The sequence below is a fragment of the Amblyomma mixtum genome, chromosome 5 (assembly GCF_055824585.1).
Source record: "Amblyomma mixtum isolate Tamu chromosome 5, ASM5582458v1, whole genome shotgun sequence".
NCBI classification, from domain to species: Eukaryota; Metazoa; Arthropoda; class Arachnida; order Ixodida; family Ixodidae; genus Amblyomma; species Amblyomma mixtum.
In genome coordinates, this window is record NC_143016.1 from 86686913 (window position 1) to 86975270 (window position 288358).

The window sequence follows — 288358 nt, forward strand, 5'->3', positions numbered from 1 at the left end:
ATTATTACCGAGACAGAAGAGTGGTGCTGCGGAAGTTGGTCCACACTGAAGAGGCCCAGGAATGCCGGGAAGGCGCGGTTTCATATTTGGCTTGGCTATTGTTCGGCGGAAAACATGCATATAATGTTAATAGTACTACTCACCTCGAGACAAACCTTGAAGAAAAGGTGTCGGAAAGTTTTCATACCAGCCTAGCACCGAGCTCTCACTTGCGTTAAATTAAATGAAGAAGCAAAAAACGCAGCTGTAGAGAAGCGAAATACGAAAAATAATTTTCCCGGCATGCCCTTAGTGGATGAAGCGTCCTTTAAAGAAGTAGCTTTTCTTTCTAGGCAATTTTAACAACCTCTATAATGAAGATTAGTCCAAAATAACTGGGCGTGTTATATAGGGGCTGCAAACGCACGCCAGGTAAGCACGCCAGCTTTACCTCAACCTGTGGAAGCAACAAAAATGCATTATTAAACTCCGCATGTCAGTACACTTCTCCTGACCACCTACGATCTCCAAGTTAACTTCAAGGTTTATTAAATATGCGGATCGCAATCGCAAAAAAAAAAAGTTATTAACATTTACATCTATGTTGTAGATTATGCACAATTTAAACGAAAGCAAAGTCAAGAAAAGAAAACTCCGTCCGACACGCAAGCTAAGCGAACGTAGCGAAACGTCAGGATTATTTCGCGTAAAGAAGAGCACGGACGCTTCTTTTGGGGCGAAACGAGGTTTCACTTCCTCGTTTGGACGACGAAGGAGCGAGCGAGTCGCAGGCGGAAGGAGAAATCAAAGACATTGGCCCGTGCCCAAAAGGCAGCCCCGTGCAAGGAAGTCCATGCGCGTTGCAACCGCCGCCGCTCTCCAGACGAAAGTCGCACTCGAAACGCGCACGCTCGCACGCACGCTACTGCGTAGAGAAGAAAACGAAACAAGAAGAGGAATGATGGAGGGTTCGATTCTTTCGCGGAAGAGAAGAAGCAGCAGCCGACGTCCGAAGCGAAGTAAGCAGGTCTGCATCAACCGCGTGTTTGCAGCGGCGACTCCATCGGAACGAGTTGGGGGGTGGTGGCAATGTGTTTCGTGGCGCGGGCCAACGAGAAGGAGGCAGTGGTGTGAATGCTGTGAGCGATTGATGAAAAGAAATTAGAAAAATAACATAAGAGACGCGGGAAGGGAAGGTAAAGACGAGGGAAGGGTACATTCAGGAATAGAGGGTGCAAGCGAAAAAGTGTCAAAGAGGCGCAACCGAAGACTGAAGAGGAGAAGGGTTTCGGTAAGACGGAAGATGGCGGGTGGGGGGGGGGGGGGGGGGGTGTTCTCGGCAAGGAGAGGGGAGGCCTTCCGATTCAGCTCCGTTTTGGGGAAAAAGGCGGACGACAAGGCGGGAAATGAGGAAGAATGAGGAGTGTGCGGGGGGAGAGTGAGACGCGCGCTCGGGAAGGAGAGGGAGCGAAGGAACCGATGAGAGAAAGTATAGCGGGTGGCGCGGCGGCTACTGAGGTAGATTGACTTTGACTCGGCGATGCCGTTCCGATAAGACGGCGTGTGTGTGTGTACGTGTGTGTGTGACGGTACTCTTCGCTAGACGCGCGGGAAAACGGGAAGCTAGGGAGAGAAAGTGGGATGATGAAAGGGAGAGGGGGCAAGGAGGGGAGACGTGAAGGAAAGCAAGTAAATCTAAGAGGAAGGAGACGAGGAAGGAAAAAAATAAGCAAAATAAACAAGAGAGGAGACGGAGAGACAAGAAGACGACGACGACGACGGCGCGGAGAGGCAAGAGCCACGCTGGAAATGACGTCGGCCGCTGGAATGCCGACTATCTGCGGCCGGCGCGCGAGCTATGCGCACACACACGAGACACACACGAAAAGGTTTTGTGCCGGGGAATGAATGTGCGTGGCCCGATACGCCATGTCATTGTCGACTCGAATCAGCGCGCCTGGAAAGACCGCATCTAGAGGCGGGGGAAAGGGGGGGGGGGGGCGTGAGTGGATCGGAGCTGCTGACGCCGCCGTTGCGCTGGTGGTGTGAGATGGCGGGGAGCGCGCAAGGAGAGTTCCGTGATGAGGGAGAGAGGATGGAGAGCGGTGGATTTCGCGCGGCTTTATCTGAGCAGCTGTCGATGGCTCGGCCCCCATGTTATTTGTTGATACACAAAGGGGCGTCGGCGCGTAGCGGCTGGCAGCATACGGCGCGAGAGATGCGTGCGCGGTGGCGGCTTCCGTGGCAACGAACTTCTCCCCCACCCCCTCTCCACCCCTCCTTCAACGCACTCCAACACTCCCTTCAAGTGTTGATTCGCCGGGAGTACACTTGACAAAGAGGCGCGTATGCGCTGGTGAGACGCGCAGCCACTCGTCTGGCACCAAAGGAACGCGTGAGTATGTTAAAAAGGGCCGTATAATAGCTATTCTATGCCCAGAGAGCAGTCGTTTTATGAATGGCAAAAAAACAACAACAACCTAAGTCGTTTGGAAGGCGGGGTCGAACGCATTAGTGCTCTTTATTAAGGTCACTTGGGGTTTTCAACAGATGAAGAGGTGGCTTGTGATGAACGTTTTTTTTTTTATGGAAGATGGCAGCACAAAGGAACAGCGACAACATCGAACAATTATAGAACACAGGATGATGTAGTGCTCGTTCCTTTGCTCTGCCATTTTCCATGATGAATTACCGACCAAACCACACGAATATAGTAATAATCGCTTTTTCGTTTTTGCGTGACCGTAATGGTCCATTTTATAAGCACTTGCAGCCCTCGTTGTTTTATTGCTATTAAGCCTCTCAAAAGGATGCAGAAATATCAAAACTTGAATGAGCATTCACCCATTTTCGTTAAAGTAATGAAAACTCATATTGCTAATGGAAGAAAATAACCTGACAGTTGTAAGCTCTCTGCACATTTCTTCAAAAAACAAAGAAAAGTAAAAACATTTTCCTTCCATCACTGCGTAAACTTCTATCTCTGTCTGTACGGCGCTCACTGTGATGGTCCCAACCAGATTGACAAATCTTCCTTGAAGCGGCCGATTGCCTACTTAAGTGGTGCAGAAGAGAAGTTTAGGCATATCCGGAACTTTCTTCACATTGCAGACCACCGTATTTGGCATATTCTATACCTGCTTTTATGAACAGGAACGTTATAGAAAGGACGATTAGCACAGCATCATAATCACTCCTGGGAGTTTGTGCACTGTACGCACGCGTCGTTGTTGTAATGTGCTCTAGCACAGTTTATGTGACTTTATGCACCATCTTGTAGTGGCATTTCATGAGCTACAGCTCGATCGACTAAAACATTTATTGTGTTCATTGTTTGTGGCTGGATTCCAAGGTTCGGATGAAGCTGTAATCAGTCGCACTATAGAGTTTATAACAACTGAAAAATGGAATTATGTTGCTTTGTCATGAACTATAGCTAGACCAACTAAAAGATTTATGTTATTTATTGTTTTTGGCTGGATTTTTAGGTTCGGATATGGCTGTGATAAGTTAAGCTAGGAATTTTTTCTTTTTTCTCTTTTCATACTTTTCTCTTCACCTTCAAGTGTACATGATGTAATTCAGCCTGGCTTCAACTACAAATTCCAATAACTTTAAGGCTATACGGAACTTGAATCCTAAAAACCTTTCATTTGGTCATTTCATTTGGTCACATTGACATGTACCTCTGAGCAATCAGATGGCCTTTGTTTCCTCTTAACTCGAATGCTTCATAAATGTTGATCTTGCTGGCATTGACATCTGGATGGCTGCTATGACTTCATAGGGAAATGTGTGTCTTTACACTTACAGCGCAGTGCACTGTAATGTAAATGAATCATCCTCAGAATACTTCTGTGATCTGCGCGTTTTTAGGCAGTCGCCTCAAACAATAGAACCCTGCCTCTTGGATTATCATGAAGCGATTGCTTTCAAATTTACCCTTTTTCTCTTCTATGTAGGTTCATAGCCTACTTCTTAGCCATCGAATTAACCCAGTTCCCACTCGTCGCCGTTTCGCACCTCTGTTTATCGCTCTTCATTAACTTGTTCTGGCATACTTCCTACTTCCTAGTTAGATTTTACGTTCTATTCTGCCCTATTGATAAGCGCTTTATCTGAGCAGATAACTAAATACTTTCGCTGCCCATCGATTTTTACCCATGTTTCTCAGCAGTTCTGGTTGGTTTGATGGTTTATGGGGTTTAACGTCCCAAAGCGACTAAGGCTATGAGAGACTCCGTAGTGGAGGGCTCCGGAAATTTCGACCACCTGGGGTTCTTTAACGTGCACTGACATCGAACAGTACACGGGCCTCTAGAATTTCTCCTCCTAAGAAATTCAACCGCAGTGGTCGGGATCGAACCCACGTCTTTCGGGTCAGCAGCCGAGCACCATAACCACTGAGCTACCGCGGCGGCCTCAGCGGTTCTTCGTAAAGGGATTTCATACGCGGGCTTCAAGCGATGTTCAGCCCATGTCTCCCTGCCCTGGTTCATGTGTGATCTTGCTGTGAGCGCGTAATGATATCGTCACAACCACACACTCATTTATTTTCAAAACCGTATTCACACTTCTGACCTTAGCGCAATACCGTACTCCCAAAACAAAGCCGTGGCACCGCAGCTCCTTTTCGGACACCTGTTAACACATTCCAGTCATCAGTTCTGATAATTACAAGGCTTTAGCCAAAACAGTATGTTCCTGCCTTTCTACGTGCAGTATGTGTCGTACTTAGAGGAAGCACGAGAAATGGTTAAAGCGGCTCCTAACGCTGACGAAAAATAAGTTTCAGCGCGAACCAGGGGTACAGCTCTTTTCTTCTTATTCAGGCTCTTCCTTTCGGGCACTCCGCGAATTTTTTTTTTCGCTCAACCGTGAAATCTGAGTTCCTCGAGTGAAGAGTCCGTTTAATATTTTTTTCTCGCGTTCCCTTTCATTAAAACACATATTGTATATATTGTCCTCGTTGATCCATACTACACGATATTTCTGGTGTCCTACCATAGTTATTTGATCATCCTGTGACCACCTCTTCTGTGCTGAATTTAAAGCCTGTAAAGCGTCACCTTCGTTTGCGAGAAAGTTTAGGAGTGACTGTAGATGGCTTGCGTGCGTTGGCCCAAAGACTGGTTCTTCGAACAGATAATACAGGCTATATGCTAAAAGCCCCGGCTATGCGGCGCAACATGAGGCCGAAAACGAGAAATGCGTGCAAGCGGATTATAGCACAATTAGAAACTTTCGTCCACAAATGTGTTGCAGATTTGGACACGCAAAAGAAAGTAGTTCAAATTTGTTTGCAGTAACCAGCTTTCTCTTTTAATTTGCTTCTTACGCGCATAATTAAGTGCGTGGAAATTATTTATTGGTACTCTTGCTATATGTAACTTTTTAGGTCAGTTATTGAGACGCTTCTCAGGAAGAATCATCGTTTAAGAAACCGTTTAGACGAACTCTACGATGTAAGCGGAAATTTGGGTTCCGTGCCCTTTAGAGAATGTAATTACGCCGAGCTATGCGGGCTGGTGTAGCTTAACCTGTATTGTAGACACACTGGACTTATTCTTAATTCACACTGCGCTCGTGGAAGTTGCTGTTTCCGCAGACGGATCGCACCCCTATTTGTCTTCACCACGATTGCTCTTTTTTTCTTTCTTTTGTTTCGCTGTTGTATGATATATGCAGTAGCACCAAATATCGTAAAAGAGTAAAGGGTGTCCCGCAAGTTCAGGATACGGGTTGCCGTTGATGCAATACAGCCCCTAGCACTGATCTGATTCTGTTGTTGGTGTTGTTGCTTGTGGGTCGGATACAAAAGTTAAAAAAAAAATAATGCTCCGGGCTCTAGCCTGTAACCTTTGGAAAGGAGTTTAAGGGCTGGGTCTCCAAGTGGTCGAAATTAATCGGAGCCCTCCACTACGATGTCTTCATCCTTTTCATCACTTCAATCTCTCCTTATTAACCTCCAGCGGGAAGTGGTGGGGGTGTCCTCAGGGAGTATAAAGATTGCCGTGCCTACCCTTTCTTGATGACAGATTTGCTTTTTTTTGTTTTGCACTATTAGTTTTGCCGACTGGCACTTGCAGGTGAGTCCGCAGATATCGTCTCCTTTCCCCAAGGGTTCTTCGAACTTCTATTGTCTTCAACTTGAAGTAGCCCACTAAGAGCTTGAAGGAATGTCCAGGGTGTAGCGTTGTTCACAGGAAGCGCCCCGGTGGCTGCAGTAAACAGGGAACAATGTAAATGAAGTGACTTTTTTGCGCTAAATTAAGACGCGTTAAGCAAGCGGTGATAGGGCTCGTCTCAAGCATGTTAAGAAATGTTACGCTACGAAGGATGTAGGAAGTTCGGCCCCTGATGTGAAGACACAATCCTCCTCACTGAATATCATAAAAGCAAGCAATAAAACAGAAGCGGATACTAGAAGTACGCGCAATGCTAGACGCCAGTGCAAATTAAATCTATAAAAGAAGCTGATTATCAAGTGGAGATAGACAGGTTGCTTTACGGCAGCTGCTAAATAGGAGGGGAGACACGAAAATAATGCTTTTATTTTTATTTTCAGTAGAGCATGCACCAAGCAGCACAATGCAGATTCCACAAATCAGCCGAAATTAAGCAACCTATATATATATATATATATATATTTACAGCGCAACTTTGTTCTACGACTGCATGTATTTATGAGAAAAAAAGAGGAACAAAACGGTTCAAACAAGAACAGCTGAATAAGATCTTAGCCGAGGGAGGCTCAGTACTAAAATAGTTTTATGCCACTTAAAAATGACGAAGACTGTCCTTTGGAAGTGTTGATGAACTTCGCTTGTATTTCCTCTCTAGGGATTAATCTGTATGTGTTTTCGTGTTGGCGTTTCAGTTGCTGATAGTACGTCATCGTAACGTAAACAGAATACGCCCGCAGGCGACCCCATTCGCACACTTTAGAGATGCGCAGCGATCCCTGGAATAGTCATCATGCAGCCACTGCCTGCCGAAGCGGAATTTTTTGGAACCGAGAGGCGTTTTGTAGCAACGCATCCAGCGGACGTCACTGAAACCCGCCGCTAAAATGACTGGCATCACCAGAACACACATAGCTATAATAAGGCTAGCAAATATGTCGGCACTGTGCTTTGCAAAGTTGATATCACTTTCCAGTGAAGCGATCAAGTGATTAGCACATCGGTATGTGTCTAACGCTCCGGTAAGTCCGTACTGATGTCCTGTCACAGGCGTTGGACTTGCAGAAATTGAAGCTGAAAGTACAACGCAGGAAAAAATTACAGTTTTTTAGTTCTTTAATAAGACATGTGGAGCGTAGGCGAAATGTTATATAATCTTCCGTGGCTCAGAACATGCTTAGCATTGTCATAAGCAAGATAGGAAGATTTGGTTTTATGGTTTTATGGGGTTTAACGTCCCAAAGCTACTAAGGCTATGAGAGACGCCGTAGTGTAGGGCTCCGGAAATTTCGACCACCTGGGGTTCTTTAACGTGCACTGACATCGCACAGTACACGGGCCTCGAATTTCTCCTCCAAAGAAATTCAGCCGCCGCGGCCGGGATCGAACCCGCATCTTTCGGGCCAGCAGCCGAGCACCATAGCCACTGAGCCACCGCGGCGGCTTAGATAGGAAGAAACAGTAAGGAAGTGCATTGCGTTCACTCTAACAATGCTGATGCTGTGAACGTCATCCTCACCGCCTTTATGGCCATGCCTGCTTAATAGCTTCGCAGGGAACCTGTGCTGCCACTTACATAACGGAGCCTAATGCCTACCTTATGCACGACAGGCTTCAGACGAAAAGAACATTCGTAAGCACCAGTGCAGCTAATAGGGCTGTCGTGAACTTTCGATGCATAACCGAGAGGCTTAAGGGAGAGGAGGGGAGGTTGTCAGGGCTGCATTTGTCGATCATGTTCGCGTTGTTTTGATCCTTTGAAATGTGCTTAGACGGTGCCTGCCCGTGGGGCAGCGCTTGTGAAAGCGACGGACATTGACCCTTTAAGGACAGCGCTGTCCGAGTGGTTTACACAGCCGTGCATTTATTGCCTAGGAACCCCGGTGTGGATACAACCCCGAGAGAGTGAGCGGTCTTGGTGGGGATTTACCTAAGATGTTGTATCTCTGAAATCGTTACGTTGGCGGTAGCTCTACTAGTGCTTGATGGTGAAAAAAAGAAATGCATCTTCAACAACCGCTTCAAAAGGCCAGTCCCAACAAAAACCTTCTGGTTACTCCGTGTTTAAAAAAAAATTAGCTGTGGCTTAGCTCTAGTTAAGCTTGAGTGATTGCGAAAGCAATAGCTCCCTGGCTGCGCTTGGCTCTGCTGGTGGTTTGGCATGGCTTGGCCTTTTGTGCAACTAAAGGATTTACACTGGACACAACATGGTTTCTACTGTTTGTTTATTCCAATGAACACGCTTTGGTGGTCCGGAAAGTAGTGACACTTGGTCTGAACACTGGTAATTACATAGTCGTCCAAATGTCGTCCAATCCAATCCTTCACGGATTGTTCGTGAAGCGTTTCTCAAACTCACGCGTAGCAGACTCAAACTCGCCGACTCTCATCTCTTGTTCTTCCAGTCGTTGAGCCATAATGTCGGCGCCTCGGTTCACCACAACGTTCTGCTTCTTCTCTGCATACGTCTTTCTTCTTTTAGCAAGCCGTTCTTCTCTCCGGTCCGGTGGCTCTTGTACACGGCGCTTTCTTCTGCGGTAATTATATCGCTCTGCACTACTCATAGACGATTCTTCGGCATTCAGAGAGTCCATGAAACTACTCTCGCTCACTGAACTTGTAGAACGCCGCCGGGCTCGCCATTCTGCGGCATAGGTGCGTTGCTTAGCTAACCGCTCTTGCCTTTCTTCATTTTTCTCCTCGGCGCGGCGCCGGCGTTTGCGCGCAGCACGTCGCTCCAGCGACGCCTTGTACAACTCCTCAGGCATGACTAAGCGGAGCGCGCCTGCGGCGCCCCGTTTATCCTCTCCTAGCGAGCGCCCTCACGCGGCGGGCCGAGGAGGCCGCCACGTGGTAGCCGCCGCGCCGAGCGAAGGAACGACTACGGCCGAAGAGACGAGTTAGGGCCCCTGCTCTCCTCTGGTTGTGACGTCACGGTGTCACGTGGTCGTGCGCTGCAGCTGCGCCGGAGCGAAGGAACGACCTCCACCGACGGCAGAAAAGCGCTAGCAGTATTGCTTTCGCAATAATAACGGCCGACACGTACATAAAGTATGATGCCCTGCGTCTGTACATCTCATCTGTACAGTTGATCTGTGCAGGTGCCGAACACCTGTACAGATAAGATCCCTTAAAAAGAGAAGCAAGAACCATGTAACTTCAGTCTTGAAAAAGACAGGCTCTGTCCGAAACGTCGACTCGCAATAAATGTTTACCTAAATGAAGCGTTTCTTAATTTCGCATATATATATATATATATATATATATATATATATATATATATATATATATATATATACACAGACAGAGAGAGACTAACACCGATCTGTGACGTAAGCAAGATGCGGTGGCGCTGCTTTTGTAAGTTGGGATGGGACGATTGGGAGAAAATTTTGGGGTGAAAAGTAGGCTTAGCGTTCATACGAATACATACAAGCAAAAGTTTTAAAATTAGTTTTCTGATTTCAGATTGCAACTAGTATGCCGTCACTTCGTGACGAATAACCGCCTTCATCTTAAACAGATTTTGAAAGCATGAAGCGTCATTTCGAAGGTGATGTAGTTTGAAAACACCTTCGCATCAGTCTGACTCTAGGCTGGGAACAGTCTAAGAGGATTCTGGTGTGGGCTAGTTGGTTCATGCTTAATAAACAGATTCACAACAGCGCTACGGAACGAGGACAGAAGGAACACGAAAAACACAGGACAGGCGCTGTCACGGTTCTATGGGTCACGGGACCGTGACCCATAGAAACGCATGTGAGCAAAACTTTCAGAAACATTTTTATCATTGCACAGTGGAGGCAGCCGATCGTTAAAGTTGGAGAGTGCTTTGAAGAAGAGTGTGACAAGGTATGGTACACAATTTCGAAGCTATCTTTGTGAAACGTCACGACAAATGGATGTTGTCAAGCCGGACGTACCCCCAAATGGCGCTCCATGCGCTGGGTGTTTAACCGAATAGAGTATGTTGCTTAGCCTGCATGCTTTCGAAAGCGGATCTGTTTTCCCACGAAGCAGCCAAATTTTGTCGAGCCACAGCGCTGAGGCTAAGCGCGTTTTCGAAATTCTAAAAACTGATATGGCTATTACTAACGGCAGGTTACAAATCTCTAATTGCAACTAGGCGCCCAACTCTACTAGTGAGAACGTTAACTAGTGAAGATTAGATAACCAGCTTGCTAGTTAACACTGTTCGCCGGTTTTCTGGTGGCCGCCAACAGTGGAAAGAGTATGCCACAAAAGCCTTTTTTTTAATTTTTGAGAGTTCATGAAACACCCTGTATATATTGTGAAGAAGAAGAAGAAGACGACGGCGAAGAAGGAGAAGAAAGAGGAGAAAAAGAAGGAAAGGAAGAAGAAGAGGAAGAAGAAGAGGAAGAAGAAGAAGAAGAAGAAGAAGGTGAAGAAGAAGAGCATTCCCCTCACTTAGCGTGAGACCTTGCTCAGACCGTCTGATTGCGGTTGTTAATCCCAGCTTCTCTGAATAAATATCCTTTTACGAATATAGAAACGCCGCTGGCACCTGCATGGCGAAGAAAACTGTCCTGCATTTGCTTTAGAACGCTCGCAAGCTTGCTGCCTTCTGGACGACAATGTAGCTCTCAAACGATCTTCGTGTCACCGCCGGAGGGCCCCTCTGCCGCATGAAAAATTGCACTTTATGAAGTTGGCCTGCAAAACGCATACTAAGGCGAGATGCCAATGTTGCAAAAAAAGCATAAGCGTTTCTCTTGCGCACTGAGCACTGAATTACGTATATCCGCTTGTTGTACACATAATGACTGTTCAGATGGTCGGGCACCAGGAATCTTGCTTCTGTCGCGTTGTGAATGTTTCGAGAAGATGCTTTAGATGAGGAGGCAGTAGTTTATGTAACCAGTGCCTGCACAGGATCCTCACGCATATTCATTGCAGACGACTACCTGACTGCACAAAGGGTGTGACGGGCCGCAAGGAAATTGCGGAGTAATTTTCAAAGCCAGCAGAATATTCCTCCATTTGTTGGGGTATTCACCAAGCGAACTAATTAACAGAGACAGCTTCTCAGAAGGTAGGGGTTTCAAGAGAAGGCGGAGAGCTTCTTGCACCATACTGCTGCAGCCGGCTTGTGATGGCGCTTTCGAAGATTTTTTAGATAGTCCTGTGGACGATACAGAGTCGAATATTTTGCCTTAGGTGACTGATGGTTGCCTGATGGTGACTTAGAAAGGTGACGCGTGTAGAATCATGCTGATCCCGACAGTGAAGCGTAGTGTCAGCATTGAGGATGAACTACTGGTCCATGACACACCAGCCAAATCTTTAAGCCCGCTTAGCATTGGCAGTGGCGAGGAAACGACGTTGTCCACAGCTGTGTTTCGCGTCGGACGTGAGTCGAAGTCGACAGCGGAAAACATCGTATGACCAGCCCAACAAACCCTGGTTTATAATTATGGCACGATTATAGCATGCGCGACATTGTCGTTTACGCAGTAACCACATAAAACTTAAAGTTTCTGCTAATATGGACAACTATAGACTTGCGAGATGATTCTGAAACTAGCAGTTTCTTTCTCTGCAATGATAGGTAGACGTGTACAATTGTATCTTGGAGATTTCATGTACAGAGGGCAAAACGCTTGTCTAGAACACGTTATGGGCGTGTTTCGGGCTGAGGACGCGATATATATAGATAACGTTTGGTTAAAAATGGTATAGATGTAAGCATGTGCAGTTAAACTCGTAAGATTTCATTTTCATTTTTTTGCCTTCCTGCTCGCAGCGTCTTTGGGAGCTACGGAACAGACAGTTCGCCTGTCCTGGACATGCGTTTTGTCCTCTGTACGTAATAGGGATTCACAGCGGCGTGCAGCAAGCTTGCAGGCCATCCGGCAACGCTGCCATGGAGGTGCTGAAGTACATCTATTTTTTTTAATTTCTTCGTTGCGCTGCTTTCGGCCAAAATATAACGTAAATAATAAGGTGCCCTGTAACTAGCATGCCCTAAAGCTAACGCAGCATGCCCACCGTCAGGACGCAGTCATAACCTTTTGATACTTCCGGGAATAAGGTGAAGCTACCATTTTCTTATGTTCGATGTGGCTGACCAACTCTAGGATGTTGTCTTGTGCGCTGAGTGCAAACGGGATCCGGTCATGAAGGGTAGCAGATAACACTTGGATTAGACTTACCGAGACATCCGATTGTATATCAGTCCCTCTGTTTTCTTCGAGGTCCGAAAAAGCAGACACATTAGTCGGGGCAAAGGAAAATCCTGGCGCATTTCTGTGGTCTAAAAATAGAGAAGGTAACCAGAGTGAAGGAATACGTCCCTTTTCCCAAAACTCACTGAAGAAACTCGCAGGTCTCACATCTTTCGTCAGGTAGATTTTGTAGCATTTGACGTCTCTCACATACACGAAGCACACTAAGGCGTCGCCCCAAATCTGCAAAGGCAGACCGCAACTCTAATTGCGGACCGACGCTCCATATCTCAAGGTGATGAGTCCACCCGTCCAAAAGCAGAAATATTCGAAGTTTCTTTTCTGCAAACACCAGCGAAATCATAACATACTGGCTGCAGAAGTGACGAGGTAGTTAACCGATATTGATTATTTGCTTACGATCTTGCACTGCCGGCTCACTGTCGTCTTCTATAGGTAGCACAAATTCGTGCTTTGGCTCCGGTTCGAATGTAGTAAACGTTCTCTGACCACTGCTGTTAGCTTTCATTACACTCGCGAGAGGCCGCCTATAGGCTCTGGGCCGCCACTGCATTTGACGTCGAGCTTTTATAGCGCAAGTTTTGTTGTCTTGGAATAAAGCGACATTGCTCTATAACTTGTGCGTGTGTGATCCTTTGGGCGAGACCGTGGCTCGCGGGTCTCAATACTAGAAGAGGAGGCCTTCAAACCATTACTTCAAGACACGCCAGTGATCCCCCACATCAAGACTAATGCGCTGAATAACTGTTATAATAACAATCGTCACTTCCTATACAAAAAATAGAAACATAGCATGTTTATATAGAAAGGCACGTGATCTAACAAAGCAGCCTGTTGGAATACCGTCGGTCTGTTACCAGAGCATTGTTTTTACCTTTCTCAAATACTTAAATCGCTACGTGTTCTCGTCAACAAAACTAAGAACAGGCTGCAGAGCGTTAAATGTGAGCGTTAAACGCGTTAAACACCACTGCACTTTTAGCATCTCAATGTAACTGCCATTGCATTTTCAGTCATCGATATGTCGCTTCTGGCGAGGCATCAGTTGGCACACATTCCGCAACGGCGTCTTTAACGGGAAGAACCCAGCGCTGAAGCATGAGAAGATTTCCAGCTCAGTGCACCAACCACTGAAGGATTGACGACCGAGGGCGTCATGGAGGGCGGAGACCATAATGTCCATAGCTGGAAACGCCCTCCGCTGCAAGCGGCTTCCACCAGCCGTTCACACTTGAAGTGTTTTTCTTTGTTTCATTTTTTTTTTCAGACTCGACGTGTGACCAACACAGCTCATAATTGGTACTCGAATACGCCCTCTGTTGGAGTCGGGCCAGCCCTGGAGCCCACTGTTAGACTGACCCAGAGAAGTTAAGCCAGGCGACGGAAAGTGGAAAATGCAGAGAAGACAGGGAAGGAACCAAGAGTCGACGATGTGGAAGAGAGGGGTCACGGGGAACGGATAGTTCAACCAGAAGTCAAGTATGCAAGCCCGCCGCCGCACACCAGCCGTACTGCGCGGACTCCGCGGTTTTCGCATCTACGATAAACGAGAGGAGGCGGAGTTCTCTCGGTGAAGAGGACGAGGGAAGCGAAGGGTTCAGTCCGCAGGCTTCAGGCGTTCCCGCGTCTATACACTAACCCTGGCCGCGCGACGTAAAAGAGGAGACGGTCGAGGGGGAAAGACGAGGCTCAAATTTTCCGCGACATTAAGTCCGCGCATTGGGCAGAAGCCGTTCGTCGGCGACGGCGGCGAGCGAGGCACATTCGAAGATAAACTGCGCTGCTTCTCACTCTTGGTGGGTAGCAGCGGTGGGGGCTCTCTTCCAAGTGCACTGTGTGTGTGTGTGTGCGTAATGGCGCTGTGAGCGCCGGCGTTTCGTAATGACTGCAGACACGTTCCTTGTTGGTCCTCTATTTGGAGCACTCGCGCGATCCTGAAATCGCCAGTACCGAACCCCTGCTGCGACCCCGGCGGGACTTCAGGGCCGATAAGTTTGGACGCTAGCTTGCGCCCCGTCGTCCGCAAACCAGACGTTCCTCGCTTCAACTAACACCACTACCGCCACCTCCACCACGGCCACGATCGCCACAAGGGCCAGAGGAGTGATGAAGATGAAAGAGGCACTTTGTCCGCTGCGGCTGAGCGAGCGCTTCCTTTCGTGTGTGCATATGCGTGTTGTGCCCGCCCGTCTAGGATAGGCTGTCGCTCAGCTAATATAAATACTGCGGGTTGCTTTATGGGTTGTATTGATTTGACTGGAATTGCTTCAGTTGCTTTTGATATTCGATCTAAACGATGACTGCTCATTGTTCATTTCAAATAAAGCGCCGAGGAATTGCGTTTCATATCCAAGAATCAATATTTCACACTGCGCTTGCTTCGTGAGCTGTTTACAACGATTGCGGTATGGGAGAAGTGGGGTCTGCAAGACGTCCTTGCTCGTTTTGTTGTAATTGACTCAAGAATATCACGTCTTAACGCTTAGGCTGGTTTCTAACGTACGCCTTTCATCCGAATCGACGAACGTGAAGAAAAAATACATAGAAACTTTTTCTGTAATTTGCTGCAGTAAGCGCTTAATAATGAAATTTCTTTCTGTTACGTTTCCGAATAAGTGTGCTAACAAAAATACGAAGAAAAGTTCCTAATCTCAGTTCTGTTTTCTTTTTTTTGGGAGACGAACACACATGCTTCTTATTTAGCATACACTGCGGGTATCGTGGCTTTTAAAATGTGACAACCCGGAGGTAATGCGAAATCTGTTTTCGGCTCGCCATTTCCTGACAGTTCTCGACGCTCCTCCCGACATGTCGGACAGGTTTCTCGTTCCTTGACACAAATACGCCGTGGTATTTATATCTGCTTCGTGAAGAACCTACTGGTGGCGTGTAAGGTGGGCGGTTAATAACGTTTCACTGTCAGACTGAAAGAGCCAAGAAAAATAACAAGAAAATGTAAAAAAAAATTGAAGATGAAAGCTCACGTGAGAAGGTGCTGAAGCTAAGGAAACTTCGCATTCTCGGATCTCATTTCCGGCTGTCTCCGTTGGAGACAACTATGCGTAACGAAAAATCTGAATGACTTAAAGCGATAACAACACCGGAGACACATGGCGCGAAAAAGCCCCTGCGTGCACCTGATTAAGCTGCACTTTTTTCCACCCGTTGGGGGCTTCCTTTGCATACGCATGTCGCTGATCACAACATACGTACACGCCCTAATTTTTGACCTTTTCCCCAACGTAGTCCAACATTTATCCTTTCGTGCGGCGTTTGCTTTCCTACCCAATACGACCTTGTAGTGCAGTACGAGTGTAAGACTTTAGCGTCAATTAGAATTTTGGGGGCTGCTGGACAGAAAAAAAACGAAATTGCCGAAAGGTGTGTTTAAATGTGATCTTTATCCCCGCTGAGGAGTAAGGGTGGCATATTTAAGAAACTTAACAGGGAAAAATGTAAGTTTAAAATCAGAGCCAGATTCACACCCACATTCATGTTTTAAATTGATGGCATGATCACGAAGCTTTAGTGTTTGAAGAAGAAGGCAGAACCCGAACCAAAAAAAAAAAAAATGAACTTTTTAAATGACGTTTCGGCTCCCGCAAGAGAGCCTTGTTCGCAAAGAGGTACAGACGTGATAGGCTGCCTATTTATGCTTGAAAATGTACCCCAGACAGCGGGCATACGCACTACGAAATGCCCCGTCAGTGCGATTAAGTGTGTGGTCGGTTGTCTGAATGATTAAAGATTCTAGATGTAGATAACTTTGGAGATTATTTTATGTTTCTAAAATGCGTGCTTTGTTCCAATCTATGCCATGCTCCCTGCTTTCGTATTGTTCGGCAAGTGCATTTGACGAAACTTTCTTTTTTGCGACATCATTCTGGTGTTGTTTCAATCTTTTAACAAAGTTTCCACTTTCACCTACATATACATGATTACAGTATCTGCATGGTATGCTGTAGACTACGCCCGGAAATTTTTCTTTTGCCAGGCAGTCTTTTACGATGACGAGGGCTTGCCGCAACTTTTCCGCTAGCACGTGAGACACCTCAACGTCACAGGATCGCAAGACGCGCCCCAAGGTTTCGCTGATTCCGGGCACATATGGCACAGGTGCATGTTTTTTGGCGGCTGGTCCCCTGTCAGGTCGTGGAGGCCGGAGCAGTTTGCGTTGCGCAGCGTTGACAAAATGCAACGGGCTGCCACATTCGGAGAGGTCCTTGCGAACTATTTGAAGTTCAGCCTTCACGTCCTCTGGTTCTGTGCAAATGCGGTCTGCTCGACGAAAAAGCGAGGCAACCACTGATCTCTTGTGAGAGGCTGGGCGAAGGAAGTGAATATAGCGTCCAGTATGAGTGCTCTTCCTGTACAGTTTGAACGAGAGCGCGGATTGGCTTCGTTTTCCTAAGGCGTCCAAGAAAGAAAGCTGTCCTTTTTTTTTTTGACTGTGAACTGGCTGGCTTTTTCGATGCTGTCAAGATGCGCTTTAAAATCAAGTAAAGCATCCTTCTTAATAATAGAAATGCAGTCATCGACGTATCGAACAAAAATCTTTGGCTGTGGATTGAATTAAACTAGTGCGTGGCTTTCTAGCCACTCTATTGCTAGGTTTACAGCGGTAACAAGAACTTAAGCACCCATGGCTGTGCCGCGAACCTGTTTGTAAAACACCTGGTTGAAATTAAAATAGGTGTTACTCAGGCAGAAATGCAGGAGTCGCCTGATATCTGGCACACCGATTGGCGAACTGCGAGGCAAAGCGGCATCAGATTACAGAGCAGCCGCGCAAACCTCGACTGCTGAGTCAATTGTAACACTCGTGAAGAGCTGCTTGACTTAAAAAGAGACCATCATGTTACAGTCGTCAAGAAGCACGTTTCGAACATTTTCTATACAGCGGAAGGGCACACATTGGTGGGGCTGCTTCCGACGAGCGGAGGCAGTATACGGTGCAGGAAGTCGGATAGCTTTTAAACGGGTGAATGGGTGAAATCTACGATAGGCCTCATTCAACATTGGTTTTATGTATCTAGGGAGGCCATACAACACCGGTGCTGAGTCGCCAAAAAATATGCACCTGTCACCTGTGCCATATGTGTCCGGAATCAGCGAAACCTTGACGCGCATCTTGCGATCCTATGATGCTGAGGTGTCCCACATATCGGCGAAAAAGTTGCAGCAAGCCCTCGTCAACGTAAAGGACTGCCTGGCAAAAAAAATTCGCTGTGGCTTAGCTTGGTTAAGCCCGGTAATTGCGAAAGCAATATCCGTACCTACGCCATGGTTGAGCTGGTAGTGTAGCTGGTGGTGGTGCTTGTGGTTAGACTTGTGGCGATGCATCTGTTATACAATCCGATCCAATCCAATCCAATGCAATCCAATGCAATCCAACCAATCCAACCAATCCAATCTAATCTCATCTAATCTAATCTAATCTAATCTAATCTAATCTAATCTAATCTAATCTAATCTAATCTAATCTAATCTAATCTAATCTAATCTAATCTAATCTAATCTAATCCAATCCAATCCAGTACAGTACAATCCAGTCCAGTCAGGCCGCCGTTCATGTGCACCGCCGTCGCACACGGACGGCGTGAGATCGCGAAGCAATGTTAAGCCGCTGGTGGTTGGCACAGCTACTGCTTTCTAGCGATGTGAGTCGAGCCTAATCTCTTCAGCGTAACGCCCCAATCGCGCTCCTAGCGGAGAGCGCAGGAGTTAGGCGCCGGTGGTGGCACCGCCGCGGCTTGCGACGGCGCGAGTCGGTCGCTCTTCTCTTCGGCGTGATGTCACACATGACGTCACACAGAGGTCAACTAAAGGTCAATGGTGGCACCGCCGCGCCACGGCAAAGGCTGAAAGTGCAAGTAGTAAAGCTTTCGCTTTAATAAAAATTTCAGGCGTAGCTCACAGCATACCGTGCATAGACTATAATCATGTATATGTGGGTTAAAGTGGAAGCTTTTTAAATGTATGAAACACCAGAATGATGTCGCAAACAAGAAAGTTTCGTCAAATGCTTTCAGCTTTAGACTGGTCTAGTTGCCTTTCTATTGCATGTTTGAATTTGATTTCACCGTCACTTTTTCGTTGGCTGCATAGCGATGGGGGTAGGTGGATGCTCTTAGAGGCTAGTGATGGATGGGGATTTTTTCATGGGCTTCTGAAGGGTGGAGGCTTCTGGAAGGTGGGCTCCTCTTATGGGCTTCTGGACGATGGAGTTGGGCCTGTGGAGTGATAGGATTCTGTCATGTTCAGTTGGGTGGATGCTTCCAGGCATGGTGGCAGATGGATCTTTTGAAAGGTGCAGGTCAGGATAGAGTAGGGGACTATAGGGGGACTTCTGGTAGGATGAGGCTTCTGGAGGGTCAAGATGTGTGTATTGGTGAAGAGAGGAGGTGGGCTGCTTTCATGGGCTTGTGGTTGGTAGAGGCCTTCTGAAGGCGGATGTGATGGCATGTTAGAGCTGGGTCTTGCTTCTGGAGGGTGGCCGCTTCTGTCTTGTTGACACACGGTGACGCCGGGATTTTGCCAAATATGGCACTACTGATGATGCTGTTGCAGCAAAGGAAATACAGCTGAATAATTGTGAGCGTGGTGGCGGCGTGAAGCAATCCAGAGTCACTGGGGTCCTGTGACACAAGTGAAGGAGCTGAGAGGAGTGAAGATTCGGCATTTTTCCAGATGTGGCCAAACACCATTTAACGAACTCCTCAGTTTCCCTTCACAAAGTACAACACACCCCATATTAGTGCCCCGACTCCTCTGTTTCCCCGCTTTTCGCTTTTTCTTGTGAAAAAATATTTGGCTAGGTCACTGTGGAAGGCTGCTAGCCTTGCGGCCGAATCGAAACCCAGCGTCTCATCCTTCGAGCGAGATAAAGCAGTGCTTTGCGACCCCGCACCGCGAAACAATGGAAGTGAGAGAACGTCAGGAGAAGGAAAAAGTAGCTTAGGGAGCAGCCGTTGTTTTATAATATAAACAATGTAGAAAGAAATGGCAACTGACAAAGAGGAAAAATATAAAGGAGGTACAGCGCTAATGAGGAGGAGGCGGTGTTCAGGGTATAGAGGGCATGGTGGCGACTCAGTCGATTACTGCGTCTCTGAGTTACCGCATGCCTGTTTACAAACCAAAGAGGTCGCTGGACGCACGCAGACAATGAAAGCATGGAAAGAAAGGCAGTAGAAGGGACTCAGCGACCATAAGAAGCGTCAAACAAAATAAAAAAAAGCAAAGGCAAAATGGCGAGGACAAGGGACGAAGGAGTAGGACAGAAACAAGGCGTCGAATAGAGAGGTCGGCGAAGAGAAAAAAAAGTGGAAAAGACACTCCGCACTTTTTTTACCTCGCATCTATTTTTCATCAAATGAAGAGAAGGAAGGGAGTAGGGAGGGTGAAAGAGAAAATAACGAAAGTAGAAAACAGGTGGTATAAAGAAAAAATGAGAAGACGGAAACCCGAGGCGTTAGCCGAGAAATCGAAGGGGTGGTCCATACGAACGACCGGCGACGAGGCGAAGACGCCTCGGCCTTATAGGCAGAAGGCCGCGCGAACACGCCAAGTCCTGTTGATAAGATGCGAGGCAATGAGTAATGAAGGCTGCTCGTAAGCGAGCGAGCGAGCAAGTGTGCGTGCGGGGGCCCCGCAACGCTGGCAGGCTGGCTGCTTGGCCGCCGCCGTGGCATGGGACGCATCATCAAATCGCCTTGGCGGCAGCGCGTGGAAACATGCCGCCGAAATCGATGTTCGATGAAAAACCGCTGCATGGCTCGAGAGCCTCCGTCTTCCCTCTCCCTTTTACAAGAAGGCGAGGGCACTTCGCGCTATATTCTCTTCGTTTTCACTTTTTCCTTCTTTCTCAGCGCCCTTCCTTCGTTCGCTCGTTGCGTCTCGAAGAAGTCCCGCATTTTCCTCGTCTTCCGCATTACCACTCCAGCGACGACCCGGTCGCCATCGTCACCCTCGTAGTCGCTGTCGACGACGACAACGTCGTGTTTATTTATCGCCGTCGACGCTCATTCTCACTCGCTTCGTGTAAAGAGTTGCTCCTCGCAATGAAAGAGAGAGTGTGGTGGGAAGGGGAGTAAGGGGGCCGCCTGTTTCAATTCCTTCTTCTTCCTCTTGTTTTAGTTCCGGAAAACGCGGCTTTCGGATTCCTGGCGCGGCCAAAGTGAGCGAACGCTATTTAGCTTCCCGGAGAAAGAAGCGAAGAATACAAATAGCAGGAAGGAAGAAAGAAAGAAGAGCGAGTAGGCTCGGCCTGTGTTTTATGGAACGTGGCGGAAGGCGCGTCGTGTGGCGCGCTTGCTCTCTTCCAACTCGTGAATAGCGGCGGTGAAGAGCCCCTCCTCGGCTGCCCTGCGGAAAAGGACGGCGCGGCATTGATCCGACGTGTGGCGCGGAAAGACAGACGATCCTCGCGAATGGGAGCGCTCTCCGCGAGGCGATGTGCGAAACATGCAACAGAGTCGAAGTCGAACAGTAGTAATCAGAAGGAGGAACGGATGGAAGGGTTGAAAACGGAGGAGAAAAAAGTAAAGTGGAAGCAACGCATCGGATAAAATCAGGAAGTCGAAGTTGCACTCGAATAGATAAGAAGAAGATGACGAATAGTTGTGTTGAGCAATGAATACAGCATATGCTTGTTTCTTGTTTTGCATATGCTTGAGGTTGCAAAACACAAGGAGCATTTTTGAAGCACAAAGTTGAGTGTCATGAGTAGTATCAGGTTTACACTTAATAAAGCCCGGAAATTTTAATCTCGAAATCGGCTATAATGATTGTACATCACTTATCACTTTCATGCAATTTTGACGGAACTCCCTCATCAGAATATTTTACGGTTGTACTGTCCCTACTCTGCGTCGACCTTTTGTGCATCGTGTTAACCTAAACAATATTCAAACGCGCAACCTTTGTATAGATTACGCCTCTTCATAATTGCTTTCGATGCGCGTGCTAACAGCGCTGAGGCAAGGGAGACATCGGTTGAAATGTACTTACGCTTGAATGCACTTGTAGCCACGTTAAAGTGTCCGAACAGCAACAGCTCTGTTGCAACCATGGTGCTGCAGAGCTTTGCAGTGGTGAAGATGATAGGCGTGTTCTCACCCTACCGATACTGAATAGCAGCGTTTTCAAGGCGAAAGCCTTTAATAGCTCATCCGTCGGATTTGTGTGAGATTAGATGAAAAAATGTGTAATTAAGCGCAATTAGCGCTTAGGATCCCCGAAAGATGTATAATTTGGGTACTCATATAGCCACGGGAACGGTGTGGCGCTACATCCACCGGAAGTCGTCACGGCATAGTGTCCTCAGCTTTCGCCTCTGAACACTTTAGTTGCCAAATTGTCCTCGCAGTTTTTTTAAGTTCACTGCCAGACGAGTTCTTAGAGAATCCTGTGTGTGAGACACTTGTCACAAAGGCTACATGTATACATACCCATGACATGTTTAACGTTTTGTGAAGTCGCTTTGCTGGCTGTTTCAATAAGCAGGCTTGTCCCTTGCTCAAGTTCTTGGGATACGGGCTCGTTCCATTAAAAGCGGCGTCCAGTTCAGCGACCGCCAAGCTCAAACGTCTTGAAGGAACGGTGAAATTTCACAGTAAACTTCACCAGTTTTCTCTCGCGTGCACTCATATTTTCTTCCTTGCTTTAATTTGAAAATAAGTGTCAGCCACGCCTGTTACAGAAAATTTCTGGGTCGCCATAAGTGCTACTTAAATGGGCTTGGGCATCAGCATTGAATAAAATAAGTATCCTTGGCTGCTTACTTTCGTTTTGTCATTATAATTTACACACGCTTAAAAACGGTCGTCCTCCTCATGGAGCATGTACGTAATGAAGGTCGGGTGGTGTTTTCAATATCTCGCGACGAAAAGAAAGTCGGTGCGGTGTCGTACGTCAACGTTATAACGTCTGCACTAGACGAATGGACGCCGACAACATATCTACATAGATGGTTAGTGCAACTCCATCACTTCTTCAATTGTTCAAATACAAAAAGCATTCAGACTGTTCGATTGCATTTTGCAGCATAAGCGATATGCTAGTGTGTAGCAGTGAGGCAGAGAAATACTGACATAGTACAGTATCAGAAACGTAACGCGAAAAACATGAAAAATTGGAGACTCACAGGTTTGCAACCTGAGAGAATTTATTGAGAGTCGAGGCGATGGTGCTTATCTAAGAGCCCTTAGTTAGAACAAGACTGTTAGAATGTTGATGGACAGCTTTCGGTATTGGCACTTTATACAGCACAGTGGAAAAACATGCCATAGAAGTAAGCAGATTATAAAGTACGCTTAAATGGGCTTCATAGATTGCGGGAAGGTGCCTGATTCTGTGGAGACCTTTGTAGGTATGCAGTTACAGCACAGCGAAAGGTGTACGGATGCGTTGTTTAAAGAAATTATCTCTAGGAACTGCGCAGAATTCTTTTATTTTTTTATACAAGGAGCTAGAATGCGCTAATCAAAAAATGGCGCCAGCAAGACAGCCACAGCTTCTGCGTTGCTATCCGCTGCCAACTGAAAATAAGTATGCAGACGGTTAGACTCGAAAGTATTAAGTTTAATAATTGACGCGGAACATTTGAAGAATGCGCGATTCGCTAACGACTGTCTTCTGAGAAGTGACTCTAAGAGGGCACAGCATGTCACAATCCAGCGCTAAACAGACAAAGTGTATCTACATGATTAAAAATTGTGGCAGAAATCGCCATGATGAACAAGCTGCACTGATAGAATAGCTATAGTGAAGGAGGACATTTACGTAGGCCAAGTAGTGGCGGTTGATCTAGGTCCCTAGAAAGAAATTCGAGAAGTGAATAAGGACAAGTTGCAAGGCGTTTAGCAGGCCCACTTATATATCTAATATACTGATCTTAAAAGTGATACCCTATTGATGTGTCCCGCTGTACTCAGGTTGTTAACAGTGCTTCGGTATTGGATTTGCACACTATGCGCCTCTGCGACTTAAAAATGTTTGGTCACCTACAACGTTTGCTACAGTGCGACATGTCTTATCCTAACTCTCCCGGTTAGCATGTGGTAGGTGTCGCCATCTGTGCGTATGCGCCCTTTCTACTCGTTCTCTCTTCAGGACAGAGAGGAGAAGGATAGTGCGAGAGAAAATGTGAGTTTCATACAAGACACTGAAATCATTAGCGACGGCGGTTACATTGCACAGGGTAATGCAAAGTGAAAATTGTTCAAATCTAAACCGAGCCGGAGTACCCGGGTTCGTACCCGGGTTCGAACCCGACCGCGGCGGCCGCATTTCCATGGATGCGGAACGCAAACGGCGCACGTGTGCTGTGCGATGTCAGTGCACGTTAAATACCCCCAGGTGGCTGAAATTATTCCGGAGGCCTCCACTACGACACCTCTTCCTCTCTTTCTTCTTTCACTCCCACCTTCCTCCCTTCCCGTTACGGCGTGGTTCAGGTGTCCACCGATATATGTGAGACCGATACTGCGCAATTTCCATCCCTCAAAAAAACCAATTTACCAACTTAATTTTACCAAAATTAGCGTGAAGTGTTCCGCCTAGAATTATTTATGCTGTGAAGTGAAAGAATAACTAATAGTAGTCGTGCTCACGCTACAGGAAAGTAGTAGCATATTACAACGGCAATTACATCATCTGAGCGGCTGATTTCAATGCTCAATTAAAGCATCTGAAAAGTATCTGAACAGTTAGAAAAGAGCACCTGATTATTATTACGCTATTTTATTCTCACTTTTAATAGCATAAGAAAAACGTACACGGACTAGAATGAGCCGATACGGGTTAATCGATCTTCGGTCTTTTGCAATTCATAAACCCTCAGTTTTATTAAGCAGTTGTATTTGTAAGATTTTGTCGGTGTTTTTTCCACGTTTATTATTGAAAAACATAATCAGCGACTCTGAAGACTCTTCCAGTGTACGCGCTGGAGGGAAGGGCGGAATGGTAACGCACGAAGACCTTACCCACGAGCACGTAGTTTAACAAAATGCCACACTTCATTGCTCTTCGCGCTCTGGTGGTATAAAGCTCAAACTCACTAAACGTGACGTTTCGTTCTGCCGTAGTGCAGAAATGCTAACTGCGGAGCACGCGGCTAGAAACACGGGCTTGCGTGTCCGGACGTCCTTACGCGAGTGTCTTTTAAGCTGCCTGAGCGTTGTATTTCTATCGTGAAGGAATATCCGGCGCTAGCGTGGTGAAACTTTATTTCCAGCGGATGTAGAGGAGCGACACGAAGTCGCCCCCCGTTTAAACGGCGGCTCATAGCGTGTTTGCTACCATGTTCAGAGTCTAGAAGTTATTTTAGTGGTTACACCTTGTTTTTTTGAATAGAAAGTAACTGATTACTAAAAATCGATTAGTGAAAAAAATAACTGGACTACCAAGAACTTTACCCCTCGCAAAAAGTAACCAATGCATTACAAAAATCGAAGAAAAACAATTTTTTATAATTAATGTATTAGGTCTAACGCGTTGCGTACAACTCTGAGAAAAAAAAAAGTAGAGCCTTTGTGCTTGTCAAAGGCTGCATGACTTATAGGGTTTCACGCCCGAAAGCAACCCAGGCTATGAGGGACGCCGTAGGGGATGCTTTCAGATAATTTCAACCACCTAGGGTTGTTTAAAGTGCACTGACATCGCACAGTCCACGGGCCTCTCGCATTTCGCCTCTGTCAATATATGATCTCTGCGGACGTAATCAGACGAGCGTCTTTCGGGCTAGCAGCAGAGTACCATAAGCACTGAGCCACGAGGGCTGCTGTAAAAGGCTGCTAGATAAGATAATACTGGAGATGTCAGGTTACGTCGAACCAACCGGATTTTTTAAATTTAGACCATCCCGTCGCAGCAGGTAAGTGGCTTTGGCATCCGGCTGCATGCCGATGCTGCGAGACTGATTAGTTGCTGCGCCGGCCGCATTTCGATGCCGGCGAATCCAAAACTATCCTCTGTTGCGCGACGTCACAACACGTTAAATAATCCAGGGAGGTCTACATTATTCTGGAGTTCACCACTACGGCGTTTCTGATAGCCCCTTATGTCACTTCAGTACACTAACGCCCTCAATGCCACTTCAACTTATAACATAAGCTTGTACGCGGAAGGTTGAAAACAATGGCTGTGGAATAGATTTTCTCTGAGTGGGGGCGTAGCCTTAAGATCTGCGTCACCGTCCAGATATCGTTAGTACTTGCTTGCATCATAGCAGGAAAAATATGATGAAAGTATTATGATGATCTAATCTTCATATTACGCAATGATCCCTTTTGTCTCTATTTTTTTTCTCTCTCGTCCATCATCAGACCACTACCAACGATGTACCCCTACCTCGGGCTAGAAGTGAGACCTTGCATCTGTTCCCAGCGGCTGAATGCCACAATTCTGAGTAACCGCTGAAGGGAGACAGGCAACTCGGTGAGAATAGCCCGTAGTGTAAGTTAATTCATCCTTTGCCGCCTTTTTTCGCGTGAAATCATTGCATCATCGTATCAAGAATGACTTATTATTAATCTATGGCACACACGCAAGCCATGTCATTCATACGCACTTCGATCTGTTTTCGCCTTGTGTAGGACTCCTGGGTAACGACGGAAAATTTAAGCTTCAGTTAGAATTTGTATGGCGTGTTTATCCGAGCGGTAATTATGAACAATTTATTAGTACTTCTTTTGCTATACTTATACGACAAGGCCGGTCTCCAATCATGGTAGCATTGTAGTACGCAAAATAGAGCAGGTTAGTACTCAGGAGAAATTCATAAACAAAAGTCGCAAAACGTACAATGAAGCAGTGCTGCGGAGAGTTGCAAGTTATCAACGAAGCAATGTGTCGCACTCTCTCGAAACTCTGATTGCGGATCTCCTTGAGCGCCGCTGATTAAAGCGGTGCAGTGTTCTGCTATGTTTTACTTTCGTTCTATCTAGGCGAGGAAAGCTTATGACGTTCCTCCACCGCTCCATAGTTTTAAGATCTTCAGTTTAAGCTACGCGAATTTGCCACACGTGCGCTTGGGCGAATTCCGTCAGGAAAACACGAGGCGGCGACAGAAAATTGAGGGGGTTTACGTACATGTCGAACGCCGCCGTCGCCTCGTTTCACTGGAGACGCGAGGGGCGGGCGACGGAACGCGGCAACAATTTTCGCACACCGCCTGCGACCTCATATACGTATCTCGCCGAAGAATGAAAATAAATATATAAAAAAGAAAACTAACGAGAAAAAAAAGCGAAAGAAAGCAAGATGAAGGAATAGAGAAATAAAAAGATCCTGGCGAGTCGTCCCGCATGAAGCAGGAAGACATCTCGCGTCTGACGTAAAACGCATGTAAACCTACCGAAGAAAGAAAGTGTGCTGGGTGCAAACACTCCGTTGGCGTTTCATTTCCGTTGTCGTGTGCGTTAAGTTTTCTATACGCGCAGATCTCATTTTACAGTGCAAGCCAAGGAAAAGGCGAAAAAAAAAATGTGCCGGCAGATGATGACGTTGAACAAACGAGCAGAATGTTGGGAGCCGTAGAACGAGTGAGAATCTCGAAAAAAAGAGAGAAAGAATAGGTCAAAATGGAGTGAAGAGAAGTACCACGAGGAAAGACTTGCGACGCAGAGGCAACCCCACCTCTTTTCCGCCTTGAACGCCTTAAATCTCATGAGGAGTTTTGAAGACATCGTGACAAGGAGAGCATGCAGCGCTTGTTGACTGGCCGGGCCGGGCTGGGCCGAGAGAGCGGAAAAGAACGAATGTGAAGAAAGACCAGCTTTCGTCCGTAGACGTGTGCGGGTTGTTCCAGTAGGGGCCGCTCCGAGGCGTTTCGTAAGCAGCTAGCGATCCGCGTTTCAAGAGCGCGCCGTGAATGACGACGCGAATTCTTCTCGGTCTACGCTATGGACGGACGTCGTCGCGAGGGATGAAAAGAGAAAAAAGAAAGAAAAGCGGCTAAGAAAAGAAACGCGGAAGTAAAAGAGCGAGCGAGAGTGAGAGAAAGTTGGGATTCTCAGCTCCTGTTGTACTAAACCAGCTGCTCCGATATTCGTGGCACACTCACGGTTCGTTGGTTTCGATTCTAGGTACGGAGCTCTCATGAAGATGCCCGCTATTTTGTTTTCTCTCCCCTGATTTCGAGGAGCTCGGGGTACTAGCGAAAGAAGGCTTGGAACGTAGCGGAAGGGCATTTCGGTATGTGTACCGTTTTTTTTTTTGTGTGTGCGTGTTGCGTTCTAGGCAAGTGGTTTTTTTCTGGTTCGGTTACTTCTTTTGGGAGTTCATCGTTTCCACGCGTGGTTACTCGGAAATGCTACGCTGTGATTGTTTGCCTGTTTGACGCCGAAAACAAGCTTGGATTTGGTAAAAACTCAGCTGAAGTTTCGATGTTTGGAACTCGGTGAGCATCGGTAAGAGTTCTGGTTCTTGATTCATCCCCTACTCTGATCGTTATTAAGCAACAGTAGTAGATGCACACAATTGCCTTTAACAAGAAGCACCAGTCCACAGAAAGCATATCATTTTCCGTAGTCAACTTCAGCCTGAGATAGGCCGTCTGGGCAGCTGGATGGCCATATTTTTTTTCATGTTGCATAACAATAAATAAATCCACAACAAAAAAAGACAAAGGAAACCACATTCGCACATAAGAAAATTTTACCTCGCAAGAATACCCGCAGCCACCCACAGCGAGCATACTCAGAATCTATCCGCGCAGAAAAACAAAAAGTCCCATTTTAGTCGTCGTCGTGATTTGAATCATGATCTTTAAAACGAACAATAAGAGCAGAAAAAAAAAAGAGCCTAGGAAGAGGTAGGAAACACAAAGAGCAACGCGCTTTTGTCTTTCGAGTGCCTCGTATGTAGTCGCAGCGGCCTTCCGTCCCTTGCCGAGTAGTGTATCCTTTTGTTCCGGGTTTCAAACCCTCGCACACCGCCTTCGGGCTGCCTCCGCCGCAACGGCGATGCCATGGGGGCGCTCGCTCGCACGTCCACGAACACTCATGCAAAGACAGTCACCCTCTCACACACACACACAGAGGCACACAAAAAGACGTCACACACTCTCAGCGCGGGCAGGCAGGCTAAGGCATAGATAGACGGATTGAGAGGCTGCCGGTGGTGCGCCGAGGTTTGTCGTTCGAGGCAGGGAGCGTTTGTTCGACTCTTCCCTTTCTTTTCCTCTCTCAATCTCTCTCTCCATCTCTTCCACAACCCCCTCTCGCCGCCAACCTCCTGTCGTCTCTCAGAAATCTCCTTAGCGAACAAGGCGGCTCCAATCAGGGACGCGCTCCGCACGAATACAAGGGCGCTTCGAGCCGCGACGAACGCGAGTTGCAAACCTCCGTGGGAAGTGCGCGTCTAGCCCGTCTGCACGTCTTCTTCCTTCTCTCTTTCTCTCCAACTGTCTCTCCCAGCCCTTATCTGGGTCCGTATTCTTGTTTTCCTTGGTTAGAGAGCGGTGACGGCGAAGGCTCTTCAAACTTGAACCACTGACTGAGAAAACGGCGGAGCAGGAGAAAAGAGTGTGAGAAGGAAATGCAGTCGAGAGGGCCAGCAGAACTGCCGGGACAAAGCATACTCCAAAGGCAGCCAAAGCGTAAGAAAATGCCCCCCCCTCCCCCCCCCCCCCCCACGCGCTCTGCCTTGCCCTGTGTTCCCCTCCCGAAACGAAGGGTCGAATAAAGGGGGTTGAGTTTATTCTGTTTCTTCATCCCAAATTTGATTGGCGTTCCCGAATTTGCCCGCGCGTCCTTATTCAGTTCCTCGAACGGGACTTACGCGCCCACGGAGTAAGAAAAGAGAGGATGGAGGCTGTTTTATTTTTTTCATGGATTTTTTTTTATTTCCCGGGCTAGTGTTAGCGACGAAGTCAAGGGACGAATTCATAATGCGGCACAATGGCGCAAACAAGAAGGCCCGCATAGTAGGCATTCGAGGAGAAGGTTTGCGAACAATGGAGCTACAATGAATGCGGGGCGCCTGAGGAATGAGGGCCAGCTTTCTCGCCTTATGGGTCCTGTGAATGGTGGAGGCGTTAATGCGAGTTAGGTTTGTTTGGGGGCTCTTTATTTCCTCCTCGCACAGCTACGGCGTAATGGGGCTTGTTCGGCAAGAAGAGAATCGTTACTAGAACTGCGGTGCGCCATTTTCGATCGGATAATGATTCAGAGCGAGAAAACTGCAACCATGCCCACCTTGAGTGAACACTGTGCAAAGTTGTGAACTAGCAATCAACTGTTTCGAACGCCTGCTTGGACTATGACTTGTAGCTGTTTTATTTGTGCAAAGCTAGAAAAAAAAACTTACCCCTCGATAGAGGCGCGAATTTTCGTTATTCGCACAATAGAAATATTGGCAGTAAAAAGAAAATAGAATTCTGGCGGGTCAGTTTTGCTGGTGTCCAGACATGCGTTCGGTTCATGGTAAACTGAGCAGTCAAAGAGCAGATTACTCTCGTGTTTCTCTGGTTTTCTAGGAACTGCAACTTTGCGCATAGGGCTCGCATCTACTTCTACGCAGGATTCTTCTCTTTGCTGTAGGGGCTATAATACTATACGAAGTTTAAAAAACGACCCGAAAGTAGTGGCCTCTTCCCCACGTGGCCTTAGTTAACGCGAACGAGAGATACTGCGAGATAACTGCTTTAAGTAGATGTATTACATGAACACTGTCGCTGTCACAATTTTCTTCTTGTCAGGCTACTTGCGAAGTAGTCATCATTGTGTTGCAGAGGGGTGCGTGTGCTGGAGGTCTGCCCGCGTTAGGAGACGGGTTTCGCTCGGCTACGCATTTCAGGACGGGTTGCACGTAGCGGTAGGGGAGAAGGGGCGGAGAAGGTGGAGAAGGTAGGAAAGGGGCAGGGGGTGATGGTGGAAGGGCGTCGCGTGGGACTGGAGACAGCTGCGTTCGCGAGGGAGGCGTTCGCGCCCCCGTTGATCATTTGAGAGTCGTTCGTTAGCACCACGAGAACGCCCCCTCCTCTGCTTTTCTCTGCAACTCCCCCCCCCCCCCACCCTCCCCCCCTTCCCATCCTTTCATGGACAGCCGAATGCGCGTGAGAAACACATGCCGTGCGCTGACGCGAACACATAGAGCGCATTACGTCCCTGTCTACGCTACTCCGTAGGAAGCACGCACTCCCGTAATGGCGACTTGCCGATGTGTGCTCGAAGTGCTAGCGTTCGTAAGTGCAAATTACGCAATGCAGTTGTTGCCCGTGCGGCTTGAATCTGAGTGACTACAGTGTACTCGGCGCATCTAATGTGTTGCGCTCTCAGAAAGGACATCAATGGGGTCGCACTTCGCTCTACATAACACGGCGAAAAGGAGGTGGAATTCGGAAAGCGTATACCTAAACATGCTATAATTTGTGCTAATTGAGCATGGTGTCATTGTATTTCGTATTCGAAGCCCTTCACCTTTTTATTAAGTGCCGCACCTCTAAACCGAAGGAAATGTAAAGCCGGGCGCGTACACATAGCACTGGAAGCGTGACTGTTGATAGAAGCTTAAGTAAAAGTAGATTAACGGTTCCTTTACATCAATAAATGTTATATGCATCAATTTTCAAGCATAGGAGACAGGGTGAAAAGTTTTCTGTTTGAAAGTTGCAGAAAGTAAAAAGGAAAGCATTGATGGTGTAGTTTTATAATGCTGGAGTTATTTGCTATGCACGGCGCGCACAGAGTAAGAAACTCTGTGCATGAGTCGAGCTGTGCATGAGTGAGAAAAGGAGGGCATAAGTCGAGCTTTTCCCGCATATTAGAGCCATCGTGTAGGCCGTTTATATGGCGCGCCCAAATTTTACTTATCGAAGTCCCAATCATTACAAAGATACCGTAATAACATTCCTAATACGGTTTTGTCTTGCTTTCTTCACAACGTGGAAGAAGCATTCAGAATGAACTTCATTGTTCAAGGCCTGCATCACGAGTGGTTCCTTTTAATGCTGTTCAACATTCTAACGAAATTTTCTGTTAGTCTACTGCATTTTAATAACACCTGAAAAGAATCCCTGCTTTTACAAGTTCATTGCCGGATTGCAGCTCGTAACTAGGCATTTTAAAAAGTAATCAATACTATAACCTAGTGCCAGAAAATTTGTTCCTGGTTCAACCTGGCTTTGTGCGCCAGCTTTCTTTAAAACTCTTGATTTACGCTTCGTGGAGCGTGCACCGAAGAAATTATGTGAAAAATTATTTGCCAAAATGCTTGCTGCAATGGAAATGATTGCACGAGTGCTCTAGCAGTTATTGCTATCACACTATCAGGTAAAGGAGCCATGAAACTTTGTTTTAATACCTTTCAAACGATCTGGGAAGATAAAGTCAGCCAGTGCTTTCTGTAGGACATGCGCCGATTTATTGCTTTTCCAGCTTTCGCAATTCTCATCTCTACTTTTTTTCGCGTTTCTTATCTGAACAGCTCCTTTTACTCCTCTATTTTCTATCCGGCTGGCTCTTTCACAACGCTCTATCGTCAATGGCCCAATGAAAGATTCAGTTAAAATTTAAAAAGAAAGGAACCATTGCATTTGCTTTTCTGTAAAGCTGGTTTCGTCTTAGTGTTACCCTTTGTGCGGGTAAGACATCTTTTGGCAACAGTTTCGTAAGGCGATGCGACACTTAGAGATATACGACAGCAACTTTAATGCTACGACTGCGTCATATTGTTTTGTTATGAAGAGTGAGACATGATAGATAGCCGAACTTTAAATAGAACGGGCAAATTATGACGACAGCTTCAGAATTTCTATCAGGCTGATGATGATTCATTCTTGGAATTCAACAAGATTTGTATGTTATTTCCGACATACCTATATGCATAGCTGCTTATGCCGTTTGCCGTAAAAGAGTCTGTAAATACTGGTCGAAAGAGCTTACAAAAAATGAAAAGCAAGGGAGGGGTGAATGAACGCTTGAGTGATTGGGCATATTTCATCTAATGTAGAGACGCAAGCGCACAAAAAAGAAAAGGTACAAAGGAAAGAAGAGGAGTCAGAAATCAGGAAACCAAAAGCGCAGAAAAGAGGCAAGACATGAAAAAAAAAAATCATGCACTGGCTGGTTCCGCCAAACGACATGTTTCAATAACTGCCGTGGGCTAATTGCGTTGTTCTCGTAGACTCAAACGCGTGCGCGGAATTCCAGACCATCCCCGCAGCGAATATGGGAAGGAATAAAGGAAGAATAGAAAGGAATCAAGAAATAAAAGGAAATAAGGAATTGCGCCTTTTTAGAGAACAGAGCGCCAGCACCGCTTCGATTTTTTTTTTCTTAACAGCGCAATTTTTTCATGCATGCAAATAAAAAAAAGAAAAGAACAGCGGGAAGCGTCTCTCATTGTTCGGTTTTCCACAGACCTAGGTTCATTGTTTGTACAAGGGGCTTCCGTGCTATCTGTTGAAGAGCAAATACGCTAAATATGCGGTAACGCCGTCTGAGGAAACAGAAATAAAAAGAAAGCAGGACGGTACGTTCTAAAAGAAGAGACCAAGCACGGGGGCTTCGGGACCGTTTATTGTTAGCCCGATGGGAATAAAACTTAAACCCTCTCAAGATACGCCGCAAATATAATGACGGCTCCTGATTAGTACAGTCTCTTTGTTCGTATAAACTCGGGAATAATGCGTAGCAAAAAAATAATGGAGGGTTCTTGAAAGAAATAACCCGACAGGAGAGGAGGGGACAAAAGAGAAAAGACGTGAGAAATGGCGCGCCTTCTGCTTGCTACGAATCGGAGAAACAATGCCACCGGTCTTGTTCAACGCGACCACCGTGGCTTCTCTTTTCTGTTGGGGCGAAATGAAACGTGCGCGTCTTACGCGAGATAGAGGCACGCCGAGAATGCAGCGGGACATCGTTCAGTGCTAAGCAAGTGCCCATCTTTCGCGTTAGTTACAGCGGGAAGAAGAGCTAAATTGGGGGCGCAAACATGGTCGTACCGCGAATTTTCTTTCTCGCGCTGCACGTCACGAGCGCGAGGTGCAGCATAGACTTATTTGTTAGCGGTATTTCGCGTGGGCTAGTAACAAACCTAACGTGTCTGTTGACCTGGTTAAGCGATGCTGGAATTGAGGGCTGTCGTACCAGCGGCAGTAGAAGCGTAGCTTCTTTCAGCCTGTTTCCTTTTAGGACATCATTTTCTAATAAAAGTTACAGGACCCCTTGGAACCAAATTAAGCGTAGTAATGTTTAGAGCGATTAGCGGTAGTTGTTACATAGTCGTTAAAGCATGTTAGTTGTCCCAAATCGATAACTGGTTTTAAAGGCGCCTCGCTCTTATTATGAACTTTTTATCGACTGGCATCGTTCTAGGCTTTTCAGTAAGGTAGTAATTACTCATAATCATCCACCCAGGCCCAGATATACGGCTTGAATGAAAAGGTATACTGCTTCCAAGGAAAATCCACCGCTGAAAAATTCTTCCTGGACAGGTGTTTTAAATCGGAACCAGTGCTTCATCGCGAAGTCGTTCAATCAACTAAGCTCACAGGTACGGCTGGCATATGGTAGGACAAGAGCGAATTGGTCAGCAACTCGAAGTGCGTATAAATAATTATAAATCTACTGCACCTGGTTGGGATTCTCCCATGCATTGAACCAACACTGGGTATTACTTCAAGTTGCTCAACAATTCGCTCTCGCCCTACGATATGCCAACTGTTCATAATTAAATAGTTTTTAGGCGCAAAAACAGACGAGACACATAGGAAGACACATAGGCGCCTCTTCCTGTTACCTTCCTACGTGTCTGGTCTGTTTTTGCGCCTAAAAACTATTTAATTATGAACCAAAACCAACTAGCCCAGCAGCAAGTGCTCTTAGGCTATATGCCAACTGTCCTGGCTAGCTCAGGGGATAGAGCGACTTCCCCGGTAAGGCGGTAGTGCCATGTTTAAACCTCAGAGTAGGACGAACTTTTCTTCTCCTACAAAGTTTCTGGAGTCTCTGCGGAACTGTTTTGTGGCTGCATGGTTGCGCTTTGGTGGGGGCTAATGAGCAATTACTCTATTTTTACAAACCTACTCCACCTTAGGAGTATCCCCTGCTGAAATGTTCGATATGAGCCGCTTGTATCGAATGATGGTCATTTGGTGTCCATAAGATATGGAGAAATATATGGAAATGTATATCCTGTTTGTATGGAGTTCACAGGCATTTCACATAATTTCAAGGTGATTTCCGTGCAGTGTACATGACGTCATATGGAATCCGCAAACTTCCATACGTGCTTCCATATAGTCAAAACCAACTCCATTAGCTCCTTACTGACTGTATAAAAGTTCTTTTGGAAACGTACAGAATTAAGGAACTTGTCATATGGAAAGTGTCAGTAGGAATGTTCCACAAACATTGGACCGTTACGTGCTTTTCCGACGCTCAGTTAATTTAGGCAGTTAACTATATTACGTGGACGGAAGTTTTCTGTGAGTTTTGATTTTAATAACAGGGAAATTTTCATGACAGATGAAGCCCGTTGCTGACTCACTGTCTTTATGTATGCTCGTAATTCCTGGTGACCCTGTTTCTCTGATTCGCTCTCCAAATACTGTCCTGCTCAAGCCCTCACTTACAGGCAGGTGAGGCTAATTTACAGGGTAGCGCGATCTTGTTGCATCTCGTGCTTGTTCATATATTCCCTATTTTTATTCACTGAAGTGGTGAAGGGTAGGTCTTTATGTCTTTATGAATTTCGCACAAACATTCTATTCATTAGTGGCCGAAGCCTCCTGGCCCATTTTAAACATATAGGAGCAATTCCTATACATCCGCGACTGCGACGCCGATCACTACACTGCTATGTATTATGCCACAAAATCAATTCATGCTCTATGTCGAACAGCTGAAAAGCACGAGATCTACAGGCTGCCTTCATACCACAAGCTGCCACTGAACAACAATCAAGGCTCAAGTGTTATATTTGCTTGTACGGTAGAAGTATTTTGTATCTCCCCGTTTTTCTAGGGGCACAGTGTTGAGCTCTTATTGTGCGCACGGCGCATGCTGAAAAACTTTGTCGACCAGTAGTTTGATGAAGTTGAGTTTTGTTACAGCTTCAACTGTTTCGGGCGTTTTACTTCCATGTGACGTCAGGTAAGTGTTGCATCCACTGACGCAAAAGCAGGACATTGAACCTCGGTAGACCATTCCTGCGCAACCGTTGCCTGTTGTTCCCATGAGAAGAGAAACTGGCTCCCATTCGTAATATTACATAGATGCGCTTAGCACACCTTACGAACAGCTTTCTTTCACTGCCAAATATGAAGAAAAACAAATTTAGAATAACACTGTGAGTTTGGGGCACAATGACGAACGCATAACGTTAGTTTTAAAACGACTTTTGTTGGAGAATCATAGATCCACGACCTTGTTTTAGATAATATGAAGATTGGGATGGGCAGCCACGACGTAGCCAGCTTAAACTGCTACATGTACGGTCTTTATCACTCACTCACTCACTCACTCACTCACTCACTCACTCACTCACTCACTCACTCACTCACTCACTCACTCACTCACTCACTCACTCACTCACTCACTCACTCACTCACTCACTCACTCACTCACTCACTCACTCACTCACTCACTCACTCACTCACTCACTCACTCACTCACTCACTCACTCACTCACTCACTCACTCACTCACTCACTCACTCACTCACTCACTCACTCACTCACTCACTCACTCACTCACTCACTCACTCACTCACTCACTCACTCACTCACTCACTCACTCACTCACTCACTCACTCACTCACTCACTCACTCACTCACTCACTCACTCACTCACTCACTCACTCACTCACTCACTCACTCACTCACTCACTCACTCACTCACTCACTCACTCACTCACTCACTCACTCACTCACTCACGGCAACACTCGACATTAATGCTTAGTGCAGTAATGAATGACGTGAGTGACGTGTGCCTGCTACAAAAGACGTTTACATTACTTCACAGAGGTTCTTTTGGTGGATACGAAAGGCCCGGTAAGACGATGGAACAACAGGTGAGTGCAACAGCAAGAACTACAGTTGTACTGCAGGTTTCGAGTTATTGCAGTGCATGTCCAAGTATTGAGCTGCAATGACGCTGACGATTCAGAGATTATGGAATGCGAAAGACACTGCGACTGCCAGCGGCTGTATATAGCCCAGCGGTCCTGCAGGCAGGCGTTTGTCCGTAACCAATCATTTAATGATCAGGCGCACATCAAGCACTACTCACTTCATAACGCTGCAAGCTGGATTATGAAAACGAAGTTATTTCTTTCGACATTCACCGCTGAACGTTTCGCGGATTCGTAACCACTTTGCACGCTTTCAGGATGGTGCCATAGAAACCAAGCCGAGAAGAGCGGCGAAGCAACGCTGACCAGAAACAGGCGCTGAGCGGATTCGGCGAAGGTTGACCAACAAATGCGCAAATAATGAGAGGCTCCTATAAGCGGCAGCCAATGATATATGGCCGATGTGTACAGCCTAGAATGGAAGTCGGTCACCACGTCTAGAGAGCGTTGATTATTGTTTTATGCTTTTTATGCACTCACTCTCTTCGTCCCCGCCTCCTGGTTCTCCCCTCATCGCCATGTCTCCTCGCCCTCTCACTCTCTCTTCCTGCTTTTCCAGCGCTGCCTTTCCCGGGAAATCTTTTGCGCCGCTTACCTTTTCTTGTCATCGTGTTCTTTGCTGTTGCCCTTATTGCTTCTCGAGGACTGGTCGCTGGGTTGACGGCGACTCGTAAATCTTGGAGGCCAGCATCGTCTTTTCTACGAGACACTTCTTTCCATTGCGAGAGGCGATCGCCCGTGACTCACGCGGAAACAGAAGGCGTTGCTGTACGGAGCAAAGAGGAAAAGAAGAGGAGAAATGAAGGAAGGCGCGAAAGAAATAAAAAAAGGGTCGCCGAAGGGCCGCGCCGTTAAGGTTTGTCTAGGCCCCGAGCAACAAGCGCTCTGGGTTCAAGCAACCACGTGTCTTGGAGCAGCTCTGAAAAGGCAGGATCGTCGGAGAACTCGGGAAAAGGAGAAATGATACAGAGGATGCCTCTCGCGTGGTTTGGTGTAAAAATAGCGAAGGCAACATGGCTGGCTGCAGGAACAATAAGAGAAACCATAAAGGAACCAGAAAGTGGTCAAGACAAAAACCAGCTGAGGAGTGTGGTGAATTGACGCGGCGTTGGTCAGCGAAAAATAGTAAAAAAGCAGAAAAAACATCAGCAACAACAAAAAAATGAGAACGTGCATGTATATATATGCGGGCACACAAATAAAGAAAGGCAAAGCTTAGACTCCATGGCGTAAAGAAGCTCGCGGTGGGCGTAAGCTCTGAAAGTGGGTCCGAAAATTTACGATCCGTGCGTTGTTTGTGTCTGCGACGTTGTTTCTGTTGAGAGGCGCAGCTTGGCGCCTGCCGGGCGTCGGCGTCAAGTGACGCTGGTTGGCGTCCGTCCCTATTTTTTTACACGCCCCGGGTCCGTCCCGCAATCAGTTTCGTATTAAGGGCGAGATTTCTAGGGCTTTCCCGCGGTATTTTCTATTATTCTCCGCCGGAGCGTAATAAACGCGAGCTCATCGGCCTTCCTCCGGAGTCCCTTCACCAGTGGCTCAAAAGAGTGCTATCACTTCGAGGTGAATTGCTCGCGTTTTTTTTTCTGTGGTCCCAGCATTTGTACTTTCACCTTTCTCTCCTCTAAGCATTTTTTTTTCCGAATTGCTATTACTTCTGCTGAAGGTTCAGTAAACGAAACAGCCTAAAAACGAAGAGACGAAAGAAGAAACACAGACAAACAAGTGTGCAAACAGACAACCCCGTAATTTCACTGTTAGCAGATACGCGCACCATGTGAACCCCTTCAGCTGCAAACTTACCAGATTAAAACGTTGCAGCTTTTAAAGTATTTCAGGTACAGATGACATTACAAGCCCTCCCTGCTTCTTCAGTGTGGTGCCAACGATGTGGAAGAGTTAATACGACGGAGGATACGCTGATTCCCATGGAGGTTTTCTTAAAAATAGGAGTCCGGTTGTATATGGCATACTGATGGTAATTTTACTAAAAAAATTGTTGCACTACTGACATGCAAGTTATATCTTTCGGCGCCTGCCACGATGGAAACCCAACAATACGGTTAACATCTTCTGGGCCTGGTCTTTGCCTCGATTTGTAATTCATCCTGTCGGCCTCTATAATCTTGTGTTGTTTCACATTTTTGCATCCTAGGCTCTTGCGCAGGACAGCTTTTGCAGTTACAAACACAGTCTGAGCTTGCGCACCACCAAACATCCCAGCGTCTCTTCTCTTCTCAAAGGCGCGCGAGTGAGTCAATGTTTTATTTCTCGGTCGAGGCCTCAGTGGAATTTTCCTGCTAACTAAATCGCATCAGAGTAAAAATTTAAGCTCTCTTCCTCAAAATTTGTTTCTTGCGCACGGTTCGTTTCTCCTCTGGCCTCAAGTAGTCGCGGCACAAACGTGTGCATCTGTAAAGGACCCAGAAAGTCGCCGAAGGGACTAAAGTCAGATAAATCTAAAGAACAAAGCGGCTTTTCTCCGTCAAAGGACCCTCTTCTAGCCAATGGCGTCGGCCGATTCTCGCGAGTCTGCTAGCGCGACAATGCAGGGAGTAGCTGATGAAAAGGGGTTAGTCCCCTTCTTCCATGTTCGGGGTTAGTCCCCGCCTTGCATTGGCACGCTGCTCTTTGCATTGTCACGCTAGCAGGTTTGTGAGAATCGGCCGACACCATTGGGCGGAAGGTGGTCCTTTGACGGGAAAAACCTCTTCGTTTTTGAGGTGTATCTGACTATCGCTGCAGCCACGTTAAAAACGTGTTTGGATAGTGGGTTTCAGCAAGTATCATTTTGGCCTACGAAGCCCGCATTAGTGGAGTGCTCTGCACTGACGGCCCCTATGTTTTTCAAGTGGTCTCTGAAGTCGTGGTATTTGAAGCGGCTGTATTTTGACATGGAAGAAATGAGAAAACCGCTGTGCACCGTGCAATGTAATCGTACGTTACTTTTAAGAGAAAGGGGTCCGTAGCCCTCGCCATCGTAGCACTCCCCAATGGCGTCCCTCATAGTCCAGTGGCAATGTTCAAGAGAGCGCTCAGGGGTCTCTTTGATGTGCAGCAATACGTTAACACGCGTTTTTTTTTGCATTTTACTTCTGCCGAAGTGCGGCAGCCACGACCTATATAGCACGGGCAAATTCGTGGCCAGTAGCCAATCCTATAGCTCCTGAGCAGTAGCGTAAATACCTTTTGAAGTAGTCACAACGTTAAGTGTATATATTTCTCTACCACTTACTGGAATGCACACGTACGATGAAGCACTGGAGTAACTTACTAAAAAACGCTCACACAAAAATTTGGGGCTCACTTACCCGTGAAGGATGTTACAAAAAAAAGAGAAAATGAAGCCTGTTATCTGGCTGGTTAACTCTTTTTGGCCGTTTCTCTTCAGCAGATTCTCATTTTAAACTTGGGGAAAAAACTTGCGAAACAATTCATATTTGAAATTATTCACTGCTCCGCATGCACCTGCGAAGCACCGTTCTGTTAAAGAGACGAAGTTCTCAGTGGTACGAAAATCAGTAATTAATGGGAAGAAAAAATAAAGAAGGAGAAGTCAACAACGACCAATATGTGCGCTTTCCGCTTGAAGACACCAGGAGCTGAATATAAGATGCCGAACTAATTGCGAACAGGCGCGTGGATCACGAACAGGAGCAAGTGTGCGAACTGCGGGACTCCGTGGTGCAATAAACGGAGAAGATGCGTTCACATCCCGGGCGGCGATCTCTTGGCGGTGCACCTCAGTCGAGCAGCATGCGTGATTCTTGCTTGCGCGCAAACGAGCGAATTAAGGAAATCATGACGCGTAGTGCGTTTAAAATCGCGTAATGCGCTTAGAGTAAAACGCGCTAGCCAATCACTGCACGGCGTGCCACTGAGATCAGGCAAGCTGGAAGAGGACGATTCCCACGAGGGAGGAAAGGAAGAGGGAGATGAAATAAGGGGAAAAAAAGGAAAATTAATTAAGCCGGGCGTTAACGCGAACGCAGGCTCTCGTCCGTCCGCGCTAAAAGCGAGAAAGTCCGCCTCCGCCCGCGGAGCGGCGAGGGAGGAGTGTGAGGAGGAAAGCGGGGCAAGTGCAGCGCTCTCCCGGAGGCTCGAGCGCGCGCTGGAGGCTCGGCAGTCAATCTGTTCATCCCGGCGTTCTTGCGGCGGCCGCTTTTACGCCAAGCACTCGCTTTTTGAGCGCGCACCAACAACAAACGCTCGCGTTTGGCTCGGCCGCAACCTCCAGCTCCGGTTCTGTTCGGCTTTTTTTTGGTTGTTCGAGTTTGACTTCCTTGCTTGTAGAACCACGCCCTCGCGGCTGTTTCGCATTTTTGTTTTTACAGTTTTTTTTTTGTTTTGGAAGAAGAGGAGCTTGGTGGCTGGCTCTCGGTATGTCTGTCTGTCCTCCTCTGGAGCACGACGCCTGCCTCTTCCAGAGAGGATCGTGGCCCAACTGGTGTGGAACAGCTCGTCGGCGCGTCGGCCATGGAATAGCAGCAGCATCAGCAGCGGCGGACGAAGAAGCTTTGGTTTGCTGTGAGCTTGGTCGGGAAATGGATTGTAATTACGAGCTTGTCCAGGCGGAGCAAGGGGATGCCCGACTGGATGTTGCAGACGCATGCCCAACTCTCTCACGCCCCCCCCCCCCCCCCCCCCCAAACCTCCCGCGTAGCTGCGGCGAAAAGGCAGGGGGGGGGGGGGGGGGGCAATTCACAAACAAACACACACTTTTATTCTTTTCACATTTTTTTTCATACCTTCTTTCAGGCTTTTTCCTGTTTTCCCCTCGCCACGTTTTCCTTATGGGCCTGTTTTTCCACCATGAACCACCCGAAAATATATATATTTTCACAACACGGTGCCTTTCGCTCAGTTTCCTCCGGTTAGTCATGCTTTCAGATTCAAATTTCTTTTTTTTATTTTTTTTATTCCTCCTCAGATGCCTGCGGTGACATCTATCCCTCTCTCTTCCTAGCCGAGTTCCGCCTATTACCCAAGCTGTGCTGCTTAGTACACTTGAGTTCACAAGCGCGCTACATTAAAGTTGGCTTCACCAATGGCGCGGCTGTAAAGCAGCAAAGTGGCATTCAACGGAGTCATCCTTGCCTGAAGAGCAGCACCAAGAGAAGCGGCTTGAAAGCTGGCCGACCGCCTTCTCGCCTCAGTCAAGTTCATTTCGCCGCTGTCGTCGCGCTTGCACTTCCGGCGCGCCTTTCGTAGAAGCATCCGCGCGCGGCATCTTCCGCTTAATTAGCCGCCTTCCTCGGTGACCTCACAGTGTTCGCTTCGTTTGGGTTTGTTTACTCCCGCTTGACTGCACGCAGAAAATGCTAGGAAACAAGCACGCTGCGACGAAACAGCGCTTCCTCTATCTCTGCACGCGGTCTGCTTGCTAAGCTTTTCATCGTGTAGCACGTCGCGCGGTCGCGACTTTGATAATGTTGGATAATGGGCTGAAAAGTTTTCGCGACATCACGTCTTAAAGACTGCGGCCTCTTCGTTCTGCGTTCGCGGAACAGAGATACGCGAAGAGAAAATGAAATGCCTAATGTTTGCCTAAATACCAATTACGATTTTCTTGGCCAGCTTTCTGGTTAGCTGGATGCGCAGTTTGATGGAGCTAAGAAAGGTTTAGGGAGCAAGTAAAGTAAAATTCCAGGGGAGCAAATAGTTTTAGGTACAAAGGGGAAAGGCAATAAGTGCAAGCTTAAATGGCCTGTGTTTCACAAACAGTAATCATGTCCAATATTCTAATAGACAAACTTTCGAAATGGGGAAATTGTAAGATGCTGTTATGGAAATATTGAGGTAATGGGCCATTCTTACGATATGCAGCAAACTATTTCTTTTAAAGTGTTTCCATCGATCGCATCGAACAATTCAGACTGCCATGGAAAACCAAAGGGGAACGCTTCTGACCAAAGCAAAAACGTAAATAAAAAAAACAACAACTTAAGACTGCCGTCGACTGATCAGCGGATATTGACTCTTGCGGTGAATTCTTACATTGTATGAATAACTGCGTTCCTGAATGGTTTCCTGCTCAAAAACACTATTGCGCAGAATTGCTGGCTATGCTTGTTTAATGCACATATATTAAGAAATAAATAGGGTATGTTAAGGTTAAAAGTATAGCCCCGGTAAAAGAAATCGTGAATGCCGAATAAAATTATCATTTGTGCTTCACGCTAGTATATTACTCCTTATATTTACTTGTCAGAAGCAAGGACATGCGAATCTACAGGCATTAGCAGACGAATATGGATGCGTTAAAGATGTATGGCAAAGTAGCTTTGAAAGCTTCGATAACACTACACCAAGACCAATGTAGTTAATTCTATACTGGGGGGCAGTACCCTGAAGACAGACTGATTAGAATTACTAGCCACATTTTTGTAAAGAGGTATTACGATTCCGACTTCGACTATGAAAAGAGGATTGTCTTTCCAACTCATCAGATTCAAGAAAGATGCACATATTCCTACGCAGCTGTGAACTGAAAATATTCGTTTGTTAATGAAGCCACGCACAACTTTCTTCAAAATAAAAAAATCTACACTCCGAAAGTCAAACTCGTAGGTCAGCTTTTGCGTCAAGAGATAAAAATTTTAGCGCCAAAATAGATCAGGAAAACAAGGTACGAATGCAGGAACAGAGAAGGAACAACTCGCGACCACTGGCCGGCCGAATGCGTGCGGACACAAATGAAAGAAAGAGGGCCTAGAAGGAAAAGGGGAGCAGGGCCGAATTCGGGAGAGAGCGAGTGAGAGAGGGTGAAGGTGGTGCAGCAGCGTGTCTCCAAGTGGCCGGCGCCTCCCTCTGCGCACGCGTTGGTGACGTCACCGGCGGGGGAGGCGTCCCCGGCTCCGGCGCTGCTCCGGACACGCGCGTGCGAGTTTTGAAAGCGTGGTCGCGCGCGCTGATCCCGAGGGAAGCAAGCAGCGCGCCACGCAACACGGCCCGCGGCGCGCGCACACAAACTCCCGCGCCGCGCGAGAGAAAGGGCGCGCCTCTCCGAGAGCGCGCGCTTTTTCGGGAAGAAGGGACGACGCCGACGCGCGCTCGCCGCCGCAGCCCGTGTTCCCGCCGCCGCCAAGTGCCACGTTGTTGCGTCGCGCCGGCTCCAGGGAACATGTGAGCGCCGCCGACAGTGCACGTCGCATCATCGCATCCACTCTCCCTCTCGTCGTCAGCGTGTCTCGGCAAGGCCCAAATCGCTTGCCGCGCTGCACGAAGACCGCTACTAGCGTCGTCGCCGGAGCGATCGTGTCTAGGACGCGACAGCTCTGCTGTTGACACAGTGAAGAAGACAGTGCTTGCCATGTGACTAGCTCGCCTGGAGTGACTGGACAGAGTGGGTCCTTTCGTTTTTCTTTTTTCCTTGGCCGCTCGCGAGACAACCCAGCGAGACAGGCCAGGGAGCAGAAGCGGAGGTGAAAAGAGAGTAGAAACGAGAAGCCGCTTCGCGTTCGCTTGTCAATCAGTTCAATGGACGCCGTGACAGCGAAGGACGTTCTCTGACGTGCGGACCGTCGGCGAACACTCTGCTTGCTCGCGAATGATGGCTCCCAAGAACGTTGCAGACACAGGTGGCGTGCGATACAGCCTCGTCATATTGCTGCTGTTCGTAGCAGGTAAGACAGATACTTCGCAATTCTTTTCCCCAAACGGAATACACGGGATGCGTACGGCGAAGAAGTAAATTTATGGCGCCATACTGACGCTCAGTTCTTCGCATACACTGTGCGTTAGTTCGCACGCAGTCTCAACGCTCGAATTAATCAAATGGTTCTCGTGAACGTTCTCGGCAAGAAGCTTCCCTGTAATTATAACAGAAACTGCGTCACTACGTTCCGGACGTTTTTAAAACATCATAACCGCTGACCGGCGCTCTCCCGTCTGGTCGCGCAGAGCTCCGCGCTCGGCAACATTAGCCGCGCGCGAGCGTATAGCAGCCGCACTGAAGGTGCCGCTGCGTCTGGAAGAAACCGTCTTGCGCCGAAAAGGGCCCGAATTTCTTTAACCGTCCGCACCATTAGGAACTCTTGGGCAAGGCTTTGCGTCGTTAGAGAACAAGCCCATTTGGACGCCCACAGAGCAAATGAAGCGGGCGGTGCGTACGTCTGTAAACCCGTGCCGCGAGCTCTTTGTTTCTTCCATCTCCTTCCCTTCTTAACCATAGCTGTGGGGCACCATCGCGTGCAAGCGGGCCGCACCGCTTCCCGCACACGCGCCTGCGCGTCACTTGTGTATATTTTAATAAATGGTTCGCTAATTGTCTTCGATTTATAGACGCACGCAGCGCGCGCGCTGCTTGTTGCGCGTCGGGCAGCAGCCGCCGCTTCTCCAATGGGCGTTCGGTGTTTTTCGCGAATGTTGGTAATGACCCCGCGGCGAGGTGCCGCCCCCCCTTCCGGGGCGGGCTGTCTAGGCTGGAGCCGGTGCCGAAGGCAGAAAAGGGGGAAAAAAGAGAGAACACGTCCGTAATCGTCCGCCAGGCAGCGGCGGCACGGACGGACTGGTAGGAGGGAAGTAAAAGGGACTCTTACACAATAGGAACAGGTCCCTCTCGGTCACGTTCCTGTCCCGAGGTTGTTCCTGTCGGGCACCTTCGCTTACAACCGCGACTGGTGCGGAGCGTGCGCGCACTGGTTTCCTTGTCTGTGTCTCTTCGGCGCAATGGCAGAGACGGGACGCTTGGTTACTTCTCTTTTTATTATTATTTCGAGCAAGTCATTCGGACATATATAGTTCAATGAGCCGTGACATACGCGTGTGCGCGCAGGAGACGTCTTTCTCATTCGCAGCACCTCTAGGTGACCAAAACCGGTAGAAAAATAAACCAAAAATAAATATCCGCACTTATTTCAAGCGGGAGTCGTTCGTTGCTACAGAGAAAAGAAAAAAATTTGACCTTCAAAGTACCGGGATGGGCAGATAAGGGATTGTATGGCATAACATGGGATAGTGTGATGCGATATAATGCGGCAGGTTACGGTATTGGATGCATGACAACGTCCCGAGGCTGCAGTTGAGTGATGACAGACGACGATCTGGGGCTCTTTAACTCTGTATCGCCGTGCGTATCACCTGTGGTAGACGGCGTAAAAATGTGTATAACTTTTAATGACTACTCTCCGAACTGCATGAATTGCTATCATATAAAGAAAGGCTCCTAATGGAGCATTTTCATTAAAAAAATGCCAAGGCGTTAGCTCCGAGAGGTGAAGGAGTCCTGTTCAAGTATAAAGTCAAGCTTAATCTAACACTGACGGGAAAACAGCTTGGAAATATCTACAGTCGAAATTCTGTACAGGCCGGTGAGCTTGCAATTTCTAATTATATACTCTTGGTTTACTGCAGTGCCTGCGTATTTGGTCTGCAGTCTCAGGCATTCATAAATTACCGAATTAAGCAGTATTTAAATTTTTCGCTAACTATGAAGTAGCAGGCCAGCGCCATGTAACCACCGGCCGACCTATCCATCTTTTCCTGTCATTAAAATTCCTTCCTTCTCTTTATTCGCTAACTATCATTTTCTTAACCTAAATGCTTTTTGCACTTTTGGAATTAATGGACTATTAGTGATGAAATCCTGGATGCTGATAACTTTTAACCATTGTTCTCAGTGCATAGGAATCGAGAGACCTAATGTGTAATAAAAGCGCACAATGCACTGGCCATTGTACATACCGCCTCCATTCAAACGCGGCTGCAGCAGCAGGGATTCGATCCTGCGACCTTGTCATCAGCAACCAAACGCCGTAATCATTGAGCTACCATGCCGTGTGGGAGCGGTGAGCGAGATAAACCGGAAGAGGGACAGAGAAAGGAGAGCCAGAATTTATCCGGGGCAGATCAATTCAAAATGCAGCTCATCGTGCGTCATACCCTAAAGACAGTTAAACCAAAGGCAAAAATTTTATTTGTTTTATTTGCTTTTTACGCTTGGCAAGCCATCAGTTTCTTCCATTCCCTGGCAGCTGAGTGTTGGCAATGTCCGAAGGTGCCACGGCTTGAAGAAATTGTATATTTTACTTCGGGTTATCAACCAAGCCAGGTTTGTTTAAATTCGTTATTTCGGACGTTTTATTCGCGTCCATAGTAAGCGCCTATTCTTTAAGACTGTTCTGCACTTCCTTTTTTCCACTGAAGTTGTGCGAATGCACCGTTTCATGTCGCTTGAAGTCATGTTGCTTTCGCCGCACCGATCAAACTGACTTTAATTCACCAATGTAATCACTGCTAGTAAAACACTGCATGTTGGTTTTTAATGTCGTTATGTGTTTGAGGCGAGACCTGCACCAGTGAACGTCACAGACGGGAGTGATTTGTTTGGTGAAAGAGCGGCTGGGGCCTATGAAGTCAGTTTTGGTGAACATAAATGGTCAATGTACTCATGCTTGCATCCCTGGCCTAGAATTTATGAGGGGCGAGTACCGTTTGGCGTGTATCTCTTTAATCGCACGCGCGAGAACTAGTGCTTTAGTTACGTTACGCCTTTATTGTTGCGCCCTATTATGCCGCCAGCCGTGGTGTCGGCGTAACACAGCAGGTACAACGCGTTACGCTGATTGGCCCTAATGAAGTGATGTCACGCATGGCGCTGTGACAGCGCCCCACTCTGATTGGCCAGATTGCAGATAAGTGATTGGCTGAAACGCAGCGACATAACTCTTGACGTCATTGTGTTCCAATGGCTGGATTCATTCATACCCATAGAGATAAAAATGTATGGATGAATAAGCGACCCTACCTCACAGCGTCTGTTTAGCACCCAGCCACTGAACACTCCGTTGGCATAAGCGTTTCGCACCAGTCAGTCTTCGACAAATGTACCCTTGCATTACTACAAAGGAAAATATCCGGTCCGCTTTTTATCGTGAGGCACAAGCAAAGTACGCAAAGGCGACAATCAAGGTCGATGTTTACAATAAAAGAAAGGAAGCGAGGAGAGATCGCTGTTGACTCGTGGTGTTTTGCATGGTTGCTTTAAGAAGTCCCGAAAACATCTGCATTTGGAATGCAGGTCGCCTTTCAAAGCATGCGATCTTTGCATGGAAAACAGCTCATCAAATCAACAGCCCGTACAAACAATACGTTTATTCTTCCCACGAGCATTGCATACATAATTAGCACTCAAGTCCTGGCCAAGCTTTTGTTGAGTTTATGTCGTGTTACAAAAGTTTTGCTTATTGCCGCACTAATATGTTTGCTTTTAAAGGGGCTATGGGCTTCAGTCAAGTCGCTTCCTGCTGAAGCGACTGTTATCCGCAGTCTCCCCCATCACTGATGAAAATAAGCAAGCTATTACTAGCTAATGTTAGCAGAGAACAACACTGTTTATCCTTAAAAATCCACCCCCTTTTTGATACTCTTGATTCGCTCTAAGGTTTCCGCGCCAAATATATTGATAAAGAAGGATATATATGTTGTGAGGAGTACTAAAGCTTAGTCTCCTTCTCGTTAATGAATTTCTTCCATTATGTGAATGAGTTTTATTGACAACGAAGTCCACTGATAGCCGTCTCACTCCTATATTAGGCTTCTTTTTGCATTGACAGTCTGGCTCCATTGAGTCTCCAAGGAATAGGCCTATGTAACCAAGCAGTGCATAAGGAGACTGAAGACCCAGATTATTGACGTAGTTGTTATTGACCAGTCGCTGTTGTTATAACCGGGATGCCCTCCAGCATAAGTGCATTAAAACGCGGACTTTCGTCCGCCGTAGCCACGGCAGCGGTGACAGAAAGGCTGCCCTGAAAGCAGTCAGGGCAGCTCTGCCAGTGCACCCTCATCCACGTGACGAAGATAGTTGCCAAGCTGTAACGGACCTTCTAGGGAGGACCCGAGTGTCAGCTGAGTCCAGTAACCGTGTTTGTACGCGCCATTCGCCGTCAGAGGAGCAGTTTCCGGAGAGCGGTTTCAGCCTATCCCGCCCCGCGTGGTCTTGCGTGTGTCCTTAGCCTCGAGCTTGTGGTTTTGCACTGATGAAAAACAAGTGCGAGCCACTCGTGCGACTACCTGCAGACCGTGGGAACGCCACTCCCGGACTTACCGCTATCCGGTGATGGCATCCTCATCCTCAAGCTCAACACGTGACGGGGGCGTACTCCCTAATAAGAGAGCGTGTCACGAGTGCCATAGTGGAGCTTTCAGAACATGTCCTCCTCGGTAGGCCTTCAGCTAGGAATTTCAGAGAAATAATAAAAAGCTCTATAAAACACGGTAGCAAATGTGGTCGAGAAGCTCCCTCTCACTGCAGCTCCCTTCTGCTAAAACGCTTCATTTTCCTGAGAGGTAGTCTCCATTGATCCTTACTTGTACATAATGGAAATAGTTGTACAGCGTTTTCTCTGTCTTCTTTGGAACCCCGTCTCCGATCTTCCTCGTCCATTCGCTGACCCCACCACGCTACCTGATTCCCAACATTCTTCTCATGGCATAAAACATGGGTTTTAAGCTCCCCTGACTTCCTGGAACCATTTTTGATGTTAATGCACCGGGAATAAGGAAGTGACACTGCAAAATTTTGTGAAGCTCTGAATTGATAGCTCATGTGACAATTTGTCAAGAGTGCGCGAATTGGCACAGGGTAGTTTGAGTTGTGAAGCAAAGAAAGAGGCGCAAAGGAAGTACAATTATTCAATTTGCAACTGGCCGTCCATTTTAAAAGCGCCTTAAGAATGAATGCCCGCCTGTTAATTACGACTTATGGGTATTTACTCTTAGCACAGGCAGAGGGTATTACGGCACATAGCAGCTGTCTGCGATAATTGCTAATTTAGGTTACTTAGCTTCCAGCACACTGGAACCAGTATCTGTAAATCAGCGAATAATACCGCCTTGATTGCTTCCAAAACAGAGAAACTGCCTCAGAGCGAGTTAATATGCACATATATAAAACTGGCTGCCTCTCTGATGCGTCCCAATAGGGAGCCAATTGATTGGCTTTTATAGGAGCCCTCGAAGTTGCATGTATAAGGAAACTATACGACGAGTAATAAGAGACAGAGGTGAAGCAATTTACATGTGCTGTGCCTTGACACTGCGTGACAGAACACGGCCTGAATTGGCGCATGCGCAAAGCAACAACGCACACACAATCTAATTCACTTTCGATTCCAGCGATTGTCGAAACGTAACATGTCAGGCTCCCGACCGCAGATTGCGCCGTTAGATTTCCCACTTCGCTTGAAGGCAGTTTTTTTCCTCTTAAAGCTCTTGAACAGGTTACATCAGGCAAGACATCTATCGAAAAACTTCAGAAGGTGGGCGTTTGAAACGCCAAACATATCTGAAGTATCCCGAAATTGATCCTTGCCAGTGATAGGTCGCCTTACGACCGATGAAGAAGCCCATCAGCGCCAAGCAAAACTTAAAATGCGGAAAGGTGAGGGCGAGACAGGCACTGACTTTAAAAAAGCTTTATTCTACAGAAACGCATGTTGTATGACATCTGTATTATATTGAAACTCATTTTGAAGGATTAGCGAGATCAGGTCACATATCACCACCAGGGGAAGGGGTCTGATTGAGAAAATACATTTAAGTTTCACGCAATACAACCGATGTTTCGCTAATACAATATTTTCCTTCAGTCTTTATATCCTTCCCAGACTCGGCAATGGAAGATTTGTCATATACAATAGACAACGGAATCGTAGACGAGGCAGCCATGTAGGAGCAGTTCCGAATGAGGCTGTTTCTCATCTGGGTTTAGAACCTATGATTTTCTCTAGTGGACCTTGTGGACGCTGCATCGTTTCGTTTCTCGCGAGCAGCTCCCAAAAGGGCGGTAGGGAGCCAGCGCGAATCCAACATGCGTCGGTAGTGAAAAAACGGAAGCTGATTCAAATGCGCTTAACGTTCGGTAAAGCTGTTTTAAACACCTGTCAGCATTGATAAAAGCAAAGCGAGCTCCTGAGACACCAGTTCGAGCGAAGAGCGTCCAGTGTAATTCGGAAATTTCATAATTTCGCATGTATCGGGCATTTCTCAATAATCGGAGAGAAAGAAGCTCGAAATCTAGCGAGGCATATTTCAACGACGGTTTGACGGGCAGAGTTTGTTAACCAAATCATTTCAATTCCTTTGAATTTAATTTGTTTGCCATCATGGCGGAGTAAAAGCTGTCGTTTGACTGCTTGACAATGCCAGGAGCCCCCATTCTAGCAGCAATGCAGTAGTCTGGCATCTGGGCATAAATGCAAAGTACACCACATGTAGATCGCAACACAAGCAAAAACAACAACACAAACAAAAGAAACAGAGAGAATGAAGCTGTTTTCAGTTAATAGCAATCAGCACACCAACAAGTGAGACCAAGTGAGAAAACTAAGTGAGAAAATTTGCACTGCAGTTCTCAGGAGAACATATGACAATTCTAAAGCTACTGCCTGTGAACTGCAGACGCGTTTTATATTAAGTGAAAAGGAAAGGTTTTGACTAGCGAGTCATTCGTTGTTGTTCGGAAGTGAGTGTTTGTGTGTGTGCATCAGTTTTGGTAGCCTGATGATGATCTGCGGTGTGTTCTCAATTATCTGTAAGGGCCTGTTTGCACAGTGTAAGAGATTCTATATATGTTTCCGTCAAAAAATGCTTCCCTGAGAACAAAAATTTGTGCAAGTTGGACGAAATTGAGGTCGAGAAACGAAACGTAAGATCGACATTATTCAAAAGCAAGTTTTACCACAAATATAATTATTACACTTCGTCTGGTTCCTGTTAACAAAACGGCTCTGCATTTAAAGAAATAGGGCCTCCAGCAACCGACCGTAGCTTTTAATGACAAAATTGTTCGCACCTAATATAGTTTCCCAGATAGCTGGTGTCGGCATCCTTATCAGGACTATAGAGAATTGCTCTTTGGTAGATATTTAGTTAAAAAAATTACCCTGTGATTACATTACGTTTGGTAGAACCGGCACTCTGTAGCATGGTATTGTTTAGACACCACACAGATTTTTTTTTTTTCAATAAGCTGCACCTATTTGCCGCAGTCGAAATATAAGCGAAGGATTGCGATCCTCGCAACTTGTTTTACATTGGCGTACTCTATGTGGACTAGAAATATTTTCTTCTAAGCTATAGCTTAGAAGATCGGGTTAGCTTCGCGAACTTACTTTCCTATGGCCATTATGTATTCTGTAAAAAAAAAAAAAAACAACTAATCTGAACGTTAATTGGTAATTTGGGACCAAGAGGGTGACTGTTCTTTTTAGAGAGCAATTTAATAACGAGACACACATTAGGGCGCAGGTGGTTTCATGTTCGCTTTCCATGCGTTAATTCAGCACGCTAAACACAAATACAAATAATTCCGGTAGTAAAAGGTTTCTGCGACCAACAATTCGAGTGTGTCGTTTTTTCGCTCCGCGCACGTGTTTAACGACTTTGATTTCATTGATCCTTGGTTCATATCTTTTCCTTTGTATAGCCCACTAACTTCCCATTCCTCATTTTAAACAGCGCCTTTCATCTTAGTAAGTTCTTGCTTTCATTGGAAACTTTCTATTCGTCTGTAAACGATTGTCGAGTGTGCAGTCGCGCGATGTGATGTCATCAAATACACGCACGCACACACGCCATGTGTCGAGACAAAAGAAAACGCACAACGCAGCCACAGAAAACGTACCCCTCATAGAGCCAGTTTAGTAGCACCTTTGACCGAAAGGATATAAATCGTGTGCAGCCAGCGCGCCAGCTATAGCCACCAGAGGGCGAGGCGAGTGCTACCGCCGCCGCTACTATGGCCGCCTCGGTGTCCCGCTATCAGCGCCCTCTATCTGTTTGCCCGTTGCTAATGGTTTTGTAGTCGTGGTTGCCCCTACCATTTCTGTGCCCGCTGGCCTTTCGCGTCCCGCTCCATTGAAAAAGCTTATGCGGCCCCAGGAGGGAAACGAACTACGAGCAGCAAAGGAGAAAACCCCGGTGCGAGAAGAATGTTGTCCTCTCTGGCTTTTGCGACCGTAAATGTTGCCGTCGTTAAGGCGGCGATGAAAATCTACGTGCTACCGGGAAAGGAGCCGAGGCTCGCACAAAATATACAGGAAACAGACGAAACTTGGGTGTAATGGCCTCCCCCGTCGTACAGAAACAACTTAGTAGACGGAAGCGAAGTGAAGTTGACTCGCTCCTTCCTTTTTGGGTCGCCAGCAGAAATGACCCCATTCGAGTTGTGTGCGCTGCCGTAGAGGTCGCTCACTTCGCTTTTGCATTTGGAAAATTGGTAATAAAAGTTTTATTCCATTTCTTTTAGTTTGTTTGTAGACTGCCTAGTGTAACCTAAAGTTTCGCTGCTATCGAGAGTAAGCATTAAACGTTTGATGGCAATTGTTTTCAAAAACTCCGCGTCGGCTTAATATAATTCGCCACTGAAATGTCCCGGGAGGCGCATTAGGGCGGTTGTGCTAAATTAGCAAAGAGATTAGCTCTTATTGTCTTTACCAGACCATGTGAGCCAGAGTGCTTATTGGCATGTGACCATATGATTGACAGTTTTCATTAATTAATATTGTTTGAGAACAGCAAGAAAAAGGTGTCACAGGCTACGTTAGCAGAAAACTAGTTTTACTTATTCAAGAACGCAGCTCTGCCTTTAAAATGAATGATAATAAATGGTTCTCAGCGCATATATGCGAAACATTAATTTTTGAGTACACGAGTTTTCGCCTTGAGGTAAAATTTTTGACATTGAAAACAGACTGAAGTTATTATGCTTTAAATGGAATGCGTGATTGTGTGCGATAATCAGTATGCAAAAGGAGCAATATCCCAGCTTTTTTTTTTCTATAAAAGCGAACTAAAATAAAAAGACAAGATACAGCAGCAGAAGTTCTGTCTGCAACCGCTCCTTCCGCTACTCATGATCCATACCCTTGTTTCAGTGCAGTCATATCAAAGCACGTAATGATTAGCTTCGATTAAATTGAATTCAGCGCAAAAATACAGACAAGGGACAAAGGGCTCGTGTACGTCTCCCTTTGTCCCTTGTCTGTATTTTTGCGCTGAATTCAATTTAACATGCTTCACCAACTAGCCCGGCAGCTTGCTCTCCTGATTAGCTTCGATGCTTGCGATGATTGGGGCTTTACTCGTTTGAACAGAATGCCCTTATCTTTGGTGTGCTGTTTCCATTATGGTGCTAATCGACAGTTCGCATTTTTAGAGGGCTGAGAGAGCTCGTGCATCATTTCAGGCACGTTTAAAGGCGCGTGTGCGTGCGTGCGTGCGTGTGTGCGTGCGTGTGTGTGTGCGTGTGCGTGCGTGTGTGCGTGTGTGTGTGTGCGTGCGTGCGTGCGCGTGCGTGTGTTTGTGTGTGTGTGTGTGTGTGTGTGTGTGTGTGTGTGTGTGTGTGTGTGTGTGTGTGTGTGTGTGTGTGTGTGTGTGTGTGTGTTCCAACAAGTACCAGTATTGGTGCCCGCGTGTCCAGATTCTTCTCTCTGGTGGCTACGGGGGTAATGCTGGCTTACGTTGTGTAGCTTGCGGGCCGCCTGAAGTCCAGGGAAATTGTCAACAAATCATTTGCCGTCGCCTCTGCAGCGGGGACGGGGCAGACGGCGCAGGTCAGAAGGGTCTCGATGTTCAGGAGGTCCTGACCGCAGGAGTCAGCGCAGCACCCACCCGTATTCTCCGTAGTGCCGCCTCCTCACGGCAAGTTAGACAGCCGGGAAGACTGGATACATTCACTGGAATTACACCACCCGTTGAGTGGCAAAGGAATCATTGTTTCTTTTTAAAAGTGGTACGGCATTTCCAGTAAAGCTTCAGCTTATGCACAGCGGATGGTATGCATCGTCAGCTTCCATGAGATGCCGCGTAGTGCGTCGAGCCCACAGAACGCGGACAGGGCACGGAAATGATCGCTGTATGTGGCACACATCGCCAGCGACGTCCAGGGTACTGGTTACGCGCCGTAGCGGTCAAACTGCCTGTGTGGAGTCGATATATAGGAGCAGATCCGTCCACGATGCAACACAGGGGCAGTCTGTTAAAATAGTCAAACTGTCACGAACGGCTACGAGCTCTGCTACTACAGTCTGAAGCGGCTCCTTTGTGATATACGAACATGTCTGGCGTCCATTGGAGAGAGCTGGGCAAAGGAGTTTGAGGGGCAAAACATGGTCTTACGTACATGCATCCACGAGAGCTTGAAGCGCGCCTGTCGGGTCTGCTGGGAGATGGGGTCTGCGTCTGAAACTGAATCGTGAATGCTATGCATGACACTTTACGGTCGGTTGTCTGTAATCTGGGCAGGCTGCAAAGGATGTGGTTCCGAAGGTGTTGTGCAAAGCAGAGGGTAAGTCGGGCCACAGTAATGCGCCAGCACAGATGCTGCAGAGTTTGTTTCCTGGCTGCACGAGCTCATGAATAGAGATCGGCTGAGCTTCCGCTTGTAGTGTGTGATTAAGTGTCGAACGAGGAAGGCCAGTGATAACCGGCATGACCTTTCTGTTGATTGTTTCCGAGCGGTCCCAATCTATTAGGGTAAGGCGCTGGAGCCGGGCTTGATATGCAAGCCGAGGGTGTAACACAGAGCGCATTAACGATTCAGTAAGCACTAATCATGCGCCACCTGATTTGTGGGCAATGCGGCGAAATAGATGCCGCGTACCAGCGGCCTTCTGCCGCGTACGTCGAACTCACAGAGCTGCAGAGCGAGAGCGGCCTGAACTTTTGCTTTCAGAGAATGCCTTTTCAGGGGACGTTTACCACGTTTGTTTTTATGAGCAAGGTACACTATGTGGATAGGTCTTGGCAACACCAAACAGTAGGTAGAGAGAACTTGGAGGGATAGATCCTCAGGAAAGAATATATTCAGTGGCTACAGCTCTGGATAAAAGGAAGTGGTAGGCGCTTGACACGACTCGTAGTATCCCTTCCATTTGACCGGAAGGTTACGGCTCCTAGGTTGAGTGGGCCATGCAGAGCAAACACATATGAAAGAGTCTCAAAAAGCAGTCACTATCGTCGCCTCCTTACTCCCACTTTTCCACAGCTCAATAGCCGCAGACCTACTTAAGTGGGACATATGCAAATTAATTCTCCCGCCAGGTGAACTCTGCAACCACCGAATACTTACACGCTCTGGACAGTCATGCTATCAGGTATCTTGAGTGTACCCTCACAATACACATACAAATCGGTTCTGTTCATGCTTCATTCACTCACCTATCACCATACTACCTCTATTGCCCCCCCCCCCCTCCCCCCATCTGTACGACCAGACCGTTTATAGTGTGCTAAGGTGAAAGGATGAGGAACTGTGTCTGCAAATCAGTGAATAGGCCACGTTTGCTCCGAGATCCCCTATAAATGTCGCTCGACAGAAAAAAAGATAAAAACACAAGAAGGTACTTACAAAATTCATGTGCAGATTCTCGCTGACATGTGATGCCATTTATGACCTGGAAGCTAGGCCTGTTGCGCGCCGAAACTCAGACAAGAGGCTTCAGTGCGCCGCATCTCGTCGAGAACCGCTTTGGCGGCTTGCTGCGGCGCTATTCGGCAGCAGTCGTAGCAAGTTGGAGGGCTCTAAATGCCACGTTGTGTATACACGTGCCACAAGGGAACCCGCAGTGGATACTGATGACGTCCCGTTCCGTCGCTGGTGATATCGTTAATATTTGTCAATTTCTAGAGGCAATGTTTTCTGCCTGGCGTTCCAAGGTGGCGTTGGGATTAAGTTTCATGCCAGGCTCCCAAGCTTTAAGCAAACACCGCTCCTTTTCTTCCGGAGTCACGCTGGCGCGTCCGAGTCACTCTGCTTAGGCACGCATGCACTTGCGCTCGAAAAATATATCTTCCGACAGCTGGTTGTGTTCAGGTAGCACATCTAGCGCTCCACTGCTTGCCGTTCACTTCGGAGGGTCAGAAAGACGGCGACAGGAGTATTCTGGGCACCTGAGAACATCACGAGATGCCTCTTTCGCAGTTGCGAGACGCGGCGGGCTTGAGCCTCTCAAGGGACATCAAGTTAACGGAGCCATTAATGTTGACGGCATAGTATGCCGAACGGCGCTAATGGTCTCGAAACAGCCCTAACTAATGCGGCTGAAGTGGCCTCCGGTCGAAAGCTGGACGAACAAAAACGTGAATAGCTCTCCGTAGGTCGGGGGACACACGAAATGTGCGGTGTTCCGTGGTGCGGTGCTTGAGGCCGGTGATGCCTAAACAAGTCGCGTGGTTGCTTGAAGTAGTCGGTGGGGAGGGGGGGGGGGGGGGGTAGAAGGTGATGAATAAACCGGCAGGAAGACGAAGTGGTGCTCCGTAAACAAGCTCAGCTAATGAGCAGGAAGAATTTTTTTTTGATGTGGTATGTGAGGTGAATGTGGCTTTGATATGCGATAGAAAAAGCTGTTCGATATGTGGCGACCCAACCATTTGCTCTGAATGAAAAAACAGGGCTGCCGAAGACATTGAGGGTACGGTCGCTGGTGACGTGACGACGGCAACCTGTGAGTTGGAGCTTGCGACCTCCATGAGTGCTTCTAATGTGACAGTTTAGAGATGTACACGGCCGAGGTAGCTGCCTGAATCAACTGGACCTTCTTCGAAGGTCGCGGGAAGAAGGCCTTTTGCAGAAGAGTATCCTCCAACGTGTGGGCTCCTGCGCAAAGAAGCTGTGTCACGTGCTGCAGACGTTGGCTGAGGCGTCGGTCACCCAGCTGTTCAGCTGATAGAAGCTACTGAATTTGTGTGCGCGCCAACGCTGCAGAGCTCACAAGAAGCGCCGTTCTGGAGTTGGCCGTAAAGATCGGCCACATGATTCAAACTGAACGTGGCCAGGAATTTGGTAATTTTGTGATTCATGAAAATCCTTTTTTGTTGTCTCGTTTTCTTTAGTGCTGCAAGCTCATTCTCATGGGTTTCGAACAAGTTCTTTAGGCCTTGAGAATTTATCACCGCAGATGCGTTTTTTCCCTTTAGGAAGCAAATCATAATCGCTCGGTGTCAAGTACTCCGGTCACAAATTTAACTTCTGTTCATACTTGGAGTTGGACACCAGAACTGGTGGTGTGCGCCGATGCGTTGTCACAGTGGCAAGGGCAGGAAGTTTGTCACATGTTCTTGCAGCTTGCTCAGATATTTTGGTAGACATACTGCTGCTTACCGCTGAACATTAATAGACCTTCGTTTCTCTAGAGGTAAAATTGATCTACGGGACTGCGTTTGCGCAATACATACGCCATTTTCTTTTCTTGGGTACTTATGTTCCCCTTTGAATTGTTCACCAGGAACGCTCACACTTATTCTCCAAAATGCAACTAGTAAATCCATGTCTCACCACCAGAACTGATGTTAGAAACGCACCTAAAGCTGAAACAATAGAATAATCCACGAATATCTGCGCAATATTCGACACAGACGGGATATCTCTTAGTTGTCAAATTTTGACGCGCCTGTCGGGATAAAGCTTTCCTGGGTGTAAGTTGCTCATGCAGAATTTTTTGCACCTCCAGCCATTCGTTCGGAAATATCGCTTCAAGGACTTAAAACGTCCCTTCTATTGCTTTTTTCTTTTTTGCTCTTTAACGAAGTTCTGCTTCGTCTAAACTTTAAAGCCATCGAAAACATTATCACACTGGAAAGAGCAACATCCCCGAAGGTACGACGCCAACGCTCAAAGAGTTCAAACTCACTTTTTATATCTAGACTGTCAGCAGCGACTCAGTGGCAAGCAAACGACAACAAAAGTAGGCTAGCTAGGGATAGCGATAAGTGAGGAAGGGTGATTGTTGGCTATACGAACAAGAAGGAAAGCGAGCTCCAAGGAAGCAGCGTTCTTTCAGGCGATACAGTGATTGAATCATAAATTTGTTTGCGTTGAAGCATTTGTATTAACCCTCGTATTTTTTTCAAGGGCATCATGTGCCACGTGTCGAGAGCATCCTTCGTCCCTTATAATTTGTGGTAGTTAACTCTAAGTGTGACAACAATATGTGCGGCGTCTTTGCTTCCGCTGCAGCCAGTGCAGTTGGGATAAATTTTGTGTTTCCAGCAGAGTCGACCTCATACCTTAAGCGGATGGTTGTGGTGCATATGCCGAACGGAAAAAGTAAAAAGAGTGCTAATTTGCCCTTGACTCATATCATCACGTGAGGGAGGATGGAACGTGGATAGGACTTACGGAAAAAAAAAACAAAAAAAAAGAAACGAAATTGAGGAAGGGGTTTAAAACTGGCCCGGCAATTTCGCCTTGCATAGAGCTTCTCTGCGCCATGTCTGATGGCCTTTGCATCCTAATATCAGATGTCCGCTGTTTTCTTGGTTGTACTGAGAACAATACGTGCAGGTTCCCTTGTACTGGTCCTTTAAGTCGGTTCTTTGCGAAGCGGGTGAGCATGCAGTGCTGGCGCAACGAACGTTCCTGCGCGGTTCAGCGCACGATGACCGAATCTGACCTCCTGTAGTCTGAATGAGTAAGGAACGCCTCTTCCTGGAGCCCGCTGTAAAATAAGGAGCGTCGCTCTGAACGTGCGACGGTTTTCTCAAATAGTTTTCCTGCATATCAAGGCGAAAGCCTTTAATGGCTCATACTATAGTCCGTTAATAAAGCGTGTCACATGCGTTTAACTCGGGAATGAAAAAAAGATAAAATAAAACCAATGCTGCTTCAGATAGAGGAGGAAAAAGTGAACCTAGAAGCCAAGTTTGATGAGTGTAGCTTAATTACTTCATTAATTATAGGCAAAAATGTCGAAATTGCGTCGAAATAGCGTGAACGTCGATATAGCCACGAAAGTGGTGTGACGTCACAACCTGCAGAAGTCGTCACGGCATAGTGAAAATTGTCACGGAATGGTCAGAAAAACGTCGAATTTGTGTCGAATTAGATGAAAAAAATGTGCCATCAAGCGTAATTAAAGAAGAAGATGACTTTATTTTCACCATGTACGTACAGTACGCAGATGGAGGACTCCGGAAAAAAAAAGCCGTCAATAGGCGGTTTGACGTGTCCGTTGCCCCACTTAATGAGCAGCGTTTGGTGAACAGCAATGAATTCATACTGTCAAAGAAAACAAAATGAAAACACTTGATCAGTGCAGAACAAAACTAAAACAGAGTGGTCCGAAAAATGAAATCCCATGATGAGTAAAATCAGTTATTGATCCTCAGTAAACATAGATCGAAGCTTAGCAGTGGAGCAAATAAATAGATCAAAGTTAGTAGATAGATAATGGTTTAACCGTGATGGTAAAGAATAACATAGGCGTTCCATGCCAGAGTTCAAAGATCCCCGAAAGATGTATAATTTGGGTATCGATATAGCCACAGGAACGGTGTGAAGTCACATTCACCGGAAGTCGTCTTGGCATAGTGTCCTCGGCTTTCGCCTCTCAACATTTTAGTTGCCAAAGTGTCCTCGCAATTTTTTAATAAGCAAACAGAAATGTTTCTAGAAGCGCTTACAAGTTTAGCTGCCGAAACCATGGCTACACTAAAGGCGTACTCAATGCGTGCCTTACACATCGGTATCCGGTCAAATGTCACGTCTGCAACAGCATGTTTCTTCCTTCTAGGAAGTCGCACAGTGCACAAATCCCCCAATATAAACTCTGTAGCAAGAATTGTCGGTTTCCGCTTTCCAATAGCGCAACTATAACCTAATTCGCGCGCTCCTCTCCGGCAACCAATCTAATAAATTGTGCGGAGCTAATCGAACAACTCCGTACTGGCTCGGCTTCAATAAGAAGTACGTGAAAAGAATCCGCTCAAACAAGTTCCTCTTTAAATGCAAATTGGGCGCACGAGCGCTCTATTCTGGCTACGCAGAAGAAATGAAAGCGGTTCGGCAAGCCGCTAAAACGCGTAGGTTGTCAATTTGCATGCTTCGTGGCACGGCGTTCGGGTCGATTATGCGCATTGCGTAGGTAAACTCAATCACACGTAAACACGTTTTCCGCTGCAACTGTGTGAATGAATATCATCCTGACCCGAACACGAGGAATTGTTGGTTGGAGACGCAAACATGACGCGAGAGTACGTCTCCATCTTTCATCTATCCGGTCGTTGTTGTTGCTGTTCTGACGTCAAATATAAAGCAAACGCACATCTTCTATTGGGACTGGCTGCAGAGTAAAGAAGCGAATGCCTGACGTAACAGAGGGAAAAAAGAGAACGAAAAAAAAAGAAATGTCAAATGATGTGTTGCTTCAATTTGGAGGAACAAATATTCACAGGTATACCTAATTGCTTTATGTATTTCAATGCCAAAGCATTAGACTCTGTTGATGCCTTTGCAGGAAGTTAGGTCACTTCCGGTACAGTGACGTCATTTTCCTGTAAACAAAGAGAGGATTTTATGGCCGGCGATGCAAGTTATTTCCGGATCGAGGTTTAAATGCTAGAGCACTGGAAATAGGACTAAAGAATCGCGTCTAGGACCTGCATATCGGACATTCAGATTTTTCTTCGTTCTTCCTGTGTTCCTACGAAGCCATGTTTACATTTGTCGTACTTTGCTTAGAATGTAAAGAATTTTTTTTTACACCGAATTTGTTTTCAATGCTGTTTAATGTCACAAGGGAAGGAATAATTAAAACCGATTGCTTGGTAACGACGCATGAATAGACCGAAGCCCATGAAGAATAATAAGCTGCATCACAGCACACAGCTCCATGAACATACAACCTTCCTCTTCATTGTGAATCCAAAAAACATGAGCATCATTATTGTGGATACTTCAGCCAGCTTCTCCTCGGCGTCATGGTCACCTTTTCCACTGTGATTTTTTAGCGTTCCTTTCAGTAGCTTCGGCTACTCAAGGATTATGCAGGCGTTAATGATCAAACAGCTGACTGCGTATAGTGTGCGCCTCAAATATAAAACAGTTGAAGGTTCGATTCGTTGCTTGGCTGCCTAGGCGTTGTTCGCATCGATTGATTGACTATCGCTATACTAGCGACGGACCGTTTGTGGGCAACACTCAGGGATAGGTAGATGAAACGGGGATTCTTCTTTGGCTGATGGTTATAATTATCTGATCAAAACTTTTTGACAGCCGTCTTTGGCGCTGGCTGTTGTAATTGCGTTGCTCCGTGTGGTTGGCGATCACGCTTAGCTGAACAGTTAGCTGACATATGTTAGTTAACGTTGATTAGTTCACCTGTTAACACAAGATCAGCTAGCGCGCGAGACGAAAACTCGACCAGATAGCGAGAATTTGTTCCACCACAGCACCGAACATGATTGCGTTTTTGAAATGTTAGAAACTTATATGGCTATTGCTAAAGGCTGGCTAAATACGTGTGATTAGAACCAGGCACCTAATGCATTAGTTATAATTTAAATGTGAGAATTTACTTAACCAGCTCACTAGTTAATGCGATTCTGTTGTTTTCTGACATCTGCTACGGCTGGTATTACTGAAACTGAAAAGCCATCTTCATTCCGCGCAAAGGAAACTTTTTTTAAAAAGATATTATAGGTGGGCTATGCTGAAATACCCTGCGTACGGCTAGATGTACGTCGCGGTCGAGAGATTAGTTCAGCAGATAACAAAGGACGAGCTTTATGGAAAAGAAGTAAATCTAAAGTTTAGGGGTGGCGTCAAAGGCTCAATGAAAGGCTGCTTTTCATGCTTGATATGCTTGAAGGGCCGTTATAGATAGAAACGATAAACGAACCCAATTATTTTGCACAAACTACAGTATATAGTTGTGAGACACACACACGTATACACCAGCAACCGAGGTCAAATCCTACCGCTAGGAATAACAATGGGGAGCTACTAAAATATTTCACAGAATGAAATAGTTTATGAATAACAAATATCTACTTCTGCAAACTGGAGCGCCGGATGTGGATTGGAGGAGTCCGGTCTTAGAGTCTAAAAATTGGAGATTTCATAATGCGCGCTCATCTGACGTCATGCAGGATGTTAAAGTCCTATGTAGCGACCATAGTATGGTGTGGTCTAGAATTAGCCTGGATCCGAATAAGAAACAGAAAAAAACTAATCACAGATAAACATCAGTCGTTGGTCGCCAAGAAATATTCAGTCGGAACGTAAGCAGTCATGCAAGCATTGTGCAATCAGGATGCAGGTGAGGCGTATGTAAAGGCACTGGAAAATGTCTGTATGGCCTCGCGAGCGAAAATAGTCCTGCACAGATACACCAATGAAATCCAAATCAGGACGGGTGTCAGGAAGGGTGATACAATCTCTCCACTACTTTTCAATACTATTCAACATATATTTTTACGAGATGCTCCTAGAACCGGATTGGGATCATTTGGCGATAAAATGTTATGAAGAATGCTCTAGTAATCTGCGATTTGCTGGAAAAATTGACCTGCTAAGTAACTCAAAAGATGAAATGGACAGAATGATTGTGCACCTTAACATGGGTCTAAACATTATAGTAAAGAAAACTAAAGTATAATCAACAGTCTGGGATTGGAACAGTGGCTCTCAGTACGCGGTGTAGCATAGGAAGTATTAAGCGAATACGTCCATTGAGGGTAGACAGTGACCGCATATACCTACCACGAGTGTGAAATGTCTACGAGCAAAATAATGGGATCGCATACATTTGACAGGTACTCTGATATCATGGGTTGCTGCTTGCCAACAGAGCTCAAGAGGGAAACAGATAAGAAATGTATCTTGCCAGCATTCAGTTATTGTCCGGAAATCTGGAGGCTTGCGAAAAGGGATGAAGTTAAGTTGAAAACAGCGCATCGAGCTATGGAAATGAAAAAGATGGATGTAACGTTTAGAGTCAGGCAGAGAGCAGAGTAAGTGAGGAAACAAAAGGAAGATAATAATATCCTAGCTGAAATTAAGAAGAAATGAGCATAGGAAAGGCATGAGTGAAGGAAAGGTAACCTATGATCTCTTATGGTGACAGATGTGTGCTGTAAGAGAGGGATTGGAAAACATTTATTCCGTCAAAAATGCAGATACAGACGGTCCGCGCTAGATGGCCACCAAACCATGGCTGGCGGCGACTTGAGCGGCCCACTCGGTGGCCAAGGCTTGAATGCCTGGGTCCGAGCTGACCAGCACGGCCTCCCATCGCTCAACAGAAGGAATTCGTACTAGATCCTCCGGTGGAGGTTCTTCTTTACATTGCCATAGTATGTGGTCATACGTGGCTGTTTCGCCACAGAACCTGCACTCGGGGGTATAGTCATCCGGGTACATATTTGATAATAGATAGGGGGTAAGAAAAGACCTCGTTTGGAGTCTCCTCCAGGTGGTCCCTTGTGCCTTATCCAACGTTTTGTCAGGTGGTGGAAATTTGTGTCTTTCCAATTTGTAATGAGTTGTAATATCATGAAAAGATGCCAGCGCCTCCTTGGAGTAATCCATGGATACGGACGACCCACCGACTCGGCTGACGAAACCTCGAGCCATGTTGTGGGCCGCCTCGTTTCCCGGATTCCCTGAGTGAGCCGGCACCCATATCACCTCAATTTCTTTGTAAGGTTCCCTGGTCAGTTTTAGTATTCGCTGTGCCGCATTCGAGATTCTGCCCCCCCGCAAAACTACGGACGGCCAATTTGGAATTCGAGAAGATCGTTTCCGCTTCAGTGCTAGCTATGGCTAGCGCCACAGCCGCCTCTTCCGCTGTTTCCGAAGATTTTGTAACCCTGAGGCCCGCAGCCGCCCGCGCGCTTCCACCACCGCCAGTGCGAACGCTCCGCTTGATGTGTATTGTGCCGCGTCTACCTAGACAGCTCCTGCGTCCGTATCGTATTTTTGTGCAGAGCGAGTGCCCTAGCTTTCCGCCATCCTTCGTGGTGGGAAGGGTGCATATTCTTTGGTAGTGGTACCCAAACTCATTAGGAAGGGACTGTAAGAGAGGGAAAATGTTGAGGGTATAGCAGAGAGTCTGGCAGCCCGATGAAATCAGGAAGTTTGCAGGGATAGGGTGGTCGTAGCATGCGCAGGAGAGGCTTAAGGGAAAGTCATTGGGGCCGCCCTTTCTATAACAATAGATGTAGTTCGGCTGCTACTGCTGCTGCTGCTGATGATGATGCTTGAGCTAATGTGGCATGCTTGTCACTGCACGCTGGCGCTTCTGTTCGCCGATCGCTTCCGAAGCACGAAGTCTCAGCGGCACTTCATGGCATGTTACCTTGAAGGATGCATCAGACTGGGTTATTTCATAATGCGTCACTTGGCAAGCTTCTGATTTCAACCATGGGGAATTTTCTAAACTTACGGCGCAACTACGCCTGCTCCCCACTATCCTCTCTTCTGGATTGTGGCTTCAGACGTCAGTTTCGCTTACACCTATTAAGTCCTCTGTCGCAGCCGTGCGCTCATCCAGTCTTTCTCTCTCCTCCCACCTTGTATTTCTCACATGAACGCCATCCGAATGCATGGGCAGCCAGACGTTCACGCAGAAATTTTATTTCGTTTATAAGAGACCTGAACTTCAAAACTGCTTATCGAGCACAGAAATAGGTGCAAGAATCTACAGCTATTGCTATTTCACAAGAAACACTACAGTTTCACTGTGATCGGTTTGCGGAGTGATTCAGGAATGCGCTTAAGATGGTTATCCCGTGCCCAAGAATGAAAGACGCCAGATTTACACGTTTTCCTTTTTCTTTTTTTTCTGAAAACGGCCTCCAAATACTTAAAGTGCAACGAAGAGGTTTTAGAATTCGACGAGTATAAATGGATCGAATGTGTGAGACTTGGAAGCAAACCTTGCGAGGCCCTTATGTGCTAGCATTTGAAATCGTGATGTAATCGCCGAATAAAGCCGCGATGGTGTTGAGGCTTCTCCGCAGCGCACACTGCCGGGCAAGTGTCCGATGGATGTCGTCTACGGCGGCGGTATATTTTCAACGCAGAAGAGCTCCTTCGAAGAAAGAAAGCTAACGCCGCCGTAAGCAAAGCATAAATCTCGTGGCGACGTCGATCGACGATTCCGTAAGCATTTTAAACGCTGGCGCAAAAAAACTTGGCATGCCTTACCTGCAGGCTTCATACATTCGAATCCCAGAATTTGGTCTAATTATTAAAAACCACTTCAGCTTACCTTTAAGAACAGCATAACTGCGGAAGATATGCCTCAGTGTGCTTTAAACAACGTATTAAAACTCTGTTCTACTCATGAGGTTTAAATTTCGGTTTTCGCAGCGCACAGAACCGCCATCAGGTGCGTGATTGGCTGTAAGAACCTAAGGAAAAGCACGAACAGTCTTTTAGCGCGTAAGGGCGAAAAGATGCAGCAATAATGAAACATAGGGCATTATAGGGGTACAAGTAATGTGAAGTACTGAGAGCGATTTGGTGAAGAATAATGGTGCCAGGGTTTATCTTTCGAGAACGCGGTTTGGTGCCTAGGGCCAGAAGTTCAGTAGAGACTAGAAAGATATCACAGAGCTGTTGAAAGATTAGCACTAGGTAGCCACGGCAAAGCAACAGACGAGGCAGTACAGGGGGATGCGGGCTGGGCATCGTTCGAAGCACGGTAAGCTCGGAGTGAAATATGTGTATAACGCCTGAGGGAATTGGGCGATAACAGGTGGACAGCTAAAGTATTTAAATAACTATACAGAAAGAGCGTAGAGTCATAGTGGCGAAAAGGACTGGGAATCTAACCAGTAAGCATGCAGGAAACAGGGGCGGAGAAATAACGAGCTTTAAGCGGCAGGTAAAAGACGCAGAAGGTAGAAAGTTGATTAATTCAATAGAAAAGAAGCAGCCTGAAGAACTATATAGAAATTGGAAAAGACAGATCAGGAAGAAATTGGTCTATGATAACTCGAGAGGCAGTGCCCTACTCTTTGAAGCTAAGTCAGGGTGTCTTAGAAGGCGAAACTACAAAACGAATTTTAACCAAGAAGATGACACATGTGCAGTGTGTGGTAAATTTGCAGAAACAATTGAAAATTGCAAACTAAAATGTGGCGGCATTCATCCAGGTGTCAATGCAGACACAGTCAGAAACAATTGCAGAAACAATTGAAAATTGCAAACTAAAATGTGGCAGCATTCATCCAGGTGTCAATGAAGACACAGTCACTCTCCCTGAGTCCCAATATAGGGTTTAGAGATAACAATGGTCGTGTAAACAAATCTGAAATAGATGTTAGCAAAACGTGACTGGAAGATTGGTGGCTATAAACCAGAGAGGTAATATAGGGTTAGAGGTGCAGGATTAAAAATTGCGCTTAAAGGAAACGCAATTTATACACCGATTTATTACGCTGATAACATTGTTAATGAAATAAAAACAGAAAGAAGCCAAGCAAGGTGGTAACTGCCATCACCCAATTTCAAAGGAGGCGCTCTTATCTTCATTCCGTCCAGTCATGCGTAAGCCTTAATGCGTAAGCATTTTCTGAGCGCAATGACTTGCGACGAGTCTCTGTAGATGCCTCATAGATCATTCCTTGCGGAGGCTGAATCAGAAACTCCAAGCGAAAAAAAAAAATGCCCCAAATCAGTGCAAGTACACTGGGGCATACATTCTCCAGTTCTGCCGTTCTTTGACTTGCGCACTGTTATCATCAATTAGCAAACTTGGCGGCCCTGCTCTTTACTCGCCGTTATCTCACCGTAGCAGTATTGACCGTAAAGTTTGTAGGTAACATCGTTTGCAAGAAAAGAAACCTTTAAACGCGCGCTTAGTCTAAAGATACATGACTGTCGACGTCCGTGGTTCAAGCAGACGCCCATACGAGAAATAATGAGACTGCGTGAAAAAGCAATGAATTCCCGTTCAAGACGCCTATACGCTGGAAGTCTATTTGCTACGCGTAAGTGGATTAGAAACATCCTTGCCTTGCTTTCATACCACGGAACACTACAGTAAGCACTCAAGTACGGGAGCATAGAGCAAATCTGTCTCAGAAAGCAGGCCTCACAGAACCATCCGACACCCCGTTGCTCGCACTACTACAGAATCTTCTTTTTCCTTGCCTCTCTGCAGGCAGCCGCTCCTGATTCATGACGTCGCGAAAGGTTTCCATTTTTTTTTTGCTCTCACGGTCCTTGTTTCCCTTTAATTGCGGATCGGTTCCTTTCTGAAACCCATTTTTCGCCGCAGAAGAAACGTGGCAGCCCCAACTGTCGCCTCCCGTCGCACCCTTTAATTCTTTCCTTGGAGCTCAGAAAGAAGAGTAGGGGGGGGGGGGGGGGGGTACAGCCCTCTGGAGCTCGTTATCTTCTCGCCGACAGACCGTGGAAGCGCTCGGTATGTGTCGCGGCTCGCGTCCCACACACGGGCACGTCCAGCCGTGACCGGAACCCAGTGTCCGCAGATTAACGCCCGCCGGGGAATGCGAAATGCCCTGGAAGAAATTGAGCTACGGCGAAAGAAAAAGGCGCTAAATGAGGAAAGCGCGGGAAAAATGTCAGCCTAAGAAGAAAGCGCGCGTGTCTCTGCCCCAGGACCTTGCAAGACAGGACTCCCGTATAGGTAGGGTTTTCTATTTGGCGTAGGGATGAAACCCGTGTGCCAAGACACTAGACTAGAGGTTGTGACTGGAGTGCTAGGAAACCTTGTGTTTCGGTTTGCAATAAGCGCAAATAGTGGGTGTGCATTCGGAAGAACATTGGACTCGACCAGAAAAATGGGGAGAGAGGAAGGCACGACACATTTGCTAGCGAAACGAAATAAGAAAGAAATATATCAGAAGTTTAGAATGAAATGAACGTTCCTACATCGCGACTAAGGACGGCAGTAAGCGACGAAAGACGTAAAAGCAAAGTGAAGTTATTTATTAAAGCATAAACAGATGTGCCTACTTTCTCCAAGTTAATTCATGTCAGTCATTCCTTAATGGTGGCTGTAGTGTGCCTGTGTAATCTCAATGATAACCTGTGACGGCCTCATTATATATAACGACCAGTGTGAAGAGATATTTCAATCAGATAATTTTCTCTTTATAGGTAAGGTGTAAAATTTGGCCAAAAACGAATTTTTAAAGAGTTTCAGGAACATTAAAGAATCAAAATGGCCACACTTTTTTCCAAATTGAGGATTTTGCAGACTGCTGTCGGCAGAAAAGAGAATTAGATACTAAATTTTGAATCTAAATGTGGGAATTTTTTGTTATGGCATAAAACATCGCTGTCACAGCGTGCTCAATGGTGATGCGTTCTCTGACGCATGTCCCTGTTTCGCCTTTACTTCGAGCTTTCTGATGCGCATACATTTTTATTCTTGCAAGGACAATGTCCACGTCATTTTTACTCGCATTCAGTCGTCATACAAGGAGCGAGTAACGTGTATTCGACTCTAATTAGTCTCGGGGACGCAAAGAAAAAAAAATTCAATTTGAACACCGCCCACATCTCGAATGAAGTGTCATTTTCCCCTTACTTTTTTTTGATCCCCGTACATTGAAATCTACGGTAAATGTAAGTAACAAGTCACACTTGAAAGCGGTTTTATTTTTTTATTTTTTTTCGGTGCATGACGTACCCATTTTGCGTCGGTGGCCTTTCTTTGAAATTCAATACCCAACCTTTCACATAATGTAGCGTTTAAACAAATCAAAATTTAATTTACGTTTAGCAAAGTGAAATAGTGGCAGGGCTAAAATGATCTTGTTTCACATAAATGCATTTAGGTCGCACCAGCGTCCTCATGAAGCCGGTCAGCGATATGCAGGAAAGCCATTTCCGAAACAACGATGTTGCATCAGCATCTTTTCTTTCTATTTTCAGTTTTCAGAGCGCCAACCTGCGCGCAGAGTTGGCGAGTCCGAGCCAGACGAGTACGAGCTTCATAAAAATATATATAGTATAAAAAAAAAGAACGCCGAAACCTGAAATCTCGGTTCACTTTAGAGAATCTAAACTGCGACGAAATAGCTTAAACGCTATTCAGGCTGGCCTTCATGACACGGTTTCACAATAGACTATTACAACGTCGTAGCAGTAGGTTTTTCCGAAAGGCGCTGATTTTCTTACTTTCATAAAAATGTTAAAACTTTTTGTAGAAACAAGTTTTGCGTGGCCACGGTGGGTGGCTGGCTTTGCGTACAGAAAGTAATAAAAAAATCAAAGAGCTTTGAATGGCTAGCCAAACAACGTATACAGGGTGACTCGTGTGAACATGTTGCTCTTGCTTTTTCTTTCCCCGTGTTACCTTACAGCAAATTGCCTATCGATTTTTATCCCGCTGACAAAAACAAAAAGGAAACAAAAGTCTGAAGGTTTTGCTTTCGTTGTGTTCTGCACCTTCGCAGAAAAAGAACAAAGTCAGAAAAGCACTCTTCGCGCGCATGAAGGTTGATTTCGTGGGTGACAAAACAACACAGCGTTCGCGTTTTAACAACGCGAAGCACGCAAAAGTAAATAAGGGAACGAAGTCAACGCAGCTTCGTATTTACATTCAGTGGAGGAGATTCTGCCACCTAAAAGTTTCTTCGAACACTGAGTCTAGAGATACTTTACAAAAACATGAAGCGGAAGTATAACTGCCGTTCAAATTTAAGCAGCGCTAACTTTTAGGACGAATACACAGAGGACATGACAGGACGAAAGAAAATGCATAAACAACTAGCCCCGCAACGTGTTTTACTAAGTGAGCATAACTGCCCTAGGAAAATTGATTTATGTTCTTTGATAATGGCTTGCTAGGTGGACAGACATCTTACATTTGTAATGCCGCGAGCATTCGTGCTGCTGATTAAGAAAATGCCATAATTTCAAATTAAGAATAACCCCGTAGATTACAGTTATTTTTTAACTGCAAACATGTTTATAATCGAAATACCTTAGTCGCAGTGAACTCTATTCGCCACTAAATACTCGTCAAGCCGTAAAAATCATTATATACATATACCTATAAAGTTAAGGTGTACAACATTGTTTTGCGAAATAAACCTTCCGAAAGTGAGTAATCACCCAATGATGCACGTGGCTACTGAATTCGCAGACGAGAATGTTGTTGTTCAGCGCAAACAGGAGTTGAGCAACAATTATCGTTCAGCGCAAATGAATTACCTTTTGCTCAATACCAGGAACTTCGTACAAGCGCTTCTATAATCCCCTTGGCTGACAAAACGTGGCGCACGGTTTTTAACATTCAAAAATAGAGCGCTGATATAATCCGTGACGCAGGAAAGAAAGAGAATGACCGAATGGCGTCAAAACAGAATGTGATAGTCCGCTAGGCTTAGGGGTATTGGCTGGAAGCTGTCCCGAATTTTAGGTTGGCGGCAGTCGCTGCAGGAACCCCGGAAAAAGGGCCCCTTCCATAAAGGGGAAACTTCTTATTGAATGAAATAAGTGTTTTACATCATAATCACCGTTTTGGTAATGGAAGAAGGAACTGGAATGCGCCGTATTCGTCTCTGTATATGGCTCGATTGATTCGCTGTGATTTTGTGTTCTCGCGTGTTGTGCAAAGGTTGCAGCCAATGTACTCCTTAAATCACAAGCTACAGGCAGTCGCATTAAAATGCTGCGGCTTCGTTAGGTAAGAAAAATTTATTGGAGCTTCCACTTAACGCACAAATCGCGGCACTCGTAAGGACGCGATCCAGCTGCTCAATCATGCAAATAAATAAAACCACAAATGCAGCTCCCCTCAGTTTTTCTTCGGCGAATATCGGTTGGAGCAGCTGGGAACTTCTTAACATTGTACAACAACGTGGTATCTAGATTTAGCTGCATAATTTCCTTCGTCATCTCCTTTACATCTGCTTTTGTGTCCTGTGGGATGACATAAAAGCAGCTGCTTAGGATGAAGTATGAGATTTCGAACGGAAAATAAGACGTACATACGTATTTCGTGAAGCCGATCAGTGCAAGTTACCTGATTTGCACGAACATTATCTATAGTGTTGCCCTCTGCAATATGGTGTTGCCCTCTGCAAAATTCACTTTTAAAAGGCCGTTACGGCTCGTCCACATTAGCTTAATTTGTCTTTACTGTGCAAAATCACCGTTGCTCAGCTCTGGACGATAGCCATCAAAGGGAACTATTCTTCAGTACCGGATATATCGATATGGACATTACCCGCCTTCATCACACAGTGGCCACTCTGGTTGTTAACAAACCGTCAGCGTCTATTGCGCATGCGCAGTTCACTCCAACGGCAGGCGCAAGTGGCAGACGATACACTTGCCACTTAGCAGGCACAGGTGGCGCCTCGTGGAACTGGATTGCGCATGCGTCGTCCACATACCTTTGTTTTCAACCAGTTTTCTAGATATCAGATGACTATTCGCGCAATCCTCATGGGAAGCCACATCTCATAAAAATGGCGGATTCGCCAGCACTCATCCTTCGATTGCAGTTAAGCAGGTAACCGAGGCCGTGATGAGTAGAGTTAACGCGAATGTGTGGTCGAACGAAACAAAAGGTTCAGTGATAGTCACTGAAGAGTTCACAAAACAGATTTCGGCACTGTTTCCAGTGCACATGCGCACATGCGTGACAGCGTTTGTAGAAGAAATGTAGTCCTTTAATCATTCTGTCAGGCGGAAAAAAAAAGAATTTGCTCTGAACCAGACCTATGAAAGTTCTGCAGTTCTGCCGCGTCTTCTCTCTCCAAACAAGTAAGTACTCTCGATAGCCATTGTATCTTTCCTAATTTCACTTATTTAGTAATTAACAAATTCAAAGTTATTGCTAGAATCTTGGCATTGAATGAAGACAGAACTGTCCCTGCGGTCAAGTGCAGCGTCTAGTTTTAGCGGCTCTACGATTGTATTCGCGATCAGAGGAAGCAAAGAATCGGGGGTAGCGCATGAAATCTGCGTACCAGTGTTATTCATTTAGTTCATAACGAAAAAGTGGATAGTAGTGTCAATAATTTTTTCTTGCTAGTGAACATAACTCTCGACTGGTACATATACTTCTTTTGAAATACTTCTGCAATTCATTCGCTTTATATCCTTGCTTTCTATTATGTATACTCCTGAAATGGTTAGTGTCACGAAATTCGTCCCTGGTGTTAACTCTGGCGTTAGTTGCTGAGGAGAACTCTTTTCGTGCTTATTTTGTTTGTTTTCTTTTTGCGTGCAAATCCCACTTTTAAAGTTCTATGTTGCGTACAAACATACACCTCCGCTTTGGTTTTTGCAACCACTCAGTGAACATCAATAACAACCACCAAACATACCAATAAGTGACCAATGACAGACATCCGATGCAAGTTCTTTGAAATGAACGTCAAAGCAGGATATCGTCAGTCGCCGACCGTTTCCGCAAGGGAGCCGCCTCCGATACGAATTGCCAAGCAGGCGTTTGTCCGCCGAGCTGCGCACCCAGGCCCGGCCCGACCCTGCAGAGGCGGTTCACCGCCGTCCTACGTTACTCGCGCTTGGCTTAGCTGTCCACACAGCCCGCGACCGCGGCCCCTTGCTAAGCCCGTCGTCGCGTGTCGGTGGAGGAGTCCGTTCTGACCACATTTGCAAAACGTCCGTGTCGTCAACAGTCGACTCCAAGCAGCGGCTTCTTACACGCCTACAGGCGGGCCCCGTCATGTCTCTGTGTCTTCTCTCGCCACTGTTACGGCACCACGCGAGAGGCTATCCGACCCTTCGCCGCTCTCCGTTTGCCGGCACGATGTTTGCCCTCGGAAGAAAACAAAAACTAAAAGCAATGTTTCCTACGAATGTTGCGGCATTCGTGGAAAGAAGCGAGGAGGGTAGCCAGTCGTTTCATCCTTCCATATCTTCGTTGTATTCCTTGAAACCACCGCGGAAGTCTCAGAGCGGTCGTCTTTATTCTTGAGCTTATTCTCTCAGTTGCGGCTTGCTCACGGCAATGCATCACTGAGAACGATGCTGTCAAGACAACTGGACAACTGTGTTGCGTCTGCGTGGCTGACCGCCTTCTTCTTGACGGCATCTAGGTCCGGTGCTTGACGTGACCGGCTCGGCAAAAGACGCACGCCTCTGAGGAACTCTTGCTAAAAGAAGAGATTCGGAGACGCGTTCACTTCGTTTTCTACAAACAGCGTGTTTTTTACAAACTGCGCAGAGAGAAGTTACTCGACGTTCATTTTTCTTTTTTGATAAAGGGAGTGCTTGATGGCCCCGTCAAGAAGGAAAATACAGTGCTGTTTGTATTTAATTTTGACGAGAAGTTTGCTCATACAGCGTTCGCGATGCTTTCGGTGAACATTAGCATAACGTATTGATGCGTTTCTATTCGCCTGTATGAACCTTCTCGCTGTTCAAGGATTTTGTTTATTTTTGTCTATTTGGGCTCCGAGGAGCTTCAGAATTTTGTTTACTTGCTGTTTTCGAAGGAACGCCCTGTATACTACTTGTTTTTGATGCACGAACGGAAAAAAAATGTTATTCCTTGTAACTTTAACCATGAGCATGTCCGACTCCAATATTGAGAATTAGAAAACTGTAAGAGGCTGTTAATTGAAAATTGAAAAACAGAGACTGTTACGGAAATATTGAAGGTAATGGTTCATTATTATGATATCTTGCAAAATCTTTCTTTTAAAGTGTTTCCATCAATCGCCCCGAACAGTCAAGGCTGCCATAAAAAACAAACGGGAAACGCCTTTGACGACAGCAAGAAAGTTAATAGAAAGAAAAATTCTAGACTGTCATCGGGTGACCTGCGGATATGTTGATCGTTATAGTAGAATCTGCTATTATATAAAAACATTTGCTTTCATCAACGGTATCCCACTCAAGAATGCTTTTGTCCCGAATTGTTCGGCATGGCTAAAACGAAAAACAAAACATGATGCATCTAAAGCGTAAAAGTTTAACTTAATTCAGAGGCTATATGGACATCTATAGTTCAGGACTGCCTTGAAATCCATCTCCCAACTTTTCGCCGTGGAATGCGAGCTACCAGCGCAATGCGACGGCTTCCACATTGCGTGTTTTAATCGCGAGCGTGTTTGGGTAGGTTACTACTCGTGTAAGCCGTCACGTTACGCTTGTAGCTTGGGCTCCACCGCAAGAAGGTGATATGCTGAATATAAAGCATCGGAGTTGCTGCGCTGGGATCTGCGGTGGTCCCGGGACCTGCTTTTCAGAATGTGAGGCAGGAGGTTTTAATTTACATTTGTGTAGATGCTGGTAGAGAGACGGTAGTGTTCACCATGCCCGCCCTGTAGTCAGCCACAGGAGAGGGAAGCAGGGATTATTGGAGCAAAAACCGAAATGGCTGTTCGAGAGAAAGGGGCGAAAAAATTAATCGAGGGGACACTTGTTCGTATGCACACATTAGTAATCTCACCCGAAAGTTAATTAAAAAGCCAATCATATAAAAATACGACACGACCTGGTACGCGTACTTTTCCGGCTTCCCTGAGCGCCTATTGTGAACTTGTCGCAGATGCCGACGTCACGCTAATCATCGCTATCGTCATCGTCTTCATAGTCGTCACCGTCATCAGCTCAACTCCCATTCACTGCACAACAATGTTCTCTTCCGTTCATCTCCAAATTAACCCTGCTTTGCCCAAGCAAGTTCCATAATCTCATCTGTCTATCTGACCCTCTGCCGCTCCCTGCGGCGTTTGCTTTCTCTTGGAATCCACTGTTACCCTAGTCACGCCGGTGCCCGTTGTCCAATGGCTTGTCAAAAGTGCGAAAATTTCAGCTCTGGCTTCTTCCTCAGGCAGTGGTATCTATTAGGGCTGTGTAATTAGCACTTTTTCAAAACGGAATCGAACACGAATACTTAGCTAAAAACTGAATCGAATACGAATCTAATAGCGCTAGGCCTAAATCAACTACGATTCGCATAATTTTGCGCATATTCGCTTGTCGAATATTCAAACAAAGCTAATTATGTAGAATGGCGAAGAGCTAGCGATATACGACGCTATAACTTATGGAGTTATAACTAATGCTTTAAGAAGCAACGCTGGTCTCCACTAGAGGGTACGCAGCACATAGTCTGGGAAACCGTCATGTTCTTCGTATAGGAAGAAGCCTATGACCACCATATCATCATTATCATCATCATCAGCCTGACCACGCCCACTGCCGGCCAAAGGATTAAATGCTGTCGGCGGCAGTCCCTGCAGAGGGCGAATTAGTGTAGCAGTGTTCAGTGGCGAATCGGTCTAGTTCTCAGCTGTCACATTTTTCGCCATCTCGTAAGTATAGGAAAATACGATTTGCCCCTCATGAAGACAGCGAGTAAGCTAGCGCCACATCTTAGCAGATGAAAGGGGCGAGAGCCACGTATGAGCCGTGGCCTCTGAAATCGGGCATCGAGATGCGGTTTGCAAAACCTGCCTGAGCACTACTGCATCTCCCAAACTTGGCGATGGACGCCTCCATATGTATAGACCACGTCGCGGCACTGAACCCTCCGTCCCGGGCAGAACGTCCATACCAGAAACCTTTCCGAAGCCGGAATGAACTCCATTTATGAAACAGTCATCAAAGAAAACTACGACGAGCCTTATTCAGACTTCCTGTCAATTCAGGAGGAATACAGCGCAAAAAAACATGGACAAAATAGAGACAAACATGACAGGACAGGCGCTGGTCCTGTCGTGTTTGTCTCTCTTTTGTCCGCGTTTTTTTGCGACGTTTTCCTCCTGAATCATGAACCAACTAGCCCAAACTAGAGTTCTTCCTTTCAATTGGTCGCAAACTGTTCCAGAACTTTAAAGCCTGCTCGGCTCGTTTGGAATAATTTTTATCATGCACTAGTTGATTAATTCAGCGAATCCAATAGGAGACTATCAACTCCTATTTTGAACGATTATTCGCGCACCCCTATGCAGCGTTTCTGATTTCCGGACCTCCTTTGAAAAACCTTACCTGAGAGATTCGGCGGCACACAGAAATTCTTGACAAGCTCATTTCTTCAATGGCAAGCTGCTATGAACACAATATTTTTTGTATTTCGTAAGACTGCATGATAAGAATCCATATGCCTGGAGATCGTTATTCGGGACGCATGTATTCTTCTGCTATTTATTGTTAAAAACGCACCCCATTGGTTTTCCACGGCAGTTCCAATGAACATGTTCACAACAGTATTTTTCAGTATTCTACAGTTGCCTCACAACTAAAAGCGATGCCCGAGAAACGTGGACTGGAGATATTTACGTTCCTTGCAGGTAGTGATATTTGGAATGACATAAAATTTAAGTACTTAGAAAATGGATGTGGAAAAATAAATAAGCGCAAAAATTTCCTCTTTTTATCAGTTGGGGGTAGTGAAAAAGGTACTCACGTAAATAAATTTTACTAATACTGTAATTACCTAACGGTGCTTATACGGTGAATCGAAATTCACCTCAGATGGGCAGACTCTAGCTGAACAACGAGTGAAAGAGCACCGCAATTTTTATCGTTATGAGAGCAATGCAGATGATTGGTTTATGGGGGTTTAACGTCCCAAAGCGACTAAGGCTATGAGAGACGCCGTAGTGGAGGGCTCCGGAAATTTCGACCACCTGGGGTTCTTTAACGTGCACTGACATCGCACAGTACACGGACCTCTAGAATTTCGCCTCCATTTAAAGGCGTCTTTGGGCAATGGAGATGAGACAGGGCGACTATGTAAGAATGAATGGCCGTGATTGGTTTGACTCATTATTGTCATGTGTACGACAGCGGGAATGAGTATCAAAGGCTTCAGAAAACAGAACGATACACGCATAATTACACACCTTACATTATGCTGATACGACAATAACCTTCAGGTACTAAAAAAATAAAAAAGTATTGCTTACGGTGTAATAATCATACTGCAGCATAAATTTGGTGATATGGCAAAATTTTAAAGACAGCTTCAATTTTAATTAGTTATTAATATTTAGAAGAATTTGCGTGGCCGTGTTAGGATTAGAAAAAGGTACTAACGTAAACAAATGTCGTCAAAAGGATAAAAAAAAAAGAATAGTATTAAAACGCTTACTGAACAGCCCACGAACTATGCAGAGTGAGCATGCATGCAGCGCTGACTGCAGCCTCTAGTGCAAGCTTTGACACGTGCCAGCTAACGAGACTACGAAGAAAAAAATATAGCAGTCTTAGTGGCTGCTAAAAAGAAAATGTAGCAGTATTGCTTGCGTTCGCCCCGAGCAAAGAAGGGTATCTTTGAATTTGTGCTAACCTAACCAATTAAAAGCATTTTTCATCTTTTAAACCACTTGAGATACACGAGTAGTTTTACTAGCAGACTGAGGTCTCGCGCGCGCTCCATTGTATGCGCCGAGAAAACGTTCAGATTAAACTGATGTGTTCAAATGCAGCACTATTTGTGATTTCTTTTCTAAAGCATTCCGAACTTAGGGCCCAAACCGGTAGCGTATCTCCTACGGCTTAAAAGTTAAGCCATTAATTTTAACTAATTAGCCCCAGGAATGCGCAGTAGAAAGTCGCCTGTTTTCTCTAAGGAAGCGGCAGTCATATCGTTTCAGCTTTTCTCGTGCAAGCTGTTACTTTTATTAAAATAAATGGCTCACATTCGCTTAAACACCCTGTATGCGTTGGAATATTGCGAGGAAAGATAATGATATGTGATTTGTGCAATTTTATGCTCCATAGCTACACTTTGTGGGTCATGAGACGCTCTCCAGAAGAGAGTTCCGGATTAATTTTGACTTCGCCGATTTAGTAAACGTGCGCCGAAATCTCCGTACACGGGAATATTTGCATTGCGCAGCACACACGTGTGTCGGCATCAAAATGTGGGAGCCACGGCTAGAATCAAACCCACAAACTTAGACGCAGCCAGGGCTCTTTAATCACAGCAGCTATGGAACTCCGCATAGAGCACACATATCGGAGCCCGGGATTCTGATCGGTTCATAACTCGTAGTTTACTGTCTGCTGTGCCACATGCGGAGCAATGTGAATGGCGCAGATCTGCGCAAAATATAGTCTTGACGGAGAATTACGAATAAAAATGATCCCCTGATAATTAATTTCCTGCCACAAACACAGGCGGTGACCCTCATCCGCTAACCTCCATGAACAATTCGTAATTTATGACGATATTTGGATTCGGTGATTCTTAATAACAACCGTCGAAAACATGCCTCTGTGGCTCAACAGCCCGATGGCGTATTTACATTGTAGATCCTGCGTAACATAATGATGTTTTGTCGGCGCCGGAAAAACATTTATACTCAGAGAAAGATCGGGCGCTCGTGAAAATATGACACGCATCAAAATCATTTTATAAACATAGAACTGACTTTTCCTCCTACGCTGTTGCGGTGACTCGGATATGACAAGAAGTACAGCCACGCTTTTGGAAATTTAAGAATCTTTCGTAGCCCCCGAAATGGTACCCCATGTAACGAAGCACCGTCGACAATCGAAATCCTACCCAAGAAAGATGGTTCGTATTGCTCCCAAAAGATTTCTCCAGTACCTCTGCTATTTGGAATATGTGCTCTTAGTTTCTCAAGCGAGAGCTATGCATACATGGCTGACGCACGTGCAGCACAAACTACTGTCGTCATACTGAGTGCCGGTTCTTACTGCATCCAATTCTTGAAGAGATTTCTGAACTCGCAAGAACCGTCGACGAACCGACGAATTTAAGGATTATAGCCAACGTAATACGGTCACATACACAAAAGAAAGCATTTGGGATTTTGATTTTGGTGCGCATGTCACCTGTTTGACAATGACGCTTAGGCTTATGACGGAAGACATCCGGCTGTACAAAGCCGCTCACCTTCCTACTGCAAAATGACCCACTCCTCGCGCTAAATTTAAGGTAGATGCGTGTGCCAGTGATGAAACCAACATTTAATTTTAGCCACTATTAAGGATAGAGCTATGTTGAATTTCTGGATGCCAACCGCCAGTAGACTTTCAGGCGGCAAGGACGAACATCATGACCAGCATTGTAGATTTTTTTTAATGTTAGAAAGTGGCAAAACCGCCGGTTCCTTCCCCTCTAGCGTCTAAAGTCTCCGTAGGTCCTGCGAGCAACTCACGTTATTGATGAGCGGCCAATTCCTGCAGAGATTCGGTTGCGACCGCTCTTCGCAGCGTTCAGAGGAAGCAAACATCGCTACTCTACACTGTGTTCGACCGGCAGGCTCTGCGCGACGCCTTGCGGGAAAGAGCCAGCACATGATGATCTTAACTGATGATCCCTTGAGGCACAGCAGGGCTGGCCTGCATGCGTGGCACTCAGAAGCGTCGAGAAGTGAGAGAGCCGAAGATCATTTTACATTACCATTTCCGTGGCAGCAGCAACTCGAAGTACCCGAAATCACTGTATGCATTTAAGGTAGCGAGAAAACTTTTTAAAGGCACCTTACATGTGCTAGTGAGTGACAGAACTCGCTCCACAAGACGCGGCTTGCAGCACTACCACTTCGTCACCGGCGACTCTTTGCCTGTCGGCGCAGGCGGTGAGCTGCTGTTCAGCTTGCCCGAATGTTCTGCAATTTGCACCGCTACCTGGGAATATACAGAAATGACCAACGCTCGCAATGTTATATTCCTGGCCTGTGCTGTAAGGTCACGGCCAACCAAACTCTGCTTGTTCACACCGACCGCGATAATGTCCCACGCGTTATGTGAATTCAACACTTTATATTGTGGTGCATGCGTTGATATCAAGAATGTGTACATGTATTACCAGAGCACTGAAGCGACTTTTCATTGAAGGCAGCTGCAGGCGCTAATCTCAAAACTTTCTTTTCCAGTACCAAAGACTCCCAATGGAAGTACACACAACATAAAACCGTGGAAACGTCACAGAGGCTGTAAAAAAAAGAAAACTAGAAGAATCAGCCGACAGTTTGTAACGAATGCTGCGGAAGTTGGCTACACAAGAATGTTTCTGTGGTGTCTGCTTACTAACCAGTCGTTCTTTAACTAAAGTTTTATTCAAAAAACGGCACTACTAGGACAGACTACCTAACCTTTGAGAGTCTTTGTGCACAGTCTAAGCTTGCATTTCAGCGAACGAAGTTCTACGTACCGTTTTCATCTCTACAGTGGAGAACACGATGTCCAATCTTTGACCGACGGCGAGGAGCTCGAATAGGAAGAAAGAAATTGCAATTGACTCGGCGTCGTTCAAGAGTTCGGAAGATTATATTGTTGCGCCAGCGTCCTGCAGGGGAACCGCTGGTTTCAAATTTTTTGTCATGGCAGGAACCTTTCAGACCAACCCCTCAATTCCTTTCACTCTTGGTGGTCATGTTTCTATGCCCGCAAGAAGAAAGAAAGAAAAAGAAAAGAAAGTGGGCACCGCACTAACTTGAGCGTTGGACGGGAAGGGATTTCTGGGGAATCTGAGCCCACGCGTAGCTTCGTGAACAATGCGAATGACGAAATGGTGGCAGTAATAACATTTCGCAAAAGATCTTGAAGGCACGGATAAATGGATACATTGGTTGAAAGGCAGCAAGCCATGCCATTGGCATGTTCAGGTTCTCGATTTTTAGCAGACGCTGTGAGCACCGTTGCGCTTGATTTAACTTTATTATTTTTAGCTCTGTTTGAAAAGATAGCCTGGTGCGACAAACATGCTGCTTTTATTTACCGTCGTGTGTTTATGGTTTGTGTGAGTAATAGCAATATATATATATATATATATATATATATATATATATATATATATATATATATATATATATATATATATATATATATGTAAAGAAAGCTAATTTTGTTTTCCTGTTACTGTAGGTGTTTCGAAAGGCTCAACTTTCAAGCTCCAGCAGGTTTTGTCGCTTTATCCCACATCTTCAAGTGCCGGCTAACCAGCTGGACGCGGACCGGTAAACCTTCTTGACTTTCATTTTTCATCTTTTTCAGTCTTGTCACATAACTTTCATTTTAATATACCCAGAAATTCGGTACAAAAGCAGTTTTCAGCCGGAAATAATTTATGAAAGCAATTTTTTCATATACCGTAAGATTTCACTGAAACAATCAGTATGTCTCCAGACCTTCCTTCGGTAGGCTTGCATTTTCTTGCTATTAACGTTTTTCTTGTCGTCAGAAACCTTCCACATTGGTTTTATATGGCCGCCTTAACCACTGGATGCAAGCAACGGATGAAATTTGGAAGATAAGTCTCGCTACTCATTGGAAGAACGCTCCATTACCTTCAATATCTCCGTAACAGTGCCTACGATTTTCAAATTTGTTTTTTCCTTGAAAGCTGGACTTGGATCTTATCAGAATTTGCGCTGTCCTTACATTGAAACGGGGCCGCACGAAGGAGCCAGTGGAAGGAAATTGAAATTTTATTGGTTTCGTTGTGCCAAGTGAAACTGGGCTTTTTGTCGCCTTAATACATCTTTGATGATGAAACTTGACTAACACGACAACGGCACGTTCAACGAACAAGGTCTGGCAGCCGTATTGAACATTTATTAAATCGATATAGACGAATAAATGATAGCGAAAGGTAATTTTATAGAGCTTAGGAAACATTCAAGGCAGAGGGCACTTAGAAACCGCCGTACACGTTACCTTAGAAAATGTAGCTGAGAAGGCTTTGGTGGTGCGGGCAGCTAACGCAACACTGTAGGTCTTATCGAAGTGTCCAGTTGATGACGGCGAATGTTAGGACTAAGTGCAAGTGGAGAAGGCGATAAAGGGAGACAAAAATGTATAAAAAGGCTTGCCCAGAGGAGGTGCCGCTCATTAGTTTCTGATAAACATAGGCAATCAAGGAACGTGGCAGGCCTCCTTCTGAGGGTACAGAAGGCGGGTCAGACCCTCGACACCAAGTGATGGATTCCCATAACCCTTCATACACAAGTTTGGTTCGAGGCTGACCGGCCTCTTGGCTGTTGTCTCATTGGCTACCATGACTGGGCCAACACTGGTCAACACCGCAAGTGCCTGCCAGTCAAGAACGCATCTTTCGTGCAAAGAAATACGTGGATTTGGCAGCATTTCACTAAACCGAGAAACTGCAAAGGCTAGCCGTGGTTGGGACGCCACCGTCAGTCGCTTTGACAAGGGGAGTCAAAGCATGGTTGTTGGTCGGTGCATAGGGGCGCCTATTTTCTATGCAGTTCATGTAAGAGAAGTGACAAATCTATTACTCCCGCTTACCTTACTCCTGAAGTCGTCAGGGCTAGCTATACCGCACTTACTTTAGGTGTAGGTTAACTTTATGCCGTAGTCTGTTTGTCTCTGGAAAAAAAAAAAAATGTCCCAGCACTTAGCGGGATCGCGAATGTCTAGGACTCTGAATATCTTGGACTTTCATGCGCGCCACAGTGTTAATCAGGCATGCCGTATATCTTTGGCGGTATATTCGTCACTAAGAACAGAACACATGCCTATAATTACAACGTACTGTAATGTCTTGTAAATGTCTAATGTATATTTAATGCATAATGCAGGTAAAATGTACTATAATCTACAAGCTCGGCGAGTATATTTTTTTCTTGTTGTATGCGTTAGCAAATTTGTTATTGGTTTGACTTCGGGCTGAAGTTTTCCGCGATGCAACAGTTACGTCACTTATGCGACGTACAATTCACTTTGTAACGTACAATCATCCACTGTCCTTACGTTCTCTATAATACTCCAGCTTGTTTTCTAAATACAAAAATGTTTGAACTGCAGGGATGCTATCTTTTTGATCACTGGTGACTTGAAAATGGCGCCCAAATGGCTTCGGGGTTTCTGGTACAAGATTTTCCTTATTCGATTTCTCAGTACAGATCATTGTTTTGGCAGCTCGCAAAATCTGACTCAAAGATCTTTATATCAATTCGTTACTGAGGATTTACGTTCGCACACACTAGCAAAATTTGAATTCTAATTACTTTTAATAAACTTATAGTTGAGTTTATTTCGTAAATTAAAATTTCCTGGCCGTGTATCGTTCCCGCACATTGCCCTGAGTTTGCTAAATGTTAATGTTGTGTTATTCGTATTTTAAACTTCTTTCTTTCATACTGCTTATGATGTTGTCTGTCACCATAGCAATTTCTGAGACGCTGCCTTCATGTTTTGTTTTGTGTGTTGTAAGATTTCTGTCACATTTCTAAAGTCAGCTGCGAAAGTCAGTGCCTTTAAAATCTGTTCCTCGCATATTCTACGAAAACTGCTACGGCAAGAAAATTCGATCGAAATCAAATTGATAAATCTTCATGACATATGCACAACATCCAACTTGCGGCTGCATTTTTACACTCGCTTCCGATTAAGAGTTACGCTTCCGGTTTTAATAAAAAACAAAGATCTTCAAGGAAGGCAGTTAGAGAGGGAAAAAAAGTGACAAAAAATGGTGACCCCGGCGAAAAGAAAAGATTGAGAAAGGCGTAACAAGCCGAGGTTACTTATGGGGAGAAAAAGAAAGGGTCACACGGTCGGCAGGACAATGATGCTGCCCGCTTTCTGCAGAGACAAAAGCGGGGCCGTAACCCTTCCTTCCCTTATTATATTCCCCGGAAATTCAGTTCAGGAACAACGCGCGACGCATTCTTTTTCCTCAGTGACCTTTCGCAATCGAACTACGCAAACAGGCGGGCGCGGCCCAAGACGCACGTCTCTTGACTCCCGTGCAACCCCTCCCCAGCCACCGCCCTTCGGGTCCCCAAACCCGTACTCCTTTGTCGTCGCGTTGCGTATTGTGGCGCGTATTCGGTCGTGTTCGGCATGCATGCACAATTGAATGCAACGAGAAAGCGGGTGGTTCGCGACGACGTAGGGGTGAGAAGGGGGGGGGGGGGGGGGTGAGAGGGGGCACGGAGCGTGCGGCTCTGTATTGAAGGCGGGGTGCAGCCGGTACTCGTTCGATACCCGCGAGATCTACCGACCCGTGTCTCAGGGTCCGCAGAGCACAAAGAAGGAAAAAAAAAAGTTCATGCTTTCGACGTGCTGTGATTGATCGCTCCCTTGACAAACCCGCGCACCGGAACTGAGCTTCCTTTCTGCCGCCAGGTTTCGGAATGGTGTAGCTTTCAATCCTTTTTTTCGCCTCCCCTTTGCGTTCTGAGGCCATTTGCACAGCGATTCATGAGAGCGAGAAATAGAGAACAAGACGGCCATAAATTTTCTGCAACTCCCCATTTCGACAAGACGTGGAGCTAGCGCGAGAAAAAAAAGGGAAAGAAATGGGGAGTCTTTCGCGCGGATTCTTGAACGGGACGCCGAGGTTGGGCGAATTTCGACGGTCTTGTCGAGAGCCAGTGTCGTAATAAAAAGTCGTTAACGCGCTATAGGCCCGATCAATTCATCAAGAGGTGCATATTCACTTCTGAGGCGCACATGAGCTGCTTGTCAGAGCATGCTTAGAGAACCACCTAAGGTGTAGCGATCAATAAGTTACAGATATAGCGATCACGGAAGAGTCGATGAGAGATCGCGAGGATCGCTTGCAATTCCTGAAGTTTCATAGCTATTTGTATTCTGCACCGGTGACGACTACCATCCACAGGAATGTTTTTATAGTAGTTCAGTTCCGTACACTGCAATTTACATCATTCAGTTCGAATCTCTTATACGCGGCGAAGCGCGGACTGCTGGCTAAAGCTATGAGTACATATGCAAGTGTGCACACAAAATTGCAGGAGCTGACTGTGCTTCGAGGCGAGCATTAGCGATCTACGTTTCCGAAAACCAAACGGCGGTCAGCTCACGGCCAATTTCTGCTCAATGTCAGCTCCAAAAGGCTTTCAGAGCACAGATGAAGGCGAAGATCTCTTGACGGACTTTACGAGTGGCAGTTAGCTTCCCGTAATACAAGTTTTCGCACGGTCTTTGTCGTGGCTGCAAAATCCTAAGCGTAGACCTCGGTATATGTATAGTCCCGCTTTCGATGCACATTCAATGAAGATATCCAATCTGTAGAATTTTGGGGACCGCCCATTTGGATAGGATAGTGTGCGCAGCACACTATCCCATCCACATATAAGCACGCAGCAAATATGGACGCGGAAACAACAATGATTCCTTAAATATCCCTTCGCGCGATTCACATAAACAAAGAAAAGAGTAAAGAAAGAATACACGGCAACATGAAGCCCGAGGGGGGTTAACTTGACCGGCATCACCGCTTTTCCTCGCATCGAAAAACATGGGCAGAGAATCTCGGTGACGTTTCGCATGCTCTCGCCGGCCGACCACCCTTCGACATCGCTTCTCGCGCTGCAGCAGCCATCCTCTAAATCGGCTTCGCCTTGTTCCCGCTCGCTTTATTCAGGGTTTCTGCTACACGGCAGCTTTGGAAGTTTTAAAGCCGGCGAAGCAGTTGTTTTGTTTCGTGGGTTGAGCTATTTTCTATCGGTGCATTTTGCGCGCGCATATACCGGCGGATGGCGCACCAGGAATGCAGCACACGCTAGGCACGGCAGCGAGATGACAGCGAGGAGGGGAAGGAAGAAGAAGGTTGGGCGAGAATCGCGCGCTGAAGAGCGACGAAGGAGAGAGGGACGCTGTAATAGGTTGTTGAACAAAGTCACCGAATTGAAGTACTACGCTCGAAAGCAGCCGCTGAGGAGAAGAGAAAGACGAAGCGCGCTTCCATTCCGGATCATTTCAGGCCAGCTATTCGCAAACGCGTCCAACTTTCTGTCCGTTATTTCGCTGGTCATTTCTTTTTTGTTCCTTCCTGTTGCCGATGCCGAGCTTCGATTCTGTTTTCTTTTTTTTTTTACCTTTCGCGCGGCTTTCTCTTCCTTGATGTCGAGTCAAAGCACTGGCGTGCATTCCACTACGTGGTATACTTGCCTCTCTATAGTTACCCCCCCCCCCCCCCCCCAGCCCCTTCCCTCCCCTCCCACCCCTCTGTCGTCGCTCTTACCGTTTTATTGCTGCCTGCGTTGGACGATCGTGAACCCCCGAACCCAGGGTGACGCCATCATCCGCTTTTCTTCGACCCTTGCGTTGCATTTTCTTTTCTTTGTCGCGTTATGACGATTTTGTACTTAGTGTGGTCGTTGTTTTTCGGGAGTACTAAATGGCACTTAAGTGCATGTGATTGTTGTACGAATCGCTGTACATTGAGTGTATATCAGGATGGGCAGATCGCGAAACGAGCTTACGCGAAGCCGGCGGCCATTAAGCCGAACCATGTTTTAAAGCTCTCTCTCTATCTCGCTCTCTCGTGTTCTCTTTTGGTCGAACGAGCTGACTGCATTCTCCAGACGCTGTACACGGTACCGTGGCAATTGTGCAGGACGAATGTAGTTAGGCTGAGTAAATGGAAGCAGGGAATAAGCGCCTTTCGAAGAAGGTTATTTTCAGCCCCTTTCGCAGCACATCTTTCAAACTGCATCGTTTGATGTAGCTTGTACGCCATAAACCTAACCACCGTCTTACGGCAAAATAAAAATTGAAGGCCACACTTAAGCTCCGCCTTAAGGACATGATGCGATAGCGTAATAGGTCAAGTCTCGTATATGCCGAAGGTTATTCTCTACTTTACATTCACAGATACATGGGAGTCCTCATATCGCTCCTAGCTGCGCAGTGGTGCAGTGGTTAAGCGATGCGCCACTGCCCTGCGATGGCAGCTGCTCCCAGCGGTGGGCTTTGTGCGACCCAAGTTGCTCTTCCTGAGGAACCAATAATTAATTTAATTGCCACCTGAAAAGGTGTGCGGGTTGTTATGACTTCGCAAGGTAACGTGACTTAGGTGGCCCACATGCCTGCTAAAGGTTGCTCTCTGTGCACCACTTGCCAGAGTATTGCTCGTGAATTTTCGATCACAACGCCGACAACGCTGACAACGCCGACGCCGGATAATCTGGGTAACGGGGCCTTTAATGCTATCGCATTAAGATCAATCGATTAATCAATAAATCCTTCCTTCGATTTGCATTGTGCTATAAATGACATCAGATGGTCACTATGTCCAGTGACAACAAATCAATGCATTATTCAAATATTTTAGGTGTGTGTACAAGGCGAGCAACACGAACAGCCCTAATTGCTTGTGTTGCTGCGTCCAATGTGTTTTTGGAAGATAGAGGTGCTAATGCTATCAGGGTCTGGTTGTTTTGACCGCATTTATTTTCGATTCGGTTAATTCAGATATCATCAGTGAAGATGGGCGCCGGATTTGGAAGAAGAAACGTTGAGCGATTATGAAGTTACCCAACAGCACTGAATGTGCGGCAGCGCTTTTAAACTGAAGCAGTTGCAGGGACACGCTTGTGAAAATTGAATTAGACATGCAAGTACCCATCGCCGGACGGAGCGGTTGGCATCCGGATCAAGGTGTGACAGTGGAGTTAATTATTCTCCTTATGAAGTGGATGTACCCGCAGCTATCTTGTCTTGTATAGCGTTCTATGGTTCTAAGGAAGTAATTACTCAATGACATCCACCCGATCGCAGCTATACGGCCACAAAGGAAAGCTTCAAGGAAATGTTTAGGGATATTCCCCTAAACACTCGACCAGCACTGCTCCCACTTCGAGTTACTGATCAATTCGCTCTCGCCCTACCATAAGCTTGCCGTGTCGGTTACCTCAGTTGGTAGACCGACTGCTCTGGTGAAGCGGTGGTCCCAGGTTCGAACCCCGGACCAGAACGAATTTTTCTTTAACTACAAAGTTTCTGAGAATGGTATTTAGCTTTCCTTTGTAGCTGTATCGCTAAAATTTGTAATGGCTTCTTTATTACAAATCTAGTCCATCGTAGGGGATTCCCCTAAACATTTGACCAATTCTATGGTTCTATTTATCGGATATACTGAGATGGCCAATCGCTATCAGCGCCAGCAGTGTGCTAAAATCTGACTTGCTGACGCTTATGCCGGCAAGCAATACTTGCGATTAAGTTAAGCGATAAGCGCATATATTTTTATTTTCGTTCAAAAAAGTTAAACTTGATCACAACGCAATATGAAGACTGGTGGCCCGCAGTGGTTACAACTGAACGATGAACTGTTGTAGTAGCTAATAATGTGTCTAATGGGCAGTGTACTTTTCGGGCTGTTGTTCTCCTTGTCTGCTTAACGTTGTATCATTTGTTTAGCATTCTTACACTTCTGGTTCATTGTAAACAGTTCTATCACCTCGCCTGAACATCCCTCCTTGTTTTTGCTGTTATTTTTCGTACTTTCCATCCTTGTACCAATCCCGCCATGACTACCAAAAAGCAGTCGGCAGTATTCTTGAAATAAACAAATAAAAACAAATTTTTTTTGAAAATCCTCCGTGAGACCATGAGCGCGACGAACTCTATTCGTCGGGAAGCTCTTTGAGCGCAGGGCTACGAGTTTGCTTAAAGTGGCAATAACAAAGTTTCTGCCCACAGTTCACACCAAACAACTAGGTGAGAACAAACGCTAAAATGCACATAAAAGTTTTCGCAGTAGTGGGCATACTAGCCACCCAATCCAAAGACCGAAAACCTCACCTCTGCTTTTGCGCCGTGCATATTACACGCAATTATTTCAGGCTTGAGGGTTGTTTAACGCAGCAGTTTAATGACTAAAGCTCTTTAATTTTCCGCGATGATTGAAGAATGATTTGTGCCGCCCTATCGGATTTTTTCTCTTTAATTTGCGACCATTTTAAAATTTACATATGGACTTCTATGTGCCTCTGCCTTTTAATAAGGAGTTTTAAACTAAAATTGGTCCGAGTAGAAAATATGCAAGCGCACAGGCGAATGTGCCGCTCTCTTTTAGTTCCTTTCTGTACAATCACGCTTCATTAAGGATGAACTCCCGTCAAAGCAAGTGTTTCCGTTATGCGAACTAGTTAAATGTAAGTTTGGGACGTTAAACCCCGATAAACCATAAACCATAAACCAGTTAAATGTAAGCATGGCTTGAGCGGCAAAGCTTCAAGGTATATAGCAAGAAAGTAGCAGGCTCATGCTTCAACTGGCAGAATAAAGCTTCTTCTCTGCTTATCTGGTAAAATAGTGGGTCACACGGAATTACTCTGTTCTTCAACAGGAAGAAAAAAAAATAGCCAGACAAGTTATACCTTGCTTTCAGCGCAAGGAAACGCCGACTCCTCACGCGCGGCTACCGTCATTTAATGGAGCAAGTGTAGACTAGGAAATTGCACGGGAGAGGCGCACACGTGTGGCTAAAGATTTTCGATGAAGCAGCAAAGTTGCCCCAGTTAAGCCTTACATACCAAAGAGGTTGGTCGATCGAGCTTACAAGTACTTTATTTCCATCCCAACTGCGGTTGTTTAACCGACGGCGCGCTGCCCTTAAACGCGCACTTTGTTCCCCACATCTTACCTCGTCTTTCAGGCAAAACGTTGTTACTCGTGCACGAAAGCGCGTGTGTTGAACGGGAGGCGCGGGCAGAAAATTGCGAATGAGGTGCTAATAAATGACGACCGGGGGCCCCGGCATTCGCTGAATCCATCTCCTTTCTGGGTTCCCCCTTTTCACTCTTTCTTATTTTTTCAGGGAGCACACCACGGTTTATGAAAGCGTTTGCTAGCGTGTTCTTAGCACAGCGTAAAGTGCGAACTAAATGTTTCCCATAATTCAGCCGCTCCTGAACTCTCGCTGTTCCTCTCTTTTTCTAGACACGGCACGCCATTGGGAAAGGCACCGTGAAGAGAAGCAACGCGAAAGCTTCAACAAGGGAACGTCTTTTTTTTTTTTACTCGTTTCACAGTTTTCATGCTTCCTTCTTGAGGACTTCAAGAAATGAGAGGATTAAGTACAAACAAGATCACGTACTGTGCAATAATTGAAAAAAAAACGAGAGAAATCAAGACCAAATTACCGCTCTGCCGGCTCGCTGAGGGACAGGCACGAAAGACGAGCAAAAAATCACCCGCAGACAAACGCTTTCACGGGCCTCCTCCCCTTCTTCTGGCTGTCTCCAGTAAACAATTCTCGCTCCCCATAAATGAATAAGGAGGAAAGTACCGGATATAAGTGGCTCATCACGACAAACGGAAACCCGCAAGCTTTATTACTATTTTTTTATCATGTCTGTCGATGTACCGAAAGCGAACTAGGCACTAAAGCGCACCGCGTAGCGGCGGCTATTGGGCAACGCACCAATGTTATCGGCGCGAACGAAATCGTCAAACAAAAGTCTGAGAAAGCGCGCAAGCAGTACTTTCACGGGCGGTACGGGGCGAGCGCCCCGCTTTGCTCCCTTGATTGTTTCCCTCTCCCATTCTCCTCTGCAAGGAAGCTACGAAGGCCGTACACGTGTAGTAAAGGAGCGGCGCATAAGAGAAGGAGGGAGCCGATAGAAAATAACTGTAAAAACATATAAACAAGATGTATAACGGATGACCTCGCATGGGTTGTTGAACGGCGGCGTTCTTCGAGCGACGAAAAGCGCGTAATCACCGACGCATATTTTTTCCACAAACGAACGTAATCACGCACGCCCGTTGCGCGCTATCATGAAGCGAACGGAACGATGAAGGTACCGCGCCGCTTCGTGTGATGCGCTTCGCTTTTGCTTTGAATCGAATAGCTTCGCTAGGCAGGGATAATAGTCAGTTCGAGAGCGCATACATTGAGCCACTTTTGGTCTCCGCAGTCGGCATACCTTAAAGAGCGAGATTTTCAGTTTAACAAATCTGGGATGTGAACGGCGCCAGCGGGTATGCGTCTAGTCTTTCCTTACCGTTCCCTCGGCGGAAGCCGTTCTTCTCTTTATTAAACGTTGTTGTCAGTCTTCACAGTCGCGGAGCTGACGCTTTGGGCAAGAGACTTTGCTATTGTGGCGCTTGACGGGATTTCCCGCATGACGGATAGAACATGGGGATAATTCGAACTCGCTTGATTCGAACTTCCGGTTTACTCGAACTGATGCAAAAAATAGTAAAACCTCCAGTTTATTGCGACATCTCATAATTACAACACATTTACGATTCCTTCGAGTATGAATTGTTGAGAGCCCGCTGTAGTGTATTGTTTAATGGTACCGCGTCTTTCACGACTTCGCTGGCCTGTTTTACGTGTTAAAGGCGGAAGATCTGACTCCCCTTCTCAAAACAAACTAAGTGGAAGCTTCTCTAAACAACGTAGCAGTGTTGCAGTTTCGTACTTAGTGTGTAGTGAGGTATAATAGACGTCGCGGTACGCGTAGATAAAATCAATCTCTTGAATGCAAAACGCTCTTATCGCTGCTTTCGTTACGTAGGCACAATATGCGGTTTCTTCTAACCTCGTTTGTATATGAGGAGAAAAAAGAAAGAAATACCTACTAATATATAAATATATATTTGTTTGATATTCATGGGCTTCGCTTTACAGACCGGTTAGATCTTGTAATGCGGTTAAACTCTTCAGCCGATTCCTGTCTTTCTTGTACCTTTTCCTTTCTGCGAATATTCGCTTATGGATGACGAGTCAGATAACCGCTCTCCGAGACAGTGACGCTCGAGGCAAGTTGTCTCGTTCAATTCGGCGAGATAAAAACACCCGGATGAGTGCCGGAAATGATAATTACGGACGCGCGTAACAGAAGAAACACGAGAGAGTGAGGCGCGTCTGGCCGCTGATATACGACCACCGTAACAAGGGCCGTATTACACGCGAGGCTCGCGCAAAGCGGCATCACGTAGCAAACGCACATCGTTCGTGCAGAACGAGTGAAGTCAGCTCCGGAACCATGTAAGAAGAGAGAAGAAAGAAAGAAAGCAAGAAGGAAAGGGATAACATGCCACCAAGACAACAACAACAACAAAAGTGTGCGCCGGCTGTACGGCAAACAGCAGCGCGGGTTGTCTATTTATGGCTGGCAAAACGCGAAACAGTGCAGCATTTAAAGCACGCCCTTTCTGCTTCCGCGATGCAGTGCGTGCGTCCGCTAAAACGCTGTTCCGGTGGCAGACCAGGGTCCCGGTGGTTCCGTGATGAAGAAGCATTTCTTATCCTCTTCGAAATGGTGCTCCCCCACGATGCACGTACGTACCTGGGAGAAGCGAACAAGCAGAAAGAGACAAAGAAGAAGGAATTATGGGGCCGTCCTGCCGCAGTCGAGCAGCGAGGAACGCAATCACTGTGCGGCCGCGCCGAGGCACGCGTCCCCGGCTGCACGCCAGACAGAACGGAACGGGGCACGCACCGCACCGCTTTCGAGGCCAACTGTTTGGGGGGAGGGGGAAACAAAGAAGAGGTGAATAGGCGAGAAAGCTGTAGGCTTCGGTTTGGTAACCCGTAGCAGGCTGCTGACCGCAAATGAACCTTTCTGTCATTTTTTCTGCTTGATATTTTTGTTAACTGGAAAGTGTTTTGGTTAGAAATGTTATACATTTGTTAATGTATCAGAAGGAAGGTCTTGAAAGATTACGGCAGTGAAAGTGACATCGATTAAGCTTTGCTGCATGAATCGATTTCGGACGTTAAACTTCCATAACTTATAAGCTTTGCTGCATTCTTAAAAGCCTTGGGCTTTTAAGAATTAAAATTTTGCCTGAACAGCCATAAGATGAGGTCGATGAAAAGAATGGAAAGAAGAACAAATACAGATGGCAAGCTTGGTGTTTATAAAAAGAAAGTACGGATGAAAACAAGAACGAAAACAAAGCTTCCATTCCGAACAAAAGTAATAATAAAGTGCAAGAAGAAAAGAGGGATTCCCAAAGTTAAATACTCCAATGGAATACTTACCATACCGCCGCCGTGGTGGCTCAGTGGTTATGGAGCTCGGCTCGGCTGCTGACCCAAAAGACGCGGGTTCGATCTCGGCCGCGGCGGCTGGAATTTCTTTGGAGGAGAAATTCTAGGGGCCCGTGTACTGTGCGATGTCAGTGCACGTTAAAGAACCCCAGGTGGTCGAAATTTCCGGAGCCCTCCACTACGGCGTCTTTCATAGCCTTAGTCGCTTTGGGACGTAAAACCCCCATAAACCAAACCAAACTTACCATACCAGCATTCCGACCTCTAATCTCTATGCCAAACCATCAGCGTGATTGATATATGTTTTTTTGCGCCTTGAAACACCTTTGGTTTTGATGGTTATAATCAATTAGCTACTTAGTATGCAGCTGAATTCTTCGCTTTTCATTGCCTTTTTGCATCGACTGCAACTAGAAGAGATAATTACAACTCCGTTGACAGAGTTAGAAGAATGATAGAAGCCTTAGGATTTTGTGAGTCATGTTCTAACTTTGCAGCACTCCACACCTATTAATCCCGCTGTGTCAACTCAGTTGTTTTATGTACGTTCGTGTCTCACGGAAAAGTGAGTTTCGAACGAAAAAGAGTTTATGAACGCAAAGGTTTCATATATTGTAGGATTTCGCTACAACAATCAATATATTCGCAGATCTCCCGCCGGCAGGTTTGCATTTTTTTGCTATCTTCAAAAGCATTTCCCCATTTGTTTTCTATGGCACTCCTAACTGCTCGATGCAAGCGAGGCAAAAATATCAGAAGGAAGTTTTTGCTACACATTGAAAGAATTGACCATTACTTTCAATGTGTTCGTAACAGTACCTTACAATTTCCCGATTTTCAAAATTTATGTCCAAGAATGTTGGACATGGGTAAAAACAAAAAGAAGAGAAGACGAAGCTAGTTCTCCAGCTCGGTTTTTTGAACCGAGATCTCGCCTTTGAGTCAAAAGCCTGACACAGTACTCTGTGCTCGGCCTGAGCCCAGCCCATCCCGGGCCCGGCGCAGGCCTGGCAAAACAGCGCATTTTTCTGCGTGGCCGAGACCACAGGCTGGGCTTTCCGACCGGCTCGAGCCCATGCATTGCTCTTGTGGGACCCAGTGGTGGTCTTATTATTTCTTGCTGCTTTGAGTGGGCCTCGCAGGGCTGAATTTTTATGAAATTTAGGCAAATGATGCAAGTATGTTTGCGCTGGAATTTAGCTTATGCAATCGCGATCAAAGGGGCGGCGATGTTCAGGCTTCTCACGGCGTTTGAAAAGCGCGAAAGAGATCGTCGATGACGTCACGGACGGTGAAATTTCAAATTTCTGCTGCCTGCACCTGCGCACTGCCGTGCGTCGTCGGATGTCGCGGAACAATGCTTCGCTAGCTTTGCTTTTCTTAGCCTTGGTTTTCTTCCTTGAGCCAATCGTTTCTGGGTTGGAAATGTACCGCCGCAGTAGGTGACGTCATTATGCAGTCCCTTTCTGGCGGACTGCGCTACAGAGAAGCTGAAATGTCGTCACGGCTTTGTAAGGCCATTACGTTGGCATATAAAATGCTGTGACAAAAAAAAAAAGATCTTCACAGGCTTGTAATTTTAGTAGATTCGATCCCTATAAGCTCACTAAATTCTAAACCTATTCATTTGCCCCTTAATTGCAACCATAATGGTGGTGGTGGCTTAAATATACAGGCGGGATTAGCCTTACAGAGGTCTGTCGGCAACTGCTTCGCCTGAGTCACTGATTTAAGCGATTGCGTCCCTACCACTGACCCATAAGGCCAGTGTCTTCTAAGAACTTCAGCATTTATCGTGACACTAACCGTCGCTCAGTTCGGGAGCCCCCGGGGTACACGATGCGTGAGACGTCATCCATCCATGGCAACGTTCACTCTCACCAGGCTTACCAGGAGTGTCTAACGCTCGGCACAAAGACGCGGGCACGCTAAAACAAAACGGTTCACATTACCCACAACATCACAGTCTACGCACATAGGTGAGGTGGCGCGGTGAATCTCGACAGCCCGGTCTTATCCATCTTGAGTGGCTGTTCCAAAGGACGAGAACTTCGCTAACCAGCTAGTGGTGCAACACTTTTCTGAACTTCGACCACTTTTGCACCTCCCTTACGTTACGCGAGGCTTGTCGCGCGACTGAGCCACTAGGCCGCATTGCCGCCGTGTTTCAGACTGAGGGTTGTTTTTTTGTGCGTTCTAACACCATTGATAGCAGTCGTTGGTATCGAGCTGTGATTACTTTGAACATGTAACTTTCTTATTTTTTGGATGTGGCAGAATTAATTCCCCACACTAATAATTTTGAACACATGCGGCAATCAGTCGCTAGGTTTATCGTAGTAAATTGCAGGACCATTATTTCAGAGTGCTGTACGCCACAATCCCTGTCAAACTATTATATCTCTATGTATAGAATGGTTCTGACATCTCTCCTCGCGCAAGGACGCAGTTACTAGGTGAGGGATAAGGTTCAGGTTGACGTCAGCTGTAGGATGGACAGGTTTGCGTTGACAGCTAGGGTTCTGCGTGTAAGTTAGTATTTGTTACTATTTACAAGGAAGTGCTTTGTACTAGCTTTTGCTGGTTACCTTATTTCTTCCTACTATTGGAAAGAGTTAGTAAAATGCTTTTGGTACGCATTTTAATACCTGCAGTTGCTATGAAGCTAGGGATGAGTGTGATAAAAATTAATATAATAATTTTCATTAAGTGCGGCGACCTTTTTTTTTTTTTAGAGTGTAGACCATTATTACAGTGTTCTGCATTAAGTTTTTGTGCCAGCTCTAGCCACTCAGAATCAAGAAAAAGGAAAGAAGCAAGGAGGCTTCTATTTATCATGTTTAGGGGATTGTTGGGACAGCTTCGTGGGGCCGTTGGTGCATTGTGATATCAATCAGCAGAAAAATACCGCACTGCTTGTGTGCTGCTCTTATACAGTGTCCCACAAGAAAAGTAGCAACTGTTGTAGTATTCGAGGATTAAGACGCATTACTTACCGTTATTAAATTAAATAAAGAACAGTCGTCTGTAAGAGGGTACTCTTGCCAGCATAGAACCCCCTCACTGATAGCAGCGATTGTATAATTGCCTTACACAGCAGCATCGCGCCGAAAAACCCAGACGCGATGTGAACGCCATCAGTCGCTGCCTCGCGAAGCAGTCTCCAATTATTATTTCAGCTCACTCCGGGCATCGACGCATTTCGAAAGAGGCGCAAACGTTGCAATCTAATATCTTGTCCCTGTCTCGGATTCGAAAATTGAAAAGCACGAAAGACAAACATTCAATGAACATAAAAAGAAAAAGAAAGGAAAAAGAGAGCTACTGGAAGTGCGGCGAACGTTTCGAAGAGAAACCTCTTCTCATAGACAAACACACTCACACCGTCAAGCCGTACAAAAGAAACGAACAGCCATATAGAGTCGACGTTCATCGATAAGCAAATTTTATTCGCCCTTGCCGTTTCAGCCGTCTATTTTTGGAGTATTTCTGCTTTATTTTTGCACGCGTAGAGGGCGCGACGCAAAGAATTCTTCGACAAGCGCTTTCTTCTCTGTTACGTTTTTATCGCACTGTCTACGTACGCATTCGTATATACAGTGCAACCCCATTGCGCGAGCTGCGCGTAGCTGCCACAGGCGGCGACTCGCACCCGGCGCCTTTGCTGTAAACAACACGCACGGCTCGCGGCGTGTACAACACAACTTGCTGCCGCTACTGCGGCCGCTGCTACGAGCGAGCGCGGGGCCTGCCCGCCTTTGTAAATCTGGGCGGCCGATCGCCTTCCATTTCTTTTTTCATTTCTAGCGCCCGCGCCTTCGTTCACTCTTGTTCAGTGCCCTAGCCGCGACTCCCTCTATGTATGGTCTCCTCTCTCAGTCTTTCTCTTTGTTTCTTGAGTGCGCCGTTTGGCCGATAGAGCGCGCTTCTTTACACTCCTACCCTGCTTCGGTCGCGCCCGTTCAACGCTCTCCGACCAGCGGCAACACATATCTGCGGCTAGAACAAAAGAGACGCTGCTGCAGTCCGCCGCGAGTGTGCTGCGAGCGTTCCTTCGAGACGATTTCGGCACGGAGTTCTTTCTGATTATTTTCCTTTCCTGCGGCGTTTTGTCTCGAGCACCTTCGTATTCTTTCTTTGGAACCACACACGAAGGCCGCGGGCCGCTGCTACACACCTTACGTCGTAATCGTGTTTTTATTTGGATGCGTGTAGTATAAGAACGCTCTAGTTGCGGTCGAATCCCGAAAGCGCTTTACCCTTCCTTTTTTTTTTTTCGCTTTCCTTTCTTTCGTTTTCGGCTCCACTTGCCGTGAAAGCGCGTGGTCCACGAAAAACAGGGAAAGTGTTCGCGATGCTTGTAAACTTTCCGCGTCTTATCTCGCCTCTTAATGCTCGCAGTAGTAGCAGGCCTTATCACGTCCCGCCTACCACTCCCGTCTCTTATTATTTTTTTTTTAAATTCAGGCACCTCAAAACACGGGAGATAATGCCGCAGGAACTGGAAAGATAAAACGAGTGGGCCAATGATTTCAAAACGCTGTCCCGAATGAGACCGGAGTTGATTATTTTTCATTCCAGCCTGTGTCTTTTATGCGTGCCCAAGGGGATGTTCTCTCCAATTTGCCGCTTGGCTGAGGCACTGCGAAGTATTGTGCGTTTATCTCGCGCACGACTTCTTTCTTAATTTACTATCTTGCATCGTATGCTCGTATTCTTCTGGGCAACATGAGCACTTATTGTCGCGGGATAGGTTTTGCATTTCAGTTTCAAAAATATACACTATCTTTTCAACCTAAGAAGTGAAGTGCGCTGTAGTGAAATTGCTGGAAATTAAAATCTCCTCTATTGTGAAGCAAATGTTTATCGGAATAGAATAATGATAACTACAATGATGATGATGGTGATTATGACGTTGCATTGAGTGCACTCAGCGATAGGTGAGCCAGAAATCAACTCGACGTTCTGATATCGCCCCCTAGTCTTGTATATTTCTCCACTTGTCATTCGTTAAAGAAATTTACAAGTTAGAAATTTCTGCGAAAAAAGTATAAATGCTCTTGTCGTGAGCACAGAAGTGTTGCCAGAAGTATGGCAGCACCGAAGGAAAGAAAAAAATTAGATGTGATTTGTGGCACATAGTCTAAAGCCAGGTGGAACAACCTTGACCTTTCACTATAGGTCAAGTTTCATCGAAGTACGTTCTGTGAAAAATACACAACACATGGGATTCACTTCTAAACGGTATAGTGGGGATTACTAGCATATTTTAAGGTCCTTATAACAGCAAATATCTGAATAAGAATTCTTTTTAATTTCAAGAGATTTAGAACACTAGCTAGGCGATACGAATCACACGCCATGACTCACAAGCTAACTCCATGGGCTTGACAAAGGCTAAAGTCTTTGTTAATTAGCATTTCACCAATGCGCTTTTCTTTGCAGCAGCCAATAGCTGCTATTAAGTCAAGAGAGCAAGAATTGGTGAAACCGCCTCACAGGTCGAGCGCACAAATTACACTTCGAGCCTTGAAGCCGATGGCCACCGCCCTACGTCGCGATTCTTAGCGAAAGACCACGCGTTCTTTTAGAGACTACAAGGAAATGATTCCACGTTTCGTCGCTCTTCGATCGGTGCACATCAACCTCCGCTACGCGCCACCATATATCACACGATCGGTCCCCGAAACATTGAACAGCAATGAGACATTCCCGACTCCGACTCGTTCGACGCGAACCAAAACGTGAGGCCAAAAAGAATGAAAATGAAAGTAAAAGCAAAACATTCCGCGACAGGATCGAAAGAAATGAGAAGACGAAGGGAGCCGAAGAAGACGAAAGCTTTCTTTCGCGGACGTTTACGCTCTTCCTTCCCTCAACGCGGGAGGGCGAGCTAGGGATCCCCTCGGCGCGGCAACGCCACTGCCGTCGCGGATCTGAGAGTAAGCCCCGTAGCTTCGTATCGCTGATCTCTGCCAAGCTATCCGCGTTCCGTTCCGTCCCGTTATCTCCCATGCTTGCTCTCCGGCCGCGCTCGGCGATGGAATACAGTTACGTGCCCCCTCCCCCCTCCCCGTCCCTCTTTTCCCCTATTTCCCTCAGCAGTAGTGCTTTTGCACAGGCTGCTTGCTCTGCTCCACGACCGTTACGCCTGTTCCCTTCCCATAGATCAGTTTCTCCTTCCGCTGCCTTTCTTGTCCTTGTTTTTCCCTAAAAGGGGAGAGGGAGGAGGGTGAAAAGGGAAAGCAGGGTATGCGTACTCCCGAGGAACGGGAAGCAGGGTCCAGCGCTGCGATCTGTCCTTCCTACGGCGCGCGTAGAAACGTTGCACTCGGCGACCCTTTTGGAGCTGTGGATTAACCGTGGCAACAATGGACCACCACTGCCATACGAGCCAGCACTGTCGCTGCCACTGCCACGGTCGCTGTTGCCTGTCTCGCTCCCGTCGTCTCTTCGTAATGCTCGGTACGTAACTGAGAACCATCCTGCGTCGAGGAAGCGAAGCACGGTGAGACTGGGAAAGAAAGAGAAAAAAAAGGTTGATAGGGACAAAAAGAGAATGCTGGCAGGAAAGGTTTCTTTTTTTTTTCCCTGCCGGGGCCTCAGAAGGGGCTCCGGCTTTCTACAGATGGGGAAAGAGGGAAGCTGGCCGGGCATACGCGGAGTGTGCAAATAGGCGAGGCGAGACCCTCCTGTTCTTTTCCCTTTCAGCTCCCAGTTCCGGGATCAAGGAAAAGAGGGAGGAGCACCCAGTGAGCCCAGGCTATGGCGGACGGTTCGTGGAAACCAGCAAAGAAATGTTCCCCTGCGCGTTTTCCGCACATATCGGAAGCGAATCTTCTAATGATGCTCGCAGGGAAGGAGGGGAAGGGTGGGGAGGTAAAGAGCGGCCCACCATCGCTCCCTTGTCGATATTGTTCTCCGTCGCGCCACGCTGCTCCAGACTGGGCCAATGGGCGCTTCTGGAGAAAGGCCTGAATCTCAGCGACTATTATGCATGTCGTTGGACTGCACGGCGAGACAGTGGGATACCTTGCTGACTGCGTCGCGTGAAAGGGCTTGAATGAAGAGCTTTTAAACTGTGCGCCACCGTACTCGCGGGCATAAAAGGTATATAGGGAGAGTCAATATTACAACACGAGCAGTGATGGGTTTTGGTAGCTTTGTATTCACAATCTGGCCTGAGTGCTTTAGTTCATAATTAAGCCGTACGACGAACCTGGATGTGAGAAAATGTCACCAAGGTTTATGTAATGATATGTGTAGTATGGCGCTAACTGTAAGGACGTAGGCGGCTCAGTAAAGTATATAAAATAAAGCCCCTATTTTGAGGCCTGGAATACTTAGTGCTTAAGCTACTGGTATATATGCGAAACCTGAAGCAGATATACCAGTGCGAGTTTAAGTAATCTATTTTGAATGCACTGAATGATGTCTGCTCTTCCCAGATACGTAGATAATATTCATTTTTGTCGATGGCAAGGGAAATTCCTGGTTGTTAGTCTTACAGGTGCCTGAAGTTTTGCTGCGTTAAGCACGTAAATGAGCTGTACTAGACCATAGGGGTTGCTATGCGCGCGCTTAGCTTGCAGGTCTGTTGCGTCATGAGGCCGAGTGCGTCCACGCATTTTTTTTTTGTCTACGTAGGCGATTGCGTGTCCGTTACGTCATGTGCCGAGGTCCGAAGATGCGACCCGTGAGCGAGCACATCAATGATCCGCTTCACAGGTGCAATGGAGAGAAGGAGCCAAACCGTCGGGAACAAGGGCGCATGCAATTTTAACCGAACGCTGGCTGAAAAAGAGCGATTGCATTGCAGCATTCCCTTTTTCTTGATGCGCTCTTTTATGCTACCTTTACTGCCGCTTCTTTTTTTTTTTCCTGAGAGCGCTTTGTGAGAAAAGCTGCAGATGCATCTCGAACTTCATGTGCGTAGTGATTTCTACCAACACGCTCCAACTCAGAGGCAGCGACGCCGAAACCGAATACAAACTTTACAAGTGCTGTCTTCGGTGGTACGCCACAGAGCTCTCCACAAACCGTGCGGTTGCTCAACGGCTTCCACGCACTTTCTGCTTGCGTTCACTGTGGGCGGTGTGCAAAGCTTCGTCCGTTTGAAACGCCTGAACTATGGGATTTACTCACTACACGAACACGGGCCCCAACAGCCGCGCTTTTAGGCGCAGTCTGGTTCCTTGTTCTTACCCATTTCTTTATGGGTACTGCGTGAACCCGGCTACTTTCCGTCGTGCCTGGAAATATGCCCGCGAAGCGCTGCGTTTCCCAGCAATGGGAGAAGCAGTAGGGTCTTGCACAATCCTGGCGATAGAGCTGTTACTCTGCAAAGGTGTGAATTTTGTGAACAGCTCTTCAGAATATCGTTAGCGACGCCACACAGATATACCCAGACACAGGCTCTTTGTTTCTTTTTTCTGTTCTTTTTTTTTGGTGACGCTTGAACACGTGTCTGTGCCGTGACTGCTTTCGATTAGGCTAATATTGGTGGCGTGCAACGCAAAAACTCTCGGCACTTGAAAGACATTTCGTCCAGAAATAGCTATGTTCTTGCGTGGGGAGTTTTCCGCTCTTTTTAGGAACAAGGACCGCAATGATGGTAATGAAATAAAGACGAGCTCTGCGAACACTATATTTCCACTATCCAACAATTCTGGACAAAAAGCATTTTTCAGCAGGAAATCGTTTATGAACGCATCTTTTTTATATAATGAAAGATTTCACCATAACAATCAATATTTCCGCCGATAACCCGACGGCAGTCTTGTATTTTTTATTCTATTAGCGCTTTTGCTACCATCAGAAGCGTTCCCCATTGTTTTTTTTTTTGTATGGCAGTTTTCACTGTTCTATGCGATCTATGGAAACACTTTAGGAGAAAGATTTTGCTACACATTATAAGAAGGGACAATTGCCTTAAATATTTATATAACAGTGCATCATAACTACAAAATTTTCAAAACTTTTGTCCGATAACGTTGGACTTGGGTTCCTTTTGCGTGCCCCTCTTCGCCAAAAGTAACCGAGCATCAGGTTTTTGCTTTCCAACAGTATAACGGAGGATTTACGGCACCCATTAAGACTGAAAGGTGTCAGAACATGGGGGCAAGGGTTCACCTTACTTTACACAGATTCAGAGCTGAAGGGCTGCCGTAAATGCTTCCCTACGCAGCTAAAAAAGGAACCATCGTTGCCCGGTTACTTTTGGCAAAGTCTGTTCATAACGTCCTGCACCTTGCCCGAGTGCCATGCCATACTCTAAATTGTATATGCAACCATTCAATATTTTTGTAGTAGTTATTTCAGGACCATAACGACTACATTAGTGTTATAATTACGAGAGTATAACTATATCAATATATTACTTTAACAACAAAAATATAAAAAATAAGAATTCTACTTTTTTAAGTAACATTTTGTCGAGAGGTCCTTCGACAGATGCTTATCAAGCTTTCAATAGGCGCAAGAGAACGTCACTGAACAGGAATTAAAGAAACAATACCGCGAGTGAATTGTTCACCTCACATCCCCGGAAAGAAGAGAATAAATAAAGAACAAATACGCACTCAGAGAACTGGCGGAGAGACTTTCACTCTACGTAGGCGCTTCGTTATCGCTGTGCAGTGTGCTTGCATGTGTGCCCGTCTAGCAGAGATACTCCTCCGTCCGACAGCTATCCCGCCGCACACTACTCCTCCTGTGCATCTTGTACTGATTTTAGCGCAATGGCAGTTAAATTATTGATTGGTCGCGGCGTCCCAAGCAACCCGGGTCTCACAAGTCACAGCGGTGGCAGCACCTGCCATTGCAGAGCCGTGGTGCATCGCTTAATCACTGCACCAGTGCGCCAGTAGTGGTTAGAAAACCTCTCGCGATCTATGTGTGTGAAGTAGAGAAAGGCTAACTAAGAATAAATGGGCAAGAAGCCATTGACGCTATCGCATCAGACCCTTGATGCAAAGCTTAAGTGTCCCCTCCAGATTTTTATTTTTTTTTTGCTGATAGTTTGATTCCCTGCCACTTGCTCCTCTTCTCTGCTTGGTCTTCTTACAGGGACGCATCGGTGCGGCTTGTGAGACCCAGGTTGCTCTTCCTGAGATGATGACGTCACAAGTTTGCGTGACCTGAGTGGTCCACCTACCTCCTATGTTGCTTCTCTGGGGATTTTTCATGAATTTTTTCTTAACGGTCAAAGACGCCGACGACGATGCCGGATTTTTCGCGACACGAGTTCGTTAACGCTATCGCGGTAACAAGATAACACAAGAAGCACGCGAGACATCAAAGAATTCCTTACTTTGCTACCTCTACAACTACGACTACCAATAAACTTCCCTTGTCAGTTACGGGGAGCTGATTCCCACGCTGACATTGTTCTACATACACATCGGTCCAGCCCACATGCTACTGAGTCGCCGCGGTATCTCCCACGCATCTCCCAGGTCTGCTATATTCCTGACAGAGCTCTGCAGCTCCACATCCTACACTCTCCGAACTGTGCGGCCGCTCATTGTGGTAAACATCACCCACGTGTGGGGTAATTACTATACCGCACCAAACTCCACCCTCAACCCACTCACCCGGTCATATAATAGCGCTTCTCTCTCTCTCTCTTTCTCTATCTATCTATCAATAGCATTCTATGTTTTCGCAGTTAAAGGGAAGGGCGCCGGAAAGCAATGGGTGAGCTACGACAAAATGAACTTGGCGGTTGCTGTTATTGGACAGAACTAGGCAAACTCGATTTGTTTTTAGCATGTTAACTTTACCAAGAGTAGAGCGTTTTCGCATGTTTCGAAAGTGAGCTTTGCATCCCTTGCTTCATAGCATTCATTGCGGCCTCTACATCTTAGTCACCCAGATACTAAGCCAATACTTCTTACAATGAAAAAAGCCCTTGAAAGTTATCGCAGCGCACAGGTCTCTCTTCCCCTCCTATTGAAATTTGAGGTCTGATATGGAGCAGTAAATTGACCATGGCCAGTGGCTTTTATGTTGAACATATACTGTTAGTCCCGTGTAAATAGAGTACAGTAACCCTGCTGTGATGTACCATTTGTAGATTAGTCGGTAAGCGCTCAGTTTATGAAAGACACTTCGCTCAGTAAGCAAATCACAACTTACATCTTTGGCTGTGCTCGGAGAGAAACGCGGTTTCCAAAAAACTAAGAGCCGGAAATGTGCCTTGCCTATTGCACTGGCGCTGTTTTCTGCCACGGAAACAAAATCAGGTGTTGTCAGTTCCGTTTATTTCGACGTGTTTGCCCCTTTCTTGACGGCCGCGTTTTGATACAAGTGATTTCTGCCGTAAGCGAAGAGGGTTACGTTCGGTCGTTCACTGGCAGGCACTGGATTTCCAGACGCGCTCCTGTAAAGTGAGTTTTAGTTCGCCTGCTTTCGAATGCTGGGAATAACAGTGGAGTGGTCTGGCTATGCGCTTCCGCAGCGTTTTAACGTAGATCTTCAAAGCGGGAAATAAAAATAAATAAAACAAAATATAACAAAGAAACTCTCGAGAGGCGGGCGCACAGTGCAATCGCACAGTGTTTCTAGGTGATTGCTTCGGAAGCACGTGAGTTAGTTATAGGAAATAAAAGGAGAGTTACGAGAGAGAATTATTGTTTTATTTGCCGCAAGAAAATGCGTTACAAATACAATATTGGCACTTATGGAAGAATTTGTGTACGAGGCGCTAAATTTTGATCAATAAAACACATCGTTAATTTCATAAACAATGAAAGAACGCGAGTGACGGCAACAGAGGGCGGAGGCACAACTCGCTTCGCTGAAGTTTTTAAAGCTGCCGTTAATTGGACGACTAACCTCGAAAAGAGTATGTCACCGCATTTGAGTATGATGACTTGTCTGTGAAGGCAATACTTTCTAGTGGAATTCTTTCCTTTACTTTTTCTTGCGTCGTGCTCAGAAAACTAGAGTAGAATAAATCTAAGACAAAGAGGAGATTTAAAGCAATCTAGCTGCGCATTAACGCTTATTGTTTCTGTCATGCGGCTCTCTTCACGCGCTGGAAGTTCGTTGGTATTTGAAGTTGTACTGCACCTACCGCAGGTATACTTTTCAGAAAAGTACGGTAAGAACAATGCGTGTCTACGTCAAGCGGCGGGTAGACCAAGGAGTCTACGCTTTTAAAAGATATATTTGTTTGAGTTTCTACGGCTGTAAAGAACTAGTATCAACTTTAAAATTTGTTGAGGCGTAGCCATGATTCTTTATCTGTGCACTGGATATCTCCTCTACATTAATTATTTGAGAAAAATCCTGCTTACTGATTGCGTATCTGATTTAGAAGTGATTGGTTCTGAGACAGAAATTGAAAAAAAAGCATTTCATTCGATACAGACTTCCTAAGCAGGACGCAGCTCTATAGAATAGCAGGTTGTGTGGAGCTCACTAACTGAATTCATAACCTCTTAGTAACAGTTACGAAAAAATATAGTGATACAATTTCATTCGAATACATGGGTTCAGCGTTTCGTCGGGATAAGAACACTTTTTCATAAGGACTGCAATTTCAGATTGATCGCTGTTCTCTGCATCAAATGCTGCTTTTATTCTGTTTTTCACGGCAGGCCTTTCGGCGATATGTTTCCATTAATTAAAAGCGTGCAGTAGGCGTTAACTTACGCCACTAGTTTTTATAACGCCGTGTATATTAGTGCTTATGATTTTTGTGCCACGAATAGAAATGGACTAAAAGCAACGTGGGTTTAAGCCATTGGCTTTGAAGTAGATAGGTGCGGCTTAGGCGCCAAGAAAGAAAGTTTTTTGCCCCCTTAAACCGTGTGGTAAGAAGAATGCAGAATAACGAAAGGCTCGACCTTTAATTAATGAGCTTTCATTTCGTGTGATAGTGGGACCGTCTGGGGCACTCTGAACTTTCACTGGGTTGTTTACTTTGTGTTCTACAAACGCAAAACCTTCGCACACTTTGAAGTGCTGCTTGAGGGAACTTGATTACCTGAGCATTTGGGTTCATTGATCTCAAACCACTCAGTGCATTTTTTCTGAAAAGGTATGGTGAGCTTTTTTTTTTGCTGCTTCTTTACCGACCAACGGCAGCCCGAGGCAAATCTCCGAATCTGCTTTCTCTTCAGCGCTGCCGGCTATAATACTATGGCAAGGTTTGTCCTCGCCGTCTTCTCGAAACCCCGCCTTCATCCTTGTTTCTTTTACCTGTTCTTACCCCGACTTCAGGTTTGCAGCTGGGATTACTAGGTCTGCAGTTTTACTTTTTCGTTCTTTTGGCTTTATGGGCAACTCAGAAGTTGAAAGCCAGACGCGATAGGGCGTAAATTAGTGGGTTAGCAGAATTCCATGAACGAAAGAAGGGGAAAATGAAAAGAAAAAGGAAAGAGTTCGCCGCGGACGAAGTGGTCCCCAAGGCGCCGCTTCAAAGTGCGCCTTGAATCATCGGCGAAGCACTCGCGGTGAAAAGATGCTCGGCGCCAAATTAGCGTGGCCTCTAGACCAGCGTCTCAAGCAGGGAGCCCTCCTTGCGGCGCTTCTGGGACTGACCTGTGACGCGCAACGCGCGATGAGCCATGCCAAGACCTTATCCGAACCTAATTGGGCGGAGACTAATTGGAGGGCCACGTAAGGACGCCCTTTTGTCCTTTATTCAACGGCAGTGCAAACAATAGCAGAGCAGCAGCACAAGTAAGGGCGTTCAAACATAAACAAAATTTGCTGATAGCAAAAGCAGAAGCTTGCTGTTTCCATGGTGGCAATGTTTTTTTTTTTCTTTTGGTGTACCTGCGCAGAGGGAAATGCCGTTGCCCTCTTGTAACACTGGGAGCGAGCCTTGCTGGAGTTTCTGTAGGGGCAATCATAATAACTTTGATAGCCTGGAAGAAGCATTTGTGCTCTGACTCCTGAATTTTCGTTTAGTTTTTCCGTGTCCTTGACCCTGTGCTGGACACTGCGAGATAGCTTCTCCCAGTTGACTTATCCGCAGTAATTTGGCTGCCATTTGGTATATTCGTATTGTTAACCTCTTGGCCTTTTTACCTTCCGTCTTCTTGCCCTGCAGGAGAGACTGCGCACGTTGATGAGGCCTCATTAGGACGCTGCGGCCCTGCGCAATTGTCGCGTGAAGTGGCGAGCAGGGTTGCTCAAAGAAAGAAGAACCGAGAGAGTACGAGAGAGAAAAAAGAGAATTCAATAAACATTTGATCCCGTTGCTAGAAAACAACTGTTGCTATGGAGAAAGACCTCTTTTGCAGCAACCGAAGTTGCAGTGTCACAAGGTTACTAAAATTTGCGTGCGGCTGCTGACTGGAATGACGCAGGTTCGATCCTGGTCGCGGCGGTAGAATTTCGATGGAGGCGAAAGTCTAGAGGCCTGTCTAATGTTAGATGTCAGTGCATGCTGAAGAACCCCTATTGATCGAAATTTCCGGAGCCCTTCACTATGGCGTCCCTTTTATCCTGAGTCCCTTTGGGACGTCACCTGCGTGCACGGAGCCCCAAATTGGTGCAGTTTTATAATACGCCTCCTTCGTATTGAGCATGCATTACATCTGGAGGTCTTCGATGTTAAGTACAGCTTATTAGCAAGCACTCAAAAATAAACAACTCAGGAGGAATTCTTTGCACGTGGTACAACACCCGTTAAAAACTTGAGATGAATTAACTTCATATCTTCATCTTGTCTTGCATCAGATCATGCGCCAGCTAGCTTTCCATCTTAGGAAATATTCGGCTCCTACCGTAGTCACACGTGACTATTCTCGGCCGAAACGAACCCAGGTGCTCACGTACGAAAAGATCCGAAGGTAAGAGTGTGGAGCATGTTCAATTATTTTTATCCACAGCAGTTATCGTTGGGCAAACACGAAAACAATAGATGGCTTACCACAGCTGCGACCCGACGTGTGGGCGATGTTTGCGCAGCTATTCCGATAGATCTATTTCGAGCTCCACGAGCTGCTTTGCGAGTGTGGATTTCGCATAGCGATAGAGACTTAATGTACAGAACACCCGTGTACTTAGACTGTGCTGCGTATAAAGTAATGTCGCGTCGAAGAAATTAGTCTGCTGCCGTTGAGAAAGGCGTGTGTCTGAAGCTCTGGCTTGCATTTGAAGATTATGCAATCAAAGTTTTTCATACGGCAATCTATGTAACTGTACAAGTATTAGTTGAGTGAAGAAGGGGCAGACGAAGTGGAGATGAGAGTAAGCGCAGCATTCAGACAGCACTGACCGGGTTCCGCCTCGCATAAGTGCGATCACTATGAAACAAAATCCGAAACCAGATGTAAGTGCCGGTAATCGATTGCAGGCCTCAGAAGAGTTCAGGAGATATCTGCAATAGCGTGAGACGTCTTCTAACACTTCGATATGTAATATATTTTCATACGCATTCAACGTAACCTCGAACGGGAATAAAGCGTTAGTCTGTTCATTCATTCATTCATTCATTCATTCATTCATTCATTCATTCATTCATTCATTCATTCATTCATTCATTCATTCATTCATTCATTCATTGCGAGTCGCATGCGCTGCGGCCAATGACAGAGAAGCAGAAGAGCTAACAGGCGAAATAATCTCTACAAGAAGGTATCACCCATGGTTGTATAGCAGAACAACTTGCAACAGAGGAAGGAAAGACAGAGTTACGTACACAGTTCAGATTTATTGGCCAGCTACCTTGCCTGAAAGTTGATTAAGGACCTTGCTCCAAACACTGATGAATTTATTAACTGTTTTACATAAAGTTATGCTAAAAATTACCTTGCATAGAAAAAAATGCTATATTTTTCGGTTTCGTAACCTGTAAAGAAGTAACAACTACATAGGCACGTTCTCGCAGTCGATCAGAAGACTATCATTGGTCAGAGATGCATCACAGTATCGCAGAAGTGACGTCACTGAGGTTTACGGTACGGCAGGCGTAGTATATTTTGGGACCGAAAAATAACACGCAGTAAATTATACGAAGCCTGCAAGGCAGCTGTTACTCTTACTTCAAGGACGCGTTGTTGAATATTATATATATATATATATATATATATATATATATATATATATATATATATGTATATATATATGTATATATATGTATATATATATATATATATATATATATATATATATATATATGTATATATATATGTATATATATGTATATATATATATATATATATATATATATATATATAACTAAAAAAGAGATCACCGTTAACATCGCTTGCGTCATCCTCGAGTTAATGCGGGAGAATATGGTATCTATAGTGCTACAATGATCAGAAAATTCCGTTATGCAAGTTAAGCGGGCGTGCACAATCGACATGAGTTGGGCTTGAAACGTGATCAAGCCAAGCATAGTGGTTTTCAAGATTACCATCAAAGTGAGAAATATGCTCATTGTATTTGAAGCAGCTGCGGACACTGCTTTGAAAGCTCTGGAGTGATTTCATACCTCGATATAAACTGTGTGTTGTACACTGGCTACCCGTTTGTTGCTGTTCGGTGTCGCGCGTAATTCTTTGTAACACGTGTTGTTCTTACCCACTGTGCTCTCCACTGTGCACTGAAAGAGCCACTGTGAAAGAGTTTTGACAAACTACGCGTATGCGACAATGATGTAACCAGCAAGGCTGGTCGCGCACACTGCATTTTCAAGCCACAACACCTCCATACTTTGTACCGCTGGCAATCTTGCATAAGACGCCATGTCATTGCGAGGAACCCTATGGAAATGGATGTTTATAAAAAACAGACTGACGGCTACCGAAGCAGAACAAAAACAAAAACAAGAACGAAAGAATCTCAGCGACGAGAAGTAAGAACCGAGGAAGGCAGAAAGAAACTGAACAAGCAACACGCTGATGACGACAAGAGTCGCGGGGCGCAACTTTCCGCTTTCGAGACCTGGGTCCCGCGCGGCAAGACGGCAACAATGGGGTGATCAGCGCGGCGAAATTCGCGGTTTTCAAACATTCACGATTGGCGTACGCCTGCCGCAACTGGCGCGTGCTGCGGCGCATGCGCGCCAAGCGTGGAACCCCTACGCAGCTCGGCAATGACTCCATCGCCTCACCACTTCTGTCCTGCTCTGCGCTAGCTTGTTTCTCTTTCGCCTTTGAAATGGCCCCCGCATTGCCGTGGTACACCCGCCGTTTGGCATGCCTGGAGAGCCCATTGTTTTGCAACGAACTGATTCTCCCGGCAAGCAGCTGCTGTGAAATGAAGGTTTTATTTTCTGCCTGCTTTATTTGTTTTCCGCTCTTTTCCAGGCTGCAGACGGAGGAAGCTCTGTCGTTCGTTGCGGGGCACGGCGCTGTGCTGCGGGAAAACCTGAAAGAGCCCGCGGTGGCAAATGACGTTTCTGATTTGGTGCGGCACGACGGCGCGTGGGCCAAAATGGCTTTGAAGTTAAGTGGCCATTCGAAAGCTGCGCGCATGTGGACGGGCTGCCAAATGCTGTCGCACCTGTGGGCGTGCAATCGCAAGGAAAGCGCAGGTTTCTGGCTCTTTGTTTCCAAGAGCAGCAAAATTGTATCTAGAAGGAGCCATGCAGGTCGTGGTGCGGAGACGTACCATAAAAGCGAACAAGTGAAACGAACAACATTGGGCTCTTGTGTCAAATAAGGTTTTGTGCTTTGAATGCGCCTATTGTTTCTTTTTTTTTTTGGTTTTTGACCATGTCACTTCTTGTGTAACCACCCAGAGACCGTATAAGAACCCTTCGAAGAAACTTCACCTAGTGTAGCATCACTCCCATAGTTTGTCTTAGTCTAGCTTTTTTTGCACCCATGGACGTGCATAGAAGGAATATTTTTTTCTGGGAATGAATGAAAAAATACTGAGCCGAGCGTTCTTTTAAAAACCGCGTGTAGAGTGCCCTGGAGTTTACAGCTAGACTATATAGACTTTTTCACTGTTTATAGCTTGAATGAGCCCACGTGCGTGTTGGAATGTGCTGTGCATGCGTAGTAGGTGATTGTATGGAATCCGCCAATCAGAACGGTACTGGCACAGCCCAGCAGAAAGGTGAATGTGGAAAGGTCTATTCTCGTTTCTCATTTCTAGCTGAAGAAACGAAAAGTTCGCTAAAAATGAGCAAGTTGACTCCAATATTGAGGAGTCGACTATACTACAAAAAATTAATCACTTTTACAGTGAAAAGAGTTCTTCAGAGCACGTGTACTTTATGCCCATATGCGTAGCAGAATTTTTGATGGTTCACATTCAGTACAGGATGACAATTAACGAAAATAATAGACGTGAAAAAGAAATTTCATTAACGACAATCATTTACAGGAACCCGATTTCCGCACTAAGGAGATAATGCGTCAACACGAATAATTTTGAACAAGCTTAGAGTACTGTGCTGATATTTTAATCTACTCTGCGTGCCGAATAAAAAAAATGCAAATTTGTGCTAGAAGCAATCCTGACACATTTTATATTTCGTGCAACGAATATAATCTATTTCGCGACAAAAAGAAAGTCGAAACTGCGCGCGTGGAGGTGCGACATCGACGCCACGTCACACGAAGATTGTGTCGCCCCGTTGGTGAATTATGCAGTCCTGCAATCTGCGCCAACGCGGTAACTTGTAAATATTGGAGCAACCAGTTGGGGCCTCGGTGTGCGCCGCCTCCTGCCCGTGTCCACAGCTGCTCCGTTGAATCGTCGTTGGCCGTCCTTCCGCTGCGTCACATCCGGTAGTCTAATATCTATAAACATGCCAGTGACGGGGCAGATGACGCAACTTGATATAGAAGTACGTAAAAAGAGCGCGCCTTTATTCATTCGATGCGCACTACTTTTTTGCGTTTGCGTGATAAGCAACCCTTGAACTTGACAAGTGACGTGTGATCTGTTACCAAGTAGGTAAGGAGGCGCTCTTTAAATGGCAGAGAAACTGTTTCAGCTCGATGTTAACAATGAATGAGTTCATGTCGAGTTCATGTCGAGTTCATGTCGAATGAGTTCAAAACGAGATCATGTTGAGGAAATTTTGGGACCGCTAAAAAGCTAAAAAGCCCGTACCTACTGCATCATCGGTGGGCACCCACTGGACTTGGGGATCGAACCCCGTACCTTCCACTCGCATAAAAAGCTTAATAACAAAAACGAAGCAGTGAGAGTTATATTGAAGGTGTAGAAAAAAAAACCTAAATGGGACGGCACGCTAAGCTGTGTTTTTGAAGCAGTCAGCGGGATGGCAACTAAAAGGAGGCAGGCAGAAAAGAAATTAGCGCTGAGCGTTGTCAATTGGACAAAAGGTGAAAAAAAAATTACTGAGACTTGAAAGAACAAGAAATCTTTACAAGGCAAAGTAATAAACTATACCGAAAAAGCAACCAAAAAGCATCGTTTAAAGCTTCACTTCACCGCAGTGCGAAAAAGGCGGATATAGACGAATTGAAAAACAACCCCATTGCGCTGATTGAGACGGAAAGTTCTCGCTTGGCTAGAAACAAATAGTCCCTAGAAAAATTACTGGGTTGGTTGCTTCCACGTGTGCGCTGTGGTGCAGTCAAGCATGTCGAACCAACTAGCACAACAATTCGTCAACTATCCTAAATTATTTAGACGTAGCGAAATTTACTTGAGGTGATGGTGCAAAATATTTTTAATATCTAAATGAATACAGACTGAAGCAACACTGTACCATACACTCTACTGACAATCTCATCAGATGTGTATAGGTTGGCAATGCAAAGAATGAAATTCAGAGGATGCAAATACGCAAAAGAATAGACCTATTAAGGAGGAACGAAGAACGGTTTCAGATCAAATAGATGCTGAGATGATAGCTTTTTTGTCCTTGAGCAAAGGACAGAAATAACGAGGACAGGAAAAGGATCACTATACATAACGTTTTCTTGGATATCGTGAGAGATTGGGACATGGTTATTCAAGTGCGCCTACCACAGGAAATATACATGAACAATGCAATTCATGTGACATAACAGATTTGGCAGCAATCCATCAGCATAGAACCAGAAAAAAAAAGGTTGGAGGTTTAGCACTGCTAAGCCCAGAATATGGCGCCAAAAGAACAGTTTTTCCAGGCGGACGCCACCGCCACGTGTCTGAAAGCGCGAGTGAGGTGTCCACTGCAAAGAATGAAATTCAGAGGATACAAATACGCAAAAGAATAGACCTATTAAGGAGGAACGAAGAACGGTTTCAGATCAAATAGATGCTGAGATGATAGCTTTTTTGTCCTTGAGCAAAGGACAGAAATAACGAGGGCAGGAAAAGGATCACTATACATAACGTTTTCTTCGATATCGTGAGAGATTGGGACATGGTTATTCAAGTGCGCCTACCACAGGAAATATACATGAACAATGCAATTCATGTGACATAACAGATTTGGCAGCAATCCATCAGCATAGAACCAGAAAAAAAAAAGGTTGGAGGTTTAGCATTGCTAAGCCCAGAATATGGCGCCAAAAGAACAGTTTTTGCAGGCGGACGCCACCGCCACGTGTCTGAAAGCGCGAGTGAGGTGTCCACTGCAAAGAATGAAATTCAGAGGATACAAATACGCAAAAGAATAGACCTATTAAGGAGGAACGAAGAACGGTTTCAGATCAAATAGATGCTGAGATGATAGCTTTTTTGTCCTTGAGCAAAGGACAGAAATAACGAGGGCAGGAAAAGGATCACTATACATAACGTTTTCTTGGATATCGTGAGAGATTGGGACATGGTTATTCAAGTGCGCCTACCACAGGAAATATACATGAACAATGCAATTCATGTGACATAACAGATTTGGCAGCAATCCATCAGCATAGAACCAGAAAAAAAAAAGGTTGGAGGTTTAGCATTGCTAAGCCCAGAATATGGCGCCAAAAGAACAGTTTTTCCAGGCGGACGCCACCGCCACGTGTCTGAAAGCGCGAGTGAGGTGTCCACTGCAAAGAATGAAATTCAGAGGATACAAATACGCAAAAGAATAGACCTATCAAGGAGGAACGAAGAACGGTTTCAGATCAAATAGATGCTGAGATGATAGCTTTTTTGTCCTTGAGCAAAGGACAGAAATAACGAGGGCAGGAAAAGGATCACTATACATAACGTTTTCTTGGATATCGTGAGAGATTGGGACATGGTTATTCAAGTGCGCCTACCACAGGAAATATACATGAACAATGCAATTCATGTGACATAACAGATTTGGCAGCAATCCACCAGCATAGAACCAGAAAAAAAAAGGTTGGAGGTTTAGCATTGCTAAGCCCAGAATATGGCGCCAAAAGAACAGTTTTTCCAGGCGGACGCCACCGCCACGTGTCTGAAAGCGCGAGTGAGGTGTCCACTGCAAAGAATGAAATTCAGAGGATACAAATACGCAAAAGAATAGACCTATTAAGGAGGAACGAAGAACGGTTTCAGATCAAATAGATGCTGAGATGATAGCTTTTTTGTCCTTGAGCAAAGGACAGAAATAACGAGGGCAGGAAAAGGATCACTATACATAACGTTTTCTTGGATATCGTGAGAGATTGGGACATGGTTATTCAAGTGCGCCTACCACAGGAAATATACATGAACAATGCAATTCATGTGACATAACAGATTTGGCAGCAATCCATCAGCATAGAACCAGAAAAAAAAAAGGTTGGAGGTTTAGCATTGCTAAGCCCAGAATATGGCGCCAAAAGAACAGTTTTTCCTGGCGGACGCCACCGCCACGTGTCTGAAAGCGCGAGTGAGGTGTCCACTGCAAAGAATGAAATTCAGAGGATACAAATACGCAAAAGAATAGACCTATTAAGGAGGAACGAAGAACGGTTTCAGATCAAATAGATGCTGAGATGATAGCTTTTTTGTCCTTGAGCAAAGGACAGAAATAACGAGGGCAGGAAAAGGATCACTATACATAACGTTTTCTTGGATATCGTGAGAGATTGGGACATGGTTATTCAAGTGCGCCTACCACAGGAAATATACATGAACAATGCAATTCATGTGACATAACAGATTTGGCAGCAATCCATCAGCATAGAACCAGAAAAAAAAAAGGTTGGAGGTTTAGCATTGCTAAGCCCAGAATATGGCGCCAAAAGAACAGTTTTTCCAGGCGGACGCCACCGCCACGTGTCTGAAAGCGCGAGTGAGGTGTCCACTGCAAAGAATGAAATTCAGAGGATACAAATACGCAAAAGAATAGACCTATTAAGGAGGAACGAAGAACGGTTTCAGATCAAATAGATGCTGAGATGATAGCTTTTTTTGTCCTTGAGCAAAGGACAGAAATAACGAGGGCAGGAAAAGGATCACTATACATAACGTTTTCTTGGATATCGTGAGAGATTGGGACATGGTCATTCAAGTGCGCCTACCACAGGAAATATACATGAACAATACAATTCATGTGACATAACAGATTTGGCAGCAATCCATCAGCATAGAACCAGAAAAAAAAAGGTTGGAGGTTTAGCATTGCTAAGCCCAGAATATGGCGCCAAAAGAACAGTTTTTCCAGGGGGACGCCACCGCCACGTGTCTGAAAGCGCGAGTGAGGTGTCCACTGCAAAGAATGAAATTCAGAGGATACAAATACGCAAAAGAATAGACCTATTAAGGAGGAACGAAGAACGGTTTCAGATCAAATAGATGCTGAGATGATAGCTTTTTTGTCCTTGAGCAAAGGACAGAAATAACGAGGGCAGGAAAAGGATCACTATACATAACGTTTTCTTGGATATCGTGAGAGATTGGGTCATGGTTATTCAAGTGCGCCTACCACAGGAAATATACATGAACAATGCAATTCATGTGACATAACAGATTTGGCAGCAATCCATCAGCATAGAACCAGAAAAAAAAAGGTTGGAGGTTTAGCATTGCTAAGCACAGAATATGGCGCCAAAAGAACAGTTTTTCCAGGCGGACGCCACCGCCACGTGTCTGAAAGCGCGAGTGAGGTGTCCACTGCAAAGAATGAAATTCAGAGGATACAAATACGCAAAAGAATAAACCTATTAAGGAGGAACGAAGAACGGTTTCAGATCAAATAGATGCTGAGATGATAGCTTTTCTGTCCTTGAGCAAAGGACAGAAATAACGAGGGCAGGAAAAGGATCACTATACATAACGTTTTCTTGGATATCGTGAGAGATTGGGTCATGGTTATTCAAGTGCGCCTACCACAGGAAATATACATGAACAATGCAATTCATGTGACATAACAGATTTGGCAGCAATCCATCAGCATAGAACCAGAAAAAAAAAGGTTGGAGGTTTAGCATTGCTAAGCACAGAATATGGCGCCAAAAGAACAGTTTTTCCAGGCGGACGCCACCGCCACGGTTTCAGATCAAATAGATGCTGAGATGATAGCTTTTTTGTCCTTGAGCAAAGGACAGAAATAACGAGGGCAGGAAAAGGATCACTATACATAACGTTTTCTTGGATATCGTGAGAGATTGGGTCATGGTTATTCAAGTGCGCCTACCACAGGAAATATACATGAACAATGCAATTCATGTGACATAACAGATTTGGCAGCAATCCATCAGCATAGAACCAGAAAAAAAAAAGGTTGGAGGTTTAGCATTGCTAAGCACAGAATATGGCGCCAAAAGAACAGTTTTTGCAGGCGGACACCACCGCCAGGTACCCGAAAGCGCGAGTGAGGTGTCCACTGACCCAGGGAGTCAGTTTAGCGTGTCCAACTTTTTCATCCTCAATGAAAATTTACCCAACGTACGCCGGCGACTTATGCTCCAGTACTGCGTTTCTGCAGCAATGTTGGCAACGCAAACGCGTATTAGTCTATTGCGGTGTTTCCGCCATAACGTAGTCCACGCCAGCGCAAGCCCCACACATCTCACTGTCTATACCACCACATTGCTCAAAGCGCGAACATTGAGCACCACGCGACTGCCTGAAAAGCACTCCACGCACTAGTTGACTCCTCGTACCTTCAGCAGTGAGCTCAAAAAATGGTGGGAGCTGGGTCGTTTAATCCGACTTAAGTTAGGGTAATCGGCCGCACACGAAAATAAATCGAGTTTCTAAGAATGCTTGGAACTTCTAGATCGAGTTCCCTTGGTAAAGAGACGAGTTAAGATCCTCTTCAGTGCAGTTTTAACCACTGCATAAACATAAGTATGAAAAACAAAGGCAAGCCTCAAGGGGTGCGTTTTAATGTCTCGTGGAAAACATTGCGTGTAGTAGTGGAGCAGTCTAGGTCTAATGTGCGTAGACGGCATTGTATTGATAACGGGCTTTCGCTAATACATGCAGCTTCTCGCATTTATTCACGGAGAAGAACGGCAGCATCGGGGTTCACTTAAAGTAGCTAAATCAGGTTCGATGGAGTTGGACGAAATTACTGATGAAGTTTTCATGTACAGAGACACCAGCTAGCCGGAATAAAAGAATAATAATAACTTGGAGCGTTGGATTATTGAATAGAACATGAACCAAGTGAAACATCATAATTTTCAGGTTTTCAAAGCAATGGGCAAGAAAAACGCTACCATTGTAAGACGCAGCTTTTAGAGGTCAAAGCAAGTGCGGGATGGTAAAAAGCGCGTTTAAAGGAGTAATGGTGCAGGGCATAGGTTTCACAACGTGGTCTTAGAAGTGCATCCGGGATAAGTACACCAAAGGATGGCTGGAAGCTTGGTAGTTGGGACTCATCACAAGATTATCAATGAAGCAGTACAGGGGAGCATGAATACGCAAGCTTTAACGTCTCTTCACAGCGAGCGAAGAAAATATACCTGAATGAAGGCCTTAGTGGGGGCACTAACTGTGGCAGCTGCCTTTTTCGCCTTGTCGGCCAACCTGTGAGGGTAGCGCTTGTGAGCCGTTTCCACTGAGAGGCATGCGTGGGCGGAGGGATGCCTGGGTGCGTAAGTAATGACGTGGCATTTCCAGACAATATGTCTTGTTTTCAGTCGTGCCTTTCTGGAGGTGAGGGAAGCACAGGGAAAAACTACTTCTCGTAACGACTGAAAAATGTGATCGAAAGCAGGCCACCAGGAAATATTTTTTTCGCGTACTGCACTACAAACACTTTCCTTAAGAAGAAAAAAATTAAGGCGTTCTTAATTATTATGCGTGAAAAATACGGCTGGAGGAATAGTGACTCAAAAGTAGAAATAGCACGTACTGAGGAGTAGCCGCAATAGCTTTTTCGTCCTTACTTTTTGATTTTTTCCTTTTTGCTCGAAACAGGCGGCCAATTAAAATAAGAACTGCTCACGTGTCGAGAGAAATCAGTACATAGCATGCTTCCGGCGATGCGTGCTCCGCACTTACTTAAGAGGAACTTGAGTTTGAGCGCGAACAAGCCGAAGTCAAGCGGCAGAGTTTTTCGAAACATACATATGAACAACGGGCATTAGCACGAGCAAACAATTCTGCCTCTTGCCGTCGTCGTAAGCGTGAAGATTCAGTCACCTCAGTGTCGCAAACCGTGCCCTCTCTAAATGTTATATCGACATATATACACGTGCAGTAAACATAGTTTGACAAAAACACGCCCAAACACGTTAGGCCGGCCTTTGAGTATTCACTCCCCGAGTGCGCGGAGAAATCTTCGCAGTTCATGTATCTTTAATAATATGCACGTGCCCACCTCGTCATCCGCCTTGCTTACCACAATGCGAATAGCCGTGCCTTTTCCGCGGTTGGGTGTCCCGGTTCTAAACACACGTTTATTTATAACTGAAATGGCCTGCAGCCGCGTTTGCGACCTCTTTCACAGCGGTAGTGCAACGCCTACGTTGCGGCTCCTTGGCATTGGTGACAAGAGACAAGTTATCTTCACCGCGATACACCTGCTTGAAAGAAACTCGCAAGAGCGATAATTTGCGGTTAACTTTATTTCCTGCGAGAGAAGTAAAGAAGGAAAGAAAGAAGGAAAGAAAGAACGGAAGAAAGAAAGAATCAAATGAAAAAAGAATGAAGGAAAGAAACAAAGAAAGAAAGAAAGATAGAAAGGAAGAAAGAAAGACGAAAAGAAAGAGAGAGAAAGAAGGAAAGAAATAAAGAGAGAAAGAAAGAAAAAAAAACAGAGAAAGAAAGAAAGAAGGAAAGAGGGAAGGAAGGAAGGAAAGAAAGAAAGGAAGGAAGAAAAGAAGGAAAGAAATAAAGAGAGAAAGAAAGAAAAAAGAAACAGAGAAAGAAAGAAGGAAAGAGGGAAGGAAGGAAAGAAAGAAAGAAAGAAAGGAAGGAAGAAAAGAAGGAAAGAAAGAGAGACAGAAAGAAGGAAAGAAAGAAAGAAAGGAAGAAAGAAAGAAAGAAAGAAAGAAAGAAGGAAAGAAGGAAAGAAAGAAAGAGAGAAAGAAAGAAAGAAAGAAAGGAAAGGAAGGAAGGAATGCAGTTACCGACCTGTGCCGGGGGCTCGAAAGGCCTACCTGTCGCAAAATGAGTAATGTACGCTATCATCGGCTAAGAAGGAGTCAGCGCGCTGCGTCTGTTCTACGTGCTTCTCAGGAGCAAGGCGCGTGAACGCGATGTCCTGATGTCTTGTGCAAGGTAGGTGGCCAGCAGTGACATCTCGTTTTCAGGGACGCAAGCGGGATACTAGACACAAAGAAGTGTAACACAAGATGACGGTAGGTGCCAAGGAGCACCGGGATGACTGAAAGGGAGTTCCAGGGGTCGCTTACCAACCTTCCGCTTGAGGGGAAACCACACGACGTATCAAAGTTTTTCACTAACGCACCGCACGTCGTGCACCTTAACAGCAACGAATCTCGTCTTTCCTTAGGCTTGTAACCGAGAAATAGCTGGTCGACATGGTTCGATGTGCACTGAATCACATGATGCGTCGTCTGCGATCCAGATTATGATTTTATCCTTCCTTTACACCGCCTGTCAAAAGAGAGATTGCAGTAACACGTTGGTGTGGGAGGAGTCCACCACAGGCGGCTTTTAAAGGCGCTGCTCTATTTATAAACGATGTCACCATTGCGCGACCGGTTGAGACACTGTTGAGTTCAATATATAACTTTTCGATGGGTACCGGCTTTTCACTCTTTACTGATCATTTTGGACTGGGGTATCATTTTCTAGCTGCAGGGCGACCAACCGGAACTTTAGCCCTAGTAAACGCTTTACTTAGGTCTTGTTTTAGACCCTCTACATGGCTGCAGCTTGAGCTCTAGAGAGCGCTCTGCGTACTTCCCGTGAGTGGCTGATGAAAAATGTGCACGATAGAAGCTTTGTCCTGGAGGAACAAGTGAAGGCCACGAAAACGTGATCGTATAATCGGTACTTTCCTCGTTTAATTCCGTTAAACGGTAGGGCCTGAAGCACAGCCTCCTATGGCAAGTGTCAGATAAGACCGGGACACTTTCACAGCTTATAGAAAAGGTATTTGCAGCACCCACGTGAGAGTGACATGGGCACCCGTAATGGGGCAGTGTGTGTGCATTTGTCAACGAATAAAATGCGATGCTTGTTTGTGGCTTGCAGGAATTTCTGTTGAAGTGTGTATGCTTAAGGAGATTCTAAAAAACCCGCCAGAGCACAAGCATTCTATAAGCTACCTTCTGGTAAGCATCCTTCTGGTAGTAAAGCTCCCAAAAGAGAGGCTACGGGCTGTGTCTTGAAAGTTTTGTGAGGAAGTAAGATTACAACACAAAACTCGTTTGGGTGCTACCGAAGTGAAAAGCTATAAAGAACATCGATAAGGCGATCGGCGGAAAGATTGCGAATGAAAGTATAGTCCAAAGTACCGAAGGCTAAACTTAGCCGAGTTGCCGAAACGGCTAGGCCTGGTGATGTGAGAGGGAAGATGCCGTCTAGATACGTGATTTCACCGCAGAGAGGACCCGCTTTGCACAGCGATGGTTTAAGGTCCGAAAAATAGACGCGATGCTTGTTTAAAATCGACACAGAACACTTTTTTTTTCTTGCATGAACCCACTCAAGAAACTCTCAGCGTAATGGGAGTTGAGAACAACTGTATTAGCAACGGTTGACACAAAAATTTTAAATTCTTTGAGAGCTCTTCAAGCACGCTGTTCTTTATTGGAAACAAAGTTAAATTTAGCTGTCGCTGATGGTGTCTATGACCGGCTCTCAGATGGGGATAATGACGTGAGTATGGGGAGAGGTGCGGTAAAGAAAGAGTTGATAATTAACCCTATACTTACACCTCAAAATAACGAACATTACGTACTCCTAATATACATATATAGAAATTCTGCTTACTACTTATGTATATTATAACTAGCACATTTACTGTGAGCACACATTGCGTGTCAAGTTATCAGCGAATGAAAAGAGACAGTTAATTAAGCCTGACAAGTGATGCACTTTAGCAATTCGCATTGAAAAACAGCAAACTAGGAGAGGTATGGCGAAGGTGAAATTCTAGAAGCCCGCGTGCTGTGCGATGTCAGTGCACGTTAAAGAACTCCAGGTGGTCAAAATTTCCGGAGCCCTTCACTACGGCGTCCCTCATAGCCTGTGTCGCTTTGGGGTGTTAAACCCCCATAAACCATAAAGATAGGTATGGCGATATTTGGATCGGCAGTAATAGCTTTCTCTACAGAGGTAAAAGATGAGGCCGCGATTTATTCGCCCAAGCTAACAAGGTAAAACCGCTGCAAAGTTGAAGCTTAATGATCGTACATAAACCTAACCACATGTTCTTACGGTGCTCGGCAGATGATCCGAAAGACGCGTTGTTGATACGGGCCGCGGCGGCCGCATTCCCATGAAGGCGCGATACTAGATGCGCGTGCAATGTGCAATCTCAGTGCAAGTTAAAGAACCTGAGGGGCTCGGAATTATTCGGAGCTCTCCACTACGGCCCCCTCAAAGATTGTGTAGCTTTGGACGTTAAACCCCATAAAATGAAACCAAACCAATCAAATTATCCGGGAAGAAAAATATCGCGCCCAGCATGACAGTAAGTCTGTAAACGAAGTCTTAGTACACTTATGCAAAAAAACAAACAAAAAACGCGGGTATGGAAAAGGGCTCAAACGCTTCGTTATCAGCCGCGGAATGCGTCGCGTCCGCAGTACCGAACGTTCGCAGTACCGAACGTTCGCGAAAGCCTTTTATCGCATGTTGTAATCGAGTTTTCCGAAAAAAATATTAATTGCAAACTTGCGCTAGACAGTCGAATGCCACAAAGTTTCTGGCCCTTACAACGAACCGTTTAACACATCTTCCATTCAAAGAAAAGACCTTCAAGCTATTCAAAATGCATTCGGGAAAGCTTCATTAAACAGCTGTCCTCCAAGAAGCGGCGAAGGGGTATAATAACGCTATTCAGCTTAATGGGGCACGACCAAGGTTATTGTATTTTAGGCCGGCTTAATGGAGACTGTCCATGAGACGGAAGCGGCTGCGCAATTTGTGCGGAGTTGGTCATAGTGTGGGCACTTGATGAGATGGCACTCCGGACTAGCGTTCAGTAAATCTGCCGCCTATCTTTTTTTATTATCTCGATGTGATAAGTGGAGCTTGCAGGCTATATCAGGGCCCTGAGGATGGGGCGCCAGTTTGTATGCACGGTGAATTTCAGCGCTTCTTGAAGGACGAAGGAAACGATGTGTGCTAAATGGGGGGGAATTGCTGCTTGGAGGTGAACTTTTTTTTCTCATTAGGCATTTATGAGATTACGAATGTTGATGGATATAGTGGCGACATTTTTGGTGCAAAGAGAAAGAAGATAAGTGAGCATTCATGAAAATACATGATTGCTGTAGCCGGCTGAGTTTCTTTTATTTTTGTCCAAGCTTTAGTCTCCTGACCGAGTGAATTGCTGGAATAGAATGGGGCTATTTAAATACGGAGGTGTAGTGGACCAATAAAGTAGCCAAATGTTTACTTCTTCTTTACTCATTTATTTTAAAATTCCGTCAGCAACAAATGCAACAAAGAGGGTAGTGATGAGACGAAAAAAATTAAGAGAGGAGCGTGAAAATGATTGTAGTGGTACAAAAAATTCCTGTTTATAAAGTCTATAATAGTCTGTTTAAAACGTTTTTACATGTTCAGGAGAAAATGGATTACAAGGTTTTTGTTCTGAGCGATATTATATCCCAGCCTTGTGAGCATGATCCATCACAGGTCGCACATATTGTATCGTCTCGAGCATTCTTTCAATATTCAGATAGCGCAGTAATCAGAAGCCTTTTACTTATGTTAAATAAAATTATGGTAACAAGCAGGTAAGCACATATCAACACTCAGTATCAGCGCAAAATGTATCTTGTAACAAGTTCACTGTTTTTATTGTACGAAGTTAATACAGGTATCAGTATTTGACAAAAATATCCTTCTTTCAGCAAGCCTGTTACATACATTAACATTAATAAGGGAGTAATTACTCAATGGCATCCACCCAAGCGCAGCCTTGTGGGATACAAGGGATTCCCTTGGATTCCACCTTGTGGGATTCCCCTAAACATTTGACCAACAATGCGGCATTCATGGCAATCACCAGGCTGACGAAGCTGCCCGTTCTGCCCACAATGACGGAATCCCCGTTAATGTCCCCGTAACGAGAGCTGACGCAGCGTGTGGGCTTCGTTCCTTGAGGCTGGAGCTCACACTTTCAGCGTGGAACTCTGGAGAGTTGTGCAACCGTCGCCTCAGGACATTGGACCCTGGACTGCGCCTCCGTCTTCCGTGTAATGTAGCGCGTCGTGAAGCAACACTACTGTGTCGTCTATGGCTCGGTGTTGCCTTCACGAATAAGTATGCTTTCCGGATCGCGATGGCCGACAGCCCTTCTTGTGTGAACTGCGCCTGTGATGAGACAATCACCCATATCTTGTGTGAGTGCCCTGCCTTTGTAGCCGACAGACATAAGCTGCGATGTGCTCTGGACCGCCTGGACCCTCGCCCTTTCACAGAGGCCAAGATCCTCGGTCCGTGGCCACAACAGTCAACTGCCATCAAGGCTTAGAAGACACTCTTTCGCTTTTTGAGAGCGACTGCCTTGATTGACAGACTGTGATTATTTCCCTTTTCTTCTCTCTTTCCTCTTTAATTCCCCTAATTCCCTTCCCCTGTGCAGGGTAGCCAACCGGAATCCTTTCTGGTTAACATCCCTGCCTTTCCCTCTCTCTCTCTCTCTTTTGACCAACACATACATTAACATTCTATCATAATATGCGATAGGCGATAATTACGAAGTAGTTTTAGCTATGTGCGAAATTTCGCTCAACCTTTTAAAACAATTCGTCGTCTTCAGTGCATTAGGTGCTGGTTAAGCTTCCACATTTTAATTTTCGCTCGCGTCAGCTGGTCAGAAAGTTGTATAGCGCGTGAACTGTTGTTTACGTGTGATTAAGAGCTGCTGAACAAGCCATCTGATGTTTTTTACACGGTGTGGTAAAATCAAAGTATAATACATAGTGAAGGTGAAGCGAAATTTCAATGGTAACTCAGAACTAGCAGGCTTCGAACCATGTGTGGCATGGTTGTCTTTTGAAACTATTTCGCCCATTTTCGAACTGCCACAATTATTTTGTATTGCCGTCAAGTCCAGAATTCTCGGAAATCGATTTTAGTTTTTAGGCAACTATTGAATATTCTAAAATATTGTTATGGAAATATTGAAGGTAATGATCCAGTATTCCGACCCATAGCAAAATTTTTCGTCTAAAGTTTGTGCCTCGCTCGCATCGAGTAGTTAAAACTGATGTAGAAAACGAACACGGGACATTTCTGACGACAACAGTAACATTAATAGCAAACAACTACAAGCTTACCGCAGAGATATCTGATGATATATTGATTGTTATAGTGAGATGTTACGATATGGGAGACGAAATTCTAGAGGCGTGTGTACTGTGCGATGTCAGTGCACGTTAAAAAATTCCACGTGGTGGAAATTTCCGGAGCCCCTCACTACGGCGTCTCTCATAGCCTGAGTCGCTTTGAACATTAAAACCCCATAAAACCTAAGCCTAAACTCTAAAGCGTAAGTCTAAGAACACAAAAGATGTGATAATGCATTCACAATGCACGATTTAGAGACGTTATGGAGAAGAGCATCAGTGATAACTGAAAAATGAGAAGCTAAAAAAAATAGTCACAACTCTAAATATTCGTCATAAAGTTTTGTTTACAGGGAGGCAGTTGTAACTATGCACTCAAGAGAACTCGCATTCACCTCACTTGCGCCGGGGTTTGCATCTTCCTATGCCCAAATGGAAGTTTATGTTAAGTTTATGAAAAGCTATACTGTGCACGTTATGTTAAGCTTATAAAAAGCGATGTTTGCTTTTTCGCGAAGGTAACAAAGCACGTTTTCTTTTTTAATACGATAGTATTAGACTTACCAAACCAAAACTAAACTGATATCATTTGTCATGAAATTCGGTGGTTGGTTGAGAAATGTCACGTGACCTTGTAAACGGGATAGCAGCCTGCCCACCGTAGCAGGTGGCAATTAAATTAGTGATTGTTCGAGAGAGGTCATGTGGCCCTGCAAAGTCATCACAACCTTCCCACCAGGTTGTGAGCAGCCTAGCTTCCAGCCAGCAACCAAGACAAAGAATTTAAATAAAATTCATAACGAAAGCGATACAGTATAGTGGATGCCAGCAACTCCAGAAAGCAGTCCTAATATAGCAGTTGATGGACCGACACTTGCAAAGAAACTGATGTAAACGCACATGAGCTGCAATAGACAGTCGGGCAAATCTAAAATAAAAGGATACCGCATAATTCTTAAGGTGGTTTAAGTGTCTCCATAGCTTTTTTTTTCATATGCTTCTTTTTGTTCTTGACTGAAATAGAATCATGTTATACGCAAGGTGTTTTCTTCACTGCTTCTTTTTCAGACTATTGCTGGCACGAGACACACCATGCTTTTTCTACTGCGGCTCAGCGACTTGATGAAGAAAAGTTCACTCAAGCGCCATTGAATAAGCACCAAGTGTTATAATGCTTCTTTCCATGTTCTGGGTGTTCTAATAAACGACGTGCGTAGATTATGTATTGAGCTATCGACCACGGCGTTCGAACTCTCAAGTTCTGAGACAGCGAGCACCCGTGTCTTTACAGCTCATCTTTTGTTCGCGTTTTACCGAAATGGCACCTATTTATATTCTCGGTCGAGTTCAACCGAAATGGCAAATAAAAAAGAAGACAGCACCACCAGTAAGAAAGACCTCGTGATAAGACACGGGCGTTGCGTTCAGCAGTGGTTCTTCAAACCATGAATGGCGGGTAGTGCGACTTCCAGACACCGTCTTGCTTCTCGCCGTCGCGCAACCCGCAAAAAACAAACAAACAAAAAACAAAGAAACTGTAGGAAAATGCATCCTAGAACTTAAGCAGTAGCACTCGCTCAAATACCGATAGCAGCTGCTCAAAATGCCTGGTACCCTGTACTTAGGTTGGTGGAGCACTTTTGACTGCCTTGTCATTTTCGTGACAACGTTTTCTCGTTTCAGCATTGCGCAGCATCCTATCCGTGAATCCTTCAATAGTGAAACGCAAAAAAAAAGGCTACAAACAGGTTGCACGTGTGTCTGAGCGGCCTCGAATGATGGGAGCATTACGGGAGACACTCTCGTCGAAATCGCATGGAGTGCACCGTTCTGTCACCCACAAACTGGCGGGCAGGGCCATATACGGCTCCAGCAAGAGTCGAGCAGCAAGCAGGCAGCTGAAGGTGTCGTGGAGTTCGCGCCAGGATGGCGATAAAAGAGGAGGAGGGAGAGGAAGGGGGGCAAGGGCAGGAAGAGAGTGAGAAAGCAAAGTGTCTGCGCGCAGTGGTGCGCTCTTTCCCCCTTGACACCCGAGCAAGGAAGGAGTACAAAGATGTCGTGATAACAGATTGGGAGTAGGAAGAATGAGATCGGCTGGCGACAAAACTGCCGGGTTCCGGTGGCGCGAACGTTGCCCGCGAAGGGAGATGACCCCGGGAAAATGATGGATGCTGAAGCCGAGCGCCACTCGGAGTTGGGAGAAGCCCCAGGTTTCCACTCCAGGATCTCTTCCTTTCCTGCTTTCTTCTTTCTTTTCTTACTCTTTTACTCTCGGTTTCTTTCCTTACGTCTCTTGCCGCGATCGACACCTCTCTCACTCTCCTCGAGACTCCTGAAGTGTGCATAGACAGTGAAAAGACAATCGCAGTTCATTTTTCCTTCGGCTTCCCGCCGCTCTGGTGGCACTCACTGACATCCATTCATCGTATGCATCGCTGTTTAACTTTATACTCTCTCGGCGAGAAACTTTAACAACCGTCATTTGTGACTCCCTTGGAGTGGTTTTTTTTTTATTCCTCTACCGAAAGTCGACATAACGGCAGCTCAGAAGTTCCATTTGTGCTTCGTTTCGCGGGAGTGGTGCTGCAAGGCAAGCGTGAATTCAAGCCTTGTTCTGGAGTTCATTACCTGAGACTGCCTGACAAGATGATGTTAACTAATGTTCAAAGTTCAAAGCAATATTTATTGGCAATGTGAGTTTAATTTGAAGAGAATGGAGGGACAACTTTCCTCCGATAAGCAACTTTTTTCATTTTTATCTAATTGTGTTCGCGTGTGTCGACTGTGTTGACGGCGTCAAGTTCACCACAACGTTGCGAACTAAAGATCTGTTGGATTTGTTTTAATTGATCATCAGGAACTAAGCTTCAGCCCTGTTTTCAGCGTTTAGTCATAAGGTTATTAGTTCGAGAGAATTCTATGAACCATGAAGGAGTCCACGTAACTTCGGTTTAGGAACCATCCACGCATCATACGTTAAAGTAATCGAAGGTCAAATGTTATTCGGTGGGGAAATTCGAGGCATCATCCTGCGATGCAAATTAATTAAGCTGCAATGCATTGACAGGAGCGCGAATCGCAGTGGTGTGGAATCAATGCAAGTGTTGATGGTTTACGTGCGATGTGGAGAACGCACTACGTAGGCTGAGAGAGCAATAGCCTACATCAATTGCATTAACAGTGGCAAGAGCCGGCGTACATTATCGAACTCTGCCTGTATATTGTCTTGAAGTGAAAGCGATATATAAAAAAAAAGTGATTTTTATTTCTCAGCCGGAAAATTTGCGGTGTTGCCTGTTATTACTTTGTAGGTGTCTTTACTATGATGATGGTAGCGTGAGATCGGCTAGTAAAGGCCGAGAAGAGAAAAATGACAATGCAACTAAGAAAAAAAGAGAACAGTTTACGGTACATCAGCGTTCAGGTGCCGGATAAATGGTGTTTCAGAGTCAATTGCATCCATTATAATATACTCGCGTGAGCCAGCGCCACATATTAAGTAAAGAGTGTTTATATTAATGATTAAAAAATGAAGGTGGGTGTCAGACAGCGAAAAATGTTTCCTCTTTATTAAGGGGACTGCTGTTATCATCAATTTTGTTGTAAATCTGATAGTGCCATCGCAGAGGCATGGGCCCAACGAAAAAAATCTACTAAGTTCGAATGTTTAGAATAGGGACAAGATCGGGGTTGTTAATGCTGCTTAAATCTCTGATTATAGGTGCACCAGCGCCGCCAAACATGAGACGTTATGTTGGGGTGGATGTCAGCTTCAGAGGCAATGCCGACAAAATAAGTGGGCGCATTATTCCCCAGATGTAGGACATAGCTTATTCATTCTGTAACGAATGTCAGCTAATGTTCTCCTGCTAATGAATGTTAACCTATTAGCAGAGTACTGTGAAGTCTACTTTCGATAAAAGCCCAATTCAGAGGCAAGAAGCATGTGGAAGATAAACTAACCTATTTCCTAGTTACCACCGCTTCATTAATATCTTTCATTACATTAGATTGCACGTCAATCCTAAAAAACCATGTGATGCATTAAATAGACTACGAGATTCATTTTACTGATAGAAACACCCGTCAAACAGGTGCCCTGAAATTGGGCAAAGAAAGGTATAATATCCGTTACGATCTTCCTCCTTGTATAAGACCAAAACGACTTCAATGATCCTCGCGAGTAAAGGAAATTATATAATAGCAACAAAAAAAAAACTATATGAACGGCTAGCTGACCAGCGCAAAAATTTCGCAACTGAAAGCGGGATCGGAGACAGAGCCTCGTACGGCACAGACCGAGCAGTGCCGTGTCAAACGAGGAGAGAACTCTGGCCCGAAAGCAAACGATTCGGTGAACAGAAAGGGTTGCCGAGACCGCGGGACGAGACGGTGTTGCGGGCAAGCGAAAGGAAGGGCACGAATGGATGCGGAGGGGTTGTGGAGAGGGGGTGGAGGGACACAGGTTGCGCAGCATAGCAGCAGACCAGCGAGCGCCGGCCGCGGGCACCGGGGCCAGAAGCAGCAGCAGGAGCAACGCCAGCACCGCCGGCGTCGGCAGCGGGTGCCTGCAACGTCCCGATAAGAAAGACCCGAATGACACGAAAGGTGGCAGAGGTGGCGACGACGGAACAGGAACAGTATGAGGGGGGGGGGGGGTGTTACGAAGAGAGAGTGAGAGAATGGGGTCTTGGGGTCGCGCTGCCGGGGAGGAGAGGTGCCGGAGGTTCAAACAGAGCTGAGGTGTATAGGAGAGCGGCCGCCGGACTATAGAGCAAGAAAAGTGCCCGTCGCTGCTCCGCCCTCGAAGAAAACAAGAGCTGCTTTTGTGTGCTGTTGGGTCGGTCGCAACGCCGGATTCCTCTGCTGTCCTCCTTTCTCGGTGTCTGTGCGTCTTTGGCTTTCGCTGGCTCACCGTTTCTGGCTTGAATGTTTGCCCTCCACTTGCCATCGTGACGTCGTTTACTAGAGATGCCTCATTGCGCTGGCCGCGGGGCGGGCAAGCACGAGACATGAACCTTTCCACTTGAGCGCCAGCGTTTGTGCCTATTCTTCGACTACGCGTATTTCCCGATCGAGCCCGCCGGTCACTTTCTTCTGTTTAATTCGGTTGCAGGCAGTCTTTGGATGCACGTAAGAACTGCTGCTACAACTTTTTATTTTTTTTGGTGTAACCACTAGATCACTAATGCACCTGCAGGGAGGTGCTGATTTATTTCTTTCAGTCAGCCATTCTGAGCCCTTTTGAGCCAGTGTTCTACAAAAAAGTGTTGGAGCGAGGGAAACGGCTTATCTCAAAGTGCCGCTCATGTTGGACGCTTGAAATATGCGCAGGGATTTTCATAGAAAGTACAACTGCAAAAAAAAAAATCAAGTAATCAACTGGTAAGCCGACGTACGGGCGCGTTTAACGTCCCAGGAATTCTGCATGTATCAGCAGCGCGAACACAAAACAGGAAGCAGGAATAGATAGTACAGAGCGCTGTACTATCAGCGCTCTGTACTGTCGTCTCCTCCTTCCTGTGTTGTGTTCGCGCTGCTGATACATATGGATCGCAACCAACTAGCCCGGCAGATGGTGTTATTCGAGGAATTCTGTGTTACTTTCTGGTGTGCTTCTACATGGCATAAACGCGAAATGGTTGGAATCCAGCGCACGATAAAGTGCTCAAGTAGAAGACGAGGACGTTGATAGTTGACGGCGGCGACTGGATGGTTTCTTCGAAATGAACAATATATGAAATGGGGCGGCATGTTATGTGGGATTCAGGGGACCGACGTGGCACTTAATGTGCACTGAAGACGTGAGCAACACAGAAACGGGAAGAGAGTGAGAGTTTTATACTGAGAGTTATCTGCTGTGCTGTCAGTGTTACTAAGCTGTAAGTGCGGTGATTTTGTCAGTGTTGTGAATTCTGTGCCGAACACTTTCTCAGCAGTTCCTCCACTTGTTGCGGCTGGCGAAGGTGCTAGTGAACACTTGCACATGTACAAATAAAAATGCTCAAAGATCGAGGTTGTCTGCGCTATAACACGGAAGTTAAGGCATCCATGGAGTCAGCAGCATTTTAAAAGAAGGCCTTTGGGCTACCATAACATGAGACACAGGAAGAGCCGGGGGCCTGAAGCGGGCCCAATAGGCGCGGCTTGAAGGTGGGTTTTGAGGATTTCCCAAGTAGGCCTCAAAACCAATGACCTATTGACGCCTGGCCCACGAGCAGGGTAGGCTGGATCCTTACGTTTGTAAGCGACTACCACGCGATGAAACACGGCGACCTAGTCTAGTGTTTGTTATTTACCAAAGAGCTGAAATACATTGAGCACTGTGCGGACAGGCTCCTAAATGGCGTTCAGATCTCTCAAATGCTATCACATCCGGTGCTACCTTTGCTTTTGCCGCTATGATATGACTTTAAATGAAACACGTTACTTTCACAAGCGTGCTAAAAAGAAAGATAAAAATTGCAGGGCCAAAAGATGATACCAAATTGCCAGCATAGATAACCCTATTACCGCTTGACGTGAGTGTTAAACAACTCTTTAAATTTCGTAGTGTAGGCAGCCAATCATAAGCTGAGGTAGCAGGTACTATTAGTCAAGCTTATTAAAGAAAAAATAATGGTTAGCTAAGGAAAGTAGTCCTTCTAAGCTTGAAATATTAAAGCATGGCAGCAAGTACGATTTTATGCGAGCAGAAGAAACCTTCCATGGACATGCAGTAAGCAGAGTAGCATAATTGGTCGAATAAACAAAAGCGACTGATGCCTTGATAAGATAACAATAAAAGTAGTTGTAGTGGCGACTTAAATGTATTGACGGTAATCTAGAAACACACACTCCGGCACTAAGCGAGAACCTAAGTTCGCCCATGTCAAGTTGCATGACACACATAGCTTAAAAGTAAGGTTGTAGATTAATATACAAATGTTCTATTCAGAAAAAAAAAACGAGTGCACAGGGTCGTAGCGTTTCATTGTGTGACCCTAGAGTAACATTAGCAGCGTGTTTCTAATAATAGTATTATATAATATCTTGACACTACAAATCCCCATTTGCGTGAGGTTATTTTCGAGCATGATCTACCATTAGCGCTGGTTAAAAGAAAAACAACTCTCAGCAAACATTTTGCGGAGCAATATGATTGCAAAGTCAGGCTACTGTATCACTTGCAGCTATCACTGCATAAATTATTTTTTTTGCTAGTCTTCACTCGCACACAGTTCGTTCTCATAGCCCTCTTGCTTGACGTGTGAATAATACAACCAGGAAAACGAAGTATGAGCTTATTTAGGCATCCCCTATATGACAAAAAGTACAGCGCAGCCCGCTAACTATGCTAGAGAGGGTTTAACCAACTCAACAATGCATTCTATTTTTTTGCTCTTAACCGCTGAACGCAGCTGGTATTAAGCGCATGCTTCTAAAAGTAAGCGAACGTAGCGATTTTCCTAAAATGCGTGCAAAGCCTGGAATTTCTCGTATAGTGAAACCTTGTACAGCACTGATCCTGTGACACAGTTCTTTAACAGAACTTCTAGAGAGCTGAGCGACACAACTTCAAAATAAACAACTTTTGCAATCATTTATCTTGACTGATGCGTTTTCTTGACTTTTGATACCAGCCGCTTACACAATATACATTTCTTGCATCACTTGGGGCACAGAGTTCACTTCTCCGGGGAAACATCATCTCTTTCTCAGTTTTCCTCTTCACTTAAAAGGCGCCGGCGAGCAGCAGCAGTAGCCGAAAGAATTCTTACAAAAGCGTCGAGCGAGGACCGGAGAGAAGACGAGCAGTGGACGGGGGGGGGGGGGGGGGGGGGGACTCCAGTGAAAGGACCATTAAACGGCCATGTAGGAGATAGGCCCTTCAACAGTGGGTCGCGAAGAGTAGCTTCACGCCTAAGTGCGGCGAGTGATTTTTCGACGGCACCCTCCTTTGTGCCCTTTTCCCCCTCTCCCGTGTCCAGCCACACTTGTCGCTTTCGACGCCGACGGACACGAACAACACAAACGCGGCGGGCGCCAAAACCACGCCAAAGAAAATCCCTCGAAGGAAGCGAAGGGTTGGCGGCAGTGCTGGCGGCAGCAGAGCAGAGGGAGCTGCCATTTTCCGGAAGCTTGCCTCTGCCCCACTTCCGCACCGTGCCATCATGCAAGCCGTGAGGCGGCGGGGACGGGGGAAAAAGGGAAGGATAGGGACTGGCGCGGGGAAAAGAGGGAGGAGCAGAGGGTGTTCCTGGAGGGAAGGCCTCGATCTCTCACGTCGGCTCCTGTGGCCACGGGACCGGAAAATGAGTTTGCGCTCGAGTTTGTCTGCCGACGCTGCCAGGAGTGATGACGCACATGCGCTCGCAGCAGCAGACGTTTTGTTTCGTGAACGCTGGACTGACTTTCCCCCTTTCCCTTCACCACTGCCACCTTTCCTCTCTCCTCGTCGTTCTTGCACTGTTCTTTGCCCCCCTCCCCTTTGCCCACGACCCCCATCTGGAATTCTTTATTTGTCCGTTGCACTCGTCCGTCTCCGGCTTTTGTCTTCTCTCTTGCTCACCTCAGCCGTCGTTCCTGGTTCTGTTCCCCAGCCCTTCCCTCCTTCCTAAATCCCCCTCCCCCGGCCCTCTTTCCACATGGCCTTACATACAATCCGCGATCCTTTCCATCAACCATCTGACCTGTCCCCTCGGCTTTCGGGAACCCCTGGCCAGCACGTCTCCGCTTCCACACACAGCGACCGGAAAGCTGGCCACCAAAAGCTAACCCACTTCGTCTCTTCACCCCCCCCCCCCCCCGTTCCCCTTTTCTTCCCCGTTGTTGGCGACGACAAAGAGGGCAAAGAAGCATGTGTCCCGAAACTCGAGAAGGTTCTGGCCAATTATTTCTAACCCGCGGAAAGTAAATAGCGAGGGAATGCGCAAACACACGGAGTCGTGGAACTAGGCGCGCAAGCGTAGGACCGGACTGGCCTCCCCCATTGCTTTCGGCGAAAGAACTGCGGCACCGATGTTGTTGTCTTTGGTGCCAGGAACGCGGAGGCGCACTAAGGCGGTGTGTCTCAAATGACGGCGAATCTGGAAGCTTATGGCAAATGGAAGGAGAGCTATGGGAAAGATTAGGTGGCAAGAAGTCGCACTTTCTTCAAACCGAACAATGCAGGAGCAAGCCGGTCTCTGAATGCCCTGCTATTTGCTGTAACGTGATGCGAGATTAATAAAGCGAAATGAGAGCTGACGGAGATGGCAGTTCAAACATGATGGAAGTCGGTAGCAGAAAGCCGGAGCTGGTGCTGCCAGAGCAAAGGACATGCGAGTGACTTGGATATTACAAAACACGCGATCGGCCTTTGAGGTACAAAAATAAGCCATTACTGTAGGCTTACTTGCACTGATGAAAAGGGTGCGACAGGAGGATATGTCCTCTGATGCGATGCGAAAGTAAAGACGCATACTACAAAAGATATGACATTTGAACAGATGCGAAAGTAAAGGCGTATACTAAGGAAGAGAGGACATTTGGGCGAGTTGGTTAATGTAAGTTTTTGATGAGCAACTGTGCAGAAGGAACCACGCACGAGTGTAAGCTGTCACGCTGTAAATAAATATAACAAAAAGTAAACGCAACCTAGCCCGAGTGAAAGAGAGTGTGCTTTACCGGCGTACAAGGTAACGTAAAGTAAAAGATTCGGTTTAAGTATGCTACTTACACTAACAAAAAATAGCCCAAAATAAACTGAAATAAATAAACCTTACCCACACTTCGGACTACCCTGAAGAGACACGAGCGATGGTGTTTATATCAGCGCTCGCCAGTATATACAAAGTGAATGCAGCTTCGTCTGGCTTTTTACCGAAAGGATTGCAAACGCCTCAGCGTAGAAGTCACAGCTGAAGCCTGTGGCGTTGCGCAACCTTTTGCAGGGAGAATGCATTTGAATATGGAGCAAGCCAATAGTGCGAGCAACAGCTGTGTTTGCTATTTGCTCGGAAACCGCGACGCCATATCACAAGACGTGAAACATGAGCGGTGTCTGCACGAACCAAGTCTGTATGAAAGTATGAGAGCACGTTTTGGGAAATGGCGCGACAGCAGGGATGTGAAACATCGCAAATTGGCCATGACAGCAAAGAGTTTCAAAAAAGGAGGGCAAAAAGAAACAACAGAAAATAGGCATGGCAGGGTAGCGTGTACGATCCAAGCCGGAATGTGTCGAAAGCGCTACTGCGGTTCCCACGAGAGGAACGGTAAATAAAAATGGGTATGTGCAAAAGAACTGACACCAAGAGAAAAAAAAAGAAAGGCAAACGTAGTTGGCTTTTTCTTTTTTTGCAAAAAGGGAATACTTACAGTGTGTAGCGACAGCGATGGGGTTGACCTGTGAACGGGACATTGCACAAAAACTTAGTGTATAGTTTCGCTGCTAGGGTGACAGCTGTTGCCTTTCGGGGAGCGATGACACCCTTAATTTATGCTGTGGTAGAGGGCACCGTCAAAGACTAATTTATGCCATGTCGAAGTGTTTGATCGACTAAACAGAAAGAAGAGATATGACATTTTGAAAGTGTCCATGGCGGGAACTGACACTTGGATTATCATACATGTCTTATGCAGTGGCGTAGCCAGAAATTTTGTTCGGGGGGGCTCCTCTTGCAGCACGGCCTCCTCATAGAATTTGTGTAGGGATCAAACGCAGTAATAATAACTGCATTGCCATTGACAATGTCATTATGCATTAGATAACGCTGCGCACTGTCTGGACAAGTTAAATAGGTATTTTCTAAAAATCAAATATATTCGTATATCTTAAAAACCGTGGCAAACACAGCTGATACCAATGCTTCCATGTTTTTGCGTATTTAATAAGTAAACAAAATATAATACGACGTCTAGAAATATATCAGTCCGAGCACGCAGCTGATGTGAAAAAGTAAAGGCCATGAAATCAGCAAGTAGGGGACAAATATTTAAATGAATCTTTGTCGTTCAAGAACCTATACATTTCTGTACATATGCAACGGCCAGGGAAAAATCTCAATGACGCTGTCCTTAGTTTAAGTGTACTGCGCAGCAGCAGCTGTCACCGGTCATGTATTTCCGAGTGCTTGCAACGAAATTTTAGTCGAAATAGCGAGCACATTTCTAAACGAGGAGTTGTGCAAAATATACATTAGTTTGAAGTGGGAAGATAAAATAGAGTATTAGAAATTCGAAGATACAGCTTGGTAAAGAACAAAAAAGTGTCACTGGAACAAAGTCATTGCATGTATACACAAAACCTCGCAACAAGATATTTAAATACACAAATGTCTCCATTAAAGCTACGTATCTAAGCAAAAGTCACTCTATATAATGCGGAAAACAAGGCAAATAAACATCTTGCGCCGTCACAGATAGTAAATTTTACGCACGGAAAGACAGATGATCCAGGCAAGAACAAAACTATGACGGCAGAAGTCGCGATATGTACTTGGGCCATACTGCGGTCGGTGACAGTTCGAAAAAATTTCGGGGCGGGGCTGAAGCCCCATATTCACCTCCCCTGGCTACGCCCCTGGTCTTTTGTTTAGGCAGTAACAGTTATTATTTAGTCCTTCAAATACATGAGTTTCAGAATAATAGTGCAGAATAACAATTGGCCTCAGGCGTGCCCTGACTCAGAATATCAGCCTCTCCGCATAGGATTTCTGACCTCGTGAAAGCATAGCTTCGGCCGAATTTCCTACGTATTTTGCAACTTTTAATTCACTTATTGGTGAAGTGAGTGAGAGCAGAGTGTTACTGCAAAGCGAGCAAGGCCCATAAACGATACACGGCCTTGTCTCTGAGAGCCAATGTAAGTCTGCTTCTCATACTTACTTTAAAGAACGCGCATTATTTCTAAGGCGCACCATATGCGCGATTATCATAGACGCTTGTCTCATTAGAGTCGTATTTTCGTAATCTTTATGGTCAGTAGATGTAGTTTTTTTGTTTTATTATAGGACACGTGTGATTCCTACGTCGTTCTGGCCCTGGTGCAAAAACATCAGCCTTATCGGACAACTGAGACCTATATGTATTCAGGACCCTATTTTTGATTAACATTGTCGTTTTAGGCGTCAAAGAAGTATATACGCCACGGCCGTAGCGCTCTATATTAATATGCTAGAGCAGGGGTTCTCAAACTGGGTTCCGCGGAACCCCTGTGTTCCGCGGGCTGTCTTGCTTTCCGCGAGAACCCTCACCGGCCCTGACTCGGCAGCTGATATGAGACTGGCTCTGAGTGTTACTGAGCCACGCTTTGACTTGCTCTTAAAAGGGAAGCAGTACCACCCATCACCTTAGTATTTGTATTAATCTGTGCAATAAACATTTAACCTTTGCAACTCTCTCTTTGCAAAAATGCACTCGACAACATTGCTGGGGGGGGGGGGGGGGGGGGGGGGTCCCTGGAACTTCTTGAAGGCTTTTGGGGTTCCTCCAAGCAAAAAAGTTTGAGAACCCCTGTGCTAGAGGATAGTCAGGCGCTGTATTTCAGTTGTTGGCTTCGAACGTCTCTGTGGCTAAGGATTGTTTTCTAATTCAAATTCGTAGTCGTCTCGCACTACTACATTCCCGGCCGACGAAGGTTTCAGCCGATGCAAGGCCCTAGCTAGATCTATTCTACAAATGCACCAGAATCTATCACAAAAAAAGTACTGATATACCTGGTGTTCCAGCGAGCACTTTCAAAAATTTTCAAAAACAGGATTTTTGAGTTGAAAATATGGCTATCCGGCATATCCTGGTATACCTGGTATATCCGTGTGTTCAAAAAAAGAACGGTAATCGTGGTCTCAGGACCATTTCTAGTTTTCCATGAAAATTTTATAAGTAATGAGCAAATATGTCGGCACAAGGGAATCCTGTACTTAGTTTTTCCAAGAAACGCTGAAGATTTTTTTTAATCTTTTTTGCAAAGAAATCGTATATTGCACTGGGTGGAAAATGTCGATTTCGCGCTTTCTCAAAATCGCTACTTTGGATCCTTCCAAAAAATAAAATTACATTTTATGGGACTTGATTACTTTTTCAGTAACTGTAGGCCTGGATTAGGAAAAGTTAAGGATAAGAGTCAATCGAGAATACCTAAGTAATCCCCGATGCGCTTATGGCATTGCGTTAGTAAGTCACTCAGAAGATGAACAAGCAAAACATGATCAATGAGTTAGACAGGTAGAGCAGAACATTTGGTCTGAAAATTAACATGCAGAACACTAAATAATGTTCAACAGTCTCGCGAGAAAACAGCAGCTCACAATAACGCGGTAGTGTGGGCATGTTGGCATTGCATGACACATGAGTGGTCGTGTGTCTCGTCGTTTCTTTCCTTGTGTCCTCGTCCATTCTGCGCTGTTCAATCCTGCCAGCAGTTCACAATTGGTAGCGAGGTGCTGGAAAAGGTAAATGAATGAATTCGTCTACTTAGGACAGGTGGTGATCGCTGATCTGGATCATGAGAGGGAAACAACTAGAAGAATAAGAATGAGGTGGATCAAATATGGTGGGTTCTCTCAGATAATGAATGGCAGTTTACCAGTATACCTCAAGAGAAAAGTATATAGCAGCTGTATTTCACTGGTACACACCTATGGGGCAGAAACGTGGAGGCTAACAAAAAGGGTTCTGCTTAAGTTGAGGACCATGCGGCGAGCTATGGAAAGAAAAGTTATAGGTGCAACGTTAAGAGGCCTGAGACGGGAAGAGTGGGTGAGGGAACAAACTTGGGATAATGACATCCTAGTTGAAATCAAAAGGCAGAAATGGGCTTGAGCCGGGCATGTAATGCGAAGGAAAGCTATCCGCTGGTCCTCAAGGGCAGCGGAGTGGACTCCAAGAGAAGGCAAGTGTAGTAGGGGCCGGCAGAAAGTTTGGTGGGCGAATAAGGTTAAGAAGTTCGGGGGGATACGGTGGCTGCAGCTGGCAACGGACAGTGTTAATTGCAGCGACATGGGAGAGGCCTTTGCTCTGCAGTGGGAGTAATCAGGCTGATGATTATGATGATTTTTGCAGCAAAAAATCTCAAACATTGTACAAAAAGTAAGGCATTTCAATAAGGGCAGTTTTTAGGACAAAATTGGGACAAGAAGGAATAAGAACGTGAGGCTGAAATTTTTCTCAGGATTTATTCGTTCTTCGTTCTTTTTAGTGTGCCCAAAGAAAGTCTGCGCATCTAGAAAAGAAAGATGATTTTTAATTGCGCGTGAAGTCATATAAAATTAGAAAAAGTTCGATAAATATTCGAAGTTTGACGTAAGTGTTTTATAAATCTGATCGCAAGCCAAATTGCCATGAAATACTGTTGAAATGTGGGAAAATTCTGAATCCCACTAGCCAGACGAACCGGAGCCACGTGAAGAAGCAAACGTATTCTTAGTTTTACTTATTAAAAAAACGCTTAGAAGCAAGAACATGCTTTCAAGGTATATTCTGGGATTCTGCCATTGTGCTAACTAAAACGCAACCACATGCGCTCAGTTTGAAGTCGAATTTATGTCCATTGCTCTTTTTAACGCACAGTATCCAGTAATGGTAACGCACGAAATACTGTATGGGTTTCGCCTTTCATTTTATACTTTAATACAACATAATAAATTTTTTTTTCTAATCTTGAACTACTACGTACTGAATTTCTTCCAGGGAAGTTTTAATGAAAATCGATATGGTCTTTTTTTTTTAAATCTCCGTCAAGTTCATTAATGAATTCATGACCTTTGCTCCTTTTAACACAAATATCCGGTAATGGCAGGTCATGTTTCATATTAATGGACAAACATTTTGAATATTCAAATATTGTAAGGTACTCTTAAGGAAATATTGTAGGTAATGTCCCATTCTTACGATGTGTAGCTAAACCTTTCTTTTAAAGTTTTTCCATTGCTCTGCTGCAGCAGTTAAGGCTGCCATAGAAAAACAACGGGGAACGCTTTTGACGGTAGCAAAAACGGTAATAGAAAAAAAAAAAAGATACAAGACTGCTGCCGGAAGATCTGCCTATATATTTGTTTTTAGTAAAATCTTATAATATATGAAAAAATTGCATTCATATAAACTCTTTCCCAGTAATAATGCTTTAGTCAAGAATTGTTGGCTGTAGAACGAAATATGGTCTTTGTTAGGCCTGTAATCTTAGAGTCACAACAATACATTCCAACACTTTACTCTTTATCTGTAATTACCAGGTACTGGAGGTGTTTCAGAGAAATTTGAATAAAATCGGAAAGGTTTTTTTTTCAATCTCCGTCGAAGTTCGCTTTTTAAAATTTTTCAAATCTGTTGTGACGACAGAAAATTTTCTGTAGTTTGCTTGATTGCTTGATAGGAATGGTTAGTAAAAAAACGTAATTTAGCCATCGCAAATAGAAATCAGCATAAATAAGGGCAATGGGGTCATGAAGTGACGAAGCCTTTGTATTTTCTCGCCAGCAAGCCTTTTGCGACTTTTGCGAGATGCAGTGTGTTGATGCCTGTGTGAAATTTGTTCTCAAAAGCTTTCAAATACTCAGCTTCTCGGGAAGCTTGCCATGGCAAAACTCCCCCATTTTAATTTTAATCACTGAGTGGCAAATCTTCATACAGACGCATGAATATATTAGAACTTGGAATCTTCATAAACTACCGAGAGTCGGTATTTCTAAGTTGCGTAGGTTCAGCCGTGGTTTCCATCCCCGGTCCTGCCCTTCTGTTAACACTCCTGCACGCTATTATATAAGGTAAAAAAAAATTACCCTCAATTTCCCATCACGTCTTATGCTGTCTTCAGTTTGTTGCGAAATAACGCTCTTTATCATATGAACAAAATAATAAAGAGATGAATGTGGGGTAACACGAACAGATATAACGTCCGCGTAAAAAGATAAGTGACCAAAGTCGGGACTGCAGCAGACAGACGTTCATTATATATTCAGGCATAATTTTGCTTGCCGAAGATTTCTTATAACGAAATTATTAGACTGCTTACTTCCGACGAAGACTAAGAATACACTGATGGCTCGAGAGCGTTTCTCAGTGACTGTGCTAAAACCAGAAGCAAGAATAATAAGCTGATCGAGTCGCGTCGAAAGTTGGGAAACTTTGGCACTTCCGAAACGAAGAGATTTGCATTTCTTTTGTGATCGTGCGTGAGAGGGAGATGTGGGATTGTATGATGCGCCATTCTATATACACTGACGGCTTCGCACTTTGCTTGTAGCTTAGCCGCATGCGGTTCAAGTCTTTGAAGCTTGAAGGGTCTTCATAATTTGGTTGAAGCCTGGCGTAAGGCTGATTAAAAGGCAGCCTTAAGCAGCCATTTATGATCACTAAATTGATTTTTAAACTACATTTTCGAAAGCTCATGCAAATGGCTGAAGTCAGTGAGAAGAAATGACTCCCGTCGTGTGGCTGCAGTGAAGTGATCCGATATATAAAGAATGCAAAGATAAGTTAGAAAGTGGTCATTTAATAAGCGTATAGAACAGATGATTTTCAAAATCAGTCCACAGCAAAAAGAGGCAAGTGCTGTACCACCACGACCACGCTTGGGGTTAAGTGAGGTCTGAAGTCGTGGAAAAAACTGTTCGTGTATATCACGTCAGGGGGAATAGAGTCACGCTTTATATCGTGCTGAATAAGATGCCGACTTTTAATTTCCTGCGATTACTCATCCGGCGATAGCTCGAGCTGCGCTTTATTGCTGCCGACTGCGTAATTAGCAAGTAGTCTCTATAAGTTAGTAGAACGTTAAGGTGGGCGAGTTGGTATGGGTTCATGGTTAAAAACAGCACACAAAAGACTAGAGACAAGAGTAAAGGCAACGACAGGACAAGCGCTGTCCTGTCGTTGCCTTTACTCTTGTCTCTAGTCTTTTGTGCGCTGTTTTTCAACCATGAGTCTCTATAGGCTATCCCTGGATGCCTTGAGAGGAGTATGAGGCTTTTTGTGCCGCGCTATGCCCTTGCAGTGCATTCGAATGTTTGTGCTTGGTTTGGTTTAGTACGGTTTTTTGGAGCTTAACGTCCCAAAGCGACTCAGGTTATGAAAGACGCCGTATTGCAGGCGTCTAGAATTTCGACCACCTGGGGTTCTTTAACGTGCACTGACATCGCACAGTGCCGGGCCTCTAGAATTTCGCCTCCATCGAAATTCGGCCGCCGCGGCCGGGATCGAACCCGCGTATTTCGGGTCAGCAGCCGAACGCCGTATGTCAAATGTCAAATGTGTGTGTAACCTTCGGGAAGCACACAGGACGAATTTCCGGTAATCCTGCATCGTCGTTCCTTAGCGCTTATATTTCCTTTTCTTCGTCATTTTTTTAATTGTTTGATTTGTTACCATTCCGTTCCATATAACCTACGCGCAGCCAATCAACACATTCTAGTCATCATGCACATCACGCATAATCATTTTACATTTACATAGCGATATTATTTTTGTCTTTTTCAAGTGTCCGTTTTGAATCTAATCCTGCTGCGTAAATATGATTTATTTTCAGGCAGCCTCAACTGTCGAGTTAGTCCAAAACCTTGCCTCTTACGGAAAGGGGTTGACTTAAGTGCTCCTTGGTATCAAAACATTTCAGGCAACTATGACGAATTACAGTTTTGTTGTTCTTGAAGTATCTTTCTTTTTCTCTGCGCGGCCAGAGATTTCGCACGCGCCATCACAACTCTGTCGTGCTTCGGGTTATCTTAAGCTGCACAGACTGCACGTTTGTGATCGCGAAGACGCCGCCGGAATGAATTACGGTACCCAAACTTCCTTATCTGCAGACGTTCTTTGGCGTGCGCTTGTGCACAGAAGAGCCTGGAGCGCGATCTCCGCCGCCCGTGAGTCCTTCCAGGAAGAAAACCATGTGGCTAAAGCGAGAAAATTGCGGAAGTTGGCGTCGTCCTCGTCGCTCGCTAAAAAACCAACTCGAGCCGTGAGGCGTCCGGTAAGATGCTATGCGGAGACAAGCTGGGCCCTCTAATTAACTGGCCTTCGGAGCTGTGGCTTGGGTACGGTGGCTCCGTAGCATCCGCTGGACCTGTTATGTGCTCGCGCCGAGAGCCGCAGTCTTTCTTTTGGGCTCCAATGCTCTGTTTAGGCCTAATTCTCGTCACATCCTTAATTAACGCCGAAATGCATGCCTGCGCTGTTACACTGGGGCGAACGCCCAAAAAGTGAGAGGGAATAAAGAGAAAGCGGACGAGGTTCTGCCGTGAGCCTCTGGTTACTCGTACCTTTTTTCTTCGTCATTTCTACGCTAGAAAAGTATCCGAGTGGGCTTTTCGGCGGCTGTTGCTCAGTCGTGTTTCATGCTAACCGAGCGCTGTTGGTTTCACGCTTCGGAGAATGAAGTGAAATATGTCGCAAAACACGACGAGATTTGCATGGCGGGCAGGCGTACCACACCGGTTTAATTCTGACCGCTGTAATTCATATTAGCTGTTTTCTGTAGAAAAAGACGAAACTTCTTTGGGCTTCGAGATTTTCTTACAAAGTGAGTGCGAAACCATAACAATCTTTGCTCATTTTTTAAAGACCGGAATCTAGCTTTAAAACAGAATGTTTCATTCTAGCAGCAAAGACCATGGGTTTACCGAAAGTATTCTGCAGCAAAGGTGGAGCACGTTAAGGATTCATCCCGGAAAAGAAAGACAGGAAGTAGTTATGGCAGTCTGTTAGCATACTGCAAACTCACAGAGTGCTGCGCAATGCTTCCAGCTGGGCGAAATTAAAGTGATTTTGTTTTTCAGCTACGTGTTGTGCCTCGTAGACACGCCTTCAGCGTCCGTTCGAAACGTCTGTATGCTTTTTGTATGCTGTTTGCATGCTTTTCGTTATGTGCTAAATATAGAATAGCTTTATAAGCTTCTTGTGACTTATAGTGAATGTTCAAATCCGCGATGTAATATTCTAAGCTTCTTTTAAAACAAGAACGGGTATAAATATTTCTGTACTACCTGAATACATGCGCATTTTTAGTTTTGGTCATTCACCTTGAGCTTGGCGCATGACAGCCGCAGTCGCTTATGTGCTATAAAACACAACACAATGCAAGTTTCACTCATTCACTTTGCTGCAGCTATTATTCTTTCACCTGTCCCTCGTCACATCGAAGAACACGCAACACATTCAAGTCTATGAAGAAATATTGCAATCTCAGAAGTGCTGCAGCTTTGACACACGTTTGTTGTATAATTTTCTACGTAAAACCAATTTGGATGAAAGCGACCTCAAGACCACAAACGTGATTTCTGGCGTGCTCTTTGATGTTCTCTTCTCTTTTACTTCATTCGTCAGAGCTTCTGCAGCGTGAAGCTTTGATGCGCTTTACTTTTCTTGGTTGGAGGCAAGAATTTGGAAGGAAAACGCTAGAAATTGACTTTACAAAGTGAACGAGCATTGCGCGAAAGTTTTCGCTCTCTGGAACGATAACGCAGACTGCAAGTTCCTCGCAGTCAAGCACTTCTATTTCCGTGCCGCAACCTTCTAGGAACAAGGCGCTGCAATGCACCTGACCTCAGCGGCGTATAATCATGCGTCCATCGTTGAATTTTCATATTCATCCTTCCTGCTTGCTCACAGTTCCCGTCAGAGTGACTCGATACCTTGCGTCTCTCGTTTCTAAGAACGCACATCCCAGTACTTCTCTTATTCTTACTGCCGTTGCCCTTAATTTTTTTTTTTTAAGCAAGAAGAATTGCCTTACTGTATTGGCAGAGCGCCCTTTTCTACTTGTGTTGGAGCGAGTGACCGGGGCACCTGCAATTTTCTATCGGTCGAGTTTCGATGAATAATGACCGCGAGCTCGACTACGCGCCTGGCTTCGTCCGTTTAGATGCATACTCAGGTTTGTTCTTTCAAGAGTTGCATCAGAGCGAGCTCTGCTTCGAACGCTATGCGATCGCGCAGCCCCCTCGCTGCTGCCGCTGCTTTCGTGTGTGCATTACACATCTTGCAAGAAAAGACGCGTTTTGTGTGTCATTAAGCGCGAAGCATAAGTTCTTGTGTTTAAAAACAGTTTAGATGGTTAGCGTTTATTCTTCAAGTTTACAAGACTGCGAACTCCTCCTCATCTACTCGAACGTCGCAAACACGCTTGTGTTGGACAGCAACTCGTGCTCCAGGAGAAAGATTTCTACTTTAATATAGCAGAAAAATTAGCTTTCAATATTGAAAGATTGGTTTTTGAGGAAAGGAAATTGTGCACGAATTGTCTCACATATCTCGGTGGACACCGGAACCGCTCCATAAGGGAAGGGAGGAAGATGGGAATGAAAGAAGAAAAAGAGAAAGAAGTGCTGTAGTGGAGGGCACCGGAATAATTTCGACCACCTGGGGATCTTTAACGCGCACTGATATCGCGCAGCACACGGGCGCCTTTTTGAGTTTCGCCTCCATCGAAACGCTGCCGCGCGGTTGGGATCGAACCCGGCATACCCAAAGTCTATTCGGTTGCTCATAGTGTAGGGAAACAGCGAAAGTATTTTTGCGACAAGACAAACTCAAAGGAACGACCAGGTCAGTGAAGCGCGTATTGACAAGTGATTTTATTAGAAGGTGAAGAGTTATTTGAATGCGTAGCATTAGAACCACCGTGAGGTAAAAAAGTGAACATTGGCGGTGTTCTCTATAAAAATTTGTGTTTTAGCTAGTTGGTCTATACTTGAATCATCAGATAGGAGCGCAAAAAAAAACCGATGCGGCACACAGAAGTAACAATGTAGGATCTCAACACTGACGATAGCGGCCGTCCTGTCTTCAGTGTTAATTCTGTGTTCTGTTTATTTTTATTTTTTTTGAGCTGCCACCTTATGATTCAGGTGGTCTTTAACGCCTACAAGAATTACCTACCACCTGCCATGGTTGACATGTGGGAGAGCGGAGAGAAACACAAATCACCCTCTCCACTTGTGTGGGAGAGAAGGGAGATGCCGGAATGTGGCTGCCACGGGAAGGACCCAGAGGGTGGCATTCGTTGGCGAAGGAGGTTCTGACATGGAAGGAGGAATGGACTACCTGTTGGTATCCACCACGGGAACAACTCGGCGGGTGGATACAGTGGAAGGTGGAGAGTGAAGTACAAAGTGAGCTTAGAAGAGGAGCGTAGACATCAGAGCGGCGCGGGCATGTCGTACGCGACTCTTCCATTGACGTGACTGTGTACAAACTTTCCTTGACGGTGAAACGGTGCTGCGCGGTGCTTGTGGATGGGTCTCATGAAAGCGGGACCTTTAACGTGCGGTGTACAAAATATCGAAGACATGAACGGCCACGACTTCGGAGAGCGCGTCAGCGATAGAGGAGAAATCCTGCTCTCGAGGGGGTCGCATTCGAGGGGATCGCTTAATTCACCGATCACAAATCCATGACTGAAACGTTTCACGAAAAGCCACCTCCAGAAACGAGTGTCGATGAATACTGGAGGCTTGACATGGTACGCGTATAGACGATGTATGTGTACAAGGAGAAAAGAAGTAGACGCATGCAAGAGGAAAGAAATAGAAAGAAGCGTAAGTCCGCAGTATAGGTGGATGTAAATAAATGTGTGTGATGTGTCGTGTCGTGCAAGGGGGAATGAAAGTCAAACACTACGCATTTTCGTCAGATCGGCCCATCGATCGCATGCCAGTTTTTTACACAGAAACGTAGGTGACGCAGAGGGCCGGATGCAGCAACCACTCATTGGCTGCGGATGGGGGGTAGATGTGTAGCGTATACGTCTGCATCTCGTACTCCTCCATCAATTCATAAAAATCCGATGTCTAGTAGGACACGTGCAGCAAGGAAGACGGGCGAGGGGGAGAGCGAGAGAGAGGGGGCAATAGGAGGGAGAGCGCAGACGATCGCATGCAGGGACGACGACATGAACGTGTCATATTTAGGTGTTGATGTAAAATGTTCAGACAGCGGTGTTCCCATTGTTTTGGAAGGTATTCTGCACAACTGATCAAGAAAAATTCTATACGACGAATGCGAATGATGTCGTAGAGTATGCTTTATTATAAGCGTTCTATCTGACGGTGCAGCATCTGCCTCTGAAAGGTTCAGACCGCGCTCGCGGGTGGCATGACCCATTCCATCAATAATTGTTTGACACAACGTATCCTTGCTCCACTCTCCCCCATCCGCCACCTGTCACCTACCAGCCTCTCTTCTTCTTCTCTCTCACTTCCCTAGACTTCTTCTCCCCTGACATTGCCCCTCTCCATAATTTGCAACCTGTCAACCGAAGCTATAGACGGGCGGACGGACTGATTTTTCCAACATGGGAGTTCTAATGCTAAAGCATTAAAAAAGTGTCTCTTACGTCACTTTCACGGCTCGTGTCATTAAATGAGGCGCTGACTACCAGTTCTGCGTTGTGAAATATTTCACGCTTTATTGATTCCAGCCGTGAGGACGACTGCTGTGTACAACCCTAAGTTAAAGTGCGCTCTTCAGCTAATTAATCATTGTCTATGACCTGACTTCCGGCGCTACATATATATATATAGACTATGCAGAGAATAGTCTCACGCGTACAACGCTAAGCAGCCTGACATAGCAAGCCTTTTCCTAGTGGACAGAAGTAGTACATTTATATGTTTTTGACATGAGGCTCGAGCCTGACGAGCATAATATTTCATTCTTTTCATGCTAATTACCTATGAGGACCAAAGAAGACGACTTTTCGGAAATGCGTTTCTGAGCTTTTCATGAATTTCTACAAATGCACACTGCATAAGAGAGTCAATAGATTACGTCAGTCATTCCTTTGTCAGAGCTTTACCAAAGACTGCTTGAATGCTTGACGGAGTGCTGTCACTTGTGCTGTGAGCATCGGGACATCATAAACGATCCTCGCCAGCGGATCCTTCCGCTTCCACTAACCTTTACAGATTACTGTAGGCGGAAGGAACTGGTTAACTGGGTTCCATTAAAGGACACCTCTAAAAGCCAGAGACTACCGAGGTTCAGTCTTTGGCGGCGCGCTGAAATTCTTTGATCTTCCGCCTTCTTCGAGGAAACATGGAGCACAAACAACCTCAGAGCGTTGATTCGACGTAAGTGCACTCCGCTCACGAAGAGGTTTGCGCGCTCTTAGGCAAACACACTACCCGTGCAATGTTCAAGTGTTCCTCAAGTCAAGTGGGCCCCACGGCTCCGTCACGTGAGAGAACAGAGGCGCCCTGTCGTGTCCCTAAGATCAAACACTCCTCACTGTGAATTCAAGTGCGAAGTTCGAGGTAGCCTGAACTAATAAGGAAATTTAATTCCTGACTTCGGCTTCTCGAATGGCTTCCCAGAAGCCACCTCGTTCTTTATTTTAGCATCATGGATTTGTTTAACTGTGCTTAAGTCTACAATACTTCGGTACGCAGGCTGTATCTGGATGTGTATACAGTAACACAGCGCATAAATGCAGGTAAATTCTTTCTTTTGACAACTTTCGGAAAGAATACGTTCTGCTCCTCTTTACCATTATAGATTTTCTAGTTGCGAACGCCAATTTTTTTAGTATCCTTTGCAGTAGACTTTAATAATAATCAAATGTTAAATTTTTGTTTGCCTATTGTAAATAATACGGCGTTACAACCAAAAAAGTGATGACATGGTGCTAACCAAATGAAATGCGCGTAGTAAACGACCTATATACTCTGCCCTAGCTCCATACACCTGACAAAAGGAGAGCGATATTTTTGGGTATTTTATGCCATTACCGTCATCATCCTGCGTACGCCCACTGCAAGGCAATGGCCTCTCCCATGTCTCTCTAATTAACCCTGTCCTGTGCCAGCTCCAGCCACCATATCCCCGCAAAGTTCTTGATCTCATCCGCCCATCAAACTTTCTGGCGCCCCCTGCTACTCTTGCCTTCCTTTGGAATCTACTCCGCGACCCTTAAGGAGCAGTGGTTATCTTGCCTTGGAATTACATGCCTTGCTCACTCCCGTTTCTTCTTTTTGATCCGACTAAGATGGCATTAACTCACATTTGTTCCCGCACCTACTCTGCCCACTTGCGGTCTCTACGTTACAGCGATCATTTTTCTTTCCATAGCTCTCTGCGTTGTCCTTAACTTAAGCTTGACCCTCTTTGTTAGCCTCCACGTTTCTGTCCCGTAGGTGAGTATTGGTAAGATACAGCTGTTATATACTTTTCTCTTCTGGGATATCGGTAAACTGCCATTAATGATCTGATAGATCCGGTCATATGCGCTCCACGCCATTCGTATAATTTTTAGTAATTTCGCTCTCTTGATTAGGATCCGCGGTCATTACCCGCCCTATGAAGACGTATTCCCTTACCTTATTTTATGCTTGTATAATGGAAAAATGATTTAAAGCACTGGGCGCCCACTGACACGAAGTGAATGCTGTCGCTTGGCAGCACCGAAGCAGCAGGGTAAGGTTAATTGTAGCAGCAGTCAAAAAGCCCTGAAATAAATTAATACCACGACGAAAAAGCTGACGCAGTCAATCCAGCGAAAGAAATAATGAAAGACGTACTAGCGAAATGCTTTTTTCACGCACACTTCATTTAAGGACGGCATCCAACTTGCTAATACAATTACACACCAACCCACCTGTCATATGTGAGCCCTGGTAAATCAGCTGCTTCTGCAACGTAGTAAATAATAAACTATGCAACTTCCATTTCCGCCCTTAATTTCTGCAGGGTGTTATGTAGCGCGTTTACGGTGCCACTACGGCGTAGGAATGGAGGTAAGTGGGCTTTGTGCGATCGAAAAGGAGGTTTCTCTCTCATCTAACCCGGCAAAGTTTCGAGCAGCGTTTCAATTCAGTACGCCCATAAATCGAAGATGCATGAATTAATCTAATATTTAACTTATTTAGATATATTAGTTGATCATATTTGTAAAAGCTTTTCACTTGTGAATGTGGAAATTTTGCAGTTGCTAAATCACATTCTTGAATGTGGTTTAGCAAATGCAGATTTCCCCATTCTAGTAAAAATCTATAAGATTTATAAATTTTGGATGACAAATGCGCCATTCATATTTAAGATAAGCAGAATAAAAATACACGGTCGCTCAAACGAGGCGATGCTCATATCTGTGTTAGCAGTATTGGTACGAGGTAACGCTTTTACATTGATCACTTTTCCGTTGTATCTTTGATTTCACCTTTCATTTTTCGTTGCTGCTATGCGTGGGCTTGTCATTGGTGGTTGTGCCCCCATCGGAGGGTGCTTCAGGAGGGTAGAGCCTACACATACAATACTCAGCGGCATTCTGCCGAAAGAGAGCTATAATGCTAACGCAGCAGCAAATTATATCGTTTATTTGCCTTGTTGCTGTCCCGATTCCACCATTCTACTGAAAGCGTACGATACGCTTCGTGGAAATACTACGTCCTCCATGATTACGCTGTCCATTTATCTCCTAGGAGCGGCCGCATCATCCACCGCTAGGCCTCGTTTCCTGAGCGGGATCAAGAACGTCACCGTCGCTCAGGGACGCGAAGCAACGCTGGAGTGCCACATTGAAAACCTTGGCAAGAACAAGGTGAGCTCCCATCACACACTCGAGAACTTCTTCGCTTGCTGCATGCTGCATTGATTGCTGCATGCCCGTGGCGTTTCTCACCTTTCACTTGCGGCGCAATGTGAAACTGTGCTTTCAACTCTGTATATTTGTTGTAGGCAGATCTGTTTTACAATGTGATCTGCTTAGCTGGCTCACCCCCTTGAATATCATCGGTTAAAAAATCCTCTGAATAACACCAGCTATTCGAGGGGTAGACAAGTTTTCATACTATATTAATAGTTCAAGGGTGTTGTGCTCTTCATAAAGATAGAATTCAGGTAGTTACTTCAAGTGATGCTATGATATTCGCACTGAAACATTTTGCACATGACGATAAAAAAAAAATTGGAGAAAATGATTGAACACTTCCCAGTACAAGGATTACCGAGGATTACCAAAACTCATTCGCGTTGCTTGAAAGTATGAGCACCTCTTAGGTATAGGCGTGCGGTTAGTCGCGGTTCAGCTTTCCGTTGGTCTTAGATCTTCCATGAGCGCATATTAGCTAGTCAAATTTTCTGCGGGCTTTGTAATGCCACCTTCTTTTTGTGTTACTTATAGTACAAAAGCAACAACACTCAGCTTTCATTTTTTCATGAACTCGGCTTCAGTGGGCGCACAACAGCCGCTGTTGGTTCCCTTTCATATGATCAACGTTATTTACTGGTTATTGGAACTACAGAACAGTAAAAGTCTTTGCCTGCTTTTTCAAAGATCATCAGCCTCTTTGTTCGACGTCTGGCTCATACACTCATGGTCGATAGTCTTTCGAAACCACTGGCCTTTATAAAGAGATGCAGACTGCACGTAATAAAATTTTCTTAGAAAAATTTGATGTACCAATATGATCTATCGTGAGCCTCAAACTCAAAGCATTTTCAGGTATAACCTTAGCAGTTTTCTCACGAAGATAGTCTCGATAAGGAACAACAACAATGACAACATATGGGGGTTATGTGGAAGCTCGCATCACTAGAAGTGCAGGAGAAGAAGGAGGAGGAGGAGGAAAATAGAGTCGATAGAATGCCCGGCCATTTCTTCATTGTTGCGATCTTGTGCCTATTTCACATCTGACGATAACAAAATGCGAGCTGTCATCTTCACAGAGGTCAAGAACAAAATCAAAAGCTCCAACGTGAGCCTCTGCTCCTCCAGCATTTGCGTACTTACGCATGCTCAGAACACGTCCCCTTTTTTTGCGCCAATGCCAGTGCCAGATTCTTTCTTACAGGCTGAGCTCGAAATGTCTATAAATGCTCAGCATTTTAGAATGCCTTTGGGTTGTTACAGATGGGAAGCAAGGTTTTTATTGTCCTAATATTTTTTTATCTGCAAACAAGCTTTTCAGGCTGATTTACCCATCTATTCGGCTTTCGTTGACATTGTTACATGATGGAAAACATATTTGTAAAAGATCTAACTAGCTTAGACTTAAGTCAGCTTTAAGACCAGGCTGGCTTTCGGAAAGGCAGCTCGTGAAAATGGACCATATTAACACCATCAGTCAGGTGATAGAGAAAAGCGCAGAATACAACCAACACCTGTTTACAGCCTTGATAGGTTACGAAAAAATCACCTGACTTAATCGGAACCTCAGCAGTCATGCAGGCATGCGGAACCAAAGTGTAGGAGAGGCATATTTAAAGGCACTGGAAAATATCTATAGTCGCTGCACAGCCACCGCAGTCGTACACTGTAAAAGTGATGAAATTCAATCAAGCTGGTTACCAGCACACAATACACGATCTCTTTGGTACTGTGCACCGCATGTTTACAGGAGGTACTCAGAAAATTTGATTCAAAAGAGTTGAAGATAAAAGTTATCCGAGAACCCCTTAACAATCTCCGATTTGCTGATGGCATTGCCTTGAAGGGTAATTAAGGCGGTGAACTGCAAAGCATATTCATGGACCTAGAATGGAGAAGTATAACTGGGCTTAAAATAATAAGGATAAATCTAGAGTAATGTTCAGTAGTCTCGGAAGGGCATAATAATTTACGATAGGCACTAGGGAGCGAAGCATTGGAAGTTTTCAGCTAATACATATACGTACGGCTGGCAGTAACCCCTGACCCGGACCCCGGGAATGAAAGAACTTGGCGAATAATAATGGGGTGGAGTTCATTTGGCGGGAACTTTCATGTAACGAACAGTACCTTACCAGTATCCCTCAAGAAGAAAGTAAGCAACAACTGTATCGTGCCAGTGCTCACCTATGCGGGGGAAAATTGGAGGCTAACGAAAATGTTTGATATCAAACTCAATAAAGCGGAGCGAGCTATTAAACGTAAAATAATAACGTTAACACCAGAGGAGAGAAGAATGGGTCAGGGAAGAAACACGAGTTAATGATATCCTAACTGAAACCAAGAAGAAGAAACGGGCTTGGACAGGCCATGTAATGCGAAGATAAGACAATCGAGGGACCCTTAAGAAAGAAGACAAGCGTAGCAGTGGGCGGAGGTAGGTAAGGTGGGTGGATGAAATTAGGAAGTTTGCGGGGATAAGAAGGCGCAGCTTACACGTGACAGGGTTAATAAGGGAGACATGGGTGAGGTCTGTGCCCTGTAAAACCGCTGTTATGCTGATGATGATGATGACGACGAACCAGTATTGCGAACTTGTCTCCGAAAATCTGCCATTGTGTTTCTAGCATCGTCTATTAAAGGTAAAGCGCTTCTCTTTAGGCCCCAGATCAAAGTCGCGACGCGTCACCACGGATAAAGCACATAGTGCCATCGTCACCGTCGCTGCCTGTTCCGAGCAAGAGACGGAAGAAGCTGCGGGGCCGCAACACCGAACGTACAATAAGTCACGCGCGCAATATGTGGGAAATACGTCCAGGTCTTCCCCTCTTAGAGGCCGGATGAGAGCGCTCGCCCAGAAGGAAAGAGGGAGAGTGTGCGAGAGACGAGAGCGACACCAAAGGGCTCCGTTCTACCACTCACACACACGCACAGACAAACGTCGCGCCGCCGACGCTGCCGCCCTCTCGAGGAGGAACAATGAGGCCCTCGCGAGCGCGGACGAGGAGTTCTTAATTGCAGCCGAGGCCGCTCGCAAGCGAGAGACGGCGGTGGCGCGGGCGCGGCCCTTAATAGCTTGTTAAGCCGATAGGCGAGCGCGCACAATGCGCTCATGGGCGGAGGTGAGGACGCCGGAGCGGACACGCGGCGCCTTTGTGCGGGAAACGAGGAAGCCGTGCGCTTGGGCGAAAGTGACACGCGTGTCAAACAAGGAGGGCTTCGGCAGGTGACGGCGACGGAGGAAGCGACGACGGAGACGTAACGCGAAAGATTGCGGGGAAAAATAGACGGATGATACGATGGACGGTGTAGGTGTAGCGGTGTGATAAGGATGGACTAAATACAGTCTTACCGAGAATCGATGTTGCATTTTTTGGCAGGAAGCACGTTCGAAGCAAAACGGAGAACCAATGCCAGCCTGGGAGGAGGACTGCACCTCGTGATTTTAATTCCACAGCGTCATTTGTGCATGTAGCGAAGAAAGAGGCACGCGTGGGGTAGTACCTGCGGATGGCGGGGTTTCGGAACAGAGGGTTTGGATATGCTGCGGAATGCGGTTAATTCTAACTCGCTTAATCCGATCGCCCGGTTTAGACGAACTCGTGGTTTGGTACCATAAAAATATTCTTTGAGAACGGTGACAACAGGTTATAATATAGGAGGAAGAGAAGGCTAAATTTTTTTACTTTTCCTCGAAAAATAGAGAACGGAATTTGAGGTCTACGTTAGGTGATCAGAAGACGATGCTTCGTGTTGACCTCGGTGGCTTGCTCTGGAGCCCGGCTTTGCACAGCGAGGCCCATGCTCACCAGCGCGGCCTCTCACTGGTTAAAAGTACTGAGTCGCAGTTCTGGTTTAGGAAGAACAGCAGGGTAAACCCATTGAATTTGGGCTCTACCTGAACGTTGACCGCAAATGGTGCAGTCGTAGAGCTATCGGAAAACATGGCGACATACTGGGTCCGCGTAGGAAGAGGCAACGTTTGAAACTGTCGCCAAAGGAACGTTTCAGATTTTTAAGAAGTGTGTCATCCGGTAGAAACAGGAGTCGTATGAGTCGGTAATACATTACGATGGCGTGGCACGTGACGAACAGGTCGTTCGCGGAAAATACAGTGCGGGAGTCGGCCAACGACCCTGCTCGTTCTTCGGGTGCGGACTTGTTCTCCGGGGCGAGTGCTAAGCAGGGATCCAGATGATGGAAATGGTACGGCTATCGATTGGTACTGTCTGAAGGATGGAAAGAGCAGTGGGAAAAACAAGGCCTTTGGGAAAGCTGCGTACTGCAGACTGCAAGTCATTGAGAATAGTAGTACATGATGTGGAAGCTATGGCCATGGATATCACACATTTTTTTGCCTCTTCCGAGGTGGGTTTACGAAGCGTACAAAAAAAAAAAAGAAAAGCGCCCCTGGGCTAGTTTCTGGCCGCTTTTTGGGAGTGTGTTTCGTACAACAAGAACCACAGATGCACAAAATACAGGACCAATTTGAATGCTTGCTACACAGGTCTTGTCACGCGAAATCGTTCAAACGTAATTTAGTCCTTATGCGCCGAAACGTTCTTTGCCACTGACACCTGCCGGTAACATACGAACTATTTACGATATATTCCGCAGACCTCACCATTTTGATAGACATTGCGCGTGCCAGCATCGGAGTTTTCTGTCCCTGGCCTTATCGAACTACCCCGCAATGTGGGCTTGAGAGATTTTGCAGTGAACATTTCTGACACAAAAGCAATAGCTCGACAGCTCTACTTTGATTGCAGTCAGTAAAAGAAGGGTCAAGGCCAAGGTTCTTCGGTGCAAAGTCTCTGCACTTTGCCAGGTTTTCATAGCTTTTAAAGAATCCAGGACGTTTCAAAGGGCCTGGAACAGCGGTCCCCGACTCCTGATAGAAATCGCGGATCAGACGCAGTGCCACTGAATGGGTCGCGAGCACAATGGGGTGGAATTAGTTGTCGGCGCCACATTGCCGGCAGCGGTTTCATGAAATGAGACGCCATTGAATCGCCCTTTGTCCCCTCCGCGTAACGTGGGCATCTCGTCCGCCATAGGGCGAGGCATTATCGGCGTTTCAAACGACTGTGCTTTGCGATATTAAGGCTATGGCCGAGCGATGAGACAGCGCATCTGTGCTTCTAAGTACAGGCGTTTGAAGTAAAGTGGCGGCCAATCCACCAATAGGTAATCGATGGAAAGCCAAGTCGCGTGATAAACTAGGCCATGTTGTAAGGATTCAGAAATAATGCTTGCGTTCTGAAAAATTTCTAAGTGAGGTCGTGTAAAAAACAAAGCGATTTGGTACTAGAGGTTACACCGAACGGAGAGTGCACATGCGTGTCAATACAGCATGGCAGCTCCAGCTATCTTCTATCAGAGCCGCTTCCTCAAATCTCTTTTTTTTTTTCGTACGAGGGCGGACATTCTATTACTGCTCTTTCTGGCTCTTCTGTAGTTCTGTTTCGATTCAGTAAAGTTATAAATATCTACAGAGTGAATTATAGATGCGGGCAGGGACCAGGTCTTAGTCTCCGCATCGCACTCGTCGGCGACCTTTCACGTGCAGTCTACCAAAAGAGAGGTAGAACAGATTTCTCCCCTGTCTGGCACAGGAAAAAAAAAGAAAAAGAAAATTCAAGTACTAAGCGTAAGCTAGGAAACACTCAGGTTTTCCGACTCTCAGCAAAAATTAGGCAAAGGTAAAAAATAAAGGAAAACAACATCAGGAAAACCAGCTTAGGTTGCCCGCTCCGTTCCGCGCGTGTTGGCCGGCACGGTTGCGGCGTTTGTATACGGGAAATATTGGGAGCCGCACATGAAAATATCAATGCCAGCTAAACACAGATAAACAAAACAAAAGCAGAACAATACAGAGGAGCACACAAACGAGCCCACGAGACCAGCCTGGTGACTCATTCAGGGTCGGGCCTGGCCCCGTCGTAGTACGAGGGAAAGCGCGAAACGCCGCGAAGGACACGCGCACCCACACACACGAAGCCCGCGGGGGAGAAGAGGGAAGAAGGCATGATGGGAACTGGCTCCTGCGAATTAGGAACGCTCGGCAGAACTCCCCTCAATTTTGGGAGGTCCGATCTCCCGTCGTTCCTGCCTCTTCCCGCTCCGCTCCCCGTCTGCCACGCCGTCGTCTCGTCCGCCGACATCTTTCTCCCTTATTCCCTTCCCTCTCTCTCCCTAGTTGGTTGCTTGGATCCCTGCACGCGCAGTAGTCTTCCTGCTATGCTCTTCCATCATTTCCTGTATTTCTTCTATTCTCGTACTTGTGCCCACTCGGTTGATGAAGCGAGGCAGGCGGCAACATGTATTCCCTTCCCTACTGCCTGCTCGACCCTCTTTCCCTGTTTTCTGTCTTTCTGCGCGGCTTTCCCCTATGTTCTTCACCTCCCCCAACCACTTCTCACTCCTTAAACGGATTTTTCCATTTGTTCTCTTGTTTTCAGTGTCATTTCGTCGAACCTTAAAGCAGGCTGCGTAGTGTTCTCGCATGTTGTATTACTTCCCCTATTTCTCCCCATTCCTATGTGTCCCCTATTACCGTAGCATTGGGAGAAAGTAAAATCCCAGAAAGAGCATGTGAAAGAGGGGACCTCCAATTCGCTTAACTCGCAATGATGTTTTCTTTGTTACCTTCCAAACGTAAGACGGTAATGGAGGGGAAGAGAGGGGGGCGGAGATAGAAGGTAAAGACTGCTACCCGCAGATAAAGCGTTTCCAGTGGCACAAACAACCACAGTAGTCCTAAAAAATGTCTTTGGTGCTTCTGATTCTCTCCCTGTCTGCTTCACTAACTTTTATACAGCACTGACTAGCTTCGAGTTTTTGTTATGTTTTAATGACCAGCGAAATTCAAAGTTGGAAGTCGCTGTCAGCACTATTTGTCTAGTGTTTTTGTTCAGTGCAGAGCAGGTAAGGCGCAATTGCGCCGTGGCAAGAGCACAGTAGGTGCGATAGATCTCGAATAGTTGTAGATTAACTGGGTTTAATGTGCGATTTCACTTCAAAGGTGAAGAGTAAAGAATTTTTCAATTCCTCGTTGAAAAGTTATTAATTGTTACAAAAAATCTGGGTGGTGCTCGTCGACGCCAAACCTGTGCCGAACAGGTGGGTAATGTATCAAACAAACTTTAGCACGCATGTTCCAGGCACACTGCTAATGTAGAGCAAGAAGAAAGCAATATGGAAATCCTAAAGCCGCACAACGTGTAACCGATGCAGATGTTTGAAATGACTAACGGGGCTAAAGGCTCATTAATTTTCTGCAATCCATTGTACCGCGTGCTCAGCATGACTCAGCGTTTCAATTTTAAGAGGAGACCCGTCTGGCAATGCACTTCCATTAATTAAACATAACACGTGCCGTCTATTTATCAGAAAAGAAATTTTTCTGCAACAAGGTATGGTAGCAAGGCGTATTTAATCCTTCTGGTTGTGTCATCCTGTACTTAGTACAGTGAAAAGTTATGGTGAAGGTATTACTAATTTATTGAAATGCTTTATTAAACAGCGTTATTGCATCAGTTAATCGTAATTTTAAAACGCCTTTCCAGTGGTGCGCAGGTATCAATGCGATTCATGATTTTCTCTCAGCTGTTGCGTTCTACGACGTAGAAGGAAGTGGTAAATTGTGCAGCTATAGCCGATTACAAACACTTGAGAACAAAGCAGGATTCCTGCCTTGCCAGATTTTTTTTACTACCTCCGATAAAAGTTTGCCTGGAACAACTGCACAGCAGGCAAAGTCCTCCGTTTGGAGTTAGCTCCTGGTAACGAATAGGAAGTTGCGGAAGTTACAAAACGCTTCTACGAGCGTTAGTATAGACTCCTCCTCCTACTTTATATAGATGGCGAATCCGTTGGGCATCGGCGAGACGTAGCATGGTGAAATGATAATGAAAAGCCAGACGACTCATCAATACGTACAAAATAATGGCAGCACAATCACCTCATGTAGAACTGTCGCTGTCCGGAATGGAGCAACTACCCTGACAATACACATACAACTGGGCGCGCTCAAGCGCTACACCGTCACCGCACTACCTCTCCTCTACCTGCCCCCCCCCCCCCCCCCCTCCCCGACGTACAATCGATGTGTCCTATTACTGCGAAAAGAGGGCTAGTTCTCTTACTGCAATGCACCCAACACTACTGCCGCTTCTAGAGGTCTATGTCACACACGTGTTGGGTAACAACCACACCTCGCCGAACTGCACCCTCAATCCACGTACTTGAAACTGCGACCAGCACCTGGGTGGCGAAATGAAGGTTTTGGTTTTATCTCTCTTCCACCAGCAAACAACTTTCCAATTAATAATAACGTAAGGTTGAACGGGAGGAGGGGGCAGGAGGGCAGGTTGCGAGTTATTGCAGATGTAATAAAACTGAAACCGTTGATGGGACTCGCCTCAAACATAAGCTGCTCAGAAATCTTTTTGACGCGTAAACATGAGTGCCCTGAAGAGGACGAAAGTTACTGGCAGAAGAGAAATATATCTCTGAGAATAAGTGTTTTATTTCGTTAAACGTACACCTGAGTGGCAGTTCATAAAATAAAGTTTTCCTTTCCTCACTCAATGTTGTGATAGTTTTAAAGAAATGAGTTTTCTGCCCGTTTGTTCCCGAATAACCACTGGCAATTTTCATGAAATCGACGCCACTCTGCAGCGGCGCCGCGACCCAGTCAAAGAGGGACCCCCACGCGCGGAACCATGTTGTTTGCTCCGTTGCGTGGGTGGCTCGGCGGCGGAGATTCGGACGCTACTGCCAGAGTTTTGCAGTAAAAAAAATATATTTTGGGAGCGCTGCTAGACGCATGTTTGCACGCTGAATAGAAAGCATAGGCCGGAGGGGCTTTTATAGAAAAACATGTTGCATCTCATTTTTTTTTTAGAGGAAAAAAGTCCACAAACTACGCAGTGCGTAACGACCCCCCCCCCCCCCCCCCCCTCCTTCCAGCACCCTCTAAGAGCGACCCATGAACAGAGTTCTGACAGAAAGGCGGCCAAGTGTCATTGCGAGAGTTCTGGTAAACAAGCAAGCGTAGCAGGGGGCAGCACAAAGTTAAGTGGGCGGATGAGATTAAGGAGTTGGCATGGATACGGTGGCCGCAACTGGCATAGGGCAGGGTTAATTTGAGAGATAAGGGAGGGGCCTTTGCCCTGCCGTGGGCGTAGTCAGGCTGATGACGATGATGATGATGCCAGCAATGCAGAGAGAACATGGGAACAGAAAGTTTCCACGCACCACTGGAACGCTTGCAAGGACCATGGCAGCAGAGTTGTTATCGGGCACCTGGCCTGCATTTCTAAAGAGATAACTTCCCCGGACTAGATGGACCTACCCAAAAACGGGGCTCTGTTTCTTAAGATGGATGATCATAAACGGATAGCGGTCCTATTTCAAGCGCGAAAAGAGAATTGTGTATGACTGTCTGCGTAATTGGAGGTATCATTACGATACGTGTACATGAGGATACAGTGAGTTGTTATCTAAAGACAGATGGCGGGGGAGGGGGGGGGGGGTACTGCGTTTTCATTCGAATGCCATTTCATTCCGAATATGTTAGCACCTTGGTTTCACGATGTGTTTTCTGTCTGCGGAATCAGTCACACAGACGGGCGGACGGCAAGGATCAAATAAAATCTGACGAAAATAATTGTATCATTGACCTTCACGTGCATTCTACCCACTACTTGCTTGCAAACCAACTTGAGAACACAGGGTGCTTCGAGAATACTTTCGGCGGAAAAAAAGCGACTTCTTTGTTCTCGCTTTGTACCTATACACACGATTAGATACGATTGGTATCACTTCTCTAATAAAATTTCTGAGCACAAGAACACGAAAAAGCGCCTCACCTTCATCAGTTAAAACTCTAGCGACAATGACTGGCAAAACAACTGACTTTTTTTCTCCGCATGAAAAATTGGTAGTCTTTCGGCCTTGATTACCCGTAGGGCTCAATGTAAAAAAAAAATTGCGTTTCTAGTTAAGTAATTCACCTTGTTTTACAAGAGTCTTCACCGTTGATGTCACCAGTCTAAAGCTCCGGTTTCACGCCTGCCATTTTCAAACCTCAGTCATTGTTTTTCTCTGCCTCTCGTTTATTCCTCTACTCCACCAAAAAAAGACAAGCTGCCTGGCTCACACTATCTCACGCAAGACTACCACTAGCGACAAACAAAGGCGAAATCGTCTCGAAATTTTACTAGCACGATTATAACTATAGGCTGACTAATCAAAGTCAAAGTCAAATTTATTTTCAACATCAAACGTCCACGTAAGCAGTCGTCCGTAACGCAATCATAATGAATATATCCAGTCGCCCCTGTAATCTCATGAAAACCGCCTACAGGCAACATTTGACACTGGACACTGACCGTACCTTTAACATTAGCCTGTAATCATGTTGCCCATTTAATTTGGCTGTAACTCCGAGTGGTTTTCGGCTGCCCAGTCACGATTTGACACGCTGAGATTGTGCGAATTTCTTGGGCTACAGCGTGAAGAAAAACCACAGTAAAAAATTATCTATGTGTAATTTATTACCGCATATTTTAAAAATATAAATGCCTAATTGCGACACAAAAACAAAGTATGAAATTTTAGTTAAAGGGATGCTGAAAGGTTTCCCAAAAAAATTGAGTGAAGAGATGCACTTTACAGTTTTCCACCCTCGGAATTCGAATTCCGCATCGAAAATAGGCAGAGGAAAGCGTAAACCTATTTTATTTTGGCGAAAAGTGCAGCAGCAGCCTCGGGCCAGCTCGCGCGCCTCGTTGCCGCCTGTGATTGGTTGGGCGCCTCGTGACGTGAACACTGGCGTTGGCTCGGTGAGCCCGGCTCGGTCGCCTCCGATGTAGAACATGAAGCGCGTCGCGCGGTGGTTTGGGCTGTTGGTTTGATGCTTATATCACGATGGAGCACATCGAAGATTACCAGGAGGATCTTGGCGTCACCCCCTACATGTACGAACCAATCGCAAAGAGCAAACCGCTCCAAGGAAGCAACGATGCTGGCGCAAGCGGTGCTTTTGGCTTGAACGAAAGCGAAGTGTCAGCATCTCCACGTGTTTGAAATGTCCTTTCGTAAGCATACTTTTCTAGCCAAACTTCATTCAGAGATACAATAAATTAATTTTGAAGCGAGCAAACGTTGTATAGCACTGCTCCACGAAATTTTCCTAATGCAATGTAAGCGGGATGCGATCGTCGGCACTGTTGTCTTGCCGCTTGTCGGTGCTGCCGCAAATCTGCATGTAATCCACACAGACCACTGATATGCGCAAGAAGTTATCAGGCTCTTTTTGCACGCAAATTTTATGCTGGTATCACTTCACGGTCGCTGCGTGCCGGCTCGGTTCATAACACGCGCGTAAAACAGAAGTTCGCGGCGCTTTGCAGCAGAACTCTTCGAGGTGACAAACGTGCGCCTTCCGTTCTGCGTGCCAAGATGGTATCTGGCAGCAAATTAAAATCCTTGTTTAAGCGAGTTGCTTCATACTGCAAGCCCTTGTAGGAATATCTCCATCCGTTTGCGGCCGCCTTTACCGTGCTGTTCTCAGATCAAGCGACAAGTGATTTTTTTCACTAACTCGATGGCCTCGGGCTGCAACCGAGCAGGCCGAATCGCAAGGCTGGCTGTAGCACACGTGGTGCACAATTATATATTATTATTAATGTATGAAGCCATGCTGCACTCGGCAATTTTTGACGACTACATGGGTTATTATAAATGTATTCCTGGCAGAACACTTTACTGGTATTGGCTGCCTTAGAACTTGAACAGACTTGTCAGCACTTTTACAAAAGTTCAGTGCAGGGTCTTCAGCAGCATCTGCCAGTGGCATTCGACTTGTTGCACAGTCCTGATTTGTATTTCTGTTTGGTGTGCATTCTTGACTGTCTGGTGTGCAGCCTCCAGGTGTCATTTTCCATGCACTCTTGATTTGCACTATCGTCTGGTGTGCAGTCTTGATCTTGCAGCAGTTCGGCAAGAACCTGAAAGGCATAAGCCATATGATGTTATTGTTGCAAAGAGAACAAAAGTGTGCTTCAGTATGAGTAAAATCTTCTGGTTTATTTCATAAACCATTTTGTTGATTGGCGAGCTCCGTGCAAAGTGAGGTCATTTATTATATACCAGGTGTTTCTTTAGAAGGTCCAAAATTTATTTTAAAAAATGGGTGACTAACCTTGTATTAATTTTATCCCTGGGGCCATATTGGGGGATATGGAAGACACCAGTAATAGGCAGAAGGCTTCCATTAGCTCACTAAAATGCATATCTTAAATTTTTATTTTCATATTATGTTGTATTTGCAGATTTGGAGCACCTCCTGCAAATACTATAGCCAAGCAAAAAATATATCTTTAAAAACTTACACCCTGGCAGGCAACTTCACGCGCTAACACAGCGCCAGCGGGCGCGTCCGACGTAGATCACTAAAAAAAAAAAAGAGTGTACGCTTTGGGGCCGGACTGCAAGCGCCATGACTGCGCACATTGGGCGCTGACGAGGCGGCTATCAGCCAAGCCCCAGGCGAAACCAAATTGAAAACGAACCGCCGCGCGCCCGTATACCAGAAACATCTGCAGAGTTTTCTCGGCGCTCCGAGCACGAAGAAAAATGTGCCGCGTATTACTCCCTATGTTCTCGCCACTGAGGGCTACGCATGAATCCTAGAATATGTGAGCTCCAACATAATTGAGTAAAGAGGCTGCATATAACGTCTTTTCACATGCTCGCATACCGAACGAAGTTCTCTGCTCACGCGCGGTGCGCAGTCTCCGGTTGTGAGGCGCACTTCGCGTCGCTCCAGCTCTTGCAGTATTAGTAGCAGTTTAAGATTTTTATTCAGCCAAAAAATTTAGGGCCGAGCTCTGATATGAGTAATGCTATACGAGATGCATGATGCAAGCCTGCAAGCATAAAGGCTAAGCACTTATTTTGTAAGCTGCAGTTTGCTGCCGTCCTGACGTTCTCATTCCAGCGCCATTCATCTCACTACTACCGAAAGTCTTGCGTCCACGAAATAACGCGCCATACACTACACAGAACACCGGTTCGCGCAGTCAAATTCTCATAGAGTTAATACACAAATTCTTACCTCGAGCTTCGTCCTTTTCGCGAAAGCTGGCCTCGATGGCAGTGACGAGCTCCTGCGCGCGAAGACAGACTGTATTGCGCCGGGTTTCAGTCGAGCTGACTTTGTTGACAGGCCCGATGAACGCATTATCGACAGGCTCTGGTTATAGTCTTCATCACGAAAGTGGCCAGAGCATAGCACTGTAGTCTTTGAGGGCTTGAAATCCCTTCGCTTCACAGCAGCGACCCACCACGCGGAAAGCTTCTTATTTTGCGGGAAATAATGAAAGACCACATCGTCGCGGCCGCTGGTGTTAGTGCAGCCGAAGGCTGCGCAGAACGCCGGCATAATGGTTCACCGCTTCACTCGATGCTGCACACGTTTCTGTACGTCACCACAAACATAAAAACGCACAAATAAAGAAACACACGGCAGCTCGAAGCAGCTTTTGATGGCACGCACGCAGAAACAAGCACGGTCGCGGAGGCTGCGAGGCGACGGAACACCAACGTTTACGTCACCACCCCACGGTTTCCGGTTTCGGCTCGCATCGTCAGTGTCATCAGCAGCGCTCGGCGGACAGCGGGGGGCGGAGCTACCGCGCAGTTTTAAACGGCGATTACGGCGCTCCTAAGTGATTAATCTGGAAAAAAATTTCAGCTGCATGATTTTTAAGGTTCCCAAAACCATACGTGAGCATCTTAATGAATTCGAAAATCTCTTCAGCTTCCCTTTAACCAGCTTCCCACATGCTGCACCTTCTCCGTCTTGTGACGCCTGCCATTGCTAGCACTGCAATCCCAAACTGAAAAACTTTTTTTCTGAGGGGTGGTCGAGAATTATGCTAACTTTGGTTGATTGATTAAGGACAGAAAAACTTCAATTGCGCCTGAATAAATTGTATTTTTTTTCAATATTTTTCACGTAATCGCAACCAGTGTCTATGCATTTCCTCATGCTATAGAATCTCCGTTCTAAACGAGCTTCAAAATCGTGATTATTTATTTTTTTGCAACTCAAAGTTCTCGGCACAATTGACCTCCTTTCTGTCATTCAATGCTTTTCCGGAAATAAAAAGTTTCGCACATATTAATAACCAAAAGCCACAAGGAGAAAGCTCTAAGGAATACAGCGCTGGCTGCAGCAATTTCTTGCCGCAGGTCCAGTGAAGAGAAGGAAGTTCGTTGTCCATTGCATAGGTGTGTAATCGTGATGCAAAATTAATTCATTCACTACACGATTATGATGGCGCTGGAGGCCTTTGAACACGGACCGCAAGCAGCGGTACGTGTAGACGGTTGATTTCACTTTTTCATCCTCGCTGTATGGGAAAACAGCAGTAATCATTCCTCGGATGAGGCACATCGAAACCATCTCATTCACTGACTGCACGAGATGACGCGGTTTTTACTGGTCGGCGGTTTCTTCTGTTAGTACTCTCCACTGCATGCTGCTTCTTAACTTTTTGGAATGCTGAAAATATCATCCAGTCTCTTCGCACTTATTTCCGGTTTTCCTAGCAAGTATTACCCAATGGCCGCAAAGTTGGCATTATCGGAAGACGTCCGTCTACTGCGTTCTTCGTACACAGTTCAGAGTTGTCTGCTTTGGAATCGTTCAAACCTCTTGTACACCTTGGTCCCAGATGCGGTCTTAGTGCAGGATGTCATTGAAGCTCGGCAAGTTACTTTGAGACCAGAGTGAAACGACAATGAAAATTTTACAAAATAGATGTTCATTTATGCTCTTTTAAGAACTTCGCCGTCGGCCTAGCATCAGCGCACTATTTTTCTATTTCTAGTCTCAACTTTACTTGGAAGGACAAGGTGAAGCCTTTATATGCTTAAAGAGACAAAAAACGATGGTTCTAAATGTGCACAAGAGAAGAAATTCACACAATGAAATTTGCTCTTAAAATCAACGGATTCTCTGATCTGCCCTTGAAAGCCACATACCTCTTCAATGCTGAATGTGTTCACTGACGCGCCCACTGTTCTAACTTAAGGGCTACAAGGACGCCACTGCCCACTCCCCTTTCACCCCCTCCCGTTCTCTTTTATTCAGCTTCCGAAGCGAGGACCCGAGAATTCCTTACGTTACTTTAGAATCTATGGCTGTGGATGCGCCAATCCAAAAGCGGCCATTTGTATTCTCCAGCGCTACATTCCGGTATGAAGCTTCATGTATGGCGGTCCATGAAATATTTCCTATTTCTTATTGAAAACTACCATCGTCAGGCCCCTTCAGCTCTTGTGTTCTCTTCCACGCACACAGACCTCAATTGTCACTAAAGTAAAAGAAGGTGTCGGAAGGAAGGAGACTTGACAGTTGCAATCACAGTAAACCAAACACTGCGTACTCTTGAACCAATTAAAGAACGGTCTTTATTATATCCTGGTTAAGTGCGCTGTCTTCCATATGCGAGAGAAATTTCAGACAGAACGTTAAGTATTATCTGCTGAAAACCGTGAAAAGTCTTCGAGTTCTGCTTCGAGCAGATCGCTTTCTGAAAAAAAAAAAAACACTGACGACGGCGCCCTCTGTGCGGTGCCGCTGCGCAGGTGGCGTGGATCAAGATGGACACGGAGACGCTGCTCACCTACCACCGGCACATCATCGTGGGCGAGCCGAGGCTGCGCGTGAGCGACAACAACGAGCGCCACTGGCAGCTGCACATCCGAAACGCGCAGCCCTCGGACAAGGGCTTCTACATGTGCCAGATCAACACGGAGCCCATGATCACCGAGGTCGGATTCCTGGACGTGCTCGGTGAGTCGACTGGCCTTTATAACCTTGGCGACCATGTCGTTCTTTTGTTTAGTCTTCTGTGTTTGTTTCCAATCGTATATGAACTTTTGTTTGCCGCCGACCTTGGACGAAAATTCAGAAACTAGGTGTCATCATCATCGCCATCATCAGCCTGACTACACCCACTGCAGGGCAAAGGCCTCTCCCATGTCTCCCCAATTAACCCTGTCCTTTGCCAGTTGCGGCCCTGTATCCCCGCAAACTTCTTAATCTCATCCGCCCACCTAACTTTCTGCCGTCCTCTGCTACGCTTGCCTTCTCTTGGAATTCACTCCATTACCCTTAGGTGTAATATGAAGCAAAACAAACAACAAAAGAGTTATAAGCGGAGATCACCTCATAACGCGATAACTGTTAGAACCGTCGAAGCTGGCGACAGAGCTGTTAAGGGAAAGTTATTTATTACACCTCTTCATAATCAATGATTTCAAGTGGCGTAAAAAATGGCGTGAAGATGCACTTATGCGTCAATTTCATTAACGTCACCAACACACCACACGCGCCTCACGACCAAAATGCGCACATTAACAAATAAAAAAATCCGACCTTTCATGTTTCGCCGTCAGAAAGCCTTGCCTATGCTGGGCTAGTTTTTCTACTTTAAAAGTTGTCACCCAGAATTTTTTTTTCTTGCAAAATAAAGTCGGCACGCTAGAAGACAAGAGAAATTACTTTTCAAGTCTAGCGACGACCTGTAAAGACTTGAGGTTGTCAAAGGAACAGGTAAGCTTTCCCAGTGGTGATTATTCGAAGGTGAATGTATTCGAAGCGCATATTTGCGAATTCTAACCAGGCACAATGCGCGGTACAGATGCTGAGGATTCTGCAGGCGTATAATTCATGGTTGCCACTCTTTCCAGTGCCGCCTTCCATCCTGGACGAAGAGACCAGCTCGGACGAGACGGTGGACGAAGGTTCACGCGTGAGCCTTCACTGCCGCGCCAGCGGATACCCGCCGGCCACCATCCTCTGGCGAAGGGAGGACGGTCGCGAGATCAACCTTGAGCGCTACAGCGGACGCAAGAACTCGGGTGAGCATGCCCCGGTAACTCAGGCGCAAACATCGCGGAGGAAAACCTCACGCACGTCGTGCAAAAATAGTATCCTTTCTATATCGTTAATGAGGCACTTGTGCGATCACTACTCTCTGAACTTTCCATCTTCATCTTCATCGTACAAAGAGATGGACCACTTGCCCGTTGTACACTGCTTTTAGTGCTCATAATAGGCACTATGCGTAACATTTAGAGTAAAAAAATGAAGATGTAAGTAGGAGGCCTTAATTGTTAGCGTGAACGAACATGAACCGAAGCCAAGAAATAGAACATATATGTACTTGTCTAGCTTTCGTCGTGTCGTTTTCTTCGTCTCGGTTTATACTCTTTCACGCTAGCAATTGTCTTGCTACGTGAGATACCAACCAGCGCAGCTTTGTCCTTAAAACAGAAAATTAAGATGGAGTTAATCTCTGCGTCCCCAGTTTAAGCACTAACGGATCTTTGCTGTTAAACGTTTTATATCCGGCGTTGCATTGGGGAGGATAGACGGTGGTGTATCACACTCGGTGAGCGAGCGCCTCTTGAGGAAGAAAGATTAGGAGAACTATATCAACTATACAGCGTTTGTGACGGAAGTCACAACAGTTGCATCGCTATTTGTACAATCTGCATCCGTATGTGCCACACGAAAATATCGCTGCCTCTACTTTGTGCTCGTAACCTCCTCGCGATGTCAGGCCCCTTGAAGAAGTAACCTTGGAGGCTGCTCGCATCGAGGAATTTGATAATTTCCTGCAACGTCGATCAAATGCCTCGTCGTAAACTGCATTGTTCGACTGAAGGGGAAACGAGCTGACGCTTGTATGAGGCGCTGTATAAAATTTAAAGGAACCTTTCTTTTTTATTTTTTTTTTTTGCCGAGCAGAAATGAGCGCAACGAGGGGTATGGAGGCATATGGCAAGTAGCTGGCTGGAAAGACCTCAGTATGACGTTCCGCATGATCATCGACATTTTTTTTTACTTTCAATTTACTATTTACAACAGCATCTAAGAGCTGGTTGCATAACGTATTAGGAAACCTAAATAAGAAGTACTTATCAAGCATGGTACGCACTAGCCTGTGCCGCCTTTAGTACAGTGCCTGCAGAGTCGCGCCCGTTCCCACATTACTGCAATTATCCGTCTCTCGCTAAGCGATCGTGTGGTGGCTCGAGAAGTTACCCCACCTCGTAAGCTTTACTTTTTTTATCGTTATTATTTATAAATACCAATAATGCAGGTAATTTTTATGAGTTTTCTAAATACTTTGCGCGTTAGAACATGCGCTGATCTCTGAAAACTTGGTAGAAGCGTTAAGGGGTAGTTCGACGTCGTGAACACTGTGGCGCTACGCTTTTGCCCCATTTACGAGAGCGAAATGTTGAGGGCCAAGCGGTGAGACAGACCGGCGACGCTGCAGGCGCTGTAATAAAAATGCGCTGCACCAGCGATACCTGCATTCTGCTAACTAGCACCTTACATCTTTTATAACCTTGGGGCAGGCTATCTGCATGATCGATAAAGACCACCATGTAATAATGAAAAACGGGTTTAGGCCACCCATCTTTCTCTTATGCCTGTATGCCTGTATAGTACTCTATAGTACAGCAGAGAAGACTTCGGTATGTGAGATTTGTGCAGACGCACGGTTGCAAAAATATCTCGCATGGAAAATTTTCTAATCCTGCTGCGTGGTCAATAGAAATAATGCCATAATAGTTTTTGTATCCATAATCACAGCGAGTATTTCAGCCGACGGTGGAGTAATCGTTGCGAACCATGAAACCAAGAACACGTTAAGAGTGGAATGCGAGAGCATTACATTTCGCATTTGTGGCAGCTTCTGTTGCAACATTTGTATGTGTTCGCGTCAGTTTCTTTGCAATTGTCGATTCATCAACCACCAGATTTGTACTGCTTGCTGCAGTAGCAGGTATCCGCTTTACTGCAAGGGTGCCAACATTTGCATATATTAAACTTTTTTTCTGATTTTTTGATTTCGATTTTCTAACTAGGCTGCTGTATAGAAACTATAGGTTTCTCACAGCCCGGTGGGCAGGTTGTGATGGCGTCACAAAATGACGTTACCTTTCTAGACCAATAAGACTGGCCTATCAGATCACGTGGAAATGATGTCACGAGTCACGTGGTATCTCTCGACCAATCAGTGAATTTGGTCTTAGACTTCGGCGCGGTTTAGGTGCGACGATAACTCTAATGCTGTCACATTCAAATTTATTGACTAATAAACAGTTTTACTTTTAGCCAATCGTTGTTAAAAAATATCGCCGGCGTATGCCGATTATGCAGTGAGATTAGCAGCACTGCTTGTATAAAAAGCGTTTGCTGTACTATTCGTTTGTTTGTTAAAGGGATGCAGTTAGTTTGATACGTCACCTGCGGTTGCTTGTAGTGACGTGCTTCTTGAAACGTCAACAATGACTGTACGTCATGCAGTGATGACGGTGGAAGGCGAGTACCTCAACATCAGCCAGGTCAACCGGGAGGACATGGGCGCCTATCTGTGCATCGCCAAGAACGGAGTTCCACCGTCGGTCAGCCAAAGGATACTCCTGCAAGTGAACTGTGAGTATCTGACAATTAGCTCAACCATGAACGATGGCTTCCTGGAACGGCCGTTTCTAGCTCAGGAACGCCAACCAATAGTGGTTAAAGCATTTGATCACCGGAAGTGAGGCCGCATTTCAGTTAACGCTACAGATAGTAAGCTGAGGCCTAGACAGACGGCACCTTCCTACACCCCCCCCCCCCCCCCCCCCCCGCCTTATTGTTAATGGAACAAGAAATATTTTGGAACTAAGAAGAAAACCTCAGAAAAAAGTGTTCCATTTGAAAAAAAGAGTTCATTTCTTCGGCAGTTGCACCCACATCTTAGCACAAGTAGTTGTAATTTTGTTTTAGTTTTATTCCTCATTGCTTTAATTATTTTTATACCGTAAAGCTTTATCACTAGCTGTTTTAACAAAAATAGCATGAAACTGGGCAATCTCACCTTTAAATCAAGCAGCGAATCGCAAGAACCTTTACTTAGTAACATGTCGATTATATTCAATAAAAAAATTCTTCTGGCATGTCTTTAGTAAAAGATGGTGCAGTAGGATCAATACAGAAGCGATATGAGTTGCAGCTTGTTAAGTTATGAAGTAGTACACATGAAAAGTAAAATGCCGGCAAAACGGATACGTGTTACCGAATATCGGCCAGCTCGGTGCAACCTCTCGTAAAAGGTTACGTCCAACTTATACACTTCTTTCATGCTACGATGAACCGAACCGATGAACAGTAATCATTTCTTGCGAGAATGTCACTGCTCCTATCCCTCAGCGTTAAATATTGACACTTTGCCCAAAGCTCCACCCACTGCTCAAAAGATGAGTGGAGCCCACGGCCACGCTTTAATATCCAGAAACATGTTTATTCACTCTTTATCTTTCTCTTTATCTTCACTCTTTATGTTTATCTTTCTATCGATAATTTGTGAGTTTGTTCGAATATGGACGCCCCAGAAGCTTCCTCGGGAACTTTAGCTGTAACCTTGTTAGTTAAGTAGAGCTTCCTCATTACGCGTCTTTCAATGTTTTGTAAAAAGAGGCTTCTATTGATTTGTATTTTTAGACCGGCGGAGAATGGTTTACAAAAACAAATTTTGATTATGAAGGGAAACGAGGAAGTCCTTAAATTTCTAGAAAATGTAATATCGCGCCAGCGAGAATGAAAGCTTAGCATCCGTTGCTATTACGCTGTGGTCAATACCGTTTTGATACGTTTTTTACAAGCGCGCTGATAATTGCTAAACCTGTTAGCGAAGCGACCCTTTTCAATTATAAAGCTGAAAAGTGTTTCAAGAGCCAAGCTATGCTGTACTTTCTGTCAGGGTACCATAATTACACTGCATGATAGGAGTGTCAAGAAAAAATATATGAAGTAAGGCAAAGCTTCCTTCAGTGCAATGCTTCAACGCTTCACTGCTTGGCATGCATGGTAATTGTCAATGAGGAGGCTACGTGCATGCAGCTGAAGTCGCCTTACAAAGCTTGATTTAGTTTTCCTTCACATGTTGCCCGATTTTGAACGCCGCCAAGAAAATCTTACTTTGAAAAAAAAAAATTACATAGGAAAGATACTGCAGGTGCCATCAGATGGCATCCACTAGAAGGTTGTGTGTGAATGTATTTGGCTACAGTTTGCAGGTAATATGATTATTAATGTCGCCAATTGGCTTTGGAATCCGCGCAGCCCTCTCTAATAACAATTGAAACAGAAAAAGGAATTAGGCACCATAACTTAGTTGTTTTTATGCTTATTTGTGTGTAGCTGTCTGAGAAGAGGAGGGACATTTGGCTTGAAGCATGAGCGGAGGGAAGCCACCAGAGGCAAAAGATATCACACCTGTACAAAAGGTATCAGTGAACAGTGAAGAATAGCCGCAACGAAAGCTTGCAAGTAATTTTCCGTGCGGATGCCATGCGGGAAGCCATAACAATGATTTGCAGGTCAGCTAACAACAAAGTCCGGCATGCATTACTGGTTCGCCGCATGTTAAAACGTGTCACACATATCTTGTATAATAAGGCTTGTAATATAATGATAACGCCTAAATTTTGCGTTTAGTGTATCCAGGCAAATCCCTCCACAAAGTGAAGCCTGGCGACATCGAAGAAAAAACGTTGTTGATTGAATAAAAGAAAACAAAAATGTGGTATCATTATTACGTAATTAAACCGAATAGGCGTGCGAAAGCATGCGTTAAGCCTGGTTGGCTCATAGTTTTGATTTGGTGCGTCGTCGACACATCTGGCGACGATGTTAGATCAAGATTAAGCTCTGATCGAGATTGAGCTGATCTGATCTGTTCGCGTCGCAGGCGGAAGTTGATGAAGATGATGACGTGCACTGCACAGTGCGAGATTGTGTTGCAGTTTAACACGAGGCGTGACCGGCTGCGACGATAGCATAATGTTCTCGTGCAGAGGCCAGCGAAGGTGCCTCTGCTCTCCACTGCCGCTTCGAACTACATTCGCGGAAATATTTATTTTATTTCTGCATGGGCTGTTGCTATGCTAGGTTTTGCAAAGGTTACCTTCAAGGTCAAGCTTCACACAATTCGGTGAGCCGGTTAGGCCTCGTGAAGTAGTGTTCTCAAACTAAAAATTAATAGCAGGGAGAGTTCACAGTTCTCTCCACCTATTGTAGAGCTTGCACCTTTCTCACCCGCTTGTTCCTACTTCGTGCCTCTGCAGTCCGGCCCAAGATCCGCGTCTCGGAGCAGTTGGTGGGAGCCGCAGTGGGCACCTCGGTGTTCCTCGAGTGCGTGGTCGAAGCCTCGCCGCGGCCCCTTACCGCGTGGATTCGCGGAGACGACCAGATCCTGCTTCGGAGCAAGAAGTACACCACATCCGAAGAGGTAGACTCGTACCGCATACGCATGCGTCTCCAGATACACGACCTACGACAGTCAGACTACGGCCGCTACAAGTGCCACGCCAAGAACACCTTCGGCGAGAAGGAAGGCTTCATACGACTGCACGGTGAGACATCTCTGATAAGAAGATTTCTCCGTACCGCTGAGCTGAAGCGTTTTGTTGTGTAGTTCATGGCATGCATACAGTGGATCAGATAATGTCCTTTCGGAAGTCTTGAGGAGAATAAAGATTTGATTCCGGATGTTTAATCAGGCCCAGTTTAACAAGCAACCGCGCTGGCTTAGTTGGGCGCATAACAGCCCAACATGGCGTAGTTCCTTCTTTAGGACGTCAGTTCAATCTGGAACTTACAAGAGTTCTCAGTGTGCAGAGAACAGACTTGGGCTCTAATACGTTGTCAAGTAATACAAGTTGTTAAATGTAGTGGGTGCATTTGGTAACTCTGTCTAGGCCGCTGCATAGAATTTACGGATTGGCACAAACTGCTGCGCTACCACGCTGAACATCGCTAAAATAAGGTGAAAACAATTGAATTCCTCACAGTACGTGAGGCAAGCAGTTAACTGTAATGCCTTGTGGACTCACTTGAGCCTTTACTAATACTTTGCAAAAGAAATTTCACTACAGCTGCGCTTAACTACGCTCATGATTCGTAGAGGTTTGGACAAATGCCATGCACCTAACTTGTGTTCCTTCATAAAGGGCCAGGCGAAAGCCTTTTATTAAACATCGACACCGCGAATATACAATAAACTTATTGAAAACGCAGACAGATTTTAGTAAATAACTAAGCAGCGTCGAGAAAGGCATTAGAGGTTTTGGTGCGATATTAAGGCATTTGACACATAGTATCGCGCTTGGGGGGAGCATAATCTGAGAATATAACTGAGCAGACTGAGGAATTTAGGACATTATTGGTTATGGTGAGTTAGTCATGATGTATTATTAATAATGAGAGCAATCTTACTGAACAGCTCCTACTTTAAAGTAATTAAATGCTTGTTCCACTTGCGTTTGCATTCCTTAGCTTTAGAATTCACTGCAGTATTAATAAATGACTAATTTAGGAAAGCATAAATTGAACAAGGAAAGAGGAAGCCTTGGGGAGCTTGGCAAGGTTTCGGCAAGAGTTCTTGTCTCCTCTTGAAACATTGGCAAGGTCGCTGAGGCTTCCGCCTCTCTTGTTCATTTTGTGTTTGCAAAATACATCTCCCTGCCTTATCTCTGCCGTAATCTTAAGCGAGAAAATTATGTGGTGGCTGAATTAGTGCTCCTTTGTTGGTCTGTCCATGACAACGTTTTCCGTATTTCGTTTGCCAGTAAAGGCACTTTTGTATTTTTCACGGTAAATGTTTGATCACCTGACTAAGATCAAAAAGCAGAGTCTATCGTAATTCAGATCATTATTCGCTCTCTATTCGTTACTACGAGTTAGGCATATCTTATGCCTAAGTTATTTGCTTTTTCTTGTATGGGTAGAACTGGAGGTAATTCTGTCAGCTTAATTCTCGTCAGCAGTAGCATATTTTGGACGGCTACGCACAGGACACAAATTAGTAGAACTGGAAACGTTGCAAAAACTTCGAGAATGAACAGTCCGTATTCTGCGCTTGTGGCACAGCGTTTTTGGACTCAGCTGAAAGCTCAACTCTATACAGCGGGAAAAATTGTTGCTCAAATAAAAGGCGACGTTTACATAATACGGTGTTCAGCATATGCCATAATAATGCCGTATGCAAAAGAAAAAGCCGTGCAAATGGTGCTCTTGCAGATATACCCCATCCGACCACTCTGGCCCGACCGACGCCAGCAACAGAGGCAGTGGTGCCCAGAAGTAAGCTCGCCTTTGCTACGGTTTTTTTTTTTAATTCCGCGCCTATCATTATCTTAGAATCCTACTTATACAGGTTTTCAGAATTAGACTTTTGATATATATAAAAAAAAAACATGAGTATTTCACGAAATATATTTCCGTGTGCAGGTTATGCAACAAAGCAGACGCAAAATGAGATGCCAACTGTCGTCATGAACACCTTAATTAACAAAATAGATTAGTAAACTTTTTAGCGACTGTGGCTAACGTATGTTTATTTATATTGATAGCTTAGAGGCTGTCGTATTTAAAGACTGCTCCATTCGGTATAGTTCTAGCGTGAAGGTATTCCGAGATATTCGGCACCAAAGTTTGGATGATTTGCATGCAAGGCGGCGTCAGTAGACGCAAGACTACTCCCTAGTGCGAAGCATCTGTTGCGTAGGGCGTTTCTTCCTTTTCGATAGCTCAAAATGAAAAAGAAGTAGGGAATTTGACCGGTCGCTCAACCGGAGAATTTTAAGTCTGGGAATACTATCACCTCTTAATCAACAACATAAACATGCCCGCGAGCACTGTGGTTAAAAGTTTATTAATCGATTTGAAATAATAAAGAGCTTGACGCCGACAATTACTCCCGCCTCACTTTGTGTTCGCCTGCCCGCATAGCCTAGCTACCAAAAGAGCTTTTGTGTTCTACTCTCCGTTTATGTTTTTTTAATCCTGAATGCCTAACTTTGAACACCCGGTATTCTACATAAGCTGCCACACGAAGGGCATGGAATGCTTTTTTTAAGCCAGTATGTACCACTTTTCTTAGACTAGTATACAAGCAGAAGGCAAGGGAAGGTCAATTATACAACGTCCTATCACAGCAAACATGTCACTGTTCGTTGTGGAAGGCAGTATTTATTCCTTATCTCTGTTAAAAGTGAAGCGCGGTGATTAGCATCTATCTGGTCTTCATATGTAATGACAGCAATGGCGGATGTGGTACTGGTAATATCTTTTTTTCGTTGTGATTACCTGGGGCGCTGGTTTCTCGGATATACACAGTCACACAGCAACAGAGATGCAATTACATCTTACTTCAGCCATCCATTTTCTTTAACTCGATTTCAGCCAAGGTGTCGGGCCGAGATGACCTGCAGAGGTTAAGGGCACAAGCGGACCTTTCGATAACAGCCACAAAGTCGTTCCTCGACGAGAACGCCCAGGACTCTCCGCAGCCCGGTCAGTTGAGCGGGAAAGCCTCGATTGTTCTTTGCGGTATATTCGCTTACCGGAGTGTGAATCGGAAGTTCTGTGCCACTGTGGAAAAATGCTGCTGCTTTCGAGACACAAAATATTGCCTGAAATTAAAAGCTTTCGTGTTGTATATATCATAAAAGATGAGGTACCTGCCTAAAACAACCACATCTTTCAAGCACCGAAGACAGGGTGAAGGTGACCGTGAAAAGTTGGCTTTAACATGTTGGAAGTAAGAACAGAAGGAACTTGGTTGCTTATTTACAGGTTCAAGGTAGGACAATAGATAAAGCGACGGAGTGAATTCGAGTAAAACTTAGCACATCTTACGTCATTCTAGGCTGAAAATTTCATATAGTTTTATCCGACTAATTTGCCGATCACTTGGCAACAACTGACATAATCACGCAGTGCGGATTTGTTTTTGTCGACATTTTCATTATAAATTGTGCTCACTTTTCGTTTTGTTACTCAGAGGGTCATCCTAATGAAGTAGCAACTTGTATCTTTCGTTTTGGTTGCTGTTTAGAGCATGGCCTAGTGTGATGAGCATTACAGAAATTTTGCACAACAGAAATAGGAGTTTTTGCAAGCACCTAGTGGAATACATGAAGTGACATTGTGTTGCACGATACCGCTCAAACGATAACGGTATCTGTGATTTTTTTACAGGCGTTGGACTGCCTCCCAACGAACAAAGCCGGTCAGGGCACAGACCGCTTGATCGGGTGCATTTCGAGCCACCAGAAAGAAATCGAGGAGGCACATGTAAGTAAAAGATAGTCCAATTTCTTCTAAAAGACATTTTAATGCAGTAGAACTAGATGCCTCATCGGGAAAAAATTTTGTCTTTCGCCCACTGGCTAGAGGGAAGTGATGTCACGAGGCCAGAAACGGCGTCAATTTCGGTAAAGGCAATAACATCTTCGAATGCTATCGCACTGACAAATATAAGGTAAATAGTTGGTCAAGTGAATGTTTTGTTCGTAAGCTGTATGGCGGACGACAAATTTACAGCATCGGTGCATTAAGCCCACAGAAAGCGAGCTTTTCGTTTTCATCTTTCGGCCTCCTTCAGTTGCGTTAAAGGGGCAACTTTAGGACTTTGATGTCCACAAAACAGCAGACATTGCACGCAAGAAAAAGCCTACAACCCAAGTGCTGGTCATTCTCGCATTGACAATCATGGACACAAGCAAACTGTGCCCACACCGGTGTTTACACTCCACTGAGGCGTTGCATAGTGAAACTTTAGATGTATTCATTTTTAATGCAGGGTACTATTGCTCACGCTCTAACACGCACGAGAATACTGTAATTCTGAGGCAGGCATAATTGGGGTTAAGACATGTTGATAAACCTTAATGCATAGCAAGCGAAAATGCGTTGTTTCTTGCTCCTAAGCTATTCGTTAATAGTACCGACATATTTCCTGCATATCGCTGTGATTTAACGCTTTTTTCTCCTTTCCGCGCTGAATAAACATTGCTGGAAATATAAAGGTTTTCGTCACTGAACTCTTTTTTTTTATCGCAAGAACATGAGGAAATTTTTTAAAATGTTTAAATTTCGAAATATTTCGTCAATATCTTAATAGACATACATAGCTTGCCCTTCGTAATAACTTTGTAAAAAAAAATGTTAAGATCAAGTAATCGTCATACGCAACTTCGGAATTAGACGTTTTTATCTAAGCTCTACATAGCGTCTTCTTTTCGACGTATTGATTCACAAATGAGCGTATTGTATGTCCCAGCCTCGAAATGCGTTTCAAATTGGTTAGCCGCTAGTTGTTCCGCAATGTGTCAGGGGCAGAGTTTTGCACAAGGTAATAGTGGACGTAGCCTATACGAGACGCAGATCATCTGCCTTGTACTGCTCGCTGTACAAGGCGCACTCCAACTTCCGTTATCTAAGCGGGCCATGCGTGCTGATTTCATCACGTGATTTCATCGTGCTTGTCACTTCAACCTCTTCGTATAAGCTTCGAAACACTTATATAACTCTTCTTTTTCCATTACGTCATGCTCTTCCTTGTAAAAAAAAAAAAGTACTTCTTGATAAATAGTTTCTGTAGATTGCTGTTTTCGATAAGTTCAGCTGTGTAACACATTTTCATTTCTTGCCTTTGCTTTTTTTCACATAGTGGCTCATAGTAACCTTTCCAGTAAGGCGGATGGTACGTGCTAGATGTTTGGTAGCGATAAATGAACAGCGCAGTTGCATTTTTTTTTTGTCATCCAGCATCAGGTTCGTCCAGAAACGTCCCAAGCTTCCGTTGCTGTTCCGCCCAGCAGCTGTTTTGGAGCACGGCTCTTCTCTACGCTTACCGGTGGTCCCACTAGGAATACCTGCGGAAGTGTAAAAAAAAAAAAAAAGGCGACGCGCTCCGCTGCGTGGATTGAGGACAATCCTCCAGCGCCGATGCCTCACGCAATGTGCAATAGCCGCAGCAGCGACACGCCAACGACACAAAGCGGATGTGGTGCTCAGGACTCAAAACGTCGTCACTCAAGGACCGGGCTGAACAAGCACTCCTGGCTGGTGGTGTCCACCCTTACAAGTTTTCCTCCTGCGTTAACGTGGAGCTCGAATGGAGTAGTCGACTGGCACTCGTTGCCACAGTTGAAGGCATGAGCGGTATTGTGCACGAAATGTCCGAAGCGGCGAGATGAAGGTGCAAAATAATAGTTTTTATTTGAAGTGCATTCTTAACACTGTCTTCAGTAAATTTCCTAGCCATCAATTTGGTTTTGAAAAGCACCATAATGCCGGAATTTTTTTGGTTTACTTCAGAACATTTCAGTGCGTACCGTTAACGTCGCATTATCCTGCAGCTTTCTCCTACTTATAAAATTATTTTTGGAACCTACGTGAGCTTTAATGCAGGCACTCCGAGCGGTAACGGTTGTACCTTATATTTAACTTCCTGCTTGCTTTCTAGTCCAATGATGTGCGTTGAAGTGAACAAAAAAAAAACAAGTTCACAATGGCCTTCCAAATCTATATCAAAGATGTGAAAACAGCTTCTGAATGGCCTTACTTGCTGCTGATTCGGAAACACTAAGATTTATTCGTCCTTCAGGCTCTTTTTGTTTACTATTACTTTTACGTGCTTGCTTGTCTGGGGTTTTTTAACTTGTCATTTTAGTCCTAAACTAAACACTTGGCATGCCCCACAGCTCCATGCTAAATAAACAGCTACGTTGTAGGTTTCGCACGCTCAAATCTTCTCTAGCGTCTTCACTCTAACCTTGTCTCCTCGTTCGATGCTATTCAGGATAGTATCCCAAGGAAATGGTCTTATCGCCAATGCCGGATAAAAGACTGGTGTTGATCAGGCAGCTTTTCTGTTATCTTCAAGCGTTACGTGGTCGCTCCAAAGTACTTGGGAGGAGAAGAGCTGTTTGCTTTAGTAGCTGTGAGCCGATGACGCAGCGATGCCGCTTCTCTGCACTTCTCGAAGCACAAGCTGAAATTCCTTCGCAGGCTGTTGCTGCTAAAGGCACACGCTCCCGATGGGGCTGTTGAACCTAAAGTTGCATAAATTGGGTAAAACCAGCGTGAGGATAGAGCCATCGTAATGCCAGTAAGCATCCACCTTTAGTACTGAATATAATGTGTGCATAGAACAATGAACAAACTGCACGCGAAATTACTCGGAATGAGGATTTGACTCACATTGAAGGCTGAGTACGAAGAAGTCATAAGCAGTGTGATGAAAAAAAAAATGCGCGTTTACGAGCTTTTAATCATAATATCAAAGCGACGCATATACGGTAAAGGAAACTGGCATAGCGTTAAGATAAAATAAAGACTGCACTTTGCGCAGTGTCAGTTTAAAAGGTTCTGGCCACCTCAAAACGCGATCACACTGCTATGTAAAATACAGTTTTGAGCGACCGTCCAATATAATATGACGGTTTGCAACATGTAAGCACAATATTCTTGATGGCTTACAGATACCATTCTCGTTTTCCTTTACACTCAAGAATAAGAACGCCAAAATACGGGCAGATGTGTCCTTCTCGCACACTGCGTAATTACGAACTGGGCGCTCCTCTTGGTCACAATGTTTCGACCAATCTTTAAACGCTACGCAAACTATTAATATGTCATTTCAGATGAAGTTATAATCCTAATTTCCACAAGTTCAACTTCTAATTTCCAGTCTGTCTTCCTTGTTAGTAAGAAGGAAGCGGGGCTTTTTCAAGTTGCATTCTTTCTAGTCAGTGCACGTGAAGGTCAACTAAGCACTAAAGTTGAAGCGCTTAGATCCCATACCTACATTCACAATCATTAAGTGCAAACATTGTTGTACATCATTGTGCGAATCGTGTTCACACTGGCGCAGAACAAGAAACCTCATTGGTCTAACCTACTCGTCAGCTCGAATATAAATATCGACAGGTCTGATTGGACATGAATGAAAGTTTGGTTAAATTGACCCGCGTTGTAACGAAAGTACATATCATGAAGCATGAAGCGTATGGAATGCGCGTTACCATATCGAGAGAACTTCCGGTTGCAATGATAGTATAAGCCCACCATTTCAAGAAACAAATCATGCTCCAAGAAGCAGGAAAAGAACTTTCTTTAGCTCAAGCCACTGTACTGTCAAGGCCATGCTTTGATTTCATGCTCATAATCAGATATTGTAAAGTCCCATGGTAACGAAACTATTTTTTTTTCTTGATGCGTTTCTTCCCAATACTTTTTCTTGCATGATTAATGTACCAACTTAGGCGATGTCTGCTCCTTTTTGGTACTATTATAATTTTGCCGCTTAGAATGCTTAAGGAAGCGTTACGTTCAAAACTCTGCATCTGCTTCGGCGCATTTCTAAAAACCGTGTTCTCTACTACAACTCGGTTTTTGTTTTATCTCTGGCCTGAAATAGCGCTTTATCCAACCATCCTGAAACAGAACTTATTTAACCTTCCACAAAACACATCGCAGGCTACTGAGTGCGACCGACAGACAATGGAACGAGCGATTCGTGCAAAGAAAGCACAGCAGTGCGTTAATTAAAGAAACTTACCGATGTGCTATCTTTTTTTTTTTACCACTCCATTGTAAGCACTGGTCGATTTTTTTTCACCAAGGCTGTATCTGTAACATATAACCCGAGTTCCTGTACAGACTATGTCGAACAAAGTGCTGTTGGAGTCGTCGTGCGCACGTGTGCAAACGTCATGTTTAGAGAGCATATTCTATAGAGTTGACGATGCCGACCACAGGCTGATGGCGAGTTTTCCAGTGGCTCCCGTGAGAAGCGCTGTGGTCGCTCCGACTGTACATATCCGAGCTATGTTGAACAAAAAATGAATAAACTGGTTATAAAAAAGAACAAAATAAGAAGCTGTACATTAATACCTCGCTGTCCTGTCTAATTCTTCGTTCCAAAGACTGGAAGAATCCCGGTTTCGGTGAAACCCGCCTGCGACACTGATGAGAGGTGAGTGACCTGTTTAAACAGAGTTAAATGCTCTTAAAAATGAAAACCACGGCTTTGCAAGCCTTATTTTTAGTTGTTGCAAAGAACCAGTGCATGCTGCATGTGCTGGCAAGAAAGCTTTAAAGTAGCTTCGATATGGACGCAAACTGATGAGTAGTAGAAAACGTACGTTTTCTTTTGAACAGCTTGTTGTTTCAATGTAAGCAGTCATGATTCATGGCCAGAAAACTCTAATGAACTATGCCACTCTGTATTTATTGTGTTACTTGGGTGCTCAACAAAAGTGGAATGTAATCATATAAAAAAAATCGTTGACGTGTTCTGATAGAGCTGCGAAGAGGAAAGCGAGTTGTATTCATAGTTCGGGAAGTACGATACAGTGAAAACTGCCAATGAGAAAAAAGAACTTATAAGTCAGTAAAAATGTAGTGAAATAAAAACAAGCACCTTAAAATAGTGTCGAAAATAGATAACGCTGCCGTGTACTACTTCGCGGCAAGCAAGGTGTTTCCTACTGGGGCGTTATGATGCCGGAGGTTACAGATGAACAGGCCGAAGTGGAACCTAAATGCACGAGCACTACAGCTGGAAATATAATATGGTCTATCTGAGACCATGAATTATTGTCCTATTTGTTATTTTCATACTAAAATCCTACTTAAGGTCTCGGCGGCCTTCCCAGCACAACTTAGCTATATAACCTCTGTTTTTATGTTTGGTGCGGCATGATTTCAGACCCGGAATGGCTGAGTCGTCGATGACAGTGGTTTCCTGATGCTTCATATGGAAGAAACAAGTCCGCTACCTCTAGAGCATTAAAAAAGCGTGTCTTCAGTATGGCTTACCTTTTGCAATGTTTACTTGCCACCGCCTTTGCAGTACTAAAGTCGGTTGCTGCTGCGTAGAATAAAATGAGGGCCATACAAAAGTGGAAGAGTTATGAAAACTATGGACGTCAATCCTCCATAGGTTGTTAATAGAACAAAACAATTGTTATTTTGTTATAAGAAAGTGCAGTAAAGATTTTGGGCGATACATGAGTGCAGAAGCGAACGTAATAATTCAGGCCAATGCAACACGGAATTATTTCAAGGTGAAGAGGCCGCTGCACTCAAAACAACATAATTTGAGTCTGTTCCCATGCACACTGAGCAATTAGCCAAAGTATTGTGACCAATGCAAAACGATACGCAAGTCGCAGTATATGATCGGTTTAAAATCAAAATCCTGCGCGCTTCGGAGGTCACAAATATATTTAAAATGTACAAGCTTCATTCAAAGGTGCAACAGAGAAAACCTTGTTGCTGCAGTTTGCTCGCAATATGCAAGATATACACCAGAAAGCCAAGAAAACATTGCTTAGCGTCCAACTCAAAAACTTCCGAGAACGTTGGCTAGGAACTGTGGTTTATGTGACACCAGCTGAACCAAGTATGCTAAATTTCACACTGAAAACAAGATCAGTAGCTGCTTAGTTAGTCTGTAGGAATGTTGATTATTTTTTTTTAATTACTGGTATATATTTCCTGGACCACATTAATATATAAAGCACGCTACTCTCAATAAATTAGTACCCTTAAATGTCAGTCATTAGCCTAGAACGTTGGGCCAGTGTCCAGTATTTTCGCGCGTGATATTTCACGATGCTTTCACTCATGGTCAGATCAATACTCATGACGTTTCTACAGCGGTTCACCCTCCCGTCTTTGATTACTGCCGGGACTAGAGTCTCAAGGAACACAGACGTGGCTTGCCTGCTGAGGCGATTGAGATAGGTAGTAGAAGTCTACGGCAGCAGCAGGACATTGCGTGCCGGTCAGTCTTGCACCATGCGAACCACAGACGTTCTCGATGAGCGCATGTCTTCACTCATATGCGCTTTGCCTTTTTTCTCAGGGCCATGAAGCTACCATCAGCCGCGGAATCATCGTTAACGACTTTGTGCAGCACTGTGATCTGAGTGCTTGCGTCTCTCGGGTGAACGATGCGTTTTTTTTTATACGTTGCAATGCGCAGCTAAGATAGACGCAACGTATAGCCTCCACACTTGATTCACACACGCTTACTCTAGGCCTTAGTTATTCTCGGTCAAAAGGCAGCCTTTGGTCTCCGCAGTCCTATCAGGCAGCCCTGTAGCAACGGAGTGATACGTTACCCTCAATACGTTGAAAATGCAATTTTGCTGAAGGGAGGGTAGTGCTATCCCTCATAACTGGCAATAAGAGCGCTCTAAGCCATCTTTCACAAAACAATAAGTATTTTAACGAACATAAACATTACATTGCAATTCTCGCTACGACCTACGGTTCGATCGTTGCTTTAAATAACGACTAAAAAAATAAGAACTTGTTATAAAGAACATATTTTTATACCTCATACTTTTGTTTTAAATAAACGCTTTATGTTGAATAAATGTGCCACGTGAAGCACTAAGACGCAAGCTGCACTCAGGGACATTACATTCCATGCGATGCAGAAAAGCGTGATAGGTGATGTTCTTCTCCACTTCTCTGCCCTCGCCTTCTACTGCGCTGCAGTTTGTTAATCGACTATGCACCAACTAGCCCAAAATGTCCCGCTGCTTTAAAAAAATAACAAAAATTTTGGACAAGTGGGCCTGCCAATTTTATATTAATGACAAAAATTGGAAGGTTCTGGCCCGGATTGGTCATATTGCGGTCGGTAACTTGCATATGGCCCTCAGCAGAGACTGCTGAAGGATGTGCCCGAGTTTTTTTAGCCCGAATTACGCCCAATCACAGTTTGTTGGACATGTCGTGGTTTGCATGACTACTACGGAAGCACTTAGTTAAAATATGTTTGTGTTTGAGATATTTACTTTCAGTGAAAGCTGCAGGTGAAATAGATAGGCGTTTTATAACGACAACGGTGCCATTTAGGCAATTCTCGCCCTCCTCAATTCAGAAACTAAAACCCTATGTTAGGCGGTCGTTATGCGAATTTAAGTGGATTATTTAGTTATTTATTTACTATAACTAATTTCATGAAATCGGGCAGCTTGCTCACGGAGATTACACAGCTACGCCTGCATAATCAGTACACGTATCATATTACAACAGCAAGTACTCTTAGTGTTCGTTCCTCACATCTTTACTTATACAATTGCAGGCATGCAATCTTAAGTAGCAGCTAATCAGGCCGTCTTTAACGTATGAGGTTTAACTTTCCACATAGATGGGAATCTGTACTTTCAGGAACCTTTTTTTCCCGCCCAAGTTTAAAAAAGCGAAAACATGTAACTGAAATTACGAAACTTTCCTTCACTTGACCTATAAAATAAATTTACCACAGAACGATTTCAAGCGGCTTGAGCAGAATGAAGACCCGAAGGCACTTAGAAAGGCCCGTTAAGCACGCCGAAGGTTTACGTAGCTCAGAGAAGAGTATTACAACAGAGAAATCCACCAAAACGACTGTCGGCTGCACGCATGAGCTGCCATCTGCTTTGCCTTGTTGAAGGCTTGAGCGGATGTGACTTGTGTCGCCTCCACCTAGTGGCGCCCGTGTTTCGGCGCGCACTGGGACTGAAGAATAGCCAAGAGTTTGAAATTTTCGTAGTGCAGATTGTTTTCCCCTCTATAGTCTAGGTAATTATAGCAGAGGAATCAATATGCTACCGCAGAGCACGAATATATCTAAGTGAGTTGGCCATAATAGCCCCAGTCAAATATCAATTGGAGTACGCATTCCTTCTGCGACAGCCGTGGAATTTGTTGTTCACTACGCCTCCTCTCTCAAGCACTTCACTTGGTTAACATACTCCCTAAAAAAAAAAAAAAACCCCTTAGACCCTAATATTCATCACGCCACTAGAGAGCCGCTTGCTTCAATTCCTCCATATTAAGTAATGCAGTGAACCCTTCCTATAACTTTCTCAAACACCACATAAAACCGGAGCTGAGCGTGTTGCCACTGTGTGAAATGACGCATTTCATTAAATCTAGTATAAAAGCTGAAGTTTTGCGAAATATTTCCACTTACAAAGGTACCAAACGTATTACTTAAATGTGTGGTTCGAAAAAGGCGCCATAACCATCGATCTCCATTTTTATCAATGGTGGCGTCACCTGGATACCAGCTCTAGCGAGCAGCCGGTTGTACACTTTACTTTCTACCAATAGATGGCGCGGTACAAACCATTTTGCTACACCAATCAAGTTTTGCCTCCTCCCAGTTGTGATCACAGCTTTTTATCGAGGAGATGAGTAGCTGCGATGCGGTAAGGTACTTAAGGTGATTCCCAGATAAGCAGTGTCGCGAGCAGGAACAAGAAACTAAAAGACGCACAGGCTCACCACCTGTGCTCTTGCCATGCGTTTTTTCTTGCCTCTGTGTTTCTTTTTAGTGCTTCCCTGTCCGTTTTTTATTTGTCGTACTCATAAGCCAATGTTCATGACAGACTGACCCTGCCTAATGCCTTTCTGAGTGGTTCGATAAAAAAAATGCAACAGGAAAAGTGCGGCGCAGTCAACAACAGAATCAACACATTAGGTCGTAGCTTTCACAGCACAATATTAATATTCACCGCAGGAAAGAGAGCTAATTCTTTTTGAAATCGACTTTACGCACTTTCAGGAAATATTTGTTAACAGTAAATGAAAACTAGAACATAAATGGCGCAGTAATTGTCTCAGGTCTCGGTGGACACCCGATCCGCGCCATAAGGGAAGGGCGGACGGTTGGGCATCCTATTTCAGGATTTTACATAATGCTTTCGAAGTAATTGATTTCTTGAAATAAATTTCATTTTTTTAGAATTTTGTAGTACTTTCGTTACTTTTCGTGAGGGGTAACGTTCTCTGCAATGCAATCATTTTTCCCAGCAGTCATTTTCTAGTTATATGTAACTTTTTTTGTAAAAAGAAAGTTGTAACCAGTGGTATAACTTCGACAACCTGTACACGTCGTCTAACACTGGTGTATCACATAATTGCCTAAGTTTATAGTTGCAATGGTGGAGCTGCATTGGGGCCGTGTGCGTGAGGACGACATGCAAACTCGGACAACCTACATTTCACTAACCACGTGTTCCGCGTTTAGCATTTCGGGTTTGAACACGACCGCACAACGGAATGTCATGTTTGGAGAGATTGAAATTTTGCCTCTCATAAAGCGCGGCGCTTCACACAACTTCAAGGTGTTGCCTGCTCAAGGTCTTCGTGCGTTCCTGGGACCCCAAGGACAAATAGAATTTGGCTTGTATCGACAGGGTACCGCTTTCTTATTAGAAAGAGACTACTGTAACCGAAAATGGAGCTTGTAGAAACGAGAAAAGTCCAAAAATAAAGGTAAAATACAGGTGGCGCCATCATCGGTTGATTTCGCAAGCAAAACGCATGCGTTGACACCGGTTTCTCGGCGCGGATCACAGAGGCTACGTTGCATCGCCATTTACTTCAAAACGATGGCAACCCATCCTCATCGGTAAGGACGCTACGAGTTTGAATCCACTTGCGCGAAGATTTTTAAATCTAGTTTTATTGCCGATAAACGCGCCTTTTGCTGTCGGGCAAATGTGAACGCAGCCAGAAAGTGAAAGAAATGATTCTTACTGAGAACAATTGTTGGATGGTGCTTTCCTCGGCGTCACTTTAAAGCAACGCACTTCCCCCTTCGGCGCGTCTATCGAGATACCCCGTGGTGTCGCTACTGATGTGCTCACAAGGAAACAAGGAACAAAGCCGAAGAAAACTTTGCCAACCAACTGCAGCGAAATGACTAACGCATGTATGCTACAGACCATAGATCAAGCATGTCGCACCAGCTCATTCTCTTCCTTGTATATTTGTGCAATCCTTATAGAGAATGCATGAAATAAAGAGTAATAGCAACCCTTTAGCGGTCAGTTAAACTGAAATCATTTACATTTCAGAAAAGGCCGACGTAATTGTAATTGGTTTCTTCTTTACTGTAATGTTTCCTTTGTGGAAAAGATGTAGGTGAGAATGAACCCAAACAGTCGTCCCGGAGTGCATTTATATCTCTGGAACCTTCTGTGGGAAACGTCCAGCAAGTTTTCTCTCTGACTAGCAAATTGTATTTAATCAATGAAATCGAAATGTATGCCGCAGTCAGTTCAGTTTTCAAGTGTTCGAAACTGACATCTGCGTGATGCATTTCTGTTCATGTAAGTAGGGTCCAGTACATTGTTTTCCCACTTTATCTTTATCTTCTTTGTTTAGTGATGGAATTAAGAGGTGTTCTATTCAGTTAAAATTTAGGAATATCCTCTTTTGCAGCAATACATCCCTTCAAGATATTGCTATGTGACGGCCAGCCGAGGAGTGAGACGGTTGACAAATGGCTATGAGATAATTTAATGGCCGCTGGACTAGCGCGAGCGCTCCGTTCCGCGTCACTGCCAGCTTTGTCTTCTTCGTCACAATATTGTCAAAATCCAGTTGCTTAGCACTATTGCGACAGGTGACTGCATCTCATGGTCTGGCAAAAACAGTATACTTAATTCATGCACCTTACACGCTGGACCATGCGTAACCGAACCTCTCGCTGTTTCTGAAGAAGGATCATCTGAAGGGTACGCACGTCATGCTTGAAAAATAGGTGATTAGTGCGGGCTTTCGGTGCCGCAAACAGCCATTCTCATTCCATTAGGACGGCGGCCTCTGCGCCGGCTCAGTGGCTATGGTGCTCGGCTGCAGACCCATGAAGACGCAGGTTCGATCCCGGCCGCAATGGTAGCATTTTAATGTAGGCGAAATGCTAGAGGCCCGTGTACTGTGCAATTTCAGTGCACGTTAAATAACCCCAGGTGGTCGAAATTATCCGCAGCCCTCTACTGCGGCGTTCCTCATGGCAAGCGTCGCTTTGGGATGTTAAACCTCCTACAGCCATCTTTCAGGGACGGAAGGCAGAATATACGTATATAGTCCTCCGGGAACGTAAATGTATTGCCACTAGGGAGGACTACATCGCAGAGATATGGTGTCTTTGTAGAAAGGTCCTTCCATACTTTCACTTGAATGTAAAATCTTTCGATTCCATCTCTCAACAACAACAACAAAAAATACTTCAAATTTGAAATCGCAATGTATAAAGAAGAGCAGTAATTTGGGACCGCTACTTAGATGTGAATAGGGGCAATGTGGCGGCAGTGTGTACACTGAAGTAACGTTATTCTTACACATGCGGAAAAAATGGTTCAGTAAGTTTTGATTAGACGCACCAAGCTATCTTTGAATTGGTCATTTAAAGCAGGGACATTCAAACTGAAATAAGTAAACTAATTAAAGGCGTGAAAGGAATTGAGGGTCATCTGCTTAGGCGGGCCTGGCGAGTCAACCGCTTTCGGACTGACTCAGCCCGATCCTAAGCTCGCTTAGCCCTACCAAAAAGCGTTTACATGAGTCGGACAGGCAGATTTCATCCCGAGAAACTGACTTGTTTGCTCCTAGCATGTTGAGCATTCGCGAACACGAGCTCTTGCATCCTGTCGTCGTGCAGCTGACAGTTCTTTAGACTGACAGCATGTTCACGAATGATACTCGACGCCTTCCCAGGATTTTGTTAGGTTTCCAAGCCTATCCACTGAAACTTCGCATCCTCTAGTCCTCGCCTAGGAGTAGGCAAACAGGCGTCGGCCGTTGGGAATCTGAAGGCACCCGAGTTGCACGTACGATACGTGCTAATTATTGAACTAAAAACAGACGCAGCTCGGTTTACATGGCCGCGCATTATTCGGAAAGGATAATTCATAATTAATTAGAGCCCCTACGCGATGAGTGCCCGACAGCAGGCCTCGCGGTCACTGCGGGCCGGGGTCCTGGGCGCCATTCGGGGTGGAGGGGTTGTGTCCCGCCACGGGCCGGTCGGAACGACTACGCGAATCATAGCTTGAAGTCTAGCAGTTTAAAGGGTGAGGTTCATTTATGCTTTCCGCCAAGGACGGAAAGTGCGCCGTACAAGTCAGTGCGGGATCATACAATACGGTAATACCAGTTGGGGTTGTGGCGCTATGAAACAAACCATGATCTTCGTGTTAGTCTTACAAAAATGGCAGGATGGCCATCCAAAAATGCACTAAGATCATAATAACAATAAGTTTATAGACACCAGAAAATGCAGCTGCCTGTAATTTCACAAAATTTCAACGCCTTGAGGTCAAAGTTATCAAAAGGACACTAAGGTCAAGCCCAACGAATTCTTGCTGTCGCTAAAAATTGAGCCCGTGGCTATTCCTGAGTATTTTGACTTTTTTTTTGCGGCAGTAAAGTGCCATTTAGAGATGAGAAAAGTAAACTTTAGAATTTTCCAGCCTCTGGGTTCCAACTCCCGACGTAATTACACAAAAACAAAAAACTTTTAATAAATAAAAACAAAGTTAAAATAAAGTTTTAGTCATCATCATCAACGGGTTGCCACCACTTTAAAGTGAACAGACATGTAGCGCAGCCTCAGGGATCCGCGAAAAAACAATCGATATCGGCGCATGCATTTTACTTGCGAAATTGGCCGGTGATGGCGACACTTGTAGTTCATTTTTGGTCTTTTTAGCTTTTAAAAACTCCGTTTTCGGTGAAACGTGTAATTTTATGATTAGAATGCGTTAACCCATCGATGCAGACTAATTGCTGTTTCTCCCTAGTATCTTTGCAAGGAATCCAAAAAGAAAAATTCACAGAATGTCATTATTCCTGCTAATGTGCCCCCTTTCAAAAGCTATAAGAAAAATTACTAACGCCGCTAGCAATTCGTGAATTCTTATTAGTAGTGAACGTCTAACAAAACAGTTCTTGCTGAGACAGGTACAGATCGTTTTTGCACGAACGGGGATCAATCTGGTCACAGCAGAACAGTTACCTTCAGCCTCTTGGCAACGGGACGCTTTCGAGAAATGATGTTCTAGTTTATTTTACATGTTCCTTTCTTATTCTGCAAAATAACAGCTCAGTGTGTCGTTTGCGTTTGCTAATGCACCCCTCCCCCCTCGCTCCCGTCGCCCCAAGTGCTGCTACGTTCATTGACTGATCCCTTGCAAGGAGTTTTGGTCATCATTGTTGCGCTCACTCACGCAACAGCTCACTGCAGAGAAAGCGTGGTATATTGCCGCGAATCTGTAGTGTTTATTTGTTCATTCTTAAAAGCTGCCGGCACGCTGTTCTATCACTTTTTTGTGACAAAAGAAGCGACAAGGTTTATGTCGATTGATCGAATCCTGGCACAGCAGCAGTGGTTGGCAGCGGTAGTGCCGAGTGGTTCTGACCTGATTCAAAGACGACACTTCTCATGTTGCAAGATTCTTTCCGCCATCGCTAGACGCACCTTCTTCGTTCCTGACAGCGTGGATCTTATCTACCGGCCACCGGCAAAAGACGTCGTGACGTCACCCAAAGAAAGCTACGAAAGAAACCTGACATCGCTGGAGGCAGTCACATGATCAGCAGCAATGGTCGGCAGCGGTAGTGCCGAGTGGTTCTGGCCTGTTTCAAAGACGGCACTTCTCACGTAGCAGGTTGGTTGTTTTTCAGCTTGTACTTTTCCGTCTATTGCTGCCACTGCTGCGGAATGAACCGGCTTTTTTTTTGTCGCAGCGACTAATCGTTTTCATGTCGGACTGTCTTGGTTGCAGCAAAGCGGTTCATGACGGTGAATCACACCTATCGTGCTCTGAATGCGGTTGCAGTTATCATGTGGGCACTTGCTCTGGGGTGACGTTAAGCGCGTACGGCAAAAAATCGGAAACCGCCTTGAAATCCTGGAAATGCGCCACTTGCAAAGGAGGCAAGACCCGAAGCGGTCAGAATCGAACAAACGGCGATGAAGTACCGGAAGGGAATCTTTCAAGTGAAATTTCAGAAATGCACGGCAAACTTGCAGGGCTACTTGAAGTGAAAGTTAGGCTAGACGCTCTAGAAGAAATAAAAGAAACTGTGACAAGCGTTGAGCAGGCAATGTAGAAGATGGCTACAAAATATGATGAGGTCTTTATTGAGATGAAGCAGCAAAATGCAGGTATTGCAGGACTTCGAAAAGCGTGTGGAAAAAACTTGAGGTCGAGGTAATGGAGCAAGAAATCGAAAAACTTAGAATTAAAACACTTCGACCAGTACGGCAGGCGGCTCAGTCTAGAAGTGCATGGTCTGCCCCATCATGTCAGTGAAAACATGCTAGAAAAGCTAAACTGCCGGCGGACGATCTGGAGCTTCCTCACCTTTCGGGACATGACATTGAAGCTGTTCGCCGCATTCCGTTAAAGTCCAGGGCTAATGCAGTAGACGATGAAAAAGAGAAACCCAGCTCAAAGAAATTGAAGAAGGTTCCGCCTGTATTGGTTTGCTTTACATCTCGCGCTACAACAGATGCTTGGGTTGGAAATAAAGCTCAACTGAAAGAATCAGATGAAAAAACTGTAGCGCTCGAGACAAGGACACAACGAAGACGGCAACACATGCGCTAACTTTCAACTGAATGTTTATTCTATGCACAAACAGTTTTTAAATACTGCGAAAGCATCAAAATATCGTCCCAGAAGCCTATCACACCGCAAGTCACTTTTCATATTTTGTTCAAACCATCAAGAAAAATTATCTCCTTCTTTGATAGAGATACAGACGGGATGCTTACACACCTATCTTCTAAGTTTTTTATTCGTCTTGCTTCAATAATCTCCCGTGTCGGCTGATTCCGGCTTTTGTTAATCACCTGGCATTCATCGAACTTCGGCATGCATGCCTCTGGTTTACATTCCTCACAGTGTTCTGAAAGATTCCCTTTTCTATTTTCTATATTCTTATTGTGCTGCCGTAGCCTCTCGTTTAGGCATCTCCCGGATTAGCCTATGTCAACTTCTGCGCACCTTCTGCGCAGTCAATAAATTTCTTCTTGTGATTATTTGTACAGCTTTGATGTTTCACAGAGTACGGATTCGTCATCTTAGATAGTTTTGCCATTTTATCTGGGGCCGAAAACACTACCTGAACGCCTACTCGTTGACCTATATTTTTCAGATTATAGAAACTCCTGTGCATGTACGGAATTACTGCTGTTTTCCTACATTTCTCAGGCAGAGTTTGACATTTGGAATTATTCTTACGAATCATCCCCTCAGCCACTGACACCAAAATGGCTTCAGGATACCCAGCCTCTTGTAACCGTTTTACCTGTTCCTGAAAACTACTGTTCACCTGGTGCCCACACAACTTTTCAAGAGCCTTTTTGAACCACGTGTTGACAATGCCTCTTTTTATCAACTTAGAGTGCGCCGAATTGTATGCAAGCAAGGATTTTTTGGCACGAGGCGCATAGCTCCAGCAAGTGTGTTCTTGATCACATACAAGCTTAGTATCAAGGAAGCGATCTTTTTTTTTTGTTTTCAGGATATTCACAGGTCTGCTGAAGTGGGCCGAGGCATTCATTAAAAACTGCTGTTACATCAGACAATACTCTGTTTAGGTCATCAGAGCTACTGTCGACGAGGATAAGAAAATCATCCACATATCTAAATACTCTGGTCACTTTGGAACCAATCAGGCATTCATTGATGATTCTGTCAACACCTGCTAGGTACAAGTTGCTCAAAGCCGGTGCTAGGCACGACCCAATACAAACCCCCTGTTTTTGCAGGTAGGGTTTGCCCTGCCAGCTGATAAAGGTGGACTGGAGATAAAAAGCTAAAAAGCCCAAAAAATTCTGTACAGACACTCCTGTAGCGTTCTGGAAAACTATTACTCCTAAATCGTCTATCCTATCTTCGACGCACTTAAGCAAGCCTGCGTGGGGTAGTGAATAGTAAAAATCTTTAATATCGATTGAGAAGGCTTGAAATCCCTAGTCACGTCGTGTGTTAAGGAAGCTTATTACTTCTTCGGAATGCTTTATAAGGTACCGATCCTTGATTGTTAACAGGTTTAGTTTCTCTTGTAGAAATAAGGCGATGGACTTGTGCCAAGTGTCATTTTCTGAAATGATTACCCTTACAGGTACGTCCTGTTTGTGCGTTTTCGCACTAAAAAAGACTTCGAGGTGATTTCGCTTGTTACTTTATATCGCTCTTACTACCCCATCAAGACTTAGCTTCTTACACAACATTTCTGCTTTAGTTTTGAGCCTAGACAGTGACTGGTTTGCCTGACAGTTAAAGAGCTTAGAGGTTGCCGTAAAAAGGGTTGCCGTTTTTCCGAAATCTATGTTCAGTGGCAAAGCTAACAAGGCAATTTCTAAGCTCTTTCTGCGCCTATTTTCAAGAAAAATAGTATATTAACAGCACAAAATCTTATTAACAAAAAAAAAACAACCATTTTATATTTCGAGAGATCAGGCGTAATGAAAGCGCCTTTTTGAGAACATACCTTCGAAAAGAACATAAATATAATACAAGGCACATTAAGTACAACACGAGCAAGATACGGACAAACTACGGTATGCAAAAGCTATCTTTTATAATTCCAGATTTTCTAAATATTCACCCTACCATTCTCACTATTGTAAACGAATCATCATCTCTAGGAAACTTTTAAAAAAAGTGAACTTGTACTTGTTATCAATTCAGATATGATTGTTTACCTTGAATTGCAACATGCTTTCACTGTTTGTTATTTATTGCATGTACCTTCCATTTTCAGTGAACGTATATACTTTATGTAGTTTGCTTACCGTGTGTTGCTTGAGTGTTTTGTCTATTGTCAGCCTCCTCGACAAACTTTCTTGGTATTTGTGTCAAATAAACCATTCATTCATTCATTCATTCATGTTTAGTTCTGCAGATAACTACGGTTGCACTCTCGTAGATATCTGATCGACAGCTCTACCGAGGACATGCCGTTCTTATGTTCATTTCTATTATTTACGTCTCAAAAACTATTCATTTAAAATACCTTACAGCCCCGTAGGCACTGTTCAAGGGCGCGTCAAATTTCAAACAGTGCGTTTCAAACACATTGAACATAACATAATGAAACGAAAAATGCAATATAGGTTTGGTTTGGTTTGGTTTGGTTTATGAAATTTAACGTCCCAAAGCGAATCAGGCTATGGGGAACGCCGTAGTGGAGGGCTCCTGAAATTTCGACCACCCGGGGTTCTTTAACGTGCGCGGACATCGCCCAGTACACGGGCCTCTAGCATTTCGCCTTCACCGAAACGCGGCCACCGCGGGCTTGGATTAAACCCTCGTCCGTCGGGGCAGCAGCCGAGCGCCATAACCACTGAGCCACCACGCCGCGACGCCCCCCCCCCCCCCCCCCCCCACTCCCCACCCCCTCCAAAAAAAAGAAATGGAACATACTGGAAAAATATCTGAAGATATTAAAAAAGAACGTGGGAATAAACCTAGCAGCAGGGAAATAAAAAAAAATAGTTATGTAATACACTTTAAAGCACCACAACAAAAAAATCGTCAAAGCCTAGGCACGGTACAATCCACACTGCCTTCTTTATGTTCCTTTCCACCATTAATCTCCCTTTCTATCGCTCACTGCACTGTTGTTTAGCTGCATTAGTAATCTTCTTGTTAGCGCCGAAGTTCAGGACCCAAAAACGATTACCACCAAGATATACCAGTCACATACTTCACTTGTCGCAGCTGTGGTCAAGCTGCTGCGGTTCGTAATATCAGAGTGCCAGCCGAACTCATCGTGCATCTCTTACGACCCTAACTTCCGAAGTATTCCCAAACTTCCATGGCACTGTTATTCGCGACTCTCATGGGCCCCAACGTTCACGCTTCAGTATTACCGCTCAAAGACCGGACCCGGGTTCTGAGGTGATCGTTTTAACGGCGTCCTGTCTCGCGCTCATTCCGCCGCGAAACTGTACGGTTACTAGCGCACAGTGCTGCCATTGAGGATAACACCAGCACAAGCGAGGCGGCTCATTATGCGTCCTAACGAGTTACGCGACTCCGCCGACGCCTTTAGCGCAGTTCACCGTTAGGAATCGGAACGGCCTCAATCTTTGAGGCGTACAAAACAAAGCAATGCCTCACTAACAAGGGCATAAAAAAGACCTAGCTTAGCACAAAGCGATTCAAGACGCTCTGAAGATTAATGTGGCTCCAGGGGGTAAAAAGTTTCGACTTTAATGAGGCGACACTCGGCGGCAGAGATGATTAAGGTCGGGCGTATGTCTTAATTGGACCACTTTCGACGTCCCAGAGCGAGGAAAGAGTTTAAGTTCTCGGATTTTGTTCCCATGAGCGTCCGCGAATATGTGCATGTTACTAGCTTATGACGATTAAAGCCCAGAGTTTTGCGGTTACTTCGTAAAAACATGTGTATGGCCTTTATTTTTAGTGTCCCCAATCCGTCGTTTAGCACAATAGCAGAGCTGGCGCAATGTTTTCACGAAATGGTCCTGTTGGACATTTTCTTTTATTATTATTGAAGCAGAGATCATTAGAACGCAAATGATCGACGCGTAATATTTGGGTCTGTTTACCTGCGCTACAGCCCGCTTCAACTTTTTTGTTCATCCAGTTGGGCATTCTAATTTATTCGCTCTTTGTTGTTACACAGGAGATGCGACTAGGAACAGGTGTCGGATACCACACTTCGTATTTCTCGAACAAAAAATTAAACCGATACTGTAAAAGTTCACCACATTTTCACAGGAAAGCAAGACGAAGTTTGGTAAATTTTGCTTCCTTATGATACACTCTGTTATTATTTATTTTATGTCATATGTGGTCTTCTGTTTGATTGGCAGCGGTCAAACCCTGGGTAATTCGTTAGATGACTGAATCCCGACCGCGAAATGTGAACTCAACAAACTGAACGCTCTGACTGTTACTCGTTGCTCCAGTTCTCGGAAGGGGCAACGTGATGAGAATCTCTAATCCTTGTTATTTTGCTGTTATGCCAGTTATCCCTTGTTCACTTTGTTTTGTGTTGTGCGTGAGCACTTGCAGTATAGTTGGAAGGGGGATTTCAAGATATATTGTTCATAATATTATATCAGCGTTTGTTCGTCTCATTGAAACAGGAAAAAAAGACTCCACCCCGGCTTTCGCTCACAGTTTTCCGGCGTAAGAACTGCACAGAGGTCCTCATTAGGCCACTCGTATGGGATGCATTCTGTTGAGTCATAAACGCAGGCATCTATATTTGTTCCTACTTCGTCAGCGTGTCACGCCTTTTACTAGTGCTGTAGAGTTGTCTCTGGAAGTGCATACGAAAAATTGAAAGCCGTAAAACACCTCAAGTCCCGACAATATTTTCGTGTGTTCAACAAACTCGTTGTGCGGAGGGCTGTTAGTACAAGTGTGCCTGTTAAGAAGCAAGCAATCCGGCCTTGCCGTAGCGCATAAATGTGGATACGAATGATTAAGTTACACTAAACGAGTGCAGGATTTGGACGTAAAGGAAGGGCAGGCACGTTTCAGGATGTTGTGCCGGACTCACAAAGTTATTTCATGACGGCTGTCACACGTCATGCACGCAGATTCGCGACTGTCGGGGCTGCTCAGGGATAACGCCGTCTGATATTAGAACTAAGTAGAGCCCAGGCGCTCTCCGGTTATTAGAACTAAGTTGCATCCAGGCGCTCTCCGGTTAAGGTCCACTCTGTGTACGAAAGCAAAGAACCAGCGTAAAAAATCGCAAGTTTTTGGTTGTGCGCTTCTTTGCCTTTAAAGCGCCCTACCAGCCAACTAATAATGAAAATGAGGTCAACACACCGTGCGCAGCGTGGATAATTAATTACAAACCAATTTGTACCACCAGTTTTGGTTTGGTCTGAGCCAGTTTTGGAGTGCACCTTGACGTTACGGTCGAGCTGCCAACTTCTGTTATCACGTTCCTGGTAACGTCTGCGTCACCGGCGAGCACTTATTGTTCCTGTGAGCAACCACTGCATTCGATGACGTCACAGTAATTGGGGCAAGTGTACCCTGACGTCACTTAATGCGGGTGGAAATGCCGAGCGGTTCTTGGAACAACATTAAAATATCATGTCAAATTATGTTCCACTCAAACCTGTCACTGAAATTTGTTGGAAGGCATTTCTTTAAGGCCGTGAAACAAATCTTATCACTTGTTTTCACTCGAAATTTTATGTCGGCATCCCTCTAAGCGCGCTCTTTTTAATAATTATCATCGTGATGTTTGTTTTGCCGCCCAATGCCCCATGGGGGCATTATAGGGGGGCGGGGGGGGGGAGGGGGGGGGAGAACAAAATAGGCACAATACAAAGAGAGCAATACAATGTCAGTACAATCCCGCATGATTTAATACAATACAACGAGATGCGATACAGTCTAGTAAAATGTCAAATGATGCCATACAATGCTGGTCAACACAGATTGGCAGAAAGTCTGCAGGAGCGCGGGAACAACGAGAGAATGAAAATCTGCTACAACTCAAAGCGCTTAGTCGGAGACATACTCATTATTATTTATTTGCTCCAATTATCGAATAATGTCTCTCTAAATTTAGCAGGGTCACGTCTGCCTCTTGTTACACTCTGGCTACAATGATTTAAGTTGATGCCGCTTTTGTTTTCTGAACGATAGCCGGTTCTTGGTTAATTTTCAGCATTAAAAAGCCTTTGCTGGCGTTATCCAATTATCTCCAAAATCACTACCACCATGATCAATATAATCACCATAATCACCATCGCGTACCGAAGTCACGTGCACCGTGTACATCAAACAGCAAACTTCCTCATCGCCTCTCCATCAGACTATCTTCCGCCCTTGGCTGCGCTTCTCCATATATTGAATGGAATCTGTAGTTACCCCGAGAAACCCTTCCGCATTATAAATCCAGAACTTCATTCTGCCCCTGTTGTTTTCCTTTAGGATATAGTTAAATCAAACGCCCGCTTTATTTTGGCGCCTGGTGCGCGGTAGCCAAGACGACAGCCGATAATGTACCGTCCCAGCGAACGAAGCGTATGCACAATTTGGTCCCTGATTTTCTGGCGCCTGTTGTGGCTTTCATAGCACCCCGAGGTTTCATTGATATAAAGGAATAGGCTCACAGTGCTGTTTGTAAGGTATTCGCTTTTAACACAGGCTTATGCTTAATAGGGGCTTTTGGCTATACTTGAAATATTGTCCGTCGTAATCAGCAAGCGGGTGGAACCCTTGCCTGTGACGGTCAGTAAGCACAGAAATTCCAGCCAGCCATCTACGGGCTGACCGTGAGAAGGTGCTTACACTATGCTTTGCAAATCTGCGGTCAGATTTGTTGAGGCCTTCGTATGTCTTGGTAAGCGATGGCAGCTTGCAGTTAGCCGGCTCCAGCCTCATTAGCAAACACACTGAGCGTTATGATAAAGATTATGACGTCCCAAACGAATCTAAACTCAGGGCTCCTAGGGCCTGTTGAGCCGGAGCTCAAAACAACATCGCGTTACATGCCTCGTGTTAATGTGAATACGAAACCAAGATGTCGGCCTTCATCTAACCGAGCCCCTTTTCACCGCTAGTCATGGCGTGCTCTACGCGTGTTATTCTTCCATAAACGTATCAATGGAGGGAAAATGTACTACTCGCGCACGCCACATTGATAAGTAGTCGTGTGACACGGGCTCAACATCTGCTAAAACATGCCCCGTGTTGCTAGTCTGTCGCTGGCGGGTTAGCCAAGTGCCGTACCCAGTCGGGTGAACGTCGCGTCGTTGAATGACGTGCAGAGCGAAAGCAAATAAATGCAGCTCTACAACGTGGAAAGTGTTTTGCGCAGGAAGTTTCTTTTTTTTTTTTTTCAAGCATTCGTGGGGGTCATTTGAAGGCCTAGAAAGCATGGAAATGACATCGTAGATTACTTGCATGTTTGACATGCGTGCAGATAATATGTACACGATAAACACTGCAGGACAAAACATTAGCGCAGTGCGCGAGCTGGCGATGACAGTGGTATTTATTCAGAATGCCGTCTGGTAAAGTGTCGTTCTTGAGTTGTATACGACTATAGATCCCCGTAACCATTGTGCCTAGGGATTAGCTATTGTTCTCTCCAAAATTAAAACAGTTAGAGCAGCGTCGGCTACAGCGTGTGGTTTCGGTTAGCGCAACAATGTTTGTAAGGTATACCACGTGTATTCTCGAGGCTGCCGTTTAGCTCCAAGCGCTCGAATTCATCCTGGAGTGACGGGATGCGTTGGGTGACAAGGCGAGGTTTGCAGTCATTGTAAATTCGTTGCGAAAAGCTTTCTAGATGAATTTTGGACAACGTCTCATTGCATTAAGTATCTGAAGCTATGCGCACCTTCGAACTATAATTTTTAAGCGCAAATTTTACGACAAAAATTGATTTAAATCAGGTGGTAATTAAGTATATCTGGTTTGAAAAAAATAAAATAATAATCTTCTCCCATATTGAACTTCCTAGTGCATGCGCCGCGATGTCACATTGTACTCGAGTGACACATTATTACTACGCTCTTAACGAAAAGGAGTAGGAAGGGTGTAAAAAGGGGTGCAATACAGGACAGCTCTACTCCTTTCTACTCCTATATGGGCGTATTCCTGTTTTAGAGTGCAGCAGGAGTGTTGCAATATCATTTGCTGAGCTTCGTGAGAGCTGGCGGGCGATGTAGGGTAAGAGGCGCGAAGAACATTTTTCACGCGGCGCATTTGGATCGCGAGAAGTGTCCTCTCAGGTAAGCAAGAGCGCGGGAAAATAAATGAGTTGTTTATCAAGATGAAAAATCGCGCCGCCTCAACACAGGTGTAAACAAGAAGGAATTATGCTTGCATAACACAAACTTGTTTCTTTAGAGTCACTGCTTTGTTCGGGGCGAGTCCGGTAACAAGAGGTTTCGTGACACAGAAATAAAGAATATGCTTGTCTTCGTGCTCGTAAGCGTGTACCTGCGGTCGCATGAGATGGAAGCATTTGTTGATAGGCTACACTTGTGTTTGAATAATTTTGTTGCTGCTATTTTAAGTATGGCTACAAAAAAAAAAAAGGACTGACAAGGGCGCTCCTTGAGAAACACATCAACACCGCATAAACTTCAGTTCAAGAGCAATGGGTTAGCACTTGGCGCACTCAAGATGAGGATGAACGCATTGTTTTCTTTCCGACTACGCCATATTTGCGATGGCGTTAGAAGTAACACGATTCAAAAGATTGCATGAACGAGGCTGAGAGGATACGAAAATACTCCTCTGATTACTTTGACATTTCACATGCAGTGATATGATTTTAGCTTAATGCTACTGCTGGATGGTGCGGTGTGTGTGTGTGTGTGTGCGTGCGTGCGTGCGTGCGTGCGTATGCAAGAACATGGCTTTTGAACAACTTCTCATCCTGTCTGCTTTTTTCAATGCTCTAAAGGTTTTCAGCATAGTGATCAGTTTTTTATGTTTAGCCGCCACGCCAGAGTGTGACGTAAGCACGGCGAAATAACGACACTTTTCGCGCTGCAAATAAGTTCAATTTGATTTAATTCAATTATGACCGATTTCTACTCATTCCAACAAAAAAAAATGCCTATAAAGGAACTCATTAGCAATCACAAGTGTATACGGGTATGAGAGCCAAATATACGTTATTCGCCAACGCCACTGATCACACCTAGTTAACCACATCGTTTTCCAGAATGCTTTCATCTTCCTCGGTTATGCCTCCACGTTTCGCTGACAGAAGTAGCGAGCGTAATAATTTATTCGACCGGAGAATACGTGATCCCACCGTATTCGCCTAATCAATCCCATTAGCGGCCCGTCAGGGCCCGTGCAACTTGGGGCGAGGAGAAGAAAATCCCGGAGAGAGATCCGGAGAGGGAGAGAGAGGGTATGAAAAAAAAAAGGAAAGACTAGTGAAAACATACGAGAGACCGATACACCTGGACTTGTTACGCCCACTTAGGGGAAGCAAGGAAAACAAAAGAAGACCGCAAAAATCGGCCGCGTTCCCAAATTGATCGGCTCTGGTTTCACGATGGGAGGTGTCTCACGCCTCTGCGATTGATCACCGCTGATCACGGAAGCATCTCGAGGTCGCCGCTTTTTCCAGCTGCCTCTCCTCCTCCCAACCCCCTCATTCCACCGTTGCCCTTCCTTGCCCATGAAACGCGTTGCTCCCGATACGCTCTGCTGTAACGCGCGCCCTTACACGCTCCTTCTACCAGCCTGCACCGCGCACAGAACGCACCTGGAGTTTATCGCAACAAATTTAATGAAAACTCGATGACCGAGCAAAATATCACTGCGCAGTGCGCTTTTCTCACTGACCTGTGCTGCTGCCTGTCGTAGGTCGGCTAAAATACTCTGCTCGAGAAATTCGACGACATCCCGAAAGCATTAACCTAAGCCAAGTGACTGAGAGATGGTCAGTACACTCTAAACAGAAAGGATTAAAAAGGAAGTGATCTGTCTTCAAGCGCACTCCGTTTTATAAAAGGTAGTGCGTTAGAGGAAATTTTCTCTCATTTTTACTCCCATCTAGCGTTTTTTTGTAGCGAGAGCTACACAACGCCAGCTCTTCGACCCTTCAGCGTGGCACCGCTTGAGCTCCGTGGCGGCGCCGTGGCCTTCAGCCGGTTGGTCACGTGGTGCGGAGCAGATGCTGCTGCCGGCGGCGCGGCGCGCTGGTGAAACCGAGCTGCAACAGCTATGCGCATGCGCCGTGTCGAGGGGGGGAGGGGGTATGGAGTGAAGAGGGGGAGAGGTGTCGCAGCTGTATACGTAGACGGCTCGGTGGGGCTCTCGCGTCACTCCAGTTTTAACCAGAGCTACACCACAGCAAATTTTTTTATGTTTAGAGTGTACGCATACTATACACACAATTCATTGGAGCTTAGTGTCGGCCCTGATGCCTGTGAGGCAAAGAGCTTCCGAGATTTCTCGGCTGGAACAAGGAGTACAGCGGAGGGCGAAATTACGGCCAAAAGGAACACAGGAGCACGTGTAGCTCCGTGCTGCCAGGGCAGTATAGTAGCACGCGTAGTTCGTGGCTACACTGTTCAAAGAACGGAAACCCGACTTCCTCCCCTTAACTCGTCCGCTGCAGCAGTAACAACCAAAAGCGCCCTGCCGCAGGAGTAAAGGCGCGTAAAAGATGCGTGGGCACATACGCAGTTCTTAATAGCTGTAAAGCTGACATATCGCTAAATTTCATCAAGGTTCCAATTAGTCTTCTGCAATGCAAAGCTGCTCCCTGTATGAGCACTTTGTAATCAAGCGCAAAATGCAGAGATGATGGTTCACGGAATGCCTTTAAGCGGCGGGCTGCCCGAATAGCGAGTAAACCCCGTCACGCACCTCTATATATATTCAGTAAACCCCAGCGCATGCGCAGACCTCACCTCATAATCTATCTTTTTTTCGAATAGCAACAAATATGTAGCCCATGCTGCTTACAAAACCATGATGCTCTCCGCGCTTGTCTCTATCCGAGTTATTCATGTGACGATACGGGCGCTATTTTGTAGTACAGCGCGCAACTTCGGCAGTGCAAGCCGGAGCTGGTGGCGATAAGCCGATTACTCGTAGTTTTTTTTTGTTGTTGAAAATTGTTTAAAACGTTATGAACCATGGTGGAGAAATTACAGTGAAATAGAACACTAAACGCACCCTCCCTCGCTCAGATTATGCCGAGATTAACCAGTCGGAATTGCTAACTAGTTTCTTCCATGCATTCCTCAGCTCCAGGTAGGGATAGTGTCACGGTCGGTATGCTGAAGGTTTTTGGGGCAGAAATTCACGAGGACATTCGGAATAATGCCAGTACTTCATTGGAAAATGCATGTGCTCCACTTGACAGGAAGATATAGAAAATAGTTTTCCTCTTGAAGGAGTCAGAGAATGGATTCGTTTTCGGTAACATTCGGCTGATTGCTTTAAGTTCAAATTTGCTTAACTTAATAAAAATTATATTATGCATCCGCCTCTCAAAGCTTGATACTGGGACTGACGCTTTCAGCACTCCACAGATTGCCTTCCGTCCCGGCTGCTCGATGTGGTCAGCGCATGCAGATTTAGGAAGCAGAATCCATCTTTCCAAGCGGAAAAAAGTACCAGCTTTGGTGACACTAGATGACACAAAGGCCTCTATAAAGTGTAGGACGCACTTCCGAAAACAAATGCGCAAATACACCCACCGTTTCACACCTATGCATGAATTCTTGATTTTTTAAAGGGAGGACATTTCCTTTGTACAGACGGCACCTTCTGGTTTTGTCTAGGGGGGGTTAACGCCCCAAAGCGACTCAGGCTACGGAGACGCCGTAGTGGAGGGCTCCGGAAATTTAGACCACCTGAGGTTCTTTAACGTGCAGTGACATCGCACAGTACACGGGCCTCTAACATTTCGCCTCCATCGAAATTCTACCGCCACGGCCGGGATCGAACCCGAGAGTCACCTTCTGTTCTGACTCTTGCGTTTAGGTGAGAGGCGTGCCACTAGGGTCAGTTTTCTCTTCACTGTTTTTGTAGTGAGAGCTACACTGCCCACAGTCTCGCCATTTCGTCGTGCGTCTGGACGGCCAGTTGTGCGCATGCGCGAGGAGCCGAGTGACGTCAGAGCACGCAGCTGCGTGACGCTGGAGCAGACGCCGCTCGACTCGCCAGATGTGCTCGTGTACGAGGAGCCGAGTGACGTCAGAGCTGATGCGCCTTACTGCGCATGCGTAAGGGGAGAGTAGCGGAGAGCCATTGCCATAGAGGTGGCAGCCATTGAGCGGCTTCGCAAACAAGATAAGCTCAACTCGTCCGAACCTGAGGTTGTGCCCTGGGAGCTGGCTGTCGGGAAAAAGAAGAACGATCGGTGCAAGGCCAAGAGAGCAGCGGAAACGCCTGAGGAGCGAGAATAGCGCCTAGCCAAGAGGCGACGTCAGGACGCGGAGCGGTTGCAGCGTCGCGCTTTGACGCAGCTGGGTGAGCCGTCTTCCGAGGACGTGAAGGCTCGCCGCATGACCGACCACGTGATCAGACTGACTGAATGTTCCAATGCGACGCGGGCATTTCAAGCGGACTTTACGGACAACCCTTTTGGCTAGAGAATACCGTTCCTCTCGCTGCGTATATCCTGGCATAAATGAGCTAAGCCACTGCCATTTTTTTAATATAATGGCTCGAGATATACCCATTCACCAAATTGTTACAGTTTCTGTGTGTGCGTACGAATAGCTTCTTTAGCTTTGATAGGAGATATCCACGCTGTCTTTCAGTCAATGCAAGTATGTACATCTAAACGCTCTGGAGTTCTTGCTGGACAAGATTAACTTAGTGCTAAATGTGCACAAAATTGACACGCTCGTCTTTCAAAGAGACATCCTGTTATACATCTCGTTGACATATCACTGCGATCTTACTCCTCAGGTAGGTAGAAAGTGTGAGATATATGGGTGTCACAAACGACTCCAGCTTGGATTGGTGGCCTCGCATTAGGAATAATGCTGCAAAATGCGAATGTGTTCTTTGCCGGTTGACATTGATAAACAAAACAAAAAAATATTGGCATGCGTCCAGAAACACTATTTCTTTATAAGGCCTATGTGACGTCCACACCGGAATTCGGTTCAAGTTTGTTTATTTACAGAATTGCGTTACAGAAAAACAGTCGGGCAAGTAACTACAGAATGAGGTTCTGCAGGTGCCTAATTTGCAAACAAACAAAATACCGAAAACTCTAATCTCTGGTTGCACGAATTGCATGCTTCAATCCTTGTTGCTATTAGAAATGCTCGCCCACACTCTCACTTTAAAAATTGATTTCTGACGCTGTGCTATACCTGGCAGTCCGAATACCCAACCCTAACATCCCTTTGCATTTTCTTGCCATCCGAAGCTTCTTACGGTGTTGTGAGCCTTCTGTGGGGCGGCATCCATTTTCGTGTCACAGTTGGCCTTCTTTTTCCCTAATTATTGGTCCAAGTTTCGGCTACTGCAGGTAGCGTTTACGAAGAAGCTATTATCAAACACTGACACAAAATCAGCTCTTTAGAACCGGTTGAATACGCAAAGGCTGATGTGTATCTCGTTTTTGACCATGTTTTTTCTATTCAGTGCGAGGCATTTACCGCTAATATACTGATTGCTCTACTCGCTGAACATCAAGGAAATTTCCCCATCTCATTGTCGTCTCTGTAGATGTCTCTGGGAGCAGGAAGAAGGTCGTGATCGGCGTCTATTTTCGGGCTCTATCTTGACGTTATTCTGGTCTTGTCTCCGATTACACGCCGATATTCTTTGCTGTAGTTTTGGTACTTGGATTGGCTCTTCACAAAATTGCCTGGAATGTGCCCTAGGTCATTGCTCTCTCAGATTGCCTCTCTAGTTTATTATCGTTCGAAACCTAAGGGAATGCTCCTTTGAGCTGTTTCGTTGGACTTTTTGTTCCGCGCATTATGTGAAAGAAATGCGCTTTATTGAGTCCCAAGATCCGAAAATCCTCCTCACAACGCTGGGGCCTTTATCTGTCAGTTACGGTTTTTCTTTCCTTCGGTGCTAGTGCCAAGGGTTACACGTTGAATGCGGTTCATGAACATCTTCACGACATAATTACTCCAACCGGCAGATTCTCTTGTTAACTTTTCTCACAACTGTTCCAACTTCTGTCGAGCTTTTCAGAGCTCTTGTTTTTTCACCTCCAGCCGATTGTGCGATGTTTTCTTCTTCAGATATGTTTTAAATTTATTCATATAGACTAAAATCCTCCTTTAGCTTCCAGTCACTTCTATAATTTTTTTGGCATTCTTGTGTCATGCCATGTCCGAAGAAGAAAACAACTAAATCAACAAATGGAATGATTCGCCCCAAGAGGATGCGCATTAGTCAAGCGGGGTTCATTTAGGACTGTCGTTGATAATCATTTAAAGAAGTCGGCCACTCCCTTCGTATAACACAAATATCAAGGAGCTTCTAGGGAATTATTGAGTTGAAGAAAAATAAAGACGTGTTGTTCTATTTGCCATCACTGTCCTTAACAAAAACGCACTGCTTTGCTGTAGGCCGAAAGCTTAGAATCAAGACACGCTTCTGTTACCTTATTTTAGTTGCTGTCTGTGCACTCTTTTACCTCAAGGACGTAGAGGGCCTAAGGGAGATCATGACACTTGGAGCAGGAATTTCAGAGCCTAGACAATCAAGGCAGTTGAGATGACCTGCCTACCTGAAGCTGTTTTCAAATTACAAGCCTAATTTTAAATAATAGCGCCAAAGTACTTCCTGCACGAACATCAAGTCAGTACAGTTTTTTACTTATTGAGGGAACGAAGGAATGACGAGGGAATGACGTGAAACAACAGTGAAACCGTGATCGAAGAGGAATGGAAGAAACGTGCAGTGTTCGTTAGGGAGCTCGCAAGTTTTTTTGTGCGCAGGCATCTGCTACCTTCTCAGCATTTGAATGCAAACCTATAATTGGACCTGTAAGCGATTGCGTTGTTTAAACTATGTTTGCTTAGCTAATACCATCAGAACGCCGTAAAAACGAAGTAACTGCGGCCCGAATCCTATAATCCAAAGTGCATAAACATTTTAGTGTTTGGCAATGTGCCAGTGAAGTGTATTGAATATGTCTATTAAGATTCTTGTTTACCCACTTCGCAAAAATAGCGTGTTTTAAATGCTGTTGCCGCATGGCGACAGGTAAATAATTCTTAATCATTAATCCGAAAACATTATATGACCCATTAGCACAAAAACCACTCTCCGCTGTCAGCAGTCTATGGCACGAAATTCGAAGGGTATCAGATCTTTTGACGCGACATCGAAGTTCGTTTCGGTGCTGCGTCTTCATGGTCAAGACATCTGCGCATGACCACCGCATTGCTTGGACATGTGGATCAAGATTTTCGCCCGCCAGCGTCCGACCATTGGCATTGCCTGCGTCATCATTCTATGTCAGCATGACAGAGTTCTGTGCAACGCGACTGCCTGAGGCGACACGGTGCAATAAAGTTGTAAATGGTTCTCGGGCTGGCTTCACAGTCACTGGGTATGGCAGCATCAAAAGCATACGGAACAGTAATCTGTCCATCTACCTCGTGCAGTTCTACATATAAAACTTTCGCAATCTCACACGTAAGCAGTCTTATGTAGCTGTGCCAAAATTTCAAAAAACACACACATTTGGCCAAGACTTTGTTCTAGCCATGCACTAAAATCGCCAAAGCCGATGAAGGAACCAAGGTTCTATTAAAGTCGGTGCTTTTATTTTCTCCTTCACTTTGTGGTTCCGGTTTTTTCGGAATAAAACATTATGCTTTTGCACGCAAGGCCGCCTACTGAAAAACAATCTCGCGATTTGCTTCATCGCACATTCGAGTCGCTCTTAGAGAGAAAACTGCCGCGAAAAAACTTCAGATGAAACTAACGCAAACCAGCCAACCTTGCACGAGGTTTTCGCATCCGTTCAGGAAATTATTAATGTGTTCTATCGACGTCGGTATGCTTTATGAAATTATGAGACAAAAAGGAAATATACAGCTGTTGCCAAGCAGGTAGAGAGCGAATTCAACACCGCATTTCATAACTTTCAGCGCAATCAATACGTTCTGCTTTTATTTATCCTCCTTTTTATCCAGGGCTCCCGTATCCTGGCAGGCATATCGTTACGGCGAGAGTCGCAGAGACGGTAGCGCTCGAAACTCACAGGCGCCAGCAATTTTCTTTTGTGTTTTTTTTTTCTATTTTATACCTTCCGAGCCTAATGGCTTGCCCACATCTTTATTTGTCTTTTTCTTCAACTAGGCGTATCAGTGCGAAAGCTGCACTCGGCCCGCTTCAGCAGGAACATTTTAGAACAACCTTGAAGCGGCCATCGCCGGCCGTAATGACCGTCGGCTTGAAAATGATAACGCAAATCGGTGTTGTTTCTTGGAGCACCTTGTTTCGGCGGAGAGGTAATGGCAGCCGTGGCGGCTTGGCGGCTTTGGTGATTTCAGTTATGGCGCCCAGAGTTCATCTAGTTAACATCGCACCCACCGGGAGTTCTGGCGCGAGCAGCGCCAGAGCTCTGCTGGCTGAATAGCAGGCTTGGAACACGCATGCGGAATGGCTTAAGCACGCTGTGGTGTGCGTCTGTAGCGTTTGAGCGACAAAGCTTGCGCCGCCCTCGCAAGTCCGTTTCTTAGCACTTGCTTCATGCGAACAGTCCAGTGAACAGATTTACTTTCTGAATTTTTTTTTAGCAGAACAGTAAGGATACATGTGTAGAAGGAATGTGTTCCATTTAGTTTCTTTTTCTTGCGGCTAGCCGAACAGACGGAGGAAATGCGGGGCTAGCATATTCCTCATTTCATTAATCGCAAGTGATTTAGGCCTGGAATATGCATTAAGCAGTCACCTTATGTTTTTACCGCGTGGCACCGACATTTGAGATGCTGAATGAACTAGACCTGGATTGAAAATTGTGAACGCAATCGAAGCAGGGCATTATTTTGTAGTACGACTTTATTGATGTACTGCATCCGCCGAGATATGTTCGACGCATGAAGCGACAGCTTACGAATGTTTTTGTGTTGCAACATAACAGACGAAAGTAAAATTCAGTTTCACAAATGCGCATCCCTGTTGTGCCTCCTTCCAGCGAGAAAGTGAGAACGAATATGTTAGTGCGAGTACTAGTGAGCCTTTAGAAATTCTCTCACAATGTAAAGCTGCGATATTTGAGTGAAATAATCCGTGTTGATAAACTTTCAACCTTAATTGTTTCCTGGGATTTGTTCTTTGGCGTGTACTCGGCTGCTAAGCTCGGCGCTGCTGCCATTAGTTCGCGACTGTGCTTGGGAACCTTTGAGAAGGAGTCTATACAAAGCAAAATCTGAATTTATCAGTGAAGCACTCGCAACGGAACAAACGATACAGATCTGCGCACTCCGATTCTTCTTATTCCTTGATTTTGATTTATTGGCGTTTAACGTTCCAAAACGACTCAGGCTATGAGGGACGCCGCAGTGGAGGGCTCCGGAAATTTCGACCACCTGGGGTTCTTTAACGTGCACTGACATCGCACAGTACACGGGCCTTTAACATTTCGCCTCCATCGAAATTCAGCTGAGTTCGCGGGACCGCCGCAGCGTGGCACCCAATTCGGGAATATCGCCGAGAGCTTTAACATCCCCACTCTGCGTAATTTGCGTATATCGAACAAAGACAATAGGTGCTAGACTTTGGATATAAAGTGAACACAAAGCGGCGTAAACTGCTAGTCGACGTGACAGCTGAATAACCACATAAGTGACTGGTGCAAGATTTTAAGCAGTATTGTTTTAGATAACACTGTCGTCTCCTTTTGTGGTGCAGTATATCGGCTCCCGTTCCGTTCTGATTCCGGGAATGAGAACGTTTCCGGTAGAAGCACTCCTCTCAGTCATCTAGGACGACATGTGAGCGACAGCCATTTTGCAACTCTAGTTTTGGGAGACAAGGGCCGGCCGTCATTGCCAACTAGATAGCCAGCCCAATTTCCTGTACTGTAAACGCCGCGGTAGCTCACGCGATATGGTGTTAGGCTAGTGATCAGGAGCTTAGGCCTTTCGTATCAACCTCGGTCGTTGCAAATCCATGGAGAGGAAACGCATAAACACCCATGAGCGAATATATAGGTGCAACTTAAATAGCTTCACGTGGTCGAAAATAATCCAGAACCTTCCACATCAGCCCCGCCGCGGTGGCTCAGTGGTTACGGCGCTCGGCTGCTGGCCCAAAAGACGCGGATTCAATCTCGGCCGCGGTGGTCGAATTTCGATGCAGGCGAAATTCTAGAGGCCCGTGTGCTGTGCGATGTCAGAGCATGTTAAAGAACCCCAGGTAGTCAAAATTTCCGGAGCCTTTCACTACGGCGTCGCACATAGTCTGAGTTGCTTTGGGACGTTAAACCCCAATAAACCAAACCAAACCTTCCACATCATTGTACCTGAAAAAAAACTCGCCCTTAGCCCCATAAAAGTCTAATAATAATTGAAGGAGCTAGACACCGCAGCGGACACGGGACGTCTGTCCGCTGCGCTTCGTCTGTCTCGTGTCCGCTGCGGTGTCTAGCTCCTTCATGTCTCACCAACTGGCCTACACATCTACCCTCCTAAACTAATAATAATTATTATGACTGCCCTGCGCTCAGTTCCGGCGATAGGCAAACCGACGATTTTTGTGCAACACACACCTGCAGATAAGCCATGGCCCTAACAAAACTCTCGTCTCCCTGTCTCCCTGTGCGAGAACTCGGTAAAGCCGCGCATCATTTATAAGCTTCGCTGTCGAATCGCCGGGCCAGCGAAAGCTAGAGCCGGGGCAGCAGCAACTTGCTTCGGCATTTCGTGCGTACGCACGAAAAAAAAAAAAAAGTCTGTTGTCTATTTATTGCCCTTGACGCTGGCGAGAAACTGCGTTCAATTTCGTCGAACGCTCGCTGGCTGACGCACGCACGCGCAAGTTTACCGGGCGACGTGAAGGAACGCGACGCAGTGAAGAACAAAACGACGTGGCGGCCGACAAGCAATGACGGTGGGAACAAGAAGCAAGTGAACTGGCCAAAATCCGTACAGAGTATCCACAAAACAGTGCAGTGCGATGAACTGTACGTGTTATGTGATGCTAATTTGCAGTTCGAATGCGCGCGTTTAATCGCGCATGACGACTGTTTGACCACTTCATGGTCATGCTCCACCAGGGTTTGGTAGGCAACCTATAACATAGCGTTGTTGTTGTTTGAAGAGCTCTATGAAATCGCATACCGATTAGGCGACAGTGACTCAAGTTAGTACAAGGCTGCACGCTATTAGTGCGGCATCGCGTAGAGAAACTTTAAATAAAAAAAAAGAAGTTAAGAAGACAGATTAACAGGAGCCACTTTGCCTAAACCTGTTTCCCGGAAAACGTCCGACCGGTGAGTAATGGGTGCGATGCAGAGGCAAAACTAGAATTTCTGGTCCGGCTATACAAGAAATATATTTTCAAAGCATAGAAAGCAATGGGGAATAATGGAAGAGGAGGAAAAACTGTGAGGACGGGGGAAAGGGGAGCCGAACGCCATGCTCTCTCGAGCGTGGTTAAATTCAGCAGTTTGTTGCGCGCTGCCTACACCACCTGGCGCTTTCGGCGACGTGGTCAACGTGCTGGCGGGAAGCCATCCTTCCTGTTGAGGTTGGGGTATACATTTGCGGGCTTTGTAGCGGGGGAATATGCTTCTTTTTTCCTGTACTTGTAGTGCAAAAAGGTACAGGTAGCTGGTACATAAAAGGCGAACGTTGACTCTTATAGCTTGGTGGTTGGACCATTAGAACAGCACCCGCATAAGGGCAAACGTGTGTCCTACGCCTAAAAGAGGACGTTTCATTTTTGTCAGTGAAAAGTAGGCGATTTTTTTTCTCATAACAATGCCTCACGTGATAGACTCGACATTTTTGTTTCCTTTATGCAGCTTCCCTGTTCACTTGTCGCTAAGTGTGCTTCGACGATGATGCGTTGAAAAGAAGCATTTATTGTGCTGCTTTAATTATTGAGTACCACGACATTCATTTAAAGTCGTATACAGACGCCCTTCTTTCAACGCACTTACGCACGCAGCATGACATTCGTGAATGACAGACCGCGGAAATTAATTTCTATACCTCGAGAGGCGAGATTCACAGCACTTGTTTTCCGCAGACGATGTGCGATTGCGCCGAAATATCGTCCTCATAATTGTCTTGTGCTTGTGCGACAAAGGATTTCGCTCCCTTGCACGCGCATCGTTCACAAAGTTCATTCTTCTGCTTAGATTTGAATAATTTCAAAGCGGCGATCGCAGCAACTGAACCTGCTCTTCTAAATTGAAATGAGAGTCTACTTAATAAGAGTTTCAGTAAATGTAATGTCATGACTAGCTGACAGTGACGCCTAAGAGCGCCACCAATAAAGCTCGGTATGAGTGCTATGAAGGCCTTTAACAACATGTCCGTCCTTTGATCCCAATGAAGAAATAATATACCGTTATTTTCATACACGGAATCGTGTGAAAGTGGGATATTAAGCCGGCGTTTAGAAATATTGTAAACAAATTCTGTCATCGGGGTCAACACACGTAAAATATTATGGAGGGGGTCTTCATTCTGCAGGAAAGGATGTTGGCCAACCAGCCATGAGTTGCATTCGATGAAAGAAGATGTGCGATGTTCAAAACTTAGTACGATTTGCGGGATCTGTCTCTGAGATAGCCGGCGCCTGTTCATTGTTTATTCTTACAGCGTCAGCTGCTGCTGCTAAGTACCCCACTCCCCATTCGCCGCGTAGGGAAAGCAGGAAAGCATAGCGAATACAAAGATGGAGCATTGCGGTGTAAACGCTATTTAGATTTTATAATTTCAGAGTAAAAGCTGTCGGTGCGATACCGAAAATGTCAGTCAGCCTTTTTATATAGCACAGTTTTGCAACGGTCAGCATGGAAAGAATAATAATTTGAGAGGAAGCAAAAGAGTAAAAGAACTCCAGGCTAGCATGCATGAGCTCCAGCTACGTTCGTTTTCCTGAGGCGAATAAAAATATAAAGTTAGTTGTAAGGTGTTCACCCCTGTGGCAGACCCAATTATTCTTGGGCCGCAGGCTTCACTAAATAACCCGAGCGCCGTGTTTTTCTGACGGTGTGGTGAGAAATCAGAGTGCTGGCAGGAATGGTCTGCTACACCTGTAATCACTGAAGTTCAATGATCACTCTAGCTCTGTTTTCACCAACTAGCTTTGCTTTAGTGAGTGTTTGTCGAAACCAATAGCACAAAAAAGTTACCGACAGGATCTATATTTCGTGACATCTCTTTTCCTAATGTTATCATGAAAATATGAGCCTCATCCTTAAGCGCAAGTGCAGCAAAATGTGAAATATCTAGAAACAACAGTATGTATCAACCTCCATAGCGCTCATCTTTACCCTGTCAACCGCTGTCGCCATCGTCATTACCTGAAAGGTGCAGGAACATTTCCTTCCTATCTGTGGCTGTGGCGCTCGGCTGCTGACCCGAAAGACGCGAGTTCGATCCTGGCCGGGGCAGTCGAATTTTGATGGAGGTGAACTTCTAGAAGCCAGTGCACTGTGAGGTGTCAGTGCACGTTAAAGAACCTCAGGTGGTCGAAATTTCCGGAGCTCTTCACTACGGTGTCCCTAATAGCCTTAGTTGCTTTGGAACATTAAACCCCAATAAACCAAACCAAACATTCCTATCTATATTTGCATATGCATGCGTGTTACCCTGCAGCTAAAGCGCGCACTGAAGCACGGTGATGATGTTTTTTTTTTCTTAATCAGTAATGGGCAGATTTTTTATTCTAAAAGCAAAAAGTTGGGTTTGTGACTTCACAAGAAGTGCTGTACAATTTATTTTTATTATCAGTTGGGGGGGGGGGGGGGGGGGTGAAGCTTCTCTGCCGAGGGCAGTGTGGGCGTGTGAACTAGCTAGAGCTAATCTAAGAACCTGCCTGACGACAGGTTTGAAATTTCTTGCTTGAAAGGAGATAACTATTTGATAACAGATCTCGATATTTGTATTGACTACAAGGACGTACTGACGTGCAGACGGCTGAGCTCGCTGAGCGCTAGATTCATAAACTACGAAAACGGATAGTGGCGTTGAAAACTTAAGGCCTTATCCGGCGAGAGCCGTTGATGGCAGCCCACTGTGAGTCGTCGTGAAGCTGGAGCCCATTGTAGTTGCCATTGTTCTTCCTTATCTTGTTTTGGCTTCTCTTTTCTGTCTCTCTCTTGGTTATGCTCTTGGTTCGGCTTGCCTTGGCTTGGTGAGCAAGCTGATACGCGCCAAGCAAAAGCAAGCCTAACCAAGAGCATAGCTAAGAGAGAGAGAAGTGAGATGAAAAAAGAAGCAAGAAAAGAAGAGGGGAAAATAGAAGGATGCCGTCATGGGGCAGAAATTGAAAGAAGAGAAAAAAAGTTGCTGGCTAAAGAAGGCTATGGCTTCCCAACATGACGGCTCTCGTAGTTGCAATTCGCTTGGCTTGCTTTGGCTTGACACCCAAGCGGATAGGCTCCAAGCCAAGCCATACCAAACAAGAGCCAAGCCGAGTCAATAGTGAGAGAAGACGAGAAAAACGAAGACAAAGAAGGGATAGTGTAAGTACTGGAGAAAGACAAAGCAAAATAAAAAGAGATGATGAAGGAGGGAGAAGGAAAATATGAAGGAGAAAAAATTATGAAGGAACACTATGTCTCTCCAGAGTGTTTTAAATAAGCAATAGAGTTGTCCAGCAAGTATACTTTAAAGATTAAATTGAATTTTCAGGAAAGGAAATGGCGCAGTAATTGCCTCACATCTCGGTGGACACTCGAACCGCGCCGTAAGAGAAGGGAGGAAGGAAGAAGAAAGAGAGAAAGTGGTGCCGTAGTGCAGGGGTCCGGAATAATTTTGAACCCCTGGGGATCTTCAACGTGCGCTGATATCGCACAGCTAACGGGCGCCTTTTGCGTTTCCACTCCATTGAAACGCGGCCGTCGCGGCCGGGATAATTTTTTTAACTACTTAGTTATTAAACCACAGTTGTCCTAGTAAGACAGATTAGCATTTGAAAGCCGTCTCCAGTATTCCGTGCTCCGAATGTTGGCAGGGCGGTTAACTTCCTTCGGGCTGCGGCCGTGTATCTGTTTTTTCAGCCAGCGTCCGTTCCGGCGGACGCGGTTGTTGCGAAGCGCGTCTTTACACTCTCTTTTACTCTGTCCTCTTATCTTTCAACTCTCTTCTATCTGCACGTGGCAGCGGTGGTGGCTCGGCTTGAGCCAGTTGGCAGGCCCGTGCACTTTTCCTCTTCATCCTTCTCTCAGTCGCAACCCAACCTACTCTCTAAGGACGTACCCGACAAATCAGACGCGGCTTTCCCAAATCCGGTCCGTCATGTCTACATTAGCGTCACCTACGCTTTCAAGCCGGTGCGGGTCTCCTTCTATCGCATTCAGGCCGACTTGCGTAAGGGTGGTCTCCGCGGATAGCGAAGGACTCTCGCAGCAAGGAAAGAAAATCCCCGTCGTTCCCGAATGTCGCACTCAACAAATGCCGCCACGTCCAAATCGACAACCGCAGAGAGTACTCGCTGTTTCTATTCGGACCGAATCCCGCTTGACTTCGGCAATCAGGTCACGTCAAGCGGTGTCTAAACCCGCGTTTGCACAGCCGCCCTCTTCATCCGCCATATTTTTTTCCCCGGTTTGGTCTCTAAAACTCATTTTACCTTTTCTGCCTCTTTTTTTTCTCCGTCCTCTTGAGAACAACCTCAGCATCGTCTACAAACTCAGCGCCGGACTTTCGCCGTGCCTGGAAAATGACCCCTTCTTTACACATTCCTCAAGAGGGGGGGGGGGGGGGGGGGAAGCTAAAGATGCTATACGAAGCCGCCTCTCATAGAAGCCCGGATTCTGGAGTCGCCTTTCATCACCGCTTACTCTGCCAACAAAGAAAAAAGACGAAAAAAAAATAAAAGAGGGGAGAAAAAGGTAGCGAGACATGAAGAGGGCGTGCTGCGGGGGAGAGGGCACTGAAGCGGGATACGGGTCAGGCCAGAGGCAAAGCCCGTACGAACAGAGCGCAGGAAGCGTTGAGGGAGAGGAGGATCTCGGAAAGCTTGTTTGATCACCGCTTCAACTTTTGTTCGCTTTCACGCTGCTCCCTGTGGCATTTGTGCACGTTAGCTTCGAGCTGGGGGCGCGGATTTCGTTGTGTTAGACGGAGCAAGCGAGATGGCAAAAAAGAAAAAAGACGCGATCTACAAGCAGAGAGGGAACCAAGAGAAGGAGTGTACAAGGGGCGTCCGGTGAGACATCCGCGAAGAGAACATACTCAGAACCAAACGATAACAGCGGCTACATGAAAGGCGTCGATGTCGGTGTCCGGAAACTCGAGCATCTTTCGCGTGGTTTCTCCTCTTCTTTTCCTCCTTCCTCGGCCGGCTTTCGCTTCATCTACCCGCTGCGAATACGCTCAGCAGCGGAGAGCAGACCCGTTGCTGCGTGCTCAGGCCGGTCATGGCTGCTGGGATGCTGGCGTAGGCATTTGCTCCTTTTACTTGACCAAGAGCAAGCAAGCAAGCTCTTTGGGTACAATGGAGGCGCTGGAGCGACGATCTGTCGAAGAGCATATTCGCAGAACATACCCCCCGCGAACTCAAAAGGCCACTTATCGGTAACGTAGGAGCTCCTGAAAGCTTTTCCCACCTTAGTTAGGTGTAGTCATTGGATCCATAAGTTTCGCGGCATACGATTGGCCACTACCTGGAAGGGGTTTGTTGAATAGCTCGAGTCATGCCCCGTGTATAATGTGCGACTCGGATAGTAGTAGAATTTTATATTTCGTTTTAGTACACTGAAAAAAAAAATCCTTTCAGAATTACTTACATTGAAATCATAACCGCATTTCTAAGTGCTGTCCCAGACGCAGGAAGTAAGCTGACATACGGCTTACCGTGAGAGCTCTTGGGAGTTATTTCTTTTGGGAGAAATGACGAAGAATTTCAGTGCGACCTCTGCGAAGTCAGCTTGAGGTAATTTAGAAATATTAATAGGTTACGCTTAGGTACACAGCAAAATATTTTTTCGGAAATTAATTCACATTTTGGTTGGTTTGGTTGGTTTATTGGGGTTTAACGTCTCAAAGCGACTGAGGCTATGAGAGACGCCATAGTGAAGGGCTCCGGAAATTTCGACCACCTGGGGTTCTTTAACGTGACTGACATCGCACAGTATACGGGCCTCTAGAATTTCGCCTTCATCGAAATTCAGCTGCCGCGGCCGGGATCGAACCCGCGTCTTTCGGGTCAGCAGCCGAGCGCCGTAACCACTGAGCCACCGCGGCGGGAATTCACATTTTACATTTCCATAGTCTAGGAACCGCATACTCAGATATATTCAGATTCTGAATATTCGCAACTCGCGCACAATGATTATCATTGTAAGGGTGTCGCAGAGGTAGTACAAGCCTCGCAAAACTAAAGTTATCATGGTGCTTAAGCCTACCCACACTTCACAATTTTATTGCATAATTTTATAGTGAGAAAAAAAAAACTGTCGCTAAACCACGAAAGTCGAATTTAAGTGGAAACAAACCGATTTAAAGAAAACTACATTACATCTCAACGATGACATGATGGTCATAGGTCTGCCGCTGGGCAGTACCGAACTGCCCCAGTGTGTGCGACCAGGCCTGCCCACCAGGCAGGCTTTGTGAAGTTCTGGTGACCACAAGGGTTTCATTTTACATGTTCTGGTCACTTGTATTATTTTCTTTTTCATGATAGTAGCGGCTACGGGGCAGATGCAATCACCACGTAGTAAGAAACCTGTCATGACAATAGCGATCTGACAAAGCCGTCTATGTAAATTTTTTCGGTACAATACACTTGCATAAACACGTTACTATGTGCATTCTACGCTTAACTGCGACGTTCACAGACTCTGATGGCTTTGCAGCGGTTACTAAAATTCGGAAGGCACTTGAGCTCCGCCTTAAAGGTATGACACTATTGCATTAATGTGTCCTTTCAGCTGCCTGGAGTCCTCCTTGCGTATAGCTCCGCAGATATGAAAACTGTACTCTATTTAGTTTTATTTTAAACATTTACTTTTATTTACCGCAATGCACAGAAGGCCTCCCTTTAACCGAATAACGAAGATTCCTATGTGAACTTGAAGCCTGTCAGTGTAGGTGTACTTCCACGCAATAAAAAAAAAATTCTGAAGTGGTCCACGGGTTGGAATGACGTCATGGCCCTGTAGACCAACGAGGAATTGAATAGTGACGTCATCACTGTTGGACTGTGTGATCGTTGTGGTGTATTCGAATTACCCACGCAGATCATGTGGTTGTGACGCCAGAACAATCTTGAACAAGTTCGATTTTCTCGTCACGCCGACACCGGGTTGTACGCTGAACGGGGTCCTTAACGCTGTCACGTTAAGACCGCGCAACCGAAGGACTTCTCCTCGTTCCTGTCTTCTGCCACCTCGTATAGTGAGGGGGAGTTTTCATCTCCTACAGACCTTCTATTTTTCATGGCGGGTGCATTCAACAAAGCTCAGTTCCGACCATAGGGAGTAAAAAAAAAACTATTCTTGTCATCGATCGTTGGGCCTCGAATGACTGTGTGGATAACAGAAGTTGTCGCTTTTGATAACGGCAGTTTTTCATTAGTGCTCGTTTCTCGCAGGCGACCTGCAGCCTTCCACAAAGACATATGTGTGTTGCGACGGGCGCCTGAGTGGCGAGACGAGTTTTTCTCGCCCAATGAGTGTCTACAAGATCGAATACGGAAGCCTAACAGAAAACTTGCTATATAGCAAACCTGTCTAGTTGTAGAAGGTGAAAGATAGCATCAGAGAAATGACAAGGCTGAGACGACGGAACGCACTTGGAGACAGCGTTCTTGTTGTTTACGTCGTCAACAGAGCTGTTTGGTTCTATCTAGCTGGTATCATGATCAAGCGTCGAGTTGTAATGCAGTCGATAGATCAGCATCGACCGGTATCGCGCGACGAATGGCGCCAGCAGGGGGCGCTATTGAACGATCCGCCGCCGAATCGATACGGATGACACTGCGCGAAAACGCGCATTAACGCCCCTGGAGCAGAGGCAACACGTTTCTTCTTTTCGGGCTTCTTCGGGCGCGCATACAAGTTCTGGTAGAACATTAAGCTGAGTACGAAGTAGAGCAAAACTACTGCTTCACGCTTTAAATCGGTGCTTCGCATTTCAAGTTTTAGCTGCTCTCAGTTTGCAAGAGATACACACGCAAAGTTAGTCACGTTAGTACGAAACAAAATTGATGACCATGAAGTTATTTTTCAGTGGTATTGATTTTTGTACTCTTCTGTTTTCGTTTTTTGAGAAGACATTGGCTACAGCGTTACGTTACAAGCCAGTGGAGGCACGTCTGATGCCAACCGAGAATGAACAGATCTTGCTGTGCACAAGATATTTGAACAATGCGCACATCATACTAAGACGCAATACACTTTATTCGGAGTCCTTGCTCGTCGCAGTAACCACTGTGATGAGAATCTGCGCCTACCTTTTCATTTGGAGCTGGCGTGAGTAGCACAGTAGCACTCAGTTCATCAGTGCTATAACTCAAGCCACAGTATATAAATTTTCTATTGAAATCTTTACCATGTGCAGTATACTTAATGTCGCAGGTGAAGCACGAATAAACAAACCTGGTGCAGAAATATGTATGCGCATTGCATGTGCAATGCCGTCTTGAAAAAGCTGCCCCAAGTGATTGCCGCTGTTTATTTTTTTACTCGTCTCAGTAATTGAAAGCTTCCGGTATTTCGTGTGATGCTGGTCTCTTATGAATATCTAGAAAGCTGTAACAGAAGATTTCACCTATTTTAGTATTGCAGGCGAAAGCCAGCGCATGACCTTCTATCTAGAGAATCTGAATGGTGGGGAGTACCAGACTATTGTTCTTCAAGCGCTGTCTTTGCAACCAGTGCCACAAAAAGGCACCGAGGAAATGGCAGCAGTTCTTTCATGGACCTCAAACGAATAGCAAACCTCTAAAAACTGGTCAACGGAAGTCTGGGTGTCGTGTTATCACCAGTCTACTTAATTGTCAATTAAGGCTCGGACTATTCTCTCCAAATATAACGGCATCAAATAGGTCGAACCCTATTATTATGCGCAGTACTGCCACCTCGAAATGAAAGATTTCCGCTTAAACGACAAGAGTGCCCTAATAGCGAGCGCGTCGGTGTTACTCATGATATCCTAGGCGTGACGTTAGGCGTGACATTAGGCTTGACATTGGCCGTGGTCTAAGCACGCGTTAAACCATGCATTCTGGGAAAGAGCAGAGAGCTCAACGTCAGCTCCTCGCTGCTGGGTGCCTCCGTCGCCGTGTCGCACAAAGGTCTGGCCCGCGGCTCCTCGAGACAGGGGGCGCCGGGCCCTTTGACAAGCTCCAAGCAGCTCCTCTCATTAGTGACAGGTCGTCAAGAGTCTGTCCCGCCGGGTCCTTTATTCGACGCCGCCGCGGAGCCGGTTTCGGTTGCCCCGCCATCGCGCCAGCTTTAATGGAGCGCCGATCGAGCGCCGCCGCTGCTCCCCTTTGGCGTGAGACGTTAAAGCACGGATGGGACGCCAGAGAATGGGCGTGTTTATTATGACTCACTAGAAGGGGGCCAAAACGTAGCGAAAGCCCCATGCTGCGCTGCTGGGGCTGTAGCGGCGCACACTGCACGAGGTGATGTATTATATAAAGCAATGCGACGATGGGTCTTCTCCCTAGACGGAGCCGGTAATACGCTGGTTTAGTACGCATCGAGACGATTAAAGCAGCGCGCGTCAAACGGAATTGAAGAACGCTTTTTCCGCTGCCGGAGAGCAGACGATTCCTTTCGACAGCTTTTCGAGTCACGCGTTTTCATCGAAAATACAATTTGTCATGTCAAAGTTAAGAGGCACTTTATTTGAAGGTTTTCTTGCACACGAGCTTACGCAGTGGTTCCTATATTGTAACGTGCTGCGCAGAACATTCTACTTCGGGCGCATTTTCATCGCTTCAACGACAAACGTGTAAACACGTTGCAGTAGCCGCTTTGTTGCCGCACTGACGCAACCTGTCTCTTATAAACCGCGGACGCGGAAGCACGGGAAGTGAGGAGGGCAACGAAAGAACAAAGAGAAAAGAAAAATGAAGACGTAACAGGGTAGGGCGAAGCGAACAAAAGGCGGTACCCACACTTCCTTACCCACATCACGGCGCTCTTCCTTTATTAGTTGCCTTTTTCTTCCCCCCATCCCCGCAGCTTGCCGAGTGCCTCTTCTTCCCGAAAACGGCGGCGTTTGTATCGCGAGAGATACACTCGGGGCCAATATGAGCGTAATCGGCGGTTGCAACCTAGTTATTTCGCTAGCCCACTATTTTTTGCGCCCCTTCCTTCGCTTGGTCTCTCGTCCGTGGGGCTCATTGCGAACGGGTATGGCGGTTCACAACGCCCGCCCGGCCTCCCCCTCTTCTTTCTTTACCCCCGCTCGTTCTATCTTCTTCGCACATCCAGCGAGCAGGGAGAGAAAGAAAGCGAGATAAAGGAAGTCGGAGACAAAGCTTTGGGAGCGACCAGCGTCCCCTAAGGGGACTCTGGCCGCAATAAACCCTTGATGCGGTTCAGGTGCTCTTGGGTTCCCCTTTTTAAGATGATGTCTATCTATTCTGCTCCGAACCAACGCTCCAACACAAGGCCCCGAAAGCGGGAAAGAAACTGGCCGGCGGTGGTGAAGATGGTGGAAAGTGGACGAAATCAATACGTCTTTCAGCGAGAAGAAAGAAACAGGGAAAATTGCTGCTTCTTCTCCACTCTTTGTTCGTTTCTTCAGGTTTGGTACGAGGGTACTAATGGGCAGAAGAAAGAAACTGGGCAGCCCATATTCTCTCCCGCTCTGTTGCATTCGCGCTCTTTTATAGGGTTCACTAATGAGGTAACAAGGCTTGCGTTAACCTCTGTAAATGATCCGACATGCATTCGGCATAAACGATCTTAGAGATAAGCTCTAGCTAGCAACAGCACTTGTCACGAAAAAGTTGTAGTCTCTCAGATGCGGGTGTACTAAGGGACATCGAGCAACCATTTAATTAATTTGATGTGTATTACTAGAAATAGGGTCTTAGACCACGCGAATAGTTATCAAAGAACTCAAAGACTTGCGAAGCATAGAAGACCGCAGTTCTGCAAAAGAATTGCCACACATTATTCCCTCTTCTCTGTCCTCATTTTCGAGGAAAAGTAGCCTGGCTGGTGCTGTTTTTCTAGTTTTTTGTCGACTTCGAAAGGTCGCTGGCAGTCATGTACTCAATTAATTTTTGTTGTTTTCTTATCCTGTTCGAGCGGGTCCCGTAGGCTAGTGACTTTTACTGCGTGTGACTAATCTTCTGAATGGAAACAATGGTGTATATTCTGTTCAGTTCTCCGTCGCGCACTTGTCGCCATGCAAATGATGACCTTATTTTAAGGCACACAATTCCCATTTTAATCTGAAGTTCTTTGACGGTATAAATCCCAATGAACTACTTTTTATCTTTGTGGGCGCAATAGATAATCGATGCCTCTTGAAACTTTTTTCCGGCCTTCCTCTACTTTAAATAATAACAAAAAACAAGGAGTTAAAGAAGTCACTTTCACTCAGAGGAATTCGTTTTCGGAGTTCTCGCCTTATTTCCTGAGGATTACCAAGAAATTGTAATCAATTAGCGGCAACTTGAAGATGTTTCTTTGTGTGTTTCAACGATGAATTTAGTGTAGTTGTTCACTTGCTTTTGATTAGTACGCGCTATATTTTAGAATCTTATGTCAACGCCGCACTCACTTCTGGAGGGTAGAAATATTCTTTTTTTTTAAATTAGGAGTTTCCCCAAAATTTGCATGCGAGAATGTTAATTTGCATACGATTAAACAAAATGAGGAAGCAGCACGGGCAGCGCTTGTGAATCATCAATAACTTGCGGAAAAAAAGGAAGGAGCTGCAATATATTTGACTTTTCTAAAGCGCACGTATGTACTGCTCCGTGACAAGATTACTTGTTGGCGTTACCGGGCACAATTAAACGAAAAAGCTCACGATAAAGAAAAAAAAAACTTGTACGGATGTCTCATCACCATGTGCCATAGGACGCACGTTTACAGATTCAAGAATGTCAGAAGCAACGGTACACCTTAATTGGCTCCCTATGTTGATAGTGCGCTAAGAAAGATGGATAAACATTAATTCTCTCACGTCGATGTGCTCTATTAAGCAGTGTTTTATATCGGGTTCAGGCTTGCCTATATTAAAATTTATGACCCAGGAGTATTAGCTTATTTTCCGTGCTTGTCAAAGCACCCTGCGAAAAGAAAAATGTGGGCTTGGCGAAAGAGCTAAGCATGAGCCGGAGAACAAACTAAAAGGGTAGCACCATCCGTTTGACTCGAATGGATGATGAGGCAAGGCCAAAAAGAAATGAATACCAAAAAAAGGCACACAACCCACGTGCGGTTCGAGCTCTGCAGCTAAGTGCTGGGTTTTTATTTAGGCCTCCATTTACACTTTCGAAGCAAAGCGGAACGTTGGCCACGTGGCGATGCGTAGGATTTCAGCCACGTGTCTAAGTCTGCCGGTAATGTCAGGTCATCTTCTTTAACCCACGCGTTGTTATATGGCTACAATATACATATTTACTAAGAAAGAGTTATATATGACTTAAGTTCGACGAAAATAAAGGAAGTCCCGTAGTTTTCTGCTCAAGATGTCTAAGGCCACCTACACGTGCCTTTAAATATAGCCTATTTTAAAGGTTATCTTGAGAGAAGCAACGTTATGAAAGTACTAACCCTGTCACCTGCGCTGTTCATTTATTATTCAAAAAGCGAAACTTAACCTGTAACCTTTTTACACTGCCGACCACTTTTCTTTTCGTGACAAAATTTGCCTTACGGATAATTGCAGAAACACCAGAAACATGCAACTCCTACGCGGATGGCGCGGAATTTGTGCTCTTCCGCAACAGTACAATTTCTCAAATTTTTTGGTTGTTATATGGATTCCTCCTCCTCGAATCATTTGTCAAACACATACCAGAAGCGTATTAATAAGGTCAAGTGCTGTTCGCGGGAGATAGATATGTGGCATCGGGTTCCTTTTGCACGCTGTTTTTGCTACACCTAGTCGCAGAATGTAGGTACAGTTTACCGTCGAAACCGTAGATGTGAAAAAAAAAAAAACGGTTCATGCACCAAGCTAAGAATCCTGATAATGCGCGTTTTGTCTACTTGGTCATAATGAGAACAACGCGATATACAAACACAGAAACTAGACACGAACGAACGCAGACAAGCGCTGACTTTGTTCAGAAACATGTCGCAATACGTACACAAACAAACGAGGACAACCACACAAACGAATACAGATGTGGATATGATATAGACCCGAAACCGTTATCGCACTTCACCTACGCTTACTCACAAATGTTATCTTTTGTTATGAAAGAAAAATGAATTTTTGTCCTGGCGCATGAGTCAGCTGCACGCGCTAGTTCTTTTTGTTTCGATTGTTCCTCGTGCAATTTTGAACCTTTTAGTAGCCAGGATTTTACAGCCGGGAAAGTTGGGTTGGCAAGAGCAGGTGTGTGATTGCAACGCCAACAATGGATTCCTGAATGTACGTTTGTGCTCTTTTTGCCAAATTCATTACCTTCTCACACACCCTGGTTATTAAGTGACTCAGGTAACCACTCCTGTCTAGCCTATAGCCATTTGCTTCTACAAGCCATCATTTATCAGGTGGGAACAAAAGCTTTAAACAGCTGAGCGAATATATGACACCACAATACCATCCTTCCCTTGCTCTGAGTGATTTGAATTACAGTCTAGTAAAGCTGTCGCACTTCTAAGGCGACACTGCCAACACAAGTGATCAGGAAGAATGCGCAAACAGAGGTCCAGAGATTGGATTCTGCCTTCAATCGGAACTTTAGTGTTGAAGTTGAACCCCCGATCACTATTCCTGAACAAATTAATGATGTCTTGAAGACCACGGTTAAAATCTGAAGCCTAAAAAAGGAAACGATGGTGGTGGCGTGGTGGTGTGACGCTTTTATTAGAACATCCTTTCTATTAGGTGTTCAATAGAGCCTGGGTCAAGGCGACGAGGGTAGGTTGCAGCTTCAGATCCAGGGAGGCGAGCCAGATGGGCCATGGTGGGGGTGGCGGGAAAGGATAGGCGAGAGACTGGAAGGCTGTGTGGCACTGTGTAAGACAGTGTTCCATATCTGCATATGTGTGTGGACAGCTTGGGCACTGAGGAGTGGAAGTGTACCGGTATAGATAAAGTTTGGCTGGTGCATGTAGGAGATTAAACTGTATTTGGCGAAGAATGCGAGTTTCACGGATCGATAAGGATGGGTGTGGCGGTGATAAATCAGCTTCCAATTTTTGCTGCTTGTAGTATTCGTCGACAGTGCGTTTGTAAGCCCTGAGAGCCTGCTCCGCCGGTGGGCTCGTCCATGGGATCCCCGGCCCCCGTTGTATAGTTTCGCAGGCAAGCTGGTGAGGCAGCTCATTGCCGGGAATTTCCATGTGACCAGGGATCCACCGAAGGAGCACCGGTCGTGGGCTTAATGCTATGAGGGCGGCATCTAAGGCGGATCGTGTAGGGAAAGGGAGGGCTCTTTCGTGGAAGACACGCACAGCTGCCTGCGAGTCTGTATAGACACCGTATGCTAGGGCGGGGGGGTAGGGTGGCAAAGTGTGTGATGTCATCGGCGATCCCGTGTATTTCTAGGGCGAGCGTGGAGGGTGGGGAGGTGTATGGACCGGTTGTGTGAGTGCTGGTTGTAGAGAGGGAAGGGTGGAGGAAGAAGGCTGCTGCGGAGCCCGCGGTTTCAGTGAGACAGGCGTCTGTGTAGGCCACCGCCGCAGCGTCCAAAGGTGGCTTGTGGTTGTATGCGTATGCTTGGCGGTGGCCTGCGTGTGTGTGTGCGGACATGCTGCGTGGAGTGGGTGTGAGGCGGAGGTTAGGGGGGTAGATCGGAGACTGCGGTCTGGGAACGAGATGGGTGCGTAGGGAGTGTGGGGTCGTATCCACCACCCAACTGGTGAGCTGGACAGGCGGATGATTTGTCTCTCCCGGTGCAGGTTAAGGAGGGCTTGAAGAGGGTGGAAAAGGCCTGTTCTGTACAGGGTGTCTGTAGAAGCCTGAGGGGGGAGTGGATATGCATTGTTTGACTAAGTGCGAATTATGTTCTTGTACCCTAAATTCTGTTCATAGATGCGTATTGCGTCAACGTTGTTATTCTTTCCTTGGTCGGTGGATGACTGGGCGGCTGTTTCTCTTTCTTTTATTTACCTGCATTTATGTGCTATGTTATTTGTATGTACTCTCGTGACAGCAAGACTCTCGTGACAGCAATGCTACGGCTGCAACACAACGAACGCTAACACCTGAGCGCGGCATAAGAAAAACACACTCAGACGCAACTGATACTTACGGCACGATAAGGGCTCGAAGCGATGCAAGAAGCCAGAGTGCTCGCATAGCAGCCATTCACGCAAGCAGCTGGTTCTTCTTCGGGGATGTCGCTTCCATCTTCCGTCTTCATCCTGGTAAGGTTCGGCCTCTCGTCCGTGTGCATCTCGGGAGCTGGTTCCAGCCACCGATAGCGTGACCGCGCCTCCGCAGTGCTTCCGCCGGGAACCCCTGCGCGCTGCTTCCGTTTCCCTTGTCAAGTCATTGCCCCAGCTATCAGATGCCACATCTGGCGCGCAACAGTTCAGTCATGCGCAGGGGTGCTGCATCCGCATGGACCTTGATTGACTGGAACAGAGCGCGCATAGATTAAATGGCTATAAAGTGGCCGTAGAGCACCACAGCCTATACCTTACTTTTGGATGGAGTGCTGGCCAGTCCATCCTAGGACAATAGATGTCAAAAAGAAAAACAGGATTTCTAAAACATATCAACTGATATACCACATCTTGCTATGAAGGCGACCTCGTCATCGTCCTGGGTGGTGCACGTTTTGACAGGTTTTGACAGGTAATGAGTTATAAACATTCTCAAAATCAACCCTGTAATAATGACAATCACCACGATTAAGGTAACTGAAGAATTTTGCCGCCTGTCCAGAGTAGGATACGAGGAAAGGGTCCTGTGCACCAAGCCAGTCCGAATGCCTTTGAAGCTCAGACGCCAGTGCAATCGCCTCTTGTTGGCCTCGTGACAGAATATAACGAAAAAGAGCCTCTGATTTTTCAAGAACAATTCAAGAACACATTGCTTGGAATTCTGAACCGAGGATGTAAACCGCTCCAGGTCTGGTCCGAGTAGAAGCGACAGAGCTTTCACCTTGCTTCTTTTTAACGCCACGTTCTTGAAACTCTTGTTCACTGCTAAAGCTGCTCTTTTCATTAAAAAGGCTCTTGATAAAATAATAAAATAGACCTCTTCATCCGACATGGTTGCCCTTACTCCACTGGAGAGCAAGTATTCGACAAACTGCTTCGTGCTACCAACGTGTCTCTGCCTACCTTGGGCCTTCAAAACAATCTCGACGCACTCGGTAAACCACCGAGGGCAATAGTCATCTCTGGTCTTCCGTAACACAAACCTAGCGGTGGTCACTCGATCAACGAGCTTGAGCAATGATTCAAAACCAAACAATGGTCGTAGCTGCACTATGGACTTGTTACGATCTTAATTCATAAGAAAGGAGACGTCAAGGACGTGAAGAATTACAGACCAATCAGCTTATTGTCCGCTGCCTACAAGGTATTTACTAAGGTAATCGCTAATAGAGTCAGGACAACCTTGGATTTTAGTCAACCAAATGATCAGGCAGGCTTTCGTAAAGGATACTCGACAATAGACCACATTCACACTATCAATCAGGTGATAGAGAAATGCGCAGAATATAACCAACCCCTATATATAGCCTTCATTGATTACGAGAAAGCATTTGACTCAGTGGAAACCTCAGCTGTCATGCAGGCATTGCGGAATCAGGGTGTAGAAGAGTGTTATGTGAAAATATTGGAAGATATTTATAACGATTGCACAGCTACTATAGTTCTCCATAAAGTCAGCAATAAACCCTTATAAAAATGGTCTATAGACTTTCTATAGACTTTTTATAGACTCTATAGCCATCCTATAGACTTTTCCTTTCGTCTATAGACAGTCTATAGAAAATCTATGGACTAAAGTCTATAGCTGCTTCAATTTCCTTTTGTCTATAGACGGTCTATAGACTCTCTATAGACTAAGGTCTATAGCCGCCTCAATTTCCTTTCGTCTATAGACTGTCTATAGACCCTCTATAGACTAAGGTCTATAGCTGCCTCAATTTGCTTTCGTCTATAGACTGTCTATAGACTCTCTATAGACTAAGGTCTATAGCTGCCTCAATTTCTTTTTGTCTATAGACTGTCTATAGACACTTTATAGACTAAAGTCTATAGCTGGCTCAAATTTCCTTTTGTCTATAGACTGTCTATAGACACTTTATAGACTAAAGTCTATAGCTGGCTCAATTTCCTTTTGTCTATAGACGATCTATAGACTCTCTATGGACGGAAGTCTATAACTACCTCAATTTCCTTTCGTCTATAGACGGTCTATAGACTCGCTATAGCCTAAGGTCTATAGCCGCCTCAATTTCCTTTTGTCTATAGACTGTCTATAGACTAAAGTCTATAATTGCTTCAATTTCCTTTCGTCTATAGACGGTCTATCTATAGACTATGGTCTATAGCCGCCTCAATTTCCTTTTGTCTATAGACTGTCTATAGACTAAAGTCTATAATTGCTTCAATTTCCTTTCGTCTATAGACGGTCTATAGACTCGCTATGGACTAAGGTCTATAGCTGCCTCAATTTCCTTTTGTCTATAGACTGTCTATAGACTAAAGTCTATAACTGCTTCAGTTTCCTTTCGTCTATAGACGGTCTATAGACTAAGGTCTATAGCTGCCACAATATCATTTCGTCTATAGACGGTCTATAGACTCTCTATAGACCAATGTCTATAGCTGCCTCAATTTCCTTTTGTCTATAGGCGGTCTATAGACTCTCTGTAGACTACGGTCTATAGCTGCTTCAACTTCCTTTTGTCTATACATGGTCTATAGACTCTCTATAGACTACAGTCTACAACTACCTCAATTTCCTTTCGTCCATAGACTGTACACTATAGATAGTCTACTGCCTATAGACCAGTCTATAACAATCGTAATTTTATCTAACAATGTTCGATACACTGAATTTCGACTAAGTCCAGAACAATGTCAATTTCTTTTTGCACTGCATGTTAAGGGGACCTGCATCTAGTGACCGCAACTATGTCGGGAGTCCCCCACCTCCTTCGCTATTACGGAAATTAAAAAGTATTGCGTAAGGTCATTACAACACCCTCCTGTATATTGTTTTCAGGAGCATTGACAAGCTCCTTTTCGTTATACCGTGACGTATATTGTCAATATAATTACATATTTAATGCTAACAAGTAAGCCGAGGAAAGGCAGCCATTCTTGAAGTAAGGGCGCCCGCAAACTGTACTACATCGAACGAAAACGCTGTCCCTTAAAGGAATCGCTCTACACAATTCCATTCCATCTTTCGATCGTTACTGTCCAACGCGCTGAAATCAGAAACATTTCATCAACGGTTCTACATTTCTCTTTAAAACGTCCTGAAAATAAAGGGGGAAATACGGGTGTGAGAATTCAAGGAAGCGCCCATCCCTTAGAAACATCTTAGATTAATCTCAAAGAGCCTGGTCATCTGTGCGATTAACATCTGCCATTTCTACCTTTGCAGTTTGTATTCACGTGAATAAGTGCTGCGACGCAACAATCACAAAGCCAGTATTTTTTCGTTCCTACCCTTGCACCTGTTGCTTTGGAGCCGATGACACGCTGATGTGGCGCATATCAGTTTTCTAAACACGAACACACGCAAAAAAGACGTTATGCTATGCAACCTTATAATTATTATTTGAGTATTGTACCACATAATATTCGGTGGGAGATGCGGCGCGTATATCGACAAGAAGTTAGATTTCGGTTCTGTTTTCACGAAAACAATAAGATTTTTAGAAGGTAAGCGAAGAATTTAAGCTTATAAACCAATTGCCTTCGGTGGTCTTGGGTATCAGATCAAGCTGTACACGGCAAGAGTGCGAGCGATAAAGATACGACCGTGAAATGGGTTTCTGTTTCACGTTTTACCCATTTTACCGCGAGACGGCGGAAAATCATTCGGGCTGCAAACAACCCTGTGCGTGGCTGCATCAATTGCGTTGGCGTGTTGTTCGCGGATTACGTTTTCTTCAAAATCCAGCTTCATCGTCCGCTTACGGTAAGTCTACACGTTTATATTTTATTCATTTGGTCTCCTAAACCACTCTAAGCAGAGCTGTGTGTGCAGAACAGATTATGTGCACAGTTACAAACGTCCTATCTTCGTTTCTAAGGCGGAAGCCATCGGGTTCTCGACTAATGCCGCTTATCTCTGTCCCGCTGTCTTTACTAACGCGCGGAAAGGCAGTCTGTGCGATGCCCTTGATGATAAGCCGCTCCTCGCGAGCTGTCTATTAGATTTTTCGTGTTTCAAGGCAGATGCGCGGCCAGAAATGTCGTTTAGCCTGTGAATGACGGCCGAAATGGAACTGTGCGTTAGTTAGCGCCGTGTGAGCTCAATTTACTTTGCACCTCCGAAAACGTACTTACATACAGTCTCGTTCAGTGGTGGATTACGTTTATTTTCTTATCTTTGTGTTATCGCCTGTCTGGACCATGGAGTGCTGTTCTTTTTGAGGTGTGCATTGCTTGCTACGTATGGACGCTCGCTCGGTGCGCGTCGTCGACGCCGACGTTTCAGCAAAGGTGTCTTGATAGACTGGAGCGCGAGACGTTTGTCAAAGTTGTATTCAAGCGGCGCTGGAGGAATGCGTGTAGTGTGATAGGTGAATAAAATTCGTTGCCGGCGCTAATGGCCGGCGTGCTCAAACACCGCGAAGAACCCACGAGCTCCATCCCATCTCCCCTTCGTTGCACGCGTATGGATTCGTCCGTGTCTGTCATCAGAGCCGTTGGCCGCCGCCGCTGGCTTGCGGGCACTTCATTTTGAAAGCTGGGTAAAGGTCCCCTTACAAAAATTGCTTTTGTGATTCTTTAGAAAGTCTTTCAAATTTACTCATTAAAATGTAATGAGTTTCTTTTAGATCTGTATGGAATTTTTGTCCAGAGTTTCAATAACTAATTGGCCACCGCATTGTTATAGGAACACGGCTAACGTCCTTTAAAAGAAAAACTGTAATGAGTTGCTTTAGAAACTCCTTGAGGAGTCTCTTTAGAAACCCTTTTGAGCGCACTCATTTCATTGTAATGTGCTGCTTTTGAATCTGTATAGAATTTGGCTACAGTGTTTCAATAACTAATTGGCCACCGCATTGCTATAGAAATGTGGCTAATGTCCTTTAAAAGAAATTCTGTAATGACTTGCTTTAGAAACTCCTTGAGAAATTGTTTAGAAATTCTTTTGAGTGTACTCATTTCATTGTAATGTGCTGCTTTTGAATTTGTATAGAATTTGGGTACAGTGTTTCAATAACTAATTGGCCACCGCATTGTTATAGGAACACGGCTAACATCCTTTAAAAGAAATACTGTAACAACTTTCTTTTGAAACTAGTTATATGAATTTTACGTAAATCCATTGGAATGCATTTATTTCATTGCAATGTGATGCTTTTGACACTGTATAAGATCTGAGTAATGAGTTCCAATAACTAATTGGCCACCACATTCCTATAGAAGCCCAGCATGTACAATGTAACATATATGATGTAACCACTGATTGCTGTAAGCATGCAAGAAATCATACAGAGCAACAGCACACGACATACAATCAACTAACTTTATTTCACTTAGCAACTTTTACAGCAGCTTATGGAATTGAACGTTTGCAGCTCCTGGCGAGCCTTAGTAATTAGCAGCATTTATGATGAAACTGATAGGAGACATGGCACACGAACAGTACGAGCACAGTTTATTTTGAGACAATCAAGTAATTTTAGATTCATTTTCTGCGCCACATGTGCAACGAAGATCACACCTCAAAGAGAGTATGTTTTCACGAAAAAACAGTGGAGTAGCGACCCAAATACTGCCTAGCCTTCTGCCTTCAACAGCTCTGAGTATATGCCTGCCTTAATTTTATTCACTTATGCCCTACATAAGGTACACAATGCTAGTTGGAGCCACAGCAAAAGGCTAGCTGCATGTTCATTCTGTGAGAATTAAAAGTTAGAAAGCACTGTATACCTTTATGTAGTATTCTGAAAGGATATCATTTACAGCTGTCCCAAGGATTGCGTGCACAGCAGAGTGAACATGATGAAGGAGTCACAATTGTTTTGAAGAGGACACGTGAGATCTACTTTCCAGAATTAAACTGCCTCTTGTTAAAACAGTACACACACCTAATTTTGGTGGCATGCTTTCTTCTCCACAGTAATGTGGAAGACACTACTACGCATGGATCACCGGGTGGTATTCAGCTGCAAACTATAAATAATTTATAATTGAATTTTTCTCTCATGCTGTTACGGTTTCAACATCCGAACAACGAATGTAACGTTAACGTGCCCTTATAGGTCACATGAGGCATGAAAAAACAGCAAATTGCTGCTTCTTCATTTGTTGTCATTCCGGCTGTTGAGGCTGCTTGGCTTTAGCATTGTAGCAAATTAAAAGGACAAAGCAGTGATTATATCAGTTTCTTCATGTCTCCTAGACCTGTAAGCACACTTTGATGTCACAGTGATCGTTCGGCTGTTGAAACCGAAACAGCATGAGAAAGAAATTGAACTGTAAATTATTTAGCGGGCATACTAGAATACCACATAATAAACCATGCCTTACGAATCATTACAAAGCAGAAAACATGCACCCAAAAGTTAGGTGTCTGTACTCCTTTGAGCAGGAATAAATTCTTAATTCAAGCAATACGCAAAGAACAAGAATGACAAAACAAAGTACATAATTCATTTCTACTCTACATGACTAAAAATCGTCCCATGAGGATGCAAATTTCAAGGAGTACTTTATGTCTGATACTGAGCAATAATGAACCAGATAGCCATCCTGCATATTACCGTTTGCTACAAGGATGCGCCTTTGTTGGCATTTTAATTCAGACTGGTTTGCACTACTCGCTATTAACCACAAAAAAGCTGTACATCAAATCTCTGACTGTGCCAACAAAAGAACTGGTTTCTTTCATTACATATATGTAACTTGTGTTTTCCTACATTGCTTCACATGTACAAATTGATCCAACCATAGGGACTACAGGGCGGCCAGAATAGGATGCTTGACAGTTGGCTGCTCAATAATCCTTGTTAGGTGACAACATAAGCTGTGAATGTCATCTGTTACAGCCCCCTTTCTTCACTCAACTGCTGCTGTCCACAGGCAACTAATACTATACCTATGCATATGCTTTCCTGAGCTGAGTTTAAGTGTTGCCTGGATTCACAATGGTCAGCTTGCCCAACAATCTAAGAGACCATCATAAGCAGGCTGCAAAATTCACTGCTAAAGAAAGCTATGATATGCTGCAGTAATCAAGTGAACTGAACAAAAAGAAAAATGAGAAGAAAAGCTATATTCGGTTTAGAAGAGAAACAAAACAAATATTTCGAAAACCAATCTATTTCATTCCTTTGTAGTAAATAGTAAGGAGGATAAATGTGCTGGGATATTAACAACCAACTCAAAGCACACATTTAAAATATGCAAATGCTTGATACAAGATCTGACTTCCTAACTATGCTGGTATAGACATATTTAGTTTAGAATTCACATCTTTTAATTGAGTGCATTATTCTGAAAATAAAAATTGGTCAAAAGGAAGCATTGTTGGTTCATATCGGCACTTCCATCTATTCTTTGGATGTGATCTTCATTGTGCATATCCCACAGTACAATAATTCAATTGCATAGATACCAGCATTTCCATTCATAAACTGTGCTGATCACTTGCAGTAAGCCAATGATGTGACATAGCCGGTTGATTATTAGGTGCATCATTCTTGTCTGCGCAGAGACGAGGAGGTGTCAGGTAGGCACCACCCATGCTTGCCAGTCTGAAGTACCCAGATGTCTGCGTATAGGCCAAAGAAAAAAAATTAGTCAGTGAGACCTAGCACACAACTGCTTTCACACTAATGCAAACAAAAGCATCAATCAGATCAGAATCTACAAGTAGTAGTACTCTAGTGATCTAGCTTTGAAGAGTACTAACAGCACAATACAGGAAGTATATGATTTCAAAATAAATGGCATGTACACTTCGAAAAGAACTATAAACACCACCCACCTGTGACTGATACTGCTGCCAGACTAGAACATTTCATAAGAATGAATAACTATTACATTAGCCTGTAACAGTATTCATCTAATACATATTTATTGCCACTATAATGCAGTGACAATCACAATCACTTTTTTAGAGAACTAATTCACCTGTCTTCTGTGTTTTACAAGTGACTGATTAATTGCAGTAAGTAAATTAGGTGCAGTGAAAACTGATAACAGCTGTCACTCAACCTCAGTAGCTCACAGGCAGCACAAAGCGTCTACATCTGAGTCTCTGGGAATGGCTACTCAAACACAGTAATTGCACTCACTAAACATCTGACAAGATGGTGATGCCGACGACCCCCTCGTTAAGCAAAGGGATGGATTCTGATCCTGCTGCATTTAGAAAACTTTTCACTTCCCTGCTCCACTAATGCTGGATTGCCACTGCTGAAATAGTTGTAGAAAGATATTAAGTGCGTTAACAATGTCACATAACTATTTTAAACTGCTAGCCAGTATAATCCATTGCATCCATATAAATGACTCCATTCAGTTACATAAATTAAAAACTCACGATATCTCTAGCACTCTGGTAGCGAGATCAATAAAGCTATATTCCAGTTGCTGCAGAAAAGCAGTGAGATTACAGCCAGGCAAATGAATCAGCACCAATACCACAGACATAACAAAACACAATATAAAATAATAAGCTTTTTACGGCATGACACTACAGTGCAAGTGGGAACATCTCGGCCAAATCCAAGTCTCAGTACTTCTCTCTTTGATAAACTCTGGAGAAACCGCATGCGTCACCATAAATTCCTTCGAAATAAAATTATTTCAAAGCATAGTCGAAAACATCATGCGCAGTTTGCGATGGTACAGCCGTAAGTGTGCAATTCAGTTTTGCACCAGTACGAAGTATGCTTGAAATGCCAAAAAAAACAAAACAAAGCCAGTGCCCACAAACACTCTCTATGAGCGAATAACGCCGGAAAGAGATTACCAAAAGTTATTTTCGCGGCGAAACTCATCGGCAACATTCCTCTTGCATTTGACGTGCGCAACTCTAGTCGGTTGTAGCTACATCGTCATTCCACTTCTAGGCACTGAACGGCCTGAGTACTGTGAGCATTTGTAACGTGGACTCGGCAGACCATGTTTTGTTCAGCTTGGAATTATACCCTGTACACACGCACACATACAAGCACGAAAAAACTAAACGCCGGGAACTACTGCCACTGAGAAGCATACGTCGTTCCAACACAGTGCTTTCCGCTCGTTGGTCCCAATCATCGCAATAATGAGCACAACGATATCATGAGTAAAAACATGCAACTGTACTCCATGTCACAACTTCGTCGCTGCGGAGAGGAAGTTATAGGCGCGAAGCGACGGTTTCCGTGGCTGTGTGACAGGTTCGCGGTCACGTGCAAACAGCGCACTTGCGGAAGCCGTTGCATCGAACTCAAACTTCTACTGCACTCCGAAGAAGTTGTTAGACAACACCCAGCAGCATTTACAGCACTTCACGCACCCCAGTACAACATTTTGGCAGATAATTTCAAGAACTGTACTCACATTCGTAAGCAATCACACAAGATCGTTCGTTCTTCCACTTTGATGCCCGCATTGTCACGGCGTGGTGCAGGGCGCAATACGACGTCCAATATCTTGAGAAGAACTTCAGGTGCTTCAGAAGGTCTTTCGAAGCGCGCAGGTCACGCACCAGTTTTGTAGCACATTCGAAAACCACAGCACGAAAACACACAAGGCGCAACAGCAACAAAAAAAAACTACGCCCGAAACGCCACCCGGCCGGCCGGCAACAAAAAGAACATGGCGCCGCTGCTGACGACTTTGGGATTGGACTGGATTGGCTTCGGTGTGACTTTTTTTTATTTTTTGCCGCTGCTCGTGTACGGAGTTTCGGTTTCTGTTTCCTTGGGAGAGCCGGTAACTCTGTGGTGCGAAATTCATTCTGTGTGGCAGGACTCATAATTAGAAGTGCTGGCATTTCTACCAACGTGGTTCTATACGCATCTCCCTCCCTTGAGAAGGCAACGCCTGGTTCAGCGTCCTTGAGTCGAGGATCGACTATCAGACTGCGCGGTAGGCGTCCGCATGAAGCGCGCGCAAATCTGCTCGGACTAGAAAAGCCAGCAGCATTGCACCTAACATAGAGTTAATACGCACCTAACGACTAAATACTCAAGGTGGGGCCATGCCAGCATGGTAAAGGAATTTTCGTCACACAGTGAAGTTGAATTGTAGTCCTGATAGCTGGTCTGTTGCAAAATGTGGGAAGCGCTTAAAACAAACAATATTTATTAATTTATGTCTACAGATACTAGCGAAGATAAAAAAAAGCACGTTAGGAACATAATCTTAATAATGGGCCTGTTTACTGTAGCGGCTGCCCGTCTCAACTACAGGTTTATTCTTTTGCAAAACTCACGAAGTCAGCCTCTCTTTACAGCGGAAGGGGTCTTTACCATTGAGGTCATTTTTTTTTTAAGAGGGGGGGGGGGGGGTTGGCAGAAATCGGGTGCAGCACTGGAGAAATATATTGTCCGAAAAATGTCGCGCGCCTCTTGTGCACGCTTCTGCCTTGTATTGTTGCGGCGATAAAGGAATTAGGCGCAACTCTGTCAAGCCGTCAAATGAACCGTCACCACGCTGCAGTCGCGACGGAACGGTGAAACGCAGCTTTGCCAGGCCTCAGTGTTGCACCCAACTCCCGACCCTCGCGAGCCGCAACGCCATTGTAAAAGTGTTTTTGCGATGCTGGAAAGGTGGCTTACGAAGTTTTGGCGAGGTTCTGCTAATACTGCACCGAATTAGTGTCGCACAGTGCGTCGTGTGCTTGGTCGGCAAACATTGCTCGTGGTAGAGCACGTGCGCAGCGTTTATGCTATAGACAGGACGCTACGGGAAGAAGGCCCATTTTTTCGCCAAAAAAAAGGAAACAACTGGTGCAGACACAAATCAACAAGAACTCGAAAAAAGGCGAATGCAATGACAACGATATACAAGGCTACTCCTATTCATGCTCATTAGTCAGTAGTGAGAGTTGATCATATTTTGTCTTTCAATGAGGAAAAAAATATTCGCTACAGGTATTTGTACGCTTTGTTGATCCAGTTTCTGGCGATTTCAAGTGATCGTAACGGCGGTGAGGTTGTTTTTTTACTCAAGAAAGCAAACGAATACATTGCCGCTGTGTTCTGCCAAATTTTTCTTGAGATCGGTCGTCGATTCAGAGGTGCCTTTCGAAAATTTAATGTTATATGCTTGCGTTGAATTATTTCTAGCTTGCTGATGTGCAGTTTGATTTAAAGTTTTACCGCCTTTTAGAGCGAATTGATATAGTGAAAACTGCGAACAATATCTATAAAATTTGGCTTAAGAAGTCTTACGGAGAGAATGCAACAGATTCTGTTTTGACTGCGAAAGGAACGAATTCATTTAGCGAAGGCACGAAACAAGCTCTAAAAAATTTGACTCATTTTGAAGCGATACCGAGCCATTTCTATAGAAGTTATTTTGACTGCCAACGAAGCGAGTTCATATAGCGAAGGCACAAAACAAGCTCTGTAAAATTCGACTCATTATAAAGTCTTACGGAGGAAATTCTATTTAATTTGTTTTGACTGCGAAAGGAGCGAGTTCGTATAGCGAAGGCACAAAACAAGATCTATAAAATTCGACTCATTATAAAGTCTTACGGAGGAAATTCTATTGAATTTGTTTTGAACGCGAACGGTGCGACTTCATATAGTGAAGGCACGAAAGAAGTTCTATAAAATTTGGCTCATTATGATGTCTTACTGAGGAAATTCTATTGAATTTGTTTTGACTGTGAACGGAGCGAGTTCATATAGCGAAGGCACAAAACACGATCTATAAAATTCGACTCATTATGAAGTCTTACGGAGGAAATTCTATTGAATTTGTTTTGACTGCGAACGGAGCGAGTTCATATAGTGAAGGCACGAAAGAAATTCTATAAAATTTGACTCATTATAAAGTCTTACGGAGGAAATTCTATTGAATTTGTTTTGACTGCGAACGGAGCGAGTTCATATAGTGAAGGCACGAAAGAAATTCTATAAAATTTGACTCATTATGAACTCTTATTGAACCAATTCTAAAGAATCTCTGTTGACTGCGTACAGAGCAAGATTTTATAGTTAGGTCTCGTTAAAGAGTAAATAGACTACTTAATGAGCTGACTCGATAGACAGCGAGTTTCTATAGAGATCCTTTAGAATCATTAGGCTCTCCATACATGTTCAAAAGAAACTCGACATCCATTTTTGTAAGGGTCGGCTCGACAAGAGGTGGCTTACATTTCGTTTCGAGTGGTTCGTTCATGAATCTCGCTCACGCGTGCACAGATTTCTAGAATACCATTTGCGCGAGAAGCAAAGTATGTGTTTCTGATTTCAGACTGCTACGTTACGAAAGCGCCGATGTGACTCGCCGCTTATTTGCGCCTAAAATTAAATTAAGCTCTCGTGTTTTTATAGCTGCGCCTGTTGAAGGCGTTAATTGTTTCATTGAAATACTTCCTACTTTGAGCACGTTCAATGCTTTCGCTGATTTTTCTAGCAGCGTTGGGTTAGGCTGCCTCCATGCAAGAAACACACCTCTTTACTGCGCTGTTGGAGCTGCACTTGAAGGAAAAACTAAGTGAATTTCAGACGGTATTTTATCGTGACAGTAATTTGCTGTCTCAACCTCGCGACTGCTTTTGAAACGGCGCAGCTGCAGCCTCTGTGTGTTGTATTAGTTTTCTGAATAATGAGCGCGGCATGGAAGCGCTGCAACCCGCTTGTTTCTAGGAGCGCGCGCAGATGTACGAGTATGCTGTTCCGTCTTTGTGCTTCAAGTTATAGGGGCAAATCTGTGGTGAACTGGTTGCTTCTGCCTGCTGGTTTTGTATAGCTTGTGCCCGTTTGAGTATCGGCTTACGTACACTCGGCCAAATCTTTAACTGGCTTAGGTGTTGCATCGCTAAATGCACCTTGTAAAAAGGTGCCTTTCGGCTACACTGCTGGCATATTTATGTTGTAATTTGACGTGTGAGATGGCATTTCATAGTTTCTTTTTGTTAATATAATGTTTGAGTGGAGTACTTGCATGTTTAGATCAAAGTTATCAGAAATATTCATCGTCTGCCGCTACGAAGAGCCGAAACAAGCGGAATACGCAGCAAAGGTTCTGGTGGCGCATTCGCACTAATCTGGGTAAACGACTTGTCCGCCATGAAAGGAGGGGCACTTTACCCAGAGGATGAGGCCATATGGACCAGATCCATTGCTGCGTATGCCGCTTGTTTCAGCTGTTCGTAGTGGCAGACGAATGTTTCTGATAACGTTGGTCTAAACACGCATGTACTGCACTCAAACATTATATGAACAAAAAGGAACCACGAAATGACATTTCACTCGTTAAATTACAGCATGAATATGCCAGCAGTGTAGCCGAAAGGCACCTTTTTTACAAGGTGCATTTAGCGATGCAACACATGAGCCAGTTAAAAATTTGGCCGGGTGTACCAGGCTTAATTCACGCAGGGTATTATGAAGCGCTTCTTCTATAGCGGTTATAAGAATAAATGCTGCAATATTCTCCTTTTTGGATCCCTCTTTAAGGTGCACTGAATCTGTATTTTATGGAGGTGGCATTCTTAACAGCTCCTTGGGAGTCAGTGCAGATATGTGGCACAATTGTTCGAAGTCTTCTGTTACAAATAGTGTAAAAGGATTGCCATAAAGAGATCAGTATTGGCTGTAACAGTATTGCCATACAGAAATCAATATCAGTACTGGATTCAGAGTAGAGTGCTGCAAGGATTCGGGGTCTTTGTTACAATGTTTTATGACGACACTTATAATCTGTCGTGTATTTACTGAAACGATTGAGCCGGCGTGATAGCTCAGTAGCTATCATGTTCGTATGGCGACCTGAAAGATGCAGGTTCGATTCCGGCCTAGGCGGTCGCATTTTAATAGAGGCAAAATGCTAAAGGCCGGTGTACTCTGCACAGGTGACCGAAATTATTCCCCAGCCTTTCACTTCGGCGTCTCGTAGCCTGTGTCGCCTTGGGTCTTTGAACCCCATAAAACCAAACCAAAAGATCAAGATTGCCTTTCTAGAATGGCATAGCCAGGATGTGCCTTGCATTGTGAAGCACATGTGTAGAGATGGAATGGGAATTTTTTTTTTCAGTTCCTCTTATATTATTTTTTTCCTTTGTGCTGTACAGGTGAACATGCCCGGATGATTTACTACAGACAACAGGCCACAAGAATGCTTCTGAGGAAACTAGCCGGACTGTTACTTTCAACTTTTATGTTACTGTGGTGCATTCTTATGGTGCATGTATTGCATATTCCCAGCCTGGATAGCTTGGAAATAAACTAAATTTGTAAGTATATTGATTGTTTCATGTGTGAACTCTGTCTGGTGACCTTTTTCAATGATTGTGGACAGTCATAGGCAGTCTATAGATAATGGTCTACTAATAGTTTAGTAGACAGAGGTCTATAGACTGTCTATAGACAAAGGTCTATAGCACTGCCAGGCTACACACCTATGGAATGTCTATAGACAGTCTATAGACATATGTCTATTGGACCAGTAGACTTTTGTCTGTAGACTGTCTATAGACAGTAATCTACAGGAAGTCTATGGCCATAAGTCTATAGGTCGTCTATAGTCCGTTTATAGACAAGTGTCTATAGACGGTCTATAGACAGCTCTATAGGAAATGAATGACCATAAGTCTATAGATCGTCTATAGACTGTCTATAGACCTGTGTCTATAGACTTCCTATAGACCTGTAGACTTTCAGTAGACATTTGTCTATAGACTGTCTATAGACAAAAGTCTACTAAAAGTGTATGGCCATAAATCTATAGACTGTCTATAGATCAGTCTAAAGGATTTGTCTATAGAAAGTCTATAGACTTCATAGACTAAAGTCTATAGACAGTCTATGGACTGTCTATAGAAATTTTTATAAGGGAAATTCCAATACGGAAAGGTGTCAGGCAGGGAGACACAATCTCGCCAATGCTATTCACTGCCTGCTTACAGGAGGTATTCCGGAGACTGGAATGGGAACAGTTGGGGATAAGAGTTAATGGAGAATACCTGAGTAATTTGCGATTCGCTGATGACATTGCCTTGCTAAGCCACTCAGGACAAGAACTGCAAAGCATGATCAATCAGTTAGACAGGAAGAGCGGAACGGTGGGGCTAAGAATTAACATGCAGAAAACCAAAGTAATGTTCAACAGCCTAGGAAGGGAACAGCAGTTCGCAATTGGTAGCGAGGTGCTGGAAGTAGTAAGAGAATATGTCTACTTAGGGCAGGTAGTGACCGCAGATCCGGATCATGAGAGGGAAATAACTAGAAGAATAAGAATGGGGTGGAGCGCATATGGCAGGTTCTCTCAGATCATGAATGGTAGCTTACCAATATCCCTGAAGAGAAAAATATACAACAGCTGTATCCTACCGGTACTCACCTATGGGGCAGAAACGTGGAGGCTAACAAAGAGGGTTCAGCTTAAGTTAAGAACAACGCAGCGAGCTATGGAAAGGAAAATGATAGGTGTAACGTTAAGAGATCGGAAGAGGGCGGAGTGGGTGAGGGAACAAACGCGGGTTAATGACATCTTAGTTAAAATCAAGAGGAAGAAATGGGCTTGGGCAGGGCATATGTAATGCGAAGGCAAAATAACCGCTGGTCCTTAAGGGTAACGGAGTGGATTCCAAGAGAAAGCAAACGTAGCAGGGGACGGCAGAAAGTTAGGTAGGCGGATGAGATTAAGAAGTTTGCGGGGATACAGTGGCGGCAACTGACAAAGGACAGGGTTAATTGGAGAGACATGGAAGAGGCCTTTGCCCTGCAGTGGGTGTAGTCAGGCTGATGATTATGATGATGATGATGGAAGAACGGCATCACCGATGATAACAACCCTCCTTGGTGGCCTAGGGTCAGGCTTTCGAGAGGGCAACGTAATCCGAACACTGCTAGAAAGCAATTCCATGATCCGAAAGGAAATTGCACACCAAGCCCAGTCAGCGCGGTTTCCCCCTATTAAGACCACACGTCGCCCATTGGTGGTCCTTGAAGAAACGAGTTTGTCGGCACCACGCAGACCGTACGATGTAATATACTATCCTGGAGTGCCCTCTAGAAGGTTCCAAGAAGGTAACCATAGCTTCAACTTCGAGAGGTCACAGACCATACCGCACATGCCGAGAAAGTGTCCTTGCCTTGCACACGCACAGAGCTAGAAGAGCCACGATGTGATTCGGATTCTTCTTGTTAATTAGAGCAAAGAAAAGAGCCCACTGTCCTAGAAATAACAAGTGAGGAAATTTGGGCGAGTCGATATAAATTAATGATTCACAACAGCGCACAAACACGGACAGAAGGGAGACTTGGACGAAACAGACGCTGACTTCCACTGCACTTTATTAAAGGAAGGGTACAAATTATACATCACGATTCTTGGCGAACAAAAACAACAGACAAAAACAAAACCCGGCATACAAGGCGCGAACTAGATGCTCACGTGTCCAACAACGTATCGTTAACCATGAACCATAAAACACTCTGGCAAGCGGAAGATAACCCTTAACGCATACTTATTTCTGCTACAAACCAAGATAGGCACTCTAGGAAATCTGGCCAGAGTGTTTAGCGGTTGCTGGACAGGTTCGATGTAGTTAGCGCCTTGCATGCCAGTCTTTTTTTTCTTTTTAATGTGATAGCGTTAAAGCTCCAGTTCTGCGGAAAACCCGGCGCCGTCGGCGTTGACAGAGAAACATCCCCGGAGAAGCCACCGGATGGGTCACCTAGGTCACGTGACCTTGTGGCGCCATCACAACCTGCCCATCTGATTGTGAGCAAACTGACCCGAGTGGCAGTTGGCAGTCAAATTATGGTCGTTCACGAGGAGCAACATCGGTCGCACACGCCCCAGATATGGCAGCACCCGCGATTGCAGAGCAGTGGTGCATCGCTGAACCGCTGCAGTACTGCGCAGGGAGCTGTATGATGAATCCAAGGGATCTATAAGTGCAAAGTCGAGGAAGACCATTTCCGCACAAATGGGCATTAATTAGCCAATCACGCTATCGCGTTATACCCTTCAGGCGGAGCTTAAGTATCCCTTCCGATTTTTTTGTTTTTGTTCGCCAAGATTCTTCCCTTCCCTTCCTGTATTAAAGTTCAGTTGAAATCAGAACCTGTTTTGTCGAAGCCTTCCTTCTGTTCGTGTTTGCTGCGCTGTTGTGAATCATGGATATACACCAACAAGCCCAAATTTCTTCACTGATCAATAAAGGTCGCGGTTTTTGTACTTATTCACCATCACTGTCAGCCTGACTACTCCCACTGTAGGGCAAAGGCCTCCCCTTTGTCTCTCCTTTAACCCTGTCCTTTTCCAGCAGCGCTCACCGTATCCCACCGATTTATTAATCTTATCCACGGACCCAAAGTTCGGTCACCCTCTGCTGCACTTGCCTTCTCTTGGTATCCACTCCGTTGCTCTTAAAGACCAGCGGTTATCTTGCCTTCGCATTACATGCCCTGCCCGAGCCCACTTCTTCCTCTTGATTTTAACTACGCTGTCATTAACCCGCGTTTGTTCTCTCACCCACTACGCCCGCTTCCGATCTCTTAACATTACACCTATCAATTTTCTTTCCATAGCTCGCTGCGTTGTCCTTAACTTAAGCGGAACCCTCTTTGTTAGCCTCACCGTTTCTGCCCATAGGTGAGTACCGGTAAGATACAGCTGTTGTATACTTTTTACTTTTCTCTTGAGGGATATTGGTAAAGTGCCATTCATGATCTGAGAGAAGCTGCTATATGTTCTCCACCTCATTCTTATTCTTCTAGTTATTTCCCTCTCATGATCGGGATCAGTGCTCACTGCCTACCCTAAGTAGACGCATTCCCTCACTACTTCCAGCACCTCGCTACCAATTACGAACTGCTGTTCCTTTGCTAGACTGTCGAACATTACTTGGTATTCTGCACGTTAATTTTAGACTCACCGTTCTGCTCTGCCTGCGTAACTCATTGATCATGCTCTACAGTAAATCTCCGGAGTGACTAGCAAGGCAACGTCGTCAGCGAATCGTAGATTACTTAGGTATTCCCCATTAACTCTTACCCCGAGTGTTCCCAATCCAGGCCTCGAAGCACCTCCTGTAAACAGGAATTGAATAGCATTGGCTTATTGCACTTAATACGATGATCTTATGGATAAAGTTTAGTTGTACATCAGCGCTTGTCCGCGTTAGTTCTTCTCTAGTCCGTGTGATTTTCTGGTGCGCTGTTCGGCTCAATGCGAATCCTGGAAATAGGTGTAACTGTTTAATTCTGTTTAGTCTGTTCTATGAATGAGAATAGGACTTTCTGGAAAAGTTAAGCCACGGTGTTTTGAAGTGAAGGTAATAATGGAGCAATTCTACATTACCACCCGCCCAAGCGCAGTTATAGGACAACAAAGGAAAGCTGTATAGCTTTCTTTTGTAGCCGAATGACCGCGCTTGGCTGGGTGCTAATGCTTAGCTGCTCCCTTATTACAAATACAGTATTCCTCCTCCGGAGATTCCCCTAAATATTTTAGCAATGACGAGGGTTACTTGACTTGACAAGAGAAAAATATTCGAAACGACCACAAATCAGTTCTGTGCGGAAGCTGAAGTTAACAAACAATAAAAGAATTTTCGGCATTGCCACTTCGTCATTGCTTTGACGGCTGTGATAATTTCCCGGCTATTTCACGTGTGTCAGATTTGGAGAAGAAAAAGAGTGACGCATGGGGTGAAGAGAGTTGACTCTGTTGAAGGTAACATCCCCCCCTCCCTTCTTTTTTTGTAGTCATTTGATTTAGCATCGTTCTTCAGTCCAGATATTATCGTCTTCGCGCTCCGACATTTCTTACGAACGCATGCACTTGCGCCCTCGTGCTCTGCCGACCCAAAGTACCATGCGTTTAGGCTCAATTCTTGCTGCGTAAATTGTCTAGCTCTTGAGATATTACTAAAAATCGTTACCTATGTACTATCGCGATCAAAATTTACGGAACACGAGAGTGCGTTTCTTTTTTCCGCCATGCAATCTAATCGCATGAATTTGTCACGGTACGAGGGGACCAGCATGCTCTATCCGCTGGCATCAATACCATGCGTTTATGTCGCGAGGTAGAGCTGCAATTTTTTTTTTTTTTTCGAGAGCACGCTCGCCGTAATATTTTCATCTCGATAGTACTATCGGGTACAAAAGTGGCATACTCCACGCGGCGGAAGCCGAAGCAACAGAAACCTACCTTGCAACGCCATCTACAGGCGGCATCTCGGATCGAGACAGCCATTGCGTGACCTTTATTATCAGCAGGCATGTCGCTTGGCTCGTCTCAATGTTTCGTGCTTTAGCTCGCCAAAATTCTGCAGTTTTCCGTTGCTCCAGCTCCCGCCGCGTGGTGCATATCACTTTTGTCCCCGATAGATAGTACGCGGCTTTGACAAGATACCGCTAACAGAGCGGACAAGACCAAGCGTAGGAAGTACATATATAGTCAGATACTTTGTGTCCACGCATAGGTAAAAAAGTGGCAGGTTCTGTCCGATCATCACCCGGCAATTTAATTGTTCGTTAATGTACAGACGGTGACAAAAGTATCTGTACCGTAGGTATCTGGACATAAGTATCGGAACGCTGTCGCCAGAAGTGCCACCGCGAGGATTCTATCGCGTATTGCTTTTATCAGCTACCGTAAACTTCAGAATTATATAGCCTTGACCCTAAAGATGGGGTTAAACAGCGTGGCCCACAGGTTTTTAATTCACCTTTCCTCCCTTATCGCCCACCCCTTAGTACGTGCGGTCACGGCGCTCTGCTTTTGTAGGGGACAATGCCTCCACTCAGTGCACGTCCTCGGTCCACAGACCTGTCTTATCACCACTTCGTGTGGCAGAAAGGGAGCGCTTTTAGCCTTCGTGTAGAAATCAGGGTTGCAGCATGCTTTTTCACGTTTAATTACGGTGCCTGTGGCCACGTCTGACTGCGTCTACAACGAGACAGTAATAACTAATGACACATTTATGCTAGCATCATCGCAATCTGCATTTTTACTTAACATACAGAGAGGGAATTGCAACATTTCGTTCCAGTGTCTACGCAACCTTTGTAGTGAGAGTCAGAGAGAGGAAAGGTTGACAAGTGTCCCGTGAAGGTCTCTTAGCGCGCTCTGTCGGTCGTCAAAAGGGCTTGCAAGTAATGAAAGTAGTGCTACTACGGAGGTGCAATATATATAATCTCCGTCGGAATCCTTATGCGACATGCCAGAAATGTGTAGTAGCCAGCAGTGGCTCCAAAAAAGCCGAGAGAGAGAAAAAGAGAAAGAAAGAGCCTTATTGCGATGCTTTCAATGAAAACCATGGACAACTGGTCTCTGCCACAAAGAGTGGGTGATTGCAATTTCTATCCAGAGAGCATGCGGTTGTTGCATTAATCGCGAAAAATTTCGGCTCTGTCTCTCCGCTGAGAGTACGTGCAAGCCCGAAAAGCATCGTTGGAAAGGCGGAGTAACTTATAGGACCCCTCGTAGATGCTGGTAAGTTGACACTGTTAGAGGCCGCTGCCTTTGACTGCTGAACGTGACCCTGTTTTCGTCCGTTCCTTTTCTTAGAACAAGGCGCACGCATGGCTTCCTTGGCTGCTTTCGCGGCTTGAGTAGCCTCCGCGATCAGCGGCTTCTCTCGCAGCTTTCGGAACTTTAAGTGCTGCTCTGCTCTGCCACTTCTGCTTTTCGTGATGAGCAGTGTGATCAGCGCCAGTTATTTCTTTCGCTCTGTGACGCGGCATAGTGCTCGGCCGCTGTCCATAGGCCTTGTCCGTGCTTCTGAGCGCTTTGGCCGCCTTCTCACATCCATGTGCAGTTACACAAAGCTTGCATTAGCGATGTAGTCGAACCTTTCTGCCTTTGGATTCAACCGGCTCAGTTGCGTGGTCACAACTGCATTTGGAAGCGCAGAACAAAAAATGAAAGATGAGGAAGGCACGTAAGAAATCGCAGAGTGAGAGGTTACCAGTTAGACCCCTTATCGCTAAAGCCTGCGGCGGTGGACGAGTGCTCTAAGGCAATGGTGTTCTATTCAGGGAGTTATACCTTTTGTCTGGGAATATGAGGGGTAAAGTTGGACGAAAACAGAATTTCTACGGCGTTTCAGGACATTTAAGCACCGAATTTTGTCCCCCTTTTTCTGAATTGCCGGTGTTTTCTAGGTGCTGGAGGCAAAAAGGGCCTGAAACAAAGTATTTTGGGTTTAAGCCAGGGAATGTTCGGTTACGGCTTTGAATGGCACAGTTGTAAGGCATCAGGAAACGAAGCTGCTGTTTTTGCGCCGGTGCTGGCTCGAATTTTGCTCTGGACAATAATGTGGTAAGTGTTTTTTTTTTGTTTTTTTGATGTTGGCTGTTGCTCTTACAGTTAAGTTCGGTAGTTTTCGAACAAGGTTCACAGTGATTTCCGGATGGTGTTCACCTGGATTTCGCGAGAATGGGACCAAAAAGTACCTCATGCTTTAAAAATCGGCTGCATTGATCGGTAAAGAAAGGTCCGCGAACTAGGCGATCGGCAAAACGTAAAGCTCTCTGCAGAAGCGACACAAAGCGGTCGCCAGTATGTTTCGTCGGCAATTTTAGAGAAACCCTTTTCGACGTAGGGGTGGCGTGTCGGACTGCCGTTGAAACGAGTGCAACAGCTCGATCGGCTAATGTGCGACGCTCGAAGTTCTGCAGGCTACATTTAGAGAAGCATTCAGTGAACTAGGCTTCGCGAACGTGGTTTCATATAGCGCAACCACTCCATTAACGCTGAAGCACTTAACGCTTTTTGCATCCCTCGTGATTCGAAAAAGACCCGTTACTGTTTAGCATAATGATAACGAGAAGGAGTTATGAACGCAGAGCACTACTCTTGTGCGTTCTCTACAAAGGAAAAGTACTTGCGAAAGTGTTCGTTGCAAAAGCGGTGAACAGTGGCGCTTGTATAGGTGAGGCTGTTAGCCAGCTTCGGCACAGTTCGCACATCGCGCACAATGTGTCAGAGGAGAAATTTGAGCAAGTTGGTATACGCCTATTGTGTAATACTTTAAGCGCTAACAAAAAAAAAAGCACACAAGGAGAACAGCACTGTGTCCCCATCTTTGTCGTTTTTTGCTAGCACTCTAAGTATTCGACAATGCGGAGTGTATACTTAAGGTGTTTTTCTGAACGAGCCCTGAAGCCATCTGCTGCTTCCGTTCATGCGACGCTGTTCTTTCTCACAAGACCCGCTGCGGCGCCTGAGTGGCTCTGGAGTTTGGCAGCTGATAATGAGGTCGCGAGTATTTCGATGTAGACACAAACCTGGTAAGCCTGGTTCGCCTTGGTGTTACTGGAGTGTTTGGCGCACCGTACTCAGGTAGGATGTTCAGTGCCCATGGAGGACATGGTGCAGGTGTCACCTTTAGCTTAGTAATAATGCGCTAGCCAAAATATCCTGCGTTTACCTTCTGCTGATAGAATATCTGCGAGGACTGGGCTCTGTCTATTACGTTGCATGCGTGACATGATCGTTGGAGCTGACGCCTGCTGAAGGTGATTATTACCGAAAAAGAGCGGCTACCTTCATTAAGCTGGTCCGAAGTGTTCAGTGAATTCAGCCTCAAGCGTCAGTATGCCCCTAAAGGGAAACCATTGAATAAAATGGTAAAATAAAGCGTCACATGCTCAGATGTTCTGATGCCATGAACTGCTTAAGAAAGACGCGCTTCTAGGATGGGGCTTTTTCCTTGGATCATTTCTGCCCTAAAGTTGCATGAATCAATTTCGCTTTTATTTTTTGCTGGCTTGTACAAGGTTAGGGAGTGACGCATATGGGGAAGCGATGTCGGCAACCCATTGGCTATAGGGAGATGGGGTGGGTAGGGGATGGTTTGTGGCTTTCCTTGCTATCTTTGCCACTGCCTCTTTGAATTCGATTGCGCCGTCGCTGGTTCATTCCGCTGCAGTCTGGGCTCATATTGAGAGGAGGTAGGTAGATATTCTGGTCGTGTGCGACGTTACTAAGGGTGGAGCTAGGCGAGTGGATGGGTAGGTTGATGGCTGGATGGCTGAGTGGGTGATGGCGCTTTTAGAGAGACAAGATGAGCAGGGGTGGGAAGGGGAGGGGAACTCAACGTGTTGGCTAGTGGGTGCCTTCGGTCACGCGCATAGGCGTTTTCACAGAAAGAGAGTATCATCGCTTAGGCAATAAAATTCCCACAACTTCTGATCAGCAAAATCATATCGCTTAGATCTGTTTGCCTTCACATTGATTGCTGGAGACACAAGAGAGAACGAAAGATGACTCTGAGGAGTGACATAGAGGACGTGGGAAAGGAAGCGAGTGTGCATGCCTGTGTGTCTGTGTGTGTGTGTATGTGAGTGCGCGGACGAACGAAGCACGGCGGAGTTCGGTGTTTATTGACTCTGGAGAGCGGTGCTTTACCCAAGCTTGCCCCCGCATTTCCAAGACGGTCGCCCTCGGTGCACGGTGTGCGTGTGTGTGTGCGCTCAGGAGCGCTTTGTTGATCCTCATAATTAACTCCTTACGAGCAGTCACAAAGCGGCGGTCGCGCCCTCGCTCCCTCCCCCCTCTCTCTCTGTGCGAGCGCCACGGGGCGCCACGGGGCGCCTCGGGAAAACAGAGCCCCGGGGGCGGAGGAGCAGCGCCGCTTCACGCGCGAAGCTCCGGCGGCGAGCGAACGAAGCCACGCGGATCGGGAGCCGGCGCCGCTGCTTTGTGCGCGCGCGGGCGATACCGAGGGCGAGCTAATTAGTAAATGCTTTCGCACTTTGGCTTTTGTACTGCACGGCGGCGGCTACACAGAGCGCTGGCATCGAGAGAAAGTGGATTCATCATCCGAGCGCCTGAGCTCATTATTCATATAAAGGCAGGCAGATTGCCGGCGCTTCATTCATGAGTAAGTAATGTGACAGAACGCTGGGAAGGATGTCGCTGTTATCAACGCTTCGCTTTGGAGGTGCATTGTGCTGAGTGCGTGAGTGTGGAATCAGCTTCGCAGTGTTTGCTCCTTAATTACATCACAAGGACGGGGTTTGGTTTAGCTAGTTTAGCTTCGCCCTGTGAGTGAGTGAGTGAGTGAGTGAGTGAGTGAGTGAGTGAGTGAGTGAGTGAGGTGAGTGAGTGAGGTGAGTGAGTGAGGTGAGTGAGTGAGGTGAGTGAGTGAGGTGAGTGAGTGAGGTGAGTGAGTGAGGTGAGTGAGTGAGGTGAGTGAGTGAGGTGAGTGAGTGAGGTGAGTGAGTGAGGTGAGTGAGTGAGGTGAGTGAGTGAGGTGAGTGAGTGAGGTGAGTGAGTGAGGTGAGTGAGTGAGGTGAGTGAGGTGAGTGAGGTGAGTGAGGTGAGTGAGGTGAGTGAGGTGAGTGAGGTGAGTGAGGTGAGTGAGTGAGTGAGTGAGTGAGTGAGTGAGTGAGTGAGTGAGTGAGTGAGTGAGTGAGTGAGTGAGTGAGTGAGTGAGTGAGTGAGTGATCAAGCAAGCGAGCCAGCCAGCCAGCCTTTGTGGGAGCAGGTGAACGAGGGAAGAAGCGACAAGTACAAGCCTTGGAGCAAAAAGCTAATGGTGGCGAAAGTTATTAAGCGCCCGACTGAACACTTCCAGCTCCTTCAAAGACCCGCATGTTCGTGCGAATGAAACAACCGTCTGATAATGCAGCACCTCTTAACAAAGTTGCGAAGAAAATGCACCAGTTTATGGCGGCGCTTGGATTTTTGCATTTTTATTGCGCAAGAGTTTCGTAATGAAAAGCAGACAGTGAAGCTTCTTTTTCTGGCTGAATCCAGGCAACCAGCTTATCTTGAAGCTTTAGATTCAGCGCATGCAAGCGAAGGAACAGTCCGCGCCGCTGTCTTAAAGAGGTTGCAAAATTGTGTCAGCCGCGACAAGAAAAAAAGAAAGAACATTGAACTTTGGAGTGCCACAATCTATCCTGCCTTTTCTTTGCCACCGTTCTTTGTTTGATCATTGAACTGTACATCCAGCACAAGAGAAGGACACATCAAACACTGCCGCATTTCTTTTTGCCTCTCAATAAAGAGCCTTTAATTGCACCATTGTACTCCCAGTTACGAAATCAAAACTCATTGCCTCTGATTATTCTTCTTTCTGCAAGCGAGCCTCCTCTTGTCTCCCTAACAGCAGCCGTGCGTAAACGAGAGCGCCCAACGGGACAGATGGCGGCTAGCTTTTGGCCATCGATAATTAACGTGACGCGCGCCACTCCACTTCTGTCCCGCGTCCGTTCATCCATATTTTTCCCCCATTCCTGTCTCCCCCTCCTTCCCTCAACTCTCCTCTTTCGGCCCCAGTCAAAGTCATCGTCCACGCTTCAAATCGCCCGGCAGGTTCACCGAGAGAGCGCTCCGGGCGCCTCATTGATCGTTAATCTGGCTTCGAGCGCATACTGCCGCCCTTCCCCTCACCACCCTCTTGCGCTACCCAGAGCGGCTTTATTTAGCGCCTTTTCATTGGTGACGCCGCTACCACACCCGGATATATATTTCCCCCCCTTTTTTTTTAATTTATTCCCTCTCTCTATCAACAATGGCTGGAGCGAATGCCGAACCTGCTCACCGAAGCGGGTCCTCAGGGTCATCTCGCATCGTATACCGGTCGGCGCCAAAGCGCCGTCCCGCATCGGCCTCGCGAACTGCCGGATCGGTGCGAACAGTCGGATTTGAACAATGGGCAGAGGTCCGTTTTCCGCGCGTATGAGGATATAGAGATGAGGCTTCGGAGGCAGTTTGAATAAGGTGGCTTAATTTTGTCTCATTTACTTCGTCAGGAAAAGTGCGTTCACGAGCACCTTTCGAAGTTTTGTCATTTAGTAAGGTTGGATTAACATTTCGTTAGAGCGGCGTGCCTATACACAGCAGCTTGCAAATGCACCTGAGCGGTTCTGACTTCCTGGTTGTAGAATTCAACTGCTAGGGTGAGTGACACAGCTTGACGACAGGTGGACACAGCGGATACCTGCGGGATTGGACAGCAATGCATTTTCGCACCCCGAGACTGATTAACGAAATGCCCTGCATTGAGATTTTACTGCGCGAATCTGTTCTTGCGCGCTTTCGGGCGTACGTGTTCCGCCAGCGCCTCAGCTCGAGCAAAAAAAAAAATGTGGATCCGAAATTTTGATGTGCGTCCTCCTCCACCGCTAGTTATTTTTCTTTCCACTCTTTCCCCTGTATTTTCCATCTTCCCCGCTCCTCCTGGGTGCGCTTGCAGCCAGTACCGGCAACCCCTTCCCTTGCTTCCTGTTCGAAGGTGATTCGAACTCACGCCTTTTAGGTGTCAGTATTGGTAGCGGAAGTGCGGTGCGCTGAGGCCATTTGCGCCGACGTGAGCTGACGGTCCTGCCACCTGGCTGTTGCTTCAGCTGACATCAAAGGAACAAAAATTGAGGTGGGCACTTTGACGATCTAAAGTGCTCGAGGCCAAAGCCTTTTCACGCCGATTTGACTGCCTCTGTTGCGGATGACTAATTACTTTTTTAATGACTAATTACTAATCAATGATTAATTACTACTTAATGGTTACGACTTACTATGCCACGATGAAGTCAATGATTTGTGGTTACAGCGTATTACACCACTAATGACGTAATCAGGGTGATTGACACCTATACTGTGACAGTTCTCGCGGACGGATGGTCGGACGGACAAACGATGAGGTATTAAAGGCTTTCTCCTTAAAAGAAAAGAAAAGTGCAGGGGCCTGTCAACTGGCTTCAACTGCGCCGCTATTCTGGCTGCGTGCCGTGATAGTGCATAATAGAGGCTGTTGGTAGGAATGGATGGCAAAGAAAAGACAATAAGGCATTGCAGCAAATGCGTCCGCAGAAGCGAAGCCTTGGGCTGCTGAAGCCGCAGGTACCTTCGTATACCCCCCTGCCACCTGGCAGGCAAGTCTTGGAAGTTTATGCAAAGGGTACTTGTTCATGTAACAGTTACCTCGCAGTTAATGCGGCCATAGCAACAAGAAGTTTGCAAAAACTGCCGCTAATTTCGTATGCCGCGAAGCACGACGAGGAAGGCAAAGACATTTATCCATAGCAGAGAAAAATTTTATCTGCTTATGATATCCTCACAATATCCTCACAAGATGACCAAATACAAACTCCTTGAAAGCATTGCAACTTTTTGTCCTTTACGAACGCGCGCAGTGTCTTCCTTTGCAATGCGTTCTCTGTTTCATTCGAGGACGTACTCGTTGTCTCCCTCGCATCTGCTCTCCTCAGCGCTCACGTGTGCTTGTATGTGTCCGTGTTCGTTCTATGCGTGAGGGATATGTTTTTTATGTAGCTTGCTTGATGCGTTCAGAAAATGTTTGTAAGTATTCTTGTGCCAGCGCTAGCATCCTCATTGCTTGTAGCCGCCTGACCAACCTCCCCTGGAACGCGTGACACCATTGAAAAGTAAATTCAATGAAAAAGAAAATGCAACCAAGACAGGCACCCTCTATTACAATTTTCAGTTGATGCTGAAAAATGCAATAAAGCTGATGTTGTTGGGAGCCAGAAACTTCGTGTTTAGCGTGTGATAGAATGCATTATGTCTGAAGGCATTAGACGCAGTGAGCCACAGTGGCAAAAATTCGCATATTCACGCGAAGCTCCCCGTTTTGCAGCACGTGGAACAATACCCCGCATAAAGTCGCCATGCTGCATTCCTGTATAAGGGAGCGGAGAACTGCTGTTCTTTTTTTTTTTTTGACGCTGTGTTTTCACATCGTTCTTCATAATGTGTGTCATTTGGATAATTCTTTTCTTTCTCACTGCCCTACAATGGCGGTGTTAGGGTCAGCACTTGTTCTCTGGCAGCTATCTTTTATACCGCAATGATGCCACATTTATTACGGTACCACGAGACTATTTTGTGGTGCCTCAGGAATGGATCGACATACTTTTTGTGTTTTCGTTAGAGAATAGGGGATATTCAAAATTCCGTAAGAGCGGTTTCCCACATAACTATGTTGCCGAAGACAACATGGCCGACTTTACATAAAAAAAGCTGCAAGGGCTACAGGACAGGCGCTAAAAGTGTGGATAGAATGTAAGAAACATATTTTGGAGGAATCAAACAATAAATTAGTCCTTCTTGCTTCGTTTAAGCTGGAAACGCATGGTCCGCCATCTCATCTTTGGCAACATTTCCCCTATTTCTCGGCTTGTCTTTACAGAAGAGTATGTCTGCATTCCCAAGTTTATTTGTTGGCACCCTTTGGACGTAAGCACAATTTCGTCCGGCTCTTTCTCATCCGTGTCTTTTTGATCAACCTCTATCATGTTTTATTCGCATAATTTAGAGAACTGACTATAAAGCGCACAGGGATTGTATACACAGCGTATTTCACCTAAGATTTCACACCATTTTTTGAAATAGGCTTTTTGGGTTAGAAGAGCACTTTTTTCGGCGTAGCATTGTCGGTGGTGTTGTACATCAGAATACAGCTAAAACGTGCTGACTAGTAGGCTGGATAACTAATATATTGAATACTTAACTTTTAACTATTACTGTTAGGCTCCTTAATCATTGAGAGGCGTGTAGCCCACCGTAAGTAATATCCATATCAATTTTAATAATTTCGAAAAAGCGGTTACCCTCGGTGCTGCGGCCCACCAAACTTTGTCTACATTGCGCCAAAATACATGCGCTTTCGAGAAGCCTGCAGGGAAAGCTACTCCTCCAGTCCACGTAACTCGCCGAAATAGCCAAATTTTGTTGGGTCACAGTGCAAAAGGGAACCGCGTTTTCGAAATTCTAAAGACTGCCATGAATATTATTTACAAAGCTCTAGACGGCTCTAAATAATTAAGGATTTTAACAGTAATGGTTAAAAAGTTAACTATTCAACATTAGTTAACCAGCCTGCTAGTTAGCATGTCTTAGCTTTATTCTGGTGTACTACACCGCTGACAGTTGTATGCTGAAGAAAGCGCTCTTGTAATTCAAAAAGCCTATTTCTCAAAATTACGCAAAGTCTAGGTGAAACACCCTCTATATACGAAACGTGTTAACCTGCTTTTTAACACCTCTTTCTTAGCCTTCACCGCAGGACGTGTCAAGCACACTTGAGTATGCGAAGGTTTGAACGTGTCAAAGTTCAGACGTGTGTCGGTTCGACCGCGTGAAGGTTGAGTGACGTGAAGGTATAGCAGCGAAAACAGCTTTCTGGGTTTTTAATTTTTGGCGAGGACTTCTGTCATCAATAAATTGGAAAGCTCGTATTGCGTAGATGCAATCAAGTTTCCTTGGAGCGTAAAAACCAACAACGAGAGCTTAAACCTTGTTAATATCAGGAAAGAATAAATTCCGCATTACTTTCTCAGTATTAAATTTTCGCAAAATGTACTGTAACTTTGCAAGCCCAGCATCTCGAAAAATTTTCGTTTTCGCAAGGCCTGGCCCTCAAAGCCACCTTAACGTTCACACTGCGATAGCGGCACGCGTGCTAGCGAAGTCCAATATTTTCGTGTTTTGTCAAGAAAATAAAATTAACAAAACATTGAAAGATAACGGGACGGAAAAAAAATGCTCAAAGCCCACATGTATTCGTGATGATGCTAGTCATCTCATCTCCGCCAAATGTTCTGTGTATACTCGGCTCCCAAGAACGCTCACGCACGATAGCTCACTGACTTGTGGCTGAAGGCTTCCACCCTGGCCTGTCTAGGTATCGCGGGCACAGGCAGCACATGATAGGTTGGCTCGGCCTGCAGACTGCTCCTCGGACGCGATTTTGCACTTTCTTCTTCTTTTTTTGCACCCGTTAAGATATTATACGCCTCGGATTCTCCTTAGATGCGCGCCATCAAGAAAGGAAAAAAAAGGAAATGGCAGGAAGGGGTCATCGGCGCCCGCCGCGGTCTCCTCATTTGCAAAGCGCTCACGCTGACCCATCGGGGCGATAACGCTTAAAGAGGCGCTCCCCGCCAAATGGGCTCCCAATTTGACGGAAGCCTTCGCCTCACCTGCGAAAACTAACGGGACGAAGAGCGAGGGAAGAGGAGAAAAAAAAGAACGAAGCCGATCCAAGCCAAGCCGTAAAGCAGATTTCTCTTGTGTCTTTTTATTTTCTCGGCCTGCTCTCAGGCAGCCTCCCCCCCGTTCAGAGCATCTCCAGCGTTCTCACACTCTCTCCGTCTATCTTGTTCTTTCACTTTTTCTGTTTGTATTGTTTCTGATAAGCGCTTCCTGAACGTCGGTTATAAAAAGAACTGGACTACCGCGTCAAGATGAAAACAAGTTTAGAAAACAAAAGCGCGACAGAAGCGCCCGGAAAAAGACAGCAAGATGAGAGAAAGGGGGGAGGGGAGGGGGGAGGGGGGGAGTGATCGCGTACAAGGAATGGAGGTTTGGGTGAGGAGAGGAAATTACGATAGCCGTAAAACACAAGCATCTCCCTCCGTCCCAAAGGTGGGCGCGAATAATAGAAAACTGTTCCCAAGAAAAGCAGGATGCGGCGGATGGAGAGGGGCGCGGAGGTGCGGATCGTAAAAGAGATTTTATTTGAGAAAAAAAAAAACAAAAGGAGAAAGAAATGAGGGAGGAGGGAGTGTGAAATAGAGAGAGAGAGAAAAAGAGAAGGATGAAAACACGGAGGAAGCGAGAGCAGTTTCCTGAGCTCGGAAATGTCCGACGCCCGCGCAAGCATTCTTCACTCTAGCCGTCTATACGTAGTCGTTTCGTCTTCTGTTGTTTCTTCTATTGCGGCGTCTCCCTTTCCCCTTTGCTTCCCTTCGTCCCACGACCCCTCTCTAACAATTTGTGCCGTCTTATTTTTACTGCCGCGTATGGAACGCGCTGACCTACCTGTCCTCTCGCAGGCCCCGAGCTTTTTCACCATTGCCGTGCGCCGTGGAAGCGCCGGCGCTGAGCGGTGCTCGGCTGTAAAAATGTGCAACGATAGTACGTTTGACGTGGGAATGTGTCCGAGAGGAGAGGGAATGAGGACGAAGCCTTTTCTCTCGCTGGAATCTGATGAGCAGTTCAGTTCAAATGCGGATTTCTAGCTGCGCAGCAGAACATGTCCATCACTTCCTGTTCTTACTGCTGTGTTTGGTTACCACTGCCATGTACCCTCGCTCCTGTGCTGGAGGAGGTCTGTGAAGGTAAAAAAGTTAGAGTTTTTGAGAAGTAGTGGACACCACCTGCGTTGAAATCATTCCGCTTTACCAGGCGCAGATATCTGCAGTTCACGTTTGAGATGCTCAGCATACGCTGGCATTTAGATAGTGGAGTCAGACAAAGTATTGAAGCCAGCAAAGGCAGGCACTGCTTAGATATGGGCTGTTGCAGCAAATAATTTACCAACGGCATGCAGACTCGAAGTTGAAGCACAGCATTCATTGCCGCTAGCGAAACGTATTCCGCTTATCTGCTCTTTAAAGACTTGAGCTTGAGATATATTTTCAGTAGGGGGGGGGGGGGGGGGGTTCAGTAAGGGGGTGTGTGAATATTACGGGTATACAAATTGGGTTCATTTTACTGGTCTCCTGCAGTGAAACAGTAGACTATACGCGCCTTTGCTTAACATTAACATTGGACCGCGTTACAGGCCATAGGTTAAATTATTTTTTGCTATAAGTCAGGCATATCTATTCATAGCCTTACCACTGCCTTTTAAATAAGGGCTACGAAAATAATCTTCGGCCGAAAAAAAAAAAAAGCACGATGAACCGCCTTCCCACCCGGAAACGTCTTTCTTTTCAATATTTCCACAACAAATATGTGCTGCAGATTGCAACGCAATCTTGAAGCAGCCACGAATCTGCGTTTTTTCACCTTAAGAAATAAAATACCAAACCAAAATGAGCGGCTTGGCTAAAACACAGGCATCTTTTCCGCCTTTCAGTGCGCGCGTCCTCCAGAGCAAAGACTCGGCTCTGAAGGGACCGTTCTGTCCGCGACGGCGGAGAGTTCGCACTGCAGCGCAAGGGAGGGAGGACACCGAAAAACGCTTTGCCTTGAAAACAAGGGCGTGTCTACCACGCTCCGTTCGCCACGGCGGTCGTTGGGAGGAAAAGCGCGCGCATTCAAGCGTCTCACGTTCGACAAAAGCGCGCCGCGCGCGGCTTCAATATTTAACGAGGTCGAACAGCGCGCCTCTTCAATTTGGCGCCATTTGGCAAATTCGGAGCGCGCGAAACGCGGAAGGGCTGATGGAGCCCGCGGTGCGCTTGTTCCCGCAGGTGTGCTGAGGAAGTTTGATTGTTCAACTGTTCGACGCGGTCTACATCTGCAATCGCGCGTAGTATAGACTCCGTTCGAGGTAATTATCGAGCGCGAGGTTTCCGAAAAGATAAAGCCCTGCCCAGGAATGGGGATCAGTTCTTTTAGTTAGGCTGTTTTGTAGATACGTGGCGTAAAACCTGTATCAGTTAAAATTCATCTGGTAGTTTTAAGCGTTCCATTTGGCAATTCTATGACCTTTAGACGTATGCGAACAGCGCTCATTGCCTTCCATGACGCGTACGCTACTGTTATTTCAATCGCTTTCTATAATAAAAAGAGATGCCCCCTTGGGGTAGAGGTCTGAAACATTGACGTAGGGAAAAGCCATGAATATCGAAAAATATCAGCGGATGCCTAGGCAGTGCCCAGCCCTGGTTGCGATAACACAAGAAGCTTGTCGATATGTTTGTCAACTGTTCCGGTTTGTTAACGTTACTTCCGGTTGTTGCTGCCGGTTGAGTGGCACCATTTCCGGTTTGGTGGTGGTATACATTACATGCCATGCTTGTCATCACCATGCTTCACATGTCAGGCTTCACACCTCATCACACACCCTGCCTATGAGTGATCACGCGACCTGACAGTTGGCATCGGCCCAGGTATGTCGACAGACGCCGCCAACGGGACAACAAGCTCCTAATAGTTTCGCTTAAAATGGCAAAGCGAGCGTCGTAAGGCAACTATGAACAAATCAAGTGAACCTGAAATAATCAAAGCAGCTCACTTTTGGTTGCCATTAGGCTGCATGTTTATCGGCTCCTTCGTACTGCCTGTCTGCCATAGCTGGTCTTGCACCAGTGACTGAAGCTTAGCTAACGCCGACTGGTTTTAATGAGGCGAAAACCTTTAATAGCTCATACTGTCGTCCGTTAGCAGAGGATGTCACACCTTTCGCAGCGTTTAACTCGTGTTGAGTCGGGAACTAAAAAGATAGGAGAAAACGAATGGTTGCTTCAGATAGAGGACGAAAAAAAAAACGTAGAAGCCAAGTTTGATGACTGTACATTAATTTGTTAATTAATTATAGGCAAAAATGCCGAAACTGCGTCGAAATAGCTTGGACGCCGATATAGCCACGGGGGCCATCGGACGTCACATCCACCGGAAGTCGTCATGGCATAGTGTCCTCGTCTTTTTTTTATTAGTTAGGAACTAAAAATATGCGTTTAAAGACACTTTATGCATTATATTTGGGACAGTCTGTTGCAACGGACCAATATTCGGCCTTAGTTTCTTTTTTTTTTTTTGAAGCAATGTTTTTCGGCACACTGGAGGAACTTCCGACAGTTCCCCTGTCACTTCAGTTTCTGAACTTCGGTAGCGCAACATAACAAGGACACAAGAATGGGAAAAGAAAATGCCACTGCAATGGCGATGTGCCACTCGGCATTTTGAAGCTGTTCTCTATGAAAAAAAAAGAAGAAAAAAAATCGGAGACTTCTAACGTGTGATTAGTTACTTTCCAAAAGCGGCGTTTTCTCACCTATTGCAGGCATTTTACTCTTTCTGCCCGCAATACCGGTGTTGGCAGTGCAAAAAGGCCTGAATTCTTGGACTTATGTATTTTTGCTGGACAGAATGCAGTGGTTTTGACGTCATCTCCCTTTCTATGTGGGTCGCACTTGCTGCGCGTACTAAGTGCGGTATTTTACCATGGCGTGACTCGAGCGATGGGGCAGTTTTCAACCCCAAAATCGATGTAACTGTCGTTTAAGGTATTTACATGTCTTGGGCAGTATCCTGGCGAGCGACGCATAAAGAAAAGATGAAAACTCGGGAATGCTTCGGAACATGTTGCACGCCTGCTTCGTCACCCACAGTGAGTCGATGTCATAAAACACTCGCACTATAATGATTTCTCGGCGACGCCGTGCCCGGTGTCATCTGTGGGTGTTAAACCACGTCTCAAACGGACAGGGTGCGCCGACTCTAGAGGCCTGCGCAGTGCTTGCTGACCAAGGTTACTCTCCCGAGTGACCTCTCGTGATAAATAATTAATTAAACTGCCACCTGTCATTGTGGCCGCTTTGCTCACAGTCCGTTGGGAAGGCTGTTAAGACGTCTCAAGGCTGCGTGCGCTAGGTGGGCCACCTAAAGGTGACCCATCTAGGTCGCTTCTTTTGGAATTTCGTCGTGGATTTCTTGCTCAATGTCAACGACACCGACGACGACGCCGACAACTACGCCGGCTTTTCTGCGACAAGCGCTCCTTAAAGGGACCCTGAAATGATTTCTATGGGCATATTCTAGTTCAAAAGATCTGTAGAGGCCGTATTTGTGGATACTCGGGTTAAATTTGAAAGCCCCGCGTGGACCCTAATGTCAGAAATGATTTTTAAAAATCCCTGCTCGCCGTAGCTCGCAACCGATTAGGGCGACACATCCCAATGTGTGTTCTCTACTCCGATGAAGTCAGTGCGCAGAAGAGCCAGCCTTCAAGCTCGCCCCGTCTGCCCACTGATCTCATTGGGGGATTGGACACATGGTGAAGTGTGTCGCCCCAATCGGTAGCGAGCTACTGCGAGCAGGAATTTTTGAAAATTCATTCTTAATTATATGGTGCACACAGAGCTTTCAAATTTGACTCGAATACCCACAAAGACCACCTCTACTGATCTTTTACACTAGAATATGCCCATTAAAATCATTTCAGAATTTTTTAACTCTATGGAGTTAGCATGCATTTCTTTAAAAGCCCTCACGTGCACATAGCTCGAGGCATCTGCGCGGGCATGTGGCCCCAAAATTGTCATGACGGCAGGGGCAGGTGCTGATTCAGTCTTCGCACACTGCAATAACACTTGGGGCTTAGGCCTTCTGCCACAAACTCCACGAGCTTTGCCTAAAGCAAAGCGACGGCCGTGTTGTCATGGGTTACTGGCAGGACCCAGTCACTGTGCGTGGCCGAGCGGAGGCAATAGGAAGCTCTGCGAGCTTTCTTCTAGGAAGCTCCAAATATTCCTCGCATTCCCCGATGATGTGGCTTTAGCGGTCGCCGGACTTTGGCAGCGATGGCACATACCTTCGTCGGGATCATTGTAGCTCACTGCGTACTTGAGTGTTGTGACACAGTGCCGCATGATGTCTTTCTGTCTGCGCTAGATTTTGTAAATGTCGGTTCTGTCCTGAGAGAAGGTATGACCATGGCTTATATGGAGTGTACTGCGCGGCCGATTGTAAACAAGGTGGTGGGGACACGCATTAAGGTAGAGCGCTCTGTTCGATAAGGTAGCTCTCCCTTTCGCCTCTGTTATTTTGTTTATTCATAGATTCGTTTTGTTTGAAAGTTATCAGCAGCGCCAATGTCCGTGGCTTTCAGCTGCACGCCACGGAGGTACGCCTCTTAGCCCATGCTTACGATATTGGCGTGCTTTGTGCGGACTACACTATTCTAAATGTGGTCGAAATTGTCAGAAAATTCTTTTCTGCAAGGGGTAGTGCGGTGAACTGGGGAAAGTTTTTGGGGTACTGGCATGGTGAATGGCATACCACACCCGACATTTTCGCCAACATGTCATGGGTGGGTAGCCCTGTTACGTACTTGGGACTCCCGATGCAATACTGTAGGGACAGTGAACCTTACTGGACTGAAGAGGCCAAACAGTTGCGCGAAAAAATAAAGAACGTCAACAATCTTGCTCTGTATATATTTGCACGTGCCACGATGTGCATTCTTGTCCTGGTGAGCAAGCTGTGGCATGTGCTTCAGGTAATTTATTGCTCGCGAGTTAACGTGCAGAAACTACATCGCACATTTGCAGTATTCGTTTGGATGAGAAAGAGCGCACAGAACTAGTTTTTTTCTGCGAGTGCGCTGAGGGTGGATTGAGTTTGGCTCTCCTGTACTAGAGACAGTTTGGTCAACAGATTCCTCCTCTTCCGAGCTTCTTGACCTCTCCTGTTTTTCATCTCATTAAAATTCCTTTCCCTCTCTTCTCTCTTTGGACCCCTCCTTGCGAACTGCATATACATCGTAACTGTGCAGATATTTACCCAATTGGATTGTCTCAACAACTCAAATGTCTGATGACTGTTTTGGTTACTTCCGATGATGGTAAGTACCCTGCCGTTTCCTGGAAGCCCTTTTTTTCCCTTCATATCTTAGCGTCTCTCGGAAAAAAAAAATCCTAAAAGGATCTGTGTGATGTTCTTCTTCCAGTTCTGTTGTAGTAGTCTCTGTGGTGTGATAACCCAGGCCAGAATGTTCTAAAGCGTGTGAGAAATACTTGCGTTCCCGGTTGAATCAGAAGTTTTTTTCTTGAAACTCCACATGAATTCATTAAAAGTAAAGAACTTATACCTAGAAAAAAGTCTTTCTTGTACTGTGGGGAACGCACTGTTTCATTTCTCGGAAGCCTGAAACTATTGTGCATGTTCTTTTGTTTTTTTTTTCCTCAGGTATATTCTCGAATGAACACTGAAAAAAGATTCTCGAACAGGAATATATATAGAATCAGGTTTCTGCAAGTGTAAGATTACTTTGGCTTGCCGCTAGATATGATAATATTTCAATAAAACTTGGGTTGGGCCTAGTTGGTACATGATGTTGTGAAGGAGTAGGTTGCGCAACCATGGGACGAACCACGAAGAAAGACACAGAGACACACACAAGCGCTTGTGTGTGTCTCTGTGTCTTTCTTCGTGGTTCGTCCCGTGGTTGCGCAACCTACACCTTCACAACATTATGATAATATTGTTCGGCCTTTACAGAATTTGGTGGTGTGGAATAGCAACTAGACACGCTGATGAGGATGCTAGACCTTTAAAATCGTATTTTGAAGAATCCACCAGCAACGTCATCGAGATTTTAAAGCCACAACACTCTAAAGCAGAATGTCTTTCCAGAATGGAAGCCTTGAAGTTGTTGGTTGTTACCCAAATGTTAATTTATCTTCCAAACATTGCGTAACACTTTGTGCCCAAATGTGCTTTCGGTATCTCGTTATTTACTCCGTTCCCGATCTGGCAATAAAGAAAACAGTGCATCGATGGCGTAGTGATCTGAAGCACTCTCCTTCGAAATTGATCTGTTCGCGCCACCGAGAGCTCGAATCCTGCTTTTCCCACTATGAATTTCTTATTTCTTTAGTTTCTTTCCAGGAGTGACAGCGGCCACCAGGCGACATCGGCTTTACGCTGCAATGAGGCTCTTAAGCTATCACGCAAAATATCTTCTCAGCGCATTGAATTACAGGGGAAATTACTTGTCTAATTCTTCGCAGCCATGGTAAAAACAGTGATTAGTTGAACAACAGCGGTTGTCGTATAGGATGGTTCCTCACGGCGCATTGCCTGAGTTCTGCGACTGTCTCTGTGCGGACACAAAAATCATATTGCTGTTCCTGTGCGTGATATTGCACTCAATGAATTGACGGTACACTTAAGTTTCATTTTCTTTCACTTCCCTTCCACTCCCTTTATCTTCCCTTCCGCGTGTAGGGGCAGCCAATCAGACATTACTCCCTTAAGCCTACTACGCTCGCCATCATGCCTATTCCCTGCTATCCCTGCTTATCCTTTATTCTGTCTCTCTACTGTCTCCAAAGAGGGAGCAAGTAATCAAGCACAAAGATCCCGCGAAGAAAACGTATCTTGTATCATTCCGAGCTAAATGTAGCGCGTGCATGCGCGCTAAGTTACGCCGGCGACGTATAGTACACGGCCAGCGTAGTAGAACATAGATGCGCGTTGCGAACGGCGTGCATTTCGTCAGTATTCGCAAGGCCCTCGCAGCCGGTCGCGAATGCGTGCATTGGTGTGGCGTGATCCTCGATGCGTGCCACAATGCAGGGAGCCGTGTCATGGCTGAGGCGTACGGAGGGACGCCGCAACTCGCCGTGCACGCCGACCAGACGCACGGGAAACAGATCGCGTGTTGAGCGGCAAATCGCTGCATCACACGCCATGTTTCTAGCAGCCTGCCTCACGGCGAGAGCCCCGTGCATTGCTGCCACGTGCTTTCGACAACGGGGGGAAAAAAGTTGGCTTCGGCTTTGATTCATCTGAGGGAGTCAGCATAAAAGAGGGAAAAAATAATTTTTTTCTTTTCTGTTTCCGGTTTTTTTAGACAATGGTCAGTGCGCGGGATGCTTTTGTTCGAGCCAACGTCGGCCAGCGCTGGTTTGCTCTTGTTAACGCAATTAGCGGGGTTCGACCTGACACAGGACGATTTGTTAAAGGCTAGGGTAGCGAGTTTCGGAGCGTCGGGCCCCGGAGTGAGGGTCGATTAAAAGGCGAGTCAGACCGTGCCCGAGTTGACCAATGGTGTTTCGCAGCATTTGGGTATCACAGATTTTTCTCGTTGTTGACTGTTTGAAAGCGGCATTGGCGAAGCTTGGAGAACTCCATGAGTTTAAGTGCTAGGCTCCGCAATGTTCCTAAATTGACGCTAAAGGGGAATAATTTCAATTACAGTATTAAGCCAAAGAACGAGAAAGAGAATAGAGATATGAAATCCACACACAAAATAGAGCGATAGATATCACCGTTATCATCATCATAATCATAATAATCAGCGTAAATACGCCTATTACAGGACAAAGGCTTCTCCTATATCTGCAAATATCCTGTGGCAGCTGCGGTCCCGTTATTTCCGAAGGCTTCGTTATCGCATCTGCCAACCTAACTTTCTGCCACCCCCTGCTGTGCTTGCCTTCTCTTAGAATCCGCTGCATTACCCTTGAAGGGACACTGAGGAAAAATTGTTGCCTGTATCGATAGTTCACGGCGTCCTCATCACAAAGGGATCGGTCTAACCGTAAGCGGAACTTTCATACGCAAGAAAAGACAAAAAAAATATTAGCTGATAGTTTAGCATGCCTAAGCGCGGAATTTCGGGCAGTAGCACTAGCTACGGCGGGCACTTAAAGCCTTTAAATGCTAAAGGCATTTGACCAAAATACCTTTATCGCAAAGGTCTTCAACCTAAAAGCCTTTACCGGGAAGGCATTTACCATGAGGGAGTTCAACCTGAAGCCCTGTAACATAAGGCTTTTACCCTAGATGCATTTTCTGTAAAACCATTTCACTTAAAGGCATTTACCCGGAAGGAATTTCCCTTTATGGCCTTCACCCATGTGTACCCTTCGGTGAAAGCCTGCCAGATGTACATACCTGGCAGGTTGCCCACAACTTGGTGGTGTTGGGACTGGGCCTCCGAGCCAAGAAACGGTCGAGGAGACGGTGAGTCAAAGGACTTTTATGTACAGTATGTACAAGGACTTTTACATGATACAAGGGCCAAGAGCACCACGGGCTAGCACAAAGAAGAAGGGCGGCCCCGGCGGCGGGCATAGCTCCGGCGTGATGGCTCTTCTGCTGCCCGTCTGCTGCGCGGGTTCAGCGCGGCTCCGTTTTTATAGCCGCCGGTGTCCGTTGCGGCAGCCAGCAGTTCAAATCCTCCAATCGGGTCACGGCACTGGCCACCGTTCAAATTAGACGAATGGTCGAGAGGCGCCCGGCCGTTGAAGGCTTGCAGTCTGGAACGGGCTGCCGGCGATGCGCCGCAGGTGTTCGAGCCGACGGAGAGGAGGGGGAGGAGGAAGGGTCCGCGCCAGGCGCCGGCGAGGCGGGATGATTCACGCTGCAGACCGTGACATCTCCGCGAGAGCCTGGGCCTGCTTTGAGCGACGGCGGGCGCGCAGCGCTGGTTTCCAGAGAGGCCAGCCAGCGAAATGTGGGCGCTGGCACAACAGTGGGCAGGTGGGCTGCATGCTACAAAGCAGGCTCCAGGGACATGTATACGTATACCCGAAATCGGAAGATGCGCCTAGTAATTCTACAGCGCTATAAACGAAATACAGATGTCGCCATCATCGGCTGATATCACGAGTAAAATGCGTTGGTCGGCACTGCTTCTTGAGCGTGAAGTCTAAAGGCTACGTTGCACCACGATTCAGTTCAACAGCCGCCGCCGGGGCTCAGTGCTTATGGCACTCAGCTGCTGACCCGAAAGAAGCGGTTCGATCCCGGCCACGACGACTGAATTTCGATGGAGGCGAAATTCTAGTGGCCCGTGTACTGTGCGACCACTGTGCACGTTAAAGTACCCCAGGTGGTCGAAATTTTCGGAGTCCTTCACTACGGCGTCCCTCAAAGCCTGAGTCGCTTTGGGCCGTTAAATCCCCGTAAACCATAAACCAAGCCGTTCAGTTCAACAAGTTGGCATCCCGTCTTTTTCACTAAGGGCGTCACAAGTTTGAAGTGACAGGACGGAATATTTTCAAATACAATTTTCTAGACCGTAACTGTGTGTTATGCTGCCGTACAATTAAAAACACAGCCAAGAATAGCCAGAGATCAATTTTTACTGAGAACATTAATCGGATGCTGTTATCCTTACGGTCCCTTGAACTGTCATCGCATTACGTACATTTTGCAAGCTCATTTCTTCTTTTTGATTTCGACTGATGTGTCATTAACTACATTTTTCCCTAAACCACTCTGCTGTCTTATCTCTTACTTTAAGTCTATCATTTTTTTTTCCATGGCTCGCGGCGTTGTCTTAAGCTTAAATTCATCCCTTTTTCGTTAGTCTCTACGTTTTTGCCCCATAGCTGAGTACCGGTAAGACAAATCTCCTATGTACTTTCCTCTTGAGGGATTCTAGTAAACTGCGATTCATGATCTGAGAGCATACCTGCCAAATGCTCTCCATTCCATTCGTATTCTCCCAGTTATTTCGCTTTGTAGTCCGGATCGGCGCTCACTACCTGCCCTAAGTAGATGTATTCCCTAAGCGCTTCAAATGCTTCGCTAGCTATCGCAAACTGCTGCTGTCTTCTGAGGTTGTTACACATTACTTCAGTTATCTGCATAATATTTTGAGAGCCACCATTCTGCTCTGCTTCCTAGGTGATCGATCATCCTTTTGAGTTCGTCTCCTGATTCACTTGACAAAGCAATGCCATCAGCAAATCGGAGATTACTGAGACAATATAGAGCATCGCAAGACCATAAATATAAATCGCTGTAATGAATACTTCACTCCGTTGGTCTTTGTAGACGCAAGCTTAGAAGTAGTGCATGTGTGCTTTTTTTTCACTAACAAGTGCAGAGCGAGATAATCAGAACCTGCACCAAATTAAGAACTGCCTCTGACGTGAAACTCTTCGTGAATTTCATACATGCAGTTTTCATGCAGGTCGCCATGCCCGGTTTTGCCGTCCAAGCGCCCGACCGGTTTTTTTTTTTTTATGGTCTTGAAAGAACCTGCCATTTGGTTAGTCGCTTAATATTTCAGGGCCATGCCAAAATCTACGCTGCCGCCCTTCATATTTGCGCAACTCAAACTTCGAACGTTAGTACAGTGCACACAATCTACTGAATTTTTACTCGCACGCCAGCGCTTAGGTTGTCAGCATGCCGCACTCACCTTACATTAAAATACCCGAGCGCCCTCTTCATTGCTGCGGTAGTCACGCGTTGTTTATTCCTTTCATACTCTAGCTCGCTCTACTTGCCCGAGAATCGTTTTCAACTCCCGCGAAAGAAGACGTCCTGCATCAATCTGAATTGCTAATGAGCCTGAAAGCCCCTAACCCCCCTTTACCCCCCCATCGAAATTTCTTTCTCGTTTTAAACGCATCTACGATAGAACCATAGGCGCTCCCCACTCATTGCTTCCGCATAGATGGCGGTGAGCCGCCCTATTTTGCAAGCGGGTTGGGAACCGCTTCCTGTCGTGAACAACGCACGTTCCCTTTTTCCCGAATAAGGAACAGCACAGTCAGGGGTGGGCGCGACATTATCATAATCTGGCTTCTCGCCAATTCCGAGATTTTTTGGAGGCACGCGTGAGCGAGCTCTGAAGTAGCGCGCTCAACGACTAAGCGTAATCTTATCTTTTCTCCCTTTTTGTCGGGCACGAGTTCCATTGGTCCGTTTAATTCGTGTAATGCGAACGGAAAGACACCACGAGCGCCGGGATCTTATGCACTATCGATCCACAAGGACTATTAGTGGCACTTAGCAGCAGTTTTATTAGAAAGCGACGGGAACTATTCACTGATATTGGCAGCCTTAGTATCCTTAAGACAAAGACCGAAATGCTTTCATTGGTTTCATCGTGCACGGCAAATGAAACGCACAAATCATCTAAGCTAACGCCCGCGCCGCGTACACGGTGTGCTACTGCAATTATTACCAGTAGTTTGAGGATGGTGATAATGAAGGAACGGTAGTGGGGACGCTCGTGGTGTCGACACGAGGCAGTCGCATATATCTCGAGCATAGGATACGCGGAATCACTCTACTGATATCTTTTGTGTGACCAACGCTACATAAGCGATCAACTAAAGCAAAGCAACCACTCAAGGCTACGAAGAGTTTCTGCTGTTGCCAAAGCTGTCAGACCCGCGCGTCCTTTGAGCTGCCTTGTAGCTAAATGGCCTCAACATGATCAGCAGTATTGGCTTGTTGTTCTGCTTAGGCATACCAGCGAAAAGATCGGTAACGTAAGGAATTTTAAAGGAACATAGCGAACTGTACGCCTATATCTAATCAGGGGCTATATTGTACAAGGATTCATTTGACCAATTTTCATTTCGTACTCTTTTGGAACTCTGGAATTGGTCACTGTTGTTCGGTGACATAGCTAAGGCTTTCAAGCGTGCGTGGGAAGCGACCGGACCGTTGGCTGATTGGCGACTGGACCTTCCAATTGGCTGCATATCGCAGCCAATGATTAACCGGGGCGTGCGGCGAGTGGCGAAGGCTGGATTGTGATTTCCGTGCCAGTTGTTGCTTTCGTCTGATGTCACGCTGAGGTAACTCCATATGGAATAGAAAATAGATATCCATATGAAATGGATCCCTATACACTGCTGCCCCTGGTGCGGTTCCCAGCACGTAGATTTTACTTTGCTTCTATTTTGAGAATTTTTTGGCTCTCGAGGCCGTAATAACTGGGCCAAACCAGTCGACCTGTGCAACGACCGCTGCGCACAAGCAATTGCAATATTGGTGGTTGAAATATTAAGTGCGTTTCAATGTCATTCTTTCTTCTCAACTTCACTGCAGTAGCTCCGCTCGTGCATGTATAAAGCACTGTGCTGGTGCAAGTGGATGAATGTTCTTTGTTCCCGTATTCCTCTCTAGCAGCGAGATGAAAAACACAATGAAAAGCTGTGAACGGTGCGCCTGCAGAGTGCCGGAGACACAACGCTCCTCACGTTTGCTTCCGAACAAAGATTTGTTTTCTTCAGCGGGCCCTGACTTGAGCTTCAATATCCCAGAAATTCGTGCTGAATCTAACAATGAAAAAAAGTGAGAAGTCGAGAGGATTATGAGTAAACCGCTGTTTCCCGAACAACAGAGCAAGTTGCGCAACGTTCCGCGGTGTCACCGAGAGAACACACTGAAACCGGAAGAAAGCAAACTCTGGAGACCGAAGTAGTTCTCACCGCTTTTTTTTTTTTTTCCTTTACGGTGCGACACGTCTGCCGAGTTTTGAAGCGCAGACAGCGTTGCTGTCCTGCCGAAGTTTCACTCGGTATTGAGAAGTCTCTCTAAACGTGTCACCCTTTGGTTGCGACGGCTTCGAAGTGGAAGAATCGTGACGCTCCGCGTTAGCGGAATTGGGGGACGTCGAAATACAAAGTTTTCTGGCAGAGTTTTCTCTGCCCACTGGTCACAAATGTTTTCCTTCTGAAGTACCAAACGCACTACGCGACAATGTTCTTGGTTTGTTCTTCCCTGGACGTTTGATTTCAGCCCTAACTTTGTCTCAGCTGAAAGCTTTTCAAGCAGCGGTACTGTCACATGCCAAGCAGGACAGACACCTCAATATAGTTTGGCTGCCTTGGGAAATCTGTGAAGAATATTAAAAACGCCGAAAAAGTTCTGGAGAGTGCACAACTCTGGTGATATTGGCATGATAAATTGAAAGGGCGCCGGAATGAAACGGCGGACTTCTGGCGACCGAAAGTTTGCTTGTATACGCCTGCGACCTATCTTCTACGCGTGCTTATACCTTCTACCTTACCGTTTGCTTCTACCTTAGGACGCATTGGACTCTGGCTCAAGTCTCCACAGGAGTGAGTTGTTACTCATGAGTTTTTAACGAGACTTAGGCAACGACTAACAACTCTTTAACCAGGCCCTGTCACTCTACTACTGCAAAACATTGCGTCAGTGCATGTAGCACGATGTTACGTAACACGCACGTAACAGGCAACCTAGCATCAAGGTGATGCAATACGTTGTGTCAACGTTACTTTTCGCTTGACTCTGGCGTGCCACGCTGATTCAGTGTTCAGCTTTCCTGAGTATTTTCGATTTTTTTTCTTAGTACAGCCAGCCTTAGCTAAATGCCGCACTGAATCTAACGAACGCGAGCTAATAAATTGCTCAATGAATAAATGCTAGTTCAATGTTTTTAAAACAAGTGGTGAAATCCCATGCTTGAAATGTTTTTAATATTGATCCTTCTTGACTGTGCTCAATCATTGATAAACTTAGTGACCTGCTATATTTTGTCTCGTCTTTCTTTTTTTCTCTTTTTGCTGAGACGACAAGCACTGTTCTTTATGATTGCGTCGGAAATCAGAAGTGACAAGTCGAGCGCTAAATGTAATTAAGCTTGTTGTTGGAGGCATCCCAGAAGAAGTTCGAAGAAATGTAAGCATAACATCGACCTAAACGAGAAAGGAACGATCCTGTTATCTTATTACAGTATTACAATTCATCTTATATTATTCTTGGTGTTTATCGGTCGCTGACCGCAGCACCTCCTTCTGAATATTTCAATATTTATTCTGCCTGCAGTAGCCGTGCGGAAAAAAAAAAGCTTATTCCAATTGTGTTTTTCTTCAACGGTTAGAAATATGGATATAAATTCTCGGTAACTGTCATTTATGTCGAGATCCACCGTGGTGGCTCATTGGTTGTAGTGCCTGGCTGTTGTCCCAAAAGGCGCAGGTTCGATCCCGGTCACGGCGGTCGCATATCGATAGTGGTGAAATGCTAGAGGCCTGTGCACTGCGCGATGTTAATGCACGTTGAAGAACCCCAGGTAGTCAAAATTATCCAGAGCCCTCCGCTACGGAGTCCCTCATAGTCTAGCCGCTTTGACACGTTAAGCCCCATAAACTAAACTAAACCAAGTTAACTTAATAAGCTAAACTAAACTATACTAAACTGAACTAAACGAAACTAATCTTGACCAAAATAAACTAAGCTAAACTAAACAAAGCTGAACTGAACTAAACTAAGCTAAACAAAACTATACTAAACTAAGCTCTCATTTATTTGAAACACATATCTTCTCTTGAAAGCAGATCTGAAGAAAACTTTATTTAGTTCCTGCGCAAAATTATGTGCGCCAGCTGCTTGCAACAAAAAGAAATTAAAGAAGATTATTTTAAAATTTAATAATTTTACACTAATGACACCAGCATGTATCTTCGCAGCAGACATATTGGCATACATTTGTTTAAATCCGCATGGACGGTTGCTTAACGTGAGAACATGTTTAGAAATGAAGATGGAGAATTTATGATACCTCAGCACTGCGGCATTGAGACTGTATAATTTAAGCTCCGCCCATATCTGAAGGTTCCCACAGATGAGAACTTCAAACAAAAATTCTGGGTCGACTTCACGTCAGCCGACTCGAAGACATTATCCGCTTGCGCACACGGGAGCCCGCCATTACGGTTATGAAAAAGAAAAATGCCGAAAAAAGAACAGCAGCACTGCTTTTGCACGGGCACTTGAGCACTGCGCAAAAGTCATGTTGCAATTTTACACGTGCAGCCGCGCCGGCTGTTTCCTCGCAAACTGCATGCATTTGTAATGGTTCTCCCTTTAGACACATTTCCGAGCATGTTCTCGTTCTTTGAAAACGACGAATACGTAAATCGACCCACGCAAGCGGTTCACGAAAACTGGTCAGATAAGTGCGTTCGCTTTGAACTCTGCGTAGATGTACCCAGTTCGGTAAGCCTGACTCTTTTATTGCACTCAACGGTATCTCCTAGAACACCGGTCGATGGCCCCTAGATTGTCATTGGCCTCTTTTAGCTTCTTCGAAAACGGTCCGCCGCCGGCGTAGACGCCAAAATAGGCTTTCTATCTTTTCGCTGAAAAATCTGCTCTGCCCCCGCCTTTTCGATGTCGCGCTCATAAGATGAATGAGGCCAACAAGTATATACTTGCAAAGTCGTTTGATGTGCGCACAGATAGCATTGCTACGAAAAAAAACACGCTCGAGGACTTTTTGTATCCTCGCCTACGCAGTTTCGAGTTTATATTTGGATTCCTTATCTGCAGGGTCAAATAAGAAGAAATTCTAAGACATGCTCCACAAAGCCGTAAAAGAGAACTGTGCCGAGGAAGTTCACATTGAAGCTTAAGAACTGCACCCTTTTACTCGCTAACACTTATCTACGAGGGTCATCCCAAAATTAAGGTGTCCAGTTCTTTTATAAATCGAAAGAAATGTTTATTTTAAGCAATTTACAAATCAATTAAAAGGCAGACTATTCTTCTACTTTTCCACATAATCGCCGTTGCGGTCTATGCCTTTTTGCACACGCTGGGGCAGTTTTTGTGTGCCCATGTCATACCAGCTCGCCGCCATGCCGTTGACGAAGCGTTTGGCCGGCAGACTGACTTTGCGGGCAGAGTGTTCGCTTGGATTTTCGCGGCTTGGCCGAAGAGGAGTGCCGCTACTCAAGGGATTCTTTTTTGGTGTCAGGTGTGAAGTGGAGTGCCCAGGTTTCGTCACCCGTAACAATGGAATTCAAAAAGGTCTCCTTTTCATCTTCATAAGGCCGAAGAAATTCGCGGGAGGAGTCAACACGTTGCCGCTGATGGTCGTCTGTGAGCATTCGCGGAGCCCATCTTGCGCACGCCTTCCGATATTTCAAATTTGCTGTCAGAATCCTATGAATAGTGCTTCTAGAAACGCCAGAAAGCAAAATTCAGTGTTCGTCGAGTGTGATCCTCCGATCTTGCCGCATCATTTCTTCGATCTCCGCGACTGTCTCTTCAGAAATTGACGTTCTCCCGCTTCTTTCTTCCTCGTCAATTTCAGTACGACCAGCTAGGAACTCCCTACACCACTTGCGGACGTTTTTAACATGCATGCATGGCTCTCCATACACTTCTGTCAGCTGGCGATGAATTTTGATTGGTGTAACACCTTTTGCATTCAAAAATCGAATAACTGCGCTAACTTCGCACCTGGCGGTAGCAACCAACGGTAGCTCCATTTCAAATGGCTGCCGTGCCAAGAGTTACTGTCCCTTTCGTGCCGAGTCATGGCTTATTTGGAAGACAGGGAACAATGAAGCCAGCAGTATGGCGAGCAGCCACGCAAATAGTTTCCCTGTGGCCGCAGCCCTTTGGAGACCTTATTTTTGGGATTACCCTCGTACATAAGCCAATGCTCGCATTATGCTGACGCGCTCATAGCATTTTGCTTGACGAGTATGAGTGGCGGTACATTATTAGCGGCGTGGCTGGCGGAACCGTGAGCAATGGCCTCTGCAGTCACTGAAGTATTAAAGCGAAAGTGTTCAGGCCCCCGTTCTACAGGAAATCCGGCGCTATGTTGTGAGGGAAAAATCCCCGGAGAAACAACCTGTGTGGGTCACCTAGGTCACGTGACCTCGTGACGTCATCACAACCTGCACGCCGGATGGTGAGCCGTTGTGCTAATGATTTCACGCATAAGGTTGATCGGGAAGAGCAACCTGGGTCGCACAAGCCCCACAGGGGACAGCACCTGTCATCGCAGGGCAGTGGCGCATCGCTTATAACCGCTGCACCACTGCGCCGGGAGCGGTATAAGGATGACCAGAGATCTGTGAATGTAAAGTCGAGAATGACCGATTCCACATACAAGGGCACTAACTGTAACGCTTCATACCTTCAAGGCGTAGGTTAGGTTTCCCCTGCAATTTTTTTCATCTCTTCACCTTCGCGGTATTGAGAAATGAAATTGGTGCACCGAAAAATCTTTAAGGAGCGTAAGAACCGCGAGCGCAGCTAGTCGCGTGCAGACGTACGCAGCTACAAAAACGTCATGTTGCAATAGTTTCGCCGGATCCTATGGAGCCTTTTTTTGTTCTTCGTTTATTGACATGAATCTGTAATTCCTTTGTAATTTTTTTTCCCAATGATGGGAAATCCTGCACGCGAATTCCTATTACTCTCCCAAAATTTCCTCAGAGATTCAGTTAACAATGACATGCAAAAAAAAAAAATATGCGGCTCTGGTCAACGAGTTGCTTCTGTCCGCGCTTTGGCAGTCGTGTGACTTTGTAAGGCACCTTTCTGCTCTTGACGTCACATCTCCTTGCCATTACAAAACACCTTCCCGGGCTCCGTCAGGGAAACTAATCGGCTTTCATTTTCGCAACCAGCAAAAGTCTTGCACATGACCTTCTGGGACAGGTTGAGGGGGGAAGGGGGGGTAGCGCTGTTTTCATCTTGCCGGGATTACGTGCGCACATCCGTCGCTTTTAATCTCCTTCACATCCTTTCGTGCCTGCTTTCGTCGCATTTCGAAAGAGCATCACCGAGAAAAACGAGACGCAAGGAGCGGGGAGACGCCACCGGCGGAGTCGGGCACGTACGCGACTTTTATTCGCTCCGTCGAGACAATAACAAATTACTGCCGCGCGCTCACAAAGCGAGCATAACGGAGCTCATTCCGCGTGTGCGCACCCACCTTGAGACAGAGTTGCATACGCGTCGGGCTTCAGAGATCTCTCTTATTTCTACTCGCATGGTTGTTCTCGTTCTGCTCGCGAACTCTGCTCTTTTTATTAGTATTTCGTTGATCACCACAGTCCCTCTGTACGAATCAGACTTTTTTTGCTAGTTTTTTTCCTTCTTTCCTTATTTCCTTTGTCGGCAGGGTGACTTACTACATCCGAGTTAGCAATGCCCAGGTAGTTGCGACGACGACGAAGGTAACGTCGGCGACAACGACGATGAAGCGGACCAGGTAATTAGGAGCAAAAAAAAAATTAAGAGAAGGGCTCGAATCATTCGTGCATGCCAGGTAAAGTGCTCGGAGCTGCTGGCTCCGACTTCCCACTGCTGTTCTGCTCGGGCCGCCCCACCGACAGCACCCACCGTCTTCTAGGGTTCTCTCTTTTCTCGTGTTCTTCCTCTCCGCCTTCGCCAGGCAGCCGCACGAGGTGGAGCCGTGGCCGCCTTGCGAGGAGTTTCAGCTCGTTAGCTCCGTCGCCGTGTGTTGGGAAACCGCCGTGAGAGGAAGGGAGCTCTTGCTTGCCTGCTGCAGGGTCTCACTCCGACGGCCCATCAAGTCGAGCCCTGAATGCCAGATGAGAACCGTTCTGCGTGGCGCCTAGAACTGAGAAGGAGGCTGGGGAGGGGGGAGGGCGAAGGCTAACGAAGATGGAGGACAGAAATGAGAAGCGAAGATAAATAAAGAGCGACATCAACTCCGCGATTTCTGTCGCTTTCGTTTCGGTAATTCGTAGCGTTGGCTTATCTTCTTCTAGAGAGATGTATACATTTTAGAGAAGGCGAAGAGTGCCGGTTGTGCCTGTAAGCGTCGGCTATACTAGCTCGTCTGCTCGCCATTTCCGCCTCAAATGAGGAAACGTTCTAATTCGGCGTAGGGGCTTGACAACATGGAGCTGTTGTATTCGTGGTTAGTGGAAAGTTGTTGCCTTTAAGACTACTTAAATAAGACGAGTTCTTTTGTTGCGGAAGTCTGGAGTGCTGCCAACAACCTTGTTTTTTTCTAATAACAGCCTAATTATACAGGAGTCAGCGTCAACACTACGTACACTGCCGGCTGCGGAAAAATGTCGGGCGTTTTTGACCTTGACGAAACCATTTCAACTTAAAGCAGAGGTGAGCCATTAAACGAAGGTAAGCAATATTTATGTGCTGTGGTCGGGAGTAGCTTCTTTATCGGCTGTATTTATGAACCTTCACGTTGATCCCTGGGACTTACACAGTTCAGATTCCTCCCCTATATAGCGATTGGCAGTGCTGATATTCCAGCAGTAGCTCATGGTTTTATGGTTTTATGAGATTTAATGCCCCAAAGCAATTCAGCCTATCAATGACTCGGTAGTAGGGGCTTGCGGATAATTTCGACTACGCGCGGTTCTTTAACGCACACTTACATCGTGCTGTACACGGGCCTCTAGCATTTCGCCTCCATCGAAACGCGACCACCGCGGCCGGGATCAAACCCGTGTTTTTCCAGTCAGCAGCCGAGCACCATAACAACTGAGCCACCTCAGTGGCTAACAGCTGTTTAGCTACGCTCACGCAGTGGTTATAGGGTTTCTTTATTATCTGTTGGGAAGCACACCTTCATAAAGATGGCAGTTAGAATCAACAAAACTGAAGGTGCCGGCACAGGTACATGATGTGTCTGTGACCTTCGGGGTACGCAAATACATTTATCTGGCATGACATAGTGCGAGCCCATTCATTTAATGTTAACGCATTTTGTTTCCCCCTGCGAGACTCACCAAAGCTAGAACTGCGCACTGACGAGAAGCCTCGAAGGGTGGCCCGCCAAATATCTCCTCAATATTTAAGGCTTTTAACGTCGGATAAAATCTACGTACAAAGTCATTTTCTCTTTTTACATTTGAATTTCAAGCGCTCACTCCGCAATGGCGATGCGAACTAAGGATATCTTCACAATCGCTGACGCAGCGCTTCGGGTCGTTTTCTGCATACCGTTGCTATTGCACGCACTCCAGAATATTATCCAGCACCACTTAATAGTGTTACAGAGTAATTGTAGAGTTGATATAACTTTAACGTAATGACGGTACCGATATCTTTGAATCTTCAATTTTTTTTTTCCTGCGCTGACGTGTCTTGCCAAACTAATACGCGCTTTCAGTGGAAGGAATATGATTAGTTTTCGAGAATGAGAACGATAAGCTGAGCTCAGCAGAAAGGAATCAGAGCGATTGCTTCACAGCAGGAGTAACAGAAGGCTTAGCGGAGTAGAATGTCTCGGAACGTTCGTTTTCTTAATGGTAATGTTTTATTGAATTTAATGAGTGAAATTAAAGCGAATAAAGACCCTCAAAGACCCCTTCTCTAATTATGAACAGCAAATATTCCAAGATATTTTGTACATTCTTTAGTTTTTGCTTGTTTACTTTATATGCGACTTGGGCATTTTGAAAAATAGTCAAGTTTGGTTAGTTTGCATAAATTGCCACTCATGAAGAAATGGCTTGCACACTTTCATTTGCGAGCTCGCAGAATTCTCAGGCACAGCTAACTCCTGATAGGGAAAAAAATATAAAATTTAATCACACTTCTCAATATTATTTCTCAGAAAAGCTCTAACTGATTTAATAACGCCCCGGTCGTGTTTCCCTTTTACCCACCCGTATCGAAAGCAAATACAGCTGAGCGTGCAAGATAGCGGAGCAGCTTTTTCAAGAAGAATGGAGCAATGTGGCCAGCTTTTTGGCGGGAGACTCAAGAAGCCCTGCTCAAAGCTAATCTCATACTGGTCGCCAAATGCGGCGTCAATTGCTGCGATAGCACCCTCAGCCGGGCGCGTTGGACGCCACGCGAAAGCCACCGGACAAATTGACGCCGTGCAGCGTTGTAAGCGGGACTAGATACACTCAGAACAGCGAGGAAAGCTTTGTCTTTCTAACCTCTCTTTCTTTTGATTTCCTGTTTTTTTCATTCTCGTTTTTGCTTGCCGGTTACTGTCTCAAACTCCAGACACACACAGCGTCCCGTATCAACACCAGCAGAGAGATCGGGCCCTTTGCCGGGCCGGGCACTTAACGCCACCCAAATCCACTAATCCTACCTGAAAGCGCTTGGGCGGGCTTTGCTTGACTGAGCCGTCTAATTGACCCCCGCCCGCTGGTTCGGCGGCTTATCGCCGCGGCCCGCGTCTTCTATCGCGTGTCCGCGCGTCGCCTTTGCTTGACTGTTGCAAAGCCTTCCGAATACCCTTACGTAATATATTTGTCTCGATTAATCTGAAGATACCATTTGAATTCCGTTACGTAATAATATCCGCTGGTCTCCGTTTTGTGCATTACGTCCGACGCGCTGTAGGAATTCAGGACGGCAAACAAGTAATCCGTGCGGGTTCCTGTCGGCACCTTTCGAAGCTACCCATTAAAAAAAAATAGACGTTGAAAGAAATGCGGGGTTCCAAGAGGTGCACTGCTCAGATGAATGTGATTAAAAGGAACAAAATAATGTTTCAGAAATGTATCGTTTTTCTGAACGACTACGAGTTACTAACGTTTACATGAGGACGGTTGTTCACATATCGAAACCATGCAGATCAGAAACACCACTGGTTGCTACCGGCAACAAGCGAGCACTATGGGGAGGTTGTTGCACATATATGTCGAGTGTATTTAGGCTATTCGATTATTTCTGCTTCCATAAGCGCGCAGACGTTACAACGCACAGGCAGCCGGGCGATCCTCATTTAAAGCGACAGACCGGTCGATGCCGAAGGAAAGCAGCTCGACAGCGTTTCGTTTGTTCCCGCTAGCGAGGATCTTCGCTTAGTTGGGCCTTGCAAGATAGAATTTATGAGAGTCCTTGTGCTTCTTCTAGTGTCGTCTACTTCCCAAGACTATGAAAGCCGAATTCAAATGCCTTAAACGATTTTCCCTTTCTCATCACATATACGAGAAAGCCTGCTTTCATTTTCATGAAAATTTATCGGCCCCTGAATTTTTTTTCTTTTGAAAGCCCGCTTCTTAGAGTGAGCTGTAATAAACCGGCTGCAATGGATAGCTCGGCCTCATTCTACAATACGCGCCTTTCTGTCAGTTTCATTTGTTATTTTACCCGTGCACTGATTCTATTGATGTCATGTCATTTGAATTGCTTTAAGGCCTCACTTGGAGCTTTCAGGCAGCTACCGCTTCCTTCCACTAGGCTCTCCTGCTGCAAGGCCACTACCGAGGGTTGCTCAGTCTCTCGAATCTCTACTTCCCATGCCCCACGTGAAATTCTAATTGCGCTTAAGCAGCCATTGCCATACGCAAGCAGCACAGTTAATCGACCCAATATTGGTAATGTGTTGGCAGAGGCCGGTGCTACAAAGGGCCAGAGTGAAACCAATCATTTGCAATTTTGGGTCCATTACCTGTGCTGGTTGAGATCCTTCTGCTGCTACCTCTGTGCAAGCACACAAAAAAATAAAAATAAAGGAAATCTTGAAACGAGCAATATGCTCCGTAGGATGTTGGTTCACGTTGCAAAACGAACATGGACCAACTAGCGCAGCGACTTGTTTTATTGATGCTAAGGAGAAACTCACGGTACACTGTTTATATTTGGTGGCGAGCAGCGCTTAAATATTAAGCACTCTGCTAGTTCAGAATCAGAAGACGAAACAAAATGCTGGGGGCAGTATAAATGATACATGGTATGGGAGCAAAATATTAAGTATACAGGATGAAAAACAATACAGGCTCTCGATGGTTGCTGAGTCCCTCTTGCCCCTACTTCACATACCCCACGTGAAGCATAGTACTCCCCCTGTTCTCCTCTCTCTTTTCTCTCTCTCTCTCACACACACACACACGCAAACACACACACACACACACGCACGCACACACACGCACGCACACGCACGCACACGCGCGCACAAACATATACGGGCGCATACACACACACAAACGACTGCAGGCACTATCGCACGTGCTCTGTCCTTGTTATTCTGGCGCCCATAACATATATGACCGCTACTGTCCTGTCTATATTACTATTTTGTATGAGCTATTTTACTTTAACAGCAGCATGACCTCGATAGTCTGCAATAACAGCTCACTACTGAAATCGAGTTAGAACTTAGAACTATGATTTGACCCCGACGAGAGAACTTCATAGTTTTGTTAGCAACACATCGCGTTTTCCTCGTCCTTGTTTCCGGTCTGTCAAATGTTCGGCTCCGGAAGCGCTGCTGTCATAGCTGTGCTATGAAGCTGGATGAGTCAACAGATTGAAATCCTTGCCTGTGTACCCACAGGCAGCTTTATGTGGCCGCACGGGGAGGTGAGAAGGAGGTCGCACGCGTGATGAAGGCAGGACAAATGTGGGCAAGTTCTAAGGCCCGTCAAAACGCGAAAGCAGCTAGGGTAGCTGAAAGCACTGCCCAGCACAAAAAAGGAGCGGCTCAACGCTTCGGCGCGTTTGGCACAAAAAGTAGTGAAGGAGTCCAAGCGCGTCGTCCAGCATAGGAAAAGTGGCTGATCGTGGAAACTCCTCGAGCCAAAAAAGCAACCAGGGACGTAATACGCACTTCCTCTCTCGAAGAACAAAACCGGGCAAAGGCACGGCTCTCTACCGGTTTACCGCTACCACAATCTGGTAACCATCCTGGAATGCGCTATGGCTTCCTGCAATAATTCTATGCTTACACCTAGTCTTGACGACGTACGAGCAGCTTGTGTTGTATTGTATTGTATTCTATTGTATTGCAGTGCTTTTTGTCTTGTATTGCACTGCATTGTATTGTATTCCGAGTTCATTTCCCAATCTTGATTTATGCTAACAGAGATGAAAAATCTTGAAGAGCACTGCAACTATTACGGCCGAGGATATGCGCAGGAGCAATTAATCTGAAGACGGAACACTTAGTTCGTATTCTTTTGAGTGGAATTAAAAAAAAAAAAAGAAGTATTGAGGAGGTCACGCATTTACAGTGCTTTACTCACAGCGGGCAGAGTGGGTGAGGAAACAAAAGCGGTTTAATTTTGACGTCGAAATTAAGAGGACCAAATGGGCTTTCGCAGGGCATGTAATGCGAAGGCAAGATAACCGCTGGTCCTTATGGGTAACGGAGTGTATTCCAATATAAGGGAAGCGTAGCAGTGCGCGGCAGAAAGTTAGGCGGGCGGATGAGATTAAGAAGACTACGGGGATACGGTGACCGCAATTGGCAAAGGGCAGGGTTAATCTGAGAGACATGGGAGAGGCCTTTGCCCTGCAGTGGGCGTAGTAAAGCTGATGATGATGATGACAGGTACTCCCCCTCACTCGCTTAAAAGATTTCCTAAGGTCCCCCAAAAAGCTCGTTTAGAAAAGCTGTGATATTGTTTCGACCTTCAAATATGCAGAATTTTGTTCACATGCTTTTCGTGGAGTTCTCTTGGAGGCGCGTAGAGACAACTAGTGACCGGCCTAGCTCAACAGCTCCCACTCAGTCACAGTATTCGACAGCGGCGGCCATAGTCCAAGTGCCTGTGCACCACGTTAAAATCAATCCCCTTCCAAGACGGCCAGACGTATCTCGCCGAGCAGACTTCGAGCCGGGAGTTGTTCAGCGCGCGTGGGGAAAAGTGGGCGAGTGTGGAGAGAAAGAGAGAAGCGGAGGAGAGCGAGCCCTGTAAGCGGCGTTAAATTCAAGAGCGTTTCTCCGGCATGACAAATGCTTTTCCTAAACGGTTCTCGCGCGGTGATAAAGCGGCTCAGCTCCGGCCCTGCACGCACCCCAGGCGCATTGGCGAGCGGGGCGAAGCCAAGCGGGCGCGGTCCGCCCGACAAAATGAATTGAGGAGTCGAGACATTTTGCGCGGGCGTCAGTGGAAGCGGGGTCCCCTCTTCCCTCTCGTATCCGTCGGCCGCCTTTAAACCGGGGCTGCTGCCGGACTTAGTTAAAGAGCTGTCACAGTGGGAGGCGGAAGCTAGACGTCGGCGCTAAACACAGCTCCTCCGCTGGCGCACTTGTGCGACACGTTGTCAATGATAGATTGACCGCGAACACCGCGGGAGCGTTTGAATCGACTGTCTCGCTTCGCGTCAAGCTGATTTAAATTGAGCGTGGAGGAATTTGTGCCTGTGTAAGTGGGAGTGAGCTGGTGTCGTGGAACGGGACCAAATTGCCTCCACTTATCCGGTCTTTGGGCTGGATGAGACCTTGCCTTGACCTGGGGTCGATATCGCGCAGTATGTTTATGGAAAGATGTCGGAAAATTAGTAATGTTATTGAAATTTTGTCAGTTATTGTCAGCCGCGCGTGTATGGAGGAAACTGTAGACTTTCCACAGTGTGTTCGAACATTGTACATACATAGGAGCAGGCAGCCATCTATGTAGTGTAAGTCAGCTGACTAGTTACCTCGTTGTAAATTGTCAGGTGCCCGCTGAGTGCCGAAGTACTGAGTGCTGCAAAAGCGTTCAGAGCGCTGCACAAAACAGAATTGAGTGTCGAGCATATAAAAGCACACGGGGCGTTGCAGGGCCTCATAGATATTCGAGTTTAAGCACGAAATATTTTAGCAGCATGCTATATCGCAACGAACAATTTCGAAAATGTTTCTTTTTGTTTTCTTTTCCGCTTTCTCGTGGTTTTCACCCCTGACGATGGCTCGCCGCAACTAAGCTAATAGTCTTGTTTGTGCTCCCGTAGTGAACTGCAAATTAAAGGAAAATTGGCCCAGATGTTCAGAAACAACATGAACTTAAATAATTAAATTTTTTACATTAAATGTTTGTCACTAAATAATTCAGAGTAAACCTTTAATTGATGGAAATATTTTTCTTAATACCGACTTTTGAGCCATCCTACTCCAATGTGACATTTCTCATCACGGATAGTGGTTTTCACATGACAACGCGCAAAACGTCCTCGATTTTCTTGCGGAATAAAAAATTGGCAGTGGCTCAGCTGTGGTTAAGCCTGGAGATACAAGCGAAGAGGTTCAGTTACGCTTGGTTTGCTGTTTTCTGGCGTTTCGGCCATACGTTTAGCATTGCGCTTTTCATTTCTTCGCTGCTTTTCAGCCAAATCCCAAGCTAGCTCTTCTGCATCGGTAGATTTTCTGCAGCCACGTCTGGGTGCTTCTCCTTCCATGGCTAGTGCGAGCGCCTATTCTCTGACAAGCACATTTGTAGCCCAGTAGCGCGCGGCTGCATCGAAAGGTCAAACGATGGCGAGGAGGAGTAGCGCACGCAGCGGTAGTGGCGGTGCACATGCGCAGTAGCGCGCGGATGCAGCGAAAAGTCAGGCGACGGAGTCAGCGGCGATGGCTCCGGCCACCTGCACCGCGTGTGACGTCACTCTGTTTCGCGCATGCGCAGAACTGGTAAATCTGTGCACCGGCTCACGCGGAGCTCGGCTCCGACCCTCGTAGTGAAGCTTTTCGCTTCAAATTGTAGTCGACGGGGTCGAATCTGCCAACTGTATCCCAGAGAAGACTGGCGGCTGTTTCTGAACGTACACAATGCACAAAGCGGAACCCTTGCACAGGAAAAGTTTAGAGAACTTGAACGTACGCTAGCAGCTGCAATCTTTTGCTCAATAAACGTTAGAGTTACCGCTAAAAAAAGCGGTGTCCTACGTGTGGGACACTGAGCCACTTGTCTTTTAAGCGATAAAATAATTACACTATAAATATCCCTCTGATCAAGACCACAGAAAGAAACATTCTACTATGCTCCTTAGTTTCCACGGCTGTTGGCTTCCTTCACACGTAACGAGCCCCTCATTTCCCTTCCCTTGTCGGCTCAGCAGCTTAACGAGGGGTTTGGCTCTGCAATCTTAAGGTCTTGGATGTCATAGGCAGCGTAAGAGGGCTCTCGCACAACTACCGCCCTCACCGTTCAACCACGATCATACGTGACACTTGCTGTACGTACAGTGTCCGCCACTGTGGTCGAGGGTGGCGCTGGTGAACACTCTCAAGGTTCGCTTACAATACATGTAAATACCCACAAAAGCAGAAGAACATCCGTCGCCGTAGCTCAGTTGGTAGACCACCGGGCGCGAAATTCGGTGGTCATGGGTTCGGATCTCACCGGCGACTAGTGGTTATTTCAGCTCTCCTTTGTAATGAGTTATCTTTAAGCCACAAAATAATTACACTATTAATCTCGCTTTGATCAGCAAAGCAAAAATAAAAGAATTAGAAACATTCTAAAATGAACTTTGGTTTCGGTTTGGTTTGATTTGGTTTAGGGGGTTTAACGTCCCAAAGCGACTGAGGCTATGAGAGACGCCGTAGTGAAGGGCTCCGGAAATTTCGACCACCTGGGGTTCTTTGACGTGCACTGACATCGCACAGCACACGGGCCTCTAGAATTACTTTGGTTTCGGTGGCTGTTGGCTTCCTCATAAGTATGTCATAAAAAACCCCGCATTTCCTTTCCCTTGTTTGCTCATGTAGGATACTAGGCATATATGGTTTACGGGCCCGGCTTTCTTGCAAATTACTCTTAATATGAGGCATCTGCGCAATAGTGTACGATATATATATATATATATATATATATATATATATATATATATATATATATATATATATTTCGCCTCATGTGGGTCGTCACGAGGGTATTCAAGTCGCCACTACACAGGACAGTTGCGTAGGTTGCGGTGTGGAGTAAGAATCGTTTAGGAGAGGACAAAGCAACTATTCCACAAGGGTTGATCTTCATATTTTCGCATTGCTGTAGCATTGCATAAACCAACACTGTTTTCTCATCACTCAGTAAGAGCAGAAACATATACGATTCGTGGGCTGCAACCAAAATGCTTGTTGAGCCTAATGCGTCGCGAGTAAGGACGCATTCAACCTCTCACAACACGCTGATCAAGTGGAAATTCAGCAAACCGCAATACCTGCAAACCGCACACCAACCTGCCGGCATGTGTAATCTTCCATTCGTGGCATGCTGTGTTGGCCAGTGCAAAGAAGAGCAAGAAAAAAAATAAAAGGAATGGGAAGAAAAGCGTCACGACTGAATAGCTTGGGGCCAGCGTTGCGCCAACCAGCCAATTAACTAATTGGCCGCTTGCCGTGTTCAGCTCGTGTGTCGCCAGAGCACAACAGACAGGCCTGGGAGGCACGGAATCCGCCGGACCGGCGCATTGCCCTCTCGAGCTATAGAAAAATGTCTACGCGTGCTCATGAGTACGTGAAAAATTGAGGCCGCGGGAAAAAATGAACAAAGACGGCAAAGAAGAGTCACGAGAGGAAATAAAGGCCGGCAGTGAGCGTTGCAAGCCCTCCCCGTGTTGACACAATGGCTCGTCGGCTGCCATGCTCGATTTTCTGTGCTTGTTTTTCGCCCGTGTTGCTCGCTGTGTGCAGGACGCGCTCAACCTCGGTGTGCTTAACATAGCAGCGCGTGTTGCGTCGCTCGCTTCACTCAGCAGGAAAGCCTAACCGGCAGGAAGCGTTGGTTCGCGTCACTCGGGCAGGCAGCCACGGAATGAGGCTGTTCGCGGTAGCCCAAGTAGATGAATGTTTGCGTGCGTGCGTATGTGTGCGCGTAAATTGTGTGTACGTGTTTATGCGTGCGTGTCAGTGGGCGTGGGAGTGTGCACCTGTAGTGTGTGCTCATCCCTGTGTGTGATGCATGGCTGCCTGTGCGTGAGTGGGCGTGAATGTGTTCTGTGTGCTCAACATTGAGACGTTTCCGTGGTTTCGGCCGTATTAAGTGAGGGTATACTTAAAATGTAGCCTTCAATTTGTTTCATTGCTTCTAGCCAGCGATGCTTATAAGTGTGGAAGTCGAGACCTGCTTCGAAAGCGGTACTTGCATGCGTAAAGGAGTATGAACATCATATTTTCGTGGCAAGATTTCTTCTTTGCAACGACGCGTAAAACAGTACAATACATCAACACATGGCATTCTTTTCCCGCTTCTGAATATTTAATAATTAAATTTCTTCTGTCACCTGTTTAGGCTTCGGTTTCAAAATCCGAGGGATAGCTATGACGTCAAAGGTCGGTATAGGTCACGTGAGGCATGAAGAAAACTATAATTTGTAGTTTCTTCACTCTTTGGAATTCCAGCTCCTGAGGCAGGTAGGCTGTAGCGGTGCAGTGACTTAAAGCGACGAAGCTGCAATTATATCACCGTTTTTTATGCACCACGTGGACTACAGTGGTCTTTGACGTGATAGACTTCCCTCGGCTGTTGAAGCCGGAAGAGAAACAGCATCGAGAAGAAATTGAATTATAAATTATTTGACGGTCGTAAACTAATATCACTTGTTAATTCATATATGTTAACCTCTTACGCATTATAACAAAGAAGCGAAGAAGCAACCACAAATTTGATGCGCCGCCGAAGTGGATTAGTGGTTATGGCGCTTGGCTGCTGACCCGAAAGACGCGGGTTCGATCCTGGCCGCGGCGGTCGAATTTCGACGGAGCCGAAATTCTAGAGGCCCGTGCTCTGTGCGATGTCAGTGCACATTAAAGAACATCAGGTGGTCGAAACTTCCGGAGCCCTTCACTACGGCGTCCCTCATAGCCTGAGTTGCTTTGGGACGTTATACCGCATTAAACCAACCAAACAAATTTGATGCCTGTACTCCTTTATGCGATGGCTACAAGAAAGTGGAGACCGCAACTCGCGGAGAAAGCTTCGAGATTAGTGGATAGTAAGAGATGGAGTTTGAGAGGCATCGACCAAGAGGAGAGAACGACATCTATGATCCAGTGGGGACTCAGAAAAACCGCGCTGTGCTTAGCATTCCTTGCTCCCGACCTTTCTTCGAAGCGAGCTCTGCCTGTTCAGGATACAATACCTTTCTCCGGAGTTTGGCTTGGACCATGACATGCAGAATGGGGACGTACCAAGATATCGCTTGTTCGTCTCATTTTCACCATAAGGTTGCGTACCTCTTAATATTTCCTCGAAACATTTATTCGAGACATTTAGCATACAGCGTACCGCTGCCGCAGCCGCTTACCTCTTAGCGCGCGCTCTGTCAGTGAGCATGCGCGGTTCGCCTTGGGGGCGCCAGACAGCGCCCCGTGCTGGCCTGCGGCACGCACACCTGCCGCGTCGGGAACAATGATCATCACCATGACTGACTACGCCCACTGCAGGGCAAAGGCCTCTCCCATGTCTCTCCAGTTAACCCTGTTCTTCGCCAGCTGCGGCCACCGTATCCCCGCAAACTTCTTAATCTCATCCGCCCACCTAACTTTCTGCTGGCCCCTGATACGCTTGCCGTCTCTTGGAATTCACTCCGTTGCCCTTAAGGACCAGCGGTTATTTTGCCTTCGCATTACATGCTCTGCTCAAGCCTATTTCTTCCTCTTGATTTCGACTAGGATGTCATTAACCCGTGTTTGTTCCCTCACCCACTCCGCGCACTTCCTGTGTCTTAGCGTTATATCTATTATTTTCATACCGCCGCGGTGGCTCAGTGGTTATGGTGCTCGGCTGCTGACCCGAAAGACGCGAGTTCGATCCCGGCCGCGGCGGTTGAATTTCTTTGGAGGAGAAATTTAGAGGCCCGTTTACTGTGCGATGTCAGTGCACGTTAAAGAACCCCAGGTGGTCAAAATTTCCGGAGCCCTCCACTACGGCGTCTCTCATAGCCTTAGTCGCTTTGGGACTTTAAACCCCATAAAACCATAAAACCAAACCATCTATCATTTTCCTTTCCATAGCTCGCTGCGTTGTCCTTAACCTGGAGCCTCTTCGTTAGCCTCCACGTTTCTGCCCCATAGGTGAGTACCGGTAAGATCCAATCAGCGCCCGCAATGGCGGGAGTGTGATAGGCGCTGAGTTGTAGCGGTAGTAGTACGTGCTATGCTAAAGATTTCTCTGTTACGCGTAAATCGAGGGGCGTTCTTGTAGGCGTTCAATGGCGTTCCGTTCTATTCTGTAGTGCTCTGGCTTCTTGGCTTCACGGCTACTATATCTAGCAGCTGAAGACGAAGTGAGAGATCGCAGTTACCTAGACACAGAACGCATATTCCAATTTGGGCCAAAGCGTATGGAAAAATTCCCGTCTTAAAATTCTAGTGCCCATAAAAACGTACAGTGCTCCAAAAGATGGAGCAACAAGGCGCCAAAAATGCTGCGTGAAATACGCGAATTCAAGCCTCTCGCGATTCCGAACACATACTTTCTGTTTGTCACTACTGTAGAGATAAATCAAGACCCTTATAAATATGGTATATGTACAGTCTGTAGATTTCTTATAGATTCGATTGCGTTCCTATAGATATTGTCTATTCATGGTCTATAGACTGTCGATAGACAAAAGCCTACTAAAAGTGTACGGCCATAAATCTGTAGATTGTCTATAGACTGTCTATAGGATTGCATTGCCTATAGACTGTTCTCTAGGATTTGTCTATAGGGAATCTATAGACTTCATAGACAGGCGTGTGCGGACGGTCTATAGACTGTCCAAAAAAATTTCGTAAGGGTGGCGTGCATGTTGACGAATGCAAATGCAGTTTCGTTTCAATTCCCTTCCATGTCATTGCAGTCGACGTTCGCGAGCTATTAAAGATTTATAATAACA

General features: G+C 45.7%; 1 protein-coding gene and 1 long non-coding RNA gene across 3 annotated transcripts; both read left to right on the forward strand.

The window, feature by feature from the left end:
• Positions 1-43347: 43347 nt before the first annotated feature.
• Positions 43348-180039, forward strand: LOC149342897 (lachesin-like). 2 transcript variants are annotated; one of them, XM_089542256.1, is made up of 10 exons: positions 43348-44073; positions 149936-150054; positions 165769-165976; positions 166876-167046; positions 169511-169639; positions 172315-172602; positions 174269-174331; positions 175433-175543; positions 176231-176326; positions 177803-180039. In XM_089542256.1, exons 1-10 carry the CDS (start codon positions 43998-44000, stop codon positions 177901-177903), a joined length of 1362 nt encoding a protein of 453 aa, XP_089398382.1. In that variant the 5' UTR covers positions 43348-43997; the 3' UTR covers positions 177904-180039. The 2 variants fall into 2 exon arrangements, with proteins under 2 accessions (XP_089398382.1, XP_089398383.1); XM_089542257.1 differs by lacking the exons at positions 43348-44073; positions 149936-150054 and adding an exon at positions 153232-153360.
• Positions 180040-229670: 49631 nt separating this feature from the next.
• LOC149342898 (uncharacterized) lies at positions 229671-240189 on the forward strand. The gene is made up of 2 exons (XR_016282686.1): positions 229671-229736; positions 240021-240189. It is a non-coding gene; the product is annotated as an uncharacterized LOC149342898 (long non-coding RNA).
• The last annotated feature ends 48169 nt before the right edge of the window (positions 240190-288358 follow it).

Bases quoted from the DNA above. Each gene is read 5' to 3' on its own strand.
- LOC149342897 (XM_089542256.1), top strand. From the start codon at position 43,998: ATGATGGCTCCCAAGAACGTTGCAGACACAGGTGGCGTGCGATACAGC. The intron at 44,074-149,935 runs GTAAGACAGATA...TTTATCTCCTAG, and splicing joins ATTGCTGCTGTTCGTAGCAG to GAGCGGCCGCATCATCCACC. The intron at 167,047-169,510 runs GTGAGCATGCCC...TACGTCATGCAG, and splicing joins CAGCGGACGCAAGAACTCGG to TGATGACGGTGGAAGGCGAG.